Here is a 288,358-nt window from a genome sequence, read left to right on the forward strand (position 1 = left end):
CGAAAGGTGTTGGCTATTGAATATCAGATCATTAGATAAATTCTGCAATTGCATTTCTTTCTTTTAGCCACGTAATTGATAAAAGAGGATCGTTACTTAAAAGTAAAAATGCAAAGTCTGTCACTCCTAATTGTGGCAGATTCAGGCATTTGAATTTTATTTAAAGGCACACATCTAATTGAGGTTTTTTTCTAAAATTCTCCTTTGTATAGCTTTTAAAATTTTATTTTTCGTGGTAGAAATTTCCAAAACGTGCGTCAGATTGTAAATGAATCTAATGAATCTCTAATCTCTCTTGATGAATGAAATGCAGTTTTTCTTTTCCTAAAAAAAAATCTTAATTAACATATGCAGATTTCATTTAATTAATTTAATTAACCAATGCATTTATAAAAAGTGAAATCCGTAAATGCGTCGCAGTAAATTTTCTGAAATTTAAGATCAGTTTGCTTGAACGTTTTTTTATTCTGATTTGACTGTCTTGCGCAATGTACTCATAATGATAGTTTTTTAATTGCAGATACAGCTAATAAATTCTTAATCGTGGAATATAATCTGAATTTGTAATAGAATTTGGTCTGAAATAAATGAATTTTCCATCTAATACAAGTAAAGAAGTTTTTTGAAAAGCTAGAATTTTTATGTTCTGCACTTTGTGATACAATTTGTCATTAAGCTTATGATTTTATTATTCTTGATCTAAGAAGTAAATATTTCGCTCATGTCCATTTTGTAAAATTTTTTAACCTTGATTCATTTTAATGAGAAATGGCATAATTTAAATTTTAGGAAGAAATATATTTTGCATCATAACAGAATTTTTAAGCTTAAAACACTCACAGCTAATTTTCATAAAAATTTACTATATGAAGATTAAAATATTTGATATGGGCATAGTAGCATTTATAGAACAAATGCATAACTGTGGTAAAGTCTGAAAGTTTCATAGTGACGTGATATTTTGCTTTACATTTTATTTTCAGGCTTATTCGGTTGTAAGTATTAAACATATGTCATATTTGAAACGAAATGCCATATTTGCATAATATTGTCATATTTGCAACGAAAAATTATTATAAATATTTTAATAATTAATAAACCGTTGATACAAAAAGCATAAGCTTATTTCAAAAGCAGATTTTCCAGCATCGAATACCAGATATGAAATTTCATGAATTTAATATAAACTGAATTTCGAGTGCATATAGTCATAGCATGCATGAGAGATAAGAACTGTTTCTATATTTTATATTTGATATCACGGTATAGGAATTTACACATTTAAAGATACTTGCTAAGTGAAGCTAAAGAACGGGCAAATATCTAAAGCTGAAAGCCTATTAGGTAAACCAGTTTTTGCTTTCAAAAAGAGCTGATATGTTAAAGTTTCGCGATTTCCTCAGTGAGACCCTAATACAAACCAGTTTCCCTCAAAACTACATGCACCAAAGTTCCTTTCCGTCCCCTTCCTTTTGATTGTTTTTGATTAATTATTTAAAAATCCACATAATATTATGTGAACATCATCAAAATTTTATTTTTTATATTTTGCAACCAAAGATAATAACTTTTTTAAGCTTTAATTGTTTTAGATTGATATAAGCTTCAAAATATTTCTGTCACAGAAAACATATGTGGAAAATGTCCATCAACTGTTAGCGTAACTGTATGGCGTAACTTTCCCTCGCCATCTATATGAACACGCAGATGAGGTGTTATCTATGACGAATGAACATGCTTAATGTAACCTTTTTTTACTTTTATTTTCATTTTCATTTTATGCAAATAGATCGTAATTTAGTAATAACTCGATGAGTTTTAGTATGATTATTAGTGATTTTTTTCCATATGTATGTCATGAAAACACATTCATTCATTCAAAATGACGGAAATCTGAAGCATTTTCTGTAACACCTCACTTTTTACTACCTTCACAGATTACAGCGTAATGATGATTCGTAAACGATATGATAATTCATAAATGATAATTCGTGATCAGCGATAATTATCAATGCATGATCATGGATTGATTATCAATCAATCAACGATGATCAGTCAATTGATCCATCAACGATAATTTATAAATAATCTCAAATCGAATGTCATCCTCTATCAAATTTATTGATACTATTTTAAAACGACTAGAATCAATACCGGGTGAAACTACCTGTGATTAGCTGCTTTACCACTCTGCCGCTAGTGGCTAAGTTTGGCTCTTCCTTGACTAATCATTCGCAGAAAGATTGTAGCGCAGATATTTATGCTGGTAAGTTATATTGCGGCAGCAGGAAAACAACTGGGCAATGACGGACATGCTATACATAAAAAATACTAACAAATATCCTACCATTGCGAATCTGATTATTACATTCTAGTTGAAATTAAGGAAAGCAGAAGTTACAGTAAAGCCAGTTTAGAAATATATGTGGGTTAATTAAAATAAAAACAAACACTATAGGTGGTATTGCACCCGAATTAATGATTTTATTTGTTAAAGGAATCTGGTAAATGAAAGCGATGTTTATCAAAAAACTAAATATTAATCGGCTTGAACTGACTTACCGTTAAAACAAATAAGTTCTTGATAAACTTAACGTTCTTTTCGTTATACTTAAAATGTTTCCCGCGCCTCCTAAAGCACTAATAATTCCTCTAAAGAGTAAAACTGGTAACCATTTCTGTACATTCCAGCTACTGAGCGAATTTATATGTTGATATTCATGATATCATTAACTCCATCAATCTTTATTTCCAATAGAAGAGAGTCATCCATTTGCATCAGCTAAGCTAGGGATGGACAAACGTTTTCGGTCGCGGGCCAAAAATAGGAAAAAAAGGCTTGGCGGGCAAGATAAATTTTTCTAAAATTTAAAATGCTATATACAGGTATTACAATTTAAATATGTTAATGAGATGAATGAAATTGCGATTTCATTTTTAAAAGTTCCTTACATTGAGGTTCGAAGTGAGATGTACTGATTCTATGGAACGAGGCTGAACGCTCACCTGTCAGTCTACTTCTGAAATAATTCTTTCTAAGGTTCATAGTTTAAAACACTTGTTCACGTATAAGATGAAGCAAATATAGCACTGATTTTTTGGGCGTGAGCTATTAAATTTGGGAAACTTACTTTGGATAATGATTTGTAAAACTTTAACATTGCCATATTGAGAAACAACTGCTTGAGATGATTGTTTGATTGCAACTCAATTAATTCAAATTAAATTAATTAATTAATTCAAACTGTAGATCTGACCTCACTGCTCCACAATTTACGTTGAAAGGCATGGTAAAAATATCCAATTATGTTTGAGTTGCACTGAAATCTTGAAATCTGGGGTTCAAACTCAAAATGCAGTTTTTTACAAGCCATCTTTATAATTTTTCTTCATTTACTGAGGGTATTAAATTTAACCTCGGGAAATAAGACAAGTCGTTCTTAGCTAGCTCCCAGCAAACATATTATATTTTAGTTTAAAAGCTGTGATATGGGCCCAGATATCATCGATAAATTTATTTTTTCCTTTTATCTCGACATTCCAGTTGCTCATATGACAACGAAGATCTGTGAAAAATGCAATGCCCGAAAGCCACTCTGTATCTTCACTCCGCAGAACACTCTTTCTCATGGAAGTCATTCGACACAATGTCCTCTCTCAGTTGCTTCTCTGAAGACTTCTTGCAGCTTCACTACAGATGAGATACACTGGTTTATCTTTTACAACTGTGAAAAAACATATTTCCATGTCCATTCATCATTAAATGCACGTCGCTCTGAATCAACTTTACGTTTTTAGTTACCATTTTGGGGTTGAAATATTTTACGAATAACCCAGACAAGCACTAGCTAAGCTATACTTTTAATAATTTCACCACTATTCACAATGATGCTATATATCCGCAATTTTTCCATACGCAATGAATAATATTAGAACTCGCGCCAAATGAAAAGTCGCTGGCTGGAGTTTAAAATGCGTGGTCTGTAACATGTGACGTCTAGTTCATCTACATTGGATTCCCATATGTCTGCTCCCCAAGACAGAGATAACAAGAACTTCCGCTTTTAACACTTTACCGATTGAAAGCTGTTTCCGTCGATTTATGTTTTGTAGAACAAAACTAGAGGAAGTAAAAAAAATCAGTCGTTTGTAAGAAAAGCAGGAAAAAAAAAAACAATATTCAGAGTAGAAAAGGAGATGGATATATGATATGTAAATATATATTTCTTTTAATTTACCTCTGACCGGCAAATTAAAATTCTATCCCCGGGCCAGATAAAACCTTCCGGGGGGCGAAGTTTGCCCATGTCTGAGTTAAGCAATCAGTATTATACCAACAACGGCAAATTTACAGAGGAATTCTTAGAAACAATTTTCAAAGTTTGAATTGTTTTCAGGAAATATTCCGCTATAATTTTACAGCAGAGGTTTTTGCTTTATTCCTCGTGGGTAATTATTCTGAAACAATGTTTTCCTCCTTTTTCTTCCAGGTGATAGGCATTAACATGGCCATTCAATCTAAAACTCGAGACACGAAATACGAATTGTTGAATCGCAAAACTCTACATAGTCAAGTACTACGCAGAGGTTCTGGGAAATCAGAAGAAACATTACCAAAATCTTTTGCAAAATATTAAGAGAAAATGAACCTAAGTTTCATTGAATTTCACATAATCCTAAAAGCAAGAAATATCTTTGCTTTCATTTGAGGCTGCTCACATATTTGTGTTGAATATTTTGCCAGATGAATTCACATAATCGTAACAATGTTGTCATAGTCTTGTCTAGCAACAAAATCTCTTCTGAGGAGTATATGTGCACCTCGTTTTAAAAATAAATTATTTTGATTACAATCTTTAGAAACACCTCAAAATAGTAAGAAACAATAATAGTTCTAAGAGCTATTAAAAATATTGTATTTATACAAATCTCCAAATGTCCTACTCCATTTTTATAAATAGTAAAATTTTTGAATTTCATGTACTAATTTCATGTAATGACATTGATAAATATGTCTGAATATATCACTCTGCAAACTTCAGACAATAATACATACATATATACTAGTATGCCTCTCTCTGTATATAATATATTTATATATAGAGAGAATTGATATAGGGAATTCGAAAGCGTTGATATAGAATTTATACTGTTAATTACTCACCCTAGGTATTTGATGTTGCAAAGTTCTTTTTAATTATTTAAAGAGCTTTTTAGACCAAAAACAGTCTTATCACAAATGGGGTATTTGTCTCAAAACGGGAATTTTGTTGAATAACTAAAATTGGTAATCTAAACTAGTAGTGGTTAAACTATCAACTGATTACTTAAACTAGTAGGAGTAGTGTAATTAAAGTTTTCAAGTAAAGGAAGATTAAGCAAAGGATACTTTAGCTGAATGAATTTATAAACAGAAAGTGCTCTCCCACAGAAGTTCTTGTTAATCATCCATTCATAGGCAATTTTCACTGTTTTTAGCCCAAAAAGGAGTTAGACCGATTTTGCTTTGACTCAGTATAAACGATGTATCACTTTTCAAATTCCTACCACTAAATGTATCTCCCTGTATAATTGTCAAAGAAATTAAATAAGTATTTATATCTCGTGAAATGTGCAAGTAAAAGTTTACTAATTGCAGGAAATAAATTTATGGATATTTATTCAAAATGATACTTCTGTAATTAGGTAACTTTTGGAAATTTTTATTTTTAAATTAATAAATAGCTTGATAAGTTCCATTTTAGAAACAGTAATATCTCGCTTTCGTATCAATAGTACTAAATTTTGCAATAAATTAGACTGCAAAAAAATAAATACTTAGACTAGCATTAAATTTCTTAATTGTATAAAATTGTAGATTTTTGCAGTTTAACTCTAATAAGCTATATTAATATATTAAATTTTTAAAAGTGAACTCTTTGCTATCGATGACGGACTGAGCTATACAATGGCATTTTTAGACTCTAAAGCCATCTGGAATATGATTGATAGTCGTAGTGCAATCCAGCATTTGTCAAACTGGTGTAACACTAGTGACAAAATTGGAACTTCATTTCTCAATTAAAACAAGTCTCTTACTCTTATGATGTGCACATTCGGCGGATTCCCTCACATGTGGGCATTAGGGAGAATGAAGAGGCCAATGTCCTGGCGGAGAAGTGTGCCGAGGAGGCTCTGGCTACTTCTAATTGTCTGACTTACTTTGACTTCTATTCTGCCAGAAAACGTACTGATAAAATGACTTGGCTTATCAACCCCGGCACACTCTTGGTACCGGGTTGAATCTCGTGGCGGATTCCTCGCTATGAACTGTGGCAGATGCACCCAGACAGCACTATCCCGCTTTCTTAGTGGCCATCTAAGAAGCCTTGCACACTTGAAAAAGAAAGATGTTTCCATTCATTAACCCAGTCTTTTATTTATAACCAGTTTTATTTAACTTAAAACACGAAAGAGCAACATGGTCGAAATAGGACAAAATTTAATTTTTAAGTAAACAGAATTTTTAAAAAAATGGGTGCCAGACTACCTAAATTTGTGTCAACATAAAAGAAGATTTACATATAGTAACTGCTATTTATTTGCATTCGGATTAATATTTATCGTCTTTTGCCCATATGCAAGAAATTTCGTATTGCTTAAAATTCTGAAATGTTATGATAATATTCTAGAACTAACTGTGATTCACATCTTTCTCTCTCTTTCTCTGATGGATGTATATATATATATATATATATATATATATATATATGTACGCATATATATATATATATATATATGTACGCGTATATATATATATATATATATATATGTACGCATATGTATATATCAGTATTCGCATCAAAATCGTTAAAAGTGCCTCATCATGGAGTGCGATTTTCATTTTTTTACTTACGAAATTTAGATTATATTTAAACAAAAACTGAATAATAGTAAGTTAGCAGTTATGCAACAAGTATTTAGTTTTTAAAATTATACGGTAGATTGTTAACTACATGGCTGTTAAGGAACCATTATGAATTTTCAATTAATTCTCACGATATTTTTTTCGGATTGAATTGGTGAATTCGTTTCTACCGTCCCACCAGCAAAGGGATATTTTCTTTATATTTCTATGGTTTTTATTTCTGCCTCTCTCTGCTCTCTCTCTCTCTGTATATATCTCTCTGTTCATCCCGTTTCCGCAAAGCTCCTTTTTTCTACCACTTTCCTCGACACGTTTGGGAAACGTAGGGGGGATGCGTGTCAAAGGAACGAGAAGCATCCTATCGATCGGAAATTTTGGCTCAGTATCCATTGTCGCCATCGACGCCAACATCGTTGCCAAAATCACCACTGGAAGCTGAAGAAAACTTACTACGGAAGAGGCGAAGGATTTCAGACCTAGAGCCGCCTTCAGTCCGGCCCGAACACTGGTAGCTTCAGTCCCGGTGTGCTCAGTTGCTGTGCCAAAACTAGCGATCCGTTGTTCCACTTCAGGCCAAAAGATAGATAGCACTTTGTTGCAGTTAGCTTTTATTTCCTAACTCAAAGTAAATGTTACGAAAATAATTCGCCGTGAATAAATAATTCCCTCTTCTGCATTTTTTCAGGTATTCATTTTATTTTGTTTCTCTTGCTGGACATTCTTGTATTTATTGCGAAATTTCTGAAAAGGAGTCGGCCGCTAACTTTACCTGTATCTTTCAAAGCAACAGAAAGCGCCTATTGGTCAACGATTCAGTTCTCTCCACGCTTCTGTCAAAGTGAGGTATATAGATAGAGTTTTAATTTTAATATTTCCTATACAATTTTAAGCTTTTAACTGAAATGTAGATGTATTTTACCAAAGAACTTTTAGTAATAGATTAAGATATTGTAACTTCTGTAGAAGAAAATTTTTTGTTTGAATACATACATTGCAAAAGAAAATTGGTCCTTCCTATGCACAAAGAAATACTTAACAATAGGAAAGTTCTTACAAATACTAAATAATAAATTTCTCTATGAAGATGCAAAATGTTAAATATTTACAATAAATGTCCTTATAATACTAATGAAAACGATTTTCTGAAATCTTTAAACTAATCTAGAATTTCTGAACAAGCCGAATTTTAAATTAGAATATCCTCAATTTCCTTTTGCAATATTGTTACATTTCAAGATCAGTTTTTGTGAAAAACAAACCTATGTAAAAATTTTTAAATATATTAAAAATATATTTTATTTTGGATAAATTTAAAAGAAATCAATTTTTTTTTCACAAAAGTTGCTTATTCAAAAATTGCAAAGCGCAATATTTTTCCACATTTTGGAATATAAAACGGAAAAATAAGTATTAGTTTTTATAAATACAATTTCTATAATTTTTATTCACGCAGAGGAGGGATTTATAGAAATCTAGCTAAGCATGTATTTATTTTTGATTCATCCGGACATTTCCTAAAGTCTCTTTTCTAGGGGAAAATTTGAAATATTATTAAATTTTGCAAGGTAAAACTTGATTTCTGGAATACTTTAATACATCTAATTTATAGCAATGTTGCATTTTAATTGAATAAAATAATAAATATCATTTTTCTTTTTTATACTGTAATCATTTAGCATTAAGTATTTCTTTAAGGTACTTTATATGGAAAAACAAAGGTACGGACACTTTTCGAAAGTGCTAAACGAAAATAAATAGTAACTCTAAAGATATTCATTTATAAAACGAAACTATATTTTGTTATACTAAATTTTTCTGGAGCATTATTCTAAAACTGGAATATAGTCGAATAAGTGTAAAGAGAGGAAACTGTGAGAGCTTTTACGATAACTAGCACGCCAACAAATTACCAAATTTTCATCTTACCAAAGTTCATATTCGCTGATATCATATTTTATAAACATACTAAAGAATGAATTTGTTATTATAAATAGAGTTGGTAAGTAGAAGTTTTATTTTTATAAGTTTGTTCATTAAAGTACTTTACGTTGTAAGTCGAAAAACTCACACTTACAGAAGTGCTTATATTTTTGTAACTGTAGAGAGACGTAGCTTTCTAGAATCACACTTTGTAGAAATATGATAGTTAAAAATTCCTTTAAATGTGATTAAATCTATACAGTAGTTCAGCTCAGGTTGTTATCAAAGTTAATAAATGTATGTCATGGATGTCTAAAGTAGATTTGTATATAATAAGCTAGAATGTGTTTTAGTGATTAGTCTTACTAGCAGCATTAGCTGAGTTGCGTTTGTAGACCTAATGACCAGCATAAAATTTTCAATTTTTAGATACGTTTTAGCTACAAGAAATATAAACAACCACCGATGTCACATGTAGCACACTAGAAGCAATGCATGTTTTCTTACATATGTGGTTTATAAAAATAATGCATTAAATGTTTCGTTCAAATTATGTGCTGAAAAAATAACAATTCAACATTATTAAGATAAGTCCTAAAACCTGTTTCTGTCTTCTGGTAACATTCATAAGAGAACAAAACTGGATTCAAACAAATTAAGCTATCATGTTTATATACCAATGATGTAATAAAAAATGTCGAACGTTTTGTAAGATGTATTTGAAACAACACCAATGTGAAAAGCCGTTTTTAGGATGATCCGCGAAAAATTCCCATAGCATACTACATATCTTTATCAAGAGCTAGAAAATAAAAGACGTCTATAAATTGAACAGTAAATATCACCTACTAAATCTAAAAGAAATTTTAGAAAACAAGGCAACGACCGCCTGGGAACTAACCTGCGACACGTTTATGTAGTAACAGCAACAGATGTTCGGTTGTTTTATGCGACAGCGCGATAACGGCACAGCAACTGCTATCGAAAGTAAACTAAGTAACTGGAGCTAAACAGTAACTGATAATTAATTTTACAATGTGGTGTGGCAGCGGATGGAAGAGATGGTCCACCGAGACAGTTTGGTTCAGCCAACCTAAAGAACTTGAACTATTCATAAACTGAACATTCGTTTCCTTCTGCGTACCGAAAGCAATGAACCATTCTCTTTTCGACCGCCTTCATCTGAAAGCAGATCGACGAAGTGCGAGCTTAGAAGGTGTGGCTCGACCAGTAGTCGCCGCCTGGACAAGGTGAGTTTAAATTTCCGGTAATTTTGAATACATGAAATCGTTTTTAAAACGTGTTGAAAAGGACATTGTTTTACTTTTCTTTCAAGATATTTAAGTATATATTTAGTATAGATTTTAATAGATTTATTTTTAATTTTAAAATAAAAGACTTTTATTATTTCAAATAAAAATTTACGAATATAATTTCAGATAAAGAAAAAAAAAAATAAATGTAAAATATAATGGCTAATATTTCAATATATTTTGCTAATATTTTAGTCGCATCTGTTGTAATGATATTTCTTTAATTGCGCTAAGTACTATGCTATCTGTTTCAACAATTTTTTTCTGTAATACCAAGGATGATTTCGAGGATCGTTCCAAACTTCAAACTTAGAATAACTGCGCAACTGTGATATAATGAGATTTTACCTGACTAGAGATGAGATAATGAAAATTACTTTTTTTAATTAAAGCGTACTTGTTTAAACAAATATTGTAAAAATACATCGAAAAGGCACGTTTATTTAGATTTGAAGTTTCCGAATTTATTGCTTAATTTTATATGTCGAATTATTTGACTGAATAAACTGTACCAGGATAGTGCGAAAGCTCAAAATCATTCAAAAGAGATAACAGAACTTCGCTCCTCAAATGAGTAAAACATTTCTTTCCTCTGAAAGACCAAGATATTTAAATGCGTGTATTTTCATTAACTTTATTAATTGTCTCTTTCTTGATCCTGTATCTTTATATGCAAAGAATACCATGCTTTTGAGTTAGAAAAGGAATGTTACAATTTTATACTGCTCAGGACTCATAAGTGTGCTTTGGGCTAAATAATGAATTTAATTTTAAATACTTTCAACAATATATCACTTTAATTTGCGTTATTAAAATGTTCTCTGAGTTAACTGAGATAACACTGGAGCTATATTTCATACACTATTTTTATACAAAATTACTTTTACAAAATAATCTTTTAAATTATATTTATGAAAATTTTAAATTGTGACCTTTAAACACATTTTTCATTTTATTAGTCATTATGGTATGTATATATGAATAATATCTGCATTCCAAATGAAGGAGATTGCATTTAACAGATAAAAAGATAGTGGAGAATTAAATTTAAGAGGAACCTGAATGAGAACAGCAAGAACATTGATAAAGGAGACATACATGTATAAAATATACATACTACATAAAATATTATCACAAGAGAAAGCAACATAAGGCAATCATACCATCTCAGGGCTAAGGAAACCATTGTAGCTTCACATTCTTAGTAAACATTCTACGAGAAATAAGTGCTTCAAAAATCTATTAATTCAGATTCAAGATACAGAAACTATTTTTTAAATTTAATCTCAGCCACATTACACTAAAACCTTAAGTATCTAAATAATATACGAATTTAGTGGAATGAATAGTCTGTGTAAAAATGCATGTTTTAATCAAACATTAATTACTACCAAACATTCCGACCTAATGGAAGCTTATTCATATATTTACATGTGATATGTGTGTGTTACATTTTACCTATTAATACTAACGTTTGCACATCTTCTATTCATTTTAATCATTTTCACAATCGCTGACATGCATAATAGATATGGGAAGATTTCTGAATATCCTCTCAAATGAATAAGGTAACTCAAAATCGCCTGCTCTACATTTTAACGAAGTTGTGTGAAAAATTCATTCTATAGCAATTTTGATAGGCTCTGTCTGAATTGAAGTTCGAATAATTCTAAGGTCAATGCTATATTTTGTGGATAGAATTTACTTTAAATTGTGAGTGGCGCTCAGCGTATAAATGGTGAGTGGCACTACTATTAGTCTAGATAAACAAAATCTACAGAATATAGACAGAAATAATAGTCTGGTACCTTATATAGATTTTTATTTTTCAGCACGGTTAATCATCATATTTAGTACATAATAAATATCTGGCATTCTTGCAAACAGAAGTAGTTAAGATTACTTATATTTCTAAAAACACTCTTCGTGTTTGATTTCACCGAAAGAAAATTGTCACGAAATATTTTATGAAATCTTTGCTAAAAATACGTCAATTAAAGAATCAAACAGCTGTTAAATACAGAATAGTCAAGTCAGTTTTTAAACACAGAAAATGATATCTAGGGGAAGAAAGCGAAAGCTCTTCGGGAATGAATACAGAAATTTCAGAAAGAGATATTGTTAAAATACTTGCCCTTTTTTGTGTGTTTTTTAAATGGAGTTTTCAAGCGAATAAATTTCAGAGTTCCTTCGCTAAAAAGTTTCGCAATGCTGAATTCTAAAATATTCAAATCAGAGTACTTGTATATTACAATGCCACTTGCTTTGAACTTTTTGAATTTTCAATAAAGAAAATATTAAGATCTTGATAGAAAATGACATTAATTGAAAACCTTAACAGCGTTGAAAAAAGATCACGAATTCATACTTTTTTAAATGAAAAATACTAAAGCCAAATACCTTTTCTTACTTTGACAATTTTTATTAAAGCAGTTCAGTGCCACTTCATTTGTCAGCATTCGAATATGAACTCTCTTAAAGAATGAGGTCCTTTGACGAAGGAAAGATAAAAGCATTCATCAGCGAAAGATTTTATTGGTGTTGAAAAATTAATAATTTTTTCAAATTCTTTTAAAACAATTAATAAATACATCCAGTGTTTTACTTCTCATATGTAAGGTTATGTCTAATGGCATATTAAATGAGTTAAATATGTGTATGTTAACTGCATACAAAATAAATTAAGATGGCTATATTTAAATAATACTTGCCCTTTTTATTAGATATTTATTAGATAACTAAAAACGTATTTTTTATAGATGAGAAAAATGAAGTGAGTTTTGTAATATTTCTACCCAAACTTGTAGAACATACGTTCATTTAGCAGTTTTACGTTGAGTTCATCTGCGATAAAAGATCATATTGTGAAATGCTCTAAAAGATGTATTTTCAAAAAATAAAATTTATTCTTTCTTCTTATCTAGCACTTTTTTACATATGTTAATACGTAATATTTTTGTTATTTAATAGTTACACCGAGTGAACTTAAAAGATATGATGTTCCTTCGAAAAGCGTACAGGAGAAATCATACATTAACTCATGTAATCTGAAAACGCCTACGAGAGAAATTATATATCATTTCTGAAAATGTGTAAAATAAGAACAATATTTTAAAAATATATTCCAGTGTTTAATTCTGAGCTACAAATATTAACATCTAATTACTAAGCTTTATTATTGCCATAAACACGATTTCTGTTTTGATTAATTCCATTAGTAAACTGATGTACATTAAAATAAATATTCGCATTTGGAGCGCATATGGTTTCATTAATATGTAGATGCAAGTCTTTTTTTACAACAGATAATACAGAATAAATTTAATTTTAGTAGAGCTCTTAATTCTCTGCGTAAACTGTTGTGCATTAAAGCTGAATTAAAATTAAATTTACTGTTTAATTTATTTACGTGATTTTATGTTTTAATTTATTTAAAGAATACCAAAAAATAAACAAAATAATTAAACTAATTTAATTCAATACGTAGGATTACACGTTTAGACTAAGTTAAAAGAATAATTTAAATTAATCCAAGGAATATATTATGTAGATTTATCTAATTTAAACAACATGATTTCATTTGTCACTATAATACTACATCACATATCATTTGGCATATATGTATCTTACATATCATTTGGCATATATGTACTGCGTAAAAGATTAGAGTTGCTGGTATATTAATTCACGAATAAATGTTTAGACGCAATAAGTATAATAAGCAATTCATAAGCATTGTTGTGAAAATGAAATAGTAAGCTTATTGTCCCGATCCTGTTTCGGTTTAAGTTCAGGTCTTCGTATTAAGCTTTATATTAAGTGAAGCTGGGTGATTCTATTTGATAGTGATGTACAGGTTTTTGCACATCAGTTATCATCAAACAAAAATTATTTTTCACGTTCCTTCAGGAAGCTTTTACATGCACATGTCACGAGCTCTTGCTAGACTGCTCCTTCTTGCTTCATTTTAAAGGAAATTGCCGAAAGAGTATTGTTTCTCTTCATGCTAGGAATACCTCTTAATGTACCTTAAGTAACTACAGTTAGTTACATCCTATCGGGTTTTAACATATGCCATCACTTTGCTTAAACTCCTGTTACCTGCTTTTATGTATAAAACGCTTAAAGTGCTTATCTAATAAAATATATTAATTTATTCTTTCATTTTTATTGGTGTGCTTTGTATTTTGTTTAATGTAAATAAATACAGTTTTTTAAATGTGCAATTTTTGTTACAAAATTAAATTTATTCACTTGTGTTATCATACCTGACTTAGAAAGGAAAAAAAAAAAAAACAGGCATTTTTTTTTCATTTATACGGATGGGCTCTGATCCAGATAAACCATCATAAGATTAAAAATCTATGATGATCTAGAGATCTAAAGTGTTCCCATCCGAATTATCTGTACTTATAATCAATATTTCATGAATGAGAAAATATGAAACTTTAGAACAGGAAGACTCATGCGGCTTCATGCCAATAACTTCTTCAGCGCGATTTTCGCTTATTGTGCGCTATGTTCGCTTATTGATCGGTCAGTTGATTGCGATAATCGAGGGGAGTTTTCTTGCAATGAGATATTTGGAATTAGAGTTTGTATATTTGTAAAAATACTCATTGGTAACGACAGCCCCGGTTTAATTATGCCTATTTAATAAACTAATGTATTTAATGAGTAAAAAAAAAGAGGAAGCTTGACATCAAAACTAATTTTCTAAAAAACAAAATTGGATTATATTTTAAAATACGAAAAGCATTTATTTTACATAAAGAAATATAATTATGAAAGTACTACATCATACATTTTGTTTAGGAACTTCAGAACCACTTATAATATTCTTCCAATACGAAATCAAGTAGCATGACTAAAGGATTTCGCTATGCCGATTAATCGCATTCTTACCTAAAATACCTTGAAACTCAAAGAAAATCTATATTTCATTGTTTTCTAAATTTGGTTCTGATTGTTTAAGTTGTTTACATTATTTAAGACAAAAATTGGGAATTCCTCACATTCCTCCAACAGAATTTTTCTATTTCTTTAGAATTAGAAAGTTTGGTATGCAATACGAAAATGACATTCTTTGGATCATTTTTAACTTGAAGCTTTATCATCATTGACATTTCTGTTATTATCAGCACTTCTTAAATGGAAACTTACCTCTGCGGTTTCATATTATACTTAGATTAAATTTCTTTATTTGTATACGAAACGCAAAGGCCGCGCTGAATGCTGGGAATTCGCCCTGGTTTCGATCCCAGGTGAATAGGCCGACAGCATAATTGGATTCGTGGCTTTCTCCAAGTGTAACATGAACTATGAACCATTTTCTCTGACATATCTTCTATTAAGGCTTCCTTTCTCTTTGTCCTCGTCTGCTTTGTCATATGTGGAAGGCCTAACATAATCAACCTTTGGAGCATTATCCAACGTGTAGTTACATCTTTCTCTAGAATTCCTCTAGAAGCTTCATCATGGATTATTCAAACTATGTTCTCAATACTGATTTCTCTCGTCTTCTATTGGGATAAGCAAGACAGGTTTTATGATTTCATTACCTTTCAGATGTACGTATATTATCCATATATTAGATTTATATACAGATATTAAATATAGATACGTATCTTTGATACTAACAGTTCCGATTTTAAAAAATACGAAAATTGAAACAGTGCCATGATTAATATCATTAAATGGTTAAAGTTACGTTCACTTGCATCATTGCCTTAGTGGTTTGTAAAATCTATACGAATTTCATATTTGCTTAGATGGCAAATTGTGTGTACGTGTATATAAATATGTACGCGTGTTGGTATAAATATTTTTAAATACAGTTAAATTATCAAGATAATTAGATAATTAGCTTAATTAGACAAGGTAATTGGAAAATCAGTCGTTTCGAAGGCCAAAATTAAAGAATTTGTACTGAGCTTTAAAAAAAAAAAAACTTAAAGAGGAATTTGGAATTTGATCGTCTGAAGGTAATATATTTAATTTACAGCAATAGAAATTAAAAGAACATTTTTTATTTTGGAAAAACATCCTGCATAACCATATGATGGGTTAAAAGGAAACAACGAAAATCTTAAAGGATTTAGATTTTAATGTCGCACCAGATGATTTGTTAAGGTCTTTTATATTCTCGTTCAACATCCAATCTGTTACCAATCTGTTCTTCGATTATTCATTTCTGCTAACAGAGTTGTTCCATCTTTTTCAGCTTTATTATTAAGAATCGCTTTCTTTGCACGTACGCCTTTGCACGCAAAATTCAATAGAACAACAAAAAAATATTTAAAAAAAATCATATACTCAGTATTATCGATAAAATGTTAAGGCTAGACATACTTTTTTTTACCATTGGCTACATTATTTCTTTGTAAAGGGGCTGCTCCAGCAGCCAGTCACCTAAAATAGTTATCATAATAAAGTAAAATGTATATAATGATTTTAATGCGTCCAGCTAGTGCCATTTCATAAAAGTAATTAATATTACTAATTAAATATTTCTTGCTTTAAATGTCTTTAAATCAATCAGATGAAAAAGTAGAAAGCATGTTTTTATGAACTTCGTTCACAACCTTTTAATCGTTTCTTTTGTTATTCAATAAAACAAATAATAAATTGGAAAATTAGATATCTTAGGTTCTACTGAACAGCAAAATGCTAAGGATAATATGTATTTTATTTGAGGAAGTGGCAACATATTATATTTAAATATCCGACTTGGTGGATTAAAATTGAAAGGTAATCTATAGTTTATTAAAACTGAACTATAAATGCCAAAAGCAAAATCTTCAAAGAGTTTACCGACTTAATGTTTACCGACTTTTTGCATAAATGTGTTAATACGATTCTAAATTTCATATACGATATTATACGATAATTAATAGTACTATATTCTAATTCTCAGAAAATATCTGAGAGAAAATTCGTTTCATAGTATCCCAGAAGATTGTGTGATTGTGTCAATAGCCTAAAAAGGTTATCTTATCTAATGGACTGGCCTACAACAGCGAACTGCTCGTACCTCTTCATCGTAGTTTTTAAGGTCCGCAACGTAACGTGAGAATGATACTTCAATTCGAGCTCTGCTGATACTTTAAAAGGCTATCAAATGTTATGAAAATGTGCTCAAACACATGACTGAAGGATGTTGTTTTGCAAATGCAACACAAGTATGTTGTTAAAAAACACGCATCCATTCCTTTCTATTCCCATCACTAATTTGACCACTCCTTAAGGGGCCAGCCTCATGGAAAAATACGACACAGAAGTCGAAATTAATCAATCTGAAGATCTTTTGGAGAACTTTATTTTCCCTAAGAGAGTTGCTTATGATCTAAACCTGACAAACCTCTTCGCACTTAAACCGTAAAAATTCACTTCAACAGCAATATCTCAAAATAATTTTAAAGTGAGCATATCTTCCGATACACAGTCTCATGTGAAGATAAAAATGTTTTTTTCTGTACGGTGTTGCTATTGCTCGCTTTGAAATCGCTGAGTTTGTTAAACAAATTTCTTAAAATTTTTATAAATTATGAAATAGATTATAAAACAAATTCCATATTAGGGCTTCCAGATCCCCATATTCGGTAGAAGATTAAGTTATTTAAAATTTGATGTCTCTAGATACCGTTGTTTATCACAATGAGAGAAACATATATACATTTATGCAGCTTTTTCATTATTTAATTTTTTTAAATATAATACAGGGCTATAAGTTTGGAAGGTGAACGAACATTTCTTTAAAGTTTAAAAAGCAAAATGAAAAAAAAAAAAAAAAAAAAAAAAAAAAAAAAAACCAAATCTGGGCTAATGCACTTTGCGCTAAAATAAAATGAGTAAATAGAAAGATAAAATACCTTACATTTTGGCTAATGGAAACAGTCGGCCGCACTGGAGGTAAAAATGTTTTATTTCGAGTGTTTCGATTCGCTTTCAAATATCTTAGGCTGCTAAATAAAAATCTGTTAAATTTTTACAAAGTATGAAACAATAAATCAAAAACAAATTTGAATCGAGCTGCAAGGTGTTAATGTTTGGATGGAGGACCATGTGTATGAAGGATTCGCTGCCGTGGCACATATATAAAGATTCCTATTTGTTTATTTATTTTTAATTAATACATTGTGATAACATTCGGTGGCAACAATTTGAACAATGATTTGGACACAAAAGTGATACGGAAAAAAATTAAGCTTCAAGACTAATCACACTTCTGATGCTAAAAACTAAGGCAATATGAAAAACAATTAATAATTGAGGGTATTTTGAATAAAAAGGAACAAGCATACTACAAAAAAATCTGTGCTTCTTCAAATTTTATACAAAGTATCCAGAAAGAGAACTTAGCAAAAGGTGCTAAGTGATATATTTAAAAGTTGAGATGCTAAATGGAAATTGTAGAAATAATTGTAAAACTGAAAAGGAAATGAGAAAATTACATTACAATATAAAAGTGCTGAGCCCTTCTTTGCAACAGTTTCAAAAATAAGTAATTGTAATCAAATATTCATATTTAAGACAATACCTTTTTGCTGCAATATGTAAACTTCAAATAATTATATGTGTGAGCTTTACATATTAACACAATTTTCTTTCGTAACACAGACTTTATATATACTTTCTTCTCATAACAGACTTTGTTATATACTTTGTCATAACAGACTAGAACACATTTTGTTTTCATTACAGAATTTCAGCATTTATAGTACCTTGTTACTGAGAATCAAAACAAAGAGCTATTTGAATTCCCAATGTATAAAATTCTTCTTGTTTATAAGTCCGAAATTGAAATCAACCTGTAGATAATTTGCAAAAGTTTATTTTTCATATTATTCAATTTAAATAACGCAATATCTCTGCAAGATGAACCTTATCACAAATATATCTATTTAATTATCGTGCGCTGATTACGAAACACGGCCATGAAAAAAAAATATATCCTAAATATTAAAGTCTGAAATTCAAATAATATATTGGTTATTTTACAGAAGATGAGCGCACTTTTATTTTCGGAAAACTGAATAATGAGCATGATAAATTACCGAATAATATTTATTTTTTCTTTATTAGAAATTATCATCAAATGAACATTACTTTATATTTCCCTCAAAACATTCAGGACGGAGAAATGCTTTTAATGTTCTTAAATCTATTAAGTCAATACTTTCAAAACTGTCATTATTGATCAAGAGCGAAAAAAGATAGCTCTTCTATCTCTCATCTTGTCAGATTCTTATGTGCTGAACTAGCATATTTTGAAAGATGCTCTATACCATTTTCAAGTCACGCACATAAATAGAAAGATAGATACAATATTTTTTCTCTAACAAACAAGGCAAACACATTGGCGAAAAATACCTTGATTTATATGCTTATATTCGTGACTTGAGTAGGAAAAGCATATAATCAATAAAAATAAGACGTAGATGAAATGATCGTGGGTAATTTTTACTATGGAAATAAAATATATTCATGTTAGTCAGTTTTTAATTTAAATGAATATTTGCAGCATAAAAATGATCAAAAACTTAAAAATATGCAAAATGATAACAAGATGCATAGTAATATAGTTAGCGCGCAAATGCATGACATTTCGATTTCCTTTTAAGATATGAACAATGTAAAAATACTAAATGCAATTTTGGCTAATACACAGTGTATTTACTGAATATATGGTTATGTTTATGTCTGCATCCGCTGAAAGTTTTTCTGTCCTGTGACTTAATATTTTGTTGATTCGTTGCCAAACGAGATTATTCCTAATATGGGAGAAAGGCACACAAACATTGGATTTCGTGACATTTATAAAAGATGAAGCATCCCCTCAAGTTATTTCTCTTTTATTCTAAATCTGAGAGCAATGTGGAGCAATTAGACATCAGCATCAATAACACTGATTGCACTTATTTCAATACCTGGCTTCTTGTGGTTTTACATTATACTTCTAATTCATATCACGAATACACAGAAGTCTTCCAGCGTTATTGTCGATGTAAAAATGCCTTAGGGCGTCAAAGATCAATGGTTTCTACAGGTATAAAATTTCCTCTCAGAAGATGTCTTAAATCTTCCAACATTGTTCAGTAGCGACGGCGGTCTTCTTAATTATTTATTATGAAGTTGTATAGTCATTAGGCTTTTTGATGCAGGGGATATGAAAAAATGGGTAATGGCCTTGCAAGGACTCGAACCTGGACCTCTCGAATACGCACCGAGTGTGCTACCATCACACTATGAAAGCATGCTGGAAGAAGAGAGAAAATATCTTATATACCCCCCTTTAGAGCGCGACTGGGATTAGGGTACCCAATAGGCAAGTCCTAATGGTGAGGAATCATAATCCACAACCTTTTATTTCGAGCATTATTTGAGTCATTAGAATTTTTGAAGCAAGAGATGTGAAAAATGTGCAATGTCTTCGCAGGGACTCGAACCAGGAGTCCTCGAATACGCGGCGAGTGTGATAACGTTACACCACAAAATCATGCTGGAATGAGAGAGAAATACCTTATAAAGTGTTTTCTGTTCTTGTGTAGACGATCTGCCATCTTTAGAACATAATGTTACCTAAAATACTTGCGTGATAAATTTTATTTGGAAAAGGGATTTTATGCATTTCTTAATTGAGGTACTACTTAATTGGGTAAGTGCGTTATTATAATTATATGAGTTTAAATACTTACTGAATTTCTTCAACATTAAATTTCTATAAGATCTAAAGAAACGCTACAACAAAGAGTAGCTATTTCTAAAAATTTAAGTAATGTACCCAAAGTATTTTCTATAAATTCCTTAGTATTATAAGGTATTTTTCCCGTCTTTCTAGCGTGTCTTCGTGATACAGTAGGTCAGCACACTCAATGCGTAAGTGAGAGGCCCGTGGTTTGATTCCCGGCGAAAGCGTTGCTAATTTTTCATCACTCCCGCTTGCAAAAAATCCTAATGTCTCTATAGTGACAGTTGAACAAAAGGGTGTTGGATGATAATTCTCCCCACCCCACTCGCCCTTTAAAAGGGAGAGTATGTAAGGTATTTCCCCCGCCTTCTTAGCGTGCCTCCGTGGTGTAGTGGTTCTGCACTCTGGGTCAGTATTCCAGAGGTCCGTGGTTCGATTCCCGGGAAAGGCGTTGTTAATTTTTCACCATTCCTGCTTTCCAAAATGTACATAATGTCTCAACAGTATGAACGAAAATTAAATATTCTTTCGTTTTTAAATATTAATTTCCTTAGCATAGAGTTTGAAAATATTCATACAAATAAACCTTTTGAAAAGTATTTAAATAGTAATGAAGCTAAAGCTGTTATATGATATGTTACGGACGCATCTCAACGTTATCATTCCAATCATAAACTCAGCTAAAATTATTTCGCAGAATGCAAGATATGGGGCAATTTTATATTATTCATGGTTCTGTATTAAAATTCAACAATATAAAATATAAAATTTAACATTTCTTAAAGCATTCTACTTTAACATGAAATATTTTAACATATTGAGAATACTTATTAAACTGTGTAGTTTATACTATTCTCATAAGCAATTAAATAATTAGCATACTTTAAAATATTCATAAGTAAACTTATGAATATTTTAAGTAATATTCATAAGTAAACTTATGAATATGCAGGTGTTTGCACAATCAAATTGCAAGTAATTCTCCAGATAAATCTTTTATATTAGACACTAAGCATAGAATTTTATATTAGACACTAAGACACTAAGCATAGAAAACTTTAGATTCCATGATGAGACAATAGCAAGTTTCATTAATTCAAAAGACATATTTTTACATTTATATTGAAGATGAATTCAAAATTTAACTTAAATTTTTACTTCAGAATTTCTAGAAATTTATTTACATGTTTTCCGATAACTATAGAATAAGCAAATAAAGAAATACAATGCACAAATTTATCAGATATTTCTTGATCACAATAACAATACTGACAATAGATAGAATTTTAAACAGAGCCTGGGATTCAAGGCTGTATTAAAATTTCAGATTAAGCACAAAAAAAATGTAACATATAATTTCAAAGCTCCAGTTTGAGAGAAATGAATTCTGGGAAAAAAAAATTCTGGCATTCGGTATTGCTGCAATAAGCATTCATACATTTATAAGAATGAAAAACTATTTCGCAGGTTTAAAACAAATTATTACAGCTAGCAATATTCTAAAAGCTTAAGCATGCACTCTGTAGCTATATTATTTCTATAAAAATATTCTTTCATAAGAGAATTTTATTCAAAATCATTTCTATTAAAAATACAGAGCACTAAAAATTACAAAAATTCTTAGGAATTTCTACAATAATCTTTTTTTTTTAATGTTATGAAAACTTATTTGAAATATTTGATTTTCGAACAAAATAAAGTAACACAACTTATATGCATAAGAGAGAGAGCGAGAGCTTCTCATATGATAATTTGTGAATGTTGGAGGATAAAGGAGAAAGCAAGAGATATAAAGACAGATTTTATTTATGTTTCAATATATAATAAAAATAGAAACAGCATTCAAATGATCTTTTCATTGGATCTATATTTTTCTTATGTTCGGTATTTAATCACAAATTGTTAAAAATAAAGTGGGGATTTTTGAATATAACCATAACTTATCGGCTAAAATAAGCGAGATTATAATTTGGTAAATTGATGCTGAATAAATTTTATTTATTAAAGTAAAATTTACCCCCCTCTAGATATTGTTAACAAAACATAATATGTATTGAAATTGTTGAAATATGTATTTCTTATCTTTTATATAAGGATTAGTCTGTCGGTAGGGGTCTAAGAGATGGTTTCTTAAATCTGAATTCATATCTATAGTAACATCAAGTAAATGCTATGGTTTATCTAACGGTCTGGTTATCTAGTAGCCTTGATAATACTGATTTGCATAAGTAGATTTGTCGAACGCATTTGGTGCCTGTATAACCATAACCGAGTAGCTAACAGACATTGGTCCTTGGCTCCAAGCATTCTGTTAAAGCCTTTTCATTAAGGCCTTAACGTATTAGTAAGATGATGAATGTAGCTAAGTTTATCTCGATGTCAGAATTTCTGATCATTATTATATGTTTCTCATAATAGATACCAAATAAATGAAACATATACACCTTTGAGTTGACTTAAAAATTTAACCAACTGAGAATAGTTATTTATTTCGTTAAATTAGCATTGCAGGCATATATCTTATGACACTGGAATTTATTCGTAAATTGTAAATTTAACACAGTATATTATTGTAAACTTCTTTTGCTTCTTTTGAATAACGTTATTATTTACCAACAAAATCCAGTTTTGCTACTCGTTTTAGTAAATTCGCAATTATTTATAAGAAAGTGTAATTATTACGAAATGATATGGAAATATTCTATAAAATTTTCCCCGTGCTCCTTATTCGAAACTTCTGAATCTAGCTCACATACACCGTCTAATAAACAAATTTATTTGTAGTGCCTATTAATTTATCTAATCTCGTATAAAGATATTGCAGGTATACTACATTTCAAATTTTATGATTTTTGGCTTTGGACCCCCAAATATTTACTATTACCAAAATAAAATACTGTTACAGAATCCTAAAAAATTAAGCCTAATATTCTCTCATTTTACATAATAAACTTTACCATATGTTCTCAAAAGAATGTAATTTTCTCGTGCCTGACAAAACTTTCTTGATTTTCCTTTTCTCTACATAATTTACTTTTTCTTTTATTTTTATTGATTGCCTGTTTATCTCTATATTGTATAAAAACGTTTGAAAATTTTCTTATGTACATCTCTTGACGGAAAAAGTAATTTGAGTAGATCAAATTTATTATGGTTTAATTAGTCAAAGTATTATATGTAATCAGTGAACACTGGCCTTCTGAAACATTTACTAAAAATATTTTTAATCCACTAAATCAAAACTGTGACTACAATGTCGTATTTTTTCAGACTCCATAACATCAAAGTTGTCTCAAACCGCTAGTATTCGGTTTAGAGAGATTTCATAAGGTTTGCATTGTATTATGCATTTGCAGGTAGTGCCTTTCAGAATTTATGTTTGTTAATCTAAAACACATGAAAATATGATTAATATGCTATTTTTTTTTTCAATTCCTCATCACCTTAAGACATCATCTAGACATCTTAAGAGGACTAGAACTTCCCCCCCCCGAGCAAATAATGTTGCAAGCTAAAATAATATGATACCACTATTTTGATCATTCGAATCCTTGCTGACTAAGAAAGGCTGAATATTAGGACAACTTATGAACTGTTTATGAAGAATATATAAGCAATTTCATTCAAGATGCATTTGCAGTTAAGCATATGAAATATATTTCTTAGTTTTGATAACATCACGCTTAAGGGAGCAATATCTAAATTGTGTATTCAAACAAAACTTTATTTAATTACGAAAACATATTTAAGATGACATAGTAGTTAAGTAAAATATTAACAAAGATTCTACGTTACTTCCATAATATGAATGAATATATTTACAGTGAATAAGATCGAGTGGAAAAGTTAATTAATTCTATTATTTATCCTACCATTAGCTTATTTTGCCTCCGTGAATTTAATAACAAGTAAGATTTTTTTTTTAGTCCAAAGGGATTTGAATCCCGAAGGACTATTAGCTTCGTTTTGGCATTTTGCGTCGGACTCATAAATGTCGGTTCACTTTTCAAACTGTTGCCACAAAATGTTAGAGTCCTGCATTATATTTGAAGAAATTAAATAATGAAAAATCTGCATAAATGTATGTATATTTCTCGTATTGTGATAAAACAACGGTACATAGAGTCATCGAATTTTGACTAACATAATCCTCCAACGAATATGAGCATGTGGAAGACCAAATTTGAAATTTGAAATTTATTTTATGATCGATTTCCTATTTTTTAAAACTTTGACGAATTTTTGATTAACAAACTCAAGGATTTCAAAGCGAGCAATGGCAACGTTGTGGAGAAAAAACATTTTCATCTCCAGTGCGTGAGTCTCTGTATCGGAAATTCTAAAGATATGCTCGTTTTAAAACTATTTTGCGATATTGCTGTTGCACTGGATCTTATGGTTTAAGTGCGAGGAACATGATATTTAATAAAGAAAGGTAACACACAAAATGTTAAAAAACGCCCCTTTGGACGTAATTTAAAATCTGAAATATTTCAGATTTTTTTTTTTTTTTTTTTTTTTTTTTTTGTTCATATCTGTTTTTTTAGAAAATCCTACAAACCATAACTTACTGTCAAAGTAATTTATTGGACTCTAAAAAAATCCTTCGTTTCATCTACATTTTAAATCTTTATTCTGTGTGCGTTAACTTGAATTATACTGGAAATTATATGTAAATTTTATTTCCATTTTTAAGAACATAACGAAGTGCTAATTTGAAGAGAAAGAAAAAAAGCAACTAGTTCTTAATGTTTATTCATACGAATTATGTGAATTAAAGATCAAAGATGAAACTTTTCATAAAAATCTTTTATTAATAATAAAATAATAATTAATGCCGTTAAATAAAATGACGCAGTAATGTTATTTTATAATTGTATTTCAGCATATGGATTTGAATGTACAAGATTTTAAGTGTTAAATATCATATAACGCTGGAGAACATATTACAAATATAAATACGAAGTTTAACGCCCTTAACTGGTTGCTATGAGTTTAAGATTTTTGCCAAAGGTGTTCCATATTTCTTTCGAGCCCACCAGCGGCCGAGCGGTAAAGACTCTGAACACTGGTAGTTCAGTCCGTCGAATCCCGCGAACGGGCTGGCTGCATGGGCGTTTTCGTGGTTTTCCCCATGTGTAACGTGTATGCGAGCCAGTTTCCCTTAAAAAGTCCTCCACGAAGACATCCCTCCCTTTAGGCAGATAGCCCTCGTGTGCTTTGCCATAATTAAATAATCCAATCCAATCCAATCCATATTTCTTTCAATTATTTATTTTTATCAGTATGTATATTACTATTTCTCGGATGTAAACTGAAGTGTGCATTTTCTCCATAAATATGCTAATTTCACTCCAATATTGTAAAGAAATGGTTTCAAGCATCCACTGAAATTTTGTTATTCAGGAATGTACATTTCAATGTTAAGATCTGTTATTAAAGAACGTATAATCACCGGATATTAACCCATATTTACTCGTCGTCCTAAAACTAAGGCAACACACATAAATTGTCTTTGTATAAAATCTTTGAAATAATTTAATTCAAATTAAAAACGATTTTTTTTATTTAAGAGTCATTTAAGTATATATTTGTCTTTATTGCAAGTTAGTATTAATTCAGATATTTTTTGTTAATTTTTTTAAATGGAGATTTTTGAAGATTTGTACGCTCATGTTTTCAACGTACAACTTTATTAAAATTTTGAGCTCCAAGACAAATATACATGTAAATTTACTGAGATAATATTCCATATTTTAATACCAGTAAAAAACATTATAAAAACGTTTGTCCTTTCATTTTTAACTGTCCTAAAATTAGGACGACGGTAAAATCCACTGCTACCAAATCCCCAACAGTTTGTAGTGGAGAGAGTCTAGCTGTCTAGTCACTTTAGTCTAGCTGGCAAGCACATATCATGTAACAGACAGATGTGTGAAATATGGGGAAGGAGGTTGAGTAAATGTTTCAAATATTGACTTATGAAGTCAGTTTCTATTCTGAATTTTATCGATGTAGACTAAATTTTTCTAGTTTCTGCAAGCTTGAATTTTAGAGAAGAATAAAAATCCAAAGACACAGAAGAAGAAATAAACCAAGAAAATCGTGAATGAGTCTTATCTTATACAGCTTTCCAAAATTTGCTGCCAATAATTACACACCCTGAGATATATAAATTATTATTCGTTCTTTCAAATAAAACCGTTTTCGCTACAGGTACTGTTGGACAACGCAGAACGTATAAATGTCCACTTATGCCCTCTAAACAATGTCAAGAATGGAACGCCACCCTTCAGATAGCAGTTTTGATTCAAAAAAGAAAGTTGCAGCAGTTTGATAGAATGGCAGTCATGTTGTTTCAGTAATGTCCAATTTCGAAGAAACAAAAAGTGTATCAACTGCAGAAAAAAGAATAAAAGGTGGCAGAAAATAGAATGTGCACTGCATCTTGCAATAAATATAAAAAAGGAGTTGGCCTATTTGATAATCATACAGCAGCTTATGATACTTCAATTCAAGGAAAGAAAGGGTACTGCCCTTTATTTGTTAATGCGTTTGAAACAGAATTCGATGCTTCATGGTAGCTCAGTCAGTTCCTTAGTGATGATGATCTGAACCTTCTTGATTTTCGAACACACATAAGAGTTATCCTATTTGGGACATTCTGTTACAAGGAAACCATATTGCAGAAAACTCGGTGTTAAACAGGTTAATGAAGATTTTCTAAACTTCAAAATGAACATGTTATTGTAATAAACCCATAATATATACGAAGAAGATGCCAGCTAATGACTTGCACATCAAAATCAACAGCTATTTATAAAAAAAGTATTAAGTTTTTCAATATTTGGTATGATATAGGTTAAGAAATGTATGCCTACATGATTTGGCCTTATTTGTATCCTGTTGGAAACTCAACTTGATATAAATACAGCAAAATAAGCTTATAGTTGTGTAACACTGAATGCCATCTAACAATGCTTGGTCTATGTTCATGTTTTTCAAACCTACTAGAACTCAATTTCTAGTAGGTCTGATTACAGTTATCTTTATAATTCTAGAAGACACCTTAAATGTAATTTTGATTTAAAGCAACATTGTCATCTGTAAGAGAATCCTGATGTGCTAAATAAGCACGGTAATCAATAGGGACTAATCATGATAAGAAGGGCTTAATTTTGTTTATTATCATTCCAGAATAACTGAAGGGACTGTCAAATACGCCCCAGTAAAGAACAGAAAAAATATACACATATATATCAAAGTATGGAAACATTTCAGAATTAATGCTTCTACGACTCATCTCTGTTCTTTCATCAATTGACCCTCGAGACAAAATGAGATAAAATTTGAAAACCTTTTCCTTTCTCCTTCCTATTCGCCTCAGATTTCACGAAAAAATCATTATTATATGAAAAATTCTGAAAGTTTCCAAGTGTCACCAGATTTAGCATGAATTCTCCAAGTCTCATTACTTATAACCAGATTTGCTGCCAACACACGATATCTTTGATTCTGCTGAAGTTATTTACAAATTGTTAACAGTTATGATATTTTACAAATTACAAAGCTGTACAAAAGCACACTTATGAATACGAAATAATTATAAAAGAAGTACAAAATCGCTTTGAACAAACTGGAAACAATCGATCAAAGTTTATAACAACCCCAAATACAAAACAGATGCACAAGAAATAATTTTACAGATCACTAGTAATTATATACAATATAAATATTATTAGTGATACAGATATAGTCCTGTCAACGGTCTTAGGGATGAGAGAAATAAATATTTTTCTGTTACTAATCAAAAACATGCCTTACCATGCATTAAAAGGAAGAGGCAAATGTATAAGTGTATACATTTAAAAGTACATTATAAAAGAATACAGTAGAATTCATGAAAAAAGCAGAATGGGAAGAATATTTGCACATGGTAAGAATATTAATACATGGGAAGAATATTTACAATTCAACTGAATAAAGTACCGTATACGAGATAAATATTTACAGTATTTTGTAAAATACTAGTGACTTTCAGGTAAAATTTAGCGATGAAAATGTTCTTACTGCATTCTGCAACTAACGCTACTTACCTTATCTTTTAACATACACTTGTGAGACTGCAGGAAGGAAAGTGATTAACTTAATTTAGTTCCAACTTGCATTTCAAATTAACAGCAAACAAACTCATCTTTTCTACCTTGCTCTGCTCCAAACATAATGATTTTATTAAAGAAAACGTCAGTGGCAAGATGAAACAATAAATTAAATAAAATCTATAGAATATTAGTTGCAGCTGATATTAATAAATCTTTCCATAATATCATGTCACATGCAAAGAATACTTCTTTATTTGGAAAATATTTATAAGTATTATTTTCTCTATAAATGTTGGAGTGTAAAGATTTTATGAGTGAAACAAATAATATACTATTACCATTCTTATACTGTACTTTCTAATCTTTAATGATAACTAATAATGTTTTGAGTTTGGTTTAGTTCATTACCGCAAAGCCTACTACAGCTATCTGCCTAAGGGGAGGGATGCCTTCGTGGAGGCTTTTCTAAGGAAACTGGCACGTTTATGCGTTTCATATGGAAAAAACCGCGAAAACGCCCATGTAGCCAGCCCGTTAGCCTGGATTCGAACCCTGGTAACTAATGATGACGTGAAATTAAAATCATTATTGTTCGGCATGTACAAGGAATTAGGGCAATAGGTATCTTGTTTTTGCTTCTTTTGCTTCACAATTAATTCCTTTAAAGCCAAATGCTAAAATTTTGATCAGATTTAGAAATGTGCTATTGTTCTTCATCTATTTTTGAACGTATTTTCTAAGAGAATAAGTCCTTTATTTTCTATACTATTCTGATGGATCTTCTTTCGTGAAGGAAACAAATATTTCAAGAAACATTACTGTAATAGAGAAACTTACAGATCTTGTTTCTTTACCATTGTATGTGTTTCTGTACATTTCACATTTTTCAAGTTAGGTTTCTGTCGACACTTTTTGACTTTTTATCTCTTGGGTGGTTTCTTTCATTTATCTTTTGTACATACACATTCAGTACTTCCTATGATTTCCCTTTAGCTTGCCTTTTACTATATTTTATGTATCATGCCTTGAACGTCTGCTAGACTTCCGTATTCCTTATAGTATGCTTTCGTGCAATACTTCCTTTAGATATAATATATTACTTCATGCCACTAGTGTATTTCATATTTTCTAGTGAATCGTTGTTGTGGAAGAGTTTTGCGCATTATATATGTATCACCTTTTGATTATTTTGTAACGCAGACAAATCCCAAAGAGAAACTATTCGCTGTTTCTGATTTTCTGCAATTTGCAGTATAACTTCTCAATATTTTAGAAATACATAAGAAAAGGTTTCTTGCGTTAAAATTGAGGATTTGAGAACAAAAACTAATGTAAAGAAACTACGAAATGTAAGCATGAAAATTTATTACATATAAAAAAACCTTCATTTATAGGAAATGGGGTATTCAATGAACGCATGATTAAATTGCATTTATTTTTAAAGGATAATTTCAACAAAACTATAAAAACAAATTAAGAAACTTGTTATAAATTTCGTAAAATCGTTTAATATTTTTATTAAGAAATATGTTAAGTATATATACCATAAAAACTCAGGTTTCGAATTAAATTCTTAAAAAAAGAAGAGGGAGAGAGAAAGAATAATGAAAACAAATAGCTTTTCATATATATTCCTTCAGATACAATATAAAGGTGTCTCTTAATACGTTTCTAGAGCTTTATTCTAGATTAGTTCACAAAATTCAGTTTTTGGATGTTTCTTTGATCCCGTTCGTTTTGTGTATTTCTCAGTTACTGATATGTTTCCAAAATAATATATCTTCAGTGGAGATTTCACATCTAAACAGAAGGCAGTTTGTCTCTAGTTCAATATAACTCTTGTTTCCGTAAATTAATTACCTACAAGAGAACTGTGCAAAGAAGCCTTTCTCTGTTCGGTCACGAAATCCATAAATTGTAGAAGTAAAGTCAGATATCATAAAGTGCAACACATTATTACATTCAAATTTCTTTCCCTGAAAGGAATTTAGTAGAAGCAAGCCGAGATGTATTATTAATCATTGCCACAGGCTATTAATTTGTAGCTCCACCACTGCAACTGGTTAACTTTTAACATTTTACACACGCATTGTATGTGTATAGTTTAGTGCTTAGAATGGGCATTTTGAAACTAAAACTACAGGGTCAGGAATTTTTTTTTTTTAATTTTAGATAAAATCTGATAATTTTATCACCATTCATGTATAATAATTCTGTATATATGTTTTCCATGAGCGAATTTTTTTATATTATACTCCTTTAGCTTGATGTCTATGCTGATTAGTTATGTTGAATCTATTAGTAATGTTTATATAGGATTAGTTATGTTGATTACTTTTAAAAGGTAACAAACTGTAAATATAAGGAAATTAAATTATCTGTCAGCAGCTACCTAACAAAAGAGGAATACAGAATCATCTGGGAAAACGTTCTCATGCTTTTAAAGGGTTCACAGTAAAAGAAATCAATAATGTAAATTATTTCGAGAGTTCTTATTATCTGAACACCTATTCTGATTAGCTGCCGCAGCGTTTACGAAGACTAATTGAATTTCCCTAATGTTAACAATTAATTTCGTTTAAATATTAGAAACATCTGAGAATTCCTCTGCGAGGAAAAAATTAGGTAACATTTATGAAGGATTTGCGCTGAAAAAGCATATTATAAAATGAAAGTTTGTGGATTTTCTATTGCTGTTTTTCTCTGCAACTACTATACTTCAATTATAAAGAAAATAATTATTTCGAAAATTTGAAGCTTACTTCCTGCCAAGAATAGTTTAGATTACTTTCCTGCAGCATTTATTACCTCTTCTCTGTTCGGCATTGTGGTTAGCAGAACTGGCTTCCATATCATTGGCCCTTGGCTTCAAATCCCAGCCATGATATCTAGTCATTATATAATGCAAACCAAACAAATCAACCCCCGAAGTAAATACTATTAAAGACATCGTTTCGTTTTTCTTTTTAAGCTATATGTAAATCGTTGTATCTTTGTGTGAAGATTCTAGGTTTGAATTCTTTACTAATATAAATTCTGTATGCATTCCCTGAGATTAATAAGTGTAGACTGAACTTTCAAAAAATATTAGGAAGAATTCCTTACCGTTTAACCTCATTATGAAGTGTTTTATTTATTGGTTTAAATTACGGAATTAACATGTATAATAGCTTTTTGCTCTTATAAATTTAACAGCACTTTTTAACTGAATATTAATTAACTTATAGGGATTAGTATAAAAGAGCCTGCATTGCAGATCAAAACTGTTCTACCCGGATTGCAAATTAAAGATATTTAAAGCATTTATTTAAGTGCATTAGTTATTTAAATAATGAATTAACTTCCCAATTTTTGTTGAAATGATTTTCGAATTTAGCCAATTAGTATTTACTTTGGATCTTGGTATCAAATGGCATTTAGCGGGTAGGGACAGAAAAAATAATAAATTAATATATCGAACAAATTAGTCTGACTGCAGATTGAGGTGATGTTTAAAGAGTTAGGTTTCGGTCTAATTAATATCTGCATGTGGTAAGGTTTTAAACAGAATTAACATATATATTATTCTCTTTCTCTTTCTCTTTCGAGAGAGAGAGAGATTACTATCGAATTTTTGTAGCAAAAATATCCCAAAGGTGAAAGGATTTGATTTCAATTCTGAAGTTGGAGGGATTATTTTACATTTTTTATTGGGAAATTTCGGGATAGCACTGGTTTTAAATGTTTTTTCCTTCCTTTAATGTCTTTGTGAAGTTGGTTCAAATTGTTACTTTTTTAGTATATACACATATATATACAGATATATATATACAGAGGGAGAGATAAAGAGAGAGATTCTCTTCCATAACATATAAAAATTAATATTCATGCGGTGGACATACGTTGGAAAATGTAGATAAACCGCATATGCGTAAACTAACTTCTGAATGAATAGGTACAGAAGTGTATAAATGTTCCTAACAGTTTTCAAATATTGAACAGGTTAAAATGAGCTATGGAAGAAAGTTACTTTTAATATAAGATTATTAGAATAGAGTTGCTTGATACACTCACTCAGTATCATTCTCCAGATTTTGAAAGAAAAAATAAGACAGCATTAAAAAATCACTTTATATCTCACCAGCAACAATCTCTTGGAACGTTTGCTGTCAGCAGCCGTTTTTCCCAATTAAACGCTTTCACTAAAGCACTGCCAAAATTATCTTATCTTTATCGGACTCTCATAAAAAGCTCAACTCAAAATGCTCAGTCAACATACACCGTAGTGATAAAGACGCAATAAACACCTGTTAATATCTCATGCGATGGATGTCATCTTATCAGAAATGCTGTGAAGCTGATGAAAGGAGACAAAATCTGTGAAAAAACGTGCAAGTAGGAAAAGAGGGAATTTTAATCAAATCGCTTGTTACATGAAGAGTAGCTTTTTAATTAGCCTTCTGCGTTCATTATTCGATGCACTTACAGCGTTAATTCCTTGTCATTTTGATCGACCAACACGCTATTCGTACTTGGTTAAAGAGGCTTTTAAAATGTGCCAGTCTAAAAAATAATTAATGTATGCCTATCAAAACCCATTAATTGCAACTTCGAAATTTCTTACAACTGTGCATTTTAAAAATCTGAATGTAGTGTATTATGCAAAAGGATTTTAAAAAAACTACAATTACAGTATTGCATATGTCAACAATATAAAAAAGGGATTTGCCTGGTTATACTGCATAAGTCCTGTTATTTATCATCAGTTCTCATACAACGAATGTTAAAAAAATTCATTAAAAAGCTAAAAAATAATGAAATAGAGAGTTTAGGGAAAAGTTTGTTTTAAAATAGCAAAGTTTGTTTAAAAATAATTACTAAATGGCATTAACCATAGGTACTGAAATCAATGACAATATGAGAAGAAAAAAGTAATGTGATTTTATCCCATGTTTGTATCGATAATGAAAATGAAATGTAGACATAATAGAGTTTTGTTTAGTTAAGATCTAATATGCAAGGAATGTTCCCCTTCCTTACCGCGTGCCTTTATGATACAATTGGAAGCACGTCCGGCTAACAATCATGCGGTCTGGACTTCAAATCCAAGACAGGGCATCGCTGAATATATACAACAAAGCTTTTTTTTTCAGTAAGGATCTAATATGTAAGGAATGTTCTCCTTCCTTACCGAGTGCCAAGGAAAAAATGTAAAAGTAAAGAAAGACACTGATGAGGTTCGAAAAGAAAAATACATCAAACTTTCAAAAACTGTGAAAATTTCAAAATGGATATCAATAACAAATTGTTCCGATGGATGACACTCCAGTACAAGTAACATGTTACTTAAAATTTCAATTGAAACGTATGTTGTTGACTTTAGAAAACGCTTGTTTGGAGCGAAATTTAAATTAGGTTTTATCAGATAAAACGAATTATTATGATCGAACATTACTTCGCATTACATTATCAAGGAAATTTATTGAAGGGATTTATAAAAAGGGCCATCTTAGTCGTTCCTGAACCTAACGAGAGAAAGACATTTTGCTTGGCAATCTGATTTGAAGAAACCGCAAGCGTTCACTGTACGAAATAAGCCACTCCTTATATCGTTTTCGGTCAAAGCAAACTAAAATCTATTAGTTGCGCAACTGGTGGTGTCCACTTACCAATCGGTTTCCCTGCTTAACTCGTTTCTATCGGCTTCGTCCAAACTGCCATTTACATGCAGTTCTTCGTGTTTTTCAATATTTTGAGCATGCTAATAAAAGCTGCGCTTTGTAAATAAACTGCAAACCTTTTATCAAACTATTAAATTATTGTTCAGTTTATGATAGTCAGATGCATTAGCGGTTTCCAATAAGCAAAAAATAAGTTATATAACCAGATGACCATACATCTAAGCGTTGTTAGCTTCTATCATTTTAGGTCATTTGCTAATTTCCTCAAAATAGTTTTAAAACTTTATCTTTCCATCGCCATTTACCATTTTAAAAAAGAACTCTTACTGTGACCACTCACTTGAAAGCTGTGAGGTTGCAGCTATTAATAAATTCCTCTAAATGCATATGATAGACATGAGATTTCAAAACGGTTATTTTTCTGTACTTAAATACGGAATAATTAAATGACATTTTAGGTTAGGTTAACTGTCCAAGGAAAAGCAAAACAAAAGCTATCTACCTATAGGGATAGCCTTCGTGGAGGTCTTTATAAAAGAAAATGGCTCGTATCCACGTTACGCATGGAAAAAACCACGAAACCCAACCATGTATCCAGTCCGTTCGTCAGATCTATCCCAGATCGAACTACCAGCGTTCGGCGATTTTACCGCTCAGCCGCTGGTGGGCCCAATTTAAGTAACCTTGATAAATCTGAAATTGCGTAAATATGGTACTAATAAATAATATTTAACGATAAAAAAACCTATTATATATATATTTTTTTTTCCCAGAAATCGCTCGAATCGCTCGAGTTAGTAATGTAATCAAATACAAAAAGATACAAAACAGGAAGACCATAATATCTAATGTAGCTTATTAAAAACTGTTCGATTGTTAATAAACAAAAGAGAATGACGATTTTTAGTGATAAATTTCACATTCAAATTATTATAAATAAATGAATATCTAAAACGACTGTAATGTACGATACTGAGTAATCAATTTTACGCCTACCCTGTTGTTCATATAAGTTTTCTTTTGGGAGGAAGAGAAAGGAATTGATTACCGGATTTAAAAATAATTATAATATTTATTATTCCGCGTAACTTGCTGAGCAGTGTTGACCTAAATTGATCAGCATTCACCATATTCCTAACAGAAATATTAATTACATCATAAATTAAAAAAATAGATTTAATTAAAACAGCTTAACTTAAATTAATTCCATGATCCATTGTATTTAAATACTTATCTAAATGTATCTCATCCCTATTATCAAAAATGATTAAAAAAGTATTTAATACTGTAGAGACATTAGGATAATGTGGAAGCAGGCGATACGAAAAATAAGCAATTCCCTCAAAGGGAATCGAACGACGGATCTCTCGGATACGCCCCGAGCTTGCTGACCACTACACTACAAAGGCATGCTAAGAATGAGGGAGAAATACCTTGTATACTCCACCTTTTAAAGGGTGACTGGGGATTAGGGGACCCTAGTCGCCAAATCCTGGTTGCAGAGAATCATCATCCATTACTTTTTTAGTTCAGGTACCAGTATAGAGACATTAGGTTATTCTGGAAGCAGGAGACATAAAAAATGAGCAATGCCTTCGCCGGGAATCGAACTACGGGCCTCTCGAATGCGCGCCGAGCATGCTGACCACTACATTACGAAGGCATGCTAAGAAGACGGAAGAAATGTCTTATATTACAACGTGATAAACATAAAAAATAGCACAATAAGCAGAAATTCTTTATTATTTCATCCAGATCTGCACTAGATAACTTAACGTTAAGTTTTAAAGGAATGCATATTAAAAATAAATTAGCGAATGACAAATTTCAGAGTTACATCTTAGAATTTAAAAAAGTGTTAGATCACTCTGGAAATGGCATTCTGAAAATAATTTTTTTCTTGTTGGGAATTTGCATTTCCCCTTGCTTCTGCGGAGTAGAGAAGAAATTAACAGTAGTAAAATTTTGCTTCTTGGAAGATTGGCCCCTCGCAGCCAATCAAACGGTATAGCTTGCTTATGTAAGGTTCTATGTCGTCGCTTATGTAAGGTTCTATTAATCGTCCTGAAATATTTACCGCTGGCATTTTATTTATGCAGTCAACAAGCAGTTTAGAGAAAGATGCTTAGCCCATGCATGCGTAATCACTAAAATTCTAGTAATTTACACTTCCTATACTGTTTTGCATTTCCTAGAAGTTTCCATTTCTTATCATGATTCCTTCATGATACTGTAGTTTCACAAAAAGCAGTTTATTATAAAATTAAAATAGATATTTACATTCTTATATATTGCATATTACACATTTCAATGAAAGGCTAATTACACAGCTATATTCTTAAAATAAATGTTTTGATTACGGCATACATATATATTTTTTTCAGAATCGAAATTTGCAAAGAAAATTTAAAGGATGTAGAAATAAAGAATGAGTAAATGGAATCTATATTATATACTGTATATATTCATTTGGCAATATCTGAGAAATGATTTTCATAAGTGTTCGCCTAAACTTAAAGCAGACTTTTATAACGTCTCGTATTCGTCGGGAGTATAGACTAACTGGACGTTAAAATATTGTGTAGGAAATTATCTGTAAGTCTTAAGTACTGCAAAGTCCAGAGAATGGTGTAAAGAAACCTTCGTTAACCTAACGTTCACAAATGGCACAGACTCGTGCTTACAAAAGCCAACAATTTGGCTTAACTCAAAAAGGAATGAGTAACTAAAATCTTTATGTAATTAAGTTAACCTAAAGTGTTTTCACGTTTTACTTAACGCGTAGGCAGGCTCTGACACATAAACGTCGGTGTAAGAATCCTAGTGGCAAAAGCACTCAAAGCCACAGAAATCTAATCACTAGAAAATGAATGATAGAAACTTGGCATTCAGGCACTCAGAACATGTTCTAAATTCCCGTTCCAAAACCTTCCCTTAAATACTTCATTCTGGCTCATTTGAATACCACGCGGGATTACAACTTTCTTTCAAGAAACTGCGGGTTGAAAGCAACTGGGATAAAAAAAGGTTGATTAAAAATTAAATAAATCCCCTTACTCTATTAAAGCATGACATGAATATTGTTTCGACTCGAATTGTGGAAATTAAAAAAAGAAATACCTGATAAATTAATCATTTATGAAGCTTATCTCGAAATTTAATTTTGAAACATTTAAATAGAAATGTGACGAATTTTCTTGGTAAATGACATTTTTTTTTGTAATAGAAAAAATTTTGTGCTGCAGATACTTCAGAAATTATAAACTGCAAATTTCTGATTACTGTGAATACTTAAATTATTAGATAATTCACTTCCTTGAACACCATAAATTTAAAATAATAATAGCAGCAAAGCGATAAAAATTAGATAAATGTAGAAAAAAAATAGAAGCTTTTTATAAAACAATCAAAAGTCAATTAAATATCTAAAGTAAATACTTAATTAAATTAAGAGAGTTCGTGAAACAAATTATGCTTCTTTTTTACTACAGTCAACAGCAGGGTCAAGGTGAGACGACATTTAGAAGATTGCAGCTATATAAGAAATTCCCTTAAATCTTGTAAAAGAAAGTTTCTTATATCTTTTCTGTCTACAAGAATAAAAAATAAATGGTTTTTCGCTTGTTAATTGTTGTAAAAAATTGTGTATCAATTCAATTTTGAAATTCACCAGGGCATCTTTCTTCCATTGACTTAAAGTACTTCATCTCAGTTCACTGATGAAAATAACGTTGTCTGCAGACGAAATAAACGAATTACCTGATTTACTGGGGTATGTCGGCAAAGCACCCTAGGGGAAAAGATAAAAAGTTTCGCTCAAACTGCCTTCAAATGATTCTACTTTTCTGTAACTACGTGGAAAGCAACGAGATTACTTTTCTCGTAACGTTACATAACTTCTGCGATGTTGTGTGAGGGAAGGACTCGATCCTCACCGTCAAATTCGGGCTGTTGAAGCGATTGTTAGCAAGCATGCTATTGTCGCATGCGAAGATCGTTTTTCTGAAATTGCTGAAAAAGGTCACAATTGCAGTTAAAAGGAAATGGTTCAAGATTTCTTCTGTGTCAATGTTGTCCTTGCTCATACTAATATATATATTTATTTTCAGAATATATCGGAAAATGCTTCTATTGGATGAAAGAAATAACAAATAAACTGTTTCAGTTTGAACATTATTTATCATTATTTTGAAATATTTGCATTAAATATTGTAAATAAAAAAATACAATGTTGCATTGTATAATTTGCTGCAAAAGAAGCACCCAAAATATGGGACTAGGCGTTTGAATTTAGTTAAGAATTTATGAAATGTTGAGTGTCTGTGAATGTTTCATTTTCTGAAAATAACACTTAATACAAAATGATAGCACTGACTTTCAAATCTAAAATCTTCAAAATAAAAATCTTCTAAAAAACCTTCAATCTTCAAAATCTAAGAAATTTAAATTGTTTAAAATTGACTTTTAATTCCATGTATATGAACAGAAAATTAAATCTAAGCTTTTACGTTTCATTTTAGATGGCAATAAAATAAAAATATTTTTACTGTTTGAAACATATATAGTGAAATGTTTGTGGCATTTTAGATTAGTTTAATTAACCATTTAAATATAAAGACGTATCTTTATTTTATACCTCATTTCGTCACATACTTGCTCATTCTGGACGATTATGTAGATATTAGTGGCAAGAGGAGGGAAAGAATTAGTAACCGTATAAATATATTATATCAACACTACACTTAGTGAATACCGCTTGCCTGTTACTTAGCGAAAGTGGCTGCTAGAGAGAAAATTGGGATTTCTGGACGTTAGCTTTGGTAGTAATTTGAGACTTTATTTAGCTTTCAGTTATCCGACCCTGAAGATTATAGCCTTGTCTAGAAATTACTTAAATTTGTAATCAACAAAGGTTACATTTTCAGACTGTTTCTCTGTCAAGTACAGGAGACTGAATATTGTTTGTAATATTGTAGCGACAACAGGATTTTTGAAGAAGTGAAAAATGTACAGTGCCCCGATCGGGACTCCAACCTGGGAACTGTCGAATATGCGCCAAGTGTGTTGGCCACGAAAGCATGCTAAGAAAGCGGGAGGAATATCTTATATACTCCCCCTTTTAAAGGGCGACTGGGGATTAAGGGACCCAATCGCCAAATCCTGGTGGTGAAGAATCATCATTCACCACCATTTTTAGTTCGGGCGCCACTATAGAGTCATTAGAATTTTTTGAAGCAGAAGACGAAAATGAGCAATGCCCTCACCGAGACTCGAACCTCGGACCTCTCGAATACGCACCGAGTGTGCTGACCACTACACCTCGAAGGCATGCTAAGAAGGCAGGTGAAACTTCATGTTGACCTATTTTACACATGACATGTATATTTTAGTTTTTTAAACAGAAGAATACTATGAAATTTTTATTTAATTATAAATCTTCATTAAATATGAAGTTACATAAACAAAGTCGGCGTTTTAATTAATCAGACGCTGTAGAAGTAAATAAATGAAATTTTTATAATATAACATAAATACAACAGAATATTGGTTTAAGAACAAAATAAATAATGAATGCAGTTAAAAGAACTTAATGTAATTAATTTACACTGTATTATCCTGTTAAACTATTGCCCAAAATATTTTATTACTTTAATTAAAGCATAAATGTAATTTAAATGTCGTGTAAATACTAATTACATGCTTAGAGACAAAAAACCAACGAACCGTTTTAATGATGTAGAATGTTATTTATAGTTTTTGCATCTCTGTGATGACTATTAAAAGATAAATGCTTGAGGAAAATTTCTTATTTAAGTGTATGAACACATTCCAAGTATTGCACCTTACTATATTGTCTCTTTGAATTCTGATTTGATGGAAGTGTTCAAAATGGAAAATTTTTTACGTATTCAATAGTGTCAATATATCATGTGTTTCTTTTAAATCGGATAGTATAACGTTAGGTAAATATTCTGCAAGAATTCTTCTTCAAATATTATTTGTCGGCCCACCAGCGGCCGAGCGGTAAAAGACGCTAAACACTGGTAGTTCAATCCGGGGTTCGAGTCAAGGCGAACTGGCTCGCTGCATGGACGTTTTCGTGGTTTTCCCGATGTGTAACTTGGATACGAACCAGTTTGCCTTAAAAAGATCTCCAAGGGGCATGCCTCACTTCCCGTGTAGTGCCTAAGGGCGGAGCACGTAATAAGAAAAAAAAAAAAAAAAAATGTGTCTTTTAAGTGTAGATAACACTATAATTGCAGACAATGTTTTATAAAATATGGTTGTAAATTCGAGTCAATCCTTCTTCCTAGAAATTAAAACCAGTAGTTAGCGTTTACTATTCGAACACGCATAAACGTGCCAATTTTCTAATAAATTTTTTCAACGCAGTCCCATTTCAGAACTTGAAGCTAAATAAGCATTTCTGTCTTTATTCCCCCCTTCTAGATGTTTTTCATTATAAATTCATGTGATAAATATCTGTGTCTGAGTTTGCAATTGTATTTATTTTTGTGTAAGGATTTAGAATGAACTGAACAAAAGGCAATTAAAATTCAATTAAAGTTTGCTTCTACAACACACCCTATAGATTTTGTTTTCCGTATTTCAGTGTATAAATATCCCAGATAACGCCGCTTTGAACTTATAAGCCGAATTTACTTCAGTTTAAAAAATTATTCAATAATATTTTCATCATATTAATGGACTTGTTCATCAGAATATGCGATGTATTTTCTATGTTTTTGTATACAAACGGGCGGAACTTCAGTAATTCGATAAGAATTTCTGAAAGATAACATTAACTGCGATCACAATAAGCAGCGTCTGCTGATTGATGAAAAAGCCGTGATACAAAATATATTCGCATATGTTTCCATCGCAAAAATGGAGAATTCCTCAATTTTCTATTCATTCACTTTGATCAGAAAATATTTTAAAATGTAAAAAACAAGTAAACTCAAATATATTTTTAAAAAACGTTTTAGCGTCGAAATCCATCATTCTTTTAAATTGCTGGGAGGCGTTAGGAATCTTAACTACTTTTTTCTTTCCATTTCCATTTCAGTTTAAGTTTGAGATAAGGTTTTTCATAAATGTCATTGTACGCAATGGACGCTCATTGTGATGGTTATTAAGCATTTGTTTTTTTTACAAGCCGAAGAAATCATTTTGAAAGATATTTCCTTTTCTTGGGGGCTTTTTTCCCCTGCTTTACACTTACAATTTAACTTTATATTTTAAGCATTCTCATCCTATTTATTACCCCATTTACGGTATCAAAGACTTTCATAATGTACAACATGGGTAAAAATTTAAAATTTTGACAGAAAATATAAAATTAATTTACTGCATGAAACTAAAGTGAAATTAATATTCTTATTAAAATTCAATAATGAATCGATAGTATTGTCGATACTTTTCTCTACAAAATGGTTTTATCCAAATATTAATATCAACTGAGAAAGAGCTAACTCATGAATGATATAATACCATCCGAAATTTATTTTCGACTAAGCTTAAAAAAATTTATATACTTTACGTTTTCCCCTTCAATATTCTGCCCAATTTGCTGCTGTAGTAATTAAAGATTATATTTATTTATAATTCCTGAATTGTAGACAAAGTTCAGTTTATTAAGTAAATTATTCTATCAAAATGTCTTTATATATTCACAAATAATTCAGTTTTTAATAGTACAAGTATAAGCTTATTGCTATTGGTAACAAGAACACTTTTACTTTTGTAATCTGACTGATTTTTAATAAAATACATTTAATTCATGATATAGCTAATTAATACTTTTAATATTTTTATAGAATTCCATTATACATTTTTTTTTACCTTTCGAAGATACAGAAATACAGAAAGAACATAATGTTCCCATGCTAGTCAACGTGTATATTCTCTAAGTAACCTATAAAATGCTTTGCTATTCCAACGGCCCATCTCTCTTGATAATCTCTATTGACAAACCAAATTAATCTTTAAAAATCTCCTTTGAGTGATCGTCAAAATCTGAACCTTTTCCATATTTTTAATTAATTTAATTATTTATGTTGTAGAAGCCATAACCTAAATTTCCTAAAACGCTTAAATGCGATTTCCTTGAAAGAACACTTTTGAAAATTCATTATTTTGTTATAATGGTAACTACGGATGACTAGTACACTCTCAGCTACCACTCTTTAGAAAGACAGTAAACAGACCAGAGATCGTTCGTGACTTTCCTCGGTACTGAAGGTTTCCTCGGTACTGAAGTGAGACATTATCATTCTTTGAGCCTGGTGCTAAAGGCTTGAAAGAACAATATTACGCTTGTTTGCTAGAAATTATATACTTTTCCCTAACATGCAACTCTTTTTAAGAGAACATCTTGCAAGCCTACCCTACGCTTATGTGCAATTTCGAATCAGACTTTTCTGCAACCATTATATTAAACAGACGCTAAGTGTTGTTTTACATTTCGCTTATTTTTCATTGTTCTTTTCCCTCCTCAGCTCATTGTTGTAAGAATTAGCATAATTTATTTTCACTTTTTTATTAATTTTAAAATGTCCAAAAATTTTGATTTCATTTCGATGAGGATTAAATCGTAAGAACGTTCGCAAAGCAGTGGTAATAAGTAACTAATTTCTGCTTCCCATGTAGATACGCTATTTCTCTTAAGGCATACGTAAACATAAATTATTATTTTAAAACTACACCAATTACAATCAATTCAAATGTTCCATGCAAACATTTTCGATGGCGTATTTCTTTGTAATTAGTAAACGTTATGGGCACTAGCATAGTTTTTGTGCCTATTGTTTCCGCAATTTCCCCAGTTAAACCGTGTTAATTAAAGTTATTTTTTCCTTCAAATCAAAAGGATCCTTAAGGTAATTTTTTCCATCAGTTTAGTAAAGGTTTCAGTATTATAAATTCACATTATCTAGTTTTTATTACTTCCTTCCCATTAAATGTCGAAAATTTAGATATTGTTACTTTATTAGGTAATAAATAATAATCCCTGTAACTCTGATTACTTTGTCTGTATATAAAATCATTGAACAAAAATCTGTCTGTCCTGTTTGGAACAAGCAATTTTTACACCATATCACATTCATTTTCGGAAGATTCATCTGCCAGATTTCCAGCCTTCTGTCATAGCCAATAAGTTTCCAAAACGTACTCTATAAAACAAGATTAATCGATTAATCAATAGTTCTGAATATGGTCGTTAATAAGCAAGCCGTGACGCCACAAACACGGGGATTTATCAACTGCATGCTGTCAATAGCATAAGGCAAAAATAGAAACTTTCAATTAGTAGAATGCCTTTAAATAAAAATTTATTTTCTGCTAGTTTCAGAAAAGTCCTATAAATTCTCTTTAGTGTATCATAATTAATAGAGAGTTTTTTTTAATATTTCTTTAAAATATACTGTATTGTTTTCGGGAAGCTGTTACATACCGCAATACCATTTGTGTCTTATATTACAGAAAAACGTTACTACTTTGCTTTTAGTAAGAGTAAAATTTATCCAATTTTTGAAGTTTGGTAAAATTATAAGAAAACGAATTGCATGAATGTTACCTAAGATGCAACTTTATTATAACCATAACCATAAAAATGCTGATACGGACATAAAATTAGCTATGATGCTTGTTAAAAGTACTTGTCTGTTTCTGATATCATATGCTCAGTGCTCAGATGAGCTCATTCCAGATGCAGCTGTAAATTTCCTGTTGCAAAAACCCGTTTACGGATGCATACAACTAGATATCAGCTAACTATATTTTGCATTTGATGGCCGTGGGAAATACTTGATCTGATGGTGAACTCCACAATCTCGTCCTTGCCAGCGTTGTCACTGCAGGGTTTCAGTACTAAATAAATGTAACACACCTTTCCTATACTCTAAGTAATGCATCATTAGCTAGATGTTTATAAATGTGTACTTTTGCAAATTCTATTTTTTTCCGTGGAATTAACAAGCGAGCTAACAAAACGTTTGCAAATTTAGTGATAATGGTTTAATCCCACTAAATTTCACCACTGCATGTGGTACCGTAAAGAGGAAAGGCAGAGTCCATGGAGGAAGGAATAAAAGAAGGTGCATTTTTCTGTGCGGTTGAAGCGCTGTTTTCGAGTTTTGATAACTTAAGGGGGTGAGGCATTTTTGTTTACGTGCTGAACATGTCACTTAGACAGCATCTTTGGAACCTAAAAATCCGACGTAAAAATTGTTTTATATAAGAAAAAAAAACCGCATGCACAAACTGGAAGAAAATTGAATGAAAAATGAATTTAAGAAAACCTCAAATGAAACAAAATGAAAAAAAAAAATATTACTAATGCAAACTGACTTTTGTTACATTATAAGGTATTTCTCCCGCCTTCTTGGCGCACCTTCGTGGTGTGGTGGTCTGCAAGCTGGAAGCGTATTCCAGAGGGCCGTGGTTCGATCCCCGGGGAAGGCATTGCTCATTTCTCAAGTCTCCTGCTTCCAAAATACCTAATGTCTCTACAACATAAATATTTTACCAAATTTAAGCAGTTTTCAAAGATCGTAAAGAAAACAATGTGACTTGTTTTATCAATTAAAGAAAATAATAACATTATTACTTTTAAATACTCAAGAGCATATTTATTGAAATTTAGAAAGTTGTAAAAAATGCTTTTTTAAGTGTGTGATTATTTTTGCTTAAATAAATGAGAATATTATTAAAGTGGCATTTAATGTCATAAAATTTGTACATATTTTCCCAATTTTTGAATATCTGAAATGCATTACGATATTTTAAATGAAAAGGATAAAGTACACTAAACCTTTTATATAAAATACCGCCTTCTCAAACTTGGAGAATTAATGTGCAAATTTATCAGATAATTCACAGCGAAACAAAGAGAACACTTTATTTCAAGAAAAAAATGTTTATCTCTTTTTTTTTTTTTTTTTTTTTTTTTTTTTTTTTTTTTTTTGATCTAGAAATAAACCTGATATAAAATTAATGCATTAGTGATACTATACCAGGAGAAAAATAAAGTTTGCTCTGAAAATAAAACATATCATCTACGATGGCCTTTGGAATGAGCATATTCAACAGTGTTTCTGAAAAGGTTTAAATTGTTAAACATTTGAAATTGACGAGAAAGGCATTAACATCCAAAAGGCATCTATGAAGCCCAAACGATGGTTTTTTTATCTGAATATGGCAAAGCACACGAGGGCTATACGCGTAAGAAGAAGGTTGCCTTCATTGAGGATTTTCTGAGGGAAATTAGCCAGTATTGACTTTGCAACTAAGAAAAACTCCCCAAAACAGCTATGCAGCCAGCCCATTCGCCTGATTTCGACCCCGGAATGAACTAACAGCATTCAGCAGTCTTTAACCTCTCTGCCAGTGGTAAGGTCAGGAGAATTTAAGAACCATGATTTTTAAGTGTATTTTTGCTAATACATATTTAAAAAGGCATATATCTTTTATTCAATTTAAACATATATTTCCCACGAAATTTCTGATATGGGCTAAATATTTGTAAATTACCTTACTGTAAAAATAGAGTTAATGCACAGAAAATAAGGATTTGTATGTGTCTAAAAAGAAAAAAAAATAAATATGCGTAAGTATTCATTGATACATATCTTTTTAAGAAACTTATATTTTCTTCTAATTAACTACGCAAATATTAATTAAATTGTTTATAGATGCATCTGAAGACGAATGATTTGTTCATTAATAAATTCCTATGAATATTATTTCAGACAAGAAATCTAGTTAATAAATATACATTATGTAATGACTAACATTTAACTATAAATCTAAAATAGAAGTTTTATTGACAGATACTATATTTATGAACTATTTAAGCAGAAAGTATTCGTACTGGAAAACAATCTTTTAAAAGTTATTGAAGGAGTTAAAGGTAAAAAGAATTAGCATAGTATTCATATATTTGCAGCACTAGTTTGGAAGGTTTAAATATAGAGCCTTCATCTTCGGCTGCAGAAGTGCAAAGAACGAAAAATAAGGGAGTCCTGAGGTGATAATAGTGAGATGAAGGAAATAAAGCTACTGACTTCTTATGCATATGCATTTATTAACGCTGGGGGATATCAATCATAATGCGCAAATTAAAAGCAAACTAAGGTAAACAGTGTCTAAATCTCTTTCACTTAACCAAACTTTTAAACAATAACTTGCTCTTCATTACACTCTCATCGTCCGAATATTTTGATAGAATTAAAGAGGGGAAGCCTTTTGAATCCATTCCTTGCTTCTCACAGGAAACCAGCTTCTAAATAACGCGTGATTACTTTAAAAGATTAAGCCATTAAAAACCAAGCAAACATGCGGCATCGATTTCCCTGCTCTTCCGCAACGTTTGATTAATTGAAAATGAGATGATTGAAAGTCCTATCTCGAGAAAAACGTAATGAAAGAAAATATAAACGCTTTAAATTTCCGAAAACCATTCATCTTTATTAAAACCAGCCAGCAACCGGATTTAAGTGACATTTTGTCAAAACACCAGCATTAGATGAGATGTGAGCTCTGGTATTACGATACAGGGTAGAAATTTAATTAAATATTAATTACGCATAATTCTCTAAAGGTGCAAGCTAAATTGGCAAACATGGCGCAAATGGTAACCGAGATATCGTGAAAGGGAGATTTAAATAGCGTTGAATTTATATGCCCAGTGGCATTAATATTTAACGTAATCGATATATACTACTAAATTTCTAAGTTAATAAAGAGGTTTCATCTGTAAATAGTTTTCATATGTGTAGGCGACTAATAAGAAAATATATTTCAGGGCGTTAAATTATGCACGAGTTTTAACCCTGCGGTGGATTTAATAGTGGAAAGATGAGCACATAAATTTGGCAAAAGAATCTCCAAGTAATCTGGATTGATTATTGCTCTTGCAGAAAAATTTAATTTCTTTGCGTAGGAAAAATGAACGGAATGAGGCTTTCAAAATTTTTAGTACCATTACGACCTTCGATATATCACCAGTGTATAAGACTGTTAGCAAATGACATAAGATAACTAATATTCCACACCGAACGCAGTAAAATATATAATATTATAGTTACTTTTAAATTTAAAAAAAAAAATAAAACATATTACATTTCTCACTTCTGATGGGTTTGTATTTAAATACGAATATGTTCCTGAATATGTTTTTTTTTTAATTTCAATAATTAAAGATATTTATATCAAACTGTATTTGATTTTTGTTACATAATCGTAAAGCAGAATGTAATTGAATTTAAGATCATTTTGAAGAGAGTTGCTAGCTTCGGTATAATTAATTATAGATTTATCTCCTCGTATAAAGGAAATCAATAACTCGTTTTGATAGTGCATTAAAAGAGAACGGAATTTCAATTTCATCAACAAAGAAAGGCAAGCTGAATTGAGTTTAGAGTAAACGAATTAAGATCCTCTGCACTGACTCTTCTTTAGAAAGCTCTGAATTCGAAACCATATTTATACCGAATTCATTTCACAACGTCTGAGAGCTGGAGTCTCCACACTGATTCCATTTAGAAACTCTTGAGTGCTAAACTGTTTATAAGTTAACCCTTTAGGAATTTTTTAATAGCTAAATATTTGTATATTAATTGTTACATATTAGGCAGTTTTGAGAATAAGAGTATTAACATGCTTAAAAAAGGGAAAAAAGGCTAACTAAGGCACTGAATGTTAATTTGAATTAACTTTTAGAAGGATTCAAATGCAAGAATGTTTACATTAATTTTAATTAAAAAAATTCTGAAAATAAAATTGTATATATTCATTCCGTATCAGAAAATTGAGCACACACAGTATCTTTTATGTTATGATGTTTATTATAACTTTCCAAAGCGGATTAAATTATAGAATATTTGTGGCAACACAAACTTTCTGATTACTATTTCAGAAAGCAGCTATATTATGTAGTCAGCTGTAAAAAATTGGAAGTAATTGCTTTTAAAATAAATAAGTTATCCCAATTCTTGGAACAGTCACATATTCGAAGATCTTATGGGTTTTAAGGTGTATGAGTCCTTTTAAGTTTAGTACCTTTCCTTAACTCCTCAACTTCCTCTCGCATTTTCTCGCCAGGATGTAAATTTAAAGTTAAGTGAGATAAGTGTTAAAACGGGTTAATCTCTGAGTTTATTCAGAGCGTGTTTTCGCTAACCAGCGCACGTTTCGTTGCTATCTCGCTGTTACGCTAGTAAGCCTCTTGGCTATTTCGGATTATCGTCACGCTTGTTAGGTTTTTGTTGAGTCCACCTGTTAGACGTAACTTAAGGTGCTAATCCAGCACTATTCCATTTTAGATTTTGACTGGAATTATATTCGACGTTTCAGTTATACCGCAAGTTGACGGTGTCATTGTAAAGCACAAAGATCGTGTCTTTCTATTAAGCATTTGAATTAAATAAAGGGTTATTTTCACCATTCTTCTGTACTGGTAATTAATTCACGCCTGTGCGAGAATTCGCCAGTTCATATTAGGATCTAAATTTAGTTTACGTGGAATAGCAGAGACGGATCTTACACTCTGTTTAAATCTTTGTTTACAAAAGCTGTTTTCTCGCTGCGAACAGATATCAGGATCATTTTTCCAGTATTATGATCTTTAACATTATGAGAATTATTTGAATTTTTAAGGCTTGCTCTTTCACCTACTTGACTAGTGGCTCGTTTATTACTTATTAGCTGTTTTGATTTTAGTCTATATTCAAGAAGAAGAAAAGCTTCAGATGTTACTAATGTAAATCTGCTATAAGATGATCAAGAGATAAACCTTTTTTTTATTTCTATTATTTTGATTACTTTATTATTGATTTATTGGGGAATCTTCGAAATTTTTTGGAACTAAAAATAAATAAACACACTTGAATAAATGTAGTAAAGACCAGCTCATGAATAAATGAAATAAAACGATGCTCTGGAAATAATTCTTTAAGAAATAGTCTTGAACTTATGTATACGAAACGATTCATGTAAATTAAGGGGACTCGTACACCTTAAACCCCTCATGACCTTCGAATATGTGACTGTTGAGAGAATTGGGATATTTTATTTATTTTAAAAGCAATTACTTCCACATTTTTACAGCTGACTACATAACATAGCTGCTTTGGAAACTAGTAACCAGAAAGTTTGTGTTGCCACAAATATTTTTGTAATTTAATCCTCTTTATGACAAAATATTTCGCCGTGTTTCCACCATGCGCGCATGATATTTTAAAAATGGCTAATGGTACATACTTGAAATTTGATGGAATTCTTTATATGGGCCCTATTTTCTAACTGAACCAACAATATGATGAATATTTTAATATTGAAAAATTTTATGGGCGAAAACATTAACATTTTTTTAATAAAATACGTTTTATAAACTCAATACAAAATAAAATAAAAATTTAACATGAAATTTTTAGAATATTAGGTTCACAGTAGTTTCCAAATTTTATAAAAGCTATATATTAAATATGGAATTAAATTATGAAACAGAATCTTTTATACTGTGCGCACAAGTTGGAAACATGACAAAAAATGTTGTCACAAAGCGGATTAAATTATAAAAATATTGTGGCAACACAAACTTTCTGATTACTATTTCAGAAAGCAGCTATATTATGTAGTAAGCTGTAAAAAGTTGGTAGTAATTGCTTTTAAAATAAATAAGTTATCCCAATTCTCGCAACAGTCACCTATTCGAACATCTTATGGGTTTTAAGGTGTATGAGTCCCCTTAATACAATGAAGTAAAGGATGTAATACATACGTGTATATTCTTGTGAATATATATAGTGAGGAGCAGGCATAAAAATGTGAAGGAATGCTCCTACAGATATTATGAGAAGGGGAAAATATGTGACAGTTTTCAGGTTTAAGTGTCGACCGAAAGGCTTGTTAATGTTTCTTACGCTCTCGCTGAGTTCGCAGTCTGCCAGTCTGCTCTTATCATTCCTTCTGCTAAAGTATTTTTTGCTGTTATTGCTGTTGTTGTTTTAACTTTATTTTTAAGCACCGTTTTCTTTGAACTTAGCCGTATAGAGTTCAAAGATAAATTCAGAATTTTTTTTTTTTTTTTTTTTTTTTTTTTCATTCCAATCTTTAGAATCTATAGAATTTTTAAAATCTTTAGAATTCCCAGCAAAGTATTAGAGTTTACCATAGATAATTTTATATTACCTATATTTCTTATTTAAAAACTAGTTGTTCGCGTGGCCAGCTACCGTAAATTTTTATCATAAAATGCAGAATGTATGTAATTATTTTTAATATGTCGAACTAGAATAATTTCATTAAAATGAAGGAATATGACTAATTACATACATTCTGTCGCTAATTACACGCCTCATGTTTTTAAGATATGCTGCTCACTTAAATCAATCACATTCAGAATTATAAAAATATTTCTCAGAAATATGCTAACTGATTTAATACAGCTTTGTTAATTTCTCAGTAACTTTCCAGATTAAATTTAAAAATATCATAGGCTTTAAGGAATTGCAATGTGGAAAATGAGAGTAATTTATTTCTAGCCGCGGCAACACATAGCTTTTATAGAGCCGAGTTTGTTATTTAAAATTGAAAGATAGGTATCTTACATTTTTCTGAATGGCAACAGTCTCATTTGCTGAAGATAAAAATGCTTTATTTTGAACAAAGTAGGAAAACAGCATTAAGTGTAAGTTTTATAAAGTATGGAATAAATAAGAAAAGGAATTTGAAATTCAAAATTCGTGTTTCAGGTTCACGTGATCGGGTGGAGGCCTACTGTATTCAAATATGATAGATCTAGGTACCTTCAGGGACTTTTCACATTGCGAGGGACATACATACATACATACATGCAGATTGCTCATTATTTAATTTTTTTTAAAAATAGTACAGAAAGATAACATTTAGCGGAACAAATTTGAAAAGAGATACGCCCTTTATAGTTAACGGACATAAAATTTCGTTTTATGAGTAATAGCCCTGTTTGAGCTAAACAACCATGTCATGTCAAGTTCATGATTTTAGTGAAAGCGTTTCTTTCACAAAAGGGCATCTATATTAAGTGACTTTTCTCTAACATCTATATTAAGTGATATTTCTCGACATCTATATTAAGTGACATTTGCACACTTTTCTTTTTTTTCCCTTATAGGAGATATTTAAATAATAGAAAATCTTACATTGAATTTCACATATCATTGTAAAACGTTTATGAGATAACATATGGGAAAAGTAAATATTTGATTTAGTTTAAACCATTATGTTTGCAACTCACTGAACAACGCAGGATAAATCCCATTAGCTCGGCTTAAATTAAATCGTTGACCGTTAATTTAGATAATCATAATTTAGAGAAAGGAATGTTTAAAATTACAAGTGTACTATTACTCGCAAAGGATATAGATTGAAATCCTTTAAAATTAGAATAGCACATTCCACTTACAGATAACATTTTATTCTCATTCTATTGCTTGCAATGCAGATTTTAGAAGGACGTTCATACGTGTAATGTGTATTGTATTATTTATTCATCTGATTAAATTGTATGCTCTACAATATATGTAACTTTAACAGTTCCATATATTGTAGGCCATGCAATAGGTTTCGTTTAAATAATTAAAGATTTTATATGTAATATAATTAGTTCATCTGACTATTATTGTATGCAAACAATTTAGAAATGGATATTTGATATTGCACATTACATTGAATTAAGAAACAGATGATGCCATACCGAAGGCTCCGGGTTCGAATGCCAGAGAAGGCATGGTTGTAAATAGTCTGTCCCTTCATAGGAGGTAGAGGATGGCAGCCTGTTAGGGACTACATAATAAACGAACCATCGCTTCTGGCCTTATTAGTAGCCAAAACCTAAAACGGTTATTTCTCCCAATAAAAATAAAGAAAACAAACGGGTTGGCCCATGTGCATATTAGACGTGTAACTTAAACTGGCTGAAGACAATGCGTCCTGCTAGCAAAATGCTTACTCTTCTTTATTATTTGTAGAGTTTTTATGTTTATTAAGCTATTATCTTACTATTTTGTTAGTGTTAAGTTACTTGTACTTTACTTGTTTGCCACCAGGATGCAAATTAGTAATATATATAAGTAGGGATTTCTTTGAGTAGGGAAAAGCTTTTGACAGTGACCATTGACAGACTACTAATTTTAGGTAAATCGGTTTTTCTAGCAGTGTTTACAATTTGTCTTGTGAATTTTCCCGTAAAAAAAAAGACCGGCTTAATTTAAAATTTGTGTTCTGTTAAACTCATAGTGATAGAAAGTCTGTTATTACACATACAGTATAAACTCTTTAGACCTAATAACTAATCAAAGGTTCATTTAAACCTTCTCCCGTATCGTTGTTACTTTACTAAAAGATTTAGATTTATAGGATGGAGCGATATGTCGCCTGGTTGTCCTTACGAAACACAGATTTCAGAATTTGAGTAGTTTGTAATATAGTAAGCTTTTATTTCCAACTACCGGCCTTTTATACAGAAACATCTACCTTAATTGAAACACAAATTTTATTATCTTATATAAAATGATTTATTGTTCTTATCTTTCATATAACTGAAATGCAATTTTCAAGCACTCTCTTAATTTCATTTTCATCATCAAACTTATTTTCCTGTTCTAGAAATTTACGTGATATCTTAAAATGAAATATAATGCAGGAATCAACACCCTTCTGATAAATGATTTTTAAAATTAAGTCTGATAAATGGCAAGAAAAATCTCTTGAATCAAACACCGAAGAATCTACCGTACATTGCAGACGGGGTTTAACTTAAAATCCTTAAGTCGCTAGGCTTCTCAGCAGAGTTTATTCTTTTGCATTTCCCCTCCCGATTGGCTGATTTATTCTGCATTTAAATCCTTTGTAATCTCTCCGAAATCTCTTGATAAATCACTTTCGTTTTAGATCGTTCCGAGAACATGCAGAAAACAAATTAAGGCGGCATTACAGCGATCAGTGACAAGGAGATCAAACGATTGTGATAGACTGACTTTTAAATTGTCTTTTCCTTTAAATATTTTGTTTATCAACGGTTGCAGAGAACAATCACTTTCTGATCATAGTTTTCTTCACTTGTCGACTTTGAAATGTTTATCTGAATAGGAAAGAGGAAACGCAAGTACACATTAACGAAGCAGATTCTTTTAGCTCGGCACTGTCCAGAGCTCTTTGTCTGAACCATTGAAGAGAGAATTCACCAGTTAATTCGCCAACTATGTCATCGTACAATCTTTTCTAAAAACCCCTTCCTGTATATGAAAATCGTAGACTGCAAGTATCATGTACATGTTTTATGTAACATATTTTTTTTTTTTTTTTACTTCCTTGTACGAAGTAAAGGAAGCATTGGCATTGTAATCGCGAAACATTTCGGGTATCACATTTCAACGGAACTATCCACTTTAAAGATGTTTTTACGTGACGGATTTCAACGAAACTATCCATTTTAACGATGTTTTTGTACGGATGTTAACGTACGGAAAGAATAAAGGACTCTTTTTTTTTTCCTCCAAAACAGTTTGTAAAATGAATTTAAAAAGTGATGCAGGAGAGAATGTTTTCGTGACGTCTGTACATATGCAATTACGCTTGTATGTCCTCTCACAAAACTCAAAACCAAGTACCCTCAGAACGCTGAAATTTTGTATACGGAATTACTATAACATCTCGTTGTGCACCTCCCTTTTTTATTCCAATCGGCAGCAGCAAACGTATATATGTATATGTAACAATTCTGGGGAGCATAGAAGAGGAATCAGCTTGCAGTCGTCCTGGCAGAGAGTGAAGGCTTACAGATGAAGATTACATAACATGAACTTGAAGAATTTCCAGTCTTTATTTCCACGTATATAAAATCATATCTATATATGTTTATCCAATAATAATGAAATTCAAGACATTACTATGATTCAATCAAAATGAAATATGATAAATTGCGAAGTAGTACATTGATTCTTAAAATAAAGATGCAGGCAGTTTAACGGGGGAGCAAAACGAGGAGCTATTAGGAAGGTACTATCAAAAGAAGTGATGCAGAATTAATACGTAGTTTGCTAGCCAGAGGTTTTTATACCAGAGTAGGTGCGATTCTAGAAACAAGCTATAATTGGTTAATATTAGTTTTAGTTACATTTTTCAAGCAGAATTAGGTAACGTCGAAAGATCTCGATTTTGGGAGAACAAATAAATTTAGGGGAGAGCAACAAATTTAGAATGTTAATTTGAGGTCCCCAATTAGTTTTGAAAGCAGCTATCATGTTTTATCTTGCATATATACTCACTCTCTTACTCGGCTTGGTGAGCTAGGTTTTCTTATTCTTATGTGTTGGTAAATGTGTTGGTGCATTTTTTGCTTTAAAAGTGATTGAGTTATTTAGTTCTCAAATTCTGGTTAAGGGGTTATGCTCTTTGTTAATCTGAATGCAACAGTTGTAGAATTATGAACAATGAAAAGTTCAAGTTAAGCATAACGAAACCGCCATTTGTTTATAATTGAAACTGTTAGCAGAATAATGAATTAAGTCAATTTTGTGCACCAACTTCAATGTATTTTTGCCTAGTGGGACCAAAGTAAGCTTTCAGTTTTGTGCACCGAGAAATCCATTTTCCTTTGTGCTGGTCGAATTATTTGTTTTTGAGTAAAGACTACTTTTTATCGTAAAAAATTTTAACTGCTTTAACTGTATTTTATGGTTCATGTTTTTCTTTATTTTACAATATTTAATGAAGACGTTTCGGGTTTTTATGTATTTTTGTCTTATGTCGAAGTGAGAATTGAATTAATTGAATGTGAAATACATTTCTAATGAAATTCTAAGAAATAAGTTTAGTTTAAATAAAATGAAGTAAAATCATGTATAATTTTAGTAGGCCGTACAAGGAAGTCATGTGATCTCCATCCATATCACATTTTTTTTTTTTTTTTTTTTTTTTTTTTTTTTTTTTTGTTAAAACTGGTAGTTGCAATATAGAGGTCTCAGAGTTTTAAATCGTATTCGAGGAATCAAGAGTTTCTATTTGCTGAACTTTTCAACACGAACTAAAGATGAAAGGACTATCCCCTACCACTTTAAACATTTTTGCTGTCAAAACGTTATGTAAAATAATAAATAAGAACTCTGTAATTTGAGGCAAAATTATTTAAAGATTTGAAATTAGTGTAAATATACGTCAAAATTACATTAGAAATATAATTAAAGAAACTAATCATTAAAGAATGTTGCAGCGGATGCAAAAACTTTATCCTCCGCCTACTGATTTCACTAAATTAGAAAAGCTATTTATAGAGTGTTTATATATATTAAAACAACCAACAATGTGATTAAATTATGTCTTGTATGGTTAAAAATGTAATTACCGTAATGTACAAATGCCGAATAAATGTTCTCCGTGGTTGCGAAATTTTGAGGTAAAATAAGTAAGATTATCTGATATATAAACAAATACGTCTGCTTAATTACAGTTTCTTAATAAATTAATTATTCTAAATTTCCTCTAGATGTGGCAAACCTAAATATCAGTTTCTTGAAAGAGATACATTTTCTCTCAAATCATTAAACTAGAAATTTTAATTTAAAACATAATTCATTTTTCTATTAAATTAGAAGTATGTGATGTGGACACTGCATGACTTTTTTGTAAAGACATATTAAATTACACACATTTTTATGCTGAACTTCATTAAACTTATTTGCTCGAATTATTTTAACTTAACTAATGGATCCCCTGAGACAAGTTAAAAAAGGACATCAAAAATTAAAAATTTTGAAATTAAATAGCCTGGTCAAATTTCGTCGTACGGAAGCAAACTTGTTATCATTTTTTCTTCATAACGAACATAAACTTTACCAAACATAAATATAGGAGCCGAGAGACCGCATTAAAATTTAGCTATCGTTATTTTTTCGAACATATTTTGTTTATTTGACATTGCCAAAACATGAATATTTTTATCATTTAAAACACTTCTGTAGTCGGAAGTACGGTCCTGCTAAAAAAATAAGCAACAAAGGCAAAACAAGGAATAAAATAAAAACTATTTAATGGATAAGCGTGAAACTGATCCCAGAGATTTGTGTGGTATTACAAGATTACACAGCAAACAATAAAGCAAAGACATACAAAAACACATGCCTTACGACCATCACATTGCGAAATGAGAAGGACTAAAAGAGTCGGAAGTATGTGCAATGGAAACATTATCCTAACAACGGGTATGATACATTCTAGCTGAAATGCATGTTTGACAATGGAGGCAAGCTGGAAATGGTGTCTTTGATCGCTTGTTATGGCAGTAGCTCCTATTCTTATAGTAATGCACGTGGCAGCTCGTAGAGGTTGACTGGTGGCACACTGTTACCTGCTATCCGCCATTTCAACATATCATACACATCCACTATGGGATTCAGGTCCAATGATCTAGCGGTCCACGGCAGATTTGAAATGTTTTTTTTTACTCTCCAGATAACTCTGCCCCGGCGGGCGTTATCGTTCATAAATTTTGCATCTGTATCCATTGCAACGATATAAGAAGCCCATGAGGGTGTATAATTCCGTTGCGATATCAGACGGCTGCATGTAGCATCGCGAGGTTCGTCGGGCGTGCAGTTCACCTTTATGCAGTCGACGCAAGACAGTTAGGGAGATTTGGGCCGTCTTGCATCAGCAAAGAGATACGAATGCCAGTTGTCCTAGTTTTAGTTTCTTCTGTGTGTAATATTTGCATTTATGTGCTCTACGTGCTTCCATATGTATTCTATGTGTTATGATATGTATTCTCGTGTGTGTTTTTATGTCTTTATGTTACGTAATTACGAGTGTGTTTTTATGCTTTTACGTTTAATTTTGTATATCTATGTGTTTCAGCTTATATGAGTGTTTTAGTGTTTTAATGCTAGTCTTTATATTGTTTTTAAGTTACTTTGTGTTATTAACAACGTCCTATGTAAAAACTACTCGACATCTAGCCCCTGTGTGGACATGTAAACTCCCGGTGCAGCCTTACGGGGCTCCAGCGAGTTGCTTCTTCGAGATAGTGGAGGACGTGGGACATATGCCTGTTTACCTATGTTATACGCCAGGCGTCCCCGTCCTCCGTCACCTGTCACCTGTCCTAGTTTTAGTGATCTACGACGTCTTTCACATAGTAACAGCAAGGGGACGTCTGTCGATGTTGCAATCCTCCGGTATCTAGACTCACGTTTTGATCCCTTTGGTAACTATCGCTGCTTGCGAACTCACGCAAAGGTCCGTCATGCCCTTTTTTTAAGGCATTGTGGAGTGACTACGGAATTGCGTTTTGTGCTAATTTTGATTGCCTATTTGCATCTGACGATGCAGTCTGTACCTCATATGTAAACTGTATGTTTCAGTTACACTTTTTATATTCATACCTTTTCTTTCAGCATATGTTGCTCTTTTTTTAGTATGAGTGTATAATACTAAGATGAACGATAGAGAAAATAAAAGCCAAGTAAGGACTTTTAAGCCGGGTAGGCGGTCGGGAATGTATGTATGTATATATATGTGATATTTCGGCATCAAAGTTCAGGCATGATTTTTGCCGAGTGGTAAGGCTAATCCAAATGAAGAGGCAAGTTGATTTAGATTTTAATGGTACATCTTTATTCCATAGCTTTTATTCAATTATCATTGTAGATCATTTATTCGTTACTAATAAGAGTATTTAGAATTTAATGCGACATGACTTATTATAACAAAGAGAATAAGCGCAGTAGCGTAGACCCTAAAGGCATAGAGAGAGGAAAGCTTCCGACGCAAAATTGCGTGCATTCGTTATTTATAGTAGCGGTTACGTAATAGGCTAGCAAATTCTAGAAGGTACTGGTCTAGGGGGAAGATTCTGAATTGCAGAAAGTTAATTAAAAGTTGCGTGTTCGCGAAAAGCCAAGCCATCGTATTCTTTTTATATTTTACATCTGTATATATATATATATATAAGATATAACAAAATATGATAGCTGTTTCAAAAAAATAATTGACGACCTCAAAATTAACATTCTAAATTTGGTAATCTGCCCCTAAATTCATCTTTCTCACAGGTTCAAGACTTTTCTATCTTATGTAACGTTTTAATGCAGATGCCTCTTGTCCAATCAAATTAATTGTAAACCAGAACTGTGAACTGAAACTTTTCCGACTCCCACCCTTCTTCCTCTGAAGTTCTATGATACTCTGCCTTTTTTCCGCATAGCTTTCCTGCTGGCAAAATGCTTTTAAACCATGCTGCTGCTGGTGCTTACTTATTTAAGATGACATTCTAATTCAAACTGCAATTTATGTATTCAAATGTAATTAGGAAACATCTTGTCTGAAAAAGGATGATTTGATATGCGTGGAAAAAATAAAGATTGTGATTTTTCAAGATATGTTGTGCTAAATTGCGTCATCATGCTTTCCATTCTGCCACCTACAAGCCACTGCGGTCTTCTCGGTCATCTACGCAGTATCGTAAGCTGTTGAGAGCTCCACTGCTTTCATCTGCGCATTTTGGAATCATTACATATATATATATATATATATGTAATGATTCCAAAATGTTACCGTGAATATATATATATATATATATATATATATATATGTTACCGTGTAAGACCGAAATTGGAGAATGTCAACTTTCACCGGAGATTATCAACATTCACTAAATACGTCGGAGAAAGACCGCATATTTCACTACATTCTTGTATATTCGGACTCTCACTGGTGTATGTTGACAATCACAGATATGCTCTCTGGTGAAAGTCGAAAAGAGAAGTCATAAAATGCCATAATAGTTTATATTGTTGCAATAAATAAGATTTGAATCACATAATTTAGTAAGTTTTTTATTACTGTTATTTTATTTTGTCATTTAGAAAGTACTGTATAATTAAGTAAGTTTTTTAATTTCTATTATTTTCCTTTCTCATTTTGAATGTATTGTGTGTTTTAGGTTCTCATGTTAAGTTCTTATTTCAAGTCTCAAGTGCGTTTATTCGCGACTAAATTACGGAGAAGAAAATATAATATTGTTATATGTTCAACATTCACCATTAGTACATGGTGAATGTCGACATTGACTGGTGTAAGTCAGAAATAAGAGTATTTAAAAAATATTTCGGACATACACCAAGAGACTATGTGAATGTTGACATTCATCGGTGAAAGTCGACATTCTCCAGATTTCGGTGTTTCACCGTAACATATAACACCGTAACAGTTCGGTGTTTCACCGTATATATACATATATATAGAGAGAAATAACTCCTTATGTGTGTGTACATATATCAGTCTCATTACACAAAATTCCAACGTTCTACGGCTAATCTTTTTTGAGTTATGCGAGATATATACATACATATATATATATACTAGCATTCATATAAATTCAAATATAAAACGCTATTGGTTGCATCAAATACATTTTTGGAGTTAACGCTTTTATGGTTTATCAAAGATAAAATAGTTGCTTAGAATTATTTAACGAGGAGTCTGATCTGAAACCTAGTCGACTGGAATTAGTTTATTTTCAAAGCATCATGTCATCAAAAATCTTAATCAAATGCATCTTTAATTACAGAAATATATTTCTATTATTTATCATTAAACCTCATTTAAATAATTATATACAGAGAAAATCACGACAATTTAAATTGGAAACCTAATCAAAATTTTAACTTAGATTAAATTTAGTTTTATTGATAATCTCTGTGCACTTGAGGTGTACATCAGCTTTAAAGAGCAAACTTTTGCCTTTTTATTTCAAGAAATAAATCATTTGTTTAAATATTTTCGAGTAAATTACTTTACGATTTTTATCTTAACTGTTTTTGTGTTTAATTTTTAGTATTCTAATGAAGGTTTTACAATGTTTGTTTAAAAAATGCGGAAGTTAATCTTTACTTTAAAACAAGAAGAGGTACTTCCCAGATTTAATAAAATTATCTAATTTTGTACTTACAAATTTTTCAGAGTCATAATAAAATTAGTACCAGCTTTTATCTCTCCTGTTCTAAAATGATATATAATTTATTTAAATAGACAATTATTCCCTTTTGAAATTTCTGTGTGAAAACATTTAAAGACTTATAATCAAGTGCTAAACTACTGGCAAACGGTCGCTTTCTTACCTTCTCTGAACTTTCCCGCTTAGATGCTATTATTCTTTAAAAAAGAATTTCAGACTGAAAGATGGCGCCAGACAGGCTTCCAAACTCCTTTTTCTAAATACGAAAGGATATCGTAACCATTAGGAAACTGGACCAAATACTTTCCATTAACTATAATTCATTCGCCAAGGATTTAATATATTCCTCCTCGTAAAACATTAGTCGTAAATGTAAGTTACCTTTTTAGAAAATACATTTTCCATCCGCCCAAATACATCAGCATTCCAAGCTGAATTTCAGATCCAGATCATCAAGTTTGGAAATGGGCATCTGAAATCATAATAATATTACTACTGTAAATGCATATTTTCTTTCCCTCTTATCATTTTTCTAGAGACTACGTTAGAAATGTCATCAGTTATCATTACTTAACCTAATCTTAATTAAGAAGGAATATCATTATTCCTCGACATATGTGTTAAAAATTTAATTCAGAAACTAATAAAAAGTTATCTTTTTTTTTTATTTATGTAATTGGCTGTAACCAATATCTTTGAATACCATGCCAGAAACATAAATACGTTTCGCATTATTTTATGACTGAAGTTGTTACACAGCGTGAGAATTAATAAAATGTTTAATAAAATATTATTATAATGTCTAGAAATTTATTTCTGCAACCGTGATGGAAACTGGCACTGAAATGATTTGGATTTTTGTTTGGTTCATAAGCGCCTTTTTAAAAACAAGTATTTTATATGTGGATCCTCGAGATTAAAAGAGTGTCTGTGTTATGTCTAGACCTATACTATTCGTACAAGAATCAATCAGACAATAAACTTATTTTTAAGTTCATGGTTCCATTATAAATGTGCTTCGTTTCATTCTGCAATGTCTGAATACATTTTATCATCAATATGTTTCATTCTGCAAATACAAAGTAATTTAATCTAATGAAATATTACAATAATACATATGCAAAGGTAAGCAGACTTTTGAAATACATGTGTTTTTTTTAAATAATTGTATTATTTACCTGAAGAACATTGTAACAGAATTTTGTTCATTGTAACCAATTTAATTAGAATAACTGTCTCTACAGTCAGTCAAAATCATATAACACATATTTAGTTAAATAAATACAAGAAAGGATAAATTCTCCAACCACCTTGAATCTTTGAGCTTTTTAGCACCAGATTTACTACAAGTCTCGAAACTCATTTTCTGTTTGTATCATTTTTCAAATTATTGCCATGGCATGTTATTGAACTTTTTTTAAAAAAATTAATAATGAAACATATGTACGCATGTATGTATGTTCCTCGCATTATGGAAAACGGCGGTACCTAGGGCCATCAAATTTTTAGTAGACATAGTCAACCCGAGCATGGGCACCGAATTTGTTATTGATTTATTACATATTTTACACAGATTTAAGGATTTGAAAGCGAGAAGTGGCAACACTGCTATAAATAAAATATTTTTATCTCCGACGCGCTATGCTATTATCATTCAGCAAGTTGTAAGATATTTATCTTTCAATTTTCCCCCACAGTTTTAGCTGTTTGGAAACAATGGGATGCCACCGCCTCAAATTCACGCACTAGCTAGTTGCTGTGCAGTAAAGTATAAGATATTTAACTTCCAAATTTAATCTTTCTCTTACTGTATAGCAAACCAAGTTTATGAAAAACAATAAATGCAGTTCTTAAAAATATTTTTTTCTATGTTTTAATCTGACAGATTTAAATAACAATTCTTTAAAACCATATGATGTGTAATTAGAAATATAAAATATTTTTATGAAATGACACTAGCTGGACTCATAAGGATCATTTTACACTCTTTTCTAATGATAATTTTAGGCGGCTGGCAGCTGGAGTGGCTGATTTTCAAAGAAATAATACGGTGAATTTGAAAGTACGTATGTGTGACAGCCTCTAACAGTCCATCGAAAGTTCTAAACATACTCTAATTTTAAATATTTTGTGATTTTGCTCTTGAATTGTATGTAGCGTAACTGTAAAGAAAGTGATGCGTAGTAATAAATCTATAATTCCCACAGTGAAATTATAGAAAATGAGAAAGCTTGATACATTGGCTACGAAAGGAACTTTGATAATGCAACGCATTGATCGACCACCTTCTTTTCGACCATGACTAAATTATTTATTTACTTGACTGTTAAGAGAATTCTTAAGCAGGATATGATTCAACGTGCTATGGATAAGTGATGGAGGATTCTGGGGGAAGAGACAACTTCCATTCCCAGTTTTCCAAGAAAGACAGCGATAGCTCTATTTTGACATCTGACCAGACAAGTCTATTTGAGAGACCACCTCTACAGAATTGGACTGGAGGATTCCCCAAACTATATTTTGTGTGACTCCAATCATCCTATGATTTTTGAACATTTAAATAATTGTAATGCACTTTCTCGGTATGAGGACATTGTTAAAACATAGTGGACAGCCTGTGAACTAATTGCTTAAGCGCTAATGTTTGTCATTTGTTAAATACAAATAAAATATTGAAACTAAAATGACCAAAACGTTGTGGTACCTGATTGGTAACCTGTGACAGATTGGTAACTTTGATAACTTAGCGAGAGTATGAAAAACCTTAACAAGTCCTCTGGTCCCATGTTAAATTTTATATCGCAGTCTAAAATTCATTAACTCAGAACATTGAAAATATTGAGTTTGTTAACGTCCAATAGAAGCATTCGTTAAAGAAATAAAAACGAATTATATGTTGTAGTTTTAATTCATCTTTTGCAGCAGCAGTCCATGTGTCATTCTTAGTCATTCTGGAGATAAAACAGAGTTCCATACTCAATGTTAATCTATATTAACTTTTGAAATAATTCTCCCGTTTCTCTCTGATTGACTAAAATATTCTGGAAAAAGTAAAATATTACGAACTAATATTCAAACACATTTTCCCGTCAAATAACATTCAAAAATTAAACCTCGAGCTATAGGATATTTAATTAGCTACTTCACTTATCAATTCCCTTTGTAATAATAAATACTTTTTCATTTTAAAGGATTTGTTTTCTCATTTTTTCATTAAATTTAAATATATGTATGTATATTATATTACATTTTAAAGTTTCCATCTTGAAATTACGATATTTAGTTCATTTTACTTCCTTGTACGAAGTACGTAAAGGAAGCACTGGAGTCGCGAAAAATTTCGGGTATCATATATCAATGAAATATCCATTTTAACCATTCTCGAATCCATCCGAATGATTTTTTGGCATGAAATTTGTATCTACGAACAGAATAAAGGACTATTTTTTTCCAAAACAGCTTGTAAAATGTATTTAAAATGGGTTCAAATAGAAATTTTTCGTGACATATGTACATATGTACGTATATATGTTGAAGAACTAAGAAACGAGTAGTCGTAGAATTACATATTGTATATGGGACTGATATCATATGTAGGTGTGCAATTCCTTTCACGTTGTAAACGTCGGTGCCAAATATATATATATATATTGCCCCTCTGTTTCCCAGATCAGTGAGTGCATCTTTTGTATTCTTATATCTTGGTAAACTGTGCATTATTTGCTTTAAAAGTAATTGAGTTAGGTTGTTCTTAATGTTCCTGTTAAGAGTTTTATGCCTTTAGTTCATCTGCATGCAATAGTTGTAGAAATATCAACAATTTGAAAGTGTCGCTAAGCCTAATGAGGCTGCTATTTGTTTACATTTGAAACATGCATTTGAAGTAGAATAGTGAATTAAGTCAGTTGGTGCATCAACTTCAGTGTGACCAAAAGTTAACTACCAATTTTTTGCATTGAAACTTTTCGTCCTTCTCGTCGGCCGAATAGTATTTGATTTTTAAGGATTTTCTGCATTTTACAATTTTTAATGAAAATTGTGGTTTCATGTATTTTTGCCTTGTTGTAAAGTGAGAAATGAATTGAATAAATTAAAAATATATCTCTAAAAGTGTTCGATGAAACACGTTTAAATGAAGGGCAGCAAAAATTGTGTATAATTTAACAGGCCGTACACGAAAGTCATGTAATGTCCACATCAGATATTTGACATTACAAGTTCTGATTCTTACACACGCAATTTTTTTAGTTATTATAAATGTCATCATTTTGTTTAGTTATAATATATAACCTCATAAGATGTTATAAGTTACATTATTACTTTGTGGAACGTAAGGAAACTTTCTCGCATTGTTTCTCTTAATGTTGTGAAAAGATCAAAATAAAAAAATCTGATGTGTACACCACGACTTCCTTGTACGTAATATTAAATTATACGCATTTTTTCTTGCATTTTATTTAAACTTATTAAATTGAATTAAACCTACTTCGCCGACAGCGCATAAACCACAATAGAATAAATGCATTCTTTAAAATCCACTTTGTTTACCATAGCGACACTCTGGCGCTAGGTTTACTTAACAGTATTATATTTCATTCATATTATAACTCAGAATGCACAAAATGTACGAGTATATCATTTAAAGAATTATCTAATCGTTACCACATGTTCTATTCAAATACTATAATAAAGCTAGAACTATGTATAAAAGAAATTAAGCAAACAAAACAAAAAAGAAACAGTTTTCCACAGACGATTGAGTATTTCTCATTGAATTAATTCAGTTCTCTCTTCGCGAGAAGGCAAAAATACATAAAAACTCAAAATATCTATATTAAAAATTACGAAGTAAATCTCAAACGCTTATTTCCTCGAAAAAATTCCAGAAAGAATTAAGCATGATTTAATTGGCAATAATAATTATCTTTGTTGTTGCGAAGCTAAATTTCTCTAGATTGGCAACAAATCCACTAGTCTCCTGTTTCAAATGTAAACATCAATGGCCGCCATTAAAAACAGGCTTAGCTGCAATTAAACGACTTTAAAATTGCTGATAATACTAAAACTATTGCACACAGATTTACTAAAGGCATAAAATCCTTAACCGGAAGATAAAAACAACATAATTCAATCATTTTTAAAGCAAAAAATGTACAATTTACAAACATATAAGAGTAAAGAAACTGAGATCACTGAGCCGGGTAATAGAGTGGATATATATATATTTATATACGTTTGGTGCGGCCGATTGCAACGAAAATACGAGGTGCACATCTGCATGTTATAGCAGTCCTATATACAAAATTTTAACGTTCTGAGGCTAGTCGTTTTTGAGTTATGCGAGATACGTACGTACGCACGTACGTACATACGTTCGTACAGACGCCACGAAAAATTCTCTTCAGAATTAATTTTAAAGCAGTTTTATAATTTGTTTGAAGGAAAAGAGTATTTTATTCTGTCCTTACGTACAGATATCATGCAAAAACATCGTTAAATTGAATTCGATAGCGGTCAAAATGGATATTTTCGTTGAAATATACTGCCTGAAACGTTTCGCGATTACAATACTTCCTTTTTACTTCGTACAAGGAAGTAAAATGCAAAAGTTACCATATTGAGGAACATTCAGTCGGATATAATACGCTTTGGCCAATTTGATCAAATTTCGAGTTACACTAACATGTGTTCTGCTACCATTATTCAGCGACATCATCTTTTCACATGCACATATTTTCCTTAAAATATAACATTTATGGAATTTATTACAATGAGCGTTTCCATAATATAAAATACAAAATAATGAATACTTAATAAGCAATGTAAAATCTGTATAACGTTGTATTTATATTAGCTTATTACATTACTGCAAGTACGCAGATTTTTATTGTTATTAACTCCACTGAGTGGTGTCTCCGCCTCCCGTCGATTAGCAACTGACAAATTGCTACTCTGATCGACGTATTTAGCTGACTTTTGTAGTAAGAACGGAGTCTTTTTTTTAATGATCAATATGAGTACTAACTACTCATGCAACTGTCTGTCATCGAAGAACTCTTATGTCTTTATTATTAAACACCTTACTGCGGAAATATAAGACGGATTAAAAATGCCTTTTAAAATGCTTTTTTAAAAGAAAACACATCCTAGAATATCTTGTATACACCGCCTAGAATTAAAAGTACACGTATAAATAGTTTGTCTTTTGTGTATTTAGTTTTTTAAATCATGTAAAAGCAGACATGCTTATTTCATTCTTCATTTTATAATGTTTCAAGGTATAGTAATAATTCTAAAATGTTTATCTCATGTACTCTGCAAAGCTATATATCCTGTTATCCTATTCGTTTGCTCCTAAAGTATGCATCTTCAAAGCAGCATTAACTAGAACTGGTTTGAAATTGCCAAGGTTATAAAAATAAGTTTCTGAAAATGGAAGCAATAATTTAATATACTTTATGCCTAAGTTCAGGTTGGACAAACAGAAAAATACGAGATGTAAAAATTACACATCAATTGTTCTGCCTTCATCTAATAATAAGTAGTGTCTAGTATTAGTTCATAAGTAATTGGCATTACATTGCCTTTATGTGTCATACAATTTTGATGTTATGAATTAACTTTAATAATATAAAGTTTGCCTGCAATTCTATGCAGCATTCGTTTGTTTCTAGAAAGTTTCTGTTTCATGTATTTCCGAACATTATAAACAATATGATTTAATACATCATATCGCTGATAAATATTTCATAGAAAGTTTATATTCAAAGTCATTTTTATCCTAAGTTTGTTATTCGTATGCTTCAAATGTTATTTGTCTGATGCTCCCTATTTCCTATTCATCGAAAAATAGATAGTCATAAATATTTATCATGCGTTGTAAAATGACTGCGGATGCAGCAGTGCTATCTATCGATTTATATTCTGTCTACCCCAGCCGCGCGCTAAAGAGAGCATAGCTGAAACTACTTAGCTGTTAAATATACACCTACAATGAAAATATATTTAGTTACTAAATGCTAATTACTTTCCGAACACTTAATCGTTACGGCTTTTCCGATATTTACCTCATTAGCCAACGCGGATAGTAGAAAAAAAGGCTAATATTCCTCAGGAATCCTTTCACTGTATAAACCGAGTAAATTATCTCCTCTTTGCCGCGATGAAGCAAAATTTGAATGCTCTCCTTTCTTTAGAAACTCCTTTCGGTGTATAATAGGACAATATTTTTTTATTCGTTTCGTTTTAGAACCTTTTATGTAAGTGGGTAGATTTTTAGAAACACAAGCATTCTTTTTTAAACTTCGCACATTTTTTAACAGAAAATATACACTCAAGAAAACCATTAAGAATTTTCAAACTTTTGATAACGTAAAATAATATGCAGCAAAGCTTAATTAAAGTTAAGTTTTTTCTTCTTTCTGTAAGTGTATTCTGATTGTAAGTTACATTGCATCACTTTAAAGATTGTAAGATAATGAACTAGGAGAAAGTGGGGGATCATACAATTATGTTTTGTTACTGTTAAATAGCAAATTCTTGTCTGAAATGTGTGCTTATTAAACATATAAAATATTTATTGCTATTTTAAATATTGTATAAACGAAATATCCAAACCAACTTTGATTTTCCTTCTTACAAAATTAAATTTGCTCCACAGAAGTTATATAATAATGCATTACTAGTTTCTTCCATTGAGAATATACCAAAGGAATATAAAACATTGTTAAATAAAGAAACACCTATTATACTAGATTTTGTTTGAAACTTTGGTTTCCTTCTTTTACGGATTTCGTGAATATTGGTCTGAGAAAATAAAACAAATGTGCTCTATTAAATTTTCTGCATAAATATTATAACGAAAATGAACGTTTCAATTACACTCATTTGGCTCTAAGAATTCATTACTCATAAAATAGCAGTAATATATGGATCATATGTTATAAAACATTGTGAACATAACAGACGTTTAGCTTGCATTTGCCAGATTATAATGTTTAATATTATGTTAGCTTTGATTAGTTTCCGAACGACGTCATTTAAATCTGTGAATTTTTTAAATCGACCAAATTTCAGTATTTTAAATTATTTTAGATTAATTAGTAATCCTTCGACTAAATATAAATACTGAACATTCAAAATTTGTTTTCAATAATGCATTCTTAGTTACAAATTTTTGGCTTATCATAGTTATTTTTGTGCTGGATTCCAAATACTGAATACTTAATGGTGATCGTCAAAAAGCCCGATATCTACTCGTGATTTTCCACCAAAATTAGATACACATTTTTCCTTTTCCAGAACTTTATTTCATTGTGCTGTTATTTTCCCTTTCCTCTCTCTTTTATCTATTACTCGAAAACTTCATTATTATTTTGTTTATATGACGCTAAAATAAATGGAAAAAGGAGGCGATTAAATGTCTCTATTAAAACATGGTTATTTCTTTAGTTTCCCGGTAGAATTCCATTGTACATGTAAAACTCTCCTTTTGTCAAAACCTATCGAGTGGGCAAGTTACTTAGAAAATACACTTTAATGCGTGGAAGATTAATCTACAATTTGTGAAATTTGCATATGGAGCGCGAATGAAATTATAAATTTGGGAAATGTGCAAATGTATTCATATTGCTGTTATAATGGTTCAATTATTATTCCATTCTCAATAGTAATTTGATAAGTTTTACTTGTATTCATAATGATAACTCTTTGGTTTTAGTTTCAGCCCATCAGTGGCCGATTGGTAAAATCAATGAATACTGGTAGTTCGGACCCGGGTTCGAATTCCGGTGAACGGGCTGGCTGCATGGGTGTTTTTGAGGTTTTTCCTATGGCTATAGAGTATACGAGCCAGTTTCCTTTAGAAAGTCCTCCAAGAAGGATCCCTCCCGCCCGGCAGATAGCCCTCGCTTGTTTTGCTATAATTAAATACACCAAACCAAACCGGTTTTTAGTTTCAAACAAGGAAAGTCTTATTCTGAGAAATATATGCTTTGTATTTCTTGGAATGTATCGTCATTCACCATAGGAAGAGGAGAAGTAATCAGACATGCAATAGCAAAACCAGAATACGTGTTTTGCTGTCTATGTTTAAGCATATTGAGAATGAATAATATATTTTTCTGAAAAAACAAATACCATGCTAAATTTGCATACTAAAGCTGAGTCTTTTACATATTGAATCTATAAATATAAATATTGATTGCGAAATGTTTCTTTAATACTTTACTCTAAATTTGTGTACAATAAATACATGTATAAAACGATATTTTTACATATATCAGATGAAAATATATTCAAGTAGCACAATGAAAATATCATTACAGATTAAATAAACTTATTAATTTAAACAGAGCATAATACATAATTTCAGAATAAGTAAATTCAGATTTTCGTATCAGCTATGACTTCAAGTTTTAGCGTCTACACTGGGACAAAATCAAAATAACATTCTAAGTACATCTCAGCAGTTTAAGTTTTCCTGATTGCTGAATGTATGTGTCGAGAGTGAATATATTACGGTATATCATTTAAAAAATAACAAATGGGTAGAAGTGGTTCGAAATGAGGTAGCAAAATATAACGGGAGTTTTTATTTTAAGTTGATAAAATTGAATGAGAAGAATTAGAACTATTGTTCTTGTTTCTTTGTATGTATGGCTGCAATTTTGATATAGCTAATAGACTATCAACACTGCGAGATAATGACTTGCTAGTTTTTTTGACGTTTTTAATATTACTGAAGGCTTTAGACTTAAGAAAAGACTTTGCATTTTTCTGTCGGTATAGTTAGCATAGCTCGTGTATAAAATAATTTCATTTAGCTTTATTTTAATTTAAATATAGTTCTTTATCATTACTCCTTTTATTTTTTTACTGTTATTTCAACGAAACTTTAATTTGGAGCAGAATAATTCAGTCTGGTGGAAAAATAGTAGACTAATTCAGTAAGGCAAATTATTTTATTCCATACTCCCTTATAAACAATTGGTATAAATAATTATATATATATATATGTATATATTTATGCTACCTGTGTTTTGGAGCTGACTTGAAATTGCATTATAAAAACATATATAGTAATAAGGTGGAGTTGAACTGAAGCTGTGAATTTGTACAAGCAGTTATCACTGATTTGATGGGATATTTGCTTCAAATCAGTTCATCTACCACAATCAACTTTATAGTACTGCTAAAAAAGGTAGGATGAAAGTACAAAAAAGAAAGAGAAGATAAACAGAATAGATTAATTGTATACCGTAGACTTGGACAAATGACATGATGTTTACAAAAAATAAATTTTAGCTGCATTTTTGTGCTATTTTTTCTATGTAGATAATTCATTAAAGAAAAAATACTCATTAGTATTCCAGCTGTTTTTATTATTCAATTAAATTCCTGCCTTATGAGTAGCTTTAAAAGTATTCGCCCTTCAGTATGTGCGACTGCAGTTTTTGAATTTTTATCTCATTCCACCGCTCAGTTTAAAATTCAGTTGATTGAAAATAATATACGTTGAGTTTGTACTAAAAATGGACTATAATAGACTACATGATTCTTTACTCATCAGGATACATTTTTCAGAAGAGAATATAAAACAATAATGTAACTTTACATGTCTCGTATTTATGGTTTATTATTCTTAAAACTTCCCAATTTTTAATAACTTATATTGGAAGACAGCATATTTTTTATATATTATATTAGAACAAAGTACTGAAATATGTAGTGGAAAGTTATAAGCTTCCAGTATCTTATCAGATATTCGAAAGCTTCAAATCAGTTAAAGTACCACATTGAATCTTATGAAGATGTTAAAAAAGAGAAACTTCTTGTGTTCAATTTCTTGTGTTTCAAAGGGTAAATAAAAACAATTCTGTAACTCTAACTAAACAATTCTATAACTATTTTATTCTATTTTTCTATTCTATAACTATATTCTTCACAAGGCTTATATTTGTAACTTTTTGTCAGAGACTATGGTAGGAATTATTTTTCTCAGATCGAAAGGTTATGGAAGTGTGTAATTATTATCTTTCATTAATGTGTAATGAAAACCCGATGCACAAATAATTCAGATTAGGATGTAATGACTAGTTTATAGTTAAAAATGAATACTCTAATCTAGCAAAAATACTCACTGAAGCACAACTATTAAATTTCCCTCTTTGCATCATATATACAAATAGTCATTTACATTTCATAGAGAATCCGATTGTTTTATATTATCGTAGAGAAATTAATAGCAGTGTGTTTAAAAAAGATTTACTTTGCTATTTACTCACTTATAACATTATAAACCATTAAAAGCTTGTATATAATTTTGTGGCTTCCTTAGATTAATTTTTGATATTCATATAGACTATTTTGAAGCGTAAAATTCTAAATGGTTTACATTTTATTATTAGCTATCTAAATCGTACTTATGCAACTTAAGTCATTTCATGTTTGTACAAATCGAGCAATTTTTAACTAATTTTAATCATTCATTTTAATTTTAAGGTTCACAAGACTTTCATTTCAAAAATAAATTTTAATTAATATTGATATTTAAAATCAAAAATCTTAATGTACTATGTAAAATTACATTTATTTGATATTCAGAAAACATTTTCTTTCTTCATAAAATTGGCATGCACATAAAAAAGTAGATTTTTTGATGGAAAATATAGAATGAGGATAACAACAGTTACTTATCCAAAGCACTGGTCTGCAAGGTTTAAAAGTAGCAACGATGATAATGAATGTAGAGAATTATCCATGGTATTTCCCTGGAGAAGAAACTGAACTTTTCAGATTAAAAAAAGATTTAAAAGATGTATATACATCTTCGCATTATGATTTGTGAGCTGAAGAAGATATACATAACAATTTTTAATTTTATATTTGATATTTTGTAATTAACTAATAATTTTTAGCTGAAAAATTAAGAAAGCTATTTAAAAACTAAAAATAAATAGAAAACTAACGCTAGGTATGACAGTTAATAGAATTTTAAACTAATATATTTAATAAATAAAGGTCGCTAATTAATTAACCTCTAGTTTCACTGGTAATTGTTCATTCAAAATATAGTTTAAGTAAGATTAATAACTGCATGTGGTTACTTAATTGTCAAATTATGAATATTCATTTACAGTTTCTAAATGCTTCAGTTCCCTTCTTAGTTTTTCAGCAAAAATATATTACTGAATTTAAAAATATAAAAAAAATAATCCCCATTCTTTCTTGCGCTCACAAATCATTAAGTAAATAGGCTTTTACAACTTCTAAAGACTGGAAAACGCCTGTCTGCGATGTTATCGTCATGCGGTGATATGTAGGTTTTTTATTCTTTACCACAATATTTTCGACGACGATGTTTCTAATCTGCAAAGTTTTTGTATTACTTAATTTTCGACAACGATGTTTTAGAACTGCGATGTTTTCTCCTTGCTTTGTTTTGTATGATGATGTTTTCCGCTTGCGTTGTTTTCTCCGTAACATTTTCGTCAACGATATTTTTGATACGACATTTTCTCCTGTAACCCTATCTAGAGTGGTACCTGAAGTAAAATGTGGAGGATGATAACATGATACCAACTGGATTTCGACAACTGTGTCTCATATATATTACTAATCCAACTTAGAGAAGAGAATGTGAGAAATTATTGCGTTCTCCTTCGCGTCCTTCGTAATACGTGTAACAGCTAACATATGGTAGATCCGTGGTTTTGAAGCCGGGCGTGGACGCGGTTAATTGTTCACGTTTCTCATTCCACAAATCCTAATACTGCTCTGCGACATAAAATTTGAATACACCTGAAATATTAGAAGGAAGTATAAGCTTTTTACTTTAAGTCTTAGAAGATTTTGTATTCAAGCATGAATAATCTAAAATCAGAAATTTGAGCTTTTGAAAACCAAACGAAACTCACATTACCTATAACTTGTCAAATGGTTTAGGAAATAATCTGCACTCAGCCAGATATGCGTAAATGAGTCAGAAACTCTATAAAAGTATTTATGGCTTTTGGTACTTTAATATGTACGGTTCACGTTTCAAGCTTAGTTGATGTCTAGTCTTAAAAATTCTCATCAGTCAAAAAGACTTCTAAAATCCCTATTTAATTAATTATGTTGTCAAATATAATGCATTTTATGCGAGACTTCTAGCTAAACCCACAGTTAAAATGATTTTCATTCTCTTTATTTTGCATTTGATATTTTTTCTTATTTTCAGTTATTATTTCTCGAATAAGAATCTAAGTGATATAACACCAAGTCACATATATTTGTGATTATTTAAGAATGCTGTACATTTGTTCTTGCTGAGGTAATATTAGGGAATTTTTAAAACTTTGTATAAATTTTTAACTTATTAACGATTCTGCGTAAACCGATTAATGTAGCCAAAATCCTAAAATACCTATGTTTCCATAAAGTAAAAATTTGGAAGTGTCTTTTGCTTGTTACCTATAACATTTAAAATGCATATTATGTTAAAAAATCTCGATGAACCTGCGCACACTGTGTGTCATCGTTCTATATGTTTAGATACAAAACCTTATAAAAATAATTTCGCAGTGTTAATTTCACTCTATGAAACATTCGTTTACATACTTCAGTGACGTTAATCTGTAAATAAAACATTTTTAGGAGGGATCTATATTTACCAAAGCCAGACTCTCAGACCATTAGAAATATTGTTGTAAGACCTAAAAGTCGCCCAGAATAATACTGAACATTTATATGTTTCCCTTTTTGTGTTACTATTTTTTGTGTATTACAAACTGATACGTTTTGCAAACAAGACACAATCTTCCTTTAATACATTTTCATATTAAAAAATTATTCTTTAAAAAAAGTTTCATCAGCTTTTAAAAAACTTCTTTTAAAATGCGAATTTTGAAATTTTGTCCTTTTTATCAATCAGCACATTTTATTAATACACACACGTTTTATTATAAAGACGACTATATATTTGGTAAAGGAAGAACATGGATAGCAATGTCCCTTTATTCTACACACTGCAGAAACTAATCCCAGTTTATAAGCATTTAAGATAAATATGACATATTTATTTTAGCTATTAAAGTGACAAAAGCCACGTAATTGAAAATAGTCAGAAATGGACATCATTAGAATAATCAAATCATTTCAACTTATTCAAGCTTTAATTAAATATATCAGCTATTTTATTGAGAGCTAAGTAAATAATTTCGAGCTTGGTTCTCAATATTTTGAAGATTAATGTTTGTAGAACTGAACTGTTGATCAGAAGTTTCCTGAAGTATTATGCTTATTTAATTTATTTAAAGGGTCTGGAATGTATATTTTAGCTATCGAAGAGGATGTCAGGGAAATATTCATTGATCAGTGCATCATTCAAGCTTGATGGAAAATAATAACCCGTATGCTGTCATATGAATTTCTCAACTTTGATGTCTTATATTTATTAACTGAATTGCCGATATATATATACGTTAGTTATCGAACTTGATATATCACATCAGGTCATGAGTTATACTTCGGAAAGATGATTTGGCTCATGTTCTAAACTTGAGTAGATTTTCAGGTAAACATACTGGTATTCAGGTATACTGGTATTTCAGGTATACATATAAAGGTGTAGTATCATAGAAAATATAAGTAGGAATAATAAAAGAATATATCTCAGTAAAGCTTCGACATATCGCTTTATAGCGGAATCTAGGAATGGGAGGAGAAAATTAGCGGAATCATTTACGCTTTAAAGATAAGTAATTAATTGTTATTAAATGGCATCTATTACTTTCAATATGAATGCATTCCCACTAAAATGATAAATTTTAGCAGCAAGTTCGTACACTGCCATTTGCTTCTTGACTGAAATTTGCATCAGTGCGAAATATAGTGTTTCAAGATTTTAATATTTTCGTTGTTTGCGTCAGTTCCACTTTTCGTTTAAAAATATGCTTTATCTTTCTGTATGACTCCGTAAGTTTTGATAGAGCTCGGCCTCATCTCTTGTTCCATTTTATCCCTCTCACTATAGCTTTGTATGTCAAAATTGAAATGAACTTCCAAACCAACGAAAACCAATAAAAATAAAATAATTAAAATTAGCCAAAGAACTTTTATTATTACTGGAAATAATAAAACTTTCGAAAACGCGAACACGGAACTGAGGACGTCATGTGAAGCGTTATTTCATTTCTGAATGCTCACATTCAGAATACAAACAAAAATGCTCAAATAACAATTAATGCTCTTTAAAACCCTGGATCCCAAAATAATACGTTAAGATCCGTTCCGAAAATGCTACGATGTCAGAAACAGAGTTACAAATTACTAAAGCGATAAAACGATACTTCGGGGAATCGTAAATATGAGAATATTATTCTATAAACCTCTTTATCTACGTTTACATGCATGTTTATATTTATATATATAGACCTACAAAGAAATTACATTGGATTATTTGTTATAGAACTTCGTTCCAGAAATGTCGAATGATACATAAGGAAATACGAAAGTCGTAGGAGGGATGAATTGAGCTTATATTGCATATGACATGTCTAATTTGAACTTATTTTGCCTTTAAATAACATACTTTAAATTCCCTAAAGCTATTGACGCATCGTATATTAAGTACAAAAGTTAATTTTACTGTTTGGCGGTAGTTTCTACAATATACATATTTATAGCTAAAGTAACCCTACCTACGTGCAGCTCCTTCTGGCACATCAGTTTCGTTGAAACTTGGTATATACGTTATATGGATCATGGGGAAAAGAAATCTGCAATACAGATTAATATTTCATCATACATTTAAAGAAAAAAATAAGTTTAACTTATCAAATTGTTTTATCTGAATAGTAATATTTTTTCAATTACACTACAAACATATGGACGCTTAAAAGGCTTACGAAAAGTGTCTATATCAAGGCATATATTTTAAAATGATGAAGAGTGCCTATATATTTGAAAATGATGATTACTAAATTTGAGGGGATTGCGAAGTTGTTCGCTCTACGAGGAAAAGGTTGGAAAATGATTTTATACGAAAGTGGGAAAGAAGTAACTCTTGCCATGGTTGAAAGAACGTCCGGTTCCAAATACTGTTCAATACATACTCGAGCAGTGTGTGTCACATGATTTATTTCTCCCTTGACCAGCAGTATGAAAGGTTCTGCAATTCATTGTGCCCTAGTATCCATATAAGATCCAAGTTTTACAACAGCTGCATCCTGAAGACCCTGACAAACTGAATTTGCTAGCCTTCTTTTGGCCAGAATAGCCCCTAAGAAAGGGCTTGGAGCATTTTGTGGTTTGACGGGTCGTATTTTGCAGCAGTTAATACGCAAAACGACCGTATATGGGGTACTGTATATCCTAATGGTGTGCATAAACGGTATCTGCATCCTTATTACATTACTGTATGTTGTGGTTTTGTAGCTGATCGCATTCTTAGTACCTTTTTGTTTGAGCAGAATACTCCTGGAAGCCCTCAAAGGCTTTCCATTACGGATGTGCCTTACAAGAGAGAAAATGCTTAGAGACAGTTGTTTTCATTCAAGACGATGCACCTCTCATTGCCAGACCAATAAAGGCAGTGCTTCGTACACATTTTGGAGATGATCGGGTAATTTGGAGACATTTTCTGATCACCTGGCCTCCTCGTTTTCCGGACATGAATCTTTGTGGTTTTTTAGTTATGGTTAATCCTGAAAGATTGTATATATGGAGAAATTATACGGGCTACGGCTGAAATGAAATCAGGCATAACACGTCATGTTGTTGCAACTGATAAAGAAACCCTTCATGCTATTGTTGAACACGCTATATCAAGTTTAGTAACGTAAGAACGTGTAATTGACTCAAAGAAATTAGACTTTGAACAAATGATGTGTGTAAATAACATTTTGTGTTCCCAGTTTGTGATTTTGTACTTCATGCACTTCTTTCTCATCTGGTAGTCGAATTTTGTTTATTGTTGTTTTTTTCCCCATGGCCATATAACATATAAACCAAGTTTCAACAAAATTTTGTAACCGTCACTCCTAGTGACATATCAGCGGTGACTCGTGAAAAGCTTTCATACGAAAGTGCACATTATGAATCAAAGTTCGTAAGTGGAAAATAAAACCCGTAATTGGGAAATATCTATGACTATGATGTTTCAAAAGTGAAACGCCTGGACAATCATTAGAATTTTTAAAAACTCTTATTTTCGAATTTAAATTAAAAATTTATCAGTTTTCTTATAACCTGCAATCCTGAATTACTCCTGATTATCTTACAATTACTCCTGAAAGTGAAACTGTCTGGTTTATTAATTAGGAATTTAAATCAATTTGAATATTATTTACACTCGTAGCAGCTCCAAAATAATTTTATCTCAAATAAAAATTATTTATCAAATAATATAAAACTTATTGCTTATTACAGTACTTTTATATAACTCCCAGAAAATTAAAACCTGAGCAAAACGATACTTAAAACTAGACTTTAATAAAAAAGTTGGTTCCGAAATTGTATTTAATCTTTCATAAGAACACGAACCATCTCGAGCAATCGAAAGTTCACGCACAGAAGAGCTAGGAAATGTATATATGCGTGGTGGAATCCCAATTTTAGTTTCTTGTTTCCCGATTTGTTACCATGGTAATAGGGTCCCTGCCGGAGCTGCATGAGTAGTAGAGCGGTTCGGTCAAATAAATGTGACCTCAAGAAACCATCCGTTGAAGATAAATATGAAACACACCACAGAGATCATTCAGCTCTATACTTCCTGTTGTTCTATTTTACCCTAGTTCATGACTGGAAAATTCGATTCTCCGGAAGAAAACTGGCATACTTTTAAACAAAATCTCTTACATATGTTATGTCAAATGCAGCTAAAATTTATCAGCAATGAGTGCCACTTTCGACATTTCATGATTTCAGTTAAACTGAAGAACTACAGATAATGCAATGTTAATTACATAATAGTGTAACTACTGCTGCGTTTTTAGAATACTTCCATAAATAAAAGTTTCTGAATATGGTTGCTATTTTTAGAAGAAAGTGCATTTATGTAATAGTAACACGCAAATAGTAGGAGTATTGGATTGGTTACAAACAAAACCGAATTTGATTGTGTTCTCTGGTTAATTCTGAAACAGAGAAAATGCTACAATAATTATGATAACTTAAATAATTTATTACAAAAAATATCCAACGATATTTTTTGGCCTTAAAGTGATGCTTCCGTGAAAGGAATACAATCAAGTTCGAGTTAAAACGTGTATTAATCCACAGTTAGCTAAAAATCCCGTGTACTCCAAGTACAGTTAAAAAACACAGGAAAAGGGATTAATTTACCTTCATAATTAACAAAAAGACACTATTAATAGCTTAGTTGCATTTTGTAGCAATTTCTTCTGGAGAATAAAATCCTGTGATTGCATAAATTAATCACTATTCAAAACAAAACAGTATATAATTCAGGACTAGAAGATACTCTAAATAATTGAATGATAAAATCATTAGGAATGAAGTATATAATTGGAAACTGTACTTAAAATAGAAATTGAACATTTTTTTCAGTTCAAACTTTCGCTGAAATATAAGAACGTTTTACTTTGGTACGAAATGCATTTGGTAGGCAACAAAAGCTATCTGTGCTGTTTATCCTAATCAGTTTTCTTCTTCTAGTTTTAAAAAAATCATGTTTTACTCTGATGGTTTATGGAATTCATACTTTTATTGTTTCGCAATAATGAATTTGATTTTAAAAACAGTCCTGGGTTAATTCGCCACTCTGTTTATTCATCTCCGGTTGTCCATAGTTGAATTTGTTTTCGCATTCTCGTTTCACATAGGCACCAACATGAATATTTTATGCGCCTGGAGCTTTTGAACACTGGGACACAAACATGAGAACAACCGCCAATGTACAGTAATGCTGCTCTCTAGTCTGCGAGATGAGAACTTGATTGCATACACCAAGTTTGATCCTACAGAAGCAACATAATTATAGCCGTACTCCTTTTGCTCCATTGAGGTACCTCTTATAAGGTCGAAACACTTTATGAGTTTTATTATAATAGAAGATACTATTTAAAAAAACGTAATTTATTTATCGATTTTCCTGCATATTTATTAGGTGTGAGCAAAATCGTTTAAGCAATAGGCTGTACAAAAAAACTCGGAATGATACTGTAGTATATGGTCGGTAAAGTTACCTTGACGCGGTAATGACTTTGTTTTAGAGAAAGAATGCTCATGTTTTCTTTCGTAGTATCATAACCTGTAAACCGCCTCGGGGTACGTATCGCTAAGGCAGTTTACACCTAACCTAAATACCTAAATTAACTTAGCATACCTTGATTATTTTTTGGTGTTACGTAAAATGGCAGGAATACATCACTCTAATTGAAACTAAAGAGGACCTTGTAACAAATGCATCTGTATCTAATTCGAAAATCCGGTATACACCAGAACGTTTCAAGCATTTAAACAGGGAAGTGAAACGGGAGTTACTGTTCATATTTGCAATTTTGAATGTCTTCTGTAACCTCAGTGCCGGTTTCAAATGTTTTCTGAGTAATAAAACAGTTTTTATCTTTTAGGATGGTGCTCTTTGATATCTCATCCCCTCTGTAAATCAACACGAAAAACTGCATTTCGAACCTGTATTGTTGTATGCTTGGCTTTCTATGATCTATCCCTCCCAGCAGTTTTTATACGGTTAGCTTAATCCCAATGCATAAATTATGAAAAACAATGCGCTATAATTTTTGTTGCAATAGTCCAAATTTTTTATTGAAGTTATATGTGAAGGACACATTTGTTTAAATCTGTAGATATAAACTCGCATTCTACAACTGAACTCACATTATATCCAAGCGTTATATTTATATTATTTGAATGACACTTCATATTGATGGTAAATACTAAACGTATTTTATACCACATAAATGAAAGAAATAAAAAGTAATGAAATAACATGTATCATCATGAATCGTGTTTGACTATTTATATCTTTTAGTTTATTTCGCTCAATATCATTTATTGCATTTATATTAAACATGCTTATTTCATATCTAGTATCACTCGCTATAGATTACTTTGTCTCGTATATATGATTTATTTGTGTGAATAAATGGATAACTTTCATAATAAAATGGGATATGTGTTTAATGCAAATGTTTCATATTATATGCGTCAGCTTTAAAGAGTGTCTTTATGCACTCTCAGAGAAATCCATATTTTAAAGTCAAATAAAATCCAACGGCACTTTAAATAACAGGCCATTAAATAGAAGCGATGTCAGAATTTAAACACCGCGTTCTATTCCTGCAACGTTTACCATTTTTCGAATCATAAACGTCACTGAAAAAACTGTCATTCAAAGTCCTATTTGTGTGTGTTTGCAGAAACAGCGGAGAGTTTATGACTTCAGAAACTCCTTTTCCGACAACGCAACTTGCCATTAAAAATTTGAAACAACACTGTTTGCAGAGCCCTAAAAATTATATTATCTTCCATTTAAGAGGACTACATTTCTTTCTGCGCGACGCTTTAAAATTCGATCGTAAAGCATTCTAGCAATGAGGTGATGTTCTAGAACTGTATTACTACGCGAGAGAAAAGATTAAGTAAGAGTATCGACTAAAAATGAAAGTGTTGTTTTTTCGTCATGTTGAAAAGGTGATAAAATTCAGGATTAAAATTTTTAGTTGTAAATTATTCATCCTTGCTTTCATACAGCTTATTCCTTCTTGTGACAGAGCTTTCATTTTAGAACTGAAATGCATTTTTCACACGAGGTGTGTAAATCAAATATTCGGAGGATATAAAAAGTAATTTTACGCGAATTACATCAGAAGTCTCGTTCAAAAAACAAATGCCTTACCTATTCTTTTACCAAGTGTATGTCTACTTTATTGTAAACTTTAAAGCAGATGAGAGTCAATACATTATTTACACACTTAGCCATTTGTGATTTATAATGTGAAGGCTTTCCTTTTGTTCACAAATGAAACTGATTGAAATTATTCATACACTGATATACTGCAACGATAGAGCTAATAAATGTACTATTTTAGTTCATAAAAATCTTCAATTAATTTTATTTTAAATGAGGAAATTAAAAATTTGAACAAATGAATTTCTTTACTTTTCAAGTTACATAACAAGAACAACACGGGCTTCGACTAAGTCATTAATTATTTTATTGAATTATATTGCAGTAGAAATCAAAAACTTTGTTATAAGTACTATGATGGGCTAGAATAGTAAACTCGCCCTCCTTATTGATTAAACCCTACAATACGGCAACGGACCTCGCTCATAATTTTCATGAGAATCACATTTGCAAACATAAATGAACTTGCCAACCTCTTTTGAAAATATTTTGGCAGTCAAAGCTGATAGGAGTCAGGCTTGGCGAAAACAAAGCTGTAAGGATACTACTTAAACGTAAATTTCCCAAAATTTTATTTTGATAGTGTGCTAATGAGAGACTAAGATTTTATGCCTCAGATATAATTAACATGGTTTCCGTATGACAAGTAAACGACTTCAAATCATTGATTGATAAAAATAAATACTTTTTATCACAAGTTCTCTAAACTTTCAAGCTAATTAAACTGACACGGTGAATCCCTGGTCTGCGAAATTTTAAGAATTAGGAGTTTAAACACTAAATGGATTGCTTTTGCTTAAAGATGGTTTCTGACGAAATATTTATAATTTAGTTGGCACTTTAAAAACTACTAAAACAGATGCTAAAAAAGACAAAAATGATCAAAATTGGGTATGAAGAATTACTAGGAAAAACCACAAATCTCGATTTCGTTTTAGATCTTGCCTTGATACTTGATATTGTTCAAGAATTAGCTGAGCTTCATAAGACATTCAGACATTTGTTATCATATTTCACTCTTATCACTCTGCCTGAATAAAAATATCCAATCAAGTCAAATAATTTGACAAACTGAAGACAAACATGGGCTCTTATATTCTAGAAGTGTTAAAAGCAGAAACAAATTTGGGCTTTAAAGAAGTTCCACTTAAAACTAGGGAATGATATCAACAGAGTAATTATATTGATCAGGTAAAATTTTACGGGAATGCAAAACACCGGATGGACAACAGACATTTGGTGAAACACACATAATGAAATTGAGTGCACGATTTGGATTTGGCAGGCAATGCCAGCTTGTGTGCCAATACTGAAGCTTGCTAATGTTTCCTAGGCTAGGAATTCCATAAGATTATACGAATAGGATCTTATTTTTGAAAATTTCTATTGAACAGTACTTTTTAGAATGATCTGGGGAAAATGGCTCGTCATTTAATCTGTTAATGTTAGAAATCATTTTCTAAAATATTTTATTTTTAGTTAAGAACAAAAAAAAAAAAAAAAAAAAAAAACATTCCCACTGTTATTTGTGACAACCCCTTGAATATGATCTCAGATTTTGATGTACGGTATCCACATATTTTGCATTTCTATTTTTTATAAGTATAATATATTTTTTTACTTTAAACATAGGAACTGGAACACGAACAGAATGTAAGATCTCAAAATTTTTATGATTATTGTTTTCATTTTTATTTCTCGATTTAAACAAATTCCAAAGCATGAATACTTGAAACATTTAAAACATTTTTATAATTAGACATATGTGTCTACGACCAAGGATTGTGAACATAAAAGCCAGTGGATTTATATAAGTCCTTGCACAGCCTATGTTCTCGAAGCCGTTGGTTATAAGCATATGCTTCGTTTACAAAAATATTTTAAATAGCATATGCAGTCATTAAATTTGAATTTAAAAATTAGCTTTATATAGAATTTGAAAATCTAACGTTTCATACGTTTCTCGAGCTATAGACTTATATTTAGTAAAATTGAATACTCATTATAAAAACTAAATGCAGATAGTTCGACTCCCTTATGACAAAATTCACCAAGATATTTAATTTCAAGGTTTGGATATTTTTCCGATATTTTTTATTCTTTTGTACTTTTCCTTGAGAAGTCGGTTAAAAAATAAATTATACCAAATCAAGGTTGACGTTTCCCCCTTTTAACGCCATTTACTTTATATTTCTGGTTTTTATCAGTTTCTACTGTTCTGCAGTTCACAATTTTATTATATTTAGTACTCCGAAAGCACTTTTTTGCAAATCATTTATACATTTTAGATAAAATTGTGTTAATAATATTCATATCCAGTTTTATTAATTTAGGATCCTAGTTTAATTACCAAACAAAAGAATTTTTACACTAGAAATATTTTTCTCTTTAAATTAGGAAAAAAGTATTACGAGTTGGCTATGAGTCAGCACTGAAATCAGCCACCTTTTTCTAAAAAAAAAGCACACAAGATATAAGATTAATCTTACCGGGCATATAACCTCGGGTTTTTCTTTCGGAAATATATTTATATGTATATATATGTAAGATAAAAATATATGAATCAAAATTATAGATTAAACTATAAACATTAATTCTTCCTCTCTATTCTAAAATCGTAATAACTTCTTTGCATTGCGTCATTTCTGGATCACTCTGTGATCGGCGCGGCTCTGATGGCGTAATCATTGGGAACTGAAACTGTCCTTGTAAACCAAAACTTTTCTCTTCGCGTGCCTCCATCTTGCATAACTAAGCACTTCAGCTTTTGCCCTCTACTCTGCTAAGTTGTAATTTCGCTGGCTTGCTTTCCTTCTCAATTATATCAAAAATGTAATGTTCTTGAATAGGCATAACTAGAGTGCCAAGGTGATTGTGGCCACAAATATCAATTGGAAATAAAAATGGAATTAAAACTGCCTCGAATGCCAAGTTCTTTAAATACTACGCAATCAAAATTCTTCTTCAATATGGATCTAATCACGCATCTACACTGCTCTGTTATTTCCTTTGCTTTTATTATGACAATTAAGCCGGTAGGATAGTTTCCTTCAGCCTGAAACCTCAATGGAAAATTTAATTCAGCTCTTCAAATCATCGTTTTGTGATAAATCCAAGATAATGTGAAAGAAGTGAATCATCAAGTTTGTTTTTTCAGTGTTTAAAAAATAACAGATCTTTCTTCTGCTGTGGTGTTTTGCAAGTGCTTCAAAAAATAATCACGCGTAGTATTTACAGATTGAAAGTAATATCTCGATAAATTGAGAAGTTCGAATGCTTGTGAAAAAGAAATCATCAGTGAATTACCGTTTAGGGATTCAGCATTACAGCGGGTTCAAGGTCGATCCGAATTAATGTTTGCAAGTATGTGCGACAGAAATTTATTTGCACTTCCGCTTTTTCAACAGCTCAAAAATTATTACATTCGTGAGCTCATTAACTAAATAATTTAATGTGCTGCGGATTCTATAGTTTTCATTTCAACTTTGGTTAAAATTTCTGCAATTTGTTTTGAGAAAATCTGAAATTTTTGTTAATTAAATTTTCTAATTTTTCATAATTATGTGTGAGCAAATTAAGTAACGAGTTTTAAGCTATTTAAATTATTCATAGGGAAGGATATTAAGATAAGTTTTTATGTTTTTGAAATTTTGTTGACAATTTTGAATACGAATTTTATAATTATTCTAAAAATAAAGGTGTAAAAAATAAGTGAAATTATTACAAATATGTAATATGAAATTATGGTAAATGCATGTTAAAATTTATGGGTTATTGTGTGTTAAGTATAGTATGCTGAGGGTGTACTGGTTCCTTCAACAGAGGCCTGTAATTACCTCTGTACAATTGTTCCTTTTACCCTCTTCATGCAAGATAATGTTGGAGGCTCTCATTTTATGAGTGTTTGTAATTTTTTTATATTATTATTATTATTATTATTATTATATTTTTTATTATGGAATGTATTAATGCAGTTCTCAAAGGCCAGTTACCTTAATGGAAGGAACGGAGGCCTTTTCAAGTAACTGCCAAGGCACCCTAGGCCACCAGTGCATAGAACACACTGGTTAGCTCAAGAGGACAGCCCTATTGATGGATATGTTTGTTTAGAAGTATTGCGAGGCTTCCAGTTTGGTAAAATCAGGAATTGTAAATGAAAGATGATAACGGTGAAACCATAAATTCTGAAAATCTTAATCCTATTATTTATGATGTTAAATTATAATTTATCAGTATGGAAATAAGTATCATAAATATTTATGTGCATTACATTTAATTATAAGAAATGATTATGTAAAAGTTTTGTGATATTCTGTAATAACAAGAACCTTCCCTGATGAATTATGCTTATGTGAACTCTCAAACAAAAAGACTTTTGGACTGAAATGTTGAAAAATTCAATAGGACTCTAAAAATTAACAATTTATTAAAAAAAATGATATTTATAAATAATACTTTACAGGATCAAAATTTTATTATTTATTTATGTATTTTTTTAATTTGCTAGTGCTTTAAGCCTCTCTCTTTAAAAAGGCTTTTCTGTCGCTACGCCTTTTTCTTTTTGAAGGGGGGAATATGTAAGATAAAAATATATGAATCAAAATTATAGATTAAACTATAAACATTAATTCTTCCTCTCTATTCTAAAATCGTAATAACTTCTTTGCATTGCGTCATTTCTGGATCACTCTGTGATCGGCGCGGCTCTGATGGCGTAATCATTGGGAACTGAAACTGTCCTTTTAAACCAAAACTTTTCTCTTCGCGTGCCTCCATCTTGCATAACTAAGCACCTCAGCTTTTGCCCTCTACTCTGCTAAGATGTAATTTCGCTGGCTGGCTTTCCTTCTCAATTATATCAAAAATGTAATGTTCTTGAATAGGCATAACTAGAGTGCCAAGGTGATTGTGGCCACAAATATCAATTGGAAATAAAAATGGAATTAAAATCGCTTCTACTGCCAAGTTCTATTTACGAAGTCAACACATTAGCTTACGACGCAATCAGATTACTTCCTCTTCAATATAGGATAACTACGCATCGACACTGCTGCGGTATTTCCTGTGCTTTTATTATGACATATTTATATATATATATTGATCAAAATATTTAACGATAGTTAACTTATGAATAGCCAGCAAGTGGTCTTTTCACACCAGCAAGTTTTATCTAACCTGTTGTTTTACATATAGCTATGTTACAAATTTAACAATTTCAGTTACCAGTTTAAGTACGAATCCTGTGTTTTCAGGAAATATGATTTCCAGCTTTTAAGTTAAATATCTATGTTAATATTGGTCATATGGGAACCAAATTTTGTGTACTTTATCTTTTTAAATGACTACCAACTCTTACTATATATAATTGTATGGGCTATATAAAACGTTAGATTTAGTATATTTTACTAAATTAATGAATTTAAGTTATCATAAAATGGGTAATAACTTTATTTGAATTATTTTTGGATTTGACAGCGAATGCCTACAACCAATGATTGCACAAATAAAGGCAGGATAAAATCGTTTATGGACACGCTATATAGAGGAAAGCATATATTGTGTCCATAAACGATTTTAACAAATTATTTAAAACAAATTATTTAAAATCTCCTTGTATCTTTTATCTATCAAAGAAAAAAGAAATAATAAATAAAAAATACAGTCAATACCCAAGGCATAAAATAATAAATAGTTTCACAATTATTTTTAGAAAGCTGAAATGCTGGGCTTTGAAAATGTTATTTTTAAAAATTAAATCTCAGTTTTGTGCCTCTGCAAGCAATTAACCAATAAGGGGAAATTTGAAAAGTATCTATTTCACTTTCTTCTTACATATTTTGTATTGTTTAAACAAGTGCTATTGTTAATTTTAAAATCGTCGTAGTATTCCGTTCCAAACATAGACTTGTAGTTCTTCAGCTTGAATTATCGAACTAATCCACTAATCTTCCGAAGTAAGCTGAACTGTTGATTCAATAGCTCGCAAGACCCATTTTCGTTCTCTTAAGAAATGTTCTGGGAATTCTTTATTCATTTAAAAAATAAAATAATAAAAATAAAAATAGATTCTAAGGATATTGAGAAAGAGGAATTCTTCGGCTGACCTTATTAGGTTTGGATGGAATTTCGATTGCCTATGTAAGTGGAGTCAACTGAAGAGAATATTTACCCTTCTAATAATGCTCCCTACAATGGTTTTTATGTTGGACAAAGATTAAAGTCTTTTATTTGATGTTTAATCTCTCTTCTGGTTTGAATCATTTTGTATTACCTTATGTTATATCTTCTTTCGAAAAAAAAAATACTTTTTAGGAATCTCTGGGAAATTTTTTTAAATAATTTACGATTTTTTTCAAAAAAATATTTTCTAGCAAACTGTGATCTGTTTTTACGTAGAACATTTTCTTACGACCAAGGCACTGAAATGATCTTGGACTATCCATGTCTGCAGTGAATATTTTTATTCCAATAGTGTGCTCTAAATGTTTACAGTCGACGGCCACTACTAAGGCGGGAAGAGGTGCTCTCTGTTATGGAGGCACTAAAGAAGTGTGCCACCGTTGCCTTCTATAAATGGACCCACAAATTACATCCATACCTTTTCCAGGATTCGAACCCGGGCCCTTCGGTATAACAGTCAGAGTCACTAACCACATTCCCAAATCTTAGGCTGCAATGTGTATTATACCCATAAATTTTACTTCTATACTATTTGAAGGCAAATGATATGTTATCACTTCTGTAATTTTGAACATGAATGCACATTAACATTTTAGTTGTAATTTCCGAAAAAAAGCTTTAGTTGGATACAAAACTCCGAATTTTTAAATTAGTGGTTTATTTATGTTATTCCAAGAGCTGAGCCACATCAGCAGCCACATTGATTGTATCACAAATGTAGAACTTCGCAATGTATAAATTATTTTGAAAACAAGTCCAGTCCACACCTAAACAAACGTATTAATGGCAGTGTATAATCAATATTTTAAGAAGCTTAAAAATGCAATTGTAGAGTAGTTCTTGAATATAATTTCAGATATAAAATGGTTACAGCCTACAGCATGTTTGCCCCTACAAGCAAAACGCTTGTATTTAAAAATATCTGAAACAGAAATCTCAGTTAATCTTATTTCCTATAAATGCTTCTAGAACATCATATGATCGTAAGTTTTCAATGCTCCTATCCTAATAACCATATAGTATTTTGAAATTTTCAAGCATAAATTCTACATTGTTTATGCATAAAAAAGTAAAATTATTAAGTTGAATCAATGCATTCACTCGTTTCTAAAGTTCCTATTTTTAACTTTTGACAGGGAAAAGTATATATTTTCTTACAAGCAGAATGGAATTCTGATTTAACGAAGTAAATTAAAAATTACTTAGTTCAGCTTCCAAACTTAGAAGTTTGATTATATAAGTCTGCCAAAATCATACACAGAGAGTATAGAGATCAGTTTTGCAACAAATAAACTAGAAAATGAAAAGTTTGTAGGCAATAGATTGAGTCAAAATAAAACACAGGAAACATATATATATCATTACAACTTAAACCGCGTCGTTGACTGGCTAGAGTACAGAAACTCACTATCTGCAAGTATTTATTTTTCTACGGTTCATTATAGTAGTGCAGAATATTCCAATTATTTTTAAACTTAAAATGTTAAATGTATTAAAATGAATTTATGAACAAAATAAAAATCATAGGATCTAGTTTAAGAAAATAGTTTTGCTCTTTAGGAGAAGGTTTTGACAATGTATGTTATTATTCCCCAGTTCCATTTTATATTGGTTTTATTTTCAAGATATCTTATGAAAGTCGTAATATCTTTACAGACGGATAACGAAATCTAAATTTTAATGCTGGCCCCTGTTCCCATACTTATATTTGTTAAAATTTTACACATGCTACTGAAAAAATAAAATTATAAGAAGTTTCCGGTGTGACAAAAATTGACAGCGAAATTTATTTTCAAAATTTGCGATTTTTGACGCCATTTGAACTTGTCTTGAGGAATCAGTTAATTAAATTAGAAATTTTGAGGAAAAATGTTTAAATGAAGCGCAGCAAATTTTTTTATTTATTTAATAGACTGTACAAGTTGAGGTGTCCATATCAGGTTTTATACATTTTAGCTAACTGTACAAACTTTACTTAAAATGCGTAAGATAAATGCAAAATTAAAATTTCTTCATTTGCAGTGGAATGTATATGCATTTAACATGAGGCGAAAAAAGACATCCCCTTGCACAGAGTAGTCCCGACTCTCGTTAGTCCACATGACTATAGTTTTACTTGTATTTATAATCTTTCGGAGGACCTTTCTTGTTCCTCAAGCATCAACAATTTATTTTTTCTTTTTCCAGCTTCAGTGTTCTACCTTCAGTGTTCTCAGACGAGAATGAAATTGATGATCTTGTTTACCATAGCATCCGCAGTGTTCAGCAGTAACTTTAAATTAAATAACTGAAACAATCTTTAGGTCCGGTGTACATTTATCATGTATTAACAGTGATTATCGATACAAGAATACAATTTTTACTTAAGGTCAAATATTCAATACATTAAATTTTAAATATATCTGAGATGTAAGTTTAGAAACGTGAAAATTTATTTATAAAATAGTTGAGCATTTCTATGAAGAAAATTATAATGCCTGCCAAAGAAATATCCTAGTGCAATTCCAAATGATTTATTTCCCGTGTGGGCGGTTGCGCAAACACATTTCAGAAACAATATATAACAGCTTACGTTTTTATTTTATAACCTGGGAAAATTACATACTTTGGAAAAAAACTCCTTACTCTGTCTATAATCATATTAAAATTATTGTCAAAATCATACCTGCAGTTTTCAAACTTCAGTCGTAGAACACACCATTTTGAATTTAGAATGAAACTGTTTCTAAAATCTAACTTTTGCCATAAAGAGCTAATGCTAAACATTTTCTCCTTGTATAGAACAATGCAAATCTTCTGACCAAATTTAATACTAACAATACAATACTGTGGTGCCCAGTAAAATATACCCATTTAATATATTTTTTACTTTAAATATTTTTTTGTACTTACGTGAGCTTATCAGGACATAATCACATGGCAGATCGTTGAGCACATGCACGTTTGTTAGTCATAACTAAGCAATAAACCCTCTGTGTAAAAATATACTTGGAGAATATGATACGTTGAAAAAAATATGTTTTTTAATAAACAACTTTTTTTCTGAGGAAGGGGAGGGGATTCTTAAGTACCTGAATAACAGTATTTGTTACTTGCGAACATTAATGCATTGTTGATGTAGAAGGATAGTTCTTTCTTTAAATGAATATGAGCAAATGTGAGCGAAACGAAACAGGTATTATTGCTATGAAGAGATAATGCTCAATTTGCGTGTTTCGCTTAGCTGTATTTTTTAATAAGTGTAAACACTCCTATACATATGTTTAAACTTCCGAATACCCCTCTAGTCTGCCATGGATGGTAAAAATAACTGTTTCCGCAAATCCCTAAATGCAGTGTTTTTTGACACATTTCTCAAAAGAAACACAATCTGATTAATAACATTAAACTGGCAATATCACTTATATCGAAGTAAGGACCCTTTCCTCTCAATTACTTCGGCAATGATGATATATTTATTTATTATTAGTCTTATATATTAACTAAATGACACTTGATTAAGTCCTCCAGCGGCCGAGCGGTAAAATCGCTGAACACTGTTATTTCCCACCTGGTTTCGAATCCAGGAGAACGGTCTGACTGCATGAACGTTTTCGTTGTTTTCCCCATCTCTAACGTTTATACGAGCCAGTTTCCCTTAGAAAGTCCTCCACGAAGGCATCCCTTCCCTTAAGCAGATAGCCTTAGTGTGCTTTGCTGTAATAATGATAACAAAATAGATACTTGATTAGTTTAGAGATAAAGTTCAAAACATTCACTCACCTACAAATTGCCTAACTTATGGAAAGCATGCGATATTATATATTTTTTCGTACTCATGCCATGATTTTTAATTACGGTCTAGCTACAGTACTACAAAAACTGCAATATCAGTCACATTAGATATGATTAATCAAAGCTATAAATATAGATACTAAAGATTTTGCAAGGTAACGCAAATTATGCTTAGAAGCCTTAATATTAACTTTAATTACATTTTCCGATAAACTGAAAACTTGTGAATGTGTATTAACGAAGCAATCAACAATTAACCAACAACATCGAAGAGTTCAGTTAAAATTTTCAAACTAATTTAAAATGAAGTTTTTCTGGAATAATTTCATTAAAAAAATTAAAGTTCAATTTCTAAAGCTTTAATTTGGGGAAATTAATTTTTACCCACATAAGGCAGATATCATCTTTTCATACAATTAATATTCTGAGATTCAATAGAAGGCAAAAATATTTTGAAAAAATATTTTGACATGCTGAAATATAAATAAAATGAAATTAATATTCGACATATTTATGGCATTTAGAAGAGAAATAATGAACTATTTAATTAGAAAAAAATTATTATTCGTAATGGAGAAAAATAGTTCGCATTTCCTTTGATCACACTATCAGTCTTTCACTAAGTCCATTTTGATTTATTTTCTAAATTGGTTTTAATTGTTTCGATTTTTATATTAAGCATGCAATTTTAACACCTTATCCCTTTTCAAAAAGCTAAAATTTGTAGCTTGTGGCTGCTGATTAATTTTAACTCTAAATGCAGTACATATTAATTAAAATCATTAAAAAATTAGTTTAGACCCTGATTATTGTATATTCTGAATGGGATAGATATGACAAAATGTAATAATGAAGTGTTATTACATAACATATAAGTTATATCTTGGAAACTTTCAGCATTGTTGTAAAACTTTATATCTAAAGATAAATTAGCATACTTAGTTATATAGAAAAGTATTTAATAAATTGTAACTGTAATTGAATAATTATTTGTTCCCCTGAGTATGTGGAAAAAATAGAGGAATAAAACAAATACTTGATTAAAGCAGTACAATGATAGAGAAAAAACGAGTGGTTTTTTTTTTTTTTTTTTTTTTTTCTTAAAGTTCGCCAAAAATTTGTAAATTGGATACGTAGTCGAAATAAGTATAATTTAAAGGCATTCACGGTGTAAAACGTGAAATATTCTGATTGTTACTTTGATCATTAAGTTAAGTGTGGACATACGGTGAAAATCTATAAATAAATATTTTCACACTAAATGAAAAAATCTTCAAAATATTTCCCAGACGGACATACGAGCCATTTAATAAACAGCATTAAATGGCTCGTATGTCCGTCTGTCTCAGCTTCTGCAATTCCAGGCTATGAATTACATAAGTACAGGTAAATTCTTTTATACACAAGTTTGTGTAATTCTTTTAATCGATATGTACCAAAAATGTACTTGGTAAAAGCAAATCTTTCAACACTTACTTACGATACAGAGTCGATATAGCTCAAAGATAGCTCTAAAGCAACTTCAGTCTGAACGTTTCATTAGAAATTAAATACTAAAGCAAAATCATAAGCCTGCAATGTAACCAAATATGTTTGAAAAACGTTTCAATGGAAATTTAATACTAAAGCGAAATAATAAGCCTGCAATGTAACCAAATATGTTTGAATTTCAAATTCGTAAACCTTCAATACTTCTGAAACTTCTATTCTAAACTTAATCGCAATTTTTAAATTGCAAATATTTCGACTTATTTGAACATGAACAAATGTGATTTGGAGCTTCGCTAACATTGTATAAAGAATTTCAAGCATTTCGAATTCCTCAAAAATTCAGCATCTCAAAAGAAAAGTAAACACCTGAAGTTCTCTTATGTTCTTTCAATAGTTTTTTGAAACAAATTCAAAACATTTTATAAAGTGATTAAAATAAATTTCAGTCAGGCATTCAATAAAAAGAAAGTAAAAAAGACATCTTGCTATTGATCTTTTAGTTTACAATCTTTTTTTTTTATTCTGTTTATGGCTTTACTTTACGGAAACTAAAAGCTGTGATATTATTATAAAGTTTACGAGCGAAATATTTCTTCAGAATATAAAAGGATTTAAATTTGCAATTCTAGTAACATTAAAGGGATTAGAACACGTCTGAAAAGACTGTAAAAGGAAAACAAAGACATTCCAAATGGGTTTATTTTCTTTCTCCAGCTATGCTTCTGCTATATTATACATTATTTTTTGTTAGATGCTTAAACTCTCAAAATGCTCCTCCAGCTTCTTAAACAAAAGCAAAAGTTGCTTGTTTTGTTATTTTAATAACACACAAGCATCGAAAATACGTATTAATTTTTGTCCAGCAAAATAAATTCTTCTCAAAAGAGATTTTATGTAATCTGTAAGTACTGTACTTAAAACAAATTATTCCCAGGTTTCATAAATTACTCCTTCCATGCTTGCTAATTAGTTTACAAATATATTATGGGTGTTCTCACTTTTAAACATGAATTTTAAGATAAAAAGAGCAAAGGAATAAAACTTTTAACTTTTAATGAATATTCATTTGTAAAGTAATACAAAATGATATAGTATTAAGAGTGTATGTTACTCTGCATAATAAGCAAAAGACGGAAAGTGTTATTCTGACCTGAACAGGGAATGGTTCACACAATTTTGCGAATTGTTTTACTACTAAAGACATAATATCTGGTGTTTCAAAAGATCACACGCATACATATAAAGTCAAACTACAAATGACGCGACGTATAATGCGTTTTCTAAGTCAATACGATACATACTAGTGCAATGTCTACATCTTGATTTTCATAGAGAGATGAAAGGAAAAATATCTAGTCACGTAATTTTTGCACATTCTTTTTATTTCCCTTTATATTTTTCAATGTTTATGAAATTTAGTCGTGTGAAAAAGCATTTGAGTATTATGTGTACCCTTTCGGAATAATTTAAATATAAAAAAATTAAAATAATTAATTAAAAAACTGAAAGCTTTCAGATTTTAAATTACGTCCAAAGGGGCGTTTTTTAACATTTTGTGTGTTACGTTTATTTATTAAATATCATGTTCTTAGTACTTAAAGCATAAAATTCAATTCAACAGCAATATCGCAAAATAATTTTTAAATCAGCTGTTAGCTTTAGAATTTCCGATACATAGTCTCGCGCGCTGGAGATAAAAATGTATTTTTTTCGTGCAGTGTTGCCATTGCTCGCTTTGAAATCGTTGAGTTTGTTAATCAAAAACTCTTTACAAAATACAAAATCGCTAATAAAACAAATTCCAAAATCCAAATTAGGCTTCCAGATGCCCCTATTTGGTGGAGGATTACGTTACTAAAAATTTGATGGCTATAGGTACAGTTGGTTTTTCACAATGCGAGAAACATTCATGCTTTCAGTCAGTTCTTCCTTCTTTAGTTTCTTTAAATATAATACATGGCAATAATATTTTTGGCAACAATTTGAAATGTGAAACAACGGATAACGTAAACGAAATTCCAAAACGAAATTAATAGCCCCTCTGGGCTAACGCCCTTTAGGCTAATAAACAATCAAACCTCTTTTATGTTTTGCATCTAAAAATGATTGGGAAAGTTCTGCTGATAAACGCATGCGTTATCAACCACTTTTGAAGGAAATACACATGTGTATGAAAAACACGAGGAGTTCCTTCTATAAAACATTTAATTAAAAGCATTTTGATTTCTTTTTCCTTTAATGAATTTTAAGAAATATCGTGAGTTTTCCGTTGAAGAATAAGTGTAAGGTATATATCGTGGTTCGTTTCTTAATTTCTCATAACTACAGAAAAAGCAGGCACATTTGAGTTTTGAAAACAAATGGCTATTCGGACATAAGAGATATAAAAATTACAGACATAAAAACACTTTTACAAACATTTAATTTTGAAATATCTATCTAAAGAGATTAAGGTGCTGTCCTACATAGGCTGCTTTGGAACATATTTCATTATTGGCAAGTATACGCTTGCATTTTGGATGCATTGACTAATTCACTAAGGATCTAAATCACCAAAAGGAGCTTCATGCATTTTCCTTTGAATCACGAGAAAGGAAGTACCAGATACTAGGATATCAAAATTAGGAAATGAATAATATTATAGACATCCGAGACAGGAAATCTACATTAAAATGTTTGGTTAAAAGTTAGGATATCGCAGCTATCAGTATCACAAGCAAAGGATTTGTTGGTTCGTCTTTTAAGAATTGAGTAAAACAATGTAATAGAGCATTTTTTTCTCACGTCTTTGATAACAGACACTATACGTATGATTGTATTTGCTTTAGTATGCGCTTCTGTTTAGTGTCTGATTCACTTACCTTTCTGTTTCTAATTAGCTATGTACAGATATACATAATTTCATATTTACTACTACAGAAATTTCATTAACCAGTTCCACTTATCTTTATTGATAATGACGAGAAGCGAAGTAAATACTATTTATAAATATACTGAACTACCCAAACATATAAAACACTGTGATGAAAATAGTCGCTGACATATAAAAGTATAATGAAACATTCCAAGCTAAATGCAAAAAAGAATAAATACATAAAAGAATATCTCTACCTTCGTAAAGAGTTCTGCGCTCAATAAGAACCGTTAAATACTTGGAAATTTTTAACTTCTAACAGATTTTTTTAATCAAGAGAGATAGCCATAACATTATCTCTGAAACAATAAAACAATAGCTTCCAAGTGCAAATTAAGATATTTAAGGACAAGCGTATGCCCAGAAAGAGAATCATTTGATTTCTGACGACAACTAAAGAGATTTAAGGGTAGTATTCTCCATGAATAGCTAGCCATAGAGTTTCTATGAGAAAGCACCTAACGCATGTATACACACCGGTTGAAGCAATCGTATCGAGTGTGCAAACAGCGGTCGTCCTTGCGCCATTTTATACTAATGTCGTTGCATCAATCAAACAACATACAAACTGTAACTGGATGTCCCAGAAATTTCAGTAACCAAAAGATACGGCAAAGGCAGCAAAATGAAGTTGTAATATTCATTGTCTTGACATGTTCCCCTATTCATTACCCATTATGAGACAGTGGTCCAAACTTACGACAAGAACACCTGGTTTTCTGCAACATATAATTGAACTGTACGGCCAGATGAATTCGGGTGCCGCTACAGCATATTTAAAAGTTGGCATAGTATACGACGATAACATGAGGAAATAAACTATTCTACCAAACAAATTGGGTATTAACATTTCACGGTTGTGAGGTAATAAGTTTCCCATAAGATTCAGTATTTCTTTATTATGATTAGGTAGGCCTTTTAATTCTATATCTGATCAGAGGAGGTTATAAATGATCTGTACTCGTAGTTTGACGCAGTTATCGTTAGTTCGCGAAACTGTTATTTCTTTCAAAAAGAGACTAACCCGTTATCAGAATATTTTCAAACTTCTCAGAATAGAACTTAGTCCTCGCAGAATATCTTAATATGAACTCTTAGCAACTTCCAGATATCCATTAAGAATCTCGATGTGATTTTACAATTGAAACATCGGGTCTTCAATTTCAACATCGATATCTACATTCGAAATGCGGTTTGATTTTGCAAAAGTATTATGTAGAGATTTGTCTTTGGGATTAATTCCAACAGTTGTTCAATTCCTTGACAAGAAAGGCAAGGAAATGAAGTATCAGCGGTAAGCTGCAGGCGCTGGTAAAACTTAAACAATTAAGTTTGTGAATGAAGTATCATTTCGCCTTCTGTGTCTGCTGAAGAGAGACAGAGCTACTTCTGTTGCGTTAATGAACAAAGTAAGCATCAGGGTGCTGACACTGTCTTGAAAGAAAATTATTTTCGCGTTTTAATGTCAAAATAACCAAATGAAATGAAAATTAGTACAGTTAGAAAATATATTAAACAAATTCATTGTAGGAGTTTCAGCGATAACGGTAGCTTTGAATAAAGGTCTCACTTAGAGCATGGAACCGTTTTATTGCTTAAATAGAATTTGAATTGTGCAGGAAACAAAAGGCAAAGAAACTGTCTACTAAGCTATTATTTTCTTAGATGTTCTATCTAATGTAGAAACTTTTCTCTTCTTGAAAACAAATAAGGTTCTTTATTCGCCTTTTCTTGGGGCAAAGTAGAAAAACACTTGCGATGCATAAATTTAATTGGTGTGTGGCTATAATGGGTTTGGAAATATTGTGGGCTGACTGACACTGACCAATAAAAATCAAGTGAGGCATGGTTGTAGATGGCTGTCAGTTAATAATTAGGTTAGGATTTAAATAGGAAAGATATTGTTGGCAATTTTGCTTTTTTTTTTATTTTGATGAGCAGATTTAATGATGGTAAAGAGCAGTAAACAGAGAGCGAGAAGTCAGAATGAAAAATTCTAACAGGTGTTCCCCTCATATTTAGCAAAATTATGATAAAAAAGATTGAAAAGAGTAAAGAATTGAGGATGATAAACTGATATCTCTTTATGTCTCTTCGAAGGGTGGTCATCAGAAACTCTGTTCGACACCGTTATTTAATGAGCAAAGGAAAACGAGTTTGACATAGTTAAATTCCAGACTTAGAATATCGGCTTCCAAAGACAAAAAACGCGATAATCGGATTTGTGTTCCTGGATTCAAAGTTTTATAAAGCGCTTGTTTTTAACTGATATCTAGCATGATGGAAAGTACGGATCTACTGTATGAGCAGTAATGGACAATATAAGTACTGTAAGAGACAGTGTTAAGAACAAGTTACATTATAAAACTGATTATTAACATGTATGTATTTATTCAGTATTATAATTTCAAGGTTAGGATAGCGTCAGTATTTATATGTTTACTCTGAGCTATTTTATTAATGAGGAACTTATAAGAGATGAATATTTTTGTAAATATGAATCATGAATTTATGTGTCTAAGATAGTACATTTCAAGAACTTTAAATCGTTTTATTTCCTTGGAGCAGGGTTACTTTTTTGCGGCTATACTTAGTTGTCGAATTATGTCTTAGCATTTAGAAATAAGATTAAAAACTATTTGTGTACATGAGTGTTCCACTTGATTCTTCAGCATCTTTATAATTTCTGCTACATAACATGAGCTCTGATTTGTAATTCTTCAGGCACTCATTCAAAGATTATTGAATAGACGTATCGTAGTGGGCTGAATGTCATTCTGTTGTATGAGGACCAACATGCTAAACTGAGCTGACTGTGACATTTTATTCCTTCTAATTTTTATTTCAAATTTTATAAGGGATCATTCATTAATTAATAGAAGGTTCACATTTATAGAAGGATTACATTATTGCATTTTATTACATTATTATTCAAGTTACTGTGCCAAGAATTAATTTCATTTCTAGATATATTCAGATTTTTCCAAATTCAAATATAATTACAGCTAAATAAAACTGCTCAGACATATTTATCGTATCATAGTTACAAAAGCTATGCGACTTACATATGAGTAGTAATTTGTGCTCAAATGTTGTGCTTAAAATAGAACTAAATCATCTAATTACTGTCCAGATATACGGAAATAGCTTTACAATTTTAAAAGTGCGTATTTTCGATAAATTTCAGAAAAGACGGATACATTTGAGTGTTAATAATTTTAAATTACCATACACGGATATTATCGACCATCCCAGATATCTGAACTAAGTATTTCATGCATAACGAATGAATCTTCGAACTTTTGTAGTGTTGCTGCTATGTTTGGAGCACAAAATTGCTATTTCTAAGCTTTCTAAATATGTTTTATGGATAACAATAAATAGCGTGTAATTTTTCTGTCATGTTAACTGAGCTGACGAAAATTTGATAAATTATTCGAGTCAAATTACAGTAACCAAAACATGCCTTACTACATCTGCCAAAAAGTGAGGTAAAATTTAATTATTCAGTATTATTCAGTATATATTATTATGCGACATTTTGAGGCATTTACAGTATGCGATTCAAATCTTTGAAGCACACTAATAGGATTGGTTCAGTCATTCATGTTTTAATGCTAGGAAATTGGATACCTAAATGTTCTGACAAGGATATTTGATGCCGATACTTGAAACAGAAAATCGATGGCCAGCAGTAGTTAGAAAGTTCTAATTAAAGGAGGAAATCTGCTGATAACAACTACCCACTAATATTTTGATTCTTGCCTCTAAAAACCAACAAGGAAGTGAATTAATGTATTATTCTTGCAAATAACATGACACTCATGAATTATGATACGAACTACATCATTATGGACCTTTTCCTCCTACATTTGACCATTTTAAAACACAAATTTATCGAACATCAGAATTATGTGTTTAAATTAAGGTAATTAATACTATTCGGCATTAAATTTATTTAGCAGAAACACTTACAGGGCTGCCCTGAACTGCAATAAAATACAAGATAAGTGCCGCAGATAAAGAGAGATCAACACATTTTCTTCAAGAATACCTTATCAACTATAGTGGCATTTTCTGTAATGAAAGAACAGAGAAAATAATGAACCAAAATAATTCAAGTGATTCTCGAAATATTTCCTTAGTTTTATAACATTTGTCTGCCTTTTATTTACAGCTGTACAGTGTAAAATGTGTTCAATCCCTGAAAGTGTCCCTGCTAAAATACATTTAACATCAGATAATATTGTTTTTATGTAGACATTATCTACGTATGTTCAATTTAGATTTATTTCTATTGTTATTAATTCTGTAAAACAAAATCATTGGCAAAATAGAAATAAGATAATTGTAAGAAGCTAAATAGGAAATAGAGAATTATTTTTTATTTCATAACATTTAATGACAATGAAGAATAAATTATATCCATAATCTCTTTGCCCAACAATAAACTGACTTAGACATTATATTTACGATGTTATAAATAGTATATTATCAATTGCTAGATTTCAAGTTTTTCTTTAACTTTACCGATATTTTTATTATTTTACTTCTAATAATGCTATTATGTTGCACAATAATAACTACGGTATATTAGTTGACTTTCAAGTAAATAAATATTTCTAAATTAGGTTTTTCCTTATTATACAAGTGTGCTTCCACATATCGCTAAGCAAAAGTAAACAAATTATGTGAAAGCCCACACGTATGACATTTAGGTTTAGCTTGCTTTTGGTTGATAGAGTATACTATGAATATATCCTGAGGGATTCTTTCATGGAGAAGTTTCTCTGAGAAACTAGCTCGTATACACCGAAGGAAAACCACAAAAACGCCCATGTGGTGGATACGTATAGCATTTAGACTCCGCTATACGGCTGCTTTAAACTAAATTATTCTGATGTTTCGATTTAAAATCCTGGAATTCTTTCCTTTATTATGGTATCTTTATACAATGGATCTGCAGAGGCATTTCTTTGACCTTTTGCACTATGCTGTAATGTCGAATGAAATGAAATATTCTATTTCTGTTGTTATACTGTCGACAACAACTCTAACCCATGATTTCTAAAAAACTACAGTAGTGAGAATATTTGAGCCAATGTTTTCAAATTCCAAAGCACATACAAATAAACGCACTCGTCCATCCCTTCCAAGCTACAAAGAGGAAGACGGAGAAAAAATAAGAATAAAGCACAAGATCGAAAGAAAACCTACAAACAAAGCGATAGCAACTGAAATCAAAAAAGCAATCCAAACGAAAAAGGCAATTTGATTTACTCAACTTAGTTACACATCGCTTAACAAATCATTACTTTCTATTATTTACTGCAGTCTGATATATATATATACCATGAAAGCAAAACAAAGAGTTTGCGAGATAACACACATTTGGCATTTTGTTAATCTCTGGACAAAAGCTGAGATTTAAATATTCAATCTTCTTATTTGATTAATGAAATGAAATGAGACTGCTTTGTTTTATCGCGCTTTTATGATAAATCAACTCATAACTAATTATTTCAATTGCAGTTTTATTCAGTGCGTGTAATAAGAGTTATAGTTTTATTTTTGCAGCCCTGTATCACAGCAGCTGTAAACTTTGATTTCTAGTGCAACAAAAATGGATGATTTTATTTCTCGTTACTCGGACATTGAACCACCAACGATGGCCAGGAGACATCAACCGTTAGGAGTTTTAACATCTCGTTAGCATTGTGCTCTGAGGCCTTTGGCTGGAAATAGAAAAACAAACGCTTTTGAGCAACTTAGATTAGTATATAAGTTAAACACACATGAAAATACTATCTTCTGTGTGGGGAATGAAAAAAAAAATATATGCAAGAAAGTTGTAAAAGCCGAGCTGGTGAGTTTCGTTCGCTAACGGCAGATTGGAAGAATGACAGTGCCCCTCATCTGGCGATTGGAAAACGAGTTAAATACGTTTAAAATCGTTAATACGTACGCCTTTGGTAAATCTAGAGTTAAATGCAAGTTCCTTGTAAGGTTTCAAATTGAAGAATAGGGATGATTTACAATTAATAAAGTTGAAAAAATGAAACATAGATGAAATAGATTATTTATCAAGAAATTGTATTCTTGGGATGAGGAGTAGTAGAATTTCACACTTTGTTGATATACAAAGCAACGAGTTATTTGAAAATGCTTTGCAAAGTACATAAATGCGCTAACACTAGAATAATACTATGCTTTGAGAGTAGTAAAGGAAAGCCAAACAGCGTTACAGCGAAAAATCGTTTTATAGCGCGAGAAGATAGCAGCAACAACTTACATTTTAAATATCTACATTAAAATCTATATGGTGGTCGAAAAGTTTTCCAGTCACAAATTGTTTTACACATAGATCTGTTATATGTCTATATCTCACTTCAGATGATTCTCATTGGCCAGTGCCATACGTAAATTCATCTTATTTCGTTTCAAGTGGCAATATGAATTCTGTATAATGACCAAATGACCTACCAATGTCCCGATCTCATCATATGATAATAACATAACATGGGCCACAACTAAGAAACTAGAAAGTGGAAGTTTGAAAGAATGGGTCAGAAAGGCACTGATAAGAACTCCAAATCCGAAAAATGTCCCACATAGCGCAGTTCTTCTTCATTTTGTGTCACGACAATAATGATGATCATATTGACATGCTCCTTGTTCAGTCATAAATATAAGCCACCAACTAAAGTCATTAAAACATAATTTTATATCTCTGTCCAAAATATGTATCTGCGTATAGCTATTTTATATATCGAATGCTTTGGAATGCACTAAAACATTTTCATCTAATGATTTCAGTTTTAGAAATCCATCATTTTACTACAGAATAAAATATTTCAATAGTATCTGCATAAGATACAATTGTTTGATAACTTGATTGATTATAGCTAAGTTTGCTATTGTATCTTATGCAGATAAAATTATCTATCTTGAGAGAAATGTTATTGTGGAAGACGTTCTAAAGAGAACTTGCTCATATGCATGTTATAATATATGACAACACAATAGCCACGAAAACTAAAAATTACCCCCATTTGTGAAGAACTGAATCTAAGTAAAACTATTTGAATTCAGTGCATTTATCACAGAATTAAGTAGAAACTGAATATACGGTAAATGTAACAGGAAATAATGTGAATTAAATTAAGACTAGAGCTTCAACTTACAATTTGAACTATTCGAATGGCTAAAATCATTGTATCAAATCGCATAACAAACATTTAGAACCTAGTCTTTATAGTTATCACATTCTTCCTTTATAGCATTAAAATGGCTTATTTAATTTCAAAGAGCAAAAGGAATCCTTGCTAAAGCACCCTATTAAATTTGAACTCTTACGCCAAAACAGTTTACGAATTAAACACCTGCAGGCGGCTCTGCTGAAAGCGAAGTACATCGGTTATATCCTCCCTCCCCCAAAGAATATAACTGTAACCTTGAATTTTCTCTTTCGTGTAGCTTATATGCCTATACGCTTTAAATCGGTGGTAACTTTTACTGGAACCTATTTGACGGTTTTAAATACTTAACAAAGTATTTGAGGTTTCTTAAAAGGATTACTTAAAGCGGGTTTCTTCGTGCAGTTATTTTTTAGGATGTCTATATTAGTTTTTTGCTACTTCGGTACGTTAGGTGTAATAAACGTACTGCTTTCTTTGAGATTTTCTGATCTGTATACTAATTACTTTGCTCTTTCAATGACTGGCGGCCGTTTATTCACATTAAGACATTTTTAGGGGAATACGTTAACTCTGCCTGTATAGTTGGCAGTGCCTCTGCTTTTGTTTGAAGTTCTCCATGTGAGTGGTAGAGTATTTGCTTTTGCAATTTAGTTAACGTATATGCGCTTAAGGCATTAGATTTATTTGATTACGGCAAAGCGCGGTAAGGCTATATTTCTAGGGGAAGGGATGTCTTTATATAAGACTGAACAATCGCCTCACATTTTACACCAAGAAATCCACGAAAACTTTTATGCAGTCAGCGCATTCGCAAAAATTTGAGTCCGGGTGGAACCAACGGTGCTCAACAATCTTATCCGCGCAACCGCAATCTTATCAGGGGGTTTTGTGCTTGACAATTATCTTTAAAATGAATGCTAAGATTGAAATTTCAAGCATGAATTGTTAAGAAATAGGAATCTGAAATCTAAGTGGTTTGAGACCAGGATCATTAACTAAAACTCCGTCTGAAGTTTAAACTTTGTTACATGCATCACACTTTTAATAATATTCAGTTAATGCTCAATCATGACATTTGATCAATTAAATTTTTTTTTCATAAGCCTTCATAACCATTTTTATCTATTACATAAAAAAAAACTTTCATTTTTCAAAGGAATATTCTGCATTGAGAAAGAGATTACAAAATAGTAAGTGATAAAACGCTCATTATGTTTTTTGTTGAAGTTTATTAGTTGATGGAAAACAAAATTACATCAGTAAAAATAATAAAGAGGAAAATTTTCTCATTTAAAATATATAAAACTATGCTCAAATTCTTTGAAGAAAAAACTAAAAATTGATTTTAATAATGTTTGAAGATAAGAAACGTGTTTCTATTTGTTAAAGCAAAGTCAAATACCGGACTTATTTCACAAATCCATAGTGTATAAGAATAAAAGATCACAAATGCATTCCGATATATGTATTAAATATTTTTAGCATATTTTCCAAGTTTTTCCAAACGCAGGTAAGCAGTGTAAAAGGATCAAAGATAGGTACATCTTTGAGGATCAGTAAGTTGAGATAAAGTACCTAAGATAAGGTTACAGAAGTTGAGATTCATGGAGAAATTCCCAAGCGTGCAGAGAAACTTTTGCCTTCTTCAGAAGTCTGGAAAAAGCATTCAACTTGAACGAGAGAACTCTCTCCGTTTCCTCTTGTGTATGTTTTGATCTGCAGATATCGCCATTCCGCCACTACTGTTGCTGAATTTTATACTGCTTTTCTGATCCCGTTTGCTTTTATCATATCTTCCTATCGTTTTTACACCCATAAGTGAAACACGTTCTTTACTGAGCTAAAAAATCCCAAGTCACAAGACTATAGATTAGACTACGAGAAGATGCACTCTTCTCCGTCTTATCCATATATTAGCTTGCCAATATAACTTTAAAAATTATTACCTTGACTGTTTGACTTTAAAAAATTTATGTATCATACCAAATACTTATATGCAAAAAAAATCTTTATAAAAATTATCTATTATGTATCAATAGACGGATGCAATGAATCGACGTAAATACTCGCATTAAAGGTGATTTACGAGTAAGGACAAAAAACTACCTGCAGCATAAAAGAAATAAGTTTCCTTAAAAGAAATTATTATTATCATAAAAAATATATATCTAGTTACAAAGAAAGTATTTTTAATGTGAAATGAAACTCATTTTTTCTAGTAAAAAATAAACTTTAAGCGGTCACGTATGGTCTCCATTCTACTTGATGATCCTTTACCATCTTTCGGTAGCTTAATGATTCCGCGCTCATAGAACTGCTAGTCTTTGTCAGCAAAATCTCAACAAAGTGCGATATGAGATCATCATTATCACAATTTTTTAGCATTTAAAAAAGTTTTGAAAACTTCCAAATAAATGATAATCGTATGGTGCAAATTCGGGGTGTTATATGGGGAATGAACATCACTCCCCAACCAAGTTTTAGTAATTTCGTATATAATGCGAAAGATGTGTGAGACCTCGCATTGCCGTGGTTGGAACACGATTCCTCTGTGATTTTCCGATTCTGGTCTTTTCTCTTTGATTGCTTCCTCGAATTTCATACGTTATTGAAGAAAAACATCTGAGTTTATTTTTTGTTGTATTGGAAACTTCTCAATATACATAGCACCTTTGTATTCATAACATGCTATATTTCTGATGCAACTTAGCTTCAGACACGATTTGTACTGATTCATCATCCTTGGTCCAATTCGTTTCAAAAACAGGTGGAATTCATTGCGTTTGAAATGCGTATCGCAAATATTGATTCATTGTGTTCAGTGAATTTCTTTCAATTCTTGCGGAACCCAAACATCGAGCTTTTAAAGAGACCAAATAATATTATGTGATTTTCAGTACCTCTATGTGATACATTAAACCTTTTCGCAGTCTCCCGCACAAGTATATGACGATTAGATTCAATTATGGCTTTAATTTATCAGCTTCAAAAGCTCAGCCAGAACTTTGGTCATCTTCGAGTGAAAAATCTCAAAAAATCCTTTAAACCAACTCTGATACATGAGTTCTGTTAAGCTATCAACATCATAAACTTCACATATCTCTTTGTGAGCCTCGCGCTTCCTTGCCTTTAAAAAATACAAAATCTGATGTGTACACCACATGACTTCCTTGTACGGAATATTAAATTATACGCATTTTTTCTTGCATTTCGTTTAAACTTATTAGATTGAATTAAACCTACTTCGACGACAGCGCATAAAACACAATACAATAAATGCATTCTTTAAAATTCACTCTATTTGTTTACCATAGCGACACTCTGGCGCTAGGTTCACTTAACAGTATTATATTTCGTTCATATTATATCTTGGATCTTGGATCATATCTTTACTGCTGGTTTTAGCTACTAGGAGCTCTTACCAGCATATTATCATTATACCATAGGCCGTAAAGTTAAAAATTTAAGAGGTGTATTTAAAAATACACCGTGCCCGAAGGCGAGATCTATAAATGAGAGAACTCATAAAATAAGTTTTGCTAAATTGCACATCATGGCATATCATGGGTAATTATATCAATGGCGGCGAGAGGCGAAATGAGTTTAAGCTTCTGGGTGAGTCTAGAAGAGCATAAACACGTGAGCAGTCTAAGCTTCAGGGTGAGTCTAGAAGAGCAGAAACACGTGAGCAGCATCTGGCATTAAGATTTGTCGAGGAGTCAGAGTTCGAAAAATGAAGTTTTTTGTAGTTTTTGGAAATAAATAAAGTTCGAACGTTCATATTATAACTCAGAATGCACAAAATTTATATCATTTAAAGAATTACCTAATCGTTGCCACATATTCTATTCAAATACTATAATATAGCTAGAACGATGTATAAAAGAAATTAAGCAAACAAAACAAAAAAGCAACAGTTTTTCACAGACGATTGAGTATTTCTCATTCATTTAATTCAGTTCTCACTTCGCGACAAGGCAAAAATACATAAAAACCCAAAATATCTGTATTAAAAATTACGAAGTAAATCTTAAACATTTATTTCCTCAAAAAAATTCCAGAAAGGATTAAGCATGATTTAATTAACAATAATAAATGAAGGCGTTTTCTTTGTTGTTGCGAAGCTACGTTTCTCTAGATTGGCAACAAATCCACTACTCTGCTGTTTCAAATGTAAACAAGCAATGGCCGCCATCAAAAAAATATTAGGCTTAGCGGCACTTAAACAACTTTAAAATTGTTGATAATTCTAAACGTATTGCATACAGATTTACTAAAGGCATAAAAACTTTAACCGGAACATAAGAACAACATAATTCAATCATTTTTAAAGCAAAAAATGTACAATTTACAAACATATAAGAATAAAGGAACTGAGATCACTGAGCCGGGTAACAGTCTGGATATAAATATATTTATATACGTTTGTCGCGGCCGATTGCAACCAAAATACGAGGTGCACATCTACATGTTATAGTAGTCCTATATACAAAATTTCAACGTTCTGAGGCTACTGGTTTTTTAGTTATGCGAGATATGTACGTATGTACATACGTTCGTACAGACGCCACGAAAAATTCTCTTCAGAATTCAGTTTAAAGCAGTTTTATAATTTTTTTGGAGGAAACGAGTCTTTTATTCTGTCCTTACGTACAGATATCACGCAAATACATCGTTAAATTGCATTATAAAGCGGCCAAAATGGATATTTTCGTTGAAATATGCTGCCTGAAACTTTTCGCGATTACAATACTTTCTTTTCGTACAAGGTAGTAAAATAGTACTTATTCGTACAAGGTAGTAAAAAAGTCAAATATGCTGAAAATGTATATTTGTGCACATTTTGTACCCAAAATGACTGTAAAATAACAGTTGTAAACACACGGAACTCATTTCACTGTTCAATCTCATCATAAAGAAATTGTAAGATTGAAAGAAGCATAACGAAACGCACATAACGCTATTTATTTGTACAAACCGAAATTACTGTCTTGCCAACCCAATAGAAGTGTTTAAGAGCACAATCCCAGTTTAAATTATAATTTGTCATTTAAATGTTGTATTCAAAGGCAATTAGTTTTCGTTAATAATCTATGATAAAAACCTTTGTTATCCAAAGTACTGTGAGTAGATATTATCTGAATATGCTAAACTCTTTAGCAAATCAGAATTTAAGAAACATTTTGAATAACTCTTTTGCCAACCTTTTTGCAGCACGAAATTAAATCTTCTGCCAGAACTTCCTAACCGTACAGTCACAATACAATGCTTAAAATAATGCAATAATTTGAACATTAGTTATTACTGCATTTTTGTGGACTTCGTTACTTTAAAGAATTGTAAGGGCTATTTTAAAATGCACAATATATCAAACTTAAATTGCCCATGAAATACATATCAGTACACCATTCTCAAATAAACATGCTGGGTAGTTTTAAAGTACAAATAATTAGTTAACGTGTACATGCATTCATTTGCGTAACATAATGATCCTTTCAACTTAATTAAACATATATTTATACACATAAAGATATATATATGCATGCTTAATTAAGCTGCATGCATATACATAAACTCATGCCTAAATGTTTAATAATGTGATTTCACTTGCCATAAAGGCCAATTTGACAGTTATAAAAAGGTTAAAATACTAACTTGATTATACATACTAAGTGTATAATTGAGTAACTTTTACTTTAACTGTACGTATTTCATGTATATATAAATACTGAGTTGTTATGTATATATATATATATATATATTGTATCATTTAATTAGCTCTTTGAATATATATATTTATACAACTCAGTGGGGCTCTTTATATATATAAGCACTAAGTTAATATATATATATGTGTACTAAAATAATTAATAAATGTTAAATTAATGAATTAAACAACATAAATCTAGGCGTAGGGTTAGGCTCAAGTAAATTTAAGAGAAATAACACAAACCAACAACACTGTTAAAAAAAAAAAATTCAGGGGTTTTAATTGATAATCGCATATTGTTACGTAGAAAAAAGGGGAAAATTAAATTACTTTTCCACTTAATTTTTAAACTGATTTCTTCTTAACTATCTCTTTGGTGCCGTGACAAAATAAATAAATAAATAAATAAAATAAAATAAAAACTCAATTTAAAGCTAAGTGCTTACTTAATTACTCACAGAATCAAGATCTTAGGTCTTTATATCAAAGAAATAAAGGAAAAATATCCTCACTGGTGTTTTGGTAGACTCAACGAATATTTATCAAAACCAAAATGCGAAAATTGCACTTCTGCAACAAAATCATTAATCTGCTATCTCTCACAAAATAAAACTAATTCAGATCTCCAGCCTGAAAACACATAAATTTCAATACAAAATCTAGAGATAGCCTTAAACCCAACATTTAAAATTCAACACAGAACTCTTCAAAACATCAGAGAAGGATACATCTCACACTTAAGAAGTCTACTCACAAAATCAAAATAAATTAAGTAGCATCGTATAGTCACCATCACTTAAAACTGATTTTTTTTCTACTACCGCAATATGGTTACTCAGGTTCGATAGAATAACCATGTTCCGTAAGGATCACATGGATGACTTACAGTAGACCACAATTAAAAACTCGCAAAATAACATCCAATAATAAAAATAATATACACATTTATTGAATATTCCCACCCACATTATAATTTAAGATAGCTGGCCAGACTACCCCTATAAAATCTTTTTAAAAGTTACTCATAGTTTTTTTTTTCATATCAATCTCATTTTAAACATTATTCCATTAATACAATAATCATAGTGAAACACCATGATATTAATCTTTTAAATATGTACTCAATTTAAACCCATGACAAGTAAACATAAAAACCATAACTATCACCTTCTCAACTATTAATTATTCATCAATCTTTCTCAACTATTAATTAACTGATTAGTAGTAGAACCCTAATTTTAATCTATATAAAAGGTCAGCTAGAATTTAACTCGTTAGCATTTACTCGTTAGCGTTAACTCGTTATAATTTAATTCTTCCAAAATCCCGACGACTACTTATAAAAGAAAAGCAAAATGAAAATAAAAATGTTTGCTCAAGGAATTCGCGAAGTCTGAGAGACTCGGGGAGCTGCCCGGATTCAGTCACAAAACGTCAAAACAAAACCGTCCAACTTCATCGTTGTCAGGGAACCGATACTGAAGTCTGTTCCAGGCACAACAGAAATGTTTTCATAATTCCCCTTCATCGTTGTCAGGAAAACCGATACTGATGTCTGTTCAATGCACAACAGGAATTTTCTCGTAGTTCCACTTCATCGTTGTCAGTAAAAGCGATACTGATGTATGTTCAAAGCATAACGGGAATTCTCTCATAGCACCCGCACTACTCGGCATTTCCAAAAAAAAAACCGTAACCGCGGTCGCCGGGTAACGCTCCTCTCTAAGTCGATTCTCACGAAAATCTCCAAAAAAAATCTCTCTTCTACCGTGCAACGGCTTAAGAAACCTCGATTGACACTCACCAAGAAACGCCTCAAAATCACTATTGGCTCAAAAAATAAATAAAATTAAAATTTAGCCAATCTAAAGCAAAACTTGGACCCTTGTCTAGCCAATTAAAACAGCGGTAATAAATAGCCTCTAGAATTTGCAGAAATTCCGAATTGTCTACAAGATGACAGACCCTTTCTTTCCCACGCAACAGAAGAAAGTTTCCAACCTATACCTCTGTCAAAAATCGCCGCCTCTTAGAACTGTGAACGAGCCTCTGAACGAGCAAAATACGTATGTTCAACCCCCACGAAAAGGAAATTGTAGCTGGCCGCAACTGACCGGACTGAAACTGAAACGGAAGTAACAAACCTCGCCCTTTTTCCTGAATCACATCTTCAGCTATACTTAAAGGAGCTTTGCCGTTATTGAGTTAAAGTTTTAACAATACTAAATATTATATATTAATTTTTTAAATAAGAACAATATAAATTCATTAATCACAGTAAATTAATATAATAATTGTATACAACAAAATAATATATATGAAAATCATAACATATTTAGTTGTTTTTCAAGCACAGTCATAATAATTTATTGGTTTGAATTTAAATTTAATTTTGGCAATATTAAATGTTTAATGTGTAATTCAGAAACATTAATGCTAATTTCGTTTAATATATGATGATGAAAATGTTAAAATATGAAAGCAAACTTTTAATTTGAATTGGTTATAACCTCTTTTGCTTTTTATTTAATTTGGAGATTTCTTTTCTCTATCTTAAAAATAGCGCTATAAGTCTAAACTGCGTCATTCAAATATATCATGGTATCCTACGTAACGCTTAATGCAAATACGTCGGTTACAATCACTAACTTGTCAATCAAAACTTTAACCTCGAACTGAAACTTTTTGCCTCCCTTCCTTTTTCCTCTGAATTGCTGTGACACTTTCGCTTACGCTTTACTCCTGGCAACAGGCTTTGGAGCTACCTTCTTTGTTTACTGAATATGTGCTGAGCTAACAAAATGTAGGGCGCATAAAATGCTCTTTCTTATGTGAACCAAATTTTGCGAATCCAGAATTGCTTTCCTCAATAATAAAATTATCTTGAATCCAGCCATGTCTGCCTTGTTAAGTTTCTTCCCTAGGTATCTATTACGCAACCACAAAGTTCCTCAGTACATATATATGTAATGATTCCAAATGTGTAAATGAAAACATTGGAACTTTTAACATTGAAAAATTGGAAACATTGGAACTTTTAACAGCTTTCGATATTGCGTAGATGGCTGAGAAGACCGTAGTGGCTTGAAGGTAGGTACGAATGGAAAATCATGATGACGCATTTAGCACAACTGAATCTGAAGAATCACAATGTTTATTTTTTTAGGTATATCAAATCATCCTTTTGTAGACAAGCTATTTCTTAATTATAGTAGAATACAGTAAGTTCCATTTTAAAGTACGATGTCACCTTAGTCAAAAAAACAGCAGCATGGAAATGTAGTGTGTTGCCATCAGGAAAGCGTAAGCGAGATAAAAGCTGCAACCCAGAGGAAGGAGGGAGGGAGTCAATAGTTTCAGTTCGAGTTAGAGAAAGTTGAGGTTTGCAACTAATTTCATTGGACAAGAGGTATCTGCATTAAAATGTTATGCAACATAGAAAATTCTCGAATCCGGGAGAACAGATTAATTTAGTTGGGGGTAGCACCAAAACTAGAATGTTAATTTTGAGGTCGCCAATTATTTTTTTTAAACACAGGTATCGTATTTTGTTGTACATATATATGTATATAAAATAGAGGTCTGTCGGTTATCGTTCATGATGTGGAATGGTTATACAGACCTGCAGTTTGGGTATACGCGTTGTGAAGTAAGCTGCAGTCACTCCTCTTCCGCGTGATACGGAACAAATTACAGATGAGAAATTCTATTTCAAACTTGGGGAAACGCCAAGAAAATATTTTAACGTATAGTTTTTTTAGGTTAGAGTGCTACATAACTGCATCACAACACCTGCTCCTAGACTTAATGCGTAAGCGGTTTGATCTCAATAGTAACCTTCAGATTTTCCTGTGAAAACATCAAAATCGTAACAAATGCCTGATTGTCCGCACCGAGCCCACATTTTTAAACCCTATTTGCGATGAGGTTTTTTAGGCATATATTGTTTGATGGGGATTCTCCCACGAAATGGAATCATTATTTCATCAATATACTGCTTGGCCGCATCTAGAACGGATAGCATGTTTTCTCTAAGTCTAGACAACCACGGTCGCACTTTCCAGCATTTGTCACTTCTAACATCAACATCAATTTGTAAATTATCCGCAGTATGCGAAAGTCTTAATTTTTTTTAATCTGTTTCTAGACATTACTTCTGCAATTGGTTCATACTTTATACCCTCTTCTCAATATCCTCTAATATGAGGTATACGGACTAATCCCATTCTGATAATTATTCCTATTACTTGCTCTATTTCATTTGCCGTCGCCATAAGAGAAGTTCCTGTTTGTTGAATAATATACAGATTTGTTGCTCAACTAGTAATTTTATAAGATTAGGTTCTTTTTTTCTCCAGAGAATTTTAAATTTTTATAAAAACGGATATAAATGTATATTTGCTATATAATAATACGAATTTAAATAATACGAATATATATAATAATACGAATTTAAATGCATATTTGCTTAATCTATTAAGCAGATTTAGGGCAATTACGTTATAGCAAATTTAAGACAACTGCTTTATACCACAGCATTTTAATCGGCTTAATAATCTTAATAAATGTTCACATATGTATACAGAATAGAACTTAGTATAATAATGTAAAAATTTACAAAAGGCGGGTGATTACATTGTGGCATTGCTTTGCTTTAATTTGCATTTTGCTCCAAGTTAAAATTTCCGGTTTATACTTCATGCCCATGGTAGCATATTTTCTACCATATATTAAACGCCACGTTTTTATATCAGGAACGCCATGAAATGTAATTTTTATGTCATAAATTTAGAGACTGAACCTTTCTCGTGTATTATTAGCAAATTTTAGGCATAGATAGCAACACCAGCTTAAAGGAAAAAAATAAGATGAAGCATGAATGCAGCAAACAATGCAAGCACCTTTTCAGACGTAAGTTGCTTGTTTATTTTATAAACATTTCATTAATAAAATAGTTAATAATTACTATTTATATAAATTAAAAGAGGTTGTGTATCACACAGTATAAAATAACTTTTACAAAATTATCGTCTTTAATGCTAAAATGTATTTTTAAAGTCATGGTAGCAAATCTGCTACCATGGGCTTACTATAAATAGCAGGTCTCTGAAGCAGGCCTAGAGGTCTCTGAAGAAAATATATTTTTACATTGAAATATAGTTCATGATCTTTAATCTTTGTAGTTTTACAAATAATATATCCTTAAATACGATTTATGGATTTAAATTTTTATTAGTTTATTCAAATATTAATTATTTCAATAAAAGGGAAGGATAATTTTTTAGGATTTAAATTTTTATTAGTCTTTCCACGTAAGAGTTATAACTCTTACGTGGAAAGACATTCTCTTCAATATTTTATGCATTTTGATCATTTTCTACATCTTCATTATGATCTTGGTCTTTATCATCCGAGCTTCCTTCACGGAAGATATCAGACGTCCGTGTAGGCATATATTCATCATGAGAGTCGTTATCAGATATATCGGATAAATCACTTTCCAAATCATTCATATATGCTATGGCATATTCTAGTTTTTTAAACACATTTCTTCATCTTACTCTGGGGAAAAAGGACTTGAAGTGCATGGCTGAAAAAAAAATTAAAATTTTATTCAAAAAAAATTATTAAATTATTATCAAATTTTATTAAATTATTTTTTAAATTTTCATTCAATAAATAAAGTACAAATGTATTAAAAAGAACTTGAGATTTCATAGAGGATTAAATTTATTTTTCAATTTAAATCTCGAAAGGAATTTTCCTAGACCTTTTTTACAGGAAAATTACATCTTAAAGTATTTTTTAAATTGAAAAGTATCAAAATTTAAACTAATAAAAATTTAAATCCATAAATCGTATTTAAGGATATATTATTTGTAAAACTACAAAGATTAAAGATCATGAACTATATTTCAATGTAAAAATATATTTTCTTCAGAGACCTCTAGGCCTGCTTCAGAGACCTGCTGTTTATAGTAAGCCCATGGTAGCAGATTTGCTACCATGATTTTAAAAATACATTTTAGCATTAAAGACGATAATTTTGTAAAAGTTATTTTATACTGTGTGATACACAACCTCTTTTAATTTATATAAATAGTAATTATTAACTATTTTATTAATGAAATGTTTATAAAATAAACAAGCAACTTACGTCTGAAAAGGTGCTTGCATTGTTTGCTGCATTCATGCTTCATCTAATTTTTTTCCTTTAAGCTGGTGTTGCTATCTATGCCTAAAATTTGCTAATAATACACGAGAAAGGTTCATTCTCTAAATTTATGACATAAAAATTACATTTCATGGCGTTCCTGGTATAAAAACGTGGCGTTTAATATATGGTAGAAAATATGCTACCATGGGCATGAAGTATAAACCGGAAATTTTAACTTGGAGCAAAATGCAAATTAAAGCAAAGCAATGCCACAATGTAATCACCCGCCTTTTGTAAATTTTTACATTATTATACTAAGTTCTATTCTGTATACATATGTGAACATTTATTAAGATTATTAAGCCGATTAAAATGCTGTGGTATAAAGCAGTTGTCTTAAATTTGCTATAACGTAATTGCCCTAAATCTGCTTAATAGATTAAGCAAATATACATTTAAATTCGTATTACTCATGCAGGCTCTTAGTTATCTTATTATTTCAAATAAAAATATTTGCGATACAATTTGTTAATCATTTACATGAATTCATAGAAATATTAATATCATTATGGTAAGTGTATTTGTAGTAAGTAATTGGTTTATGAAGATGTAAGCTAAGTATGAAAAGTACCCTATTATAAGTTTCTGGAATATCAAAATACATTGCAACCGCGATTTCCGAAGTTTGTGGATTGCTACGCCCTTCTCAAAATCAACTGTTCTGAAAAGTTTAGTATTGTAACATTTAAATAGCAGCGCAATGTATATAAAAGGAAATTATACTTTAAAAGTTTTAAATCTACGATAATATCTCAATTTATTCTCAAAGTGATAATGCCATAAATAAGCCACACAAGAAGTTTCTTCCAAAGTTCAGTAAATAAAACCAATATTGATGTAGAACAGATATTCTACATCAATAACGTCGTTGCAATAATAAATTCAGAGCTCGCAAATTAATCATTACGTGTAATTCAATTTAAAAACCTGTTAGTCCATTATTCGTTATACGAAATTTTTCTGACTGTTTACAGAAGGCAAACAAATTTAATCTTTTGAAAATAATAATTAAATTGTGAGTTTAAATCATCTGCAATACACCTTAACGATTCATTAAAAATGCTCCTACCTGCCAATACAGTTTCAACACTTACCCTCGAGATAACCCCTTATCTAAGTACGCAGGAAGAGAAACACACTGTGGCTTCCCATATTCTTCATATTCATTCATTAGTTTCAATTAGTTTTTATTTATTTTACTTTCCTGGAGTCCTCAGGAAGAGCACGCGCAGTACTTCGCGCAGTACAAATTGGGAAATGTATCAGAATAATGAAAACGGTTAACTTGAAACGGAATCTTTGTTATTAGAAAGGTAAATATTTTCAATATATCATATTTTGTGCATTTCATTCAAATGCAGGAAGTAGTATGACAGAAATTGGCCAGTTCATAGTTTAAGCCCAGATTTTAATCAATTGGATGCATTCATACAGTTTTAGCAAAATTCGATAATCAGTATTACTTTTTTAATACTAGAATTAAATTCATTAGTCACAAAAACAATAACGGTAAGCTGTTATTATACTTAAGACTAGGAACTTTTGTCTTCTTGTCAAATAGAGTTGAATAGAATTAATTCAAACATAAAACTGCATTGAGTTAAAATTGGCGCTTTGTCCTTGCAGTTCCGTTGATGTTATTTCCCATAATTTGTTTACCATGCTGAATTGTGTCTCATTAGCACTCAAAGAAGAAGGTATGTTGAAAGCTTTTGAAACATTCTTCTAGTATTTTACTTTCACTATGTCAGTTCTCGTTGCTAACATTAGTCTTTCTTCCCACAAAATTCTTATTGCTTAACTTTTAGTACGGCAGTAAAAAAAAATCATGAGAAATTACCTGGCGGATCAGGACAAACCGTGAAGTTTTGTAAAAATATTCTTTGTCTAAGATTTCCTGAAATATTTTTCTTAAGTTTGAGATATATTCCTACACTACAATTGCACTAACAATTGGTCAACATTTTTGCGTCCAAGTATCTGAATTGGTATTTCCTTAAATTTAACACAATGCAATAAGGTAAATGTTTAGGATATAACTTAATAAGTATAATACTGTAAAAGTTTTCAAACTGATGTTTACATTTATAAACCAGCCAAAAGGCGGTAACATTATAAGTCGATGAGTATACTTTATATTGTACCATACATGCAGTTATTTCTATATTTTTTCTGCAGCGACATATTGATGAGACTGCTGAACTTTGTTCAGATTCGGTTAAAATTCCAGTGAATCGGCTGGCTGGACAGGCGTTTTCGTGTTTTTTTTTTTTTTTTTTTTTTTTCCATGAGTGTCATGAGTGACGTTTCCTTAGAACACCTCATCAAAAGCATCCCTAACTCCTAGGTACATAGCCTAGTATTCTAAATCTAAATAATTCAATTCTGTAATGTAGTATCTGTTGTTTAAATATGGAAAATAATCTACAATTTAAATAAAAATAGGAAACGGGAAATTTGAATCTTCTTTGGTTATAGCGTCTCCTGAGATTCAATCACCAATCAACCGAGATATGTCACCAAAATCTGGCTGCATTTTATTCTACCTTGCCACGGGATTGTATATAGCACCGTGTTCCATTTTTGTGTTCCTGTATTATTTATTTCTGATGAGGTTTTCTAATTCGCATTTTTATTTTAAAATATACCCATTGCTTTATTTTGTGAATATCATATTTTGGCTTTTAAATCGAGATTTGGCTGCTGTTGCCAGGGTAATTATGTGCGCGCTGTGGACGTTTTCGGGATAATAAAGCTCAAGCCACATTTTAGCGATGAGTTAGTATTTGACAGCCATCGTTGCTCCGATCAAATATTTAAGTTAAAACAACGAGTTACAAATTGATTGCGTATTACTGCATACACAATACTGATATTCCAACATGCGTAATATATTATCTAAAAGTATATTCTTTTAAGCGTGCACATATGGATAAAAAGGCATATACACTAATATAATGTTCTGTTCTACGTAATGCAGACATTTATCTGCCATCTTATCCATCATTCTCTCTCTTCAGCTTAGAAAAATAATAACAGTAGTACGAAAAAAAAAGCATAATAATATAGTTATGACAACATAGCATTTTAAGCGAATTTGTAAGAGAGGAAATCTCTCAGTCTAATAATCTTATTCCGCATAATTTTTCCTCATCAAGTAATGTGAAAAACATAAGCACTTAACATTATTAGTAAACCTTAAATCGTAAATTAACATCCCGGATATTGTCTTTAATTTACCAAGTAATTAGGTGGATGCCTTAACATAATTTTTCAAAAAAGAGGTCTTTAGCCCCAAACCAAGTACGGCAGAATGGCCACAACATGAAACTTCATGTTAGCGATTACACCGTTTGGAGGTGCAATGTTAAAAATTCTGAAATGAAGATGATTCTTTTATCTATTTCATGTATAAAATTCTGTGAATGAAAAATGCTTTATTTAAAAAAATTTATGACTGGTATCGCTTAAATAGCAGTTTAAATCCTAATATATCAATTTGTAACCGATAATTCTTAAACATCAATTTATAACTGAAAAGGTCTAAAACTGATGAAATTCGATGTTTATTACATATACTCTTATTTAACATTGAAAATTATCTATAAAACTATGAAATCTGCTTCATCGAATGTCATTTCAAGATCGATAAATTGAAGGTTGTAGGCAGCATTTAAAAAGCATGAAATCATTACCATGTTTCGAATAAAATTTTTATTTGCTTGGGAGTACTAAAAAGACATAAATTCAAATGAAATTTGACCACGGAGGAAAATATTAGCCTTCATTTAATCTCCACGTTCACCTTCTCAAGAACGAAGCAGTTGTGTAGCTTCATGACGTAACTAAAATGTATAGAAAAAAATGTGATTACCGTAACGTGATGACTTGCCTCGGAGAGTGCTGATAACAAGATTATATTATACTTCCAAATATGTAGAAGCTAATGAATTATTCATGGAGTTTCCAATCGTCTTTAAGGAAAGAAAAAAAAAACTTCTTGCATAGAATTACACATTCCTTTTGCATACCTTCAAAAATGAGAGTTTATATTTTTTAAGGCTTATTCTTATCTGAATCAGAGCATGTTATTTCGTGATGCTTGATATGCTTGTTGCATATGAACAACTGACATTGATAAATGTTCATATAGGAAAAGTGTCTCATAGATCAGATATGTTAGGTTTAATCTTAAAAGTTTTATGTCACGTAAAAGCCGATGCAAATGCATTCATTCAGCTAACTTTTTTAAGTAGTTAATATTAAACTTTAATAATAAGTTGTGTGACTATAATTTATGTTACTTTTAGTTTGGCAGATAAGATAGATATACTTGATATTTCCCTTTAGAAATTATTTTAGCGAAGTGTCATTATCTTCTTCGAAATAACCTGGCGTTGCGTAAAATATTTTGCTATTTTATTAAAGAACACAATGAATGTAATATCTTCTAGGTGGTTATTGTTTCCATTTTTTTAGATTCAATTTCTAGTAATACAGAAATATAACCAATTGTGGGGAATATATTTTGCAAATCTCGTGTGCAAGCAATTCAAATAATTAAATATGCAACTGCGCCTTGAATAAGTGCGCAGATTTATACATAGATTTTACTTGCGATGATATCATATCACACAATTTTTTTCATGCTTTGCAATTTTAAACAGCTCATTTTAAGCACAAGATTTTAAATTCTTTACTTCTGATTTCTGGTGGACGAATTCCGAAGCCAAACAGGCTTGTTTTAATTAATAAAATCTTAAAGATGTATAAGAAATCAAGCTGAAAACCTGCTAGCAAGTTCAGATTGTAATTTCTTTCAGATCGTTTGATGTACATATCTCTATCTATCTCTTTATCTATCTCTGTCTATATAATTTTTACTTTTATTTTGGAAATATTAACTGTAAACCTTTTGAACTGCTAATCTCTAATTCTAGGTTTTCAGATGAAACATTTATTAAAACTTATTTAATAAGTATGGCGTGATAAATTTACAAATTGTTTTGCAAGAGAAGCAGTTTTTTCATGCTCCATTCCTGTTCATAATTAAATTGTGTGCCTTTCAATTAAAGAGATAACGAAATAATAAAATTACCTATAATTCTATCAAATCGAATATTAACACAAAAAATGAATCCAAATTACGAATACACTCTTGTCTGGACTGCTAATTTCTGATAATTAAATTGTCAAATAATGGTTGTTTTGGTAACTTTCCTAGCTGATAATTGAATTTCAGCTTTATCAAAAGCATAATAATGTTTTAAAAACTACGTTTGGAGACCATTAACAATGGCGAAGTTAAAAAAAGATCCCTTTTCGTGTTTATTAGACTTATTAAAACAAGAATTTATAATGAACAAACAATCGTCTTTAAGCATATAATTTATTCAAGAACGTTCAAAATATATTTATATTTTCATTACACCTGGTTTATTTACTCGGAAATAAGACCAAATAGAAGACTTTTTTTTACGTTTCAGGATAAATTTTCAGAAATAAAAATGCAAGTGAATATTTATTTTGAGGAAGGGAAGCCTAGGGTTTTTTTTTTTTTTTTTTTTTTTTTTTTTTCGCCTCCGTTAGTCTTTTCTTGAAATAAGAGTGCAAAAAAATGGATTGTAGAATGTGAAAAAATAATATTCTTAATATTCAATGTTATTAAAATAACAATACAGCTCAAATATAATGATGATCCTATCCACGTTGAATTTTAATTAAAAATCTGGAAAATAATTTTACAAGCACTTTTAAAAATTTTCACTTATATTATGATAAATTTGATTTTAATTATTATTTTCTGACAGAGCCATCTGAACCAGATAGTATGAATTTCTATTAATTTGAATAACGTTCACTAATTCGTAACTTTGAAAGTTTTTCTAAACATTTAAAAAAAACTTCCAAAAATTTAAAACGTTTTATTTTGTTTTTCATTTAAACATTTATATACAATATACGTTAACGTTTTGTATATTCTTCTGTCGAAATATATAATAATATGTCTTAAATGAACTTTTAAAAATTCAGAAGATTGCAAGGAAACTAAAATACTTACTGTTTATTAGTAGAATTAATAATTAGAAAAATGTAACCTTTAGATTTCTTGGACTTCAAATGAATGTTTTCTATTCCTTTCGTTAAAAGACAACGTTTGCCTTTCAAAACAACCTAAACAATTTATTTATAATAAATGTTAGACAAATATGAAGTTTTGCTAGTTAACTGTCATGCATCGTTTGCAGTTGCTAATGAAATGTTTATATAAGTGTTCTATTGGTTTCTTTTAAATATTACTTTACTGAAAATGATTTGTTATTTAAATTGAGAGCAATAATACAATATTAAAAGAGATATATACCTTGCGAATTAGTCTCGTTATTATCATTATTATTTAAGGGACATAATTTTAAAAGGCGAGTTTGTTTATATACCATTCTTGTGTCCTAATTAGTATACTTCTGCATATGCTTGAATTGTACTGCTTGACTGTGGTAAAACACACTAGAGCTAACTGCTTATAGAAAGCTGCATGCCGTCGATGATACTACTTTAATCAATAAGAAATGAGTGAAAAAAATAATACAATCATTACCAAAAAGGTTTTAGTCATCAAATATAGTATTAAAGGTCAGTTACCTGTTTTTCTGGGTTTTCGCCAGGTGGTAAGTAAATTACATTACTGTGTTTAACAATGCGAAAAGTGAGTGCACTTGTTAACATCTAAATTCATCCTTTCAGCTACAACAAATATGGCGAAAAACAGAGACCATTACATTATCACAGGCCATGAATGGCTTTTCAATACTCACCTGTTTGTTGTGTATAGGTTAGTAGAAGTCGGTTCTTGGTTTAGAGGACTGCTTTCAGATTTATAAATAAGACTCAAACAAAATATGTCTGTAAACGTGAGACTTTCAGCATAATTAAATCGCTCTCATTTACTGGAAGAATATATAATTTCCTGTAAATCTGAAATTACCGTATTTTAATGCTTTTAAATTTTTCTTTTTTTAAGCCTGAAATTTTTAATTTAAGTTTGTCAAGTATATATTTACTTGGCAGATTTAAATTAGTCGTAATATATATGATCTGCCAAGTATATTATATTAATTTAAATCTTCCAAATTTTATATCTACAGTGAAAACAAGTAAGCAATCTTATTATGCAACTACTCTTTTATGGAGCATAAATTTCAAATTACCCACTTGATATGCAATAAATATACGATTAGGCAATTTATACTGCTGATTTTTCATGTGTTTTCTACATTTAACAAGAAAATGGTTCTGTATGTATTTATCAATCATTTTACATCACAAAATAAATCTCCTTTTAAGAAAAAAAGATTACTGAGATCTTGATAAAAAATTCATTTTTTGCTTACACATATTATTTTACATAGTCGTACAAATAAAACTGTCCTGAAAATCTAATATTAATATTCCTGTCTATTTAATATTAATATTCTACTAACATAATAACCTAGAAGTATTTTTGTGTCAGTCTGCATGCATTTAAATGGATACTAATTTAAAAATTTCAAATTAAATTTTGCAATATTTTGTTTTTCAAAGGATTGATGGATCGAGTGACAATATTTAGAGGATTGCTGAACTACAGAGCTACTACATAGAGATGGCGAGTTATTTTGGCTATGCCTCGACAAAGACTAGGAAATTATCAATAATTATTTTAATCATTAAATAGTTTTTAATAATTATTTTTATTCGTTTATTTTATTTCAGTTCTGGATTCCCTGTTATGTTTGAATTGCTTTTTAATTTGTACCTTCTTGTTAGACAGTTTTCTCCTTTTTGTTTATATTAATACTGTACGTTTTATCACTTTCTTTACGCTTCAAAATAACTAAATCTGTTAATTAATCCTTAGTAATAGTGTATATTTATCTTTAATTTCTTCATTATTACTTAATTCGGTACTTACGAAAAATCCTGTCGACCACAAGAGACGGTGTCAAACCAAAAAATCCATTTACTAAATACAAGAAAAAACGTTCTATTCTTATTTTTCTTTCAAATTTATTATATTTTCATTTATTTATATTTAATCTTTCATTAAAAATTCCCATTATTTTTTATTAAGGAGGTATACTGTAAAAGCACTTATTTTCGCTAGCAATTATTTGCAACGTTAAGGTTGTACCGCCATTGCTTCTCAGTTTTCAAAGAAAGCGCCATTTCGTGGCCATTAACACATATTTTTGAGGCCGGTAAGATTCAATAACTTTGGAAATATTCAATAGGCAGACCAAAATCTTAATCATATTTTTTTTTTCGAAAATGCATAATAGAGGGGGGGAAAGGATTCTTTAACTCAAGAATAATAACTAACACGTGTAATCAAGGTTACATCAAAACCAGCGTGTTTGAAGAAGACGTTTGCATTTTTGGCGAAAAATCTCGTAGTTTGGCGTCTTTTCTTTAATAGGCAAAAATGGTCGACAGGATTTTCCGTAAGTACCCTTAATTCATTCCACGAAATACCTTTTTCAATGGCATTTTCTTAGATTAATTACACACATCTGATTAACTCGATTAAAAAATTTGGGAACCAATAATTTAAGTATTCAAATTATAAATATTAATTTTTTTTTAAATATTAAAAAGTATTTTGGAGTTCAGTATGTTGTTCCTTAAATTGTATGTTTAAAAAAGACCGCTTTGTATTTGTTTAATGTATTATTAAAATGTTTTGATAGATATTGATAATTTTATATTATCACACAAATGTAAAACCGAGGTGCTGATTAAATAGAAAATAACAAACTGAAAGCAATTTGAATAAGAATTCATTCTAATGCATTTTTTGACCATTGATTAAAAACTCTTTTTGAATAAATCTACTAATACAAAATAGTATGTGGTGCAAATTTTAAATGTACATCTTTCTAATTAAGAATAAAAATTAAGCTTTTAAAAAATTCGTTTTTATTTTAAGCTAAGTTTTTTTTAATCTGAAACGAAAAAAAAAAAAAAACTGAAATATAATAAAAATTTTATAAATAGCTAAAACTCAGTGGTCGGTCAATTTAAATGAAATAGGCCAGCAGAAATGAATACTAACTGTCTGAGAAGTACTTTTGTCATCAATAATAAAACTAGTTTTATAGTACAGTGTCAACTTTTCTTCTTAATCTTACTTAAGTTGCTTAGGTAATAAAATCTCTTCGAAGTGGAAAGTAGTTTAAACGTTTAACATCCTCTGAGTTGCCAAAGTTAAGCGAACGCAGTTTATCAAGAAGAGTTAGGGCATGAAAGAATTTTCTTTGTGAACATGATATTCCTGTTTCTATTAAGAGTAGATTTACAATGGACTTGAGCATAAATTATTTCTTCTGCAGAATACAGCATGTTCACAGAAAGCCTTTTGTTTTCCCGAAACGAATATTCATTTAAGCAGTAAAATGAGAGCATGCACTTGTGAAAGAAAAGATAATTTATTATTTTGGGTTAAAGAATTTATATTCGCCGTAAATAAAAAATATGGCAAAAAACTAAGTACTTATTTCACAAATGACTTATGTAGCTCCCTTTTTTCTTTCTTTTGAATAAAATATTGTTTTCTTACATTACTGTACTTATTTAGTTTGGCATTTTTGCTAAAAAAGGCGATTATGCTATAATAAGTTATCACACTCAAAGAAAAAGAAGTCTTTATTGTGAATGTATTTTTGTTTATTAAGGGTAATAATTGAGGGACGTTAAAAATGAAAATTCGTAATTTATATTATAATTTTTTTCCTAAGTAAGAAGGTCTTTAAACAGCAAAAACTAATTGTCTTAAACAGCTATAAAAGCAAAGTGTATGCAATTTCATGACATTTTTTTCACAAGTTCCTTTTTATCGATTCCAGACGATTTATTTCCTTCCCTAAACATTTTGAATAACTTCAAATTTTAAAATGAAAGGACAATTTATTTTGAAGTAATGTATCTCTAATTTTGAAAAATTTAGATTTTATCAAATATATTTTGTCTTTGTGAAATATACCAAACTCTTTGCTCTGTAACTTAAAAACTAAAAATAACGATTATTGAAAATTCGTTCAGTAACTGCACTTTTTATGCAAAAGCAAATGAGTTTGATGTAGTTTAGTTTATTGTTACAAAGCAAAATATGATCATTAGCCTAAGGGGAGCGATGCATTCGTGGAGGACTTTCTAAAGGAAACTGGTTCGCATACACATTACACATAGGAAGAACCATGAAAACGCCCTTGCTGCCACCCCGTTTGCCTGGATTCCAACCCTCCAACCCATGTCGGAAGCAGCAGCGTTCAGCGGGTTTAACGCTGTGCCGCTGGAGGGCCGAAAAAGCAAATGGTAGCTGACAAAAATATATATGCATGTTATTTGTGATTCGGAAAAATACTTTTAAGGTTCATATGAAATTAACAATTTAATCGGTAACTAATTTTATTATTCGAAAAGAAAATATGAGTTCACAAGGTTATTTCAACACATTTCACGGAAGCTCCCTAACTACCTTTGTAGACATGCAACATAAATGATAAATTATTGAGAATCCTCGAATAAGAGGAGAATAGAAATAAAAAGGATAGTTACTGTGACTAACTCTCACAAAAAAAAAAATCACTTGGGATTAAATCCAAAGTAGCCCGGAAAATTCCTAGATTTATGCTTAATATTCAATGCTCCTCCTGTGCATACTAATGCATTTTGATGCAGTAATTCTCCCAAATAATCTGCACTTTTGTACGAAGTTTTGATTTAGACACACTCGCAAGTGGTCTCGGTAATGGTTCTTACAGTGATTAGGTATGCAACAGTTTTGTTAATCATCACTGTTTTCAGTCAAGTATGCCTTTGCCAATTTCTAGTAAATAATCTTTATAATGCTTAAATGCCTGCCATGTCTTTGTCATACTCATTGAGCATTTGTAAAATAAACAAAGGAAACCCAATGATGTTATCTGTACTTCAGTATAGTAAAGTTTGGTATTAAGTAGTTTACGTGTTCTGAATTTCTAAAATCTTTAACATAGTTATGTATGTAATATATTAGGAAAATATATGTCTTAAAATTTAAGTAAACAGATTGTAAACAGACAGTATTGTTTTTTAAATAAATGCAAAAAAAAAAAAAAATTGTTTTTTCCCAGTGTGTTGTTTATTATGCAGTATAGCCTTCTATAGGGTAAAAGATGAGATGAAAGTTTTATACTGCAAGGAACCGCAATAAGTTCTCAGAATATTATATTGAAAAACAAAACTTCTGCTTGTATTGGAAGGAGATATTTCATGGAGATTTTGAGAATATCTTTAAACAATCAATTACGTTAAATTAAAATAAACTTTGTTCATCTGCATTAACATGAGCTGTACGTACTGAACTAGGGCCCACCAGCGGCCGAGCGGTAAAGTCGCTGAACATTGGTAGTTCGGTCCGAGGTTCGAATCCCGCGAACGGGCTGGCTGCATGGGCGTTTTCGTGGTTTTCCCCATGTGTAACGTGTATACGAGCCAGTTTCCCTTAGAAAGTCCTCCACGAAAGGCATCCCTCCCCTTAGGCAGATAGCCCTCGTGTGCTTTGCCATAATTAAATACACCAACACCAAAATACACCAACGTACTGAACTAGAATAGTACAGTTGATATTTTAATTGGAAATCTTTCCCTATTATTTTTCAAACGAACGTATGGATTAATTTTATAAGCCTTTCTACAATATAAGTAGTCTCTCGGCTTTGGCATGCTTAACATTTATATTCATGTAGTTTTATTTGTTCTAGAAACAGATTAAGTTAAATTTATTCTTCTTTCATTCATTTAATCTCTACTGTTTGGCAGCTAAGGAAGGGAATTCACAGCAGTGAAAAAACCGTAATAGTAAAGCATCCAAAGCAATATATTTGCAATTGTAATATTGCTTAAATGATTTTTTGAACAATTAACTATGGTATAAACAAATTAAGGAAACCTAAAAGATTAAAAATTCTAATCCTGTAATCATTTGTTTGTACACACAGCTGCAAATTTAGTATTTCTTAATAATCCCTTCACTAGCAGAAATACTTATTTTATCAGAGGGGCGTAATATCAAAATAATGCACAAGTTTCATTAGCTTAAAACTTAGTTTATTGCTAATACCTAAGCTAGCTCTCGCCTTGGCTGTTTTGCGCTTAGAAGGGTGAAATGGTATTAATAACTACTTTAATGGTGAGCTGCAGTTAAAAGCCTTTCCCATTAGGGGCTAATAACATAGCTGTAATGAAACGAAAACTGGACGCTGAAACGTTATGGGATAAGACTGGAACTTAAAGCGACAAATTGCCTGCTTACGGAGATTCCAGCTACTTTCGCAAAACGCAATTCAAGAGGGTTATTTTAAAATTCTGTCAATTTAATCGCAGTTGCTACCACTGAGATTTTAATGGTGTAGAGGAATTTAAATTTCTTTTCACATTAACATTTTGTTTAATAAATATCCCATATCATCTTGCTTATATCATAATATATTTACTTTTATAAGATTTTGCTTAGTGTCTTTGTGGACCATTCTGATAACCAAAACAACAAATTCAGTGCTTTATAACAAAACAGCGCAAGTAAATTATACCTATTTTTAACTAAAATAATTATTAAATTTTTCCTTTTTTTTCTTCATTTTAGTTGTGTGATGTTTAGTCATAAATAGCATAATTTGTTTATTCATACAAAAACTCTCTTTAAGGAGTCACAACAAGTCTAAAGCGTATAATTTGCCTAATAAATTGTCTTTTTAATATTATAAGTCACATGACCAATTTGACGTAAAATTATTAAAGTTTTATATTATCGCTTAAAGCTTATTTTTTTCAACTGCATCTCAAAATTAAATGGTAGCTAGAATAAGTTAGTGCAATGCTCCCACGTATAGATAGGCTGATATTCGAATATCGGATAATCAACTGTTCTATAGTGATTCTATCTGTAATTGTCTGTGCGCAATACTTAAAATACAAAATTGTCTCGCATGCTGAACTAACACCGATTTCGATACAGTAAAACAGATCGTTTCACTACCTTTGCTGAGACGGCTGCTAGATACATGCATAAAAATACTCATGATGGCACAACCGTATTTAAAAATTTCTGAAATTCTTTTTTTCAAGGGAATTTCTGTGTACGGCAACTATAAGATAAATTAAAGAACAGCGTTCTTTACAGCCAGAGTTTTTAACAGTTTGATCTTGTGCCTATCTTTGTTACATAATACAATTTTCCGCAAAAATTCAACTGCGAATTATGCATATACTTGCAAATAAAACAATATTATTATTACAAAATATAATCAGTATATTGTAGAGATATTAGGGTTTTGCTTTGGGAGGGGAAGCAGGCAAGATGAAAATTTAGTAACGCCTTCGCCGGGAATCGAATTGCGGACCTCTGGAATACGAACCCAGCGTGCAGACCACCACACCACGAAGGCATGCCAAGAAGGCGGAATATACCTTATATACTCTCCCTTTTAAAGAGCGACTGGGATTTTTAGGAGACCTTATTGACAAATCCTTGGTGCGGAGAATAATCATCCACCACCCGTTTTGTTCGGGCCCCGTTGTAGAAATATTAGGTTAATTGGAAAAGCCGAAGAGATGAAAAATGAGCAAACGCCTTCGCGGGGAATCAAACCGCGGACTTCTGGAATACGCGCCCAGTGTGCAGATCACCACACCCCGAAGGCATCCCAAGAAGGCGGAAGAAATACCTTACAATATTACTGGCAGAGAGAAACAAGCATAACAAAAGTAACAGAATAATATTAACACATACCATAAAAGCAAAGCTTGAAATATAAAACAGATACATAGCGTACTCAGCAAAATGCCCCGTCATAGCACTGTCTAAACAAAAACAAAAGAGAGTTACACCATAATGTTTCAACATGCAGTTTGAGGGTCCTAGCTATGAAGCCTGATTTGACGCCTAGACGATAAAATGCCTAGTGACGCTGTCTACCGTACGGATGAACTCTAGGTTGAATTCCGGAGAAGGTATGGATGTTTGTAAGCATATAGAGTCTGTGTGTTAAGGGGACACTCAAAATACACGACGAGTCGAAAGCCGTATTGAATAGTTGGGGGAAGAGGAAGTAGGGTGGGACATCTTCGGACCAGGATATCCTTCCTCAAAACTAGGGCGGAATTGCGCAGTTAGTGTGGAGGAAATATACATATTGAACAAATGGTGAAATTCTTGTGAATTTCTAGTTATGCTTGTAAATACTGCTGGGAGACAAAGGTAACAATCTCGGACTTCACTTAGTGTTCTTGGTCAAAATTCGGTAAACGTAGTTTTCTAATGTTTGTTTAAAGTATAAAACAAATATTGGAAAACTATAAAGAAGCCTTGCAATGCGCCTAATTGTTATAGACTCTATCTATGATTAAGGGTTCGCAATAATCAAAATCAAAATTATTATCATTTTCGTAGTTAGAGAAGAAACATAAAACCTTTTATCCTGAGCCTCTTGAAAAATATTTGGAATCCGAAAACTTGAACCTCTGCACATTTTTTATTATTCAAATCCCTCGAAATCTACACTCAGAACGTAAAAACTTTTAACTTATCGACGCCCAATTGAACATTAAAGGGAAAAAATCAATGTCTCTATTGCAACTTCAGTGTAATGTGCATCACCCCGTAGCATATTAAATTTCATTTTGTTAAATTAATGAAGAGTTTGGTTTGCTTGAATATGGCAAAGATACCAGAAATATCTATCTCAGGGACGGAAAATCTTCGTGGAGAATTTTATAAGACAAGTCTTATCTACAGCGCACATAGGTGTAAACATATAGCCTGCCTGTTCTCAGGAATTTGCAACCGAATCGAACCAGCAATATTCACGACCAGCAATATTTCGAAAGACTCATAAGATTTAAGAATATTTTTTTATTTGAGTTAGAAAAAAATTACGCTTATATCCTACCTAGATTTACTACTTTTCAAAAGAGCCCCGTTTCTGGCATTATGGAAGAAGAACGGGTTGACATGCCCTAGGCGCAGCTACGAATCTCGGAGACTCTAGAGTGATTGCTGGTACACGAAGAAGGGTAGGAAACACTCAAGCGGTGTTCCTCGAGGAATCTCCGTCAGAACTGGCATAGGATTTAAAAAAGTCATATTGTCATCCCTCAGGTGTTCGAGACTTAATCCAACGGTAGCCACAGTCGTTGCTTTTTGACCACGATTAATTTAGTGAACCTGATCTCCCTGTAGGTTCTGTGCTAGAAAAAGCGAAAATAACAGCATAATTTCAAAGTTTAATTCATTTCCTCTAGTGGCATCTATGGCAATAGCAGGCTGATTATTATAGCTCATGACATAATATATGAATTCAAGGAATTTAGGTGCAAGAGTGTACAGTTTTTAACAGACAGAATTACTGAATATGGAGAGCTTCCTCACGTGGTTAATTCATGCAAAACTTTCCTTACGCCGTATGTTTTCCACTTTCTCTTATATGCCGTAAATATACAATGTCCCTTGGGGAATTATGCTGTTACAGATATTTCTACAGAAGTAATGCTGACTTCCATAAACGCGCAAATTAATATCTCTAGCTCTCAAGGAATCTTCTAGCCCTAATGTGAAAAAGTACGACCTACACCTGATTACAAATGTAAAAGCAGTTTCCTTGTAATTTAAATAAAAAAGTGTACTTTGATGACTTTCTTTCAAACAAATGTTACATGAAAGCTGCAAGAGAAAAAATCCTTGTTTCCGATATAATAAACACACATCGCCTGGGGTAAACCACGAATATCATTATTAAGATGCTAGAAGAATTATTTTTACTTTCCACTAAGCATCGTGTTTCCTCTAAAAATATGGTACTTGTATTTTCAAAGAAGTTGCTCTTTAAATTAGTATCAGTTGCATCGTTAGAGAAATTTCAAAGAAGTATGATAAACTGTAATGACGTGAAAAGCTTCTTCATTTATTTTTTGATTTTCACCGTCTGTGAAAAAGTTAAAAAAAATCGCCCAAGTTTTTGAATATTTTTTAATATCTAAATCACGTTTTGTTTAAGAATTTCCTTTATTTATTAATAGAATGCATTTTAGTACAGGCGTAGTTCCCATGCTTGTCTGAAATTGTAAATGCATGTCTAACGTAACTTTTACTGCATTTACCATTTGCATTGCATTTGAAGTCCTCATTTTTCATCAAAATATATTTACTTTTCTTATTTTGCAATTATGCATTCTTATTTTTGATTTATGCAAAGAATATTAGAAATAAATGATTTTTTTCTAATTTTCTAAAAGAAAACATCCTTCCTCTCCAAGGATAGGTTTAAATGAATAAAATTTAAAATGCATGCAGTACTGAACAGAAATAAGGATTTATTTGATAGCATACGTATTAGGCAATATTACAGAAAAATTGTTTCTTATATTCATAGTGTAAATATACTTAAATATTTGTACAACGTCTTTCAAAAACATTTCGTGACTCAGTACATTTCAAATAGTTGTTCGTAGGCTGGAGTGTAAGAAATGATGAAAAAAAAAACGTTATGTCATCAAACAACGAGTAGTTTGATCCGGTGATGTGTATACAAAATCTATACATATCAGTGGGCTTTGTGCATAAGAAATGATGTCAAGAAAATAATTTGACAGCTCAAACACAAAACAAACACAAAGCTCGAACAAGAAGATTTCACCTACCTTCGATTGAAATTAACCAAGGTGTTATTAAATAAAATTTTACAAAACCGTATGTAAATTTGCACACGTGTGCAAACGTAAGAGAACTTGCATATTACATTTCTAAACAACTAATGGACAGATTTTATAGAAATTTGCTATAGGTATACATTTATAATAACAAATAAAGACATATATTATTCAAAAGACTTTTATGAACACATGATTATCAGTAAAGCTCATAATGTAGATATGTAAAATATTCACAATTTTGAACTGAAAACTAGTTTAATATGGAGTATGGTTCCCTCTCACTAACAGACAGGTCGCAAAGTGTAATGGCATAATGGATAGGAGGCAATTGTAGAGTCCTTGTGGCATTCGATCCCGTTCCTGGGGCAAGAGAATTTTCAACTCTGGGATGGTTCTCGGAAGAGATGCCCATATGAAATTGCCCTGCCAAGATCATTCCATACATACTCTATATGGTTAAAACCAGAAGATATGGCTAGCAAATTCTTGCAGTGAATATCTTCACTTTCCATGTTGTCGTCGACCAGCTGAGCCATACATTGGCGAGTGTTGTCGTCTATTAACAGGAACCAAGGGCCAACTGCACTACTGCAAAGTCTTCCAAAGGGCTTTAAAATCCCTTCTCTGTACACCATAGCAGTGAAAGAGCTATTGTCAAACAAATGCAGAGATGTGGAGAGCCCAACATAATGCTTAGTCAAACCATTACACCTCTACCACCGTAATTATCATTACAGTGGTAGAGAATATGCCGAGGATCAGGCTTAATTTCGATTAATCTGTAAAACGAACGGTGCTACACTGAAGACTGGTCCAAGTGGCATGTTGTCTGCCCCATGCTAAACGTCCTATCTTACGTGCTGCTATGAACGGAACACAAACATTAGATTTTCTAGCATTCAACCGCATCTCATGCAGCCTTCATTTAGCCGCATACAGTGAAACTCGGATACCACTTTTCAGTATGCATTATGTGTGAGAGCTGTGAAACAGTAAGTGCCCTGTGTCCCCCCACTGATAGTGCTATATAACAAACCTAATTCCTCGTTGTATGTCTTGTTCCACCTTATCCAGATCTTTAAGATACGCATCTAGTTTCCACAAACTTCTGACGACACTAAGCGTTACATTAAGCTCTGTAGCCCTCTGAGCTTGCAGTTGATCTGCCTCCAATCTGGTGAAAATTTTTCATTTCATTCTATAATCCATATGTTCGTGGCTACTCATTTAACATAATACCTTGCGCGAGTCTTGCGAGACACATGGTGAATGTCGTGAAGGTGTGCGAGCACACAAATCCCCGAAAACCCCTTCTGCGCTTATGTACCCTGCATAATCACTGCTCCGCAGACGAGCACGTGTACGTCTATGTATTCGATTCTGAATATTAGCATAATTCTTCGCTGCATAATGTGTACCTTTGGTTCAATACTTTTCGAAATAATAGACAGAATTTGTAAATTCTCTTCATTTTGCACACGAGTGTATATAGAGGTAGGCAGATAGATGGAGAAAGTGCGAGGAGATTAACATTTGAAAAATATACATTTTAATTCTTTATTTTACTTTTAAATCATTTTTATATGTTTCTATTTTTTTATCAAATTAATAAATTAAATTTAATTTTCAGTTTAATAGTTCGCTTACAGTTCGTTTTTGCAATTCCTGCAGTTATAATTCAGAAACGGGACTATGATGGTAATTCTGTTTGCTTAATAACGACAAAAATTTATCAACTTTATTTATTTATTTGGTGGTATATATATAGAGAGAGAGATAGAGAGAGAGAGGTATGTCGTGCTTTTAAAATGAATTAAAACTGGCACTGGAACTTTTAACAACTTTCCATATTGCGTAGATTGCTGAGAAGACCAGAAGGTAGGGCTGAGTGGAAGAGCATAATGACGCATTTAGCAAAACTGAGCTTGAAGAATCACTGTCTTTATTAATCATTCTTTTGCATACAAGATATTTCTTAATTACAGTTGAATACAATACGTTCCATTTTAAAGTACGACGCTTTCTTAGGCAAATAAGCAGCAGCGTGGAAAAGCAGTGTCTTACCGTTAGGGAAGCATAAGCTAAAGAGAACGCTGCGCCACAGACGGAGGAGGGAGTCATTAGTTTCAGTTCGAGTTATAGAAAGTTTTGGTTTACAATTACTTGATTTGACAAGAATTATCTGCATTAAAACGTTACGTAACATTGAAAATTTTCGAATCCGGGAGAAAAGATGAATTTAGTTGGAGAGAGCACCAAATCTAGAATGTTAATTTTGAGGTCGCCAGTTATTTCTTTTTAAAACACAGGTATCTTATTTTGTTATATCTTACATATATATGTGTATAAAATAGAGGTCTGTCGGTTATTGTTCACGATGAGGAGTGATTATACAGACCTGCAGTTTGGGTATACGCGTTGTGAAGTAAGCTGCAGTCCTCTTCCGCGTGATACGGAACAAATTACAGATGTGAAATTCTATTTCAAACTTGTGGAAACGCCAAGAAAATATTTTAACATGTTGTAGCAGGTATTCGAACACTGTCGACATCTAATCCAATGTGAACGTTGACATTAATCTCGACGTAGTCTATTTTCCTCCAAAGTATGCGAAACATCTAAAAGCGTTTTCAGAAGTGCATGAAATGCGATTATTTTGAAATGCAGTAAGCTGTACTGCTGCATACATCTAATACCTTTTCTGTAGATAAGTCATAAAATCAATCATCCTTCGTAATTATCGATCACAAGTTTTGTTATGTGCGAACAGATGATAGTGTGTTACGTTTTCGTATAAGAACTTCTGAAGAATGCCATTTACATAAAAAAAAAACAGGAATAAAGGTCATTTAAAACTCAAATTTTGCACAATTTTCCAAAATTTCCAAGTAATCAACATTATATTTTCCTAAATACTAGCCTTAGTTATTCACTTTTTAAACTGGAAATATATTTCTACGATCAATCAATCAAGAAAGTTTGATCATGCAGTCTTTTAGATATATTGTGCAAAATAGGATAACACTATCAATAAATAGTATTATACGGTAATTAGAGATATTACTTACATAGAATTATTAAGAAATTGGATTATCAATAAATATGCTATTGTATTTTCAAAGATTAAAGTAATGAAATGCAATATATCTTATGTTATATATCTCTATCTCTCTCTCGCTCTCTCTCTCTATATATATCAAACTTAAAATAAATTGCATTATATGTATATATATTGTTGTGAAAGAGCACTCAGAAGTTAAAATAAAACTTATTTTAAGGTACGTACTGATACTAGTAACTTCCAATTTCAGGCCTTACAGAAGATTTATGTTGTGATTGATCAGTGTAACGTAACATACTTTAAGGAGGAATGAAAGGTGAAAAGTTCTATATTATAAATTCTTCTAACGGTAAAACACATTTTTTACTGGAATCTTCAATGATAAAAAACATAACCAGCCTATTTATCATATACGCGTGCACATTATCTGTGAATACAAAAACCATTTATGACGTGTATTCATACAAATATATAATATTTGATATATAAAAAACTATTTTATACTATGTACACTGTTTTCGTTTTCACCGCTAATGCCTACATTTGAATCTGGATTGCCCACTGCTGACAAAAAGAAATAGAAAGAAAAAAGGCATTGCAATGAACCAAGACATTGATTTATGAGGCAGGAAAAAACCCATCACTTTGAAAAAAAAAAAAAAAAAAGGCGAAAAAAGCATCAGAGGAAATTGCTTTCGTTCCAGCTTTACATAGCTCCCTTGTTACAGAACTTACCAACACAGAATTTTCAATTGCTTTGTGTTGAAGCATTGTTGTGTATTCCTATTGAAAAATGCTATTTCATATAGCTAACATTTTATGCTAAAGTGCCGCCAATCTCCAAAGGAATTCTTTCTCAGTAAAAGCATCAAAAGTACTTTTATAGCGTAAACCACTTCTGTTACTGCAATAAATTGAAATTAATGAGTCTACTCAGCAGAATATCTCAATTTAGGCAAAAAATTTTTCATCTCATCAAATGTATCTCATTGCATAATAGACGCGAGTTCAGTTGTATCTCAAGATTCAATATAAAAGAAAGTTTGTTGTTTTCAAATGAAATATTTTATATCATCTTTTACATGGGACACTCGGGTTATTGGTATTACTATCAGTTAACTTTTATGTTATAAGGTATTTCTCACCTTTGAGCCTTCATGGGGTAGTGGTCTGAACGCTCAGTGCGTGATTGAGAAGTACGAGGTTCGATTCCTGGGGAAGGCGTTGCATATTTTTTATCTTGCCTGCTTCCCAAAAATTATCTAATGTCTCTACAGTGGTGCCCGAACTAAAAGGATGATGGATGATGACTCTCCACACGCAGGATTTGGCGATTGGGTCCCCTAAAAATCCCAGTCACCCTTTAAAAGGCGTAGTATACAAGGTATTTCTCCCGCCTTCCTAGCGTGCCTTCGTGGTGTAGTAATTCTGCATGCTGGGCCGGTATTCCGTGGTTCAATTCCTGGCTAATGCATTTGCTCATTTTTCATCTTTTCGGCTTCCAAAGAAATCCCTAATGTCTCTAAAAAGTATTTGCTTATTTATTTTATATTTTCTCTGTTGCAAACGATTTTGTGTATCTATCACTCAAGCAACTTAAGGACAGTGTAAAAATTCAGGTCCATAAGTATCAATTAATTTATTTAATCAAAGCAGATATTATCAGTAACATATATCTTTCTCAATTAGTCTCCATTTTGATTGGGGGAGGGGGTAATATCCAAAATCCGGTTTTCTTCCTTCCCATCCACAGCCTCTAGAGAAGACTCTTGTCTTAAAGCTTATAAGCTCTTCAATACCCCAATCATAATGTGCGCCCTATATTTGGGATTAAATCTAGAATCCAGTAGAACAGGGATAAGTCTTTGTTATTTGAATGCTAGAGAAGCATACTAATGTCTAATATAGATGTAGACCACCAAAAAATGAATCTTACACTGACGTACTAAATAAAATGTTATCGATTTCAAGGACTATCAGATAGAGATTCCTCTTGAAAGCCCTTTTATATGAAAGTTAATAGCTGAATCTCTAGCATAGCTTGTTCAGTAAATATCGTGAATGAAAAAGATAAAGAAAAAGCTGTATACTCCTGTGAGACAATATATGACATAACAAAAGGAGTCTTTAGCATCTTAGAATAATAAAATGATGCAGATTTTTTATTCTGTAACAATACTATAATTAATCAAATACAACGAATTAAAATTATATGCACAGATACAATAGATTTACAACGCGAAATTTTGATCCTTATTAAAATTCTCAAAAATAATCTAATTCCCATTCAATTTATCAACCATTGTCTTAAAAGAGCAGGCGTTAAATACTCACTCTAAATCATTTAACTGATAGGGATATGATAATTTGTTCCTAAACCTGAGAAGGCGGTATAAGTTGGATGACTGTCAGTTGAAGGATTTGTATATAGTGTAATTATACAATTGTATATATTGTAAAAAGCTAATTGTCTTCAGACTTATACTGTTACTATACTGTTACTAAAAAAATGGGCCTATTTCATGCCTTTAGTCTGTCTATTAGCTCTTGGACAGTGAAAATTCCTTTTTCCTTTCTTAAATTCTTAATCATTGCGACACGACAATTAGCCAGAAATTAATTCATTTCCATTCACTAGTATTTTCAAAAAAATCTTAACAGACAGTCTCACTCAGATAAGAACTCCACATAATACATCCCTCAAGAATTCGAAGTTCCACCCACTACCATAAATTACTTCACCCAAGTCTTACCGACTGATATTATTCAAAGCCCCACTGCCGCTAAGAATTTTCGGACACCCTACACTTATGAGTCAGACACGAAGTGAACACTTTGCCAACTCCCCCACTAGAAAGAATGTAAGTTACTTAATACCTTTTCTGGCCTTTATATCTTCATGTACATTCACTGATCGTATTTATATTATTTTCTATATTATTTTTATATTGTCTTTGATTTGTTTTTACAAACTTTGCATTATTTATCTTATTTTGTAATCTTCTATGTTTATTTCAACTTTACATTGAATTCGATTTCATAATGACAATTTCCAATGTTTAATTTCTACAAATAATATAGTACTCAAATGCATAAACATGAAAGTGTCGGGGACGGTTACTCGAGTTAATTAGGATTTCTCTACAGTAATTGATTTTTACTCCAAATTGAATTGACTAAAATGCTTCATAAGAATAAGTTCTTTGAGTATCAGCATTGGTTCATAATTCCTTCTATTCGCGGAAATATTTGGCCTGACTAGAATTGCCGGTTTGGCTTTAACTTATAACTCGAGTAAAGACGAAACACTTTCGTATTTACGTATTTTTATCAATTATTGTTCATTGAATGGGAGTTGGTTTGTTCCCCTTGAAAAGTCAACTAATTTCCGATCAATGACAATGATTACATGTTTTTAATTTTTCCTTTTACAATTGAAATTTTACTCTTCCTGATGATTTAACTCCAGTCCCCGTTAAAACATTATTAACATTTTGCTTTCAAATTACTCAAAACATCTTTCAAAGTATAACTTACTAGTATGGATTCACACTTTTAAAATAATTCTACTTTAATTAAACTTAGGAGATAATATAATCAATTAATCAATACTGTTTAGGAAATAAATTATTATTAACTATGCAGCAATTGCGCAAGTAGTAATAACTTGTTTTCGCACTAAATGGATTTAAGATCATACAATATTATATATATATATATATATATATAATATTGTATGATCTTAAACAAGTTATTACTACTAACTTGTTTTCGCACTAAATGGATTTAAGATCATACAATATTATATATATATATATATATATATATAGTAGTAGGTAGGAACATTGCAGCAACCTTATTTGCAACTGATATTTGTGGCCACAATCATTTGGCACTCTAGTCGTGCCTTTCCACAGAAGATTTACATTTTTGATATTGTTGGGATAGAAAGCAAGCCAGCGAAATTACATCTTAGCACAGTAGAGAACAAAAGCTGAAGTGCGTAGTTATGAAAGATGGAAGCACGCGAAGAGAAAAGTTTTGGTTTACAACGACAGTTTCAGTTCTTAATTATTACGTCATCAGAGTTGCGCGGGCCATAGAGTGATCTAGAAATGACGCAATGCATTACGATTACGATTAGTTATTACGATTTTAGAATAGAGAGGAAGAATTAATGTTTTTAGTTATATTATAATTCTGATTCATATAATTTTATCTTACACATATATATATATATATATATACGAGACCATTTCGGAATTATCCAAATAATAATGACAATTTCGATCACACTGCGAATTGCCAAATGCTTTGGATAAGAGCTACACAGACTTTAACACCAATAGGTCAGTAATTTTGGTCAATCGGTGCAAGGGCTCAGCATACAGTCCCAGAGGGCATTGCAGTAGCATGATGTCGTTGGCATAGGCACTGCAACTTTGAGTAATTTGAGAAGAAGCGCCGACACGGTACTTCGCTTCTGCCGCTTCTACAGACACCACTTTTAGCAAATAGCAAATACAGATTTCTGAAGGGAAGAAAGCATATACTTCCACGTAAAATAATGACTTAAGATTGCTTCATTGCCTTCATTATCACTGTTAGGAATCCTACAAATATTTTTTGTTGTATTTTCCAAAATGGTTAGGTAATTATAATTTTTATAATAACTCTTTTTTGTTGTTGTTGTTCATTTTGGTATATTACCTAGGAATAGACTCTGGCTATTTTTTAATTGATTGTTTAGTTAAATCTAAAAATTTAATTTAAAATTGCACTTTTTTAACAACTTCAATAAATCTTATTATTAAGCCATTGTTTCACAATCTGCATTTTTAAATACCTGATATAAAGATACATGAAATAGGAAAGTTCGAATTATCTTCTAATTTAGCCCTTTTCGAATTACATTACCTAAATCAATTATTAAAATTATAAAATTGAGTTTGTTTAGCATTTTAACCTATTGTTACGAATTTGGTATTTAAAAAGCTAATGTTAGTTCAATTATAAATCAAATGGTTTTATTTCTCGCGCAGTGCAGCGCGTGACGAATATTAAAAGAAAGCTAAGCCGGAAAATTGAAAATACAAGAGCGCGTGCATTAAATAAATAAATATCTCTTTTTGATTTCGAGAAAGTACTGGAAAATTCTAGAGCGTGATTTTAAAATCTAATAAAAGGAGGAAAACATCTCAGTTTGTAGTAGTTGCTTAGTTTGTTGTTGTTTAGAAAACTACTGTTGTTGATTGTAGCGAATTCGCGGATTAGCGTTCTTTAGCTGTTTTGAATTACGTTCTATTGGACATTTGAGTAGTTAAAAGAAAACTACTGTGAGATATTGTAATACTGCATGATGATGGCGAAACAGACAAAACAACACCGACACTTTCATTGCGGTTAAATCCTGGACGCGTCCCGAATATGTCCATCAGCTGAGAAGCTTCCTAGGGCTTTGCACCTACTATAGGAGATTCGTGAAGAACTTTTCTTCCATCGCAAGACCACTTCACAAGCTGACAGAGAGCAAGCAAAGATTCTTGTGGACAAAGGAATGCGAGGATGCATTTAACAACTTAAAGGAAGCTTTAACATCTGCTCCAATCCTGACGTATCCTCAGCTCGACAGACCATTTATTCTCGACACCGACGCGAGCAATGAAAGTGTCGGTGCTGTTTTGTCCCAAGAAATAGACGGCCAAGAACGTGTAGTAGCTTACTGGAGCAAGTGCCTGTCTAAACCGGAGAGGAATTACTGTGTCACAAGGAAAGAGTTGCTCGCCATAGTCAAAGCTGTAGAACATATCCATCATTATCTATACAGGAGAAAATTCCTCCTCCGCACGGACCATGCCTCATTGGCCTGCTTTTAAATTTCAAAAATCCTGAGGGTCAAATAGCCAGGTGGATACAGAGACTCCAAGAACATGACATCACTATCCGTCATCGTAAGGGATCATCACACGGAAACGCCGACGCCCTGTCTAGAAGACCTTGCCAAGAAAACTGCCGATATTGTTCCAGGGTGGAAGCGAAATACGAGCTGCTGACTCTGGTCGCAAGACAAATTACAACATCAACATCGGCTGATCGAGACCCGTGGAGTGATGATGAAGTCAGGAAAGACCAGCTGGAAGACCGCGACATTAAACCCATACTTGATTTAATAGAGTCATCAAACAGAAAACCTACATGGCAGGACATTTCTATCTGTAGTCCTACAACAAAACAATACTGGGCACTCTGGGATTCACTTCACATTCGAAACGGCGTCTTATACCGGAAATTCGAGTCGGATGATGGGAAGACGTTCCGATGGCAACTGATACTTCCAAGATCCCGGATTCCTGATGTCCTCAAAGAACTACATAACAGCCCTACAGGAGGTCACTTTGGAATTATGAAGACCTTACAGAGAGTTCGTGAGCCCTTTTACTGGAATAATGCAAAGAATGACGTGCAAAAGTGGTGCCGATCTTGCGATGCCTGTGCAGGTCGGAAAGGACCGAGAAAACGCAGCCGAGGCAGACTGCAACGTTACAACGTAGGTGCGCCTTTTGAACGTATCGCCTTTGACATCCCGGGACCTCTGCCACGAACTGCTGATGGCAACAAATACATACTCGTTGTCATTGATTACTTCACCAAGTGGCCTGAAGCTTATCCTATTCCTGATCAAGAGGCAGTCACAGTATCTGAGGTAATGATACAGCACTGGATTTCCAGGTTCGGAGTGCTTCTTCAGTTACATTCCGATCAGGGAAGGAATTTTGCCTCGGCAGTAATCAAAGAACTATGCAAACTACTTGGCATTGACAAAACTCAAACGACGCCATTGCATCCCCAGTCGGACGGCATGGTAGAGAGGTTCAATCGAACCATCCTTAATAATCTCTCATTAGTGGTTTCCAGAAACCAACAGGACTGGGACAAGAAATTACAACTCTTTTTACTGGCTTACCGCAGTGCTGTCCACGAGACTACCGGCTATTCTCCATCACAGATGCTCTTCGGTCGTGACCTTCGTCTGCCTTGTGATCTATTGTTTGGCCGCCCTCCGGATGCTCCTTCATTGTCTGAGGAATGTATTCAAGATCTCCAGGCCCGGTTTGAAGTGATGCACAATTTTGCACGAGAGCGAGTCAACTTGGCGACGGAGAAGATGAAGACCCGATACGACACAAGAGCTACTGAACATCAATTCCACGAAGGAGACAAGGTGTGGTTGTGGAATCCGACTCGACGGAAAGGACTTTGTCCGAAGTTACAGTCACCTTGGGATGGGCCGTACACAGTCCTAAACAGGCTGAATGACGTCGTGGTTCGGATTCGTAAGTCTTCGAACTCTAAACCTAAAGTCGTTCATTACGACAGGTTAGCTCATTACTATGGCCATAGTACATAATGTAAATAATTGTAAATAGTATAAGACCATGGTCCATTTTGTTTTTAAATGTGTATTTGATTTGTATTTGATAGCATTTGATTTGTTTTATGTATTGCATTTATTGTTCATGTTGTTTATTATTGTAATGTAATGCTTATTAATGCATTTATGCCACAGTTGTAAGTTTTGCTTCCTGTCCAGGGATTGTACTGCCCGGGACGTGCAGTCCTTGGGAAGGAGGCAGTGTTACGAATTTGGTATTTAAAAAGCTAATGTTAGTTCAATTATAAATTAAATGGTTTTATTTCTCGCGCAGTGCAGCGCGTGACGAATATTAAAAGAAAGCTAAGCCGGAAAATTGAAAATACAAGAGCGCGTGCATTAAATAAATAAATATCTCTTTTTGATTTCGAGAAAGTACTGGAAAGTTCTAGCACGTGATTTTAAAATCTTATAAAAGGAGGAAAACATCTCAGTTTGTTGTAGTTGCTTAGTTTGTTGTTGTTTAGAAAACTACTGTTGTTGATTGTAGCGAATTCGCGGATTAGCGTTCTTTAGCTGTTTTGAATTACGTTCTATTGGACATTTGAGTAGTTAAAAGAAAACTACTGTGAGATATTGTATTACTGCATGATAATTTGAGAAAATTTAAGCATTTTTGTTGTGATAATAATAAATTTTTGTTCATTTTTCATCGGACTTGTGCATTCATTTCATAACGAACCCGTACGCACGCAACACTATTTTCCATCTGAAAGGAACATACTCATTTTACGGTATTTATTAAAATATTCTTTTTTCGTACGTCTTACTTTCTTTTTCATTATTGCTATTGCGCTTATGCCTGATATCGTCATCTATGCCTCTAATATGCTTTTGATCATCGCTCTGAAATTCAATCAAACATAATTAAATTTTATTATATTTCAGTGCTAATTTAAATGGCTGCGTCTATGCAACATTCACAGAAAAGCAGTCCAATAATCAAAAGTAAAAATATGAAGTTCAAAAGCATTTTGTAGACAGCCCAAGGTAAACACATAAAGAATGTATTCCAAAATTTTGAAACTTTGCTTAATGTAAGTTTCTCTCAAATTAATAACTTTCAAAGTTCTAAATTCCACAATGAGAACAACCGATATTTGTCTCAGTGGATGAAATTTCCAGACGCTTTAAGTTTCCAAAATCAGCCCGTTTACTCTCTTATATTCGAACTTTCATTCTTTTAATAAAAGTACGAGAATTTCACTCCCATTCTTTTATGATGTCATGCAGAATTTTGAGCTACGTTTCGTAAGCAGAAATAAAAAGGACTTTAACAAAATTTACAAAATCTGTCTGAAAACTTTGCCAAATATTTTAGATGATTTATCAGTATTTCGAAATTAGATAACTAACAAAAAGAAAATATCAGAATAATATATGTTACTTAAGAAATTAAGTGTGCTTCAAAAGTTTCAGAAATAACTCTTGATGTCAGTTTGTCGTATATACGATCTAGTAATACGTCTTGGGAAAAATGATTTCAGATAATTTAAAAGTCAGTAAATAGGAAAGACGTGCTTATAACAGAATTTTCTAAGTTTTGTTTTATTAGTTTCGTCTCCTACCGAATTTTAAACTCTCTTTTCGTGGGTATGTTTTTAATGGTTTTCTGGGAAGTTTGGTTTTTAGGAAATAACTTTATGATTAAGTATTTATTTAGTTTTCTTATTTTAATTTAATTTAGAAATTAATTTAATTCCTGTAAACGAGAGCGATATTAATCTCTTTTATAATGTGCATGCATTTAATACTATATTTATTAAAAAACACACACAATACTACCTGTATTTTCATGTAGATACTAGGGAATAGCTATTGCCTTTTGACTTCTGACTGATAGTTTGAACATCTACAAGATTATCTAGAATGTATCGGAATAGTTTTATCTTCAGACGGAATTCTAAAACTTTTTACGTAATGCAAGATAATTCGAAAGTAAATGTTTAAATACGCGCGGTTAAGAAACTTACTTCACATCAATGCTACACTTCTTTTTCCCTATCGTTGAAAGAGTAGAAAATGTGTAGGTTATGTTAGGTTCGATTCCTATAGCTCGACTAGCTTTTCGATTTGCATCGTAAATACAAGTTTCCCCAAAGCATCATTTTATCAAAACAAATAACTCTGGTGTATTCTGCCATGATTAAATTAACGAGGGTCTGTATTGCCTTAATGCTACTGCGTATGAGATTTACTGTGCTTTTACTTAAGTTCCATATTCTTTAAATTGTCAGCTTCACAACAATGCTGACACACCAGACGTTTAGAACGATTGCTCGGTTACCTTTACATGAACGTGTCTTCCTTTCAATGAACGTGTCCTCCTTTCCTATCTCCTAGGTCTATGATTCAAGTTTAACGAATAAATGAGATACAGCCATTTCACTAGTAATTCTGCTTTCTTAATGTGTCCCTACACCCCCATAAGGACAACAGGCCTGCTTTTATGCATGAGCTGTTATTGCCTGTCTTCTGGAGGAGAAAATCTGTGTACCACGGCCAAGGCACAAGAGGACAGGACAAGCGATATAATTTAAATAAATATTGTTGAATTACATAGGCATAGAAGACTCTTGGAAGAAATACATTGGAAATTTTATATTGCTACAAGTGAACAGCTTAGCATAAGATTAAATGTTTCACTGCACTATAGGATCATTTACATTAATTTAATAGAATCACTATTCCATCTGAACGTGTTCAGATTACACTTGTGGCCATGTGAGACATTTTAGTGATAATTCGCAAAAAAACAAATTCTTATACAACGTTAACAGTGAAAATGACAGCTGTAGAAGAAATTTTCCCCATATCCAAGTTAACCAAAGAAAGAAATTAGAACTTATCATGCAAGCATTATTCTATTAATTAAACTAATATTAAACTCCTACCCTTCTAAATATTCTTTATTAGAACAGTAAATAATTCGATGATTAAAAGATATTCAGAAAAGAAGTATATAGGAAGTGAAATTCCCTGTACTTTTACCAAATTTCGTCGCGGGATCAAAGCTTCCATATTCTAGAAGTTTGCCGTATTTGATTCCTTTATTAAATGGAGCGATATTTGTACGATCAGCTGGTAATAGAAGTATGTTTAAATTAAAATCACGTTAATAACTTGTCGCAGAATCATTTTTAAATTTCAATCAAGATTCATAAAAATTAATAAATAAATAAATTAAAATAAAAATTTGTTTCTACATTTATTACATTTTTTTTTTGTATGAGCATTATTTACATAGCTTGCAATATTGTAATATTAACTGAATATTGAAATCTTTAAAAATACCCCACGTTTATCTGATAATCCTATATATTTCTTATTTTTAAAGCTGGGGTTTCCTAATTATTCCATTGTGTTAGTAATGTTCAGTTTTTGATGGATATAAAAGGGTCATAGGAAATTAATGTCGAATATAGTAAAACATTGTTCAAATAAATTTTTCATTAATAAAGGGGCTTACTTATTTTCATTACAGTAAATATTTTGTATTTATATATTTTACTCTTCGGTTGTTTCCTAAGTATTGAACATCTGCTTTTAGTTTTTAATTATGAATAATTTTCCTGGTGTTGCCATTGCATCATTATTAGCTTAAAACTTACTGCTAGTTTTGACTTGCCTTATAAAGTGATTAGTTTCTGGAAATTGCTTCTACGTTTAAAACTATGTTATTCTGTATATTCATATATCTGCAGATATGTTGTTAAACCAGAGGTGCTATTGGCTGAACAATATCACGTACATTTTCAGCTAAGAAAGACTGCCAAAACATGTAAATATATTTCCATTGACAAGATATAAACAAAGCATGTCACCATTTTTCCAAGATTTCCTTTCTGTGATGCTTATTTACTTATTTTCCGCGCCTTAAACGAAAAGGATCATATCTAAATGTTCTAGGTAGTAATTATGCAAATCGGACTGTGGACTGCACTTTGTTATATTTTACGCAGAACAATGTTTTCTTCAATTTCTAGGAGAAACGTAGTAGTAGGATCAAAAACAAGGAGTGACATCCAGCATCAATATGTACAATCTGATTTAGAATTTTAGTTTCTTATATTCTGATATTTATAAATATGCAATTCAAAGGCGTTCAAGTATTATTTTGCGCAAAACCGTAATCGTCATTCTGTGCAGTAGAAATAAGTTACACTTTGCGTCCACTACGATAATTGTATTTCATGCTCGAACGAAAGTCATAATCTCCCTATTGGTATCAGCCGTTACATTAACAAGCTACCTGTGACGCATTCGTTCAATTAAATTTAACCAAACATATCAGAGAGGCAAACACCGAATTCCAAGCTCTGATGGAATAAAATCAATTCAGCCCTACTGGCTATGCACTGGAAATCGTTGAGCAGCACTCAATAAAGTGCAGGATTCTGTTTAATTAGCGTACAGCTACGTGGTTTATTGTTGGTCCTTTCCGAGTTTGTGTTACGTCCTATGTGGAAGTTAGAGCAAACGAGCTAGACTCTTACCACAAGTGTTGCATGATAAATGATTCATGAGAATTCGAAATGACCATTAGTTCTCATAGCAACTACTCGGACACGTTAAGTATAAATTTAAATGATTGTCTAATAAGGTATTTAAGCACAATGTGTTAATTATCAGACAAAAATTAGTGTTCGCATTACAAATGCTTCTTTGAAAATGATTTGTCGTTTCCCTCTCAAATATATATAAGCATATGCAAGTATGTACTCACACATAGCATATTTCAAGGAATATTATCATTGATTTCAATTCTTCTACAGCTCTTAATCTTCCGCAAAAAATCATATTAAAGCAATGAATTATTGTAATATGTTTTGGATATTAGATGGTTCTATTTGAAATAATAACAGAAAACTTATATCTTAGAGATTTCCTAATTAATAAAAGCCAAAAATTAATAACTTTGTGTACTGCATTAAACTATAAAACTGAAATAAGCCTTTTATTTAATGGACTATAATTTTAATACGACACATTACTTTATAAATTTAAAAACTGGTTAATGTGCATTTAGGTTTTCATATCCTCTAGACTGAATTTAGACGTACATATTGCATCAGAAATTTTATACATTTGTTAAGTAGTTTGAGCAACTTCATTAAACCGTAATTACCTTTCTGCTTTTCTACATGTTTTGCTGCTTTTTGCTTCAATAACTGTCTGTCTTGCTGCAGAGCTTTATTTCTTAATCCATTTAGTTTATTTCTATTTTTTCATTTCTATTGCTTCATCGCAATTCTCCGGAAAATGCAAATTTGAGTGTAGGGTATTCAGGATTTTGTAATTGTGCAGTTAAAAGCAGCTGCGCAAAAAGAAGACAGAAAATACAAATTAGTAGTGCTTTTACATTGTTCTCCAGTCCCGTGAATGGATTTTTCAGCTTATTCTCCAATTGATGGTAAGCAGACAGTGATATATTTTTACTTTCTTGCTCAAGGCTTTAACGGAACTGAAATTGTTGCAGTTACTCTAAAGTAAGTAAGTAACGGATTACTCGCTTCCCACAAGAAACGAAGTATTTTAGTTTGTAACGTGCAAGGCAGTAGTATTAAATAAATGTTTTTGTTTTTCTTTTGTTAACTTGTGGAGTTTTTTAATTAACTTTAATTGAAATACGGTAGCTAGGGAAATACTAAAACTCACCTAGAATCAGAAGGATATAAAACGTTTTGAGTTGAGCTGGTAGATAAACCCCCTTTATTATACTGAACATAAATATTTTTTTCTTGTAGAGACATAGCATCTTATGCAGCAAATATGAATTGCTTCATAATATCCTGTTACCACCATATTCATTAGATTAATGTTTTTTATCCTTTTAACACAAATATACATATGATGTCTTGGAGATCATATAAAATGGAGTGTGAAAAATACTACTGAAAATAATAACAAGACAGGCACAAGAAAATAGGAGCTAAATTTTCCAGTATTTCACTGATGGGAATAATATTTTGCATTGCTGTCAGTAATGGTATGTGCATAAATATGTTAGATACGTTTTTTCGTGGTGCACGGGGAGTCTGTATGTTTTTAAACGAAAAAAACATCTAGTGTACACAATAGTACGATTGCACTAGCTGTTACCAGAAAGGAGTAGCACCACATGCATCAAAGACTGCGTACCAAATGTCCTAGCTTAGCATACTTCATTAATTTAATGAAACGAAGGATCTATTTCTTCATTCCCAGAAAGTTCGGAAAACCACTAAATTTCTAATAAGAACAATAATAAACAATCTATGGCCTATTTTAATATTCAGTAAACATTTGTAAGACATATTATTTTGATAATATATTAACTTGTTTAAAATAGTACTATTAGAAGAATTTTTTAAATATATATCCTTTAGCAAAATAAAAGCATAAAATGTAAATCTAGTTTTACACATATTTTATACCTCTTAGAAATACCCAAATGTTGAAATTGCAATTAGTGCTCTTTTACGATATGCATTTATCTGACTTCAGAAATTCAAGGCAGTAAATGTTCTCGCTTTGAAATGCAAGGCATTTAAAGCTGCTATTAAATTGTGAAAGGACTCTGAGCGACAATTTCAACGCTTTCGCTTTCATACATGTAACAAGCTCCGTTAACATTGAGCCAGTTGCTCAAATCACTATTTCTGTCTTCTCCAGCGCGATAAATGAGATCTGCAAATCAAAATTTCTGGCTGGTCTTACTTCCTGTAGTCGAAATTTTAATATACGGATATTCGGCTATTAATATTTACGCTCACATACTTATCAAAGAGAGTTAGAATCTATATCACATGTCTGCATTTCAAAAATCATGCGGGATTGAGACAAAATAAATTGGGTAGTTCCCAGTACGCTAAAATAGAAATAGCTGCTGTATACCAATAAGAATTTCCGATATGCTAAACAGATGCATTTAGATTACTTAGGCCAGTGGTCTCAAAGTCAAATTACGAACGGGCCGAATATATGATCTGAAAGCAGCTGTTAGGCCTAATTTTATTCGTTTTAAACACAAATAAAAATTATTTTAATTTTAAAAAAAATTATTTTATTTCATTTTCTAAATATTTTTCAAAACATGTATAAACGTTAATAATAATGATGCAAAGGAAAATTTTCAATTTGTGTTTATTTTTGTTTTAAAACTGGGAATTTCTGGAAAGAGAAGACTGACTTTCTCTTGGTTTTACTTTGTAACACGAACATATTGATAGTTAAACCTTAAGTTTTCCGACTAACGTATATTTAAAAGAATTTTTATCTGTTAATTTAAAAACTAAATTTACTTAAACTGAAAATTATCAAATTACAAAAACATTCTAACTAGGACAAAACTTGAGAATGTATAAAGGCCGACCTATAATCTTTCTTTTATTTATTAAATTTGCTTTGAAGCATAGAGAAAAAGTATATAAGTAGGCAGACTCAAAAAACGTTACAAGCATCAGCATTTGAAAAGGAATTATTGTGGAGGGAATAATTTATCCTCAGAGAGTAGACCGATGGCACTAGTTGTCTAGCAGCGGTTATACGGTACATGGAATGCATTTGCAGACGCGTCAGAGCAATTAAAATGGCAAAAGGTTTAGAAGCATTGTCTCGCTTGAAGGTGCGAGCAAAGTTACATTAAGTTATCCGACGCAAGTGACCTGACATGCTGAGTGGTGGTCTCATTCTCCTGCATGACAATGCTCATCCTCATACTGCTCGACAAACTCAAGAATTGCTGCAAAATTGGGAAGGAAGTCTGGAGTCACCCTTATATCCCAAATTTAACACTCTTTCTATATTTTTTTAAAGTGAAGGCATATTTATCTGGGATGAAGTTCTCTTCAGACAGTGATTTTAAAATATCTGCCCAGAATTGACTCAATGGGTAACGACGTGATTTCTACTACGCCGGGTTAAACAAGTTGGTCCTATGTTCAGATAAATGCCTAACTAGATTTAATGATTATGTGGAAAATGGTAGGCAAGTATGTCTCTTAATTCCCTCTCGTATTTGTTGTCTATTGTTATTTTTTATTACCCTTGTAACCCTTTTTTATCCTTTTTTTTCTCTATAAGTTCTTCAGCTACAACTTCTCATGGCGATAATGTTTGCAATCTTGGAGAAAGATGATTAACTTTTGAAAAAAAAAAAGGAGATTCACCTATAAATGTATTCCCAAACAAAGAGATTATTCTTATTGTAAAAATTCGTAACTCAGGGAATATACATTCTTGAGTAAGAGAAAAGTTTTAACAAATCTGCATCTTCCAATCTTTCAGGAAAAGTTTGTATCACACTGTAAATTATTGAATGTCATAATATTACTAATTGATTTACAGGAAATGTATTCGTGGGCTTCTTAATATACCATTGGCATCGGCTGTTAATAAAAACCTTACCCGCTCAATAATAACCTATTTATATTCAAAAGAACAGAAGAAATATTCATTATAAGAAAGCGACAATAATACACATTTTAACACCAAAAAACTTGTGAGCTGTAAGGAGGGATGTTAAACGATAATAAAAACGAAAATCGTTTTATAAATGTTTATATTATTTACAGCATTCAAAATAAGGAAAATTATTAGTATTAAAAGATACTTTTTGACGCTTTTAATAGTATTTCAGATGTCCATAAATAAACACAGACGAGAAATGGGCACTTACTCTTTTCGATCAAAAAAGCTCAGACAACATTGAGGACAAAAATAAAATCAAGCATTCCTGAGAGTGGGATCTGGGAGACTCCACAGCCCGACAACGAACAATCTGCATCCGATAACGCACAATCTTTTCTACGTGTATACGGTATCTCATCCACAACGATATTTACAAACAGCAACGGCTTAAGCCCTAATTCAAACCTTAGTTCATCGAGAACAAAAAAATAACGTGCATAAGTATGGCTGCTCTTAAATAATATTAATTTATTGAAACACTTTTTAATGTATTACTAGAGAGCAGATTTAACAGATTAAAATTGTCTTATGAAAATGCTGACAAAAGACATCCAGAATTAAAGATTCATTAGTACCTTTTAGCGCCTAAAACAGCATCAGGCCAAACTAAAACATCTGCACTTGGTGAGTTAACAGCAATGTGCAGTAAAGCTTCAGCTGCAGTGAAACCTTGGTTCCTCTTACCCCATTTTGCACAAAAATCATGAATCAGAAAATTGGGTTTATTTTTCTTTCTCCCTTTTCTGCTAAACATATATCATCTTAAAATTGCCTTTTGTTCCTGCTCCTGAATTTATTGTAGTTCTTTCATATTAAACTCGCTTTCATTATCCTTTAGTACGTTCTCCACATTTTCAATTTCCCATCCCATATTTTTAGCTAGAGGCACATTATCAAAAGTACCAAAAACTTTCTAAGTGTATAAGAGTTCAAAGTCTCTGCTCCAAACCAAATCTAGTCATAGATTAAGTCAGAATTTGCGGTACTATAAGTCACTTGCTGAATGAGAATTAAGCAATTGAAAATATTAAAAATTTGTTTCCAGAAGTCCCCGAGTGCCAATGAGTACCTCGAAAAATTTTGCAAATCACCCCTGCTAGCTTGAGTTTTCATAATTCGAGAAAACTTTCATTATCCGAGATTTTTTTTTTTTTTCAGAGAATTTGCTCTTGAAATAAGGCAACGTTATCCAAGGTTCCGGTGTACTAACAGATTATTCACTGAAAATGCGACTGTTGCAAACATAGAACAAAAATACTGAATTGCTTGCTTTCAAATTCAATGGTTTTCTAACATCTATTGTAAAAATGGTATTACTTACTACAGATGCAGGCTGATAGCTGATTAAACTGGGCCGGGAAAGATCGCTTTTTATTCGGTGATCTGCATAAAGGCAAACTGTATACTGAAACAGCAGGCAATATGTCATCTACCATGAATTTGCAAATCTCATCTCCTCTCTTCCTGAGTTTTTCTAAATATGTATGTGTCGGGAAATTAAAAGGCATGCTTTGTAGAGACATTAGGTATTTTTTGAAAGCAGGAGAGATGAAAAATGAGCAATGGCCGGGATTCAAACCACGGACCTCTCGATAAGCTCTGAGTGTGCTGATCAGTACACCACGAAGGCATGCTAAGAAGGCGGGAGAAATACCTTATATACTCCCCCTTTTAAAGGGTGACTGGGGATTAGGGGACCCAATCGCCGTATCCTGGTGGTGGAGAATCATCACCCACCACCTTTATTTTTAGTTCGGTGGCCACTATAGAGACATTAGGTTTTTTTCGAAAGCAGGAGAGATGAAAATTAAGAATCGCCTTCGCCGGGACTCGAACGACGGACCTCTCGACACACGCCGAGTGTGCTGGCCATTACACCACGAAGGTATGCTAAGAAGGCGGGAGAAATACATTATAGCTTTTATTTGGGTTCAAAACTTTCTGCAAACTTTAAAATAAGTAGCGAATGCTTTATTAAAAAAAATGCATTCACTTTATTTAGTATTCATTAATTAGGCTGAATTTTGTTTCGGGTATACAACTTACTGATCTAAATAAACCAGTAGTTAATTTGAAAATAGCAGTTTTGCTCTATTTCGATTTCCTCTGCAAAGCTTTAGGACCAAATCTAATTTCTATCTAAAATACTATATTACATTTTCTGAACCAACAGAAAATGTAAACCAAAATCATCAGTTTCCTAAACGAAACTCGGAAAAAAAGTGAAAACTGTTCCTCGTCAAACAGGAAATGAGAGGAGAGAAACTGTTGTCGGAAATTGGCGAACCTCTGATTAGTTTAAAACCCTGTTGACAGTCAAAATGATGAATGAGCCATGATATCAAAAGCTGTTTAAATGAAAATAACGAAATTTCGGGAGGCATTTACATGATCGGTTATTCGTTTATAAATAGGAAAACTTATGGAGGAAAGCGAAACGAGATTGAAAGTGCGACCCTTTTTTTTTTTTTTTTTTTTTGTTTTGCAAATCATATTCTGCATAGCATTTTTCGTCATCATCACTGCTAAATAACAAGCTGAGAGAAATGTTAAAAGGTGTTAATGTAATATTCTCTAATTTATTTTCAAGTGTAAACTGCGTTAGTAACACAGATTGCGATATGATGCTGTTGCTGTAAAATTAAGTTCTTTTCAAAGAGGGACTATGTATCAGCTAGCATTTACATTTTCATTTAAAATTAATATAAACTTCGTAGAATACATCAGAAATAAAGATGTATAATAAAAATGGGAATAGATAATAAAGACGTATAATAAATATGTGAAAGCTGTATCATACTCATTTTGCAAACTAAATATATGAGGGATCTATTTTCTTCTCTAATTTATCAGTTTAGTTTTCCAGATTGTAATAAGGTAACTAATTAAAAAAAATTATTTGACATTTCTTGCATACATGACGCATAACGCATTAAAAAACTCCTTTGAAAACAGTTAGAATTCTATGAATTGAATCAACTCATTAGCATATTTAAAATGGAATTATTAAAATTTGAAATTGAACTATTAAAATGAAAGCGTTAAAAGTGAAAATGTAACCAACAAACTAAGACATTAACGTCCTTGACCGAAAATTATTTCAGTTTTCAAGTGGAACAAACTAACTTCTGATCAATTAACACTAATTAATAGAAGTGAAAGCGTTTCGTCTTTTTCTCAAGTAAGAATCAAGACTAAAATAAATATTTTACAAGAATTTAAAAGAAGTTTATTTTACAAGAATTCAAAAAAAGACATTTATGTAGCCTTTATGTAGCTTTTCTTTTAAAAAGTGCTTTTTTTGAGTTAAAATTATTCATAGTGCTAATTAAAAATCAGTACGAAATTGGCGGGTCTGTAAATGTAATCTTTAAATCGGAATATATAATTTTCGTTGCCGAATTCAACCGACAAATTCATAGGGGTGATAGTAAGCATAAAGACGATGAAAAACTGCCGTAGAATATAGGGTCGCAAACCGCGTTTAGAGAAGGAAAATCGCAAAAGTAGTTATGAAGGGTTTGACGCCGAGTGGAAAAAAAAGGCCAATAATAAGAAGAAAACTACTTATTCTATGTAAAGCAGGAATGCAATGCATCACAGTTTTACTTCAGAAAGGAGGCAGGACATTTTTCGATGTCTAATAATTCGGTGTTGCGGCCTCAAAGGTCATTGCACAGCCGATACGGATGAAGGAAGGAGTGCCAGACGCGTTTAGACACATCCATGTACTGGCGATGTCTGCTGAAGCGACGACAATATACGTTTTCAGATCCTGCGGTGCATTCACAGGCGTCTGATAAACAACCGCTTTCTGGAGACTTCAGAAGAAAAATCCAAGGAATTGTGGTTCGGGGATCGTGGATGCCAAGAAACACGTCCGTCGCATTCAATCTCCGTTCCGAGATACGTAGCATGAAGGTGGCAGTTGCAAAATGTGCTGGTGCATCATCAAGCATGAACTACATGTTCTGGCACATAGTGAACGGTATTACCTACATCAAATCCGAGAGAGCGTGCTATAGGAAAACAAGGTAATTTACGTCATTGAGGCATTCGGGCAGGAGGTATGGTCCCAACAGATGATCTCCGAGAATCCATGTCCAGATGTTAAGGCCGAACTTGTGTTCCACATTCGACGAAACAGTGCTGTGGGGATTTTCGGAAGACTACAAGTGCTCAGCGTTAACTACAGCTTCTCTCATAAAGCACGATTCATCTGAGAATAAAAAAGTTGCATGAAACCGTGAATAATTCTCTGCGTCATCAAGCACCCAGCGGGCGAATTCAACCCGAAGCGAGTAGTCGGCTCTCCTCGATCTTCTGCACGAGGAACGGGTGCACATTTTCCGCGCACAGAACATTCCTCACCATTTAATGTCAAAATTCCAGTGTCGCTGCAACTGTGGACACTGGTGGACGAGGAAAGGGCAAACCGTTAGAGTACTCGATTATTTATTTCAGGTACGCGCATATTGCTTTCTTGGTCTGTATTATTCATCGTTATTTAGAAGGATCCCGTCTCCCGCAGCCTTCAATCAATGCTTGGTATAGTGCGGACCAAGGTTAAGCAGAAGGGCTAGTTTATTCCTTTGAACGACTACTTGCCCGACGTGGGCCTCACAGGGGTACTTAACTGGACGTCACTGTGTTGCATTTGTTCTTATTTCGAGCGTTTATTACTATAGTTCCATTCCGCTGTGAGACAGTTTTATGGAGGTCGCATATCCTAAATTAATTTTAATCATATATATTTGATTTTTAATAATATAAATATTTAAAATAATTTTTATACACATAGTTATACATATTGTCAGTTTTCCTCTTAAATTCTATATTGTTATATATTGTTATGTAATACAGCTTCTTGTGCTGTAGCAGCTTGCCGTAACTCTTATAAAGACGAAAGGAATAGGTATTATAATTCATGCCTTCCCAAAGGAATTTGCTTTTGACGAAAGAATGGCTACATAAATGTCGAACACAGGATTCTATTAATGTAAAAAGTGCAAGAATGTGAATGTAATTGGCTCTTGAATTACTAGAGAAACATTTTCCTCCAGTAAATAGAGATGCGATTCGTTTATTTTTTAGAGTGTGGACTTTTGTTAGGATACTTTTCTTAAATAGAAATGAGTATAAATAGAATGCAGCTCAAAAGGCAATAACGTTTGTAGAGACATTAGGTATTTTTGAATCAGGAGACATGACAATTGAGCAATGGTCTCGCCGGGACTTGAAGCAATGTCCTCTCGATACGCTCCGAGTGTGCTGACCATTACAACTCAAAGGCATGCTAAGAAGGCGGGAGAAATAACTTATAAGTGGATTGCTTCAAATATGGAAGCTAATACATAATATTTAAACAGCTTGTAGTTAAAGTGCGATTTTATATGTTAGTATTTAGATCATTTGCATTTAAATATAATAAGTTATGATTCGAAATATTTCTAGAAGGCATTTTAAAAGCTAATACCATAAAGCATATTTCAAATGGACATTAATTTGTTAAGCACTTGTTAAAGTTATTCTCGTTGTATTCTTTGAAACTAATTATAGAATCGATTTTCTGCTAGCTGAGCATTCTATATAAATTATAATAGTATCAAACTTCAAAATAATTGGCATAAAAAGACCTGACGCCCTAACCTCCACTTTTCAAAAGTTTAATAATACTTTTTAAGTATTGTGAGTAAAGCTGTTTTAACAAAATTAAGGCAACAATTTTACACATTGTATTTATTTAAATGTAATATAGATGTGAGTATAAGTTACAAAATTATTTAAAAAGTATCTATTATATTAAATCGAAGAGAAACATCCCAATGTAAAATTTACAATTACGCAAAAAATCAACCTTAGATTATCGAAAATTCTGAATAAAGCTATCAGTTTCAAGGGAAATCAAACGTAAGTTCTTTAGCAACAGGAAAAAAAGAATTGTTAATTTTGGAAACGTTGAATAAAATCGTTAATTAAATCTTTAATATATTTACAGATACCTGCATAATTAGTGCATATAATATTATAGTATTGTTATCGAATACATAATATTATGATAACATTAATATTCTGAATATATACTCAGAATTAATTATATATTCTGATAACATATAATATTCTGATAATATTAGCATTCTGATTATATTGATTGTATATTCTGACAATATATAATATTATGATTATATATTCTGATAACATATAGTATTCTGATAATATTAGCATTCTGATTATATTGATTGTATATTCTGACAATATATAATATTATGATTATATATTATGATAACATATAATATTCTGATAATATTAGCATTCTGATTATATTGATTGTATATTCTGACAATATATAATATTATGATTATATATTCTGATAACATATAATATTCTGATAATATTAATGCTCTGATTTTATTAATTATATATTCTGATAACATATAATATTCTTCGCATGTAATATTACAGTACTGTTTTCAGAATATTGGAACATAATTTTAGATCACCTGCACATCATTAACAGACGAAGTCGCGCAGTGTTAAGAATATAATGGTATTAATTGAAAAAAAAAAAAAAAATAGAGGAGAGTGGAAAAGGTTGAGAATGGTAGCTTTAGACTCTTTTGGTGATTGTTGTCAAGCTTCGTAATGAAAAAGAAATCTGATGTAGTCAGCACATGACTTATATGGCCTATTAAATTGTATACATTTTTTGCTTCACTTAGACTTATTTTCTTGAATTTTTCTAACTTAATTCCTCAAGGCAGTTGAAAATGATGTAAACACTGCAAAGTCTGAAATTGAATATCCAGTTAAAATTTTTTCTTATGGTACTCGAACTTTTTTTTTTTTTTTTTTAATAACGAATATAAGACTTTCACATATATAGGTATCGGAATCGTAAAACCACAATAAGAGTTAGATTTCGTGATTTGTGCAAAATTCTTTTATCCTTTTCTTAATTCGATTTTGGAAAAACTGAGTATTTTCTTCGTTTAAAACACTTGTGTGACTGGAAGTATATGACTACGACCAATGATTACGAAATTAAAGCCTGAGTAAAGACTTCTAAGCGCGTCAGATGGGTGGGGGTATACGCACACTTTTACTACTACTAATTCCAACAAAAAATGGAGGCTCAAAAATAAATGTTTTATCGATCCAATATCCAAAATTTCAACGTTCGACGGCTAATCCTTTTTGAGATATGGGAGATGCGTACGTACAGACGTATTGAATCCCTTTTTCAATAATTTCCGAAATAAAGAGTCCTTTATACTGTCCGTATGTACAGATGTGATGCAAAAAATATTCAAAATGGATTCGGAAACCGTCAAAGTGGATATTTCCGTTGGAATCTGATAACCGTCATTTTTCGCGATTACAGCACGTTCTTTACTAGAAAGTAAAAAGGTGCAGTAAAAATAAATTAAAATTTCTCTCGTAATTCATTTAATGCATTAAGCTTTCACTTTTGGAATGCTGCATACACCATTTAACTGAAGTTATAATCTGAGTGCAATTATTGAATGAACTTTTGTTAGAAAATGCAAACATACTTCTGAAATAATTCTCTGCAGTCTATTTTTAATTTGTTTTCGGCAAATGAAAACTCATATATGTTTCTGCTGTAATAAAATGTATTTTTCATTAAACAAAAATTATAATCAAGTAAAATATATCTCTAATACGATGTAGTCGCATGTATTTTCATTGAAAGTGTCTAAAATGTTAATATAAAAACTTAGAAAATATGAAATATTATTTTAAACGTTATACGAATAATTTGAATCACCATTGCCTAATCTAAAACTCTTAACTGTATTTCGATCAAGCCCGTACTGCAAATATTCACTTCCAGTATTTGATTACATTCGTTGACAGAAATGCACACTAATCTCTCCACGTTATTACGACCTTTGGGATATGCCAGGAGAGAGAATCGGAGCGGAGCCCTATAGTCTGGACGTCAAAGCTGCGATACGAGCTAATGCAGAACACCCACTTATATGAGTACAGACTATAATTTCGCTGCATAAGCGAGAACTATTATGATTACGTAGTGAATTAATTTAGATGGTCAGTCAGTATTGCTTTTCACTCTAAATCAATGTAAATCACCTCGACATGTAACTTGTTCGAAATTATGTAAATCAACTCGACACGTAACTTGTTCGAAATTATGATAGTTTATCTTAGCTTATTATATTATATTTTCATTCCCGTAATTCTCTTCTGTTGCTTAAGTTTAATATCAGATAAAGGAAATAACACGTTAATTAATTTTAATTCTTAATTTGTACAGCAAGATAAAATTAGTTAAATTATCCATTTATAAAATCTGATACTTACAAAAGAGTCTTTTTTAAAATGATTTTCTGATCGTGACTGAACTGGGAAGAGTTTTATATAAATTATAACTATATAATATACACAATAGTTATATATATAAACTGAAATAATGGACATAAACTCATCAATTATGTATCATTTTCTGATATTGTAATATTCATATTCATAGTAACTCATTTTTGTACAAATCAAATATTAGATGTTCTGTGCATGTCACTTTTTTAAAATTAGTAATTCAGTTGAAAGGTAGTTTTATTTTTCTTATTTTTAATATTTTCTTTATTTATTAATCATATTTTTCCCCACTTGTCGAAATATTACACAGAACTCTGCTTCATCTACATGCCATATTTCTTGCAACTTTTAAGAAGTTCACCCAAGCTGTTAAAACAAACTGATATTTTTATTGTAGAAATGTCAGTACATTGTGAAATCAAGGTGACTTAATATTACAGTGGCAGTTGTCTAATAACATTATAATGAAATTTAACTCCCCTGCAATATTCAAACGCAGTGCCACTTTATGGAATCAACTAATTTCAGCACTAGGGTCACTTCTTCATTCCATCAGTTTCTTCTCTGATACAGTATGGTGAAGTTATATTAGATCAAATTAATTTAAGATCGCAAGTACAGTAAGACCCCGCTTAACGCGGGGGATACGTTCCATCGAAGTAGAGCGTAATGCGAAACAGCGCTAAGCGAGGCTATCTTAACATGTAAGTAATGGGGTTAGGGGAAGACGGATAAAAAATGGTTAGGCATTAAATTTAATAATGTTTTTTTAATAAAAATAAAATCAAACATTTATTTCTTACAAAAATAAAAACAATATAAACGCATATACTTTTAAAAACAAATAAAATTCTCAGTCAGATCATTCAGTCTATTCTGGGTTTCCAATTTTGTGCCTTTTTGTTAAGAAGGCATTATGATAGATTGGCTTAATGGCATATTGCGTTCAATTTCGTCGTCAATCCATATAGACAGTCGTTTTTCCATTTCCTCTATAATGTTATTTCTTGAACGGGTAATTCTAGTTGCAGAGCTTGACGTAGTTGCAGTTGCCGATGACAGTATTTTTTCTTTATTCTTAAGAATTGTCCTTATTGTTGAAGTTGCCAAAATCAATGCAGCGCTAATTTGAGATTGACGTTCACCAGAATCTAATCTTCTAATCACTTGCATTTGAGTTTCCAGTGAAATCCTTTTTCTGGTTGCTTTCTTTTCTTGTTTTTTATTATCACCCATGATAAAAACTAAAGATCATAATATTTGTCACTGTATTAATCGTTATAGTATTATACAAATTTAAACTTACAATAATGTCAACAAATATTTCAAATGATTAAAAATGCGTCCACCAAGCAAGAAACACAACTACACTGTTTCGGATATGTTATTTGGAAACCTAGCGCTGCGCACAATTTCGGAGAATCCCCGGGTTGAAATAAAAGAGCGCTAAACCGAAACAGCGCTAAACGAAACAGCGTTAAGCGGGGTCTTACTGTATCTAAAATTTGAGCTACAACAGTAAGGAAGGGAATTCATGGTTTCTGTGTTCATTTTCCAATGTGAATGTTACTGAAAGCTGTTATCTCTAACACTAAGTCTTAAGAGTAATTTTCATGTTCCGTCTTTTACAATTGGCATAATTATGAGCAAGATAAATCTTTCTTACTTCGTTGACTCAAACCGATATCGGAATGCAATTTTAGTCGCTGTTTGCATAAAAAAGTAAGAAGCATTTTTCGAGCTTAGTTAATAGGGAGTTTGTAAAATGATAAAGCAATCAATGAAACTTTAGAAACTTTAGTCTTTCATTCGTTAAAGTCCTAACACGTTGTTCTGTTCGAAATTACTTGTCACTTTTTAATATCCTGCATTTTTCTAATACTAAATTTCCCATCATTTTTTTTTTAATTCGATGGAAAAAAAATATATCCTTCAGAGTCAATAAATATTAAAGCTGCTAGTTTTTGAAGTTCTCGAAGCATGATATTGGTTTCTGTCATCATGTATGTTGAGTAATGCAATCTATATTTAAAAAAAAAAACGCACTTTCGTGAATTTCAGATCTTCCGTAATTCTGTGATAATTTATATAATGCCATCGGTAATTAACATTCTATTACAATGCAAGAGAAATTCAAGAATATTTATATGTATAGTTATTAGTTTATATATTTAAATGTATAGTATATGGTAAATTAGTTTTAATTTCTGCAAATATCGTTTAGTTTTAATCAGACTCCGTGAATTAATGCAAATTCATTCTTCGACTTGCGATTTTATAATTATTATTAGCTTCTTATTCAGCCATTACATATAAAGTATTGTGGTTGTGTTGTTTCATAATTTAAAATAAGAAGAATTACATTCATTTTTCATTATATGTAAGCAATGTATTTGAAACTGAGCTTTGAAGATTTTGAAATTATGCATTTATTTCAGCTATATTTTAAGTCTTCTTTAAAAAATATTCATATAAATATATATTAAAATATAAACGATTTCCACATATTTGACAGAACTAATAATGTTTATTATTGAGTATATTTGATTTAAAACTTATGTTTCAAATTCAGATCATTATAAATAACATAATAATAATATAATAATATAATAATTGCATAAATGCATAATTTTTAATGTAAAACCTTCTCTGCATGAAAAATTCAACATAAAACTACGGAAATTGCGAGCAGTGTGAAAGAGATTTTTAATTCTTAAAGCATAAAAAAATAAGAATTATGAAATCTGCCTTGGAAGATATACTGTGAAAGTTTTCTAAGCACTTAAAGCAGTTTTAGCCTTCATAATTTTATTAAAGTATTTACAATTCAAGCGACTTTCAGTAGCTAAAAGTTTTCTAATATTTTAATAAGGGAATACTTTTTATTCATGAAAAATGAGCATCATATTTATAGAAAATATTCATTAACGGCACTGAAACATTTAAAGTTGTAATATTTCTCAAGAGATGGCAGCACGAGAGAGTGTAAGTGAGAACGACAGCCAATTTAACGGAATTCAACAGGAACTGCTGCCATCTGTCGCAATATATTCAACAAGTGGGATAGAAGCATTTTAAACTGAATGCAGAAATGTGAATAGATCAACTCAACTAAGTGGGAGACTTCACTGAAAAATTAGGTCGGAGTGTTCGTAATAAAATGATTTTACGTTTTTAGTGAAGGAAATATATTGCACTAAAATTTCCCATATTCCAAAGACATCATACACATTATAATTGGCAACATAAAAAGGAACATTCATTGTATATCCATTATTTTGATATATCGTTTTAAAATTGGTTAAAATGCAAACTGTTTGAGTGATTTGTAGTAATCATGAAATTTTAGAAGTTTTAATTTTTTTAAATATCGTTTTTCTGTTCTATAATCAGTGTCTTTTCAGTAGTTATAAAAATTACTTCCATTTGAAGATTTAAACATTTAAAATTGTAGAGTTATTAGGTGCTTCAACAATTATTTTAAAATGCATTTCTGACCACTGCATGGAAATTTACACACGAAATGGTTATTTACCTGAGCACGTATTTTGCAGCAGATGCTTTCTTTTTGAGGTCTACTTCAGTAATACAATATTATAACAAAAGTTATAGTTAATATTTTGTCTCCCTCTCCTCCCAAAGAATGCAATATATAGTACCATAAATATACTGTAATTTTTGGTTATCTTGAATCTTAAATTTTTGTTATCTGGAATGTATCACTCTCTTTCAGTTAACAAAAATATACTCGCATGTTATATATAAGTATGATATTACTGAGCTAACTAAGTAGTAGAATAATAATAGTAAACTAAGTTATCAGATAATTAATACATAACGCATTTTATATATAATATACAACAAGCTAATCTTTCTTAAAGTGTCATTGCAATTTCTGTCATATCATTTATGATTTATTACATTATGACATATTATTTGCAACATATTTATACGACTTATTAGAAGTTTGTGAACATTGCATCCTGTAAATTAGAGAAAAATTATTGAGAATAAGTCCATCAAATAGTTTTCTAGAAAAGCATAAAGTTGTGAAATATGTATACATTATAAAAAATAAATTATTTTAAAATAGTGTTGACAGGACATTGCTGCCTATTATTTAAATTTCAGAATAACGTACCTAAGCAATGCAAATTTTAAATGTTTGTATTGCCGATGACTTCCGCCTGGGGCAATTTATATTTCCCAAGGGCTTTAATTTTTTGAAAATTAATAATTGAACATTTTTCCAGAGGCTGTTGAAATTAAGGCTTTGCTACTTTTATGGTGGTATCTTTAAAATATTTGATATGATGATATATTTTCAAAGATTCAAATTTAAATTTTAATAAGCCCCCTTAAGTGTAATTTCATAAAGTCGAACAAGTGTACTTTTATAAAAAATATTTGATGGTTTTAGTAATAAGTGTTACTTTTTTGTTATATTAATATAATAAATCGTTTCAGTTCACATATTGTAGACATGCAACAGAAATTATAAAATGAGCTGTAGTGAATATTACAGCTCATTGTCAGTTTTTTAAGAGAGCTACTTTTAATTATATGTTCCGAAAAGGCCTGGAATGAAGAAAATAATTAATTTTTCATTGCCCCAAAACGTCTTATTGTTTAATTATCTTATCGTCTTATCGTCTTATTGTTATAAGTACGCAATTAAAATATGAATCGGCTTATATCTTTCTTTCAGCTCAATGATATGTATACTATTTTGGTATATTATTTTAATTTGCAGTATATACTCGTATTAACAACTCTGTTATTAATTCAAACGCCAGTTATTCCATTTCGTTTTGCTGTTGTTCTTATTGAAGAATTTGTTAAGAAGCGCAGTGTTCATTCTGTAATAATTATAATATATATCAGGGATTCTCAGCCGCTGGTACACAAGAGAAAAATAAGTGGTACGAAAAGAAGCAAAGAATTTTGAAGTATTAAATTCAAAAATTAAAATTCCAACTTCTTGATTGAGTTTTTTTTCTCTAACACTCGTAAATTTATGCGATCTGAGCTTTGTTCAAGAGTGGTGGTGGTAGTAGTACTTTGTAGTGGTAGTACTAAAGTTTACAGTTTTTGTTTAGATGGTACACGTGTACACGTTAGTCAAAAGATTGAGAACCGCTGATATTATTTCTGCAGTAAAATTCCTTTTTTTTTTTTTTTTTTTTTTTTTTTTTTTTTTTTATTTTGCCTATACAACGAAACAAAGCGAATCGTTTTCACATTCCGAAGACAAAAAGTCAACAAAGAAATTTCAAGCAACATTATCACATGACTGACTAAATTTGATGAATATTGTAGATATCTCATACGAATCATTAGCAAACGTCCACCTGGGAAAGACAATTGAACAAATTTTTATTTAAATCAAACATATTAAAAAAATTCCAGCTGTTGAATAGGTTGTTTCACTTAGGACCAACAACGCAAGTGTTCTCTACTGGCAAGAAAAGGACTAATGCATTTAGGTTCGTAATCCTTTATATAGGTGCCTCTAATTATTTGTCCTAGACCTGCATGTCCAGTCACAACATTTTTGAAGTTAAAGTACCTAATTTTATCGGAGTAGTTTCAAAACAAGGGGAGATGGGCGGGTTTGTAAAAATATATTATAATCTAAATTTTTATAAAATCCTGTTGAGCGAAACAAAGCGTAACATGCACATCTCGCTTTATTAAATGAAATACTGAATATTCCATACCTTTGTTTTCAAAATTCCTTTTGATATTCAAGAACAAATTTACTGATTTCCCCAAAATTGGAAACTGAGTTGGTTGAATTTGAGTTGAGAAACTGAGTTGGTTGAAATTGAGGAATTGGGTTCAGATTTAAGCAGTAACCAAAAAACCAGCTTTGCCTTTTTATGGACTTAAAAGCTCGAAATTGTATAAAAGAGCGCACATCATTTAATTTATAGCTGGCTCATGAAAATATTAGCTACCAATATTTCGGTAAAATTTTGCACAGAAGAGCTTTTAGCTGTTTTGCTTTTAACGTATTAAACATCAGGAATATTTTATTAACAATAATTTTCGTTCGACAGAGGTCGTATAGTACAAAGTCCGTAATCCGGACTCGTCGGGACTTCGGCGATTCCGGATAAAGGTTTTTTCCGGATTAATGATCATCAATTTAAATCTGGTAAGATGGCATGCTGAAATTCTACAATTAAAAATATGAAACCATAATTTATGAAATAAGGAGCAATAATAATCTAAAGGGTATCAAAATTTACAAAAAAAAAGCTTAATAATTATTTGTTTACTTTATTAAACATTTCTTTCAATGTAAGTTGTTTAAGTTGCTTTGTTTTTTGTGCTAAACGCACATGCGTAAACTTTAAACGCGCATGCATAGCATTAAATGCGCATGCGTAAAGCATACAAAAGAGGAAAAAAAAAAAAAAAAAACGTTTGTGGCTTTGAGGTCCGGATAATTGACGTCCGGATTACAGACTTTGTACTGTATAAGAATTTAGACGTATATGCAGTAGTGAAACTGTTTTAAAATATTCTGTACCTTATTTTGAGAAGAAATGCAAGGTGTTTATAAATGAATGGGTCGGTTTTGAAAATTAATACTGAATCGATGTATTACTTTATACGGGCAAACCTTACAGCATAAGCAGCAGCAACTGTTCAAGTTTTCGATGCATTAATCACAGTTCCTCAATATGTGCACCCTTGGTTCACACGACATACATCTACACGGAAATCAAATTCTTCCCATGTCTTAGCATGCCCGCCGTGGCTGTCTGCTGTGCATGCTTTATCTCACTACATCTTTCAAGCGTTACAACTTTCACTGCCCACAATTGGCCAAGTGGTTAAGATTGCTGAACACTTGTATTTTGATTTTGGGTTTAAATTCTGGTGAACAGGATGACTGTCTGGATGTTATCGGTGTTTCTTTTCGTATTAGGTAAGAATACAGACAGTTTTCTTTAAAAAAATCCACCATTAAAAGCATTCTTTCTCTTGCTCAAATTCAGATAGTGTTAGATATTTGCTATTACGAATTAAACATTTTAGCGTTTCCGCTGTTATTCAGAGTGTCTAAACAGAAGCAAGAGGCTCGCTAGCGACCGAACGGTAAAGTCGCTGAACATTGGTAGTTCGGTACGGGTTTCGAATCATGGCAAAGAGGCTGGCGAAATGGACGTTTTCGTGGTTTTTTAATGTGTACACTGCATACGAACCTGTTTCTCTTAGAATGACGCCCAAGATGGTATCCTTACCCCTATCCTACCTTTCGTGTGTTTTGCCATAATTAAATAAAACTAAATATGGACCTGTAAGCTCTTGAATTATCTAAAAACCCTAACTTACCTCATTCTTCTCAAAAATAACAATAAATTTGCAAAGTATCATTGCTATGCTAACGAAGCACCAGGCGGTGTATGCATGAGACTAAGACAGCGTAGAATTTAGCGCTTTAGATGCATGGATACGTGTGCAGGTATACTGAATGCCCTGTGCGGCATTTAATAGTTTAATGCATATATAATGCTTAATGCATATATAATTCGAAATTAGCTTTCAAATCACGACACGATCCACTAATTATTCATGATAAATAGAAGGTGAATTGTTCTGTTTGTTGAAGTAATATTAGCAAATGCAGACATACATAAATCAAAGCTATTTTTTTACTAAGTCTAACGTAGTAATTGTATTATATTTTAAGCATGAATTTCTGTTTAACTTATTATGTAGATTTTCTAATTATTATGATAGATTTAGACTTAACATGTACCTTTCTGTGCGATTAAGGAAAAGGGAATTAAAGGAATTAAGGAAAATATTCTATTTAATTCTGTAGTTTAATTTATATCAATAAATCGTGTTTATTGTTCTCAGAAATATCCTCCTGAAAAGAAGATCTAAAGCATTAGAAATTTAGGAACATATCGAGAAAATAATTTTTGAAAATATCAAATGTGAAGACAAACATTAACCGTACTTCGAAAGAATCGGAAGTTAGTATAATTCTAAAATAAATCTTATTTTACTTCTTTTAATCGAAGTGCTTACATCATTTAAATGAAATTAAAGGAGACTAATGTGATACCCGATACTCTTATAAAAGATATCTTTCATCTTCTCCCGCTCTTTCAGCTTTTCTTGTTTGTGCTCCCGTTAGCTATTAATCATTTATCAAATAGAATAAATACTTTTAAATTAATGTTTTAACTAAATTAATGTTTTAACTAAGCGGAGCAAAGAATTAAAGATGAACTTCTTAAGTTTCGAACTCTGATATTTAATTCAAAAGCTTCGTTTTGATTCAACAGTTATTTTAGAAAATAAAGCAATAGATAAGACAGTATAAATATTATTTTCGTTACATGCAGTTCTGGCAAAATTCATACATATAAAACATTTAAAGTTTAGAGTGATGGTATATAATTACTGATAAATCAAATACCGAGCAAGCAGCTAATTTAATCGAGTTTTTGTCACAGAACGAAATGAAAGACAAATATTTCTGCTGTTAACTTAATATCAGTTTTTAATAAATTATAACGGAATTTTTTTATGCCTATATGCTTTATGCACGCATAAAAATGTGATGTAAAATATTTTAAATTTTAGAAGATGCGTATGAAATTCAGCATATTAATAGAAAAATAAAATATAACTATTTTATCTTGATACAGTATAACGTACCAGAACGAGGCCTTTAGTTCTTAAATAAAGGAAAAAAGTTCGTTTTCACTACATAAAGGAATAGCAATGAACTCTTGAACTCGGGAACACTTTTCGTACACTTTAGATATCAGGAGATAAAGTTAACCCTAATCACAGCACAATAGTAACAGCTGGATAATATCTGATGTTAAAACAGATTACAGAATCTTTATTTTTGATTACGTTCCTTGACAGGAAATAAGGAAGAAGGAATCAAGAAATAAGGCCTAACTTTGTTCGTGTCCTCTCTAAAAAATAAGCCTATTTAGGATTGTAGAAACATTAGGATTTTTTTTTTTTTGGAAGCAAAAAGAGATTGAAAAATATGCAAATAGCCGGGAATCGAACCACGGACCTCTCAATTACGCGTCAAGCGTGCAGACCACTACACCACAAAGGCTCGCTAAGAAGGCAGGAGAAATACCTTATAAGATCATCAGTTAGACTATTTATCAAATGATCAATCGGAGTTAAAGTTCAACACATGTGTGCACTTTTTAAAAAGCGAATATGTAATTTTTAACAAGCGAAAATTTGTCACTGTTTAGAACCTTTGTGATCCAATGTGTCACATGTTATAAATTGTCTGTTTAATACATTAAATATAATTGTCTGTTTAATACATTAAATAATTAATGTGAAATAAAGAAACGTTTCTTGAATTTTGTACTTGTATGGTCCATCATTTTTGACATTTTTTGCCCACTTCTAGCTTATAAGTATTCAGTTGTCATTTTATTTAATAACAGATTTAAATCGAAGAATACTTTGATTCCTAAACAACTATTCAATCAACTAAAAGAAATAATCGTGGTGGGCGCCAAGGCAAGAATCTTACATCTTTCTGCTAAGAGAAGTTAAGTTTGGATGGTCCAAAAATTGGCCATTCCTCAGTCAACAGATGTATGAGAAAAATGTAATGAAACAGAAATAAATTAAGTGATGTGTGAATTAAGTCGGCGGTAGAAATTTCTTGAGTTGGGAGATACCATTTAGAAATGAATTGCTTGCACAAGAGGAAGCCTTTGGATTTTTTCCTGCGCTGGTATTTAATCACTTTGTCGTCTTAAAATGGCAGTCCACACCTATCCACTGAAAACCCAAAACATCCCAATGTTAATTGCATAGCTATGGGAACTACCTCTAAAGAAAATCGATAACATTGTTCGAGCAGGAAGTTGCTGGAATGATTAAATGTAGACTTGCATTTAGTCTTTTATTGATGGCATTGACTTCTCTAAATACCAGTTGTTGATGAAACTGTAGTATTTATAGATCAAGGATCGCAATCGAGAATTGTTCCAAGGAGAGCTTCGTCGGTTTATATTCCTTCCTCCAGTTATAAAGGTTCGCGTTTTACCGGTATTTTGGCAATTCAGTTTAGATGGAAAGGAAGTTTCTTCTCAAATTATGGTTGGTCTAGGGCAAAAAAGATAAGATTAAATGCGATCTTGAAACAAAAAGCGTCTATTGCACATAAGCAGCTTAAAGAAAGTCAAACTTATTACACATAAGCAGTCAAACTTATTACTAACTCTTGTTTTGTGAGAAAGACCAAAGAGGCCCAGCGATTCAGCCAGTACTCACTGCTCTAAAGACAAGACGAATTTATCTGCAGAAAAAAGAATGAATCAAATAATGATTTCCTCAGGAATGACTTCTTATCTGTAGACATTTTATACTTCAATACACAAGCCATTCAAAAACAATTCGCACATGAAAATGATTATTACCTTGAACATAAAATGAAAAAATAACAGAGATGGCGTTTTGTAAAACTTAGCATATAGAAAGTCGTGACTTTGACGAAGAATTCATGTGATAAAATAACTGAAAACTATGTTACAAATGCCCTGCTAATTAGCTATAAAGATAACAATGTTTCATTTAAGGATCGATTAGTGTCAGTTATTCTACAGGAAATGGAGTCGTGAGAAATTTGGAGCTTTATGATGATGCTTTGAGTGACATGATTGCACTTATATAAATATTAATGTTTGTATATGAATAAATAAATAAGTGTATGTTCTTGAATACAAGAGTAATTGTGGATTATTGGAAATGGATAAATCTTAAAATGATATGCACGAAAATTAAGGCATCTCCTGAAAATAAGTCCCAATGCTTCTCTGAGAACAAAATTAATATAAGACTTGGTCTAATATTTAAGGAAATCACAGTGGTAGCGCTAACTTGCAGGTACTGGAATTCTCTCCATAACTTGGAAACTATACGTATTGAATATTTTCAACGAACGCCCATGATCTGATGACATGTTGAAACAGAAAACGTTAAACCACAGGATAAAGCAATGGACGTGTTGGTAACGTGAAACAATAGGCCCAACTTGACATTTGGATGGAATAGTAGCGTTAACCGACGAGCACCGGTAAACTCAGTGTATAGCAAATACGATTGCTGAGATAAGAAAGGTGTTAGTAAAAGTAATATATAATTATTGCAGTTTTCTTATTGTAGCATTTGTGTTTACGTTTTACTAAAATGTTATTTAATTTAAATCTTTCTTAATTACCTTATTTCGCCACGAGATTCACTCATTCTAGCATTTATGTAGATTTGTATGGCAAACAGCTTTACTCTAAAATTATACGAATTGCCCATACTTAGATGTGAGAGTTTTGCCCTGCTCGCTTTTACTACTGCATTGCCGGATAGAAAGTTTCTGTCTAATGTTGACTTCAGCGTTGTTTTGAACTATATTTTAAAAGCAAAAATAAATCCGGTATTTGCAAATTAAACGTTTCATTCCCTGTCGTAGTCTTAGGTTAAGCCTGTAGCCTCTGTTAGGAATAAAATGAATTGTCTGAATTTAGCATTTGAAAGAAGCTTGTGTTTAAGCTAGGAACAGATAACCTGTAATTTGCGTTGCACATTTTGAGTTTTATCTTGCCATGAGATGATATGGTGTGTGTGTGTGTGTGTGTGAGTATGGCAAAGCCTCGAGGGCTATCTGCCTAAGAGGAGGGATGCCTTCGTTGGGGACTTTCTAAGGGAAACTGGCTCGTATACACGTTACACATGGGGAAAACCACGAAAACGCCCATGCAGCCAGCCCGTTCGCGGGATTCGAACCTCGGACCGAACTACCAGTGTTCAGCGATTTTACCGCTCGGCCGCTGGTGGGCCCTGAGATGATATGGAATAAATTTAAAGTTATAACATTTTTTCTGTTTGTTTTAGAGTTTAGAAATTCTAGTGAGAGAAGAACACATGTAAAACCTCAAGTTGATTGTAAGCTTAGTTGAACCCAGTATTACCTTAGTGCATTTTGAAAATGAAATACTAGTTTCTTGTATTTGATAAAATATATAGCTATAGTTGGACTAAATGTTCATAGATTTTAATTTGTTGTTAAATGTTAAAATTAAGATAAAAATACTCAATATAAAATTATTCGTAAATTTTAAAAATAAATTGTGAATAATAATAATTAATACTAAGAATTGATTCTGAATACTAATAATTAAAGATAACTAATGCATTTTTCAGATAAAACGGCAGTTACATTCTAACCAATAATGGAAATTTTACAGTATATTTATGGTATTAAAGTAATATCTTTAGAGACAATTCATTTAACTTGGCAACACGTTGTGCATAAATATGAAATTATCTTGACAGCATTACATAATCAATACGAATAATGAAGAACACGAGAAAAATAGAAATTAGTATTTCATAACAATGGGCAGTTCAGCGACAGGAGGCGGTGCGCGGTGCAAGCTCGCAGGCGGATTGCGGATGAGCCAGCACCCGGAGGCTCGGTAGATAAGGAGTGTTTCGGGGATTCTTCATTTAACTGATAAGATCATGTCACACTTTGATAAGAGATTATCTTTTATTGATTTTCCGGAGGTTCTTTGTTAATCCATGTTTAGACATTATATTTTCCTTTGTATTCCGGCTATTTTACAAAGTATATGATGGTTATTTTCTAGGTACCTTTAACGACGATTATTTTCGAACTTAATGATTAATTCAGAAGGCCTTAATTTTAGATGTACATTTTTTTTAAGACTTCCCTATATACTCAGAATTTTACCTTATTTCCTAAATCTTCTGTTCATAATACCAGATTTACTTTCCGTAATCTTAATTACATTACTCATTTTTAGTATTAAATTTATTCTACCCAGAAGTCCTTTTAATCAGTACTTATCTGTTATATTTTACAAGTGTAATTACTAAAACACGAGTTTTTTATGTGTTATTTTATTCAATGTCAGATGCAATTTTTTTTGCTCTTTTTAAAGTTAGCGATCTTCAACATACTCTGTATTTTAACTTATTTCATGCATTTTGATTATATAGATGACCTTTACTTTATTTTAGATGTTATATTTTTAGCTTGTTTTATACATTTTAACCTTCATAATATTCAGTGTACTCTAATTTTTAACCAATTTATATTTTCACACTACATACATGAATGTTATTGGATTGTTTTCATACATTTTAACCTTCATAATTTCCAATATAGTCTTAATTTTAACACAATTCCTATATTTTCAGATCATATACCTAATTTTTACTTAACTTTAGATGTAAATTTTAACTTCTTTTCTACTTTTTAAAGTTTTAGTTTCAAACATACTCTGAATTTTTAACTAATTTGCTAGATTTTCACACTATGTACATGACTCATTTAATTTTTAACTACTTTCTTACGTTTTAACCTTCGTAATTTCAAACATATCCTTAATTTTAGCTTAATTACTCTATTTTCTTACCATATATATGAACTTTATTTAATTTTAGATGATATTTTAACGTGTTTCATACATTTTAAACCATCGTAATTTTTAAAGAACTCTAATTTTGAACTTGTTTATTGCATTTTCCTACTATATGCATAAACTTTAATTAATTTTAGATGTATTTTTTATACATTTCTGACACTTGTTTCTTTCTAGTTTCCAAAATACTCTAAATTTTAACATTTTTCTATAATTTTCGATTGTAATCACACTTTTGATTTTACTATTTCAGCTAAATTTACACGTTTCAATGTCTTAAATATAAAACAGTTTTCAATTAAACATTTTATTTTAGAACCTTTAACTGTTATTCCAACCCAATTCGTTGAATAGCCTTACTTAGTCTATATTTTATAGTATTGTTTTAATTTGTCTACTGTACAATTTATCATTCTGTATTACTCTTACTATGACTGATTCTACTATTTTCCTTCATTATTAACTTCATTCGCATTTTCAAACTTTAACATTTCTTGCATATTCTGGTATTTTCTTACATCATTTATATCTGAATATATGTTTTTTAAGCCCTTCAGTATTACCAGTGTTCAGTATTGAACCTCGATTGCTATTAAGCTAGCTTGATAGGCTCCGAATTTTTAGAATGGATTCTCAGTTTTCATCTATAATTTTAGAACCATTTTCACTGATTCATGTACTCATACAAAATCCTTTCTTATTACTTCGAACGCTCAGTACCTTTTAATTCGGTGTTTTTTGCTAATTCACTGCATTCATACCATCATTTTTACACTTTAAATTCCCCGACTATGCAAATTTTAAATTTATCGCTTTTTTTTCTGCACCAAGTACGAGTATTTCTGCCTTCATGGACAACGTTCAAGTAAAATTACCGATTATTTACGTTACATGCACAAAGGAAATTCCTAAGATAAATATTTTCAGTATCAAATGAGAGATGAAGGACCATAGATTATCATTTCAGCTCTTGAAATTATGTTTAATCGATATACTTTTATTTCTAGTGCATAATGTTAACACATTTCTTTGAACCTAGTTCAATTCCAAATCAATTTCCCTAGACAATTGCATATATAGTCTATTTTTCTAATTTCGTATACTAGGATTTTCTTTCGTGAGTGTCAGTTTTCATTAATTTATTTACAAATTTATTCTCTTATGAATGAAATCTTGTGAAACACTACCATACCTTTACACAACATATATCATTACCAATATACTTATATTTACAGAACGAACCAAAGAAAGAAACAGTAAGAGACATTTTACCAAAATCTCCGCTATATTTTCGAATATTTTAACTTTCATCCATCTCGAATACAGAAATTTATTCATAAATACTCATTACATCAATTAAATATTCCTTACTAATACCCATTTAATGAGGAATAACCCCTTTAGAATATAAAATTACATCCAAATAAGTGTTCCATTTTCCTATAATTGTACATATAATTTTACATTTTAGGAACTTTCTGTGTATGCAATTTAATTAATGCTGTTAAATATCACCTTTTTCTGAGAGAAAAACTTCAAAAACCATATCTTTACTTTTTTAGCTTTTAACTTACTAACTACTAACTAAGAAAAGCCTTTAACTTTTCTTGCAGTATTTCCAACGTATAGAATAACTATCTTAGAACTATTTTCTTAGTGTTAAGAACTAAATATGAAATAAGCATTTTTCACTGTAGAATATTTAAGGTTTTATCCAAATGAGGATATAACCTTTACCGAATTCAAGCTATTTACCCAGAATTCCCAACAAATGTTTAGAAAATGTTCGATAGAAAGCAATTTATTTACCTAAAAATGAGTCTTAACAGATTCTTATCGCCTGCAGATTTACTATCAGTGGGAAAAACCTGAAGTTCACTTTATCTACCCTTGTCAGTGTAGACAGAAACGTCATGAATCATTCTGTAGTACAATTAGCACTTTACATACATTTGCTACTAAATAATTTTAATTAGCTTTCAATTAGGATTTAAAAAAAAACATGTTTAGGCGACATATTATTAAATTACTCCCAAGCGTTGTTGAGAAAAATGCAGTTAAATATCCACGTACACATTAAGAAAATCACACTCATTAGGAACAGTAAAACTTTAACAATACTTAAATGAAATGTAAAATCTTGTAATGCATTAATATAAAACCTGAGTAACAAATCATTTCCTGTAAGCATTATACGGTTAAAAAGAGTTTTCTTATAAGTTATCAACTTTTAAGAAGTAAGAGTAAGGTAATGAACCAACGTTTTTAGAAATTTTCCTTTATTTTCTAAATCTACCCTTTTGTAGTAACGAGAAAGTCCAGTTACACTCCTATTTTATTTTTATGTAAGCATGCACATTTCTCCTAATAGACGAAAATCCGAAGTTCTCACTTTTCCAACGATTTAGCTTTAGACTTAACTTTCATTGGAAAAGGAAAATAATTTTACTTATAAAACAGATATCTTCTACTAAAAGACCTTGAAACAATCACGGTCATATGTAGCACTCAGTGATTTAGTTTCAAACCCAATTTTGATATTGTTTAATCATGCAAGCAACAATTTTCATCTTCGAGTTAAATTGTATATGACTGCAACAGATTTTTCAATGGCTTTCATGCTCACATTGTGTAAAAGACTTCTAGTTTTGACTATTTTAATTTATAATATTGAGAAATGCATTGATTCTGAAAATATCAGAAAACGTTATTTCAGAATCATACTCTACCGCTCTACCATAATGACAATCAGATACTACATTATTTTTTACAAAAACGTGAAATAGTTTTGTAATTCCTCTTCTAGAAATACTAATAAATTCTGCTATAGAAAGAAGATTCAATACCTATTATAACTGTATGCACTACTTGCAAAGAGAAAAGACTAGATGATAACATAGCATCATATCACCCATATATTTTAAGGGGGCTCATGCACCTTAAACACTTCATGATATTCGAATATGTGACTGTTGCAAGAATTGGGATATTTTATTTATTTTAAAAGCAATTACTTCCAACCTTTCACAGCTGACTACATAATATAGCTGCTTTGGAAACTAGTAACCAGAAAGTTTGTGTTGCCACAAATTTGTAATTTAATTCGCTTTGTGACAAAATATTTCGCCATGTTTCCTCTTTGCGCGCATGATATTTTAAAAATGGCTAATGGTACATACTTGAAATTGGATGGAATTCTTTATATGGGCACTATTTTCTACCTGTACCAAAAATCTGATGAATATTGTAATATTGAAAAATTTTATGGACGAAAACATTACAGATTTTTTTAATAAAATACATTTTATAAACTCAGCTCAAAATAAAATAAAAATTTAACATGAAATTTTTATAATTTTAGGTTCACAGTAGTTTCCAAATGTTAAAAAAACTGTATATTAAATATGGAATTAAATTATGCAACACAATGTTTTAAACCGTGCGCGCAAGGTGGAAACATGACGAAACATTTTGTCACAAAGCGGATTAAATTATAAAAATATTTGTGGCAACACAAACTTTCTGATTATATTTCAGAAAGCAGCTATATTATGTAGTCAGTTGTAAAAAGCTGGAAGTAATTGCTTTTAAAATAAATAAGCTATCCCAATTCTTGCAACAGTCACATATTCGAAGATCTTATGGGTTTTAAGGTGTATGAATCCTCTTAAAACATTTAGATCAATTTCAGCAAGGCAAATTATCTATAGTTTTCAAATACTTATACTTCTGAAAAAAACTGCCTAACATACCGCTCATTTACTTCTAAACCATTTAAATAAAACTAACCAATTAATAAAATATTTGAATTTTCGATAAAGTTTAGTACATCTATACAGTTATTTAATTCATTAAGTACCAAATTTTGAAAATAATAAGAGTAAAAACATCACTATTTCAGAATTTAGGAAGAGATCTTCAATAATGAGAGTGAACATATACCAAACTTCGTGCAAGATTTTTATCGTTTCGTACCAAACATTTCACTATTTCGTAGATTCTAAGAACATAGCCCAATCGTTTTCAAAGAATATATATCATTTCACATTAATTCAAGAGTGCCATACGAGTTTAATTGCAGATGCTTACTGAATGACACTAAAACTTTCATGGAAAAAATCAAATATTTTTTATCTTTCATGAACATTTGTGAATAACAATGATATTGCATACGAGCTAGAAGACTTAGTGCAACGAAACAGTATCAAAAATAGAAAACTATTTTCCAAATCTAAATTCCCATTAAAAATTTCAGATATTCCTATGTAAAGTTATATCACTACATTCGAACTTGAAGACCAACCAGATTTATTACATGATTTGATACATTTCTGATATTTTTTCCGAAAATAGAAGTTTATATTTTTCATACGCAAACTATTACAACGAATTAATGACATTTTATACCATATTACTTACCATTTTTTACTGCACAAAGCTATTTTAAGTTTCATTTTTGAAGTTCAGCATACATAAATGTCATTTAAAAATTATGTCATTTTTAACTTATAATAACTACTAGTAATGTTTTCGTCTTAAACAATACCCAACTTAACACATAGAAAGTGGTATAATTACAACTTCCAGGTATTTGCGATACAGGGTATCTAAGAGATTGAGAAAAGTCACAAAGCATAAACTAAGAGTTAGGTATCTTCGGATTCAGAAGATGGAAAATGTTGTGTTAATCGTGCAGCTGTGTGAAGATTGTGTCTATGTTGCATTATTCAAGATGCTACAAGAGAGGAGGTTCAAGAATCCATTTAAGATCAGTAGAGGATGGGCAATAAGAAATTGCTATAACATTTGGTCTGATTTTCTAGAAGTATCTTATCTAACTTTCTTTAGTAAATCAAATAGGAAATTCTCTTGCGAATCTGTAAAATTTGTTTTATCTTTCTGCAGAATCAAATCAGATTTCTAAGCTTTCCTGAACTTTTAGATTTATGTTCTCTACAATAAGACCAGGATATATAAATGAGTTTTAATATAAACATGGTGGGGAGGAAGTCACTAGTTTTAATTTCATTCCGAATATTTTTAGTCAAAATGCAAGTATAATATTTCTCCCTCTTTCTCACCGAAACGGAGAATGCTTTACATGCTTACGATGCACAGATCAAGTGTGTCGATCAGAAACAGGCAGAGCTCGATTTGATTTAATTGAAGGACAACCTGTTTAATTAAAGTTTATTTATTATAAATTTTAATTAACATGAGAGCTAGAAATTGTCCGTAATCTTAATATCGAAAATTGTGACACTTGTTTACCTGAAAGTTACAAACGTAGGCTCTCCCCGCGTTCTTGCCAACTAGTGGCTGAATCAGCTGCACGCTGATTGTTCAACTGGGCTTCAAATCCTAATGAAAGTCAGGCTACATGAATATTTTCGTTCTTTTCCCTATGTGTAATGTAAATGCAAGCAGGTTTCACTATAGTCTTCCACAAAGATGTCTTTCCGCTTAAACTGGTTAGACTTGCTTAGGTTATCATGTACACTTGTTTGATCGATAAATCTATGAAAGTTGCTTATTTGAAAATCTGTGTTATTATGGAGCTTTATGAATATTATTTGAACAGTCATAAGTTTCTGATTTGAAGATGTGTTATTATTTATTTTGAAGATACAGTTCATTATAAGACAAGAAAAATCAGTTTGCTCTTAGAGGTAATTAGATGTAACGTGTAACTAGAGTAAACGGCTTTTTGCAATGCTGATATACAAAAACCAGTTAATATTAAACACCTAACTACTCGTAGTTTGCTGGTTAGCCGCTCAAGCGTGGCTTTTGATTGCATTTAAGATAAGACATACATATGTATGAAGTCTTTTTTGGAATGTGGTTACTTAAAAGTCTGTCAGACTCTAAGTCTTTTCTAAGAGGTATTTGTAAAAGAGACAAAATATTATTCTGGCGCTAGAATGATTTTGTAAAATTTGAGACAAAAGTTCTGGACGCAAAATCACTTTGGTACCACCACAGCGCAAGTCCGTTGGTCAAAAATAGGCTGATCCCTTATCCTTATCCCTGAATAGATCAACATGGGTAGCCATGTTGATCCATGCAACAATTAGCATGTGGCTATAAGTCTGAATAGAAGATCCTCAAATAACCACAATTTAACTTAGAATAAACATTGAAACCAATTTCCGACAAACCAGCGAAAATAAATATGAAAATATTGGGATAAAATGAATGGATTTCATTCTTTGTAAACGAAGAAGTGCATTTTATTGATTTTGAGAACAAAATTAGATTTTACTCCCAGAACGGACAGATTTAATTTTGAGTTACCTTGTAAATACCAAAAGATACCTGCATAATAATGCATATTATTCTGTCACTAGCAACTAATAATTATCATTAAAAAGTTAACTACGTTAAACTAAAATCATTTCAAAATATTCGCAAAGTCATCTAAAACATTTATATCCGGTTACTCTAGTACTGCGCAATTTCAAATCCAGTATTAAACTTGCGTTTGATAAATACTGATAAATTTCCATCCCAAACTCATAAACTCAGGAGACTTTAAAATACTTTCACGAATCTAAATATGCGTTATCTGGGTGTACTAAATGTAACATATGTTTCAGAAGTAAATTAAATTACCTCTAGGAACCTGTCTGAAGACAAATAGGAATGAGCATTTGCAATACTGTCAGATCCATTGGTATCTGTTTCTAAAATATAATGGTCGTAACAAAGTGCATGCCATTAATTGGTTTTAAAATTAAATGATATAACAAGCATGGCAAATGTCAGTCTGCAACTTTAAATGAGTCTTCGGAATTGATTGTTAGTAACTGGATATTTTCCTACTAATAAATGAAATCCATGCATTCAAATTAATTGAATAATACATTTATTTACAAGATGTCTGAACTTTCACTTTATAATAAGTAGGCAGTAATTTCCGTTTTAGGCCTGAAAGAAAAAATAGTTACCATACAGCTCACACTGATCTCCAGATTTATCTAATTTGTATACCATTTGGAAAAAATGGAGATTCACGTCCAGCTATATCATTTTAGATCTTCTTGTTACTCTCCCAGAAAAAATTAAAAATTAATGTGACGTGATTAAATTATTATCAGACAAACTGCACGCATCGAAATTTTGCATCTTGCAGATAGAAAAAGAAACTGATTATAAATTTCTTTGTGCTGTTTCTTTGAGCTTTTAATTCCTTCACCTTTTGAATTACTCCGCCTAGAGATAATGATATTTAATTGACATAGTAATAATATGTCCGAAATAAAATGTGAATTGAAATCAATTCGGCGTGTCCTTTAATTTTCCATATAATATTACGTATCTTTTTGGTTTGTTTAGAATGTTGTTAATTAAACCATAACAGTGAGATCTAAAGAAGTGAATGAATAATTATCAGAAAACTCTGGGATTATGTATTGAATACATAAAGGTAAGGGAATGTAAAATATTCTCAAAGATTTTGGAGAGAAATATTAAAAAGCAAATCCCTTTAAGCTTTCAGCTCAAAGTAAAATCATTTTTAATACCAAATAAATTACTTTAAACGGATCTAAAGTGTAAATATTCACAGCAAAATTCCTTTATTAAAATTATTGAATAATTCAGAAAAAAATACAAGATTTCAAAATTTATAATTTTAAAATTTATAATGCAAAATTATAAGTATTGTCAAAGTTAAAGTTTAGTTTCAGTTTTATCTGTAAGTTTCTAAGTTTTATTTACAAATGTTAATATAGCTTCCTTTATCCATACACAAAGCCATATGAAAATTCTTACCAAACTTGTTTCAACGCGGGACGTTTACTGTTTCAGAAGCAGTAAAAAAAGTTTCTTGAAATTCGTTTAGACTTTTGCTTAGTTAGCGCGAAACTTTAGCTGTCACATACCCTCACAGAAGGTAATATCTGAAGGTCTTCGACGAGAGTTGTTAAAACCAAAAGGCCTAGTACGTTTGTTTCGCCGCTGTGGCGGTAGCCGTTATACTCCATGTAGATGCGACGAAGTATTAAGATTACTCAGTGCTGATTCTATCGTGTGTTGATGCTACATAAAATGTTTCTACTATTTAGACGCTATTTTCCTTTTTACCTTAAAACACAACAACAAACCTACGCCCTGTATTTGTTTATGCACTTAAATTTATACATTTTCCTTTTACTTTCATGTAGTATTTACCATACAGTTTGGTTAATTTTTTATACTATAAAAATTTGGAATCCGATGTTTATTTCTGAAATACCTCCTATATGATTCATAAGCTATTAACTGCTCTAACGCAACAAATGCTGCTTGAAATTTAAAACAATCAATTTCAATTTCAAATGACTAAACATAGGAATAAAATATTCAAATTAGCACAAATCAAATAAAATTGCGCGTTTTTTTATCACTGTTTTTTTCACGATTAGTTTTTACCTAAAAATTATAGACTTTTGGTAAATTCTCTTTTTATGTGTTTAATCTACAATAAAAAAATCTGATGTGTACACCACATGACTTCCTTGTACGGAATAATAAATTATATGCATTTTTTCTTGCATTTCGTTTAAACTTATTGGATTTAACTAAATCTACTTCGCCGACAGCGCATAAACCCCAATAAAATAAATACATTCTTTAAAATTCACTCTTTTTGTTTACCATAGCGACACTCTGGCTCTAGGTTCACTTAACAGTATTGTATTTTGTTCATATTATAACTCAGAATGCACAAAATTTATATCATTAAAAGAATTATCTAATCGTTGCCAAGTGTTCTATTCAAATACTATAACAAAGCTAGAAAGATGTATAAAAGAAAATAAGCAAACGAAACAAAAAAAGAAACAGTTTTTCACAGACGATTGAGTATTTCTCATTTAATTAATTCAGTTCTCACTTCGCGACAAGGCAAAAATACATAAAAACTAAAAATATCTGTATTAAAAATTACTAATTATTGAAAATTAAATTACTAATTATTAAAAATTAAATTACTAATTATAAAAAAATAAATTATTAAAAATCAAGTAAATCTTAAACACTTTTTTTCCTCGAAAAAATTCCAGAAAGGATTAAGCATGATTTAATTCGCAATAATAAATGAAAGCGTTATCTTTGTTGTTGCGAAGCTACGTTTCTCTAGATTGGCAACAAATCCACTACTCTGCTGTTTCAAATGTAAACAAGCAATGGCCCCCATAAAAAATATTAGGCTTAGCGGCACTTAAACAGCTTTTAAATTGTTGATAATTCTAAAAATATTGCATACAGATTTACTAAAGGCATAAAAACCTTAACCGGAAGATAAGAACAACATAATTCAATAATTTTTAAAGCAAAAAAATGTACAATTTACAAGCATATAAGAGTAAAGAAACTGAGTACTCAGAGCCGGGTAACAGAGTGGATATATTTATAAATATATTTATATACGTTTGGCGCGGACGATTGCAACCAAAATACGAGGTGCACATCCACATGTTATAGAAGTCCTATCAACGTTCTGAGGCTACTCGTTTTTGAGTTATGCGAGATACGTACGTACGTACGTACATACGTTCGTACAGACGCCACGAAAAATTATCTTCAGAATTCATTTTAAAGCAGTTTTATAATTTTTTGGAAGGAAACGAGTCTTCTATTCTGTCCCTACGTACAGATATCACGCAGAAACATCGTTAAATTGCATTCGAACGCGTACAAAATGGATACTTTACTTGAAATATGCTGCCTGAAACTTTTCGCGATTACAATACTTCCTTTTTACTTCGTACAAGGAAGTAAAAATTATAGGATTTAGTCCTGATATTTACGAAAAATAGTGTTTGAGTAGTCTTACAATATCCCTCAACAGATTTCTCAGTGTCATTCTCAGCACGAATCCTGCATCACTAAACTACTGCTCGGTTAGAAAGGAGATACATTACGACGATAAATATATGATGTTGATTTAGTAGAATAAACGCTACCCTGTGACATAATCGTCTATGAAGGAAGATTATCAGGAAGATAATACACGATAATGGATGACAGTCAGGAAATAGACTCAATGAAGGATAGAGTAGGAGAAGGATTTGGAGGCTTTTCTAACTCGCTACAGTCACATTATCAGACCATATTTATCTGAAACTCACTTCGTCATACTTTCATGTACTGACTTATATGAGTCTTCGCATTTCCAACCTTTCGGAAATCTGATGGTAAAATAAAGAATTGTCTCCCCTACTTTCTATATTGAAAGAAATGTGTCTTAATATATGTTAGTTTGAAAGAGTAAAACTTAGAAAAGCCAGAAACACAAAATCTGCTACTTTTTTGCCTTATGCAAAATGTAATCGAGAAATAAGTTGAATGATATAGATGAATTTCCGAGAATGTTTCAGTTGAATAGCCATTCAAAATAAAATATCCCTTACCATCTGTTTGGAAGCCATTCTTTCAAAATTATAGAAATGGATGTGCAGTCTGATTTATGATTTAGTTACTTACAGATAGGGCTAAATTCAAGAATAATGTTTGGTATAAAAACCTCTTTAGGATGTTTATTGCTTTCAGTCAAGTTTCGTGGCAAAATAAGTAGCATTTCCGTTTGAAGGATATATTTGTTACCAATCTCATGCGCAAACAATCCATTGAAAAACTTACATAATTACGTATTAGGCATGTTACTTTCCTTTACGAATAAGTACGTAAATCTCCATGTGGAGTTAATTTAAAATAATATTATACTAGCTTTTCTTTTAACCTCTCGACATTGCTACTTTGAAAGCTCGTTGTAAATATAAAATGTATTCTCTCTACCTTGATTGTTTTTAGGTTAATAAACTAATCATAATAGTTTAGCTTAAAGGTTTTCAGTCATTAAATTTGAATTAGTATATGAAAATTAGCTTGCAATGACTTTAGATTTTACGAATTTTTTAAAAAAATAGTATTATCTTAAACTTCTATAGAAAGGCATAAAATTGTTAAACTTCAAGCTACGTTTTCAGACCGAAAGGGTTTCTTTTTACTTCTTTCTACGAAGTAAAGGAAGTATTGTAACCGCGGAAAATATGAATCATATAGTTTAGTTCACAACACTATAATTCATCATTATATAATTTGACCATAATTAATATATGAATCATAACAATAAGATTTTCTAGATTGTGAACTGATCTGATAACTGGATTTAAAACTGAATTATCTGAAATTCAGCTTATACACATATGTGTAGATTTGCTTAAAATTTACCGCCACATTTTACCTTCCGGTTTCCATGTGGATACTCATATATAAGAAAATACACTTGAAATTTATCAGTTGTTTGCCATAAATTCTGCCATTATATACACTCCGTATCCAAAATTAAGAGCATTTGCAAAATATATCTGCTTTTACGAAACGTACAGAACCAAAGGTACTAATTGTGCCACCGAAGAATTATGCAAATATTAAATGTACATACACGCATGTCTGCGGAGCTGTATTGTTTAGGAAATATAAGCGCACGAGGGGTTTTCAGCGATTTGTGCACCCGTACTCTTTCATGGCATTCTCAATGTTTCTCGCAAGAATTGTGCAAATGTTTTAAGGCATCTGGTAAAATGAGCAGTCACGAACGTATGGATGACAGAATGAGGGCGGTAGATTTGAGGCAGGCCAATAACAAATGCGGGTGGCTACAAAGATCAATACAACAGACAGTTCTGTCTGCGATTTGTGCAAATAGTTTGAGGGTACTAGATTCATTTCGAGAAGACCTGGACAAGGTCAACCAGATCCACAACGACGAATGAGGACCGCTACTTGGAATTTTTATCGCGTCTCTACAGGTTTGCTACAGCTTACAGCTCTCATGCGAGCTGTATGCTGCCACTGGAACCGATCTTTCAGGATCTACAGTTGCCCAAATGCTTCATGAGATAGGGCTGTATGCCAGAAGACCCATTGTTTGCGTAACGCTCTATGCAGCACACAAAACTTGGACTTGGGACCAGACTTCAGTGGAGAACAGTGCTTTTTACAGATAAGTCGAAATTCAGCCTGGACACTGATTCTGAGCGTACCGTTATCTGCAGAGAACCTGGAACGCCATACCATCCTTTTCTCAGCTAGGAAAAGGTGTCATTTGTGGTGGTGGAAGTGCAGTGGTTTGAGCCGGCATTATATGGTTGGACAAAAACACTCTTGCATGTTTGCCACTACTACTACTACTTTGATTGCTACGAGGTATAGAGAGGGTAACTTAAAGCCCAGTGTTCAACTTTTCAGGGGCGCAGTTGATTCTGAATTTCTGTTAATAAACGGCAACGCTCCTCCTTTAACATGCAGAGAGAGTAGACGATTACTTGGAGAGTTAGTGTATTGGCTAGCCAGATCTTCTGAACTTACAAAATAGAACATGTCTAGGATGCTTTAAGAGGACAATTTCATCTCACTGTCTACCTCGAGAACCATCCTTGAGTTGAAAACTGCCTTGCTGTGGGAGTGTGATCGACTGTTACAGGAACTCCTCAGCTGCCTCCGGTCGCGTATGCCGTCACTTATGCGACCTGTCGGGCACTGAGAGGGCATTATATACCATATTAGATTAATTTACAGTTCGATATCACAACGTGGATTTTGGATATTCATGCACTGGGAGTTTTACTGATAATCATGTTTACATAAAATGGCTTTTGAATCGTGGATCTCTTTCTTTGTTATAAACGTGTATTCATACCAAATTTGATTAAAATCTGTAATTTTTCAGAAATTCGACATAATATGCAATGTATTATGTCTCTTCATTTTGAACACGAGTGTAGCTGAATGGGTGCATTGAAAAGTTTAGACTATCTAAAGATCTCTATAAATCATTTACTCGACCGACATTTTAATTCACGTATGATACATATGTTAGATTTATTCATAATTTCTTTATATATCTTTTTTTTTTAAACTTTATTACGTGCTCCGCCCTTAGCCACTACACAGAAAGGGAGATGTGCCCCGCTGAGGTCATTTAAAGAGAAACTGACTCGTATCCACGTTACATGTGGGTAAAAGCACGAAAACGCCCTTTCAGCCAGCCCGTTCGCCGGTATTTGAACCTCGGACTGAACTACCAGCGTTCAGCGGCCGCTGGTGGTCTTATATATCTTTAAATTCTTTTTTATTTTCAAATCTCATACTTCATCCGTAATGTCTATTAGTAAACAATGGCGATACAGAACGAAATCACGGCAAAGGAAGTAAAGGAAGCGTTTACATGTGCGGCAGTAATAAGTTACTGATAATATTTGGAATTAAAATTATTTCTGAAAGATCCTGAGTTCAGCTAAAATGTATTCTAATGCTTTCAACTATTTGAAAATAGTTGCATTACCTTTTGATAAATTCAAGATGAATAAAATACTCTGAGATATGTCTGTATAGTTTAAAGTTATCTTTATAATACACACTTCTAAATAAGCATCCTAAAAGCGAAAGACTTAAATATATTTAATATATTTAGTATTGCCTAAAGATCAACGATATACCCATGATACCATGTAGTATGTTTCAAAACACATTCAAGTTTTCTAAAGAAATGCATTATTTTAGCATAAAACTGATTAATGTAATGTCCTTTAGCGCTGAAGATTAATACAATAATCAAGCGCGTAAATCATCTTATTTGAGTGCTCATCAGTTCTAAGCACGTCATATCATTTACGAAGTGCATTAGAGAATGCCTCAGATGAGTAGTTTAATATTACAGCTTGTCAAGTAGCGTACTCGGCAATTATATTAGAGCTTGGGTATTACATGGTAGACGGCTAACTAGTTTGGGCATTAGATGCTTCTGAACGCATGCTTAATACACACAAGTTTCTAAGAATAAAGTTTATTTTGAGTACAACAATAAATGAAAGTATTGCTTTGCTGTGACACTTTTCTAATTTTCCTTAGGAAGCCTTCTCCTTTAATGAATTAGTTTCTATGGATGTTTAACAAACTTAATTTTGAAGAGGCCTTATTCAGACGTGTACTATTTTTCCTTTTATTAATCTGTCTCTGAATCAAATGATATCATACGTCATTAATAAATAAAATAAATATAAAATAGAATGATAAAAGGTGTGTATGATTTAATTTATACTTATTTCCATAATTACGTCGGAGAGATTTAAGTTTGAGGTAAAGTAGTTTGTTCTTTAGAGTGCCAGGGAAAATGCTTCAGTTATTTTCGAAATCCCCTACCATTTTAATTAAAATTAAGAAATAAAAAAGGATTTATTGTCAGATGTTTACTATGTAATGTCATTGCAAAAAAGATAGTTCTAGTGTTCCTCACACAGATCAGTTCATCGGTTTACAAAATATCATTCATTTACTATTACTCAAAAGTTTAATGCACATTAAACGATAACATAATAATAATAGTAACTTTGTTTTATTTGTTTTCCCTTAACAGGTAAATTAGATTAAAGTTTAATCTTCAAACCAAAGTCCACGGGAAAGCAAAATTCATATTTCAGTTGTAAATATGCGTATTTCTAGAAATTTAATAGCAAATTATCTATTTTAGCCTAGATTTAAAAAATAGTTCATTTAAAAATTTTCATTATAGATATCACCAGATCATTACATAAGCGTTTTATAAATGTTTTCTGCAGTGCACGTAATGGAAATTAATCGATTGGTAGATCAAATGCCAAATTACTTACAAAGAATCTTATCCTGTACAAGAACACGAATTGAAAATGAAAACAAGGATTATATTCATAAACAAATTATAATTTCTAATTTTCGAATCCTCATCTAGAATAGTGGCATTCAACTAAAAAAATTTTCTCATAGAAAAGCAAGCTTCCTAAAAGCGCTGCATTCATGATTATGCCACTTAATGTGCTTCTACTGATGGCACAATTTATTGAAATCTTTGACGTTTCCGTATTTAGTTGTTTAGGTACTTTTTAAGAAAATATTTATACCACTACCACATTTTTATTGCTGCAGTTCCATTAATGAACTTACATATGCAAATATGATCATCCCGAGAGACTTTACGGTTTGCCAATTGGTATGCACTAACAGTGTCGCTTTCTGAAACCGCTACCGACCCTAGTCTTGCTCAGTTTCCAAGTGTTCAAAATATCGTTTTGGTGAAGCCTTATATCTTGTATAGAGTTATCAATTGATTTTTAACAGAGTAGGTAAAGAATAAAACAAAAATGAATTCGGAATTAGAATGAGTTGGAGCTGGTTTTGAATTCAATAGCTCAATAATAATTATGCTAAAGACGACTTTTGATAAAACTAAGTTCAGTTAATAGGGTATTAGAAAACTAAACGAGAACTATCAAAGTGCTTTTAATAATACTGTGGAGAGGTTAGGTTATTTTTGACATGAAAAAGGAGCAACTCCGTTGCCGGGACTCGAACCTCGGACCTCTCGAATACGTGCCGAGCGTGCTGATCATTACACCACGAAGGCATGCTAAGAAGGCGAGAGAAATACCTTAAAACATAAGTGAAAAATATAATATCTAGTTTCTTTTCAACTGTTGCCTTAGACGTTATATATATGAGTATAACATTATAAATGGCTTTAATACTCAGCCTTAAAAATGCTAGTTCGCTTTTCTAGGAGCTTAAATTGAGGAATTGACACAATGTCAACAGGAAGAAATTCGAAACTTTCTGTGAAACTATTCTAGAGGAAGAATCAATTAGCAGCACATTTTTTTAAAGACAACAAAGCCTCGCGGATACCCTAATGGAAGAAGATACCTAATCCTTCTTATCCTCTTAACTCCGAAACAGATCGTAAAATTTCAGATCTCTGCTATAAAACCAATAGTTTAAAGTCCTAAGGAAAAGCTGAAAGAAAGTTTATAAATAATATATTTCATCAAAGCCAACCGTTGTCTCCGAATCATTTTAGAAATAGAGGAGTTTCAATTTTGTCGCGGCCAAACGCTTTCCTTCAATTACTAGGATGCGTAAATACCGGCTTAGAAGGGGATAGTTATTCAAAATAAAATAAGTTAAACTTAGAACTATGTTTTAACCGTAAACGCTTCGAAGCTAATGTTTGCGTGTAACAAAATAGTTGAGCAACATTTGTTACAGAAATTAATCAAAATTGAGTAGTAATAAAGCGTATTCCTTTGCATTCAAGTGAAACGTTATGGAGACTGTTTTTCTATATTGTAAAGAAAGTGGTGATATTTATTATGAAAAATATTCCGAACAGCAATGAAATTAATTATATGAACCTAAGACTAAGCTACTCGACAGAACTTTCGGCTTACGAGCATTTTAAGTGTTCCCATGCCGCGCAGATACTGTACACTTACAAGCATTCATGCTTTCTTGGGGATTCGAACGAGCGTGCTGCTCAGAGTGGTAGTCATTATTCACAAGTAGAGAAAAGATGTTGCCGACCCATCGTAGATCTTGCGATATCGCGACACTATGTGTTCGTTTCGATAATGTAAGCTAGTTTTAAACTTCTGAGTTTTCTATTCAAAGAGAATTAGCTGGATTTGTGTTTTTACTCTCTGAGTGATAAGGGAAACTAACGATATTTCGATTGCGCCAAGATTAATTTGTATTTATAGCCGCGTTCTTCTTCAGATATGTACAGCTATTTAATTTTCTGTGTATCATTATTATTAATAATAAATTGTCAGTTTCCTCCTGTTTATTTGAAAGAATGTTTTTAAAGGGATGGCCATGATCCGAAGTTTGGATTATATACATCCAATATATTAATATATTGGAATATATTTATATAATTAAATTTTCTTTAATGTAAACTAGTCAATCACATTTCTCTTATCGCTTTTAGGATAGGTAATAGCATTATGCACTATATATTTTTTTTAATTTATCTTGTTACACAGGATATTAAAAATATAGCTTTATTATTTTACCTATTTTAGGCATGTACTCTCAATCTCTAAAAGAGTAAGTCAATGACTTTTATGAAAATTCTTTCAGCGTTGGAATTTGGAGGATTCTTCAAATAATAAATTGAACTGGTTGAACAGTCTCCTAAAATCTAAAACACGTAACAGCCAGTTATTTATTATGCTTTATTAAGTTAAATGCAAAAAGCTTTGCAATTTTACACACAAAAGTCCCAGAATAATTTCAAATAAATTTTACGGATTTGTATCACATTTTAATATAATTTTAAATTGTTTCAGCACATTTAGGGATACACTACCAAAGAAAGTTATTTATTTTTGGGGATTAAGCTTTCCATATTTATCAAGCAGAACCTATTATTAATTTTGTAACATACGTTATGAAGTATTTAATTGCTAACATTTCCATGAGTTTTTCAAGTAAAAATGTGAAGCTTTATACATTTAATATTAATAATATCGGCGTTTAAGGAACGTTCCCGCTAATCGGATTTCTAGCTCAGTAAGGATCATATAAACCTACGGGATTTTGTATTTAAACTCTTCTATGCATTCTTAGATCCGAAACGCCTTTCCTAACATTCCGAAACTTTATTTTGAAAAAGATTTTAATTAAAAATACACATCTGTGATCAATATTTCTTGTGTTCGCCTTTTTGAGTTCCGTGCGTAATATTCTTGGAAAAGAGAAAACTTTTGATATATATGGGGTTAATCTATTATACTAGACATGAAAAATTCATATTTCTAATCCACAGGTGTTTATGATTGCTTAGGAAGTAGTTTTAGAATTTATATGTATAACTGATCTGAAATGTACACACAAATACAATCTGACGTTCCTAAAAATATAATAATGAAGTACAAAAATACTGACATAGCCTTTACTCGGTAACAATTAGCATATTCTAAAACATGCGATATTAATATTATTTAACAAAGTGTGCCATAATATTGTAATGCAAAATTAAGTTTCTTCAAGTGAGAAAATTATTACAACACAATTTTATTCCTACTGTCTAGCAACCATAGGAAAGTTTCTTCGAAATAAATCTGAATATTATTATATCGGAAGAGAGTTGACGCATTCTTTTGACGGGAAAATTCGATAAAGGGAAAAAGGTCCCGGATGGAAATTTCCCTCGTATGTCAAGTAAATGTCAGATATTCGAAATTCATATGTCCTAAATATACACCTTTAACGGATAAAATTGTCAAACCTTCAGGATACCAAAGCAGCGTTGTCTAAACACTGAAAGAAGTGGTCTGGCATACATAACATTCTAACGTCATCTCCTACTGCTAGCCTCTCAACAGGCCAGGAATGAACCGAAAGTGAAAATAATCGATTCAGGAATTAAAATTAATGTGACTTATATATAAAAGATTGTTTCTAGATATTACTAACGATTCAACGGAATTAAATCTGATAATTCGTAAATGGCGTTATATTATATTCACTCATAGGTTAAAACATCTACATATCTAGCTCTGATACAGGTAAGGAATGATAAAAATACAGTGATTGCTTCTGTTAGATGCTATCCTAGGAGATGGGACAGATCGTTATTATATAATAAAACCTTATTAAAAATTTGACAAGTATCGACTTGCTGACAGTAGCCTGTCAGTTATTAGTTGAATTTGAGACAATGTATATTTTTAAGAAATGTCACTCATAAATCATGAACCATCAGTAAACATGAAATTTTGTTCCCATTGCAGATCACTGATAAAAAAGATGTGAAATGTTATAAATGAAATGTGAAATGTTTATGATGATTGGTACAAAATTAGCTCCAAGTGAGTTGAGCTGCTGCTTGTGCAAAAATGGGTGTTATTTAAGATTAAACATTTATGTGCTTTTTGGACTTAAAGCAAATCTGCAAGCTGAGGTTATATCTAAGAATATTGCGATAAACTCTGATTATATCATAAGGATTTATTAGAAAGTTTAAGAAACGTTGTATACAGAGAATGGCTTAAAAACAGATTCAAATATGTTGGGCAAGCAAGCTCATTTCCCTTCACGATTATCCTCTGTGTCATACATGTCTTATAAGACGATCTGTTAAATAAAAGAATTATGGAAATGTTCATATCCACATTATCCAGCGGACTACTACAGCGCGTTATGATACTTGTAATTTTTCTACAGAGTGTAAATGAACGTTAAATGTAGTTATTCGATTCTAGTCATCGAAGCAGCTGAAGTAATGCAGTTAGACACTATTTTAAGGGTTTTTCAGAATTGTTTCCGAAACTATGAAGAGTAATAGGATGAGATTGCGCTTGAAGGAGAAGATGTATTGGTGAGGGCGTATTAAAGCAAACGCATGTTAGACTGTAATAATTTATTTTTAATTTAAATATTCATCTTATGCTTTAATCACATTACAGATGTAAGTCTTTACAGGACTAGAACCATCGTTTAGTCGTTGGTAGGTTCAAGCTTGGCAGATATCGTACTCGTACTGTCTTGTCTGCGCCTTGGTTGAGGGGACATTACATAGTTTGATATCGCAGGTTCTCCGAAGGGGATGGATTTCCATCGGTCAATACTGTGAGACGGACGATGTCAAACTTGGGATTTTGTTTATTTTCGGTGGATACTTGCTTTCATCACTATGCTTGAGTTCATTTACTGTGCGAGTGTAACATTTAAAATCCCTCTGTATTGACTGAGAGGGGTAGCACCTCCTCGTCACCACATCACCTGTGGTGGCTGGGGTATTTATGACCGTGCTAAGGTTGCCTCGAGCCTGCCAGGTCTGGGATACCCTTCCTCTGGTGATCTGTACATATGTACGCATGTTCTTTACATGTCTAATTTTTATGACAACAACAAATGCATATGGTTTATGTTTTTTTTTAAATATTGCGGCTTTAATAAGAGACTTTAACTCTTTCGCATTGATAAAGGTCAAAACCTGTTTCTCGCAGACATCTGAAACGCCTGCGAATACGAATTTCTGTTCGAATGGATTTCCGTGCCTCTTGCCAAGTAGAATGCTACAGCGCTAACAATAACCTGCTTGAGGTGAAGTGATTACTTCTCTCTTGGGGTTCTTTGTGCGGTTTCACTCACTGTGTGCAATTTCCCTTTAGCTAGGAGTGAAACTGTGAGCATCAATAACTAATTGTTGACACTAAACAAAGGAGAGAGAAAAGGTGCATTCAAATAAGACAACTACTTTAATCGTTTCAAAAGAATAATTAACATGTTATTTAACAACTCTCCAAAACCAATGAGCCATGCACTAACGTGATGGGGGAATTCACCAGGTAGAAAAAAATGACGCTGTGGTTCGGCGGCCTGCCAATCTCTGAATGCACGGGCGATACGGGCAACTTCGGTGTGAAAATGTTAAAGTAGAATTTTATACCTCTCCAATACATATAACTTCTGTGAATTAGTATTTACAGCTACCATCCTATTCGTTTAGCACTAAGAGGTTAATATTACTGCCGTCAAAAGTTATTCAATGTACTAATCCTTAATACTCTATGAGGATGATCGGAACACTTGATGAAAAAGAGCTCATTGTCTGTTTCTCTTGCAGTTGACAATGCTTCTTCTCTTCTTTGGCTTAATCTATAAATTATACTTATTCTATAAAATTCATTAAGAATGACATAAATTGCTAGTAATTTTAAATAGTAATACGAATAATTATAAATTAAAAAACCAACGTTTTGATTTTTATATACGCATATGCAATAAGAGCTATGTAAATGAACATAAAAACACTCTATCAAACACAGAAGACTTTAGATTTCCCGGAAGCTTAATAAAGGAACTCTTTTGTCAAAAGCCAAAATAAAATAAGAAGTTTTGTTTATTTAGTTAAATGTTTAACATCGCACGAATTGCTCTAAGACTTACAAATATTCTTTACGTAGATGAAAGCGGGAATGTTCTTCAGCTTGTTAAATTTAACGGAACGATGTCGGAAAGAAGTAAAGGTTTTTGTGTCGAAATACATTGAGTATTTTTTTGACACAGTCAAAACGACAATTTCTAAGACATTTCTTTTAGCCTATAATTGTTTAACTTCTGTTAAGGTTATGATATTTATGTTTAAGCTGGGAAGCTAACTAGACAATGTCTGTGAAACTATCGTCTGCAAGAGACACCTTTGTGAATACTTATGCCGTAAAAGGAAATGGATAGTCATTAAAGTAAGGATTCATTTTCATTGCAACAAATGCGTAGAAATTGTGAATATTTAATGCTGTAATAGTTAAGTCCAACTATATTTATTTATTGCAAATTACATTTCGAAATTAAGATATGGGAAATGATTTGATTTAAGAAATTCGAAGTCGTTTCTTACAGTTGATTTTAAATAGAATATCAGATTGCTACTTTGCATTATTTGCTTTAGTACATTTGATTTGCTTTACTAATGTCTTTTGTTACAATGTGTGTCGATTTTATACTTCAGATTGTCATATTCTCGAGCAATGTGTGTCTTTTGTTACAATGTGTGTCCATTTTATACTTCAGATTGTCATATTCTCGAGCACTCTAATCAAAGAATTCTAAAATTAATTAATTAGATATGTTAATTAGAATATCATCATAAATGAATATTGTATATTCTAAAGTTGTTTTTTCTAATTTTTAACGCAGAGAAGTTCGTTTTATTTTGTTAAGTCTTTCAAAAGAACGATGCAGTTATTGAACTATTAAGAATTTTTAAATATAAAACATTCTTAATTTATCGAACATAATAAAATATTTCAATTATGCATTTTTCAAATCGTTTTTTTTTCTCGAATTTCGGTGCTGTAAATGAGCTTTCCTAAAAATGATGCATAAAAATGGAAATATTTAACAAATGATTATTGCAGTTTTATTATAATGCACTCAATGCCATTCTAAAAATATCTAATTTAAAAAAAAGGGCTGGAGTTCGACTGAATTCATTGCAATTCATCTGAATTAGTTTTACCTCTTTGTTATACAGCATTAAATATCATTACGATATAACGAAACTACAGTAATAAATACAAAAATGTATTCGCAAATAATAGTAACATTTCAATTATTTAAATTTCTAAAGCTAAATATTTTTGCTATGCCAAACTGATAGTTCTCCTCTGTCGAAATGTATTGAAAGTTAACGTTAATGTTCTTTAATAATTCGCATTTCTTTACCGTAATTGATTGCACGTTTCCGTAGTCGGATTTTTTGCTAAAAGGAACAGAAGTTATTTTCTTTGCATTTTTATCTCGATAAGCCAAAACCCAATATTAGCTGAAAAATGTGGATTTCGTGTCCTAAACATTTGCTGAAACTTTTGAATGAACAGTAACGTCCATTCCCGTGGTTTTCTGTAATATTTAATTAAATTCATCAACATCTGCACTTTTATTGTTGTGAGTACTTAAAATCAGACTTCATAGAAAATTGTAATTTATTTTGTAAATGCAACCTATATTTATATTTTGTATAAAAACAGTAATATGTTAATCTCTTTGATAGTCTAAGTATATCTTGTCTATTTTAAAACATATCTTATATTGATAATAAGGAATTAAAAGTTAAAATCGCTGGCACATTTTTTTCCCTACTGTTAGTATTGCAATCAATATTATGTTGCTGATACTAATGAAATCAAAACCGGAAAAGGCAGTTAAATATTTCGCTTACTCCGATTATAATTCTCTGGGTCTTTACAGTTTTCATTCTCTAACAGAACCGCATCGTTTCATCCATTATATGTACCATATTTTTAAAGTAAATGTAACAGAGCGGCTTAATATTCTCCTAAGCTGGCGTTATATTTTCTTTTTCTGTGAAAGAATCCACGATATACCACGCGTATACTAGTAAAGTAAATAATTACAGTCAAATAATGTAACGGACAGAACGACTTAAACACAAGCAGCGATCGATTCTGAGGGATTGACCAGCCCCGAAATGACGATTAAAAATATCATGATCTTAATCATTTTCATTACTTTTATATCAAATTGTATGCTTTAAATTCTACCTTGTTTTGTTGTACATACTTGTGTATATAAAGTAATAGAATCGCAGTTGTTTATCAAATAAAATTTGTAAAGAAATATCTCAATAACTCCGATTTTTGATTACTTGAATTTTTCCCCGCTCTCTTCGATTTTGGCTTATAGAAACTTTATTATGTTAAACCAAAACTCTTTCTAGTTGTCTTTAGACATTTTTACGTATATTTTGTGCTCATTTCCTCAAGAATATATGTTTGCTTGATGCACTGGATACCTACAATTTTATCCGTTCTGAATAGTGTTAATTCAGAGTTAATTGCAAAATCATGTAGAGACGTTAGGTATTTTTTTTAAGCAGGCGAGATGAAAAATGAGCAACGCCTTTGTCGGGAATCGAACCACGGACCTCTGGAATACGCGCCCAGCGTGCAGACCACTACAGCACGAAAGCATGCCAAGGAGGAGGGAGAAGTACCTTATATACTCCCCCCCCTTTTAAAGGGCGACGGGAGTTTATAGGGGACCCAGTCGCCAAATCCTGGGGATGGAGAATCATCATTTACCACCCTTTAAGTTCGGGCGCCACTGTAGAGTCATTTTTTTGGAAGCAGGAGTCATGAAAAATGAGCAACGTCTTCGCCGGGAATCGAGCGACGGACCTCTGAAATACGCGTCAAGCGTGCAGATAACTACACCACGAACGCACGCTAAGAATGTGGAAGAAATACCTTATAACCATCATTTTTTTAAATTATACTTTGGGACACAGATGTCTTTGTGATCCCTATGCAAGATGCGCATAGCATGTATCTTTCATTTAACAGCTACATGCCTATAGGTTACATTCTTGTAACTCTTAAGTGAAAAGTTAGTCATTAAGACAGGCAAAAATGTATTAATTATTTGAATAAAAACAGTGAAAACTATAACTATTATACACAAAGAAAAGTTAGAAAAATGGAAGTTTCATATGCAAATATATGTACACTAAAATTTCCCTTCATATAATTTAAATAGTGAAAATCAAAAGAAGGAAATCTTTCATTTATATGATATGCGTAACTCACGAATTTCTGAAATCAATACATAGCGCATCTAAAATGTCCATCAGATCTCATTTGATCGGCTAATCTAAAAGCAATCAGTGGACATTTCTGGTATTCCAGTGGCACTTGATCATCGGTGATCACTATTTATAGTTAATTTTCCTTTATACATTGAGTGCTGAGTCATTAAAAAAAGAATTTCGAGTGATGTTCCGTATTTCTTGAGAGACTGAAAATAAAATAATAAAGATATAAGTAATCATAACAAGCACCTTAACACCAATACCGATCAAGGCACAGAATATACTGAATTGCTGTTTATCATAATTTACTGTTTATCTTAGCAGTTACAACTGTTTGTTTTGCGGAACTCTGGAAAAAGTGTTATCACAAGCCATCAGCGTAAATATAGGAAATAACAGGAGAGAACGTAAAGGTGTGGGAGATAACGGCAGTGGTAACATTTGGTATATGGCGAATAATACTTCTAAAAGCCTAACTAATGTTCTAACTAGTAGATATTTATATAAGTGTGAATTATACTTAGGTTCTCATAAATATTATTTTATAATGCTTTTTAAACTAACCTTTGTGATCGCTAATATGTTTATTTTCGATTATTTGTAATTATTATAATTTTTAATTTCAAATTGCAATTAATTGCAATTATAAACTTTAAATTAAACGATCTTAACATATCCAGCAGGATTTATAATCACATCTTTAAATATACACGTTTTATTTAATGATTTTTGGATTATAAGCTCTCTTTCAGGTCTGAGATGAGTCTTCCCCATTAAGCGAATTAACATTCATCAACGAATATCCTTTCTGATTTAGCTGTATTTCTTTCATCTTCTATCAAGCATTAATTCTCATATGAAATTTTTTAATGTCATAATCGGAATATTCTTTCTGTTTGACTTGTCTCAAGACCTTGCTGATTGCCTCGTAAAATGCAATTTCGTCTCTAAGAAAATTTTATTATGAGTATCAAAATAATTAATACATGCTTCGAAGAAAATTCGCTTTCGTGGATGCGAATTATCAGAATCGAAATTATGCAATCGCAGTTCTGGTATTTAGCTTTGTTTTAAACGTTGTATGAATTAACTTTGTTTGTTTGCTTGTTGGCAAACGTGTGCCGAAATGATAATTTGATTACAGATGTTTAAATTTTTTATGTTGCACACAATGTGTTAAAGTACAACACCTTAAAAATTTCTTATATGGTTTTTACTAATGCATGAAATATTTATCTCATTTCATATATACATATCGATATATTTACTAACGGTTCGATATGTTTTTTCGTTATGTTCGATATGTTATGGGCCGACATAATAAGCTTACCATTCTAAGAAAGACTAATTTGCAATTCACTTTTCCCTTTAAGTCGCTGCAAACACTTTTTCATTTTATCCCATTGTGTTCTTTAATGTTATGAGTTCCATTATATATATATATATATTTGCAGCTTTAGTGCAAGTCATAGGCCTTTTTAATTTACTTTTATTTCTAATTTATATATATATTGTTTCACAACCCGACTTGTTATTACCTGGTGTGTATCTAGTATGATATTCTTGCTGTTATCTGATGCATATCATATATGAACATTATTTACATTATTTATTATTAGATTATTTATATTATCTAATTATTTCAACTCAATAAATCAGTCCATGGAAAAACTGACAGTTTCAGATTAAAAGCTGTTGTATTGATTGACAAAGGCAGTTTCATCGCATCTTATAAACTATTTCAGTTTTACCGTCATTTCAGATTCTTATTACTTTAATTGAGGTCCTGTCAGAAATTTTCGGAAGTGTCAAATATTCAAAATATTATCTGTTTAAGTTTTGTGCAGAAGAACAGTGAAATAACCCTTACCTTTTAGTTCAATATTATTGCATTCTCTTTAAAATAAGCGTTTCCTAAAAGATAAAATAAGTTTATTGTAAGATTAAAGAAAATACAAGCCATAAAAGCACTGCACAATACATAAAAGGCATATTTTACTCAATCAGTTTAGACCTGCTGTAGGTGAAAACGCGCTGTATCATAAATATTTTTAAAGTTTCTAGCGGATTTTCGCTTGCGCGAGAATTCACAGAATCAAAGGCAAAGCTATATACGCATAAGAGACGTCAGTTTCAATTTGGAGCGAGTGTTCTTAAAGCTGCCTGTATAAACTGAGTTGGAAACTGTTTCACATATACTATCCCTTATTGCAGACGCTCCCCACAATGGAGGAGACGACATTGATATACGGGTGGAGGGCTTACGTACATCGTACATCATTCCCAAGTTTGACGTCTAAAGGATATTTTATGTCATAGGCTGTCCATTGTGTAAGTGGAAGTTTGTTATAACCCAAACAGGGGCGGGAAACAAAAGTGTCTGCATTGTTAAGTCTAGCAGTATATCTCAGACGAGGATCCAAATATTCTCGAAATAATGTTTATTTCTGCTTATATCCATTAGCAAGGATTTAGAAAAGTTAAAAATCGTTAACCAGTACTAATTAGCATATTCTTACATTTTCTTAACGGGAAATGGTTTTACTAGCTTCATACTCTGCATGAATAAAATTTTTTTTATTTTAATAATAAATTCCAAATGATTCTGTATGGGACGACAAAATGCCATTTAATGCTGTTTGTATTATATACATATATATGTATATTACAAACATTTTTATTTTATCTTGTTAATTGAATAGCATTACTTTAATGCTGTTCAAATAACCCTAGGTCTCAATGAATTTTTAAGATTGAAATTACATGTAGTTTTTAATATTACTATAACTGCTGTGGATGATTCCAAAGAAACTTATTTAAAAGAGATAAATATCATATTTTTCGTAGACAATGAAATCGAATTATAATCTTTCCTATCATTTGCCTAATTAATAGAGTTTTTGGCAGTCAACTTTCCGAAGCATAAATTTAAAAAAGGATTGAGATAAAATATTACGTAATTTTCATGCTTCATTATCGAAGATTTTAATTCAAAACTTCATGATAAAAGAAACAAAGTTCATTGTAGTGCACTGATACTTTAATGTTTTACTGCTTTTTTATTTTCGAAAAATTTGAGAAACTATGTAGAGAAATTTGAGACGGTTTTTTAATGGGAAGAATGCTATAGTTTGGTTTGCTTTATTTAATTACGGCAAAGCAGAAGAAAGGGAAGGAGTGCCTTCTTGGAGGACATTTTAAGGGACAATATAACATATGGAGAATATATTTTCAACATATGGAGAAAACCACATAAGCGCCCATACAGGTGACAGGAGGACAAGGCACCCGGACGGCTTTCTATGACTACTCGATAAGCACCCGTACAGCAAGACCGAACTACTAGGGTTCAGCGACTTTACCGCTCGGCCACTGGTGGGCCATAAAATTTTGTAGAAAAGGGATCAAAGCAACCCATCATTTAAAGTCATTTTTCGCTAATATTTATTAGGATAGGGACCATACTGGATAGGGAAAAGAGAAAATTTTGTACGTGCTTAATTTTAGATCTTTCAAATAAAATACATATGCAAGTCACGTGTTATTTTAACTAAATAAGATTTTGGTGCCTGGCGTGTGAAAATTACTTTAATAACTAAAAATATTAAAAGTGGTTTAGTTAAGATTTTATTAGCTAAATTTAGCTTCATTTATTCATTTCTTATATGCTTAATTAAAGCTTTTTTATACTAAGTTAAAAATTGTCTCTCTTATCCGCCTTCTGTTGTGTGAAGCATTCAAGCGAATTTAGGTTTCACTCCAATTCTATAAATTACATTCTACTTTAATTTGACTTTGTTTTAATTCTCCTTCAAATTAAAGAAACGATTTCAAAAATAATTAAAACCTTTAGATAAAAATTAAGACTTTATTTAGCTAAGCTTGTATAATCAGATTTAAAGTAGAACCTGCATTTATAACATTAGTGGAATTGCTATTAAATAATTCAACGAAACAAATTTTTTTCAGGTTTTTGCATGGATGATGAAACAGAGTATAATTATCTGAAGCGAACTGTGAAAGAAGGAGAGGACAAAAACTTAATTAAAATGCCTTCCAAACTTCAATTGCATAGATGAATCATAATTTATTTTCTGCACTCAGTTTTTGTTTTCTTAAGTCAACATTTCATTTCATTATGATTTGGATAGAATATTAATATTTTCTTCCCACTCTGAAAGAAATTTAAGAAGAGAATTTCACTTAAAAATGAGCTAGGTTATGTTTGGAATTAAAATTTTATGTTTAAATGATAGATAAGTACGGTCATATTTTGTGATTTTTACAACAATAATATTTTGTGATATATTTTCTTTTTTGTGATATTTTGTGATATATTTTATTTTGTGATATTTTTTCTTTTTTTTCATTTTAATAATATTTTGTGGTCATATTTTGTGATTTTTACAACAACAATATTTTTAAACATGTTACACTATTAATTAAAATAAGAAAAACATTCTGCTTCAAATTATTAAAATGAAAAAAAAAATAAAAAGCTCTGAAAGGTTTCAGATTTTAAATTAAGCCCAAAGAGGCGTTTTTGTAACGTTTTTGTGTTACCTTTATTTATTAAATATCATGTTCTACGTACTCAAAATATAAAATTCAATTCAACAGCGATATCGCAAATTCATTTTAAAATAAGCATATCTTTAGAATTTCCGATACAGAGTCTCGCGCCCTGGAGATAAAAATGTTTTTCCCGTACATCATTGCCACTGCTCGCTTTAAAATCGTTTAGTTTTTTTAAATCAAAACTTCGTTGAAGTGTTACAAAATATGAAATCGATAAAACAAATTTCAAATTCAAATTAGGGCTTCCAAATGAAAGTGTATCCCTAACGTAATATTCTCCATTCTATGGAATATTACATTATTTAAATATTGATGGCTCTAGGTACCGTTGTTTTATCACAATGCCAGAAACATGCATACATTTATGCAGATTCTTTATTATTTAATTTCTTTAAATATAAGATAGGGCGATAATATATGGTGGCAACGATTTGAAAAGTGTTACAGCCTTTTTCCAACGCAAAATGCCAAAAGGAAATTATTAGTCCTTCAGGACAAATTGCCCCTTTGGATTAATAAGACAAATCATTTGTATATTTGGTCCAGTTACACGAGTTTTGCTGTCCTTGAATTTAAATTCTGATCTGGATATCACATGAGGTCCTTACTACCTATTAAATTACACACATATTTATTTTCTGCGCTTCACTTAAACTTATTTTCTCGAATTAGTCTAACTTTATTAAACGGTAGCCCAAGAAAAGTTGAAAATAACATAAAATATTGGGATTCTTGAATTTAAATATCCCGGTCAATTTTTTCAGTACGGAAGTCAAGCTTCTTTTAATTTCATTTTTGCATAACGAGTATAAACGTTTACCAAATACAACTCATGTCAAAATGCTGTCGGTATAGTGCTAAAAATTATAAAATTATATATTAAAGAATGTTAGAGACTTTTCTTTTTTTACTTTTACATTGATTATGAGGCAACCATCTACTGGGTTGAATTGGCATCTCGACCATGAAATCCTATTATCAGAACTGTTTGTTCCCTTCGGAATAATTTATAAGATATATCTAGAGGAATTTCATGGTATAAATGAATGAATGATTAACGGCTTGAATGGAATAAATGAATGTGCCAAGAATACAGTCACCGATCATTTTAACTGACGTGACATGTCATGTGGTTTGAACCAATTGAAGGGAATGCAGATAAATTATTTATATACTGCAGTAGATCAAAGTTTAGGATGCATAAAAACACACGATTAGGCGTGTATTAAATATGATGAATATCGATACAATTAGCCTACATATAATTTATATTAAAAGATGAAAGAAATATGATGATAGAAAATGCTTTTGAATGAATGTAAAAATTTATTAGAATTTTGTTAAGAACCAAGACTATTCCTACACATTTCTTCCTTTGTTTTTTCATGAATGTTTCAAGGAAATAGGACATAAGAAACTATCATGAGTAATTAGCATACATAGAATGTTATATACAACTGAAAGAAATATAATTTATAAGGTATTTCTTCCACCTTCTTGGCGTGCCTTCGTGGTGTAGTGGTTCTGCACGCTGCGGCGGTATTCCAGAGATCCGTTGTTCAATCCCGGCGAAGGCGATTGCTGATTTTTCATCTCTTCGGCTTTTCCAATAAACCTAATATCTCTACAAATTTAATGAATACAAAAGGTTTATTATATTTTTGTAAGAATCAAGAATACTCTTGCACATGTCTTGCTTTGTTTCTTCATGAACCTTTCAAGGAAATAGGACATCAGAAATAATGATGAAGCAATGGGTTTTTTCAGCATGCGTAATTTAGCAAATGGAAAATTAGTTATGAATTATTTTATGGGCTTATCAGTAGTCATGACCAGGGATCGGCAAACTACGACCAAGCAGCCAAATCTGGAGCTCCCTGTCGTAATCCGGCCAGCGGCTTAATACCGTTTTTTACAAGGTTTTTTTAATGAAATCAAATTACGCGCTTGTGAAATATGATCGCACGTAGCGTTACTGGTATCGTATACTTGTATTTTGTTGTCTGGTGTTGCCTAGATCAAGCGTTGTCAGAAGTCTCATTGTTACTTTAGCGGCGCACGTGATACTGTCCGTCACATCTGGTGGCGCGAAGTAATTGTTGGCGCTATGTGATATTTTGTTCCTTCCATTTTATTTATTACTCAGTGTCACTTTCAAACCAGATAAGAAGAGAAATGCTGCACTTTTAAAGTATCGAGTGTTAATTATTTTGTCATAGAATTAAATAACATAATAACTGTGCGAAAAAATACTATATTATACGTCGTCTTTACCAAACTAATCCCGCGACATAGTATTCAAATTTCACAGAAAATGTACCATCGCTAAAACTGGAAAGTTTAAAACGGAGTCATTCATCGCAGTCATATTTATTCACAAAAGTACAGTATGATAAGAAATCAGTAACAAAATTCAGCTTACGAATAGCTTATTAGTTACGAAAGAAAAGTCATTAACAAATGATTAATTAATTAAATCATATTTGCTTGTGCTGGTCGAAGAAATATCCGAGAGAAAGTGCATTTGTTTCGATCTGTCAGGCTTTCACCGAAAACAACTGTTGGAAGTGCTGTAAAGGCCTTATTTTATTTTAACCAATTATTTTTAATTTTACAAACTTCCCTTTCCCTTCTGAGTTCATTTTCCTGTCAGAATGTAAATTTTAATGACATGTATGCAAATCTAAGTGAGCTCGGAACCAGTATTTAGGCAACGGTTTTAAGTTCAATATTAGGCTATTTCCAAATTTATGCCACGTGTTCGAAGTAGTTTTGTACGTGAATAGTTGGTGCTTAGTCACTAGGTTCGACTTTACTGTGTGAGGCCGATTTAGTGGTTTAGATAAATAAGAAGCCAGTCGTGTAGCCAATGTTACTTTATTGTGATTTTACATCTTATTTTTCTGTTAAGTTACTTAGCCACAAATGGTGGTAGATTGTGAGCACCAAGCTAGTGCATTTTCTGTTAAGTTGAAATAAAAAGGTTACTTAAACCTACTTCTGCAGTCATCTGCTTCTATATATCTATATTCTAGCAAGAATTCGCTACTTAGTCTTTTCAGCTAGAGTCTACAGTGTATGATTCTAAAACACACCAAAAGAATCTATAGTGTTGAGGACATCGGAAGCCACATCAAAAATCAGTTAGAAGCAAGACAAATAAATACAAGTAGTTTTCGTTGGTTGTTGAAGAGTAAACGTACATTATTGTGCATTACTCCCAATTTTCTGCTGTTTATTAGAATAATCAATACTGAATTTGAGGTAACTATAAGAAGTTAGCTTCTATGAATACTCTGCAAGGAACAACTGCAGGCGGAGATATCTTCAATGAAGTTGAGAAAACGCTAACTACTTACAAAGGAATCACTTAAAATGTTTTGCAAGTGATGGTGGTAAAAATCCGAGTGGAACAGAGGAAACCTAGATGGACAAATGTTCAAGCCTTGTGAAGAAAAACTAATGTTCAAAAACCTTTCGTAATTCATTGTATTATTCATCAGTAAGATCGTTGTAGTAACATCCTTAATCTGTCATAGGCTAACGCCGAATACGTTGATTTGACCTACTAGTACAGAAGTTCGATGGTTCAGCAATGAGAAAGTTTTATTTAGTGAGATTTTTTTTAACTCAGAGAAATAATATAATTTTTTTTTAATGATGAAAAACTCACCACAACACCCATTATTGAACAATGAATGAATGGCATTTGCTAAACAGATGCAATGGATATTCTAACATATTTAACTTAAAATTACAGTGTTTAAATGGGAACCATATTCTATCGTAAAGCCATATCGCTTAAAAATTCCATTGTTTCAAATTCAAAGCCAATTTAAGAAATTTAATCATTTTCCATGCTGTACAAAATTTTAAATGTTAGCGAAATCAACATTCCCCAAACATTTTCGCGCCGAACGTATTTTCTGAGCTTAAATTACAGTTACAACAGCAATTCTGGAATCTTGATGTAAGTACACAAAGACCTTTCCATACTTCAAAATGCATTTGACTGTACAGTTAAGGAACTTTCGGCAAGCTTCATATCGAAGTGACTGATATGCAGAATGACGATATGCTGAAAAGGATGTTTAAAAAGAAATGAATCTAACCCAATTCTTTAAATATGTTTCGGAAGTTATTTAAGGTCAATTATAATTTTATGTGCGAGGATTCCTATCTATATTTGAAAGTACTTACCAATGTGAATGGACTTTTTCGAATATGAAGTATGTAAATTCACAGTATAAATCCTTATTTTTAAAAGACCATTCGCAATAACGTTAATGCTAAGAAGTACTAACTTCAATATCCAGTATGATGAAATATTATCTCGCAAAACACATTGCATTATTCGCACTAGTATGAAGTTCAATTTGTTTTATAATAATTGTAACTTATTTTCGTACTGTAAGCTCTCTCTCTCTCTCTCTTTTCTGCTTAAAGAACCACTGGTGTTTAACGCGTATGATTACTAAACAAATAAAACAAACAAAAGATTTTGCACACATATTTTATTTTATTTTATTATTTATTTATTAAAATTATTCATTCAAAATGACCTTATCGAGGATGTGAGAAATAAGATACATAATTTAAGATGCCTGCTGTTATATTTTTAGTAAATGTTAAATGTATAAATGAATTGCCCACTGTACTTAAATAGTTACTTGGCACTATGGTGAGATTAAAATAATGTTTCATAAAATAAAATGTCTTTTGATTTCATTTGACGTCTACATTGAAATCTCCTATCATGATAATAGGGACATCTGCATCTAGAGTAAACGCTTCGTCGATCAATTAAGTAGTTTCGAAATATATCGTCAATTCCCTAAACAAGAACATTTTCAAATCTCCTGAATTAACAGTTTGATGAATATATACGGATGCTAGAAATCTGGAGTGTCCATTAACAATTATGTCAAACACAAAAATATCGCCTTCTTCTGAATCCTACATTCTCATATGTTCCTTAACAGTAAATTCTACAGGTACGCAATCTGCTACACTCGTCAAATTTCTATTAATCGCAACACCACTAGCGTGGCGAAATAAAATAAAATACAAGAAACAACACACACTACTGTCTACCAGACAACTTTGCCCCTCACACGCGGTCGCGTATGCGCACAGACCTCACCAAAAATCTCGTTATTTTTGACGCGTTATTATGCGTATAACCTATGTCCAATTAAAAATTTTTTGTGAGTGTCTGCTGACGTACTATTTCATCTACCTAACAATGTATTTAGATTGATTTTAGCATTTGTAGTTTCGAAGATATAAGCATACCCGCACACCTCAAACATAGTCTTAATTTTTGCTTTCCCATCACATTATTATGGTGCAACATAATCCTAATTCAGAAGGTTTGCTGAACCCTGGTCAAGGCCAATGAACATCGATAGTTCTCCCAGGTTTACATTCCGTCATACGTAATGTGAATATAAGTTATTTTATTTCAAAACTAAATCAAAGATAAAAAGATAAAATTTGCCTGCCTGTTCCGTAGTTCTTTTCCAACGGCCACCAGGCAATCTTCTTTGTATCCTTCAAGGAAGAATCCAAATGTTCAATACAAGGCTTAAAACACGTTTTAATGTGAAAAAATAAACAGACACACATTTGTTATATGAGATGTTAAGAACGTTTAATTAAATTTTTAAGTAACCAACCGCTACTCAGCGTTCAAGTCTCTGTGCTTCTTCTGTGATCTCCAGCCATATGTTACCTGAGTTCATAGTTAAAATGTATAACTCTTTCGGATGATGTCACGTATGGCGCACCTTGAATCCCATTACAAGGGATTATGCTTTTGAATTTCACCACGAAGGCATAGTTCTTAAGGCGCATAAATCTTGATGAAACTAAATTAATCAAATAACGGAACCTAATCAATTTTGACCAGATATCTTAATCAATGAACAGTTGCATGAATGCAAGGCTTTTAAATCATATGATCTTTGCTGAGGGAAAGTTATTGGCTGGTCGGGAGAGAAAGCAGCACTACTCTTAAGTCTTCAAGGAATGAGAATGTGTGTTAATCTAACTTTCGCAGACTTGTTTAATCCTTCTGTAAAGAAAACAATATTTATTACACTGAGAAATGATCTAACTTATAAAATTAGCTTTAAACAGCTCTGCTTTCACGCTTTCGATGATTATATATTTCGAGGAGTTAAATTACTATATAAATAATTATCTGAAGTAACTGAAAAGAGAGAAATGTATTTTTTAAGCTAAGAATAATTAAAATACGCTAATTTTGAATATGAACATAGTAAATTAATCATAGTTCTCAACTTATACCATGGCAATATATAAAAAGGTGCTAAAAGTTTTGGATATGCATGATTCAATATTGATAATAAATCAGCATGTTAATGTTTCTGAAAACAATCACATATCTTAAACTACTAAGGCATATCAAGAGTCATTTGAGAACAGAGTCGATATATTTTAAAGGTTTCTCTTCTTCTTTTTCTTTCTAATTTCGCCCTGGTAACATTTTATAAGAGATTGCGAAACTCGATTTTTATCTCCGACCGTGCATTTAATTATTTTATGAAGATGCATGCTAGAAATTGGTTTTTCATTAAAAGGAATTAAAATTTCTAATTTTTAGAAGCATCTAAAAATAACAGTATCGAAAATATCAGCGAAAAACAGTAATTTGTTTTGAGCACTAAAAAATTGATTTTTCAAGATATCCGATGATGAAACGATAACGTTTCAGAAAGCGGTTCATTTAAGTTGCAAAATTCGAAAAAAGATATTTTCGATAATCATTAACATACAATGCTGCAGCATCACATCTGATTGCAAGGATCGTTAATCTTAGGCTTTATCGTAGAGAAATATACCTTAAGATTTCTAACAGTTTCTATTACGTCAGATGTCTAAAACTGAAATTGCATAATGAACAAATACACAACCTAAGCTAACGTGCCAGAATTTTTATTTCAAAATAGATATTTTTATCAAAAACGTAAACTATGGTTTTAAATTTTGCTTGATATATATTTATCAAGACATACATAAACCATAATAATAATTCAAAAAAAGTTGTATTATAAGCAACAGATTATTACGTAATAATCTTGATATATTTAATTAATTGTCAAATAACTAATTAAAATAGAAATAAATAGATTTTTGAAACTTTCCAAGTGAAATCAAACTTGAGAATTGACAATGGCAGCCTAGTCTCTTTCTCTTATTTATTAAATTTTTCTTCGAGATAAATTAAAATAAGTATGTAAGTAAATACTTATACATTGTACATGAAAGGACAAATTTGTGCGTATACACTCCGTGCACTGGAGAAATATTAACTGGAAATCATCTTCATTCAATGGATTGTGGATGCTCATGAATCAGTCATATTCTTAACTTAAGAATTTTCACCTGTGAATAAAAGCTGTTCCCATAGAAACAAACAAAGCGATTATTCGTTTTGCAAAAATTTATAACTATGTTTATTACATTTTTGACAAACACGAATAAATATTAATCAAATCTGTGTCTTCAAATCTTTGAAAAATATTTATAGCACATTATATACTAATTAGCCCACTTCATACATTTTCTGGTGTTGAAGATTTTGGTTTTCTGTTTTACGTTGTTTTTAAATGGTAATGAAAATAATATAAACTTTGACTTCAGATAACTAAAATCATGAAATCTTTGCAACTTATAAGTATTTGAAATGGGTTTGCGAGCAGTATTAAATTGCTTTGGAGGCCCCCAGTTGGAAACCACTGCGTTAGATTACATAAATTCTAACCAACGGTTTGTGTGTGTGTGTGTGTGTGTGATTAGGGCAAAGCCTCGAGGGCTATCTGCCTAAGAGGAGAGATGCCTTCGTGGAGGACTTTCTAAGGGAAACTGGCTCGTATACACGTTGCACATGGGGAAAACCACGAAAACACCCATGTAGCCAGCCCGTTCGCGGGATTCGAACCTCGGACCGAACTACCAGTGTTCAGCGATTTTACCGCTCGGCCGCTCTAACCAACGGTTTGAGTTTTGCCTCTAAATAACAACAGTCATGCTTTGAAAGACAGGGGGGAAGCAAATGTCCTTCTTTTATCTATTTGATGCCAACAGATATTTTTGATACATTAGAAATATTTCCTAATGATTACTAAATAACTTTAGAATTTGTATAAACATCATAAAGCACAAACACTATATCTTTTGTGATGTAGATTGCAATTTGTTCTTCTTTGCTCTTCTCTGGTCATCCATAGCATCAGTTCTTCAGATCTAGGATGTGAAGCTAATTTTATTTACAGAGGTCAGCCTGGATCCTTTCAGAGGTGGTTGTCCTCAAATGATTTCAGAATATATTGAGTATATTTTTCTATTATGTAGAAAGCCACTTTCTTGGATAGGAAATTTGTTGGTAGGTTTATTGTACTTAACATGAGATTACTTACAACTTTTACTCTACTTAAATGTTAATTACACACAAAATTAAAGCGATTTATTGCGACGCTTTACATGCTTATATTTACTTCGAAAGTACATAGGCAATGAATAATGTTTCGCTTTTATTTCACTTTCAGTTTTAAAATGAAGAACCATGGGGATAATTAAAATGTTTCGGTAAAAATAACGCTGTCTTAAATATTGGATTCTAAAATTAATTGCTGCAGTATGTTGTATATTGGTCTTTATATTTTGGAAACAGAAACCTAAATGTATGCATTATCAACCAATTAACTCGCAAGTAACGCATTCATTTATTACTTTGCCCTCTAAGTGCGTTAATCGGTTACATAAATTTGTTCGTTTGTTAGTTAATATATAAACTATATATCGGCATTGTTACTGCAACAGGTGGTACTGCAGTAACAATAGAATGCCAAGTATGGTGATTTTTAAAATTCAGATGGCATTCAATAAAAAGTAACAAACTTTAAAAAGCAAAACACGGCAGGGAACAACGAGGGAGTACAAACAAACATGAGAACGTATCGCCATTAAATTTACCATCACTATAACAGATTTCTTAATCATGATTAACAATCGCAATTACAATGTACAACATCCATCCGTCGGTAACACTAAATGAGTAATAAAGAGAAAAATGTATAAATTTCTGAGATTCTATGCGTGTTTATGTTAACTCCTATACTCAAAGATTTTTATATTTAATCTTGAGAATTATTATCCAGTTCCAAAAAAAAAAACGTAGTATTATAAAAATATTCAAAATCAATACATCACAGAGCATTTAACATCATTAAATGAGCGGTAAGTAATGCTTTATAAATTACGATAGGCAACTCTTAATGTGATCATCTTTGTGTTCGACTATTTTGATATCATAAAACGATGAGTGCCCACCAGCGGCACTCATCGTTTTGTGCGGTAACGTCGCTGAACACTGGTAGTTCGGTCCGAAGTTCGAATCCCGCGAACGGGCTGGCTGCATGGGTGTTTTCGTGGTTTTCCCTATGTGTAACGTGTATACGAGCCTGTTTCCCTTAAAAAGTCCTCCACGAAGGCATCCCTCCCTTAAGGCAGATAGCCCACGAGTGCTTTGCCGTAATCTAATAAACCAAACCAAACCAACCATAAAACGATGAAGAAATGTTTCCGTCAAAATAGCAATGGAATTACTAGAATGACAAAAATATAGATTTTTCACAGCACTTTAATTAGGGAAATACGAAATTTTGTTTATGAGCTGTTCGTAATATCTCTAATGCAAAATTTTATTTGTGAACTGTTTATAATGTTTCTGAAAATTTTTTGACCGATACCATAGCCCTAATCGTAACACTCGGAGGATGTCCGTCACTGAAAGAAAATTTGCGAGTGCAAAATTTTAAATTAGGCAAGAAAAAGTAATCTTAGTTTGCCGTAGATATTTTCAGACAAAATTTGAGGGAGAAAAAAAAAAACTGCAGAATATTTTTTACTCCTGAAGAAGACCTGTGTCCGACCACTCTCAAATTTGAAAGAGTTATTGAAAAGCTACATCAAAGCAGATTCTTTTCTTGGTTTAAAATTTTTGACAGAAGTCGAAATCAAGCTGTTTGGGGATTTAATCCCTGACTTGGTGAAATTTATCTTTCACTTTTATTATCAATTTTGAACTCATTTGGCGAATTTACTTAAGTTTAAAAAATATACTATAATATTTTGATCATTTTAACCTAACTGTTGATCACAAAAAGCGATATAGTTTCCATGTTTTCGTATACAAACGAAGATTGTGGCACTTGTGGCGTTTCGATTACAATATCCAAATGATAATATTTAACCATGATCAAATAAAGCGGCGCCAACTGTATGGATACTTCTAGAAACCTGAAAACACGTTAAAGATAAAATTATCAGAATTTACGGAAGCTTAGTCTATTCTTATAGTCGAAGTATTTAGGTAATTGGATTTTTCCAAATTGCATATTGTTTTAGGTCAGTCAAACATTCGCATTTACTAGCTCACTTAAAGCATTCCAGCAGTTAACATGAACTAGAATATCTTGTATTCAGTCTATTGTTAATTAGTACATATTTATGGGAAGGCTTTTTTGTGTACTACAGTCGTTCTGTTACGTCTAAAAATATAAAAAAAAATTAAATAACTTTGACATATCAACCTTTAAACTGATTTCTTAACTAACTTCTGTTTCGTGCCGCGACATAAAAAAATACAAATTAAAACTAAACTAAGTACTTACTTACTACTCTCATAATCAAAGTCTTAATCCTATATCAAAGAATGTGAAAGATTCATCCCTGGTGTTTTGTTAGAATCAAATATTATTTATCAAAACAAAATGTTAAATGCACTTCCGCAACAAAATCATTAACATGCTATCTCTCACTAAAATAAAACTAATTCAGATCTCCAACCTAAAACACATAAATATTGATACAACTCTAGAGATAGCCACTAACACACTTTACATTTAATATACAACTCAGATCTCTTCAAAACAGCAGGGAAAGATAAATCTCACACTTAAGAAATTCTATACTTATCAATTCCAAATAATTAAATAAGCCGATCGTATAGTCACAACTCTTAAAACTGATTTTTCTACTACCGCAGAAAGGTTACCGAGGTTCTAATGAATAACCATGTTTCCGTAAGGATCACATGGATGACCTAAAGCAGACCACAATTAAAACTCAAAAAAAACCTACACTAAAATAAAAATAATAAACATATTTATTAAGTATTCCAAATATTATAAATTAAAATAGCTGGCCAGAGTACCCCTACAAAACAGTCTTAAAATTTACTCATTATTTAAATGCTATTATTCAAGTCATACGCAATCATAGAGAAACACCTCACATTAATCGTTTAAAGATGTACTCAAAAATTTAAATTGATAACAACTAAACATAAAAAAAAACGTAACTAACACTTTCTCAACTATTTATTACTCGTAACACTTTCTCAACGATTAATTGCTCATAACATTTGCTCAACTATCGATTGATTCATTAACAGCAAATATTCGAATTTTAATCTAAATAATAATGTCAGCTAAAGCAGTCTATTTTCAGAAATGTAACAGTTTTAAATTTCGAGAGTAATTTGAGAAATATACAAAAATAAGAAAGTATGCTAATGGAAACGAAGAAAAATTTATGAAGAAGCATTTACAACTCTCTGCAAGTCTATATACGTATATAAGTATATTAACTATGTTTTGCTTAAATGTTATTATTTACGGAATATTGTATATCAGTTTATTATACTTGTTAGAGACGTTTCTCTAAGTAAAGTTTATCTAAACTACATTACTTTCTCAACTATTGATTACTCGTAACACTTTCTCAACTATTAATTGCTCATAACACTTGCTCAACTATCGATTTATTGATTAACAGCAAATATTCAAATTTTAATCTAAATAATAATGTCAGATAAAGCAGTCTATTTTCAGAAATGTAACAGTTTTAAATTTCGAGAGTAATTTGTGAAATATACAAAAATAAGAAAGTATGCTAATGGAAACGAAAAAAAAAATATAAAGAAGCATTTACAACTCTCTGCAAGTCTATATACGTATATAAGTAGATTATCTATATTTTGCTTAAATGTTATTATTTACGGAATATTGTATATTAGTTTATTATACTTGTTAGAGACGTTTCTCTAAGTAAAGTTTATCTAAACTATGCAGTGTACCTTTTTTTCATTAAACACAAGTCGTACAACAAGTCAAATACGAATAGATTTTAATTTAATGGCGGGCACTTGCCTATTCAGAACTGGCCACTCCTAAGGCCAAAAGTGGTGGTTCTTTTATTGTGGAGGTACCTAATAGGCGGCGGCCACCGTTGCATCCTGTGGAGGGACGGACAATTAAAATCAGGCCTTTTCCGGGATTCAAAACTGGGTTCTTCAGTATCGCAGTAGGTTTCCCTGACCTTCAGAATTCTCAAACTAATGCGCGTAACTAAATATTATTGTTTGTCGAATTCAAATGAAACTCTAGTTATAAAATACAGTTACAACAAAATACGTCACTCTGAATTCGGATTTCCTGTAATATCAGGGTCACAGTTATGGTTCCATTTATTCGTAAGCGGAAATTTCACCCCAATTCATTCGGTCATTTTGAAAGCAGTAACTTAAAATAATGTCTTTTTGGACAAGAAATTACTAAGGAATCCAGAAATCTCCCAAACATTAAGGTGTTTCCATTAATTACGCATCAGTTATGCTAATGTATTTTGTCAAAGAATTCCTGAAATAATCAAATTTTGTCCCGTTAGGCAAACAGCATTTTGTCGCTTCAATGCGCAATATGTGGAAACCATTAAAGACACAATTCTGAAATCTGAATGAATGTTGACATGTTTTGCGCCTTTACAAATATGCTTAATGGGTTTTCTTTGTGTACGGTATACTTAAGTGCATCCTAAGTAAAGAATAATCCGTAAAATAAAGTATTCTACTTCAGACTAACCATTAGGAATTTTGAATGTGAAAGCAAATGCGAGTATTTCAATTGTACTGCAGAATGAATATTAGGCGCAGTGTATTACAAAAGAAGTTTTTTAAATGCTAAATGAGACTATTATTGCTCAGCAAATAACATTATTACTACGACTGGCATTTCCTTTACATCTATTGTATTTGATTTGTAATTATTGTATTTTCTTGTCAGAGTCTATAGGTAATTGAAAGTTACATTGTTAATTACATTAACTGCCATTAATTCTGTTTGAGAAAAGTAAATTAATATAAAATAAACTTTCTTAATATATGATTACAAATTTCTGTAATTAAGTTGATTTTACAGGGTGCTCATAATAATAGGGTAAATTTGTTCCGGGACTTTGTGGATAACCTATATCATTAATCAGGTACAAGGGTATTCAAAGTTCATGGCAGAAGCTTTATTAACGTGTTTATTTCAGACTAAATAGATTTATTCACAATTCGTAAAAAAAATGTTGGGTTGCCAGGGTTTCCTTCTTTTTACCCATTTCTGGCCTTTTCTTCAAATTCATTCTCTGTATATCTGTAACTGAGAAAACATCACATTAGTACATTGTACTATTATTATACATTATTATATTACATCATTATTATTTAACTATAAAAACTAATGAAGTAATTTGATCTAACTTCAGTTCAACGTTTACCGAATGAAAAAGGAAAACAAATTCTTGCCTTTGAGGGTTGGTTTCTCCGAGGTTAAGGTCTTCAAACAGATTCAAATGGAATTTTTAGTATGTTCTAACATTAGACTACAAAAAAAAAAAAAAAAAAAAAAAAAAAAAATCTGAAAGGTTTCGGATTTTAAATTACGTCCAAAGGGTGTTTTTTTTAATGTTTTGTGTGTTACCTTTATTTATCAAATCTCATGTTTTTCGCACTTAAACCATAAATTTCAGTTCAATAGAAATGTCGCAAAATAATTTTAAAATGAGCATATCATAATTTTAAAATGAGAATTTCCGATACACAGTTCCGCGCGCTGGAGATAAAAAGGTACCCCCCCCGTAGAGTGTTGCCATTGCTCGCTTGAAATCCTTGAGCTTGTTAATCAAAATTTCGTTAAAGTTTTACAAAATATGAAATCGCTAATAAAACAAATGCGAGAAATATACGTACATTTATGCAGATTTTTCATTATTTAAGTTCTTCAAATATAATGCAGGACTCTAACATTTGGTGGCAATAGTTTGAAAAATGAAACGTATGTTTGAAAAGTGAAAAAGAATTTTGAAAATTGGTTCAACGCAAAATCGCAAAACGAAAACAATAATCCTTCAGGAACAAAGCCCCTTTCGACTAAAAAATTGGCAAAAGAACGGAAATTTAGTCGTCAATGGATTCGGCACTGATTGACGATTATAATATCTATTTTCTAAAAGTGTGTTGCTTTATAAAAAAGCAATAAACTGTTTGACCAAATTAACTGTATGTAAACATTAGTGCATTTTTCAAGGGGAAAGCAGACATCTTGGGTAACAGGAAAAGGAACTTGCCACATTGTGAATACAACACAAGGTTTACCAGCTCTTGGATTTATGTTTTACTTTCTACCAAAAAAAGAGCATTTACCTTTAACTCCTTACACTCCCCTAACATTTAGAAAATGACTCGAGAAAGGCGAGATGCTATCAACCAAAATTAATATACCGTATTTAATTTTATATGGCACCATAGAACCTGTAATTTCTTTTATGAGCACGAAATCTTTGAAAAAAAAACAGTTTGTTGTCCAGAACTCGAACAGGAAACTTATATATCATTCATGGATAAGCGGTTTTGATGAAAGTAGGAAAATATCGTTAATTCTATACAGATCTGTATTTAATTGATTTATTTATAGCTAAACTGCAGATAAAAATGCCTCTACACTTTGCATGACAATTCGTGAATTGTCACTTACTGAATAGGGGAAGTTTTAATATACAAATTATTACAAAAACTATTCGTTGAAATTTGCTAACAAATCTCTCATCAAAGTTTGTTTCTCATTGAAATTTTCATGCATAATAATAGACAGACATGCTCACCCAATTGCAATACAGCTTCTTTGAGACAGTTCATTAGGTCTGAGGTAACCTAATAATGCTAATATGCCCCTGTTTATGGAGAAATAAAATTAGAATGATCACTTCTTTCAGAAGTGCATAATATTGGTAGCTATAATTAGCCAGCCTGTAACCGTTCTTGTCACGGATAGGCACTTTTTAGCTTTTCCAAATATTCATGCAGAACATCCATAAATCCATGCAATGTCACATTCATAATCAGAACATTTTAAGCCTGAGAGACTAAAGTACTCATAATGATATGGATTTCCTGAGTTCAGTTTGATTATTATAATGATCATATTGCTTTAGAGCATAACACATGGTCGCTAAAAACATCCATATTAATTAACACGTAACTTGTTGGGGAGACACCTAAAAGACAACTTGTAAATGCAGTGGTCGCTGGTGTGCAGTGCTGACACGAGCGACCACTGCGAATTTCAAATGAAGACTGCTAAAAAAGCATTGTATCGAAGCTTTAATATAAACTCACAGCTCTCGCTTTAGATGGTTATACGCGAAAAATATGAACACACCGTACATTTTTTATACAGGTTAGGTATGCCTAAAATAGTTATTTTAAACCATTTTTTCAATATTATTTTATACATTACAATTTTGTAGACTGAATGAAACTATATGAAATTATGTTCTAGACTATATGAAATTTTCTGTTAAACGTTACTGCGTCAGTAGTGCTACCTTTCACAGTGAGACTACTCTCTGAATTCTTTTAATTTTAATTTCAGTTCAGCTACTATTTCTAAAATAATTTTGGAGATAATTTAATGAAATATTCTTTTCTATTACAAGCGCAATACGCAAATTCTCTAAAAAACTGATTGCTATTTAATGCAGCTATATATTAATATTCCCTTGTAAAAATTAACAATTATTACGCTCAGTCCATCTTATTTTAAAATAAGATTGAGTAACGTATAAATCTTAAAAGAAGATGGAGTATCGTAAACCGAGTATAACTGAATTTTCATTTCCGTATAGGTTTCGATTTTATTTGAAATATATGTATTATTCAAAAGAGAATATTTCGTTATAAAAACATATGAAAAATTCAAATCGCACTTTAAGATTTAGTGTTATTGGAAGCTCAGTGAGCATCCTCGACATACAAACCAAACTCGCGTCCTCGCGGGATGACATAACTTGTAAGTCTTGCAGACATTAAGAGGATTAATAATACTTCTGCGATTTATAGCTGATAATCTTCTTGCAACCAAATTGCTCGAATCATTTGAAGGTTTAAATATTTGTTGAATCATAAAATGCAAAAAGAGGAAATACGCTGATACAATTTCATCAATAATATTTAAAGAGTAAGTGCATCAAAGAATTTCCAATAGCTTTAAAGATACTTTCAACATTTGACTTTCCTATCAAATCTCAAGCCTCAGCTGTAGCCTTTTTGAATCCACTGTAAGTTTACTTTAATGCCTTTCGTAATTAATTTATAGCTATTTGTTGGCAGCACGCTTTGGAGTTGTAGTCCATAGAATACGGTTGCTAGAATGTAGCTAATCTGTAACTATTTTAATACTTATTTTTAATTGAACTATAGTATCAGATTATTATTAGATGTTTATGTATGGATATTCAATTATTATATGTTTACAATTTGATTTGTATAAATTGGAAGTAGTTGAATTTATTAAAGTTATTTAAAAACGAAACTTCTCATTCAACTTCGATGCCATTTCATTAACGGTCAGTAAACAACCCCTATAATAAGTCAAGGAAATTTCCCACATATTATGATTCACTTTACGTTTTATTGATTATTATATATTACTTTAAAATGTTCAAAAATCACCTTTCTGGTCGCCATGCTTAATAAATACTTTAGTTCTGCTGCCTCAGTGGGATATCGCCATTGTTCACAGCAATTTATTTTCAGCCTTCTAAACATTGGTGCCTAAAGTAATTGCGAACACAGCCTTATTTTCGAACCACGATATGAGCAAGGAGGGTAGATCATCATCGCGTAGTGCAATTTTTTCTCAGTTTTCCGAACACTATCGCCTTACTATACATTCTACTATTTGTAAAGGTTTAGAAGGATTTTATTTGCAAATTACTTTTCCTTCTTACTTGAAGAAAAAATTTTAATTTAATTACTCCTCATGTTTTAAAAATTCTCTAACACCTACTTAATTGGGTTTTATTTTCCGTATTTAAGATATATTCCTGGATGCTTTAAAAGGCGAAAATTTGCATGCGACTTTCAATTTGAATGCATATAAAACCCTTTTGCAATAAAATATTTGAACGCTTCGTTTTAAAATAATTACCCTACATCATATTTAATTCTTCCTCAGCAGCGAAAATAGCACAGACATTTATTAAAGTAGCCTTTATAAATCGGAAAATGCCTAAATTACATCTAAAATATCAGCATTGCTTTAAAAATACTTTCATGAAAACATTCAATATGTTAATAACTGAATAGGGTGAGAAATGAAAATTATAGCAATATATTCAGAGGAATGAATAACTTCAAAGAGAAAATAAGCAAAGAATGAAGAAAAACGCAAAAATATTAAATATGCGGGAATCTGAAATGGCAAAATCCTTTGAGTTAAATCTCCCTTTTATTCACTGAGGTCACCGGGGCTGCGCAGTCCTCATGAAAAATACATCAAGAAGATAAGGCGGAAGATTTTAATGAGATTCACTAAAAATAAATAAAAGAGAATGAATGGAATTCACAGAGTAAATCTTTTCAAAGAAATTTTTGAATGCATGTTAGCTGAATTGCGTAAGGTTCTTTAATATTTCTTTGCCTTTTCCACAGAAATTGATTATGTACCTTAGAAGGGATTACGCAGACATATATCCGACTCGCTTTGTTATGAAAAATTTGTTTGGATTATGAATTTATATAACATGTAATTAGCAATATAAATCGAAATATTCAGTAAATTGGAAAGAGCAACATTTACATTTAACGCTTCAATCTTAGGAATACCTTAAGTATTTTATACTGCATTTAGTATTTTGTTAAATCAAATGTATTTGTTCCATGTTTAGATGCGGCCGGTATATTCAATTAGATTACAAGTCGTGTTTAACAAGCTTTTAAACGCATTCACGTATTTTGTGCTGTATCAGCTGCAAATATGCTTTCTTATCTCTATCAAATATTATATAATATATTTACATACTACAACTGTGTTAATTATTTTTGCTCGCCTCCATAACATTCTTCCTAATGATTTCCCTATGCGCTATCCTTAGTACGCTTAGAAAAAGGATTTTTATTATTGACCAATAATTTTTAGTATTTTACATCATTGTCTTCTATTAAATAACCGATAAGCTTTATCTTGTGTTTAATATTAAGTTCTATTTTCTGTTTGCCTATTTCCCTTATTTAATAACTTCGTTTAATATTGACACTTTTATGCGTGCTATACTTTATCAACTTAATCATATATATATTGCTTGCTTTTCAATGCTAATTGTAGAGTCTGACCTTTTCTGGTAGCATAAACTAAATCGAGACTTACTTGGTTTCGAAGCGTCTTATCGCTATGCCCATTAAGAAGACAGAATACGTAAGAAGAGCAAAACACCCTTTTACTAGGCACTCAATTACTAACTTAACAGAAGACACTTCTTGTGCTTACAAAACCAGCCAGCATTTATGGCGTAAGTCAGTATAATAGAAATTCAAACTAAGTTGATTCATAAGTTAACCAAAGGCTACGCAGAGCTGAATGGCTCACACCTATCACTACTGACAAAAATAAAGCAACGTCAAAGCCAAACTGCTATCAAAAAATTTCAATTAGTAACGGGGCCTTCAGCAAGCAGAGCACGCTCTAAAAATTACCACTATGGCAGTAAAACGGGGAGGGAAAATGACAGTAAAGATATTTGACATAAAATAACTAGTCAGATAAATATAAATAAATTCTTACACAGTTTACATTAATTATTATTGCCGAAAGTAAATTTCTAACTATTATGCCTATTATTTTTTATTTGAAAACGTTATCTCTCCCTGATATATGACCTTCATCCATTTTTTTAATTACTAATTATGCTACAATCAGTAACCTCATGCATGTAAGTTAATTTTGCTGTTTTTATGTTTAGTTGAATTTTTGAGCTTTTTTAATTACATAAAAATAACTTAAAATCATTGTCTCTAGATTTGTGTTGTAGATTTTAAATATTTGTTTTTCTTCAGGTACTGGGCAGCTAAATTATGAAGACAGATTAAAAAAAAAAGAAAGTTGATTAAACAAAATATGTAAACAAGAGAACATTTTCTTAAAATTAACACCTATAGCAAAAAAAAAAAAAAAAAAATTGAATAAGTTAGCACATTAACACAGAAATATAAATATGTAATAACAGCAAAGAACTCATAAATTAATTTTTCTATCTACCAAACAATAAAATAAGTCCCATTATATACTCATATAGTTATTATTGACAAGCATAGGTTTTTATTTATTCAGGCTAAATATGTGTCAGAAGCAAAATACCGAATGATATAAAAAATTCTGCATAATTATCTTTTATTCTAAATTAACAATTACAAATTAATAAACGTCTCATTTCTAAGATATGTCCACCCTCTACAGAAGTGAAAATTAGTCAAGACTGCATGAAGAATGTACAGTTACACCAATTTAGATTATTTTTGAATTTTTTAAATAAATTAAAAGAGAAAAATATTGATAAATACCAAAATTTGAATAAAATCAGATTTTTATGTTCATAAACTAAATATATATGCTTAAAAGGTTAACCACATTTATCCCTCTGGAGCTATGAAATTCCACCTAAGAGAAAATTCCTCCCTGGTTGAGAACCCCTGGCGTAAACACAATTGATTTCTGGGCTGTTGCAAAAGATAATTAAGCTGGAAGAGGCTCTTCTCTGATCAGAAGGTGAGAGCTGCGTGGCACGCAATGCAAAAGAAAATGTCACAAAACACGTTTAATATTTTTAAATCATTTAGATATCCTTATGAACACAATAATTGAGTTTTTTTAGATTTGAAAAAAAATATATATATATAATACAAGAATCATAGCATCGTGTATGATTTTGAAAAAAAAAATCAGCTTCAAACATTTAAGGCAACATACAGTATTAATTGTGCATCAGTAGCATGAGTAAATTATCTTAAGAATAATATAATTTTTTCATGGTAAGAAAAACATAGACTACGAAAAAAATCCGTGCTGTCTTAAAGAAATGCCATTGCAGTTAGAATATTTTAAGAATGATTTACTCCCTACGTACAATGATGAGAAATGCCTCAAAAATTTCTTTTACTTTATAAGCTATTGCTCCCGCCTTCTTAGCGTGTCTTCGTGGTGGAGTGGTCTGCATGCTGGGCGCGTATTGCAGAGGTTCAGAGAAAGCGTTGCTCGTTCTTCACTTGTCCTGCTTCCAAAAAAAAATAATAATGTCTCTACAGTGGCGCCGCCCGAACTAAAAGGGTGGTGGATGATGATTCTCCACTCCCAGGATTTGTCGATTTGGTCTCCTAAAAGCCCCAGTCGCCTTTTAAAAGGGGGAGTATATAAGGTATTTCTTCCGCCTTTTTAGCGTGCCTTCGTGGTATTGTGGTCTGCATGCTGGGAGCGTATTCCAGAGGTCCGTTTTTCGATTCCCGGGGAAGGCGTTGCTCATTTTTCAGGTCTCTTAATTTCAAAAAAATAACTAATGTCTCTAAAACTTCTCTAATTGTTGTTTTTTTTATGATAAGATCATTCTACCCCTACATATTATACATTTTCTACAGAGATGATATTTCTGTACTTAGTATTTCACAATTTTAATTTATTGGACAGCGAACACTGAGAACATTTGACTACCAATAGTCATCCTAGTAATATTTCATGAATTATTGAAAATCAAATGTTGAATGAGAAAGGTAAAATTGCTGAAGTGATCAAGTGGGTAATCTGATATTTTCATAGCATATGCTTTAATTTCTCTATTTAGCTAAATATATTATTAAAGCTTAATCGACACGCATTTATTTACTGGAAATATATATGCCTTTCCGGAAAGAATAATAATGTGACAAAATTTGAAGGTGTTCTTCTTAGAACTGAACTATTAAATGTTATTTGTTTCTTAAATATTCCCTTTATTCGCCTTTGTAAGAAAATTCTTTTGAATACGAATTATATATGCACAAAATAGATGGAAAAAAAGATATACAGGAAAAATAATGAAGACCGGAGGAATTTAAAACTAATTATACAGAAGGACACTGGAAATAAAATCCATTGAAAAAAATTACTGTGCAAAAAGAGCGAATGCACATATTGGAATAATGATATTTTAAAAAATAAATCATAAAGCATGAACAATTCATGAAACAATCAGAAACCAGAGAAAGAAAAAGTGAAGGACTAATCATCTAGATGTACGTTAAATAGTAATAAAAAATCTCATGCTAAAATAAAGAAAGTAAATGATTTCTGTGAAAAATTGCAAAATATTTAAAATAATGTAAAACTGGTAGTCTTGATGAATAATACAAAGATATAAAAATTCAAGAATTTCTTCTCTCTCTCAGAGAGAGCTATTTAACTTAACGAAAGAAATGCATTTGATTAACAGAAAATGAAAATAAGAAACGTTAAGAAAAAACGAAAACGACGTGAAAGTATAGGAGAGAAATCTTTCTAGCTTTAAAGAAAATTTAGTTAGCAAAAAATACTGGAAACTATTATTTAAATGGTAAAGGGACGATATTTTTCATATGTGAGATATATAATGCCAGGCCATAATTTTACACAGAAAATAATTATTTGGACGGGCCTAATAAAGGCCAAAAATTCAAAACACATAATGAAAGGTTATGAGATTATAATGTGCTAAACAGGGGCCTGATTTATATAAATAACAATGAGGGATAATTTACCACTAACCTCAGTTTAAAAATGTAGAAATATATTTGAATATTTCTCTTTTTCGAAATAGTTCAATACAGATTTTTTAAGAATCGGCATTATAATTGTCACTAGTATTTACACTGGTGGGCAAAACTTTAGCAACAATGTAAATTTTAATCAGGTAGCCATTAAATTGTAGAAAGGGGGTTCTTGCGTTCAGTACAATGAACACGCAATTCAGTAGAAAGGTCATGCGTATGCAAATGTCAAGAAAAAAACGTCACGGGCTACGTGAGCATAAGCAAAACGCGTACGGTCGGCATGCTCAACTCGAGACTGCCATAAAAGGAAGGATGGAGACACAATTAAAGACATTCGCTGCAAGTACATGGAGTTCTTTCGTGAAATATTTTGGCTAGAAGAAATGATCTGGATGACTTCACACGTAGAAGAATGATCGAAAATCTGGAGTAGGGGCGAAGTGCGACCAGTATAGCTGAAGAGTTTGGAATCAACAAAAGTGCCTTTTCACGCGCTTGGAAAGCCTTACAAACCATAGGTACGTCTGTTAGAAATGTTGGTGATGGCCGCCCACGGAAAACAACTGCAGTGGATGACCGATATATTGTCCTGCAGGTGAAAACAGCCCGAAACAAGTCACCAAACTCCATAGTTCAATAACTGTGTTCAGCAACGGGGCGACAAGTGTCGCGGTTTACTGTGTGCAGACACCTTCAAAAAGGTGGCTTATTCGCCTGCAGTCCTGAACGCTGCAGCCCTTTGAAAGTTGTTCATCGGCGTCACCATCTACAGTGGTGCAAGAAGCGCAAAAACTGGGCATCTCATCAATGGAGTCGTATCCTCCTTATGGATGAGAGTCGTTTTAGTGCCACAAGCGATTCTTAAAACAAATTTATTTGGAGAGTGGTCAGAATACGGTTTAATCTCAGTACCATCACGGAAAGAGACCGTTACGGTATCCTGAAGATCTCGTCTGGAGAGGCATGATGCTGAACAGGCGGACAGAGTTCCACGTTTTCGACAGAAGTTCTGTAACCGGAGATCGCTAATGTCAGGCGGTGATCCTTCCCCATGTGCGTCTGTTCCGAGGTGTCATTGGAGCAGACTTCGTTTTTATGGATAACAATGTACGGCCACACCAGACTCCTGCTGTTCAGAAGCTACTGAAAAGTGAAGATATCACTTGAATGGATTGGCCAGCGTGCTCCCCTGGTTTAAATTCCGTAGAACATGTGTTGGATACTTTGGGGAAATGCCTTGTAGCACGATTACATCCAGCAACTGAGACAGATGCTGATTGAGGATTGGGCCGTCTTACCTCAACATCTATTGGACAATCTGGTGCTGAGTATGAATAGACCGTTCGAAGCAACCATTGCAGTAAGGGCAGGGCATATCTCATAGTAAGGAACATCTGCTTGTTGTTCTTCCTCTTATACAGACAATCATGTATAACGATACTATGAGTTCAATAAATCCTATTTTGTTTTATTTCATACTGTATGCATTGTATTCATTTTTATCGCAATTATGCTTTTGTCATCGTTTTAATACAAAATGCTGTCTCTTAATTCTGAATTTCATGTCTCTCAGATGATTTCTCGTGAAGTTATGCGAAAAAGAACACCTGTTGCTTAAGTTTTGCACACCAGTGTAAAAGGTAAATACATGTAACCTTAATAATAATGTGGAAAATATTCGCATTAAATTCTTGAAATCTGAGTCTTTAATTTCCGGTAGTAACAAAAATCAGATATATTAATTAAAAACTCGGAAAAACGATTAGTTTTGCCCTCATTTTTCCGAGTGGCAACAGTTTCGCAAGCTGGAGATAAAAATCCGCTTTATTACGAAACTTGTTAAAATTGCTCGCTTTCAAATCCTAGAGTTTATTAATCAAAAGTTTTTTTAAATTTTACAAAATCTATATATATATAAAGAAGAATGGTTGTGTTTGTTTGTTCTCATTATCGATATCTAATCAATTATGATAATTTTTTGCCGCACTTAATCGTCTAAAATTGAATATAGGTGAAATATTGGATGGAACTTGTGCTATTACGATCATTTGATTAGAAAGACGAAAATCATTAAGAAAAAATCATTGCCATTGTTATCTGATACAATGAGCGAGAATTAGCTTATTTTTCTATCGAAATTTTTGTGTGGGTTCCATATCGCATCAGACGGTGAAATGTATGACTATGAATCGTATTTTTTGCATCGTTATTAGAGAAGGATTACAGCGATATCGTTCGCTCTGTTGTCAAATGCACTACTCTCAACCTAACTTAAGGCATGAGTACTTCCGCTAGTGTATAATAAATAAGAAGTAAATTTTTAAAGGAACAAGAAGTAATAATACATTGGAGTATTACAATCCCTCGAATAATAAAAAAAAATTTGAGACCAAAAACCTGAAATACACTTTTTAAATGATTTGAATACTGTGAATAGTAACTTAAAACTTGTTAAGCTTCTTAAATGTAAACTTGGATGGTAATGTAAACTAGGAATGAAATGTATAACTGAAATGTACTCTAATGTATTTTAACAAAATATTATTATAAGTGAACCTCAAGATTTGAGACTTTTAATCTCGTAGTTCTTTTACAATTTTTTTAAAATCTTTTTAATAAATATAATTATACTTGCATAATAAGCGGTGTGAAATGACTTCAAAATGAACATTAAAACCTAGAGGATAAACTCCATAGTTTTCTGACTGGTTTGCAAATTATTTCGTTTTGCAAGTATTGAGGATGTACACAACACATCTTAAATTTAAATTCCAAATATATTTTTAGCTTATCTTGTTTGTTTTACAAATTTAAAATGATGTTGCGAAATATATCAATTGTTTCTCATTGCTCAAGCTGAGGGAAACTCAGGTGACATATCCAGTAAAAAAGGTTAAATTAATTTGCATACTTTCTGTCTGATTTTCCAAATTGCAGACCTGGATCAGATCTGCTGTGCCTAATTTCTTAAAACGACTTATGTAGAGCCCAGAAACTCTACTCATGTAATCATTAAGCGAATATGCCAAATACGTCACTTTTTTGAGAAATGTATTGAACCAAAGGTACTAACTAAGTACTTTTGGTTCAGTACATTCAATACATGCCGCCGAAGAATTATGCAAATATTCATAGTCAAATACGCAAACGTAGACGTGCGCGTCTCCTGGCAGTGATTGTGCAGAGAGCATAAGCGGACGGGTACTTTTCGACGATTTGTGTGCTCGTACTCCTTCACGACATTTACACTATTTCTCGTAAGAGTTGGGTATCTTTTATAAGACACTATGTAAAATGATTAGCCACGAATGTATGGATGAAGAAATGAAATTCTGTCAGCAGTTTGGAAGTAGGCCGATCACAAGCGCAGGTGGTTACAGATATCAGTGTGACGGCCACTGTCATCTTCAATTTGCCTAAAATGTTTCAAGACACTAGACAAACATCGGGAAGACGTTGACAAGGTCGACCAAGACTGGCTGTTTATGACCCGCTCACTGCAGCACACGAAAGTTTAGCATGGTGCTGAAAGCATGCGCCTTGGACTAAACTCAGTCGGGTACCGTGTTTATTATACATGAGTCGAGATTCACTCTGGACACTGATTCTTGGCGTATATTGTATTAGGAAACAACCTACGATATCATCACTCCTTCTTCAGGAGAAAGGATAATTATGGTGGTTGAGGTGTAATGGTTTGGGCAGACATATTAACATTATTATTCTAGCCGCTCACCCTGCATGAGTTTGATAAACCCTCCCTAACTGCTAAAAAAGGTATAATCGGGGAACGTAGAACACTGTGTTTGACCTTTGAGTGGCGCAGTTGTCCTTGGGTTTTGTTAATCGACAAGAACACTTGTCCACCTGCAGCTCAGCTGCTTGACGATTACCTGGAAAATGAAAATATTTAATCATGGATGGGTCAGCCATACCTCCTGACCTTAACCCTATAGAGCATATTTGCGACGCTCTTGGGAGAGCAATTTAATTTTGATATGCCCCTCCGATAACCATCTCGCAGTTGAAAACTTGCTGCAGGAGTGGGATCGAGTGCCATACAAACTCCCACACCCAATATTAGACTTTCAGTTCGATGTCACAAAGTGGAATTTGAATATCCTTGCACTATGAGCTTTACTGATATTCATGCATACATAAAATGTCTCTTCAATAGCGCATCTCGTTCTCTGCTATAAATTTATATTCTCACCAAAGGCAAAGTTTCTACATTTTTTACACGAGTGTAATCTCAGCATTCGCTTTACAATTATCAATGGAAAATTTTCTCAGTTAAGACGCACCAATAGGTTTACGGTATATAATAAATTTAAGCTTGCCATTAAATCTGCATAAACGTTCTGGTCTGAGCGATATTTTTAACAGAAGCCGAGGGGAACAGGATAGAGTGAAATCTAACTATCCGTAAATTTCAAGATCCTCCAATTTCTGAAGCAATGGATAACCACTTGGGAAGTGTCTAAGGTTTTCCTCATGCGTGCCATAAATTTGAGTCGGTTTTCTTCACATTCATGAAGACAGACATTTACTATAATCCAAGTGTCCCTATGGTCTATAAGATGCTTTAATTAAATTTTATAGAATCTTTAATCTACATGTCCGAAAGTTCAATGCATTACTATTATTTCGTGTCATGCATGTCCTAAACTTTCTGGATCGCGTGATTCTAAACACGTGACTCACCGAACCTATAAAAGCAGCTGTCACACTAATTGCAAATGAGCGTGTGCTAAGTACATTAATTCGAAGTGATAATGGAGTTAGACTTGCTTTAACGAAGAGTGAAACTCATGCTTAATTCCTTAGTGGTAAATTCTATAAAATATCTGTTCTTGTCTGGAATATTATTTTTTTCCCTCTTTTATAGCCTATTGTGTTGCATTAGAGTTTTCTAATGAGTTCTAATGTGAAAGTAGTAAATCTTTCCATTACACATATCTCTAAATTATCGATAATTTTTACTTAAATTCGTACTTACAGCATTCATTAAAATTCGGCCTTGGCAATAATTCTGGAGAAGTTGCTATAGGTATGAACTCGGTTTTGTATTTATTACAGTAGGTTTAAATGTTAAGTAACACATTAAAAGTAACAAAATTTACAAGTTAAACTTCAGACAGCAAAAATTTAAAGCGCCATTAGGGTTTTCGAAACAGAACAGGTGAAAAATATGCAATGCCTTCACCGGGACTCGAAGCTGGGCACTCGAATACGCACCGAGTATGCTACCGTTACACCATGATGGCATGTTGGAAGGAGGGAGAAAATAACTTATTATATTCCCACTTTTAAAGGGCGATTGGGGACACATTTGCCAAATCCTGGTGGTTACGCTCACCGTCCACCACATTTTACTTCTGGCGCCATTCGTATAGGCATTAAGGAATATTCCGATGTGAGGAAATTGAAGAAATCAGCAATGCCCTCGCCCAGGATTCAAACCTGGACCTCTCGAATACGCGCCGCGTGCGTTTCCAATTACACAAAGAATTTATGCGGAAAGGAGAGAGAAAATATCTTATAAATCAATTAAAATTTACAAACTGAAAATAATACATCAACCTCTGTTAGCATCCTTAGCACGAAATAGTAGTAATACATTGAGTCATGTGTCATCAGATATAGGAATCCATCAATCAGGGAAATGTTCAGCATACAGTGTTCATAAAATTCAATAATGTTTGAGCCAATTTACTATTGTTTGAGTTCAATAATGGTAGAACAATGAAACAAACTGCATGCAAGATTCTTTTGCCTAGCAAAACCTTTGGGACCTATTTCTAGACAAAAGTTTTCCTTACGCTGGAAAAAAGAGGATATGCTTGTTATTAGTAAAACTTTTGATACTATTCGTAAAGATATGCATTATTAAAAACTAATGCTAGGAATTGAAATAAGATTTTATATAAATTCTTAAACCCCATTGCTGATTCTTATTATCGATGTAAAATGATATTTCTTCCATTATTTCAAAACATACACAGTTATTTTAAAATGATACTTGAATACTTATCTTTTACAAATGATTATCGCCTCACAAGTGACCAAGCGGCTACAGACTACTGAATAGTAGTAGTCATCCTGGGTTCGAACATTGGGTTCGAACCAAGGTGAGCAGAATGACTACCTTCAGATAGTTCTTGTGTGCTTTGCAATATTTAGCTCGCCAACAAACTATAATAGTATAAATTATTCAATAAAAGAAGGCTGCGATTAAATAAAATTAGTCCTTTCATAAATCGAATAAATTTGCACGATTTACACACCACTTTGTTTGAGCATTCGCCAAAAAAGTAACTTATTCAGAAATTTTATTTTCAGGTCAAATAATTTCGAGATTCTCTTTATATTTACTTCCGACTTTTACACAGTGCTTCTCATATCGCATAACAAAATTAATTTTGCAGCTAGAAAAAAAAAAGCGAAAACAATATATGTTGGAAAATTAAATTATCTTTTCAATTATCTCAGCAGTAATTATTAATATTCTAAAATATAATATACTTCTCTAATTATTTTTTGAATTATTTTTATATGCTTCCTGTATATAATGATTTATAAGTTTGGACCTGTCATTACAAGTTTTTGGCATTAATAATTGCACGAATCACTGAATTTTATCTTTTCTTAATAACTGAAATTGCAAAATTTGAAATTGAAGCATATGGAGAAATAGTAATTATCTTCTTTAAAGCCCATATATATATTTTTTAATTATCTGTAAAAAAATACATCGATCGCTGCGCTTGCTGCCATGTTCTCTATTTTAATGTTAAATTAATAGTACGTTTAGCATATCAAATTTTAAGTATTATAGTTAATAATATAATTGATACTTGCATGGATAGGCAGATTTAATGTAATCAAGTGTAATAAGGCCATCTCCGTTAGAGTTTAAAAAAAGAATCAGACAATAATTTTATTTGAAATTATTAATATAAATTTGGAATCATAACGATTGTGTATATTCTGCATAAAAGAAAAATAAATTTGTTGAGAGTTTTAATAAGCTATATCAATTAAAGTTTTATAATTTCCGTATTTTAGATAACGAATATTACTTCCGAATTTTTAGCAGCGTGCAGTTTCATAAATAAATGGAATGTTAAGCGGCTAAAGAATAAATTTTTTAAAATGTATCATGTGTTCTCGCTGTTATTGAATCTCAACGGATTATGAAAAGATAGCTTTAAAGTACTTTGTAAAGTTTTTTTTTTCCTATTATAATTTCAATTTATCTTGCAAATATTATCTATAGCAAATGTTTCAGATGAAATGTTAAATGCGTATTACGAGAATAATTAGATTAACTTATTTATAGAATAGTAGCCACCTTTAAGTCAATAAGAGATAATTTTTTAGCTATCGCTTGCTTCTAAGCAGCTGTTGCCACTACAATTCAAACAAATGCATATGAGTTGCATAACGGGTAATCTGGAATTAGTTGTTGATATTTAAATATATGACAATAGCTTAGTTGCCACGGTTGCACGTCGCAATTGTGCATGTGCATTTGTAATACAGACTGCATTTTTTACTGAGAATTTCCGCACCATCTGAAGCAATATTCACCAAGAGTTATATAGAGGAGAATATTATTAAAACAAAATCTGAGGTCCAGATTTTAATGGTCGCTCATGAGGACTTTAAGGTCTAATATGGGTTATCAGTATAAAGATCAATTGAGATGTCCCAAGTAATATAGTGCAGCATTTTAAAAACTACGTTGTATATCGTCTGTATATTTGAAAAGTGAAAAATATAAAACGCAATTCTATTAAAATACTTAATGTTTATAATTAGATATTTCGTGAATTAAATGCATTTTTATTTAAATCAATCAGATTAAAAATTAAAAATTAATGCTCTTAAGAACTGCAACTTAGTTTTTTATCAGTAACAGAAAATATAACTTTTGAAAGATGCATAACTTACATTTTGCCGAATGGCTTTAGACTCGAATGAAACTTGAAACAAAGCAAAAATATTATTGAGATTAACGGTCCTGTTCGGCTAATAATAGTTTTAAATATAATAACATATATTTCCTCAGTATATGTTTCCCCATTCAAAGCGTTTAAAGACAGAAGTATTCCAATTAATGATCTTAACGGATATATAAAAGTGAATTTCTCTGCCGATTTTATTTGAATGCCCTTTTTTCTCTTCTAACTTTTTTAAAACCTTTAACTTAGGACATGAGTTATGACACGGAAGCATCCTTGGAAAACTCCTCGATGGGAAAACAATATATTACACCCGTAAATTTAATTTTGAAAAAAGAAGTGGTGCACGAGCCTATGAGTAGCAGCTAGAAATGGATCGAAATATCTACTACTAAAAGGGGCAAGATATTTGTAATTCCTGATAACTTTAACTGAAATCGGTTAATACTTTCCTAGTACCCAGCTCCATGAAATCGAAATCGGATACGTGTTTTCTGGCTTTTGTCCAAGATGGTAGGAAAGTCAATGGACGGACGGGATGAGCCAAGTGGGGCAAAAAGAGGAACGACTGACTCTCCCATTAAATACGGATTCAGTTTAGAAAAGCTGCTTGTCCTCCATCATGCAACTATGCAGCTTGATGCAGTCTGCAGTTCTTTGTAATTAGCTTATGATATTTAGCTCATGAAGAATGAACCAGTTATTATTAAGTTCGTAGAAAAACAGTTTATGGAGATTTTATTCACAACTTTAAAACTTTTTAAATGAAAAATTACCCGTTTCAGAGCATTAAACCATGAATACTTAGCGGAAAGTTCCAATTATATGCCACTGAAATGAAATATAAAGTAGGAAAATAATAATATTCTTATACTCTTAATCTTAATGATGCTTAGTATTCTGCCCTAACCTCATTTTCTTTGCTAAGTGTTTACAAAAATCATATATTTGTGTCATTTTACGAGCAAATCAGTTAATCAGAAATTTTATTGTTTAAGCAGAAAATAACGAGAGGTATTTCCTGGCTCCGAAAACGTCAGTCGTTAGGAACACAGCGTTTGTAATCAGGAACATCCTGGGTTCAGATCCGTAGCTAGAGTGGTTCTCTGCACATGCATAATAATTTGTGAGAAAAAATAAGAGAAAATTCATTTAAGTGCATAAAAGGACTTCAAATATTTCCGCTCTAAACAAATACCATTAAATGATAAAAACTGCTGGATTAAATCGGATTACGGCAAAGCACACTGGTGCTATCTGCCTAAAGAAAGCAATTATTTTATATAGAAATTGGTTTATATTTACATTACACATGAGGAAAACTGTGTGACATCCCATGCAGCAAGTCCGTTTAACGAGATATAAACCTAGTTCTCACAATCAGAATTTGGAGACTCACAATCAGAATCTTAAATTTTGGTAACAATTACCGGTCGCTGGAGAGCCGGTAATTGTTACCAAAATTTAAGATCTACATTCTCAATTATTAGAAAACTGAATTAATAAGTTATCTGAGTCTCAGGTAATTCCTCAATCATTTTTACGTATGACTAAACGCGCCATCCCTAAGTAAAAGTACTTATTGCCCATTTGCTCAAAACTGAATGTGGAAACATTCCAGAATCCCATCGCAAAAAATACTTTAGATCCGAAACTTAACATGAACTTTATACAACGCAGAAAATTTTATTCTAAAGCATAGATAAATAAAGATGGGCATACCAGAATGAATCTATTCAGTTACAAATCCGCGTTTCTGCAATTTTCTTTCCTTATTTTCTAGATAAAATGCATATACGGAGCACACCAAATATCCTGTTCGCAAGAAACCACATCACACCTTATCCAAAAATTATTTCCTCGCTATTTTTTCAAGGGGATATATATGTCTGTGTGTGTATATGACTATTCCTTGCTTCCAGTTTTGGAAATTTAAGTTAGGTTCTATTCATCGCCTTTGTGGAGAATTCTTAGATATTTCAGTATTTTAGATTCCACAAAGCAATCACAAGCAGCAGAAAGGCTGTTTCGATGTAAGTTGAAATCTTTCTTGTGATGTCTAAGTCGTATATTACCTTTTGTTTTATTTCAAGTAAATTCTAATGCGTACTGCCAATGCGTACAATTCTAATGCGTACTATGTCTTTTCAGCCATTTTACGTATCTTACGAAAATTCCATCAGCACTTGAACTTATTTTAAGAATTATCTTCTAATAGCGAAGATTTAAAATTTTGCTTTCTAAAAGTAGAAATAAAATTCAGAAGTTATTTTAGATTTTAGCAATCAAAGATATTTACATCAAAAAAGTATTTTATTAGATTAATTTTTGCATCAACAGAAAATAGGCAATCAAGGTTTCAAAGTGCATAATCAATTAGCATAATGACCATTACAGTACGTTTTAGTAGTTATGCATGTACGAGGTAAAGACTAGGACCTGTCCCTAAGAAAATATTATTGGCCTAAAATTAAAACCCAACTATTTCCCTGTAAAATGATCTCAAAAGCATATCAATCAGATATGTGTAATCTGATTCCTGAAACCCGGGTTACTGTACAACAAGTTTTGCTCTTCCTAACCAGAAATCTTTCACAGTGTGACGTCACATACTAATAGTCTATTCCAAAACAACTATTTCCTACTCATTTTGTATCCCATACTTCTATACGTGATCATTGAACCCGACCACAGGAAAGAGATTAAACTTGTTTGTGTACTGATTTTGCCTAAAACATGAAGTAGTTTAATATTGTGTTCCTTTATTATGTAAGGTTTCTCCTGTCATTGCCTTTGCCCGAAAAATACATGGAGCCCTCTTACATTCGGTCCAATAATACTCCATTTTAGATTAATTCGCTTCTGCAAAAATCTAAATTAGTTATACTTTAGGTTACTAAAGGAGATCTGAAAAAGGTTTACTAAAAATGGACAAAAAATGGAATCGTTGCTCTGCGTATATTTTATGAAAGAATTTTGTAAGAATATTCGGATAGCTTTTTGTTGTAAGAAAAATGTGTTTAAAAATAATTAACTACCGTATATTAAATTTTTCTACAGAAGTACATTCAGTACAGAAGGCAAACTTAGACTATTGATACTGGGCAGGCAGAATCAGAAATTATGGATGTTAACGGCAATAAGACGTTAATGAATGATCTTGGACCTTTCCCTATTGCTTCCTAATTTCCAGTATTGGTCCTAAAAATCCACAATGACACAATTAACACACTTACACTTCAAAATCTTTCTGACTGATATCATTGCCAATTTTTTCACTATTTTTTTTAAATTTTCGAAGGAATAATTTTACATATGTTACACAGAAAATGTATTTTTACTCTACGCTTGTATTTAGAATTGTTGAGAAGAGTTTGATGATTTTTTAAAGGTTGGAACATTTTTTCATACACATAAATGTTAACGTCTTTATTATTTTACACCACTGGAATTGAAATTAAATTTTCCTAAGAATTCTGCTCTTTTGCTACACTGAGAAACATTCATATGTACTCGAACTGAAATGCTAACTAAGCTACAATTTCTAAAATTTTGTATTGCCTTTGCAATATGTTTCTAAAAATCACTGGCATTTTAAGATTGTGACGATAGTTCATGTGCCAGTCGCATCTTGTGGCGAAAGAAGAAATGGGACAGATCTATATCTCCCATTCTACTATGCCGACTGGCAAAATTCAAATTGCGTTTTTCATGTCTCAAAAGCGCGACTTAAGATATGCATTAGATTTATATATAGCAATTGTTCTAACATAAATATTGTGATACAAAATCGGACTTTTTCTGAACTAGCATACCACGTTTTTCCATATTTCGATTCTACGACTCAAATTATGCCCAGATATTAAATTTGGTAAAATTTGGCGCGAAATTTACAAAGAAATTCAAAAATTTATCCTGCCCAATTTTATTAGTTTGCGGCAAGGCGCAAATTCACTTGGCGAACTTCTTAATTTATGGCAACCTATTTTACTTTCCCCTCCATTATGCTGTAGCGGAAAGAAATGGAACCTTGTTCCTATCTTTTTTCGTTGTGCATGAGCGGAAAAAAAAGGCACACCGTTCCTACTTTCAAACAATTTTACCAAAGTTTTTAAACCACATTTAATGTTTTATCGCTTCAAATATGCCAAATTTTAAAACATGTCAATATATAAATTCATGTATATCTTCGGAAATTTTGAATAAAAAACTGTACTTTTTTGCAGGTATGCTTAGAAATACATCTATTTTAAGATGATGGTAACAATTTTACAGGTTATAAATCAAAAATATTTTTAAAATTTATAAAAATTATTTAACACAAATTTAAAAAATAAATCATTAAAAAATTGGACAATTTTATTTAGAATGAACGTGAACTTCGAAATGTGAAAGGAAGAACAAAAAAACTTTAATAAAAAGAAGAGAGAATAATAAATATATGCATCAAACTCAATTAATATTGAGAAGCTAACATTTTGAGTGCTAATTTTTTAAAAACTACTCGTGCGATTTTTACAAGGCTTGGTAGTTTGACATGTCATTTAAGTCCGATTTTGTGTCAAAATAGATTTATTAGAGCAATGCTATATATAAATCTAATATATATCCTTAATCGCGCTTTCGAGACGTGTGAAAAACGCAATTTTGTCAATCGGCCCAGTAGAACGGAAGATATAAAACTGTCTCTTTTTTTTTTCTTTTTCCGCAGTGTACCATATGAGACTTGCCATCCAGAAAAGGTTGCTACCATACATTATAAATAAAAATTAAATTTAAATTAAAAACAATATTTAATTTTCCCAGTATTGCCTAGGTATGAACTCTTTCACCGGCACTTAAAATTAAGAACTGGTGGGAATTATAAACATCCGATGAATAAGTAGCAAACATTTAATTAAAAAATTTAATATACGTATATATGCTCGCAGGAATAAAAAAAAAGAATCTAACGACTTTATGTAAATAATTATCTGGCAATCTGCTCACTTGCACACAAATTCAATTCAATTACTAAACAAAAAAATCGCATTTCTGCACGTCATACTCTATCATTTCTTCTTCAAAAAGAACTTTTTACAACTCTATCAAAGTTTAACTAAACGTTAGCCTGATCATTTTTAAAAATCACGAATTACAGACACACATCTCATTTCAGACAAATGGAAATGAAACGCAACCTGAACATTTTTACCCAATATTTTCTCGTGTAAATTTGCTTTTTCCAAAAAGGAAAAAAAATCCCGAAAGGTTACGGTTTAATTTCCACCCAACCCGCTCAACCAACAAATTTAGACCTTTCCTCACCTCGACAGCTGAATACAAAATAGATCAGCTCGCGCTGGATATATCAATACTCCAGTCGCGCACTTGTCAGCTCACTTCGGCACACCTGCTGCAAAGAGTTATGCTGGTGTAACGACCGTCACGCAAACACAGCTTGTTTTGATCGAAGCTCTCAATTCATGATCACGTCTCTTTCAATGGACATTTAGATAACATTCATCTGTTTCTCTTTAGTCAGAGACTGTATCACGTGCGATGATATGGCAGTTTTTCCAGAAATATGTTTTCAATTTATGACTCTGGTGGAGAGTTTCGTGAAAGAAGAGTTTGTGAATTGACATAAGTTATTTGGAATCAGCTTGCTCTGTTGTTTATGACAGATTCATAAATATTTATGAAAACACTTTGCGCTAGTTTTTTTTTTTCGGGTGAAATTCTTTTAAATAATTTTTGTTCCCAATTTGCAAAAAAAGGAATGAGGCACGAATGAGTTGCATTGACACGAGATTCTTTCATTTTTGGAAGGATGCCAAATTTAAAAGAAGTTTACATGCGCGTGTGTATCTGCAAGTATTTTTGAATATACAAAACTTCTTACACAATATTTGAAATGAAAGATGAAAATGCAGTTTGCTTTTCTAAATTACTATCAGGTAAAACCGAATGGCAAAAGTTCTTGTTCTTCTGGAAAACATCAAGTTATGAGAATATGGTAAAATCATATTCAACAAAAAAAGTAAAATCTTAACGCTGCTTTATGAAATGTATAAATTTGGTAAATCTTGAGAAAATTAAAGATTTTCAAGAGTTATATTTGAAAAGCCAAAGTACGCAAAGAAATGCCTTCGTAGGATAAATCAAGGCCGAGTTTAAGAAATGTGACATAGGATAAGCAAAGATCAAACAAGAGAAACATCTGAACAGTAAATCCCGTAGGAAATGAGATTTCGTTTATCCTTAAGAAGGATGGTGTCAGGCCTAGCTACAAATTCATCTTCTTCTTTCCCCGTCAGTTTTGTGTGTTAGTATCTGGGTGCAAGTTGGAAAAGAATACAAATCTTTTGTTCGAACTTGTTATTTAGATTGGCTATTCAGACAAAACATTTCATGGATGAGCATAAAAAAGATCACGAATTAACTTTGAAGAATACTTGAATTCGATTTTTCTCTCTTTAACTGAGGACATTGTTAGTAAATTGTGGACATTCTTTGGCACAAAAACTAATCAACTATATATTTTCTAATGTAGCAAACAAAACCGCATTTTGATTGAGTTGTGACAAGACATAAAATATGGAATGGGACTGTATCCAATTATTTCATATCTTTACCACTATTTCCTTCCCTTCGCATTCATTTCTCCATGCACTTTTAATTTTGGGACTACTTATAACTATTTTTTTTACGTTGCCTGATAGCCTTGTATTCTTGTTTCAAATGTCCTCGAATTTGATCTGAGATGGGTTTTTTTGGTTTACTTTTCTACTTTTGTCATTAATTCATGTCTTCCAGACTTTTCATAGACTTCCCAAAATGCACTGTTCTACGTTTGTGTTTTCCTCGGAGGAAGAGGGTACAAATATATATTCTTTTACCCTTCTCTTTTCTCTAGATATCTTGATAAGAAACAGCTTGTTATATTAGAAAGCAAAGATCTCTTGTTCTCCAATTATTGTCCCTCAAACGTTGGTATATGAAAATTGTTACGAATACATATATAAGCAGAACATCGGTAAAGAGGATATGCACTTTTACAGAAATCCAGTCAGCACCTGTGAAATATAAATTTTAGTAATTGTCTGAGTAATTTTAGTGCATGTAAATCTGCAATCATTAAATTTTCAATCCTTTTTAATATTATATTTATCAAGCTAGGATATTATTGTAATGTTATGCTTTCAAATAGTCAAAATTCTGAAAATTTTGAGGATATGAATTAATAAAATAAATACTCCAATCTCAAACTATACGAAATGTTTTCAGATTCTTTTATCAAAGCCAGACTTTCCCATTCTTTTTTGTCCTCAGCTCTCTCAAAGATTCACATGCTCCTGATACTGACACAATACTTGAGAAATAAAGATACATCTATGAAGAAAGGGGGAAGTACAAAAGAAGAAAAGAATTGGAACATCTGGAAATAACATGCTAGATATATGAAGCAAGAAAACAGGGATGAGAGATAGAACAGGGAAACGCCACAGAGTATTCTAAACGAAAAGGAAAACAATGGCTGGATATAACCGAGAGATTTTTATGATAATGCCTGTATAGTTAAGTTAATACATAGACACTCTGAATACTTTTTCATAGCAAAATGTCATCTCTTATATCATGTTAATATCTTTATTACCTGAATTAGTGTTAAGTGGTTCCTTGGCATAATGCCAGTGCACAAGGGAAATTATTTTCTAAAGCATATATTTAAATAATATTAAACTCTCTGTATGATGGATATAAGAAGAAAAGACGATATAATTATTAAAAAATTTCAAAACCTACCCTTAATAATTGCTGATTTTTAATTGTAGAAAATTAACTTAGTACATATTCGAGGGTTAAAAGATATTGTCGCTTCTCCTGAGAAACAAACAACACAAACTTGAAGATAAAATGTCAAAATAAAATTCTAAATCAGGCATAAAAGCAGCCTTACATTGGCACAGATTTTGAATGAAACTCGGTCGATCTCCAAGAGCGTTTAGATACCGGTTCCTCTTCTTTAGGAGCACAAACTCCCTAAAATAAGTATTTTTTAGACTGCAAAGGGAAGCTCGAATTTTATAATTGTTATCTTTTGGATCACATAATTTTATTTTAGTCAAGAGAAATAATTAGCAAATATAAGTTCTCATATTATCCATATCAACAATTTTGGAGAAAAAGAAATTTATTCAAAATAATGGGCTTTCGAACCACAGTAAAAGCCTGAAAGAATTACTTTTATTATTACAAAATTTAATGTACACCATTATTACGTATTTGGACAGTACTGTTTTGCAGGTTTATAATAACTATAAATATTGTAATTAAAGTACCTATTTATTTAGGTGTAGTATTGTAATATTTGGAAAACCTAATAATATTAATAGAAATAAATTCCTTACATTTTTCCCCGCATAGATGTTAATAAAGAGTATATTTATTATGTCAATACACTATAATACTACTGAAGCCTGCAGAAGAGTCATTTTACGCATTATTCTTCCTCTCTTTAAATTGGGAATAATCATGAAAACGCGAAGACAGCCGTGACGGATTTTACCGTCGAAACTCAAAACCAAAACTGGAACATAACGTCACACGCAGTGAATACTAACTGTCCGGATCAGGTTTTCTAACTTTCATTCCAATTAAAATATTTTTTCATGTTATTTACTTATTTTTAATACTCTTGCTGAAATATTTCCCGCTAAATATTACTCTATTATTTCGAACGTATTTTAAGAGTAACTTGTTTCGTCGAGAATAAAATCATTATAATATTATCGTAAACCAAAATAATCTGCATCGTAATTAACGTACCAATTTGTCAAAATCTCTTGCAGGCATGTGATTACTATGCTTTTCTAAAGTAAACACTATACAAAATTTTGATTTCGGCAAAAATATCACTAAACATAAAATATGTATATATTAAGAACCTTTATTCGCGTGGAAGGTTATCTAGAAGAAGGAGCCATCAGTTTAAATTTTGTAATGCCAACTCACTCTCATATACTTGCCAATGTTCATCCAAAAGTAGAATTATCCCACATTTGAGTTTTCTTTGCCTAAATGAATGCTGCTCTTAACAAGCTGCTCAATAGCAATATGATACTTCGGCATTGCTGTAAAAATAGCATTAAGAGAAAATTACGCATTTGAAAATAAGCAGTGTACTCTAATACTTACATTAGTATTTTTTTACATAACTCTATTATTTAACTTCTGTTCTCCCTTACATTTTAAACATTTACATCTCTTATTATGACTTGTAAAATGATATACTTGTCTTTAAAAGTTTTCCATTGTTAAGTTTCATAATTAATGCCCGAAAAATGACAGAACTTCGGCTTAAGCATTTGACAAAAATACCTGGTAAGAATTATACATTTCGAAGAGGTGGCGGAATCTTTAGTGTTTGAGTTCACGATAATTTCGGCGTAAACTGGAACTTTTTTTCTGATAATTCAAGCGAGTAAACTGTTTTATGGCGTCTCCGTAATCTTCTTTACGTGTAACATAAGTAAGAGCCGTGTAACGTAAGTAAGAGTCGAAAATCCTAGTCAAAGGCATTCTTATCTTAGGTAGGTAGCTGCCATGTGGTTTGCCTTAACCATAGTCTAACAGCTTGTCACTGACATTGAAAATTACCAACTTTAGCATGGATTTGATTAATTGGAAGAAAATTCTCAATTTAATTAATATTTTTGACTTGAAAAAGATGCATAGCTTATCATTCCTACGTATTATCCCCTTTACGTTATTTTATATTATGAAGAGCCATTACTCTCTCGAAACGTGTTGCCCTTGAAAAACAATTTTTTTTTTCAGCCCAAAGCGTTAGCAAAGAGGGGCTATGCCCGTTTGGTTCGCTTCCATTGTTACACCAAGTAAATTCAAATTCCAAATAACATATGTCTTATTCACGAAAGTATTTTTCTTAAGCAGCTACGAGCACCACTAGATATTTCTTTAATGACACTAGTACCTGTGATACTAAAGTCATAATCATTTACAAGTTCTGCACTATTAGTACTGCTTACATGAAGAGCATCATCAAGTTCCTTTCCTTTCAAAGCTTCTGTTTGGAGTCAGTTTTCCGTTATCCACCATGCGAAAAATTTCAGTCAGTTAACACAACTGTTGGATTAGCAGAGAAGTAAAACGCATGTAATTTCTTATTAGTTATTCTTATATATATATATATAGTATAATAAATATAATCCTTCTAATCAGAATGCACATAATTTTTATAAGTTACGTTTTAGGTAATGACCAGGTAGACTTCAAGGTAATGAATGTTTGCTACATAAAAGACAGAAAGCTAAAATTTCATTGCGTATCGAATTAGATTTTTACGCTTAGAAAATTACGCTTGCTTAGTTTCTAAACGCAGAAAACTGGTTCTTTTATTTTATTGTTGCATGCATTTTCAATCGTTTTTGTAATGATGTGTTTCCAAATTCTTTGTTTGTAAAAATAGTCTTAGATTGCAAGAGCAATTTTGTTTATTCTAAAATTATTAATTACCCATTAATTATTTCATACATCATTTATATATATGTTTATTGTATCTGTAGTTAGTTTTTACATTCTCATTTTTTCTCTCTAATAATAGGCTTAAAGTAGAAGTAATAGGTAGAAGTACAGAAATAATAGGCTTAAAACTGGAAACTATTAAAATATTATCAAGTATACAAATTCTGTATTATCATATTTTGTATTCGTATTATCAAATTGTATGCTTGGTAATAATCTCAGTTATCTGGAACTCAAGTCCCTGTTTATCTCGGTTATTAGAGTTTTATCACAGTGTAGGACGTTACCTGTTTATCTCAGTTATTAGAGTGTTATCACAATGTAGAACACAGTAACTATTTCAAACTGACATTCATTCTTAATCGAAATGTTTGCCAATTATTTTTAATATAATTAAAATTTATTAAAATCCTTCAATCAGTATTTAATTTTTTATTTCGTTTCTGCTATTGTTATTAAGAAAATCAGAATTAGATTAAATTTTTCAACTAAGGAATACATAAGAAAAAAAGCATTTCCTATTGTATGCCAAGCATCAGGTATGTATGTAAAATTTGCTATTAGTACATTAAAATCCTTAAGGGTACAATATGTTATTTCATAAGGAGTTTTACTTTTTATTTACGACACTAAATTTAATAATTAATTAATTTAAATTAATGACGTACCGCAAGCAAAACTATGATAAATATTAAATTCTCTAGTTACTATTGTGTAATAATGAGTCTTTTATTTTGTTTGTTCTTTCTAATAAAATTTTTGTAGGAGACCAAAAAAAAAAGGGGGGGGAAAGCTCTTTTTTTCCTTCCTTTCGCCGAAACCTCTTTCGTCGAAAATTTTATGAAAAAACAATGTAGTCTTAGATATTAAAAAAACTTTCCTTCTCGTTTCTTTTTTTCTGGAAACATGCAATTATAATAAAAGTATTCTTAAGATTTTTTTATTTGTGAGTTTCTTAAAAGAAATGGCCAGGAAAGGCAAATGAAATGTATTCTTTTATCTCTGATACATAATTATTATGTATTTTTATGATACCTCCCTCCTTATTTATTTCCTATTCTTCGTTTGCCTATTTCTATCCTTTTTTACATAAACAATCTATTTTCATTAACTGAAAACGATGATCACCGTCTTGTTAATATGTAACATTCATGAGCTATGCTATAATTATCAATATTGTTTTCCAAAATTTGTATATTTCTTATCGTTTTATATCGTCTTATTCTTATCTTTTAATTTATTGTTTTAAGTATATTCTTAATTCGATTGCGGAACTACAACTGAAGACCCAAAATTAAGATGTCGGCGTGTTAATAGTTTTAACTAGTTTCTGTTCTTGGTATTATCGATTGATGTTATGGGTGTTTGCATACCGTTAACTCTGTCAAACAAATGTATAATGTGGTATATCTTCAGATATCCTCCACGGAATTTCTCCTTCAATTTATCCATAGTTAATAATATAATTCAACCAAACAATACTCTGTAATGTACAGTGCACCCGCTCGGAGCCATCGCCTGTCACGGACTCCTTCTCCAAAAATGACTAAGAATCTCGAGAATATAAATTAACATCCATATTAATAATTAATATTTTTATAGTCATGCAATTTCTTTACCCGACTGATGTCATCAAATATAACATTCGTGACCAGCAATATTCTTTTATTTTCAGTATCAACCTGGAATATTTCAAATACTGTAAATATTAGAAATATATATCAAGCACTAAAACCAATTTTTACGGGAAACCTATTTTTATATAAGCCTGAAACTAATCCTTATCTCTAATAATTAAAGTATTATCTCAATGGCTGGTCTTTTAGACAATGCACTATAAATTACTTGCCGCCGCTAAACTTATTTAAATTAATTTTTCCATTTTCTCTTTGGGAGGTCTGCCATTATAGTTGAATCCAATAGTATCATCATTAGTAAAATATTGCAATTTAATGAGCATTTACAACATAGATAACTAAGACACAATAACACGCCGAATAAATACTAATTCAGAAGTCAAACAACAAAAATCAGCGTTATATTTACAAAATACAGCGTTAATTTTGTAAATATAACGTTGATTTTTGTTGTTTGACTTGTGAATTAACATAGATAACATCAATGTTTCTCATCATGAACTACTTATTAAATCATTAACATTTTTAAAGGTCTAAATTCGCACCGAAATGAAAGATTAAAACAAACAATAACGATAAAGCTGTGCTCCGATTATTTTATTAATGAACAATTCATTATGATCTAGATGTTTAAATAGTTTATATGCCTAAACAGAAAGTAAAATGGTTTGGCAAATGAAGATCTTAAATGCGAGAGCTATCTAATCCTGGATAAAGAGATAATATTTATAATCACTAAACTGAAATAAACAAGTTTAAACAAATGGTTTATAACACTTAACAGAATAAAATGGCTGAATGAACTTAGAACTGTTTTGCAAAAGAAGAATCTAAAATATTTTGTTAATAATTATGTAAATGCTATTTTCACTTTAAATGTTCAGTTTAGAAATTAATTTATCTCTTTACGAATTTAATCATTGTTTCTTTTAAATTGTAAGTAGTTAAATTTTTTATCAAAATTGGATTAAACCTAAGCTTTTAAAATAATCATTTATGTTCAAAGTCGCGTCAAGAGATTAAGGTTTTTCACATGTTATTAAGGGTTCCTTAAATTTGCTCTTTTACTTTAGATGCCATTTTGTATTAGATATGTTCAAATAATATATGCCACAATGTTCGTATCTCAAATATTTTGTTGATGTTAAATATCTATATTTAAGGAGCAAAATTGAAAGATTTCTTAAAGATAGCGATATTCATTGCATTTACCATCAAAGTAATTTGTAAAATCTGCAGATTTAATTATTCATTTTATTGTTCAGTGGAATAAAATATTTACATAGTTAAAGATTTTTGTTTGCTTGAATGAACTTTTTCTTCTTGTTACTTAGTAACTGATATAGAATTTTTTTTTTCAGCTGGCACACAAACTATACAATTTGCATTATTATCTATTTTATGACTCAGAAATAGTTTTCGGTGTTATTATTTTATATTTAAAGTATGAATAGTTTTAGTTAGCAGTAACCAAAAGAAAAATATTTAGTAACCAAAAGAAAAATATTATAAATAAAAATCTTATATATTACTAACTGTAGATCTTTAAATTCTCCAATTTTGTAAATAAAAACTTTATTTGCAAATGTTTATATTATTAGTCACATTATTTTACCTTTTTTCTGATTCAATTTCTTTCGAATTTTATCTAATTTCGATAGTTTTTCTTTGAGTTTCTTCAATTAATGAAGCTACCGCTGGTTTTCATGCAGTTTATAACCGATTGAACATATGTGATGCTCTTATGTATAAGCAATAAAGTAAAGTGATTTTATTGGTTTATATGGCAAAATAAATAACTTCTATCTCAGAGTTCTTAGCAATTTTTAACATTTAATAAGAATTTGTATATATATATATATATGATTTATTTACTAAATAATAGTGATTAATTGATTATATTATCTCCTAAGTTTAATTATAGTAGGATTATATAAAAAAAGTGAATACATACTAGTTAATTCTATTTTGAAAGATGTTTTGAAGTAACTTGAAAGTTAATTGTTAAAAATGTTTTAACGTGGACTGGAATTAAATCATGAATAACAAAATTTCAGTTGTTTTCGCACTAAATGAATTTAAGTTCATACAACATTTGATATATATATATATATATATATATATATATATAGAGAGAGAGAGAGAGAGAGAGAGATAGTATGTTAAGTAATGCCCTTAAGTATTACCTTAATTAAGATAGATAGATAGATAGATAGATAATAGTATGTTAAGTAATGCTCTAAATATTAAAAATAAAGTTTACCTCATATCTGCACAACTATCTAGAAATATATAATAGATTCCTGGTTCAGGTTAAAATAACAAGCCAAACAACGATTATTTTAGAAGTCAAACCACAACCACGAAACATGCATTTATTCCTTTGCTTTCCGTGCATTTTAAGTTTGCTCCTCCAAATTGGCTTTTGATCGAGAACTAAATTATTTAAACGGAGTTGCTATTGACTTTTCGCTTTTCTCCCAACATTATTAACCAAGCAGTTTAAAAATTCTCATCTCAACACGCCAAAAGGCACACTCTTGTTTGAGGAGATTATAAGATGTATGGTGTCATCCCTTCATTCCATCAATAAGCTACAAAATAGCACGTATTTTACAGAAATTTAACTTTCGGTTCGCTTATTCTCTTATCAATAAAATTTCAAATGCCATGCTTAAGGGCCTCCTGATTTCAAGTGCCTCCTGATACGAATTTTTGGGCTATCTACAGGATTCCTTGCCAGTGTGGTTTTACGTTTAATTTTGTATATCTATGTGTTTCAGCTTATATGAGTGTTTTAGTGTTTTAATGCTATCCTTTATATTCTTTTTTAAGTTACTTTGTGTTAATCAAAATCGTAAAAAACAACCTTATATTTAGCGTAGGTATAATGAAAATATAAGGTTGTTTTTTACGATTTTGATTGTCACATTAGCGTGTTTCTCTTCTAGTCTAGTTTTACTTTGTGTTATTAACAACGTCCTATGTAAAAACTACCCGACATCTAGCACCTGTATGGCCATGTAAACTCCCGGTGCAGCCTCACAGGGCTCCAGCGAGTTGCTTCTTCGAGATAGTGGAGGACGTCGGACATATGCCTATGTTATACGCCAGGCGTCCCCGTCCTCCGTCACCTGTCACCTGCCAGTGTGGTTTAATTTACATTGGTCAAACTCAGAGAACCTTAAAATTTCGCGTTAAAGAATGTGATGCATATGTTAGAAAAAGGAAACACAAAATTCCTCTGTTGACCAGCACTGTTGGTCCGAAAATCCCACTTTTTTTTTCTGCAGCCAAAATTATTCAAAAAGCATCTTCCAATGGGGAAATAAATTTTCTAGAGAGGTTCACATTCAAAAACATCTTTCTATTCTAGTTAACGACCTTAATTCCAATCCATCTTTACCTTCTGCCTTTAAGTAAATTATGTTTTAGTCTTGTTTCATCAATAGATGGCGCCAGTAGCTTAACTTCTGTCCAGCCATTCTGATCTTATCTTATTACCATATCTTATCTCGTTCATTTGCACTTTGGCAGCTGAGGAAGTTGGTACGGTAGTAAAAGCATCAAAACTAGTACTGGAATATTTGCAAATATAAAGCTGAGTTTTGTTGTTTGACTTCTAAAAAATCACGTCGTATCATCTATGTTCACACTTTGTCTAAACCCTGATGATACGACAATAGTTATCATTTGCCAAAATTTATAGAACCATCGACTACAGAGGCTCTGAACCTTTCTGGCCCTATACACTTTTTTCACCATTGCTACGCCATCCCCACCTCCTTTCCAAAACTCAAAACATTCATATACATTTATTTAAATTTAGATTATTTTTAATGTGTGCTATTAAAAATATAAAAAAAGAAATGTATAGATAATGTTGATAAACAACAAAACTTGAATAAAATTAGTCTTTTATATTCATAAAATAAAACTAAATATTTAACAGTTAAATAAAAGTCTGAGCAGAATCTTCCTTGAAACTGTGAAATTTCTCCGGGGGGGGGAAGAAATCCCTGATCTAATAAGAACTAGAAAACTCATAAGATCTACTAAGAACTGAAGATAAAAAATATTAGTATATAAAGATATTAGATAAAATGGATATTAGATAATATAGCTTTAGGATATTAGATAAAATAGCTTTATATACTAACATAAATAAGGTAGTATATAGATAAAATATGAATATATATATATAAGATATTAGATAAATATGCTAATATAAATAAAATATATTAGTAAGATAAAAAATATTAGATAAAGGATATTAGTATATTAGTATGTCCAATTGCCTATATTTATGGCTGCTTTCTGACATTCAATTTCTTCATTGTTTTCATTCATATCTTTATATACTAACATAAATAACATAAGATATGAATATATAAGGGCGAGTCAAATGAAAGTGAGCCAACCCCTCCTCAGCAAGAATGGTTCGGTCCATCATCTGCGGCGCATGCGCGTATCACAGAGACAGCCTTAATTTGCAAAAGTGGCGCGAAAGTGTGATGTTAAAGTTCTTTAAGGCGCTCTTACACTGGGTTGAAGACGGTAGCGTGACATAATGGACGCTCCAAAATGGAACAGCGTGGTGTGGTCCGGTTTTTGACAGCTGAAGGTGTTTCCCAACATGAAATTAGTCGCCGTATGACTGCTGTGTACGGTGAACATTGCATCGCATTGGCCACTGTGAAGCGTTGGAGCAAACGGTTCAGAGAAAGACGTGAAAGTTGCAAAGACGATCCAAGACCGGGCCAAAGCCACCTTGCAATCACCTCCGACACAATTGGACAGGTTGATGAGCTGATTAGACAAGAACGGAGGATAAGCATCGATGAACTGGCAGAGCGTGTGAACATCAGTCACGGTTCGGTTCACACCATAATTCATGATCATCTCGGTTATCGGCTTTTGTGTGCTCAATGGATGCCCAAGATTTTGAACGACCGCCAGAAGACGGAGAGGTTCGGCGCTGCTTTGACTCATCTCATCCGGTATCACAATGAGGGTGACGACTTCTTGTCTGCAATTGTGACCGGAGACGAATCATGGTGCCACCACTACGAACCTGAAACACGCCGGCAAAGCTTACAGTGGAAACATTTGAATTCACCACCCCCGAAGAAAGCAAAGGTTGTCATTTCCTCGAGAAAGGTGCTATTGACTTTTTATTTCGATCGTCAGGGGCCATTACTGATTGAATTTGCTAAACGTGGAGAGACTATCAATAGTTCGCGATATTGTGCAACGCTGGATCGGCTGCGTGTCGTAATCAAGAACAAACGACCTGGAAGATTGACGAATGGTGTGATCTTGCTACACGACAATGCTCGTCCCCACATCGCTGATGTGGTTAAGACACAACTGGCAAAGTTCAAGTGGGACACGCTGCAACATCCTCCATACAGCCCAGATTTGTCGCCATGCGACTTTCACATTTTCAGAAAACTGAAAAAACATCTCAAGGGTACCAGATTCGTGTCGGACGACGCCGTGAAGGAGTCGGTTACAGACGTTTTGAATCGACAGCCCAAGGAGTTTTATGAGACGGGGATCACGCGGCTCATTTGTCAATGGGATAAATGTCTCAATGTTCATGGAGACTACCTTTAAATAAAGAACTCTGTTTGTCAAATATTCGCATTGGCTCACTTTCATTTCACTCGCCCTTGTATATATAAGATATTAGATAAATATACTAATATAAATGAAATATGTTAGTAAGATAAAAAATATTTGATAAAAGAACCTGGTATATTAGTATGTCCAATTGGCCTATATTTATTGCTGCTTTCTGACATTCGATTTTTTCATTGTTTTATTCACTTGATAGTTTTCCCCCTTCTCATAACTGATATATTTAATTCAGGTGATGTTTATTGTTTATTTAATTATGGCAAAGCACACTAGGGCTATCTGCCTAAGGGGAGGAATGCCTTCGTGGAGGACGTTCTAAGGAAACTATCTCGTATACACGTTACACATGGGGAAATCCACGAAAACGCCCATGCAGCCAGCTCGTTCGCGGGATTCGAACAATTCAGGTGATGAATAGGCTTCCCTGTTTTGCAAGTAAATCGATCTGAACTGCGCATAGGAACTGTATTCATGGTCACTTTGTTTCGAGATGTTTAGAGAATACAGCTGATGATACATAACGATAAGAAACGTATTAGAGATGTTTAGAGGGTACAACCGATGATAGATAATGAAAAGAAACATATTTAATGAAATGTTTATATACCTCCTAAATTCTCTGTTTGAAATACAGATAATCGAAACTATGACGATGCGTGGAAATAAAAAGAAAAATAACAAAATTTGCTTTATAGAAAAGAAGCTATTATAGAAGCTAAAGATATGGTGATTTATGCAAGTTCATGGTAATTTATGCAAGACGGATGAATAATTTAACAGTCATGTATGAATATATGAAACTATACATTTTGACTTACAGCCATAGCTAGTAGGACAAATTACTTATATAGTGCAAAGCACTCCAGGGCTATCTGCAAAAGGAGAAAACTTGTCTTTCTGAATGACGTTTTAAAATAAACTACCAAATCCAACCATGCAGCCAGACCGTTCGCCATTGGCTTCGAACGCAGAAATCAGCTGTAGGAACCAGTTTAGCCACCGATAGAACACTATTTTATAAAGCATACTTGTATATTAGAAGAGAAAAAACGGAAATTTCATACAAATAACACTTAATAATGTACGTTATAATGTCAATTTTCTACAAATTTTTCTAAATGCTGTAAAACTAGTTGCATATTAAAGACAATTTTGCATTATGGAATTACTATATTTTCTGGAAAATATTCTTCCATATTTCTTTAAAATTATAAATGACAATTAAGAATGATTACTTAGATTTTCAGCTCTTGGATTTGTGATGTTCACTAGCACTCTGCACAAATGTGTAGACCCACTCATTAAGCATGCGGGAAAGAAAAGCTCGCGTCTGAAAATTTTTGAGAGCTTTGCTACTTGTCGTGTGTCGTTACATAATTAATAAAATGCTTGCTAATAATTCTTTTATTCCGTTCTTAATTCTCAGTTACATGAAATTTCTGAAAAGTACAGTATGCACTAGATTGCTTTACGTGTTTCTTTTGATGGATTATTTTTAAATTTACTATCCAGCGCAACTATAATTGTTTATAATATGAAATTACTTATTATCATTATTTGGATTTTATTTGTAACAGGCCCGCATTTTATTTAATAAGAAATATAATGCATGTAAAATACATAGAAATTTATTCATGTTTCAAGATTATTTGAAATTTTTAAGAGTTTAATGTAATTTCTTCTGATGCCATTAAAAAAAACTCAACAGTCTGCTTTGAACTGCTCTAAAATAAAATGCATTAATTTAAAATTTTATAAAATGTAAAAATGTAATATATAATTTCCATTTAGGTTTATTTTAAAAATTGTTATTTTGTCAAAGAAATCTTCAATGAAAAAGAAAAAAAAATAATAATAAAAATCGATTTAACTCATTACATGAAATATTCACAAAAATACGTACATATCTATTTAAAGTTAGTCCCAAAGCTAAATTGCAATTTCGATATGCATATGAATCCTGTCGACGGAATTCAATACGTAGTTTAGATAGCTTCATTTATTCATGTAAATAAATTTAATTAGATCGTATTAAGAGATGATATGCGTCCTCTGACAATGAAAGAAATATTTGAACTTCCTTTCCCATGTAACTGATATGCCTTTAAAAAAGAAAAGAAGGAAAAGAAATTAAAGATTTACGAAAAAATTCTCGAAGGCTTTCTTAAACAGAAAAAATCAAATTTAATTTCCATCTTCTTTTATGAAAGTAGTTCCACTCAAGTAATTATAACATGGTGCCCAATTTCATGAAGTTTTTACTATGAATTTTTTTATATGAGTAGAAATTTATAAAAAAAGGAAATGATTTTATTTGTGGAGCTACATTTGAAGTAAAGACAATAACTGAGATAATTAATTTAATCAATTTCATAAGATCTAGAAAGGACCAAAAAATCTATCAAATTGTCAAGAAAAAGTCTTTATGAAAAATTTTCGTTTACACATCTAATAATTTCACAAGCAATAACCATATTTTCTAATAGGGTTTGCACTTTAATTGGATTTTCCCGAATATTAATCACTACTGTCTGAAAGACAAACTTTTTTTTTTTTTTTTTTTTTTTTAGTATGTTAGTTAAAGACTCGTCTTATGAAGAGATGGAAATAAAATTCAGGAAAGAATTGATAAATTTTAGTAAGAAATATACTTTCCTTACAATTGCAAAGGATAGTTATGAAACTAGAAAATGCTTTTTAATTTCAGGCAACATATTAAATTTTCTTCCGCAAAATGTTTTAAATAAAGCTGGTAATAACGACGCTTTAGATTAAAAATCCTTAATTAAATAAATCCGACTGTTACAGAATGCTGAGATTATTTTGACGTAAGCGAAAGCGCATTTGAATTGGATCCATAAAATTCTTCGTTGTCGTATGGAAAGTACTAAAACGTAGATCAGACTTACGGTATTTACAATTAGGTTTACTTTTGTCTTTGAAAACTGTAGTTAAGAGGAAAAAAATGTAACCTATTCTGGGTAAATGCATCTGAGAGAAAAATAAATAATATATTGTTGCGTGCGTACGGGGCTCGTAATAGATTGAATGCACAAGTCCGATAATAGGTTAATAAAATGTATTCTTATCAAAAGAAATATATCAAAACTCTGGTACGTACAAGTGTTCGTACAAGTACATATTCGTACAAGTGTTCACAATATCACGCAGTAATAATCAGTAGTTATACTTCAAACTACTAGAAACGTTAAATAGAACGCAATGCACAGCGCATTTAAAAAGACAGCTAATCCGATTTCACGCTGAATTCGCAACAATAACAACAACAGCTAACTGAACAACTCAACTCAGACACTCTTTCTTTGGTCTTAAATAGTTTTTAACCTACCGGGCGAGATCGTTCTAGTAATTTCTGCTTCTAGAGATTTCTGGAAAGCAAAAAGAGTGGAATTACGATTACAGCTAACATAGTGTTCAATTACACATATTCAATTTAAATATAAATTACCGAGATAAACTTTTACTCAATGTTAAATATATGCGCTCTTGTATTTTTACTTTTCCGGCATAGCTTTCTTTTAAAATTTCTCTCGCGCTGCATTCAACGGGGAATATAGAACAATTTTAATTATAATTATACTAAAATTAGCTACATAAATACAGAATTCGTAACAATATGTTATTTATTATGCTTATATTTATCTCATTTTTAACAAAATATCACTCATTTTTAAATATATGTTACTCTTCTGATATGATTTAAAGTTTTAACGGATAGTTTTATAAGCGCGTTTAAACTTCAGTATAGCTCTTTTATGTGAAAAATATTTTTTTAAATGTATCAGAACATATTAATTGCTGGAAAGTTTAATGAGATGAAAGCTATTACATATATATATATAACCTATTGAACTTTACCTTATCACTGAAGCGGCCGAGCGGTAAAGTCGCTGAACACTGGTAGTTCGGTCCGAGATTCGAATCCCGCGAACGGGCTGGCTGCATGGGCGTTTTCGTGGTTTTTCCCATGTGTAACGTGTATACGAGCCAGTTTTCCTTAGAAAGTCCTCCACGAAGGCATCCGTCCCCTTAGGCAGATAGCCCTCGAGGCTTTGCCATAATTACACACACACCTTATCACTGAAATTTTCAGAAGAGAAGCGTGAGAGTAGAAAGAAACATGATTTAACTTTCAGTGACTTCAGTGACCCCGGAAATGTTCAGAGCTTAAAAGCATTCAAGTCAATAAATGAGCTACTCACAATACCGGTGTTTCAATCTACTGTACTTCATCAAGCCTAAAAGTTCCATAACAGTGCCAAACGAAAACTAAAATGTAAATATTGCCATGAATAAGCTTATTGCAGTTACAATGGCAGTTCGTTTTCTAAAAAAAAAAAAAAAAAAAAAAAAAAAAAAAACGCAGAATTAAAAACAAAGAATGACTTGGAGAAAAAGGTACAAAAAAAATTAAGATTTCTGTAAGTCAAGACACCTTCAAAAATTCTAATCCCAAAGTGAAAAAAGAAACATATAACGGCTATTAAACTAGTAAGGAACAAAAGTCAACTTTCGCAAGTAAAGCAGTTTATTGACGTAAGTCAATCCGATATATTATTTTCAGCAAGAGAACTCTAAATTTAGCTAAAGGAATGAAAATGCCAGAAGCCCATTTCATAAAATTTGAGTTATCAAAGCAATCAAGACCCTGAAATGGTATTTCAGTTTAGAAAATTAAAAGAAATTATTTACACAAAATAACCACTGCATTAGTTAAGATATTGTACGTCAGCTTCGATGTTGATAAGTACCTTTCTAGATGAAGTCTGAGCAGTACCTCGTCAAGTAGCGAATACATTTTGCTCCATTTTACTTTATAAAGTACGGCCATATCCCTTAAGTACTTAATTTCAGTTAAACTTTATAGCATTATTATTTAATTTGGTGCAACTTTACTGAAGTTATGAGTTTCAAGGAAAAAATAGTTTATAGTGTCGTACTTTAAAGCTAACAATTTTAAAATATGTTAATACTTGAATGGTTTCAGTATTTGTTTCAGCATTTGTACAAGAAGAAATATGATATTTTGGAGGGCACCGAAATATTTTTTTTATCTATAGAGACAAGAAAACGGAAAATTGTGCTGTTTAAAATCTAAGAATGGCATTTTAACTTTAAAAAAAAACATGTTCTATAGACAGAGACTGAGAAATAAATATAATTCATCACATCGCTTAGAAATTGTAGCAAATATGTGTCATTTAAAGGATGCAATATATTAAGAAAGCAATAAGATGCAATATATTTAAGGATGCAATATATTAAGAAAGCAATAAGATGCAATATATTAAAGGATGCAATATATTAAGAAAAAATTGAGCTGTTATTCATAATCTAGTCTCTATTTTGAAGATAGTTATTAAAATATGTAAATGAATCTAAATTATTTTATAGAATTTGTAAAAGAATAAATATTACATGCAGCGATAGACTTCTTTTGATAACGCATCCCTTATATTGGAATAAAGCAAGAAAAATGCGAAGATAACAATGTAAATTACATAGAGTTCACATCAAAGCGCCTTGAATCACTTCAAAATTTTATACGTAAACAAGCTAAAAAATTCAAAAGTTTCGCTTTCAAATGGCATTCGTTCGTAGAGTACTCATTTATTTAAGAGGACTTTGATGAGCTAGCATTGTGAAACTAGAGTCCAATTCCTACAATCGTTGCAAATTCGACTGAGAATGGCATGAAATCCACATTGAACTAGCCCGAAGGAACGGCTTGCATTTGATTGAGATTTCGAAACATAGTAGGTCAGAATGCTTAAAAGACAAGCAGAACATAGATCTATGTTCTGCTTGTATATAACGGAATAATATACGGCAACCGTTGGATTTTCTAGAAGTTTTGTTATCTATGCCTAACAGATACTTTTTAAATATTTAATTATAAATTTATTTTATGTTTTGGAAAAAAATATTAGCCTTCATTAGCAATTTATTTTAAAAATATTTTTTATTAGTAGCAACTCAAAATTTTACAGTGTAAGTCCTTTTAAGTCTTTTTACAGAACTAGTATATCTATTTCCAGAAAGGGATTAAAATGAAATTAAAATATAAGCATAAATTTTATTCATTCAGATGGACAGGTAAATATATGATTTCAAAATATATTACAACTGGAGTTTCTATTCGAGCATCTCTTTTATTTTCAATTTATCGAAATATACTCTTTTCGTTATATTATTATTTTATTTTAATGTAGGCTTCCTTCGTTTTCAAGCGTATAGCTTAAGTTACAGTTTTTACCCTTAAATTTATGTTATGTTACATAACGATGGAAATATTTTCCTGAAGTCTGCTATATGTTGATACATGATTTCATTAGACATCACATCTGAAAAGACGCATGATCCACAGCCATAATACCAAAAATGGCTGTCACTGCTTCGCGTATCGCTCATTGTAATACGATTTGTGTTATGTACCACTAATATCGTTTAATCATAGTACCTCTTAGTGAAATTCTGCTTTTAAGTAATTTAGATTTAGCTTTTAGTTTTGATATCAATGCCATATTCCCGAACATTAAGAGAGGGTAATAAGCCATATGATATATTATTTTGAAAGAAACTGAACATATAGGAGGAAAAATATTCTTGAAGTTGAAATCATATACATGGGATGTTTGGTAGGTTGATAGGAGAACTGGCTAGAGAAGGCACCAATTATTTTCGTGGATGAAATGACGTTTGAGGATAGCCGCAGTAGGCGACTGAAACTCTGCAAAGCACAGCTACTAGTTGATAGTTAAAACATCATTTTATTTCTGCACGACTAATTTCAAAGCACGTATCATCTTGATTGGCACAGCACAATGGGTGCAATCTGCAACCCAAAATATTATATAAAGCAAAATAAATTTTTAGACAATAGATAAAAACCGCCAAGCGAGTACTTGCATTCTTGAGTGGGAGGGCAGGGGAGAAAAAGTGCCGCGTTTTGAGAAAGCTGGGATATTTAAAGGTCGGCTCCTTTCGCATAGTTTTAAATGGTGACTGGATAATAGTTCATAACATTGCGGAATATTTCAGACGAATTAATGACGTAAATGAGGCACTACATATTTTACAAGGTAACGTAGGCTAATAAAATTGGACTTAAAAGAGCTATGCCACATTTAGTAATTTGTTAGTAATTTTCTTTCATATTTTATATCTCACATACACTTTTTTAAGTGAAGATCCATTTCGATTGCAGATAATTACAAATCGCCAGAGAATCATTTCAGTGAAATGCTCGTAAAAATACTTATTTTAATGTTTTAACTAGTTCTTATTTATTTATGAGAAAGGCGCAAATTAACTAATTTATAAAATTACTTAATTTATAATACTAATTTAAGAAATTAATTAAAGGCAGCATTGAATAATAATGACCCCTCTATTGAATACGGATTGAAATTAGATAGAATTTTTTTATTTAAAAAAATCAGGAAATATTACATTTAAAATGTTGGCAGTGATTTAGTGTTTCCTATTTTGTTTTTAATTAAATAGTCATTATTCAGTGCAACTGACAGCCATAAATATTCACAATAGTGTACTTAACCTAACGGATAAAAAAGAGATGAGAATTCGAATTAAAAATTAAGTCTACTGATGGGAGACAAGAATACAAAAAGAGATCTGGACATTCATTCTTTTCGCAGAGCAAAACTCTCTTTTATTGCAGGAAAAAAGAAAGAGTCCGATTTCGATCTCTTGCTTCGCCGTCCACATTTTTTTATACAGACTGTGTAAAATTAAAGTCCGAAGATTTGGGACATTAAGTAGCTGCTCAATTTTGTTATGTCCCATAAACACTTTGAGATGAATTGTGAAAAGGACTTTAGCTCCAAATACAGTTAAAAACTACAAAATACTATCTCTGTGATAAGATACAACATATACAAATGCCTCATCAGTAATATAAATTTATAGACTAACATTTCCTGTTAAAGACATCAAATAGCAGCTCTTATGATCACAAATAGCTACGTAAACTTTAAAGTAAGAACTCAATTGTGAAAGTTGAATAGGTGTTTTTGATAGTAAATGCTGTTAGAAAGAAAAAAGTAAGTAGAATGTTTTATACAGACAAGTTTTTGGATGGGACAAAATAATTAAAACGCGATAAATGAAAGAATAAGAGGTTCCTTGTTGTGAGTGGCGACATAGACAAGGATGAATACTTACCTCCTACCTTTTTTCGCATATGCACGAGGTCGTAAGGTCCTATTTTATTTATTTATATATTTATTTATATATTTATACTTCATTCGTTAATCACCTTATAGGAATGCCCTTATCATTTATCTACCGCTCGCATGTATGAAATATTGTAGTTCTTTCTCGACTTCAAGCACAATATGTTACTTTGTGACCTAAAGAAATTTATTTTTAAATTAAGGTGGTTCACTCTTCTGTTGAATAATGTTCATCAGTTCCCGAAAAGCGTCAAGATTATTTTGATAACGATATTGTTTGCTTGCTCATTCTAGATAAATATGTGTTACTCTAAGCATGTGTTCAATCGATTTATTTTGTTACTGATAACGGATTCAAGATATTCTCCTTCAAAATTTGGACTCGGCTGCTCGAAGTCATAATATCGTCTGTATGGTTCCCTAGGCCAATGACATACTCAAACATGAGCACCAATCCAAGATAAAATTCGTTTATTTATTTTGATACCAGTTATTAGACAAGTGACAGAAATGAAAGGAATAATTCATTTTGGAAAATAGTCTCTAAATTTAACAGATTCTACACAAATATTTCATGGTAAAATGACCCCAGTCAGTTGCATACATAGCAACTGAGAAAGCGAACTCAGTAGCTGTTAACTATGCTTCTCAGATTTCCTTAAACAACATACATCGTCCTGATACAGAAAATTCGGTCAAGCATATTCTTTCACAATACTTTACATATGCACATGTAAACAACATAACAACTAACTTAACTGACAAAGTGCTTTTGCACTTTGGCAGCTGAGGGACTTTTGCAAATATAAGGCACTTTGGCAGTTGAGGAAGATAGTTCGGCAAAACCATCGAAACTAGTCCTGGAAAATTTGCAAATATAACTCTGATTTTTGTTGTTTGACTTCTAAATTAGCAACTCCAGGTAAGCGTCTTACGTGTTTTTACCTATGCCGAAAAGCGTGAAACCAAGAAAAATTTTAGACCTGAAATATATCGAAGAAGATGATAAAATATACAATATATTGATGTTCCTGAAATTAGAACAGATCATCAAGGTTATGTTAAAACTAAACTACTTGTCAGCTATATGGAAAATGGCAACAATCATTCTGATTGTAAATACAAAAAAAGATCGTGTTGAATTGATATAATATTGAGCTATTGGCCTGATTTATACACTCAGAAAGGTTGCCGAGATGGTAAAATTGAGGAACATTCTGAGGTTTATTATTTCGCAAAAAAGCGCTTTTGTCAAAAGCATTCGAACTTTCCTCAATTATAAGGGACTCATTGCTATGATATGGCATGGAAATCAGGCCAAAGAAATAACGTCAGCTCTATTCCTGGACATACGCTCTAATCCGTAGTTACTTTGTTCACATTATGGAGTTTCTTTAACCGAGAAACGCTCAAAATCAAAACGTATATCTATGGCATTCTCCGATTTTGTCATTACAATCCTAATATTCCTATCCTATTTTTGTCGTTCAGTATAAATTTACCTACTTCACCCGCAGAAAATTCTAGCAGAAGAACCACAAGGGTAGCTTTTAATCCCGGTATGTATTTAACGTCATCATGAACGACTATTTCACTCTCCAACACTACATTAGCAACATATGCAAAGTATACTACATTCCCTATCTGAAATGCATCTCCTAGTTTCACAAATGTACTAGTTTGTTGCGATAATCTTATCACTAGTTTGCAGTCTCACAATTACTACAAACTCACATTCATGCACTTCAGACCCTGCTTAAAGTCTGTAAAATGAACTATATTAATCTAAATAAATCCGAAGCCTTTTCAAGACATTTACATTAGAAACCTACATCAAAGCAGATGCGTGTGTTCTGTTGCACGGCACAGTTATTCCATGGCCTGAGTCTATCAAATACCATTTTAGTGAAAGTGTTTACCAAACAATTACAAGGCTGCGCCAATAACATGTTGCGTTCCATACTCGTCTTTGCTTTCCTAAGCTATGAATACGCTGCTAATACATTGAACGACTTCACCGAAACCAAAAATGATCTTGAGACAAGTTGCGGAATACATATGGTTTATAAGAAATATTTATATGCACTATAAAAACAATAATAAGCATATTCAGATCTTCATAGATAAATTAGAAATTTCCCAACAACTGTAAAATGCAGCACTCTGGAATTCTGATATTAAGTGATGATTTTGTTGGTCATTCCAACAGAAGATGACCAGTTGTTCTGAGAAATGTTTAAATAATTATCTATCCTTGACAGACCTAAACATATACTTTCTTACAATAACAGCGTAACGTATGGCCTAGCTTTTTTGAATGGTAGAATGTTACTCTATCTCTGTTGACCCTTGACCCTTGGCTTACCCATTCACATTTTCCTTCCTTGCATTATTTATACTATCGGAATGTGTCTCAACATCAACTGACTTGCCACTCTCTTGCTTGCAGGCCAGTCTAGACTTCAATATCATTGAAACTCCATGGTTCGAGAAACGCACTATCGCTAAAAGCATCTGGAACATTATGTGCTATGGTATATTTTTATCGAATACAAAATGTTCTTGGATATCCAGGTATAGATCATCTAGGTCGTCTCAGGTGTTATCTAAAATTTATATTTCAGATGTTAATTGGCCATATGATATCTTACTTCCATAATATTATGCCCAATGTCCAAAAGCTATTGCGTTCGATAATGGCATTATTATTACATTGAAAAGACGTGCATTTCAAGTAAAAGTAAATATAATAAAACTGCCTTGATTGATATAGATTTTTATTAACAGAGCGCGTTCAATGATCCAACATTATCGTTCATTTTCAGCTGCAAATAAATGTCACATAGCGGTTTGTTAAAGTTAATTACAATTATGCACCTTTTCTAGTAGCTACCCACCCTAGGGCATTGTGTTTAGTAACTAGAGCATTTTCGAAAACTCATCAGCATCTTTCTGTTTATGTTACTCTTTTATTTAGATGCTTCTGAAAAAATGAAAATGTTGAATCGCTGAAAGCGCTTCGGCGAAAATAAAATCAGCTTGAGACAAACATTAGTAATATGCTTACAGTGTTACATGCAGTCATCATTATTATATGTTCGTCCCGATGTTTTGATGTCTTTCTTTGATCATTATTTTGCAAAGAAGCAATATTTTTCAGTGTACAAAACCTGTCTTCATTCCGTATCCATTTTCCCATATATGTACACTGGTTAAAGTATATCCCAATATAAATATAAGTTTGTATATTATAAATTTATAAACACTAAATTTTTCAAATTATACATAACTGAAGAAAAGAAAACTCTAGGTATTTTTACAACAATACATAGAAATGACTGAATATATGACATAGTGAAACTGATAATATGACCTGAGTGAATATTTTTTCTTATCACTGAAAGTTTATCCTCCTTCAGAAAACTTTTCAAAATTCCTAACAATCAGAATTTTTTATAAACTTTCCGCTAGGCAAAGAAATTTCATTAGTCAAATATTTATCTTTTACTATGCAGAGAATTCTGAATATTTTGTCCTTTTCATCTCATAAAGCAGTGAAACTAAATTGGAATATTTGTATGGAAGTCGCAGTATATTTCGATATGAGAAAAAGAAATGGAAACGATCTAGGCATTTATCACCTTTATAACAATAATTTAACAGTTTTCACATAAGGTTTCATTTTTAACTGCAGTTATGCTTTGGAAAGTAAAAGATAGAAAATGAAAATTGAAGTTCGAAATTTTTCGAAATTATGATTAAATCTACTGCCTTCCAAAATGAACATACATTTTCAGTTACTGACGATTCTGCAACAAAAACAGAATTAGCGTAGTCATTTTATATTTATATGCGTTTTCGCATAAAGCTATTGAAATCTGAAAAGGTAACATACAAAATAGGAAAAGTAACTAACTTAAGAGCTTTAATTTTTACATGCATTGCTAGTTAGACAAATCATATAACTATATATTTTAAGTTATAATCTTAATTTAAAGTCATATGTGCAAAACAAAATGGAATTCTGCACATTTATTGGAAAACGTTTTATTTATTTAATTTTTGCTTAACAATTAAATAATGAAACAAACAGCTCTCGTTCTTGCAACTTTATTGTGTTTCTTATGTATAGAAACATGCAATACGTTGAATAGTTTTATTGTGTTGACAGAATGATATTACTTGCAGACAGACGTGGCCATAGATTCAACATAATTTTATTATTGGATAAACCGAAGAGTTAAGTCGCATAATCTGATTTACATCATTATAAGCGCAAAATTCTCCTCACACTTTTGATAGCTTATCAGATAGTCAGATAATAGACGATAGACAGACGAGACAGTCGACGTATTAATTTGATATAGGTAAGCGAAAAAGTGCATAATGCATTCAGAAGAAGATTAAGAGAAGTTTCGGTTTAGAATCGTTTTTTTTTTTTTTTTTTTTTTTTTTTTTTTTTTAACTCAGTGATTTTATAACAGGTGTCTCTATTGCAGCACTAAGTAAGATCTTATGATGCAGATTAATTTTGAAATGATGGAGTTTAAACTGGTATGTAATCCACAGTGACTGTTTTTGCGACAGAAAGAGGAAACATCCGAATGTAAAATGAAAAACAAAAGAAATTTCTGCCAATTAAGATAAGAAGTTTGCTAATTATATAATATACAATATGAGATGAGAAAAATATATATTATTTTTTAATATATAAATAAATCATAAAATTAGGCAAAGCTTCAACTTTCTATTGGGTGTATATATAGTCATGACATTATCGTTTCGATGGCAACAAGTGCAGAGCCCTTATTATCAGCAGGAAAGAAAGTCTGTAAAGGAAAACAGCTGTGTTTATACAAAACGCTAAACCGTACAGACAAGGACGTAGCGCAGGCTGTCCACAGAAATAGTAATGTTATAAGATATTTCTCCCACCTTCATAGCATGTCTTCGTGGTGTAGTGGTCAGCACGCTCGAAGCGTATTCGAGAGGTCCGTTCGAGTCCCGGTGAAGGCACTGCTCATTTTTCACATCTCCTGCTTTGAAATGACACAATGACTCTATAACGTAACATGATAAATTAAGTTATTAGCATTTTAAAAGTGTTAGAAACAACTAGATTGGTTTTAAAGTATCTAACTAAACAAGGTGAAGAGCTTCAAGGAAATCCATTTCACCGAATGAAGATACTTTTTAGATAATTTTTTAAAATGAAGTTAAAACTGTGATTACGTTTTCAGCAATGATTAGTTATCTAAGTTTTGTTTATTTTTTCTTTTTGGATATATGATTAGTGTTCCTTGATCCTAAACTTTAACGCTTGTTTAGTTTGACCGATACATCACAAACCACATCGGCAAAATATGCTACAAATTTCCCAATAATTAAATATAGAAATGAAATCTTTATGAAAGGAGGAATAGATTTTATTGATAGAAGAGTAAATGACTTGAAAACTGAACTTCTGAAGAATAGATGCCATTTGTTTAACTGGTAGAAGGAGAAATTAGGAGGGAAGACAAGAAGGTTAACCTTTTGAAGACGGGATGGCCATTATAGTGGCCATAGAGTCCTCTCTTTGAAAAGACGGTGTTGTCCACTTAAGTGGCCATGTCTTTTTCCCCCATTTTCCAGGCTGAAAAGTGGGGAGAAATGTCAAATTTGACGTCCCTGGGCTTTTAACCACTTATCTCTTTCAAAGGTCTTCCTTTTGCGACATAGATGCACCCCTCTGAGAATCCATTAAACTACACTCAAGAATCTTTGATGCAAATAGGAGGTGATTTCTTAAAGGGGGAAAAGCATTCGGTTTAAGATTCCCCGTCCTTTGGTAGCTTTTACAGCTAACAAAGCCCCGGCCTCAAAAGGTTAATAGTGTTTTTCTAACAGCGGGATGTCTTCTTTAAAGGCAAAATGAAAATATATTGAAGTGATTATATTATTATTAACAATGGGATAAAATCTTTCATAAATCAATCTTAATCCGATTTCAAATAATTGAGTTGATTAGAATGCAAAGATTCTGAGCAAAGATTCTTTGAAAGCGCGAAATGCGTAATAATAATGAGAAGACATATTTTGCTTTTATCCGAGTGACATGATCTAGCACGGGAAGGAAAACAAATAGAAAAGGTATTTACAGTAAACATTACTGCTAAAATCAGATTCATTGCCATTATAACAATGCCATGAAAGGGTATTGTCCGATTCAGTGTCAAAATTGATCTGGATCATTCGAATTTATAACAGATAAAATCTGGGATAAATTCTCTTTATTACCATCAAAAACCACCAAAGTGTCGTCTGCGTAACGAACCCAAAGAAGAAAAGATAATTTCTCAAATAATTTTACCTCAAAATGGTGCATGCAAATATCAGCAGTACAGAACTGAGGGGATCATCCATAGTTAATCTTTCAGTTTGACGATAATACTCATTTTCTAAATTTAAATGTGTTTGATTCAAAGATACTTTAGGAAGAGATATTAATTTGCAAAATAGAATATTGTCATACAAACAAACAGAAGATTAAAATATACACCACGCAATAGGTTGTTGCATTGCCTAAAACTTTATGTTTTACTTTGGCATATTTCCATTTTCTCTTGATATAAATAAGAATTAACTTAAAAGAGTGCTAACTCCAGAAAACAGTAAAATGTGTCTCTTATTATTAAAATATTCGTCCCTAACAAAATTTAATTTAATTGCATGCAATATTTTGAGTAAAATTCTCGAGCAACGACTTCGAGAACTCTTTTTTTATTTTTACAGCATTTCTTATTTTCGAGTTATATCGACGCAGATTATGTCTTGATAATTAATTAGCATTAAGCGTATAAAAATTGTATTTTATTAGTCCAAAGGGGCTTTGTCCCTGAAGGACTAATAATTTACGTTGAATCACTATAAATGTCCGTTTCACTTTTCAAACTGTTGCCACCAAATGTTTTGCCTTATATTTGAAGAAATTAAATAATGAAAAATCTGCATTAATTGTATATATATTTCTCGCATTGTGATAAAACAACGGTATCTAGATCCATCCAATTTTGAATGACGTAATCCTACTGCGAATATGGGCATCTAAAATCCCAAATTTGAAATTTGTTTTATTATCGATTTCATATTTTGTAAAACTTTAACGAATTTCTGAGTATCAAACTCAACGATTTAAAAGCGAGCAATGGCAACACTCTACGGGAAAAAAAAAACGTTTTTTCTCCAGCTCGTCGAACTGTGTATCGGAAATTCTAAAGATGTGCTCATTTAAAATTATTTTGCGACATTGCTATTGAACTAAATTTTATGGTCTAAGGGCAAAGAACATGATATTTAGTGAATAAAGATAACACAGAAAATGTTAAAAAACGCTCCTTTGGACGTAGTTTAAAATCTGAATCATTTCAGATTTTTTTTTAATTTTTTAATTTTTTTTTCTTTTTTAAATGACTTTATAATTTTAATAAAGCCGATCATAAAATAAAACTTTAAAAAATATTCGCTATGTAATTAAAAAAATTAAGAAGTAAAATAATATGAATTTCTACAAAAAAAACCAAAGCATGTTTTAATACCAGCTGCGTCAAGAAAGAAGACTTGTTTAAAAATATCTTTCTGGCCATATTTCTGATCTATAAATCTTTAAAATTTAAAGTATTAATTTGAAATTAATATATTTGTATCCTTGTCTGGTACAAATCAATCTCCAATATGCCTTTGTTATATATATATATATTCATAAAAGTTTAAGCAGAAATATTTTTTTCATTGATTATCCGATCTGTGGTAAAAGCCGAGGGACCTATAATTGTCGTCATTCTATTAAAAGTGAAAAAAATTGTAGCCTAAGTTTGAAAGCTAAAAGGTTGAAAACGGTGCAAACATTTAAAACGGTGTAAGCAGTGTAAACGTTTAAATTAAAGATAACAACAAAAAATAAATTAATGACCTCTGCCTTATATTTCAAATAGAACTTGTCAAGGAGTAGGTGTTAAACATTAAACCGGGACGATTAATGACTGCCGAAACACACATATTCTTATACATTATTACAATATATATTCTTATATAGAGGGTGTTTCCGAATTTGACCGAAAAATTCAGAAGGATGATTGTAGGCATCAAAAAGATTTAAAATTGCCATAGATCCTGGGGTCGCAAACAATGTTTAGTGAGTGCGGCCGGAAAGGTTATTGCACAGCGGCAGGACGGAAAGGTTATTGAGAAGAATTTTTTGCACTAAAAAGGCTTTGAATTGGATTAATAAAAAGTTAATAGTTCGATATTTAATAACTATTTATATTGATGTCCTCTCCCAGGCGCTACAGGCACTCACCAAACCAAATAATAAAAAACGGCTGACTAATGAAATAAAAGACTTTATAAGGTATTTCTCCCGAATTCTTAGCATGCCTCCGTGGTGTAGTGGTCAGCAAGCTTGACGCGTATTCGAGAGGCCCGTGGTTCGAGTACCGGTGAGGGCACTGCTTATTTTTCATCTCTCCTGCTTCGAAGTAATTGTATGTCTCTACAACCTGTATAAAAGAGCTGAAAGAAAACATATTGTTACATTACATTAGGTGAAAGCACACAGTGGAATTGTTGGAAATGAGAGGGGAGACAGCCTTGCTAAAATGGTGGCACTTGGGGATCAGACCAATAATTTTGATGTCCAACGTTCAAGATAAAAGACTATTACTAAATTGGGAAACTGGATTTATACAGAATTGAATATTTCGTGGGAGTCGTCCCAAAAGAAAAAATATATATATATATATATATATATATTTAATGAACAATTATATTTATTCCGTTCCATCTACAGAATAATGATAAATGCATATGTGGTAAGTTTGGAAACGGCAGGCATTTCATCGATGAATATACGGTTACCAGGAATGAAAGAAAGAAATATAGAAGGAACTTTAAGGAAAATTTTAAAAGGAACTATTCAAATTCGAAAACTTTTTCAGAGACAATAATCAAGATTATAAATACGAGAAAAGATTGAATTGGAATTCGGGCCTGACACTCAGATTATGGACGTGATACGCTTTTTTCTTTCTTTTAAATAAAGAGCACGGCTGGACCACTGACTCTTCGTTTGTTGTTAGACTGGCCAATCCCACTTTTTGGTTTGGTCATATGGCTGGTTTGTGCCGCGCAGGAGGATCGGAACTCTGCCCTTATAATGATGATGATGATCCTCTTCATACCTATTATCATCCTCTGAATTTTATGTCGAATTTGGAAACACCCTGTACACTTATACGTCATATTTGGAGAAATAAATGCCCGAACATGTCGGGGGATATATTAACGGAGAAGCATTATTCAGCTGTGTATGTATTTTCATATATTATCTGCATGTGTATTGATGGACTAGACGTATTTTACACACAAAATTACAAGCTGCGTAGACAAGTCAGGGAATTATTTAGTCAGGGAATATACAAATTTCAGAGTCGCTGTAATTATGCATAAAAAGGCTGATATTATGAGTTTGCTGTTTGTAGAAGCAGCATCACTAAAAATCATTTGCAGGAGAAGTTTCATAAAATCATGTAACCTTCATAACTCAGGAAAAGAAAACAAGAAATGTTTCCATCTAGCCATCGTAATTAAGTACATTATTAGTTTTTATGCTGTCATTAAGATGCCCTTCATAAGCTTATTTTGCTAAGTTATTTATTAATAATTTTTAAGCGCAAAAATCATTTTGCGGACCTGATCGATTTCTTTACGAGAGAAGTGTTTACATTAGGCGGCTAATGCCATGTTTTCAGCACATGCAATTAGCTATTAATGTATTAAAACAACAAGGACATTTTTCTTTCACTTTACATTGCTGTAAAGAAAGGTAACATGCATAAAACTTGAACTTTGTTATTTTTTTAGATAACTTTTTTAGTAATATAACCAAATGTTTTTAATTGTCAACGCTAATATAATATTTAACGGCCTTGCTTTTCCAGCATATGGCAGGACTATTTCCATATAATGAACTCACTGTATCAGATAACGAATTCTCTGAGATAACGTGCACAATATTTCATATACAATATTTAAATAATCATTTAGAAACTCTCAAAATCAAAGCATTCTCATTTATGAAAATCGTCGGAACACAAATTAATTCTTAAATTTAAATCTTAATTAAAACAAAAACTAGTGATTTTCTTCATTTGAAATTGCTATAATTTTCAAATGAAGAAAATTGAATTAATTGAAGGATTGATTGCCTTAAATGCTGAAATGTAATGAGATGTTATAATAATAAAAAATAAAATTAAACTTTATAGTAGGTAACGAAAAATAAGAAACGTTATTTATTTAAAAAGTTACTCATATAAATGTATTAAGTTACGTAATACATTAAGACCCTTTTTGAGACATTCTACCACTTTTGGTACTCTCACTTTCACAACTTCAGTTTTCATCTTTCCTTTTGGCACAGAACACAATATTTTCAACGTGATTGACATTATTGGAAATGTAACATTAAAAAAGAATAAGGATTAATTGGGAAATAGGCAAAAATAAAATATTAAAATACTAGTTTTGAATATACGCCGCACCCTAATTTTATGTTTCAAAACTATGGATAAAAATAGCAGCTTAAATTCGAAGTAATACAGTGTTAAAATATCCACCAAACTTGTGAACACATTTAATACTGGTAGTTCGGTTTTCACAGCAAATATTACGCAAAAGACATTTTAATGTCTTCCGAATTAAGAAAAAAAAATAAACATACATATTTTTAATGAAAACTATACAACGTCACGGTCACGCATCCGGGGATAGGAAACAACAGCATATTTTGAGACAAGAGAGGTTGGAAGAAATAAAACCTGTTGGACAGCGGAAGGAGTTTCATTTTGAGTTTCAGCGAAAGTGCACATGATGTTTGATTTATGTTGTCATTCACTTGCGCAGTAAAAACAATGATGTTGATTGATGTGCTCTGGTTAGCAAAATGTAAATGATAAGTACTTGTGATAATTTTAGGACACTTTTAACAATCAAGGACCAATGTTTTTATTTTCACCGATCATGTCAAGATGAAAATCAAAAGAATGATGTTTCTTTCTAGAACAGAAAATGCCGCTTATTACTTGTATTTCAAACAAGAACGCAAAAATACCCTCAGTGCGTTCTCATTTATATCTACAAATTTCATCTCTGGCTATAAACACTAAGCTTTGAGCTAATATTAATCCTTTGATACTTTCTGCAAAAACATGTTTGTTATTTTCAGCTAAAGAAATATTACCGAACCTAACTTTTTCCCTTGAAATTCAAGAGAATTTTAGGGGGGAAAGTTATAATATGAAGCAAATAGCAAAACGTAAGCAAATAAAGCCTTTCTACTTGGAAGGAAAATTTTAACTTCCACTAATGTGTTATTTATCTGTTGTTTTAACGGCTCTAGAACTTAAATAAAAAATAATAATTCTTCTACTTTGTTCTTTGAAACATTTTCAGCAGAGATGCCTTTGCCTGTATTTTATTTTCTATTATTTCTGAGAATGTGTCTGAAATTTGGTTACATCTGCAAAGTAAAATTTTTTATCCTTTTCATTTTCATACGTATCAAATACTACTTTAACATTCTTTGCATAAATCTAGGTATTAAAGTATCCTTTTAATGTTTTTGCGTTCTATTCTCCCATTCACATTTCTGCATCACTTCTAAAAAAACTAAAGAAATGTGTTTCATGTTAAAAATAGTTCCAAGCAAAACAAAAATTATTATTTACACAAATCGATGATGTTAATTTAATTAAACGCCTAGTTTTTCAAAAAAAAATATGAGTTAGAGAAGAATAAAGAGCCTCAAATAGTTGTTAATTACCTTAATTATATAATAATAATAATCATCCACATCATCAAAGAACATTACTCGTAATAATACATACGTATTACAATTTCAAGCACGTAAATTCTCTCTATATGTGTGCTGTCTACCTATCTGCCTATGCATCTATACAACTTTTTAGAATTACCTTTATAAATTATAACAGATCTACGATCTTCTTTTGATATTTGTTTTTAAAAATATCGTATTCTGGAAGCACAGGAATTCTTAGCTCAAAATGTTCGCTTGCTGAAATGCAAATATTGTTTTGGAAATAGAAGTTAAATATATTTTTGCATCAGATGGATTCCAATAATTGCACATTTCGCCGTTGAGATGACAGGGGGGGGGGGAGACGAAAAATGTATTTCGCAGAAAATAAGCAAAGAAAATCTCAAATTTGAAATCTGCAGAAAGAAAAGACTTTTGTTGAAAACGAACGCATTCGAGATATGATTCACATTTAAAGTTAAGAATACAAAAATGACAAAAAAATTTTTCTTTTTCTCTCTTTCCTTTTTTAACCTATATCTGACATGGAGCTGCCCAAAATGTAAATGATATGATATCCAGATTGACGCACAGTAGCTTTGTTACAAAGCAAATATCTATAATAATTACTACAAAATTTAAATAAATTACATAGATCTTAAATTTTAAAGAAATTAATAATTTATTTCATCAGTCAATCATGAAATAAAAATGAATAATTTTGTAATTAGTTAGTAATTCGGATAAACACAAGAAACCTCATATACGTAAGAGAAGAAGAAAGATTTATAAGAAAAAAAATTCCAAATCTTAAAGTAGGCAGGACTCAAAGTAAATTGGCATAAATTTAAATGAAATGATTCAATGAAATTGAAAACACAATATCGTATGCTTTCCTTTTCATCACAACGTTTTTTAAGTACGAGATTTACTTATTTACAAATAAAGATGGATGTGAAGTGTTATCCATTGAACATACTCGAAGGAAACATAAAAACGAATCAGAATATAGATTTATAAGATTATATTTCTAAACTATTTTGTTAAGATGAGAACTAAATTGTTGACATAATGTTATATATTTTCAATAATGTAGATGGCTTAAAGAAAGCTTAATTCATATGTAAAAGTTTTGGATAAATTTCGAACAGCCGAAAAAAAATTATTCATTGGCTAACAGGGAGTAGATGGCTTTTTGATAGCTCGGCAATACTTGGCCATTGTTTCTAATAGACCATCCATAATTAGAAATATGTAACAATTGAAAACTGTTTATAAGATACGTTAATAAAATGCGGTACATAATAAAATATGATTTCTTAACCGCAATAATTCAAAGGACTATTGAATATTAAACCAAACTGTAAAACTTGCCATTCTCCTAGAAGTAAAATGGGACAGAGCGCCTTTAAAGAATGTGATAATAAGTTTACCTAAAAAATAATAAAACATAAATTGAATTTAATGAGAAGCAAAGGCAGTTTTACAACTAACAAATAGAATAATAGGTTGACAGGAAAATTATAAGAACTGTAATATATGTAGTGTTATAAAATAATAGTGTTACATTTCGCCATTAAAATGGAAAAAAGTTTTTTGTAAATGACAACTCCTTTCAAATATCTGTATTCCTGATTAATACAAGAGTAGAAAGAGAGAAATGAGGTGAAGGAATGTGAAATGATGGTATGTTAATTAGAAGAAGAAATAGAGTTAGCATGGAAAGGCAGATTTAAAAAAAGTAAGCTTTGATAATTTATAATTGTAAAATCTAAATTATTGCGTGTTATCGGATGAGAAAAAGAAAGAAGGTAAAAGATTTAGCTTTAAAAGTGAACGGAGTGGCGGATTCAAAAAAATTCGACAGTAATAATATATTTGTCAAATAACATTTTACGTCATCGCAAATCAACAAAATCATAAAAGAGCATAGCAAGCAGAATTTATACAAATCTAAATATTTTTTAGTTAGTAAAGAAAAGAAACATATTTTAATTGAAAGAATTTTTATTACTTCTTCATGTGATAAAATTAATTTTTAAAAAGCTGGTGATGCTTGCTTGGGATAACGATTTATGAAACTCTTTAAAAGTTTTACGGCAAAGAGTATAGATTTTCAATGCCTCTCTTAAAGTGTCCTCTTCTTTCTTGAGTCAATGCCTATTGCAAAAAAAGACAGTTCTTATGCGTTTTATAATAATTCGTACAGCTTTTAAAGGATTCTTGCATTCTTTTTTATCACTGTGAACTGGTGTTATAAGATCATCCAATTCGCTATTCGTCATTTCTTGATTAATTCTTTGAATTCCATTCTTCCATGACACAAGCTTCTTCATTGTAAAACGCTTTTGCACTTTGTGCCAATTTTTAGGCTTTATTTTCACCTGATAGATATCTTTAATATTGTGTATGACTTCTGGTCGGATCTGATGCCAGCAACTACTCAGTGTTTGATGAATGAATGTTGAACCGCGTACGGAAAAAAATTCCAGGATTGGTCAAAATAAATGGGAACAATGAAGATAACTAGCGTTTAGCAAATCCGTGCTCACCAAGGTCTATTATAATAAGCCCAATGGAACGGACCAGAATCAACTGGACATTCTTAAGTTTGGTTTGGTATAGTTTATTATGGCAATGCACAATAAGGCTATCTTCCTAAGGGAAGGGTGGCCTTCGTGGATTTATCTTCGCCTCGTGGGATAAATTTAAGAAGTAGGTCATTTCCCTGGTACCCTCTCCAAGATCACTGCCGTGTGTGTTAATGTTGGCATGCAGTTAGCTCTCAAATGCCTGATGAATTAACAGAATCACTCCGCCGGCATTCACGTCAGAATGAAAATATTCCGCGTTATTAAACCTGAACCATTTCAGTTATAGTTCAAAACATTTTTACCGTTTCTTAATTATTATTCGAGCGATTTTTTTTTAAACAAGAAATCGCAATAACTTCAGAAGTGCAAAGGCTGCAGAAGATGAAACATTCAGTATTATCTATAGTTTAGTGAAATTCCATGTAAATACCTGCTTGATCATAGTAGTTATGGCCTAAAACATTACTTATTCCTTCCTTTCGGGGACATTTAGAACTTTCTTATTTAATCGCAAGTATACTTCATGATGGAAGTAGTAGTTTTAATAATAATAATAATGTAGGGTACTATTCTATTTTGGTTTAATAATGACACCAGTAATAAGACTTAGTATTTTAATGATTAAAAAAACATAGAAAAAAAAAGAAGTAAGATGAAAAAAGGGATAATCCTCACATAAAAAAAGGTTTTTAGAGTCTCTGGTTACTGCGGCGTTAGTTTCAGTTCACATTTGCTCGTCTACGTTTCAAAGGCGAAATCCTTTCACTCGAAGAAAGACGGGTTTGCTTACGCAGCTTGCGGAACCATGTAGCTGTTGTTGCTGTTGCCAGTTTGCTTGTAGAAAAGGGGTGGATGATAATAATAATAACAATAATAATAATAATAATAGCAACAATAACAATTTACTACGCTATTTAACTTCAACGATTTAAATACATGCCAATAGATGAAATTTTGCAGTTGTTTATACTAAAATATACAGAAACCAATAAAATTAAATAGTGTTTAATCGCTTTAATGCTTGAGATTTAAAATATCTCACTTCTGCATTGGAAACAATTGAATTCCAAAGTGTGCCTAAGGAAATTAAACCACTGTTAAGTGCTTCTAAAATAGGAGAAAGTTTTATTAGTTGACTATTTTTTATAATGTTTGCATACATGAAAAATCTAAAGAGTTTGCAAAGCACCTAAACACTTTCCTAAGTTAGAGGGCTTAATGTTTGATAAAAAAGAACTTTTTAACCGTTTATCAAATTAATAATTCTAGACACTTGTGCTGCTTTTAATAAAATAATCTTACGCATTTTTATTTAACTTATCCGTGATTAACATCATTTTCTACAAGAAAACGCAATTTTTCTGGTAACTGAAGAAAATTTTTACTTCGAGAAAAATTTATTACTTTACTACTAAAGAAACTGTTTGTAATTAAAACACTCGATATATGTAAGCTTTAAAATGAAGTAACACAAAAGGCAGGCAGAGTGCTTGAAAAATTCTTTTAAGAGGATGCTTGAGTAATTGCTTTTAGGAGTTTGTTCAGGAATTAAAAATTAGCTGGTTTTATTAATCGGATCTCGGTTTTGAAGCGCTGAAATGGTCCGAAAGCTAATCTTTCGCTTGTTGGAAAAATGAAATCCATCAGAAAGAGCTTTGTTTATTTACTGCAGTTGCAAATTCTGTTGTTATCATTATAACACACTTTTTACATCCTTGTCGTCTTTAGAAGAAATAAAACTGATTAACTAACTTCCATGAAATTACAATCCAGAATAAATACATGGAATCGAACGATAAATACTTATTTGTTTATTTAAGACTTAATTAACTTTTCGAATTAAACTTCCTGAGCTGTAAGTGAGTATAATTAATCTAATTAACAGAAGTAAACATATAATGAAGCGATACATTTTTATCTACCTGTTTGCGTTTAAGAGTCTCTTGTAATGCATCTTAATTTTCTTTCAGGGATATTTGATAATATATTCCAAGTTTGATTTAATGTGTAAATTCGCTTTTGTTTAAAATTAATTTATTTTCTGCATACAAATTGAAACTTATATCTGTATTAATAAATAGTTGATTTTAAGCGGAAATATTAATTAATAGATTAATCAATTCCGTCAACAATAGTTCATCATTATGTTTTCTAGAAATTCATTTATGTCACTTCAAATTCTTATGCTCAGTATTTTTGAGAGCAGTGAATTTTGATAACGTGTTAGTATTAGTTTAATTTCAGCTCATTCATTTGCGCTTTTGTAGCTGAGGATGATGGTTCGGTAAAACCATCGAAATTAAATCTGTGAAAATTTGAACACACAACCCTAGTTTTTGTTGTTTGACTTCTAAATTAATACTTTTTCGGCGTGTTAATGTATCCTAATCAAAATATTGTTCAAACGAATGACGCAGATAAGGACAATTTCAAAGCAATAACGTTTAAAGAGAATGGAGGAAATGTGTTCGATTTATATTAATTCAATATGTGATTTTGGAAGGCAATATCAATTTTATAGACGTAAGTAAAATAAAAATTAAAATCTTACCTAAATTAGTACAATTAGTACTGTTATTCGCTTTCCTCAACTATATCTCGCCATGATATGTAAAATTTTAAAACCAAATAAATTCAATTTAGGTAATTAATTTGATCTTAATTTGATGATTTATTTCGCACATTTCTTCTGTCTACCTAAAAATCCATGACTCCTGATATTTTGAAGAAAATTCATGCATTTTAATGATTAAATGTAAAGAAACTTCTGTCGAATTCCTATGCATGTGGCTTTTGATGCCAATAATTTCTGAAGCACATTTCAGAAGAAAATGGAAAAAAAATATATTCATAATTTCTATATATTTTTATCCTCTGATAAATTTCAATCAAAGTTCATATTGGAAGAAAAATGAAAGTTAACTTCATTGATATTGTCATAAATTAAGTGATATTTTAAACTGTGTTATGTAGCAGGGATTCATCCTGGTTCATAGATAAGAAAACTGTATTTCATCTCTAGAATTTTGAATTCATCTACCAATGAGAGGTAAATTATTCTTTAGTTGAAATGCGCTTAGTCAGGTTCATCTTTTGTTGAGTTGAATAACATTGGCAACCGTAAGCTGGCAGCTGTAGTTTAAAAATTCATTATTCCAGAATATATAATGTTTAGACTGTGAGATTGAAACTGGCTGAAAGCAGGTGAAAAATTTTTGTATTGATCACATTAACTGCCTAACGTAGTCATAAACTTTCTTTGCCAATCTCTTCAGTGCATGACAAATTTGATCGAAAGAGTACGGGCATATTAGTTAAGCTTCAAGTGTTTTACGGTCAGAGAGTAGATATAAATGCTCTTTGGCACATTTTATTTGCCTCAATTTTGAAGTGGACATAATCTGCATTTGCACTGTCCAAGCGGGATAGCGGTTAGCGACGCTGACCGCCGTACCGAAGGGCACGGGTTCGAATCCTGGAGAAAGCATGGACCATTTTAAATGTATAGTGTCTTAGCGGCATAGAGCACTCTAAATACGCAGCGAGCCGAAAGTCCGAGAGGATCCGGGATACTCTCCTTCAAAAGTGTGGCGAAATTGAGCAAAGTCAGGTTGTCGCCTCTATGGTGCTCAAGCTCTTGCTAACGGGAAACGCAGTCTTATACTTTTTGCCACGATAAACTTTTTGGGCTTGTTCTGATTAGGTCAGAAGTGAGATTAGTCATAACCACGACAATTTGTATAGAACAGTGTTAAAAATAAATATAAATTGAAATATGGGTTTCGTAGGTAATATAACCGCAGCTTTTATTTTATGGAGCATAAACAGTAAAATATAAACAAGTTTAGGAATGTTTTGTAAAACTGTGGCTTTCTATCAGATTTCACTTCCCATAGGAAAAGTAATGCTCCAAGAGAGCAGATGCCACCTTTATTTAATCAGCATTTTATTTATTCATTCCTTATTTTACCAGAAATTCATAAAGCGGGGTTATATAATGTATATTCCGTTTTCTCTGCTTTAATTGAAGTTACCACACTTACTTCTAATTCAATTAACTCTTTTCACGGCATAATTATTCTGAATTTTCAGGGTTCGTTGCGAGAAGTAAAGATTAAATTTCCTTTTAACGAAAGAACTTAATCTCGAAAACAGAAGTCTGGTTCATTCCAGTTCTAGATTATCTGAAAAAGGCCCTCTGAAGAGCAGACTAAATGCGGAAGCTTTCCGATTACACCTCTGGCTTGAGTTCAGATAATTAATGAAATCTAGCCGATAGCAGGATTTTCCAGAAACAGAAGCCGTTGAAAGCACAGAACTGTTTCGATGGTTGTTTACGAGCAGGAATAACTGGGTATTATTGATTTGTTGAAAATTCGTTCTCTGGAAGGAAGTCCCTAAGGAAAAGAAAAGGGGATCGGCGGTTCATAGCGTTTTGTTGGAAAACAAATCGAAATGTAGCGATTTATTCAATTAGGCTTGGCCGACAAACATTAGCCAAGAAAGTATTTAAACTATTATTCAACTAAATTAATATAATAGGACAGAGAATGTTAATGAAATTTGCAAATATTCAAACATTTTACGCACTTAATAGTTTAATAATTTTAAAAAAATTAATGTAGAGTTCTTTTTACTGCTAACCGAAAATTTGCTTCTCATCTCTTAGCGATGCATTAAAGAAAACGTGCACAGTGATAATTAGAATTTTGTATGAATTTTCGTCTTAAATTATATAAAGGTATTAGAGAAGACTCTATTTAGAAAGACATTCTAGTGACTTTCTAAACAGAAACAGAATTAGAAACATGTTTATTTGTGCTACTCATTGAAATACTGAAATATAAAAGAACTCTATATGGACGCCACATAACTTCCTTATATGCCTATTAAATTAAAAACACAATTTGCTGCACTTTGTTTAGACTTACTTCCTCAGAATATTCTACATGAACATTTAAATGTCCTTAACTACAAGGAACATTAACATTTAAATGTCCTTAACTACAAGGAACATGAACATTTAAATGTCCTTAAGCAGAATTCGAACCATGAACTTTCCAGTTGCAAGCTTCACGTGCTAACTAGTTACGCCACGACAGTACAGAGCAAGAAAACAGGAAACTTGTTCGCATTCTTCTTCATTTAAAAGGAAAACAAGGCATTCTCTTAATAAAGGCACAAAACCCAATAGATAGTGACAAATTATTGTCCCTTACGTTTTAGTTCTGGCGCCATTATATACACTGTTTTCTTATTCGGAGTAGAATCAACTCTGCTCTTGTTGGAATTTGAACCAAAGATATTCCAACTGCCTCCTAGACAAATGATTCCCTTTCATCACGACAACACGTACGGGGACATACAATATTTTTTTACAAATTACGTAAAGTATTCTTTACGTTTTAAAATATTATGTGTATAATGTACCACATATTTGATGTCAAAGGTCATAGCAATATATGTTTCTGAATTTACTGACTTATATCACTTTTTAATGCCTGCTGTTGAGTAAATTTGATCATATTTTCACTGTATTTGGTGACAAAACAAGTTTGCTAGATTTTGCTGTTAATGGTTTCTTTCGGGTGAAACATGGCACTTCATTAAACTTGTAACTGACTCCATGAAAATATGAACAGCAAATACCTCCGAGAATTTTTCATTTATGTATTACATTTTGAAGTTTATAAAATATAATACCATTTAATTCGTTCTGGATTTACTCCTGAGCTCATGTATTGTCATGTAACCGCCATTTCTGAGGAACGTTAAGCAGCATAGAAACTTGCAAATAATCTGTGAATAAAATTGGATAGCAGGAGAAATATAAAAGTGAAATTTATGTGAAAATGTGATGGATATATGATATAATGTACATAGATAAAAAACAATACACATGGATCAAAAGTTAGATATTGAGGTTTATAATTTTTTTTTTCCGAAATTAAAATTCACATAACATACATTTCGACAACTAAATAGTTTACTAATGTATTCATATATAAACAATGTTGAACGAAAGTTTAAAGAAATGACTATATTACTATCTGATATGAGTTTAAAATGTTTCAAAAGATCAAGAAATTTCTACATAATAACGAAATTATGAATATAAGGATGGAAACGTTTATCGAAGCCTCGATGCATTTCATCGCAAAATTATATGTGTGTAAGTAATTATATTTAAAAACTTATTATTATATAGACATAGTTTACGAAACGAAAAAAATTGTATATGATTCGTTTGCAATACAAACATTACATATAATGCACTGTTTGCAATCAAAGATTTGTATCATTAAATACTAGAAGTCCCGGATTCTCTTTCCCTGAAGAACGTGTTCGGGTGTTTGTTTGATAAATAAAGAAAACATGAAACAAATGCGCTTTTAATTTTCTCTGTGTGAGCCCTCTTTTTACAAAGATAAGCTTTATACGTTGCCGTTATTTGAACAAAAAATAATACTGTGGAAAGTACAGGCGTCGTGTTAATAGGAACTACAAGTTATTAGCTATACTAAAGATTTTATTAAAAATTTGACGTCCTTTTGAGCATAATGTATGTTGATAGCTTTCATTTTAACTTTACAAATCGATTTTTATTAAGCCAAAACAACTTCAACTTTCCCAGACTGCTCCCTTAAAAACCGATTACCGTATATTACGGCGTATAACTTGCACCGGTGTATAAACCGCACCTATAAATTCAAACTAATATATATATATTTTTAATTTTTAGGTATATTTACCATATAACACGCACTCTTTTCGCAAATGCATTATGCTAGGCTAGAAATAGTGTATGAACGGATAATAAAAGCATAGATTGAAATTGAACCCCATGTAGCTTAAAAGTAATTTAAAATGCAGTATATCTAACAATTTGGACTGAACGGAAGATAATTATGTATTTATGGATCAAAGTAATGAGATGGTGTTGATATAAAATTCGGTGATATGCCTGAAGAAATATAAAAATTATTTGTGGAACAGATTTTTATATAGATTGTCAATGCATTCTTTTTTTAACACAAGTTATGGCATCATTACTAAAATGAAATGGAAAGCCATTAATAAGAAGAAATCAAGCCTGCAGAGTAAAGATCCAAGATGCTGGTTAATTTGCATTATAACATTTATCTTAACCAGTATTCTGTCTCGATTACTGGTAAGGTGAAGTCTTTTAAGCTTTTTTCATTATTAATTCGGTATATCGAGATAACAATGCTTCTTAGAAGAGACTTCGCTTTTCGGGCAAAGAACTCTTGATTGCTTTACAACTGTACAGACAACATGTCCGAAACTTTCTCTAAGTAACTTAATATAGGCATTCTGATGTTTAGTGTATTACCATTTTTTTCTCTTCAAATACAGGGCTTTTTTTTTCCTTAGAGTCCAAGAAAAGTTTGAAATTCTTACATTTTATGTAAACATTCTTTTATGAATAATGTTTCGACGACTGCATATCACGTTACATTATCAATGCCACTCGTCTTACATTTTCAATTCACTGTTCTACTTCAAACTTTCATTACCATACTAAGATCAGGATTTCCACATCACTCATACCTATAAAAAATGACTTTTGTTCCTTTAACTTTTCTCTCGAGTCAAGGAAACAAAAAAAATAAAAAAAATCAACAAAATTGACGGAAACATTCCCCGAGAAAGCAAAATTTATGCTCTTCTTGCGCTTTGAAAAGTTTCGTCTTTTAACCATTCTCTAGACTACGATCGTGTTTCCCTCAGAAGGAAAGGATAAAACCGTTTGCACACACGATGGCGGGAAAGGAACATAAAAAGGCCTTCTGAAAAAAAATGGCGAGAGAAAATTCTGTAGAGGTTAGAAGAAACGTATGGTTCTTGATCAATGGTAACTCAGAAGACCTTAGAAAAGATTGCATTTTTTATTTATTTTTTCTATCACTTTTCTGGAGAAAGACATCCGAATTTTTGTAGTTTATAGTCTCTCTTAACATTTTTGTCGTCCTACTTTTGTTCTAGGATTGTTTTCGTGTTCAAAACAGTGTGAAGCTCTTCTAACCTTTGCTGAACTACAAATAAAATGCTAGCCCTAAATACGTTCTTTTCGTTTTTGCGATAGATTTGATTCTAGCTGGTAAAACTTTTTTCTCTTATAATTTAGCTGTAATAGGCAGTCATTTAGCAATCAGGAAAAGATGTGAATTAAGGGTTCAGTTGAGATTATTTTTGGCATACAATGAAAGCTATTAGCATACTTGTGAGTTATTAAGAAGAAATAAACGGAGTTTTGTCTACGAGTGCAAGCCTACGTTTCGCCTTGCGTGTAGGCTTGGTTTGGTTTAGTTTATTTCGGCAAAGCGCACGAGGTCTATCTGCCTAAGGAAAGGGATGCTTTAATGGACCACTTTCTAACGGGAACTGGTTCATTACACGTTACAAATTGGGAAAATCACGAAAATGTCCATGCAGCCAGCCCGTTTGTCTCTTTGAACCCAGGTCAGAATTACCAGCGTTAAGCGATTTTACCGCTCGGCTGCTGGTGGGCGCCGCCCTGCGTATAAAATAATGGTAATGTGTTATAAATCATTAAACATTAATGCATTGAAACTGCTATAATGTTTTTAATAAATATTGCTGTAATGAATTTAAATGAAAGATAACTTAATATAATTTAATAAAATTTTAGGAAATTGCTTGTAAAAGAGTACGCTGATTTATTAATTATTGGCTCGCATCCTATAAATATTACTTAGGTTTTTATTTTAACAAACTATAAAACAAAAACTTGATTTACTTTGTAATCATTCTTAAAAATAAATATTTGTAACAGAAGTATTTTCCTTTAAAGATACAAAACTTTTAAAGAAATTCCTTACGAATTCTACTTTTTATTCCGATTTTCAGCAGAATTCAACAATAACAGTTCTGGAAGAACCGCTTGCCTGAAAAGTCTTTATAATAAAAGCAGAGAAATAAAAATAATATGAATTAATTAAAAATAAATTAAAACATATGGATGCAAAAATGCCGTTCATCATTTAATACATAGACATGAAACATAAGACTTTTACAAATTAAAAGTACCATAATTGTGTGGATGTTGTGCTTGCAAAGTTTACGCAGAAAGTTTTTTAATTCCAAAATGTATCAGTAGAGACATAACTATGTCATAAGGTATTTTTCGCATTTATTTTATTTTCAGAAGACAGGCGTTGTATTTATGGATATAATCATATAAAACTATGAAATGCGAGATATGCTTTGATTTTTGCAATAATTTTATACATGCATTAAATGCAATATCTATCGATTTATTTTGCTTTAAACAACGCATTAAATTTTTGCTGTTTAAACCTGTATGACCTGTAGTTTGAGTCTATACAACATGCTAAAATTACGTGCCCTGATTTGAATAAAATTTGATTTGTCAGCTCATGGTTTATTTCGGAAACAAATTAATGTAACATGTACGTATGAAAACCCAATAGAAAGCGACGTCTTATGTGCTTCACAAAAATATAGATGTATTATGTACTGATGGCAAAATCAAATGCTTTTATTTAAAATATTATTAAAGCGTAATTTACATTAGATTAAGGATCACTCTCCTATCTTTTGAGATAAATTTACTCTTGAATGCGTATTTTTAATCAAATATTAAAACATCGATAACTAAATTTAATAATTAATATGAAATTAACATTCCTTTTACATATAGAAAATTCCTCAGCTTATAAAATATAATCCATTATACTAGTTCCCATAACTTTTGGAAAATTTCTAAATTTTACCTTCAGAGATATTTTTAACATTTTTATTCACAATAAAAAACTAATTAAAAATTACCAAAAGTAATTTGAGTTTCGATTGTTAAGTATATTAAAATTACTATGTAAGTATCGATCAATTTGATTGTAATATTTAATAATCAAACTTTTTTTCACTAATACATTTTATGTTTGAGATTATCGCATTCGTTATTTGACTTCAGAGGTTTAATGAAATCTAAAATTTCCTCGAAATGAAAAGAATATTGCGCAATATTTTCAGTTTGCATTTTCAAATAAAACTTATCGTAAAATATTATTATAAAAAAATTAATAAATTTAATCATATAAAATATCGCAAATGTATAGCTTTTATCAAGAATAAAACATACTATCTTTACTAAAATTCTTAACTTTGTTAAAAATACCAGTGGACTTTTGTGACATTTTTATATTTAAGCTTACCATACTGATTCCCAAAAATAAGCCCTATATTCAAATTATCAAGCACCAAGCTTGTCCTTTGATATTGTTCATTGAAGCTTATTATTGCAGTTTGATATTATTATTGGGGATATGCAAATATCAAACGGTGTGCCTGAAACCAATTTGTGTCTCTCATATTACTCACGTCTCATCTTTTCGTAATGTTTTCAATGCTCGAGAAAACTTTTGAATAATATTAGCATCGTTTCGTATCAAACTAAGCTTTCGTTGAAACGGCATGTACATTTGTTAAGACTTTTTAAGTCGTATTTTGAAAGTCTTGAAACGGGACAGCATTCCGTTTATGAAATCTCTAATTCAAAACTCTGTGCAGTTAACTCTGGTTTCTATATAGGCGATTAATACCAATGCTTATTTCTTTCTGTTAATGTTTAACTGTAACAGTAATAAAATAATCAGTAATCAGGAAATGATTCTAGTTCTAGGTGACATTTATATTATTTCTTACATACAATTCATACTGTGGAACGCTCTGCTCTTTTATTTATTTATTTATTTTAAACATAATTTTTATGGAAATTATACCAGACGGTTGATACAGATATCTTGAAGTCAGCTGCAAACTACATAGACTCTATCATTCGTTTTATTTCTGTATTATCCTTTAATAAAATAACAGCGTAGCGTTAATAATCATAAGCTAATCAAACGACCGAGAGATTCTGGCACTCGCGTAACGTTGTTAGTATTCAGCCAACTATATCTGAAAATATTTTTTCTGGCTTTCGTGTTTTTAGCTAGCCGATTGCTTTAAATTTAAGCGCCGGTGAAAATAGATGAGCCAGCCTATAGCTTAGTTTATTCCTTGTGCGTTCTTAGAATACTGATCAACTTTTAAATTAAATTGACTTTTATTTTTTAACTTATAACCTCATAAGTTGTGGGTTTATTTGTAGCACAAGTTCTGCCTTTTAGTTTGAACGCTGAGACCGAATAAACAGGTTATTTTAATCCTCGAAATTCTTTGTTATATTATTTCAGAAGTAGCGATAATTTGCTAATCTGCCAAGTACGGTTGTAGAACTTAAATTCAGTATCCAGATAAATACCAACTTTAACCTAGCTAGACTGCTCATCAAAGTTAAAGGATAATAAGAACAAATATTCTCGCTAAATTAATGTTGCAACCAATTTCCATGCTGTAAGTATCTATGCTAATTAATAACAACTGAATACATAATTGCACTTCACAGCATACGTTAGCGTCGGAAATATGCAAATTCTTTGATTGGCAATGTGGGATGCAATGGACGCATGTTGGAATTCTGCTCTGTAGTGTTGCTTAGTGTGAATGTGGTTCCTGAGAGCGATCAGTATCCAGTAGTTATCGCTGAAAGGCATCATTAAAGCGAAGGTCAAATGTGGAGAATAATTGGTAGAATCAAGGGAGATCAAACACAAATGGAGGTCATCCAAGATTTGAATATCCCTCAGAATGTCATATCAAAAGCTTAGAGCCACTTTTTAAGCGCTAGACATGTTGATAGACAGCCTTACCAAGGCTGTGGATTGGCCACATTACTCACCTAACTTGAATCCATTTGAGCATGAGGGGGATGCCTTAAGCCGCCGAATTTGAGCACTCCAATTTTGCTCCCCGAACCCTCCAGGAGATGAAAAGTGCAATTTTAGAAAACTGGCGTGCAATACCACAAAACGTGATCAACACGTTGTTAAAGTCTGTGAAATCAAGATGTGAGGTATGCATATCCATCAGAGGTGACCATACACCATATCAAAGAAACCCTTTTTCCACAAGAGGTAATTTAATTTTTCGAACACTTTTCCAGTTTCCACAAATTTTGTTTTAATTTCAATATTTTGCGAATAATCGACTGCCGAATATTGTAATTTATGTTAACCAATGATTTTGTACAAATTTATATTAATAATTTTCCATTAAGTATCAGTTACGTTTCATTTCTGTCATTATCCTTTAAGTTTGATGACCACTGTAGTTTATTATCTTCTTTGTGAATATTCTATTTTTACGAGATAGATGTAGAATCAATCAAAGCAAACCTTCATTAAATTAGTCGAATTTGTTGCTTCCTTTAATATTTCGAAGGTAAAATGGAGAGTAATAATAGAAAGCAATCGCTAAGGATTTTCAAACTAGCAATTTAACGGTACATAATATTGAGAAATGTCATATCTATTTTCAGTTTCAATTGAAAATAATTTAAGCATACTAAAATACTGTATTACAAGCGCTATCAAAACATCATAATTTCCTTCAGTAAATTACGGCTTCGCTCCCTTTCTCTGAGCTGATGTAACTCCGGTTTTTCAGCCAAGCTTGAACGATTTTAACTTTTCTTAGGTAATGAACTGCGAGTTTCACCAAATGGGTATCATCTTTGTGATTGATTGATATATGAATTCTTAATGATGCGCCTTTTATTTCGATTGGTCACAATCGATTACAAAGGCAAAGACCTCTACTTATTTTCGGTTGAATGAGGAGTAATACTTGGATTGATTTCCTTTTATGCCTCTGACAAGAACTGATTGCCTATTTAAGCAGTCATGAAAAAATATGTAAATCTAGCATTTTACACACTTACTGGCATAGAAGTATTTGCAATAGAGGTTTGATCTTTAATTTGAAAAAGAACATCTATCGCTTTGTAAGGTTTAAATGCTAATTATTACCAGAAACATTACTAACAAATTTTCTGATTCTGCTAGCATTAAAAGAAAGATTTAATACACAAAACTTAATCCTTAACTTCCTTAGCATATTTCGAAAACGATTAAAACACATGATGAAGTGTGTTTTATAACTAAACATATATTATGCAGAATGAGTTTCTTAGATGTTCAACTATTAATTTTATGTTACAGATAATTCATATTCAGGTATCATTCGACTATGAAAATTATCAACATGGGCATTGTAACAAATGGTAAGCTAAAACATTTGAGACTGAATTGTCATGTTTAGATTATGTGAAAGCCACAGAGGACTGTCGTCTCAGGAGATCGATGTCTTCATGTACGATTTTATAAAGGACACAGATTTGTACTCACTATACACTAGAGAAAAATAACGAAAATTCTCAATTAACCTACTCATTCGACAGGAGTTTAACTCGGTCGAACTATTATTGTTCGGTGGTCTCGTCAGTCGGCCGTTGGTAAGCTAACCTACGCAAGATCCCTCACCCCTTTTTTATAGAGCGCTTACTGAAAATATCTCCCTCCGATCACTTGCATGAAACACTGAAGGGGATCCATTAACAGTTAACACATTCTCGCTTGATTTAAGTTGGTTTTTTAGAATGCATATCTAGTCAACATACAAATTCCCTTCTAATAAATAGAATTCTGCTGAAATATGCCGAAATTCTTTCGTTGATTGCAGGCATAGTTGCATAAATTTTAAAATTTGTTTAATGATATTTCCAAGAGTAGTGCATTTTATGTTATTTTCACTGAAAAAATTAGTACAAATGTAGGGAATTTGCTGTTGTTGCAATCAATCGTGAATAATTTTTGTTTTTTGCTAGTCGCTAGAAGTTTCAAAACTAATCAAATATTTGATTTTGTATTTTATGTGTGCTGTAGGTATTTATTTAACTTAATTACAGTTATTTTATTTAGAAGCGACCTTTCCTGTCGTTCGTGATTTCAATTCACACTTTCTTGCCAGAATGTAAATGATCTAGTGCGCGTGTATTCAGATGAGGTAGCAAGAAATTAGTGTTTAAGGAGAGGTTTTGGAATGTGAATTCAGAGCGTATTCTGTCTGCCTGAAGACCACGTTACTATCTTTATTTCTCTAACGATTATATTTCTATGGTGTTGAGTGCTTTTTGTAATTAAGCCTGTTTACACCGAGTCATAGCTAGCCTGCGCAATAATTAACCTGTGAAGCCGTTGGGCTAAAGTTAACTTTCATTGAATTTTAGGTTAGTCATTAGCTTTTTGAGTTAAACGAAAGGTGTGGCACGAGTTGATGCCATCTGTGAACTTTACTTGAGTTAAAAAAGCGTTCTTTACTCCTGACGCTGTCGTCTTTAAGACTTCGGAATAATTCCCTAGACTAACAGTCTTCTAACGTCTAGCTTAGTTTATGATAGCAAAACATACGAGACCTTACAATGCATTTCAATTTCTAGTTGTGTGAGTAAACTTCATCGCACTTAGGTTAAACTTATGCAAATGTTATGAAGCTTACCTATATATGTCACATGTACATTTTAGAGTTTCAGCGGTCCGCATGTAGGGTAATACTGGTATAGAAGCTTAAATCAATGTCTTTTCGGCATTGCTGGACTGACAAGCGAATTATCGCTTCACTCAGAATAAAAATGAAAATGTCTTAAAAAAGTTAAAATAAGCTTTATATCAACTCTTTAATTTAATATAGGACGCCACTTGTGCTATAGAAAATAAGAAAAAATGAAATTTATGTAACATAGTTTAAGACTACCCAAGTAATTTACTTAAGCTGGCTCAAGTAATTAAGGCGGCGTATTTAACGTCGGCTAGAAAAATGGCTAAAGCCGGAAAACATTTAAGCAGACCTTGTGATAAGACGTGAACTCCAAGCGAGGCTGGAAGAAGCTGTCACTAAAACCCTCGCCTTAAGTACTCTAAATTTATTTGCATTCGGGTGAGGGCTATAGAAAGAAGATATTATAGTCATTTTTCCAATCATAATAATTGGTTGATTAATATAAAACCCTATACTCATGTTTTAGCGTTTTCAGTACTTTTGAAGACTGATTGTAATTATACTTCAGTGAGCAAAAAAGGCTGATATTAAAGCTGCGATCCGAAGTATTCTAAATGTATTATATATTTGCATTTGCAATTTACATAAATTAAATTTGTTTTATCCTAAGATCTTAATATTTTTCTGAGATACATGGCGCATTATTTGATCTACAGAATGAATTACAAACCAGTTGCTAAGATTTTGATAAGAGGAGGGCAATTTGTTTTTCTTAGAAATTATTAAAAGCTGCACACATAGACATAAGTATGAAAACTCACATAAATTTTGATTATATTTTCAAAATAAAGTTCTTTAATTAAAGATTGTGATGCGAAATCTTTCATCATTATGGGCTTCAGTCTTTAATTTAAAATAAAACGATGCTTTCCGGCATATCCCTCAGAGATTATTTTTTACTTTAAGGGGAAGTTCAAGATTTTAGCATCCGTGATTATGCCCAATCTTCGCAACGTTATAAGGATTACCTAACAACAACGCCACGAAATTTTTTCTTGGCATAATTAATTTGTATAGAAGTGTTTTGACTGATATGATTTCTTTGCTTTCAGAGTCTAAAATGTTTTTTTTTTCCTTTTTTAGGTAAGAATGAGTTTTTCTTTATTGATTCTCTATCTGGTAATCTGGTTATGTTTTCTAATGAATAGGTAAGTAAACTTTACTCTGTTATTGTGGAATTCATTTTAAAACATGATCTAAGATGAATATATTTCATTCGTACTATAATATCCCATTTCAAATTTTAACTAAAGTTTATATATATATATATATATATATATAAACTTTAGTTTATTTAGTATATGTATTTATTTAGTATATGTATACGTATAATAATTTATTTACTAAAGAAATATTGATTATATTATCTCCTAATATAAATTTAGCAGAATGTATAAAAAAAAGAATGAACCCATATGTAGGAAGTTTAATTCCGAAAATTGTGTTTTAAAGTAACTTGAATGTAAATCATGAAAAAAACGTTTTAAGAGGACTTGAATTTAAATCATGAATAACAAAATTTCAAACTTTGAAAAAGAAACTAAAAATTAAAAAACAAGTAATTATCGCTATTGGTCGGAAATGAGTTGACTTTTCAAAGGGAACAAACCAACTCCCGTTCAATGAACAGTAATTAATAAATGCGAAGACGTTTCCTCTTTTACTCAAGTAAGAATGATGATGCCAAACTGGCAAATTAATTTAGGCCAAAATTGTAGTTCCATGAATGTTGGTATTTACGTATATATGCATATAATCAAGAGATAAAGATTAAATCATAAGATTTATAAAATGAAACCTAATGTTTTTTCTGGTGTCTTTCTCCACAAGTTTTCTTTTAATGTTTAGTTTCCTCTTAATGATTATTTGTCAAATATTTATTTTAGGTTGTGAATCGGATCACTGTACATTACGATGATTAATGTAATTAAAATTATACTATTTAAAAAGTTTACTTTGTTGTACATTTAAAGCGCTTTTGTTTTTCTTATTAAATATTCTCAACTGGTGTTTTCTTTAAATTTTTATTTTAAAGCCTTTTGAAGAATTGAGAAGAACAAATTTTTATGATTGAGCATTATTTCGCAACGCATTCTTACGGAAAATGTGCTAATTTACTTAAATATTCCCAGATGTTTTTGAACCTAACAAGACAATGAGTTTTGGCCTGGTATTAAGCGGATTTCGAGAAACTGGATGCCTTAATCATAAGAAACAAAATAGCCGCTCATATGTTTCTGCCTTCGGACAAAATAGACGAAGGCAGAAATAAAACATTGTAGTTATTAACAAAGACTGTGACTAAACTGGAATGCTCATCAAATATATTATATGGAAGTTCACATCTGCAGTTTCTAGAAATTAAGTTACCAAGAGGAAAATATTTCTCTTGTTAGGTTCCGAATATTTTAAGGTTTCTTTAAACGCTTCAGTAATGTTTCCCTAAGAATACATTACGAAATAACGCTCCGCTATAAAAAATCTTCTGCCTGAGAACACGAAATTAATG

General features: G+C 31.4%; 1 long non-coding RNA gene across 1 annotated transcript; it reads left to right on the forward strand.

Annotated features, from left to right (window-relative positions):
- The first annotated feature begins 7,384 nt into the window (after positions 1-7,384).
- LOC146997148 (uncharacterized) lies at positions 7,385-200,671 on the forward strand. Its single transcript, XR_015041152.1, has 2 exons — positions 7,385-10,077; positions 200,331-200,671. It is a non-coding gene; the product is annotated as an uncharacterized LOC146997148 (long non-coding RNA).
- The last annotated feature ends 87,687 nt before the right edge of the window (positions 200,672-288,358 follow it).

The sequence above is a fragment of the Stegodyphus dumicola genome, chromosome 5 (assembly GCF_044657685.1).
Source record: "Stegodyphus dumicola isolate Sdum_Otavi_A_Nest chromosome 5, ASM4465768v1".
Classification (NCBI taxonomy): Eukaryota; Metazoa; Arthropoda; class Arachnida; order Araneae; family Eresidae; genus Stegodyphus; species Stegodyphus dumicola.